The 288,358-nt window shown below is 40.1% G+C and overlaps 1 protein-coding gene across 8 annotated transcripts; it reads right to left on the bottom strand.

Moving 5' to 3' along the window:
- Window positions 1-105,156: 105,156 nt before the first annotated feature.
- Window positions 105,157-250,310, bottom strand: FBXW7 (F-box and WD repeat domain containing 7). 8 transcript variants are annotated; one of them, XM_037496688.2, is made up of 17 exons: window positions 250,247-250,310; window positions 214,059-214,106; window positions 204,752-205,038; window positions 202,913-202,967; window positions 198,079-198,185; window positions 187,973-188,022; window positions 186,816-187,385; window positions 133,013-133,095; window positions 129,952-130,093; window positions 121,838-121,972; window positions 117,178-117,301; window positions 115,274-115,410; window positions 113,884-113,997; window positions 112,340-112,521; window positions 109,855-110,080; window positions 108,098-108,308; window positions 105,157-107,066 (listed from the first exon to the last, which is right to left on the bottom strand). In XM_037496688.2, exons 7-17 carry the CDS (start codon window positions 187,314-187,316, stop codon window positions 106,798-106,800), a joined length of 2,124 nt encoding a protein of 707 aa, XP_037352585.1. In that variant the 5' UTR covers window positions 187,317-187,385; window positions 187,973-188,022; window positions 198,079-198,185; window positions 202,913-202,967; window positions 204,752-205,038; window positions 214,059-214,106; window positions 250,247-250,310; the 3' UTR covers window positions 105,157-106,797. The 8 variants fall into 8 exon arrangements, with proteins under 8 accessions (XP_037352585.1, XP_037352593.1, XP_037352589.1 ...); XM_037496696.2 differs by lacking the exons at window positions 202,913-202,967; window positions 204,752-205,038; XM_037496692.2 differs by lacking the exons at window positions 204,752-205,038; window positions 214,059-214,106; window positions 250,247-250,310 and adding an exon at window positions 203,613-203,745 and having other exon boundaries at window positions 202,913-203,166.
- Window positions 250,311-288,358: the final 38,048 nt, after the last annotated feature.

The following is a 288,358-nucleotide window of genomic DNA, read 5'->3' as shown; positions in this document are numbered from 1 at the left end:
GAACTGCAGCTGTGGGTTTGTGGGTGGTTGTTGCTGTTTTGACATTTTAAGGCCGCTTCTTAAATGCTGTCCTAATTTAACATTTCAGGAGAGCGAGCCTGGAAATCAAGATGGCTAGACTGACTTCACATTCAGTGTGCTACTAAGTCAAGGTTGATCTCTTTAGGGGAGATATATTACCGCCCCCCCCCGCCTCCAGTTCACCACAGACACACACACTCTCCCTACTAACAAACTCGGGGAGCACTTGACTATCTCTGTATATGGAAACCCTTACTTTCATAGCGGCAGTAAGAAGAATTCTAAGATTTTCCTTCCCCTAATTATTATCTATGCTCACAGTACCCCCCATATGGAGTCCACCCCCCAGCACTGAATGTAGGCAGGACCTGTGAAGATTGTGGCAGATCCTCTCTGATTTATGGCAAAGGGATTTGTAGACATATTTGAGGTCCCTCATCAGTCGACTGTTGAGATGGAGTGTTCTAGGTGAACCTTTATTAATCAGGTGAGCATCAAAATAAACAAGAAGCATCAGACCATGTTCTCCTGTGCTCGTGAAGAAGTAAACCGCTGTGCTGCCAACAGGCCTGTGACTAGCGCTGGTGGGCAGCCTCCCAGGGAGTGACCCTGGTGGGGAGCCAGCAAGAAAATGAGGATCACAGCCCTGTAGCCCCCGAGGACTCAATTCCACCGACAACCTTGAAGAGGGAGAAGAGCACCCGGAGCCTTGGATGAGCAGCTCTAACCAAGACTTGATGTCAACGAGTGAACCCCTAAGCAGAAAATCCAGCTGACCTGTCCCAGACTCCCGACCCACAAACACAGCAAGATAATGAACTTGTGTTGCACGAGCCACTAACTGTGGAGCAAATCCTCAGGCAGCAATAGAAAACTACTGAGGTAGCCGACCTGCTCGACCATTTGCTTTCAGCCCTGTAACCCCATCAGAATCCTCGGAGCTGCTGTCACCTAAGCCCAAAAGACACATCAGGGAGATGCCCTCGTAGAGCAAAGGGAAGGGAGGGAGGCGGCTGCAAACTCAAGAATCCTCCGAACACCTGGAGGACAAGAAGCTTGATCTAAGAAAGCTGTGGCACTCCAATGCTGGAAGTGGTGCTAGAGCTCCCCTCACCCTGCACCCCGCCACTTTTAGATGAAGATATGGAGCCCCGGAGAAGTTAGAAGTTTTGTTCTTGTCCCTGGATGCACTGCCCTCGCTCTTCCTAGAGAGGGCATAGCCTCAGGAGTGCCCGACTTAAGAAGACCTGCACTGGCAGACCTGGGGAGGCTGGAGAAGGTTGGTTCAAGGTCACCCTTGCCCTGAGGAAACACCACATAAACCAGGGCCTACTCTGGTGGCGCAGCGGTTGAGCACTGGGCTGCGAGGCTGCCCACAGCCTCTGCAGCGCCGGTTCAATCCCCGGCCAATGGTGAGAGTCTCACATGGTGCAACAGACCTCTCCTGCCGCCCGCTGCTCCCCTCAGCAGTGTACTTCAGTCCTTCTGCCTGCTCTGCTCCCTGCTCTGGCTCTGGTGAATTCTCTCACCCTCCCACGCTTCTGACTGCCCAGTGCTTGTATAAATAAATAAATAAATCTTTAAAAAAAAACTAAAAACACTACATAAACCTTTGACACCGCATTAAGTCTGAATGTTATTTGTTTAACAAATATTTATTGTTCCAGCCTAGGCAGGAACAACTGGGAAAGCCGGGCTGCGGGGTAGGAGTGTGGCCACTGCCTTTAAGGCATTTCTGGTGTTCTCCTTGAGATGTTCCCTGCTGTCAGCTTCACCAACGCGGAGCTGAATGGCCAAGGGGACAGCAACACATTTGATGTATTTAATGTTTTCCTCTGATGACTTTACTGAAGACTGGAACCCCTCAGTTATCCCCACCCCAAACTCCCTTAGCCCAATGCAGCACCTAAGAGTCCAACGTGTATTTCTGACCTGTTGCTCTGCCCTGCACTATGTTTTAGCATCCGGGACACAGCTCAGTCATGGACGCAAAGTAAGTTGTAGCCAGCAGTTTGAGAAGCTCAGCTGCAGAAAAGGGCAAGACTTGGGTTGTGCTGAAGAGACAGTGGCGATGCCCCTGCAGATGCCACCGGCCTAAGGAGACAGCTCGGGGGCCCTGCCTGGAGCCTTGGTGCAAGAGAGTACAGCCACTGTCTCCTGCTTTGCTCTACCTTCAAAACATTCCACCTTCTGTTTAAGAAAAAAACGACGTGATTTAGCTCCCTGCTTTCAGGCAGAGCCACACCCTAACCACAGTGACAGCTGCCTCCTCTATTATTAAACATCTCTAAGGAGGAGAGAGTAGTCGTCCTTGGCTGTCTTTCTGTCTGCCCCACCCCGACTCGCCAGCTGGTCGCCTGGTGTCCCTGTTTCCATGGTGGGTCCCCTGCTTCCAAACAACTGTAACCAACGACCAGTCATGGGGCTCTTTACCTCTGTCCTTAGGTGCACACTGTCGCTCTGGGGTCAGTTCTGTCCCCGAGTGACTCTGGGGTCTGTCTCTGCGCCTTGGCTGCCTTGGGTCGTGGCGACAGACAGATGGTGACGGTCCCCTGATTCCTTCAGCCTCATCCTCCCACCCTCTCTCTGTTGCAGAATAGATCCCAGCCTCTGCTGTTCCAGCTGGTGTCTGCATTTCTCCATCTTTTTATGTAGCTCTGTGACTCCGTCTGGGCCTCGTGGACAAGAAGAAGCCTTGTGTCTAATTCCAAGCTGACCTCCACTAAAGACTAGTCGTTTCCCCGGGTTTCCTCCTGCTCCTCCTGACTTTGGCAGCAGAGATCTGGTTATAGGCTGAGGACAGCAGGTCTGAATGGTCACGAAACAGAACTGCCACCCACCCATCCACCTTTGGATCATTATATAACAAGGAAATAGGCTTATGTAACAGCTCTAATGACACCCCCAAATGAACAGAACTTACAGGTTCCCTTCCCTGAGTTTTGACAGTGGTATATCCCTTTGTAGCCATCACGCCAACGTGACATAGGATACTGCATCTATGTGATTTAGGACACTGTATCCTAAGGTCCCTTTGTTATCATAGCCAGCCTATGTCCTAACTAACCCAGTTTATAAATGGGTTCTGCCTCCTACCCTGGGAGATTCTTCAAGCAGATCTTCCTAAGTAGCCAAGTTAGGCATTTTATTGCCTGACAATGCTCAAAAGTCCAGAGACTTGCTGCCCATTAAAATCACTCCCCCCTCCCCATCAACAGGATTGACCCTTTCTTCTCTGAGCTTTTTATGTTGGACAAATGGTGTCTGACATCAGCCCATCCACAGTCAGATTTCAGGAGCGTTCCAGGCGGTCTGTGGTCAGATTACTTTATCTGGCACTGAAGCTCCTTTGCTAACATGTTTTAACTCTCTTGTGGGGAAAGATGGAAAAGGGGTGGAAATAACCAATCAAAAAATTTAACTGTTGCTCTGAAGTCACACCAACATCGTATGTACCTATCCCAGAAGTCTGCATTTTATGTTACCGCAATAAATTTTATAATATATATAGCTTGCAAATTTGAGATGAGAAATCACAATTGGAAATGTCTTGCCGTTTAATGTTGTGACAAAAGAACAGGAAGAGACCTGTCCAGGAAACGCTTAATTGAAGCAAAGGGCTGTGCTCTCCAACGCCACACCCACCAATTATTTCTACCCTAAGGGTGACAAAAGGGGCCAGATACCTTGAAGCCAGTGTCCCATTGTCACCAGAACCCCTGTATCCACTTCCCCAAAAAATGGGGAGGGGTTAAAATTTGCTGAGCCTTATGGAAAAAAAAGAAACAAAAACCATTAACTCCTAAGTAGAGAGCTAAAACAAATATGATAAAAGCTAAGTAATTTAACATTGCATTTTGCAGAGAATAAAGGGGCAGAGACTTTTCCCTAAGAGTCTCCTGGAGTCCAGAAATTTCTTAATTATGGAGGATTACAAAAAAACAAGGACCAGGCCTGCTGGAGAAAATGGATCACCTCTGGTTTTAGCAAACATCTAATCAGCTAGTTCTCTAAGAGACTCCCAGGGTGAAGATGCTCCTTTCGCTGTTCCTGAAGGGGTTCTTACACTGCCTGGGAGAATTGATCACAATTTTAAGACCTCTATTTGCTGAGAGCAGCCTGCCTCTCTGCCCCAGAACCCTGCTCACCTCAATCCTGTGATCTCTTGGCTGTTACCAAGGCACCACCTAGGCTGAGTCCTGGGCCAGGCTCTAGGACAAATTGTGGCCTTGGTCAAGTGGGATTTGGGGGTGTTGAATCTAATGCTGTGGGCTTGGGCTGAAGAAGCAGGGCCACGAAGCTTGTCAGTTGTGACATCCAAGATGCTCCCCTGTTGCTGAAATCAGGTTACCCTGGGGACCCCTGGTCTTGAGCATGGAATCTGGCTTCATTTCTATCAGTGGGAGCAGAAGGGAAACCTTTGCAGGGATAGGAGAGAACAGGTACCTGTAACCTACATCTACACTACAGGCCAGGGACAGGCAGACAAAATGAGCCCATATGTCCGCTTTTATACACACACACACACACACACACACACACACACACACACTCCATCTGCCGTGGTCACCATAATCTAGAAGAGGCCCTTGAACCCACCAAAACCATACTTGTAGTAAATATGAAAGTGGGACAGTCAAGTCCAGCGGCCAGAAGGCCAAAGCTGAGAAGAGCCAAAGCAAGTTGTGTCCCTGTGGGCACAGGCTGGAGAAGTGGTGTCATCTCAGGATCAAGAGCAGGAAGCCAGCCAGGGGCAGCCTAGAAATAGTTCTGAGGTTGACAGTAACCACTGGCCTCTGGCTTCCAGCCAGGGCTCACAAGGGCCCAGAGGGGAGCACACATCCCCTGCCACTGAGGGCCCTGCAGGGACCAGGCCTTGCTCTTACCCCTCTGAGGTCCCTACTGTAATAACTTGTCTGATTCCAGGCCTCCCCACAACAAAACTATAGACAGGGCAGGGAAGGGGCTTCACCAGCCTATTCCTGAACACAGAGGATAAAGGCTCAATATTTTATATTCAATAATCAGCATGTAATCAAGCAAAAAAAAAAAAAAACCAAAAAAAACCAAACAAGATAAAAACAGAGGTATGACTACACCAGTTTTGGTGGTGGGATTACACGTGAGTTTTACCTTTTGTCTGCTTCTCTGAATATCTCAAATTCTCTGCAATGAATATGTATTATGGTTATAATCTGAAAAGGTTAGTTTTAAAATTCATATGGAATTACAGCTTTGTGGCAGTCATTTTGCAATCACATCTACTTTGCTTACATGTCAAATTCTTGTGTTTACCTTTCTTGCTCTATGCTTTTTCCCATCTCTATTTTTACTGGCCTGCCTTCAGTGCTCTAATAGGCCAGCCTCCCTCTGCCAGGCTCTTCGAGCATGTGGGCTGAGCACTGATGTGCACACAGAAAGCCACCCCAACAGCACAGAAAGCACGCACTGTGCGGAGCAGGTGCTCAGGCCGACCCCACGCACCCTCTGCTCCCTGGCAGAGCCAGCCTCCCCTTTTATGTCTGACAACACAGTCCTGCTTTTCCTCCCTTCTCTGTTAAAAATCTACTCCCAAAGGAGAGCTACGCAGGCAGCTTGCTCGTTCATTCCAAGAAATGTTTGAGCATCACTTATGCATCAGGCTCTGCACTCTGGGTGGGAGTCAGAGCTACAAACACACCCATCCCTTTAGCAAAGCTGGCTGTGGGCTCACAGGCAAATCTGGGTATCAATCGCCGCCTGCCCTTGGGATTGGCTGTAGCAACTGGATCCTTTGGAAAGCAAGGGTTTACAGCTTTGAGGGGGAAACTAAACAACTAATGCTGTTATGTCAACAACATCATTGTTATGTTTGAGTATATATAATTTTATAATGCTATATATAATGCATGTATGTGTATACTTATAAATTATTGTAACTATTTTAATCATATCTAACATATCATATAATGTGCTATATTATCTATTTTAATTATATAATATTATATAGAATATATGTCTGTATAACATAAATTATAATTATTTTAATAATAGCTAGCATTAAATTATGTAACATTATTATGCTGTTATATTTCATAATTATATAATGTTATTTATCTATATGTGCATGTGTGCAGATCATAAATTACTATGATTATTTTAACAACCAAACACTCTTCGAATAGGAACTAACATTTATTGAGGACTGAGCATGTGCTGGGCCTGGTCTAACAGCTTTTACTGACATCACCTCATTTGTTCCTCACAACAGCCTTGTACTGTAGTTTCCTTAACAGTCCCCTCTTTGCAAATGAGAAAACAGTGACCCAGGAAGGTAAGCAATTTACCTCAAGGTTGCAGAACCAGTAAGTGATGGGTCCTAGTTTCACACCCAGAAGGTCTGACTCCAGAGCTACACTATGTGGATTCCCAGTTGCTGAGACTGACAACTCTCTGTAGTAAGTGCAGACCAGGGAAATTTCCAGAGTAATGGGGAACGTGTAGGCAGAGTTAGTCCAGGCTCTGGGAGCTAGGGGAGGCCCCCTAGAAGGGAAGAAGCCTAAACTGGAGCTGATGAAGAGCTGGAGGTCAGTGGTGGGGCCAGGAGTGAGGAAAGGTCTAGTGGGGAGAAGAACAGCTGTGATTCCAGAGGGGCAGGCTGCTCTGGAAGAGCAGGAAGGCACCTGCCTCGTGTACCCAGCAGCTGAAGGGTTCAAGCTGCCTACACCACAGTCATATTTGCTGTTAGAGATCAGAGTGAGGGTAAATTGTTTCAATATGGAGAATGGGGTGGAAGGCCCAAGATGGCAGACAGGAACCAAGTGACCCCACATCCCTGGATGTTGGGGGAGAGGCCAGGAGCAGGTCCGGGCAGGGGCAGAGGGAGAGCAGTCACAACATCACTTCCCTTACCTGCGTTTCCTCTCCATCCCGGCCTGGGGTCTGCCACACTAGCTGGCACTCACTTAAATAGCACCTGAGAACCAGTCACTGTGGAGTTGCTCCTGCCTGTGTGCATCCTATCTCAGCCAGACAGGACCCCTTTCCACAGATAGGGACCCCTTTCCGCAGATGTGCCTGTCGGTGCTCAGCACAGCCCTGGACACAGAGCTGATTCTATGTTTGAATAAGTTATCCTTTTTGTTGTCACATTGACCCTATAATCAAGGAATTTCAAGGAATTTTATAATCTAAATGCATCTTGTTGAAATTGAAGACTTGGGTGTTCACTCTTTCCTTTGGGTTTATAGGCTGTTACACGCAGAGTGGAATGAGATAACTAATGCATAGTTCTCAAAAGGCCCAGTAAAGCGACACTAAGGATCCACAGGAGGAACCAATTATATGAAGATGGGTGTGTGTGTGTGTGTGTGTGTGTATGAAAGAGAGAGAGACAGATCATGGTTGTGTGCATGGACTGCATAGGGCACCACAGGTTATATTCGTCTTATCTACATTTGCATCAAAGCTGGATTTAGCTTCTTATAGTCCATTTTTCTCCTCTTTAGGCCTTCCGAAGGATTCATGCACCAAATAACTAAATTATGTCTTGGTAGCTAAACAAATTATGCAAAATTATACGCCATGAATATTTTATAATTCTAAACCCTGAAGCCAAACTCCAGACAGTTTTATGTCTGCAGCAACCTGTAACAGGCCCAGATGAATTCATCTAAAGACAAATGACTTCTTTCAGAAACTTTTTTTTCCTGTTGCATTTCTCTTTAAGGTAGTCTCAAAGCTTCCATTGTATATAGGTTATGGTAATAAACACACCCTTCCTCTTAGCTGCTTAAAGCGAGAAGTTGTGCCTAACATAACTTAGCTCTCTAAATACGCACAAAATTGACGAAAACGCCAAGGATCTACCTCCCCCGGGTGGAGCCGATATAAAATAAATAAACAGCTGCCGATTGTCGCAAGTTCAACTGGTTCCACATACCCTTTTGTCTTAGAAAGTCGTGATTGCCTAGAAAATGCATTTTTCCAAATAATGAGGTTTGTGTCGCTCAGGAATAGAGAGAGTTGCCCTGTGTGTGATCTCGGCATTAAGATCAGAACTGCTGGTTCGCTCCCTTCGGCTTTTTTCTCCTCCTTCTTTCTCAATTACCTCTGCTAGTTTTGATCCTCCCCTTCAGGTTTTAAAAGAAAGAGCTACCCTACGAAGACTCAGAGCTGTGTTCTCCAAGAGGCCAGCAGAAGAAAACGAAGCAAGTTTAAGTTAACAAGGCTCCGCCGGCCCCTCTCCTTGGCTCCTGGGAAGCAGAGTCTTGCAGGTTAATGCTTCAAATTGAGCCACTTCAAAATGGCCGTGAAGCAGAGGAGTTCAGAGGGGGACCTGCTTCTGGCCTCTTCCTGCCGCTGTTTTGTGGGGTCAGTGAGGGATTGAATAGTAGGAAAATAGGGTGCATGACTCCGATCAGGATGGAACACTGGATTTGATGGTGGTGGTGGCATGTGTGGGTGGGAGTGTTGGGGAGGGGGTTGGGATGAGGTCTGGGGGTGTTGGGAGGGTGGGAGGAGAGGGCAGCAGAATTTTGGAACACTTGCATCTTGTTTTATTTTTTAAATGTCTGTTAGTCTTACAATTTCACTTGTGCAATAAACAAATAAAACCTCTTTTTAAAAATCCTGCTGACTCATGGTGGCACAATGGAAGTCGTAAGCGCCTTTTCTGTCTAATCAGCAAGCTGCTTCCAGAGATAGCGTTCCCATCTCCTTTCCCAGAAAAGAGCAAAGGCACAACGCAAGGGAACAAAAGAGACTTGTGACTCAGAGGCTGCTGGGCAGATCCCTGATTACCTTCCCCTGGGCCCGATTCCGGGTTCTTGTCCCAGAATGCATTCAGGCTTCACGGGAGATTGGAATGCACTTCTGTGGGGTTTCATCACTCATCTCCCCTCAAGCCAAACCAAAGCTGAAAGTGGGGGGGCCCCCGCTGGGGAGCAGCAATGTCCCTGGAAAGAGCTAAAGGGCCCGGGATTTGGGAGGAATTGGAAGCTGCCACTTATTAGCCCAGGGACCTTTAACCAGTTACTTAAGCCTGGTCTGGTTCCAGAGCTTTTATCTTTAAAATAGCTGTGAATTCTACTCACTTCCCTGGGTTGTTAGAAGATTGAAATGGAATAATTGCTTGAAAGCCCTGAATACAGTGTCCATAGCACACAAAATGGTCAATAGCTGAGTGGGCTTTGGGAAGGCCCACTTAACCGATTCAGCCCCTCCCACAGTGCCTGCAGGGTCTCCTTCCTGGGAAACACCCCGCCCTCACTGCCAGAAACTCTTCTCCCCAACTTTCCTCCCTCTTCAGAAAATGGCTAAGGAAAGAATTTCATAAAAGTGTTACAGGACAGGGAGAGGGGCAGCCCAAACCCCGCAAACCTGCCTATTCTAAATGGGTTCTGCCATCCGCCGCATCAACACAAAACATAGGAGACTTTAATGGGAAGGAACTTTAATAAAACTAGGAAACAATACAGGAGAGGCAAAGAGTCTAGTTTCTAAATGAAGCACCCAAAGTTACCCGTCCCCTCGTGGGTAAAACTCCATCCAAATGGGATCGGCCCAGAACAAAGCCCCAAAGCCTGCCACAAGTCTAAAGCATCTTCCAGCGGGGACCCACAGAAAAGGGTCACAAACAACCGGACAAGCCCGGAAGGAAAAGAGCAAAATCAACATCAAGATAAAAGCTGCCATGGTCACCTCCCCACGGGTCTCACCCACATCTGTGTCACCCAGTCCACGACCAAAAGACAAGCGCAGTTTCTTCACGTGTCTCTAGGCTCCATGCGCCTCCTCCAGGTCTCCTGGCTCCATCCTGCTTCCTTCCTCAGTCTCTTCTGCAGCTTCTCCTCTTCCTGCTCAGCTCCACCCTTCCTTGGGTGGGGCAGGGAACCTCCCCCTTTCCTGGGGACCACCCTCTTACAAAAGCTTTTATACTCCATACTGCAAGATGAATGTCATACATTTTCCTTTTTCTAGAAGGGCTTGCATTTTTTCTGGGAGTCAAAATTATTTCTATTAGTTTTATTAGTTTTGTTTGTTTGTTTGCAGGATGGGTAATAAGGAATTCTTTAGTGAGCTCTTAAAATTATGCAAATAAGTGTCTCTTTAAATTTCAGTCTCCAAATTTAACCACCAGTTTATAGAAAATGCAGAGGACAGAGGAACAAGATGAATGACACTAAGGGAATGTAACCAGCAAAATCCAACCCGAGAGCCTCTATAAGACAAATAATATATATATTATGAAGTTTCTCTCTCTATATATGTGTGTGTGTTTTATATTTACATATATATATAAATTACATGCAAGGAACAGAGGAAAATGTTGGGAGAACCGATAGATAAAAAATGTAAGGTTCACAAGGTGTGGACTTGTGGACCTTAATTGGATCCTAACTAAAATAAATTGTAAGAATGAAGATTATGACATCTATGAGAAAACTGGAAAGCTAAATGCTAATTTAATAGGGTATCTGATGATTTGAAGATCACTGTTAATTTTATGAAGTATAATAAAAGTAATCATTATTTTTTAAAAAGCCCTTTATTTTCGATACACTGAAATAGTTATCCATGAAACATTCTTTGGTGGAATGCTCTCCTGAGCGGCCAGGGGGCATTATCACACATCTTTCTTTCCTTCAAAAAGAAAAAAATGGGGTTGTTTTTATTACCCTGGATTTTTTAACTGCTCGCACATGAGCAGTGTGGAATGCAGAGACCACCGGGGCTGACCCCTCACGCCGTCCCCCAGGTCAGCCTCCTGCAGCAGCCTACTCTTTGGCTCAGCGATTCGGTTTCGAGATTTACCCACATCGATGGTCATTATTCTAGTTCGCTCATTTCCACGTCGCCGAATTGTTTTCTATTATCTGAATGTACCACAATTTATTGATCCATTTCTCCTGTGATAGATATTTAGGTTCTTTCCTATTTTTCTCCTCTTCAAGCAGGAGTGAAATTGAAGTTTCCTGGTGCACAGATGAGAGTCTTTCTCCAGGGCTCATTTCATGTTCCACGCCCTCACCCTGCCCAGTTCATGGGTGGAGCCCTGTCGGAACCGGCCAGTGTCCTTCCATGGGGTTAGTGTTTGCTCTCTGCCTCCCTGGACACGCGGCAGGGCGGCGCTGAGCGGTTACCTGGTGAATTCCATCCCTCCCTCACTGAGCATTATTTCCTCGCCGTGTCTTCCTTTAAGAACAAGGTATGGGGAACTCAGATATGTGAGTAATTGCCCTGTCTAGACTCAGCTGCTACCTCCCCAAAGTTCTTGGCAGTATCCAAAAGGGGTCAGCGCTTGCAGAGCACAGTTAAATATAGACATCTAGGAATAAAAGGCCTAATTAAGAACCAGGAAGTTACTCTTGGGAAATTAAAAAAGTTTGCCAAGGCATCTTTAGCCTGCCAAAGCCTAATTTGGCAGGGAAGTGCTGATGAGAGCCCTGGGTTGAGGGGGGAAGCAGATTTACCCCCCCAAATCACTAGAGTTTGCAGGGGATGCCTCTTGTGTTCCCCCCAAGTCACGCTTCCTTGGGCAGGCAAGCAGGGGAAGCCCTACCAGGCAGCCCGTCAGGTGTCCTGGTCAGAGAGGGTCACTGATTTCTCTCAGCTCCTAAATTGCCAGAATGAAGAATGTCAGATCCTGGAAAACCTTTTGAATTCAAGACGCATTTCTGATCCTTCAGACTTGAGGACTGACTTTTGTCTTTATGCCGCCTGGGGGGAAACAACCCCCTCCCTCCCGGTGGGTGGGTGTGAGCATAGCAGATGCACCATTGTCATTCCCTTGGGAGGGGACAGGGCAAAGACCAGGACTGGAGCTCGTGGGCTCCTCATGACCTTGCTAGACTTTATTGATAGGATTTGACACACGCTACATGTTAATCTACATGCTAGGGGGCCATGTTTCAGTAGACTCTCAGGGGTTAGAAATGACGTCTATTCTTCCTACAAACATAAATGAGATCCTTTACAAGTTCATCCCACACCCTTGGCACAAAATACACACTTTTATCTACCCTGCAACGGGCCTACAGAGGCCATATCAGCAGCACCGACCTGGTTCTGACCGTCTCAGACGAGGCATGTTCTGACCTCACCTGTAACACGGGGTTGATGCCTCCGAGGGCTCCCGGGCAGATCAATGGAGATAATGTACTGGAAAGCACTTTCAAAAATACAAAGTGTGATTCAAATGGATTATTGACAGCCCGTTGTTAAGTGTTGGTTTGATTGCTGAATGTCCTTGAATGCAATGAAGCATCATTTCTTATAAACCGTTTTATAACTCAAACCTTTTCACTAATTCTGAATGACCTTCATTCCAATCAGTTTGGGCTCCTGTGGTTTTATGCCAAGGCCCAGGAAGCAGTTGCATGGAAGCTTGTCGAGCAGAGGACAGGGCTTTAGAGGATGCCCAATCCCACTCCCTGCCCCACCCCACCCCACTCCCCAGAAGGGAGCTCCTCTGCACCCTCCAGATAATCCCAGCCCCTCTGCTTGGAAATGCATAGAGGGTAGATTCCAAGCTACTCCTCCTACTCATGCACCCAGATATCCAGGGACCCAGGCACATTAGTGGACCCCCCTGTGGTGTAGATTCCACTCTGGTGACCAAGTGCCCGGAGCTAAGATTCATAAAGAAGAAGGGCCCTAGGAAGAGAGAGCAGAGTCAGACACCCGCCTGAGGGAGCCCCAGTTCTGCTTGCTCTGGAACCCTGAAATTACCACCAGAAATGCACAGTCCCTAACCCCCAACCCCAGTCATTGCCACAAACTCTGGCTGTGGCATTTAGCCCTCAGCACCTCAGTCTCATCTTTAAAATCAGGCAACAGGGCCTCCCTGGTGGCGCAAGTGGTTAAGACACAACCTGTGAAGCTATCAGCAGCCACTGCAGCGCAAGTTCGATCCCCAGCCAGGGAGTTACCCACATGACGCAGCAGACCTCTCCTGTCTCGCCCGCTACTCCCCTTAGCAGTGTATTTCAGTCAAGTTGCCTTTTCTGCCCCCCACTCTGTCTCTGGTGAATCCTCTCACCCCCCACACCTCTGGCCTACACCCCAGCTCTTGTATGCATAAATAAATAAATCTTTAAAAAAAAAATAATGAAATCAGACAACAGAACCAGATCTAACTCAAGAACCCTCTGATGGTGCTTACATCTTGGTTTTCAAATAGTAAACTATCTAGAATTCCTAGGGGGAAAAAAATCTAAATTGCTGCCCATTTTGGTTTTGCGTACAAGTTGCAATTATATTTATTTTTCTTATTTTCATAACGCTCTCAAAGTGTATGCTTTTTAACCAAAAATAAAAAGTATAGCTATAGATATATGCATATACACATGTGTGTGTGTATCTCTTATGGTCCCTAACTTCCAGGACTTAGGACGCACAGGAAAACCCTCAGGACACAGGTGAAGAGGTGGATCCTGGGGCCAGGCCATGGGGGTTTGGCCCCCGCCTGCTCTGATCTGACCTGCTTGTGCCCCAGCTTCCTGGGGAAGTGGGAGGGCGATGGTGTTGAGCGATCAGGGCTGTGTCGGGGGTTATAACTGAGCGGGAAGGGCCTGGAACCACGCTGGTGGGCATCATCATCATGACCACGGCAGACCAAGCGTGACAGCTGGTGTCGAGACAGAGATCCTCTCTGAGAGAAGAACCGGCACACAAGTGAGGAGGATCGAGGCTCGTGGGTGCTGCTGCGTGGAGGACAAGCTGGCGATTCCCCGGCAGACAAATGGGCTGGCGGTATTTTAAGAGGCTCTCGCTGCCTGAGAAAAGTTGTCCCGAACTGACCCCATCTTCGCCTCCATCGGTGCCTCCTTCTCCTGGGCACTGGCCTCCCCCTGCACCCCCTCCCCTGCTGCTAGAGATAGAGACAGTGCACCCCGGGCTTCTGCTCATTTAGCCTAAAAGGGGTGGGAACTTTTAGCACCCACTTCCACTAATCCAACCTCAGCGGCCCAGAAACGGAAAGGACCTTGTGGGTGGTGAAATTCCATCCCTATCTGATGCCTGAGCCCTTCCCCTGCCGCTCTCACCGTGCCTGCACTCAGCCTAAGCTTGGAGACCGCACGAAGCAATAACTCACTGCTCCCTGGCAAAGCAATCCCACCTCTGTCACCTCCCCCTGATAGAAGTTTCTGTGAGCTCCTGAAGCAATAGCTGGCACCGGGGAGCTTTCCTCTGCTCGAGGCCCAAAGATCGTGATTTTTCAACTATGAATTTCAACCCATAAATAAGTCAGGAAATCAATTAAATCGGTTCTATTGCTTTTTTTTTTTTTTTTCTCAATGAAAAAGGACAGGTCAGGAGAGAACAGAATAGAAAATATCGAAGCACGTGGACCACAGTAAGGGGAGCCATGCTTTGTGGCATGCACGCCTCCGTTTTTTGTTTGTTTACGTGTGTTGCAGGTGAGATGTAAAATGTGATTCTTTCTACAGGTGGCCGTCAAGCAAGTTTGAAAAGCTTTGTCTTGAAGAATTAATGAGGACTTACCTGATGACCTCCACGGCCATGTCTTCCCAGCTGAATGGCCCCAGCTTCTTTTTCCCTCTGTCCCCCATAGGATGTGGCTGTTAGGTGCCTTCCCTTGGACTTCTGTCTCCACCCTGTGAAAGTGGCTCCAGAAATGCCAGTTAGTGACCACAGACTCCATGGCCACAGTCCTCTGGCAGTGGCTGGGCCATGAAAGTCCTAGTGTTTTCCTGAAAGTGAAGACAGACAAAAATAGAGGTGAGGAATTCTGCCTTCTCTTTTTAATCCCCCAGCAGTATACTAATAGCTCCAAACAGCAGGCATAACCCTTTTTTGGTTTTCTTGTTCTAAATCTCATTTTAGCTACCCTATTCTCCCAAGATGGGCGACAGTCTGATTAGTCAGGCTGTTGTTTTCTGAGCTGCCCCATTGTCTCGGGTCACACATACTCCCCTGAGGTCACATTGTTCCCACCTGGTGCTTATCTAGGGTTTTGTTGGGATGGGGGAGGGAGATAGAGGGAGAAGGCTACCTGATCTCAAATTTACTCAGTTAAATTGCTTCTTGTTGGATTCAGTCTACATCTATGACAGAATCATTCTGGATCCTGGTGATTTCATTCCTTGAGCTCATCCTGCTTCCCTTCCTCCCTCTTCAACTTTTTAAGAGTCAGTTGTTATAAGTGAACGCGCAATGGCTTTGAAAGAAGATATGCTAAGGTTCAAATTGCCAGTCTCTGGCTTAATTTCAGTGTGCCCTTGGGAAAGTTATTTAATCTCTCTGTAAAATAATATCTATCTCACAGAACTTTATAAAATTAAATGACATATGTAATATAGTACGTGACACATAGCAGGCAGGCAATGAATAGTAGTCACGAGCAAAAATAATGTTTTTGAACTGTCAAGGGGGAGACAGCACTTGACCTGCCCCCCAAGAACTTCCTGGGGCCGAGATTCCCATCATCAGTCACTCAAGTTTCTTCGTGATTTGTGAACTTAGCCCATTTCTCCTTTTCTTATCTCACAAAAGACTTAAATGCTTTGCAGAAAACCCAACATGCAGTTCAGTGGATTTCTCAAGAATACCAAGAAGGCCAAAGGGAAAAAAAGAAGGGGGAGGAGACAGGTAAGCCTGTTGTCATTCTTCCTTCCCAAGGAACAAGCAATCTTGGTCTAGAGATCATCTCATTCTCGTCTAGGCGCTCACGACTTAACCCTTCCATAGCTGACGCTTATACAAGACGGACAACATGCTTACCCACCTGTGGTTTATAAAAGTAACTTCCTCTCTATTTCTAAAAATAAACAAGTGTGCTCGCCCACATTTTTTCCCAACATGTCTTTCTTTCTCTAAGATTTTCTCTTTTCAACCAGAAACAACTATAGAATCTCATTTGCAAGTTGCTTTGAGACCTTGCAACATCCATCATTTATTCCAGAGATCTGAACTCATTTAGAGCAGATCCCTGTTTCTCAAAAGCTCATCAGCTTCCACTGACACTTGCCGGTGCTCATTCTTTCTCTGCCTTCTGTTCTGACTTCCTCCTTCTCAGTGGAAACAGACAAAAGTAGATGTCAGAGCTTTGCTTTCTCTCGGCGTCTAGTTTCATTGCCAGCTCTGGGTCTATTGCTCCCTCCTGGATCTTCTGGCCTGGAATATCTACAGTCTTTAGAAATTTTCTGCATACCTCAGCTCACTTAGACTTTCACCTTCCCAACACTCGTCTTGTCATCATTCTTGGTCATGTGCTTTTTCTCAATTTTCTGCAAAAGTCTTTTTAAAGCTTGAGCTCATTAAGTCCATCACAGCTTCCTGGAATTCTTTAAATACCAATTCCTGTCCTCCCTCCTCTGAACCCATTGTGATTGCAGAGACTGGGTTCATTTTTAAGAGCATCTCACTGTCAGGAGAGGTTGTCCTGTTATGGGCACAAATCACAAAGTATACGGACAGCCTGGCTTCTCTCCAGTCATCTTGACATTGACCTTGCTCATGGCTTGAGTACATTTCTCTTCTCGTGATCAAGAGCCTTAGGATGCACACCACTTTCTTCTTTGGGAGAGAATATCAAGTGCAAAGCAATGATTTCCCTTACTGATTACTATCCCTTTGGGAGACCAATGTGTCATCCAATGAGCTGATGGTTGTTGGGCAAGCTACGAAATCAAAGTTTGGGATTTATTTATTTATTTAGCTTTTCTAAAGGAACTCTTTGTGATTAATAGTTGTTAAATCTTGCCACATGCTGATGCTTGCCAGGCAAATTTCTAAGCACTTTGAATACATTATTTCCTTTAATCCTCTCCAAGAACCCTTTGGGGGCAGGATCAATGATTATTTCCATTTTGCAGATGAGGACCTTGAAGCACAAAGAGGTGAAGAAATTTTCCCTTGATCACAGAAGATGTGAGCGGCAGACTCGTAACGGGAAGCCAGGCCAATGTGGGACCCCACAGCCTATTCTCCTCCCACCATGTCCTATGGATGATCCTGATCTTGTCATTTTCCGTTGGTCTTTTTAACCTGTGTCTTTTTAAACCTAGGCTGGTATATTGGGAATAGAGGCCACGCATTCCACAAGCAAAAGACTTGAAATAGTAACAGAGGGGACCCAGAAATGCCCTGACTCTCAAAATATTTCAATAAGTTATGGGTTTAAAGTTTTTAAAAAGGGAAGAAACTTAAAGTGAATCAGCTTCTTTTAAAATGAAAGTCTTTATAAAGCTCTTCTTTGAGAAACTGGTCTCAAAGATCTTGGTACAAACCTGAGGAGTTACACCAAATGAGGTCAGTTGAATAAGCTGTGTGTAATGTGTGTGTCCATGAAGATGTGACAGCGAGAACGGTGGTCTCAGCAAAGCACTGGGACGGCAGAACACACCCAAAGCTTCTGCTTTCCAGAACCTGCGGCTTTGGCTTGGCCCCGCCTCCCCAGCACAGCACTGACCCTGGCTCCCCACACTGGCCTATGCAGAAAGAAGGGCTGCTATTACCTTAAGTGAGTTTTGAGCCCTTGCGTCTGCATTTCTTTTATTTATTTTTTTATAATATTAATTTTTTTTTTATTTTTTACATCATCGTTCATTTTTAAACAATATTTGTTCCCCCACCCCCTCAGGTGTAGTCCCCATAGAGTTTCCTTCCCCAGTGCACCCGTGCACCATCACCTCAGTCCCCTGTGCTCCTCCCTCCCTCCCTCTGATCCCTCTCCCGCCTCCTCCCCTGCAGGATGTCTCTGATTTGTAATTGTCTGGTTTTGCTTTGTTGTGTTTTATACTGTTATTATTTTTTTACACTGATGTCTTATTTGGTTCCCCTATATTCCTGCTATAAGTGAAACCATCTGATATTTTTCTTTTTCCTTGGCTTATTTCACTGAGCATAATTCCTTCTAGCTCCATCCATGTTGCTATGAATGGCATGAGTTTATCTTTTTTGATTGCTGAATAAGGTTGGTCTGCTCGCTGGTGGCAGCGTTCTGCTCCCCAGCCTTTCTTCTGCCACTGACTCCCTCTGGGGACCTTGGGTCAGCAGTTACAACTCCCTCTTCCTCAGTTTCTGCATCTGGGCTTAGGGATAGGGAGCAGGTGGAAGGGAAGTGAGTATTTCATTAGCAAAGTGCTTTATACCATTGTTCCATTAGCATCTTTCTTCTTCACTGGGAGCTTTTGAAAATTAATGAAGTAATGGTCTGGGAGTGGCTGGACATCCCTCCTAGGGAGTTAGATGGTGCCCAGGACACGGACCTACTTCCTCCTAAAGGAATTCTGGTTATCAACCATACACACACATCTAGATCCGGGCAGGAATGTCATGGCATCCACAGGCCACATCCATGGCTTTTACCAGCTCAAGCCATGGATAAAGTAAATCTGTAATAATTCTGCATGAGACCAAGAATTTCATATTCTAATATAACAGATGGGAAATAATTAAGAAACAGGACTTCACTCAATTCTGACCTCGAAGCAAGAGGTTGCAAAGTGTATTTGCACTAAGTGTGCTATTAAAAAAAATCTAGTTGTGCTTGGGATCAAATATTAGCAAAGAATGCCTGTCTTCCTGGATGTACACCTCAGATAAGCATCCGCAGTAAAAGGAGCTCACTGGAAACCACACAGCATGAAAGAAAAAGACCTGGCTCTTTAACAAGCTCATAGAGATCAACTTAATTAACTGATCAATTTGGAGTGGGGACAGATTAGAAAAATCCAGTCAAGTATCTCTTTGATGAAATTTACAGGTGAGTTTGGTGCAGCTAGGTGGGGAGAGGAGAGAGAGCAAAGAGAGAGAAATGGACCTCAAGCAAGACTTCCTCCAGGTGTCTGGCTGGTAGATTTTGAGACAGCCTCCTCTTCAGTTTCACAGCTTTGCAAAATTTAACTGTTTCTCTGTGTTCTGCCCAAATACTTCATTTCCAAATCCCACAAAATGATTTTTGTCTTCTGTTCATTTATATTAGGAAGTTAGAGACTGACATCCAAGCAGTCCAAGCTTGGGAATTAGGGAAATAGCAGTAGGGCTATTTAGATTTCTGCTTTCCATTCTACAAACATAAGGGGAAGATTTTAAATATTAGATGGAGGAAATAAAAAATGGATAAAGAGGTATTCAGAGTAGGTCTTTACGGAATAATAATTGCAATCCTTTCCAAGTCTTTCCCTTTTTCTTAAATATTGAATTGGCCTCACTTCAGCTTTTAGGACCATGCTCATCCACAGGATTGTCAGGCAAAAAACTGAACATAAGCAGCTCTTGCTTTGACTCCCAGACGTGGGGTTCTGATAGCTGGGAGGTGTGTGACAAGTAATCTATACAATTAGGAATTGAAGTTGGTGGATGATTTATCACATAGCAAATAAACAGAATATTTCAGGATTATTACCATGAGGCTACCTCTCACTCACCCAAACTCCAGTCTCACTTTACTTCCTTTTCTTCCCTTTGGGACCACCACCTTGAACTCATTCTACTGTTCAGTTCATGGCGACCTCATCAATCCATAAGGGGCCCCTCTTTTTATTGTCATGGTTTTCTCTCTGATACCCCAATCTCTACATCCCCCAGGCCCCCGCACTCCTTTCTTTCTTTAGATATACGTGCATACTTGAATAATATATGGTGCTGCTTTGTGTGTGATGTTTGATTTACAAAGGTCAGTGTGCTGTAAGTCTCGTGCTCTGTTCTACCTTTTCCGCCCAGCGCTCTGATTTTGTGATCTGTCCTTGCTGTGAGTACATCTGTTGGATCCTGTCCACGGCTTCCCCCGCAGCCAGTGGCCCCAGCGGTGGATGGACTCCTGCAGGACAGCGGTTCTTGGCTGCAGGAACAGGGCTGCAGGGAGTCCACTGAGCTGTCCTCTCAGCTTTGCCCTGGCCAGTCTCCACAGTCCCACCAGGAGAGGGATTGCTGAAGTGCAGGCTATTACCCTCCCAGCACTGGAGCCAGAGGACCCCCACATCCCTTCAGCACTTGATATTTTCCCACATCCCTTCAGCACTTGATATTAATAAGATTTCCAATATTGACAATCTGATGATTTTAAAGTGGATCAGTTGAAATGTAATTTAAATTTGCATTTCTCTGATTACTTGTGAAGTGACTGCCCCTTCCTATGCTTATTAGCATTTGGATTTCTCCTTCTATCAACTGCTTCTTCCCTTTTCCCATATTTTTCTATGTCAATTTCTGATATTTTTGCTGTCAATCTGCAAGTGTTCCTTGCGGCATTAATTCCTTATTGATCCTAGATGCTGCAAACATCTTTTCCCATAGCTATCTGTCAGATAGGTTAACTGTTTTGAACTGAAATCCTTACTTTTGATGTGGTCATAGCCATCAGTTTCCCTGTATGGTTTATGTTGTTTGGATCTTGGTTAAGAAATTTGCTCCAAACTCCAGAATAACAAAGACAGTATTCTGCATACTCTTCTATAAGATCTGTATTTTTTCCTTCATACTTAGGTCTTTCATACATTAAGAATTTATTTTTGTATATGTCATAAGGTAGGAACCCAAATTTTCTTTTCTTTTTTTTTTTTATTTTTATGTAGAAGAACAAGGGTGCAGGCCAGAAGTGTGGAGAGAGTGAGAGGATTCACCAGAGACAGAGTGGGAAGCAGAACAGGCAGATTTACTGAAATACACTGCTGAGGGGAGCAGCAGGCGAGACAGGGGAATGGAACTAGAACCCAGATCTCCTGAGACTTCCTTGTTAGCTTGAAAAGTAGGTGTCTGAAGTCTCCTGAGTGCCAGGCATCATTGCATGGGATAGAAAAATGAGTAAACAATCACAGTCTCTGCTCACATTTAGTCAATCAGGGATTGGCCTGCACTCATTCATGGACAAATGGGCCTATTATGGAGTTGGACAGTCTTTAGTCCATCCTATCAGCCAGAGGCCGATTCAAATACATTTTACACAGACCAGCTGACAATCAGCCCAAAATTCTAAATAGATTCTGCCATGGTGGATTTACTGGCCAAATAAAGACCTAGTCTATAACTCAGATAAGACAGAATGACATGCCAAAAGTGTCCTTCCAGAATAGGAATTAAATTGAAGCTACATTAGAGTTTTTGGATACTCCCAGTTGAAGAATTTCCAGAGGAAGGAAAAGACAGAATATTTAGGCTCAGAAAAAAAAAGAAGGAAGGAGGAGGAAGGAAAAGAGGTGTGGCACAGGGAAAGAAAAGGGAGGGAATTAGGGAGAGAGGAAGCAAAGAAGGAAGGAAGGAAATAGAAAAAGAAAAATATAGCATTCACTTGGGAATAACTAGAGGAAAAGATAACACATAATAGGAAGAGACAGCCAAAAAGAGCCTTATCCCTTCAACCTCTGATTTCTCCAGCGTCTCATTTTGAGGTGAATTACCTGTGAATAAATATTAGCACTTAAACAGCACAAATACGGTGTGCCTGACACATAGAAAGAGTTCGATAATTATTAACATTTTTAAAGTAGACAATTATCTCCGAAATGGGAGCAGAGGAGTGTGGCAAATGTTCATTTATAAGCATGAAATAAAGTGAACATTGTTCACATTGTTTACTTATTTTTTGCTTTCCCTAAGGTCATAATCTTGAAGGAATTAAGTCATTTAAAAATAACCCATGTGTTGTCTAGCACAGAAAAAAATAAACTTAAACACCGAAACAGGAAAGCTACTCTGATGTTTGGTTGAAGAAAAATCAGCATATTCATGTTTTGGAATTTTATTCAGTCTTCAAAATTATTCAAAATCATGTGGTAGATTAAGAGTAATAAAGAAAGATATTCTGAGTTTGTTAAATTTAAAAAGCAGGTTAGAGAGCAATATAAAGTATTATTTGAGAGTTCAGTACTTAAAAACACTTGTCAGGCTCAGATCTCAACCTTTTCACTTAAATAGCTATGAGACTTGGGAGAATAGTTTTAACCTCTCCTTGCTTCAGCTTGGAGAAAATAAGAATATAGTAGTGGCCCCTCATTGGTGGGGGACAGGGTCTCAGACCCCCCATGGATCCACGAATTACAGATAATGCTGAACCCTAAATGCACCGTCTTTTCTATGATAAAGTTTAATTTACAAACCAGGCATAGTAAGAGATGAACAACAACTGCAACTAATAATAAAATGGAACAATTACAACAATATACTGTAATAAAAGTTATGTGAATGTCACCACTCTTTCTCTCAAGATATTTTATCATATATACTATTTTCAGAAGGTGGTTGATCCCAGATAACCATGACCATGGAAAGCAGAAGCGTGGATAAGGGAGGAATTATAGGAATTAAACCCGCTTCATAGGATTCTTGAGACGATATTTATAAGTGAATAGAAAAAGAGCAATGTGGACAGCGTTACTGATACTCTTAGGCAATGTTAAGATTCAATAAATGGGGCCTCCCCGGTGGCGCAGCGGTTGAGCGCTGGGTTGCGAAGCTGCCCGCGGCTTCTGTGGCGCCGGTTCGATCCCTGGCTGCTCCCCGGCCACCGGAGGAGGGTCCCACATGGCGTGCAGACCTCTCCCGCCGCCCACTGCTCCCCTCAGCAGTGTACTTCGGTCCCTCTACCTGCTCTGCTCCCCGCTCTGGCTCTGGTGAATTCTCTCACCCTCCCGCGCCTCTGACTGTACCCAGTGCATGTATAAACAAAACAAACAAACAAACCAGCAAACAAATAAATAAAGCATGCCTCTATATAAAAAAAAAAAAAAAGATTCAATAAATGTTAACTACTATAAATATTATTAATATGACAGTTTCATCTCATCTCTTCTATCTACACAGAAGAGTCTGTAAAGAAGAACCATAAAATGTTAATAGTGTTTGTCTCAGGAAGGGGGATTATAGATTTTTCTTCTTCTTGCTTATCTGCATTTTTCTAATTTTCCCAACCATGAAAATATATTGATTTTCTAATAAGGAGCAACAAGTTATTTCCATTCTGAAAAAGGAGACATGAGCGGGATAGGGACATGGGGAGCAGGATGCAGCCACATAACCAAGAGCTGCTTGCAAATAAACAGTCCAGCGATGCGGCAAAGGTTAGAGTCATACCCCAAATAAATAGGGGGTTGGGGGTCTCATGAGGGGGGGAAAGGAAAATAGTGGAGGGTGACATTCTCCTCCTGCTTTTCTGTTTTGTGCTCAAGGTTAAGATTCAATACAGCAGCAAAATGAACAAAGAAATGAAGTGCCGCGAGAGGTCACGGAGACAAACATTGACTGGTTCTGGAGTTTTGAAAGGCATTGGATAATTTCAGGACCATTAATAACTTCTGCAGTCCTGCTGGGCAGGCTAATGGCAGGGGTAATTAGAGCTTGTGCTCTAAGACAGATGACTACTTGTCAGAGCAGGAGAGCAAAGCCACCCCAGGGGCCTTGCTGCCCAGGGCGAAGGGGCCAGCAGCGGGCAGGGGTCTTGTCAGGAAGGACCCTACCTTTTTAGAGTGGCAGTGACCTGCACCGACCTCTGGGGCAGTCTTAGCTCCCAAAGGAAGTGGTGGGAGAGGGTTCATCCTGGGGCTAGGGGCTGGATATGAAACTGGCCCGCACCCACACTTATATCCTGCAGTGAAATATTTTCATAGTTCGCATACTCAGGATTTAGTTTAAAAAAAAAAAAAAAAGAGGTTGTTAAATCAGTAAGTTGTTCGGTTACCCAGGAGTCATTATTGGCTTCTAGTCACTCAATCAAGAAGTGGTGGTTTCAAGAAATAATCTTTCTTTGTGGAAAGGCAACAAGGGGCTTGATGATGAATATTTTGGTCTTTCCTTCTCTCTAATGCATTTAAGTCATTCACTTCTTAACCCAGAGAAGTAATTTATCTTTTCTAAAAGTTCTGCTATGGAATGCACATACGTATTTTCAGAGTGAAAGCTTTCATCACAAAGTCTCGTAGGAATCCTTGGTCATGACCAAGAGTGCCAAAGGGGAGCTCTTGTAATGCCACTGAGGAATTTGTCCCAGTAACTTCACCTTAGCAAAATCTGTACCAAAGGAGGCGTTCTTCAATAGACCTCTGCTCACATTTCCTTTCTTGGAGTTAGTGCAGTGGCTAGTACAGCGCCACATAATTCTGAAAGAAGGAACAAATTCTACCCAATTTTCATTTAAATATTTCAGTTCAACAAACTGTGTATCTAATGTGTTTCTTAGAACCCCTTCACAATGACACAAGAGAAATGGAAAATATTTAAAGTCACAAAAGCAAAAGAAAAAAAAAGGAAAGGAGAAGACAGCAGTGGTGATCAGCGATGTCGATGAAGCATTAGGTAGAAAAGATAGAACGGATATGGAGGGAGCTTCCTTTTCCAGCGATATGACAGAGTAGATATTTTGACAATCTCGATTGCCAAAATACACCGGGATCCTAGGTAAACCAGGTGCAACAAATATAAAGAGAGAGGAAGACAAAAAAATAGAGGGAGATGTCAAGAAAATGGGAAGACAAAGTGAGAAGGTGTGCTCGCGTCTCATCAAGAGAGAATAAAGAGGCTGGAAAGGCAAGGAGCTGAGCTAATGAACTCACCCGCTGCCCCAGGAAACACTCCCTCGCCAAGAAAACTCGCTGGTCTTGGTCATCTGACTTTTCAGCTGTGTGTTATCTTCATGGGTGTTTACTGCATAGCGGTGTGTAGTGGCAGGATGGGCCACTGAGCAGGTTATCTAGGATCCCAGCAGACCAGCCTGGGTAAAGGAGAGTCCTGGAGCCCTCGGAGGCTTTCTCAGGCTTTTATTGAGCTTTACATGCACTGCAGCAACCTGGCACACAGCCGACAGGGGTGCCAGGGGGCCAGGAGGCCAGGAGGCCTCCTAGCCCCTGGCAAGTCTTCACTCTGGGCTTCTCTCTCCCCTTCTCACTCCTGTTTCTTCCTTCTCTTGGTGACTCTCTCTCAATACTCCTTCCATGGCCCACAGAAGGAAACAAGACAGTTTGCAACAATATAACAACTGTGGGTGCTCCATGAGGCAGGGCAATCCTAATGGTGGAAGGGCAGAAAAGCCTGAAAAACCGTTTACCCTACACGGTGCTTTTAATGTACAGATATGTTAAAAATGTTCTTTAAAATGTGTTCAAAAAGACATCACTTAGTAAGTTAAAATATGTGTATGAGCAAGAAATATTCAGGGTGACTGGGGAAGGATCTTCTTTACCATTCATTTTACTGCCATGGGGTCCATCCAGTTACATCCTGGCTGTGCCCACCACATTATAATTATACCACGATCGACTCCAGCTCGTGGCATGGCATTATAACCGCCTATCGTAAAGGCTTGATAAGACTTTTTGATCTGAGAGTCCCACTCAATAGCATCGATCACCTGCTCTCCCTCTCTCTCACATTGTTCTTTTTCATGTTCTTCAGACTTTCCAAATCCCTGCTCCTCCCCAGCCCTGCGACAGGCCTCCTCAAGATGGCGGCTTCACTGTCACCATTGAAGAATCAGATTAAATGCAATGCCACAAGACTCCCAAACTGAAGTATGCCCCCCACCCTTTTTCACAACCTGTTCTCATCGTGACCATTTTCATTTCCTGATGTTTTCTCTTTTCTTTCTTAGTTTATTTATGTCTACAGCCTGCCTCAATGGATTATAAGCTCCATGAAAGCAGGAACTGTATCTCTCCTTTTTCTTGCCCCATGTCTAGCACAGAGAAAAGAGCATGACACAAAGAAAGCACGCAGTACCTATTTTGGGAGATTGAATGACGAATAAGTGATTGATCCAAGAATAGACAAAAAGCTAACTGCTCCTTGCCACAAGAGATCAAACAGAAATAACAGTTTTTTAAAGATTTATTTTGGTTTAGAAGAACTGGGGTATAGACCAGAGATGGGGTGGGGGATGAGAGGATTCACCAGAGAGAGAGTGGGGAGCAAAACAGGCAGATGTACTGAAATATATATATATATAAAATATATATATAATATATAAATAGTTTTATTTATATATAAATACTATTTATGTTTAATATTATAAATATTTATATTTATATATGTAAAATAATGTATGTAAATACTATTTATCTATGTAATAAATACATAAATAAAACTATTTTTATATATGTCTCTATATATAACTAACCAGGAGTTATTTCATCCTAGCATAGAAAGGGAAGTCAGCAGAGATAAATTTGGGGTCTGATGTTGATTGTACCTTCATTTTCTCTGTCATTTCCCTCATTTTCATTTTTAGTCACTGGGAAGACTCCTGAAGCAGGGACTTGGATCAATGATAATGAGTAAAATATAAAAATTCAGGAGAAATAAGAGCAACTCTAAGGAAAGTCCTGTACAATTTGACCAGAGTATATTATGTACCTATACATAGAAGAATTAAACTCTTAAGTTCACAATTAAGGGAAGGTAGAGCTTGATATCACAGCTATTGACAACCCTGGCATGAGTAGCTGAAACCTGTCCTTGTGGACTATTTATATTTCCCAATTCAGAATTAACATCAATGATCATGTTTCATTCAACTGCCTTAAAAGGACTTCAGACACAATTCATCACTTTCTCCTGTAAGCTTAATCTTCTTCTGCATTCCCTATCTCCATATAAATAAGCCACAAAACCTAGAAGCTATTCTTCACCTGTCTTCTTCATCATACCCAAGACATCAGCAAATTCTGTCAGTCTGGCTATATGAATATTTCTCAAATTTATTTTTTTCTTACACCAAAATACATGCATTTAGTGTTCAAAAATGTAAATAAAACATAAAATCTATAAAAATGGGTAAGACATTATTAAACAAAACCAGGAAATGTAAGACTAGGTAGATAGTGGGCCAAAGAACCTTAGAAATCTCAGAAATTAAAAAATGTCATTAAAATATTTTTAAAAGTCAGCAAATATAATAAACTTACTTTGGATATGGTCAAGAAGATAATGCTGAAGAATTCACCCAGAAAACAACAAAAGCGAACAAAGAAATACTGAATATGAAAGAGGAGTTATGGGTCGGGCAACCCCTTCCTTAGCAGCTCTGATAAAAAAGAGCAGAGACCACATGCCTCCCTCCAAAATGGGGTAAAGTCTCCCCCAAAATGGCCACTCAGCTCCACCCCCTTCCCAACAGCCCTTCCTCAGGACTTTGGGGCACAGAGTTCAGACCAAGGCACACTTTCCTGTGCAGTATGGGTGGTGTGAGAGGGCAGAGGGCAGAGGGCAGAGGTGAACCTCCAACATACCTGTCCAGTCAAGTCAGATAATTCTCAGGAATGATATCCAAGATGAGCTACTTTGTTCACTTCTGGTCTGTAAGTTTTAGCCAGTGCCTGGCAGAGCAGCTCAGTCAACCTTCAGGAATGAATGACCTAATGGTGGTCAGACATAACCCATTTAGACTACAACCTAAGACAGTAGGCTTCTGCTCTGTGACTCAATTTCTTGGAAAAGAGGAAAACCAATTGTGGGTAATGGAAATGTGAACATAGTCGCATCACACTGCCCTGGGTAACAGCAAAAATTCACTGTGGCCTCCACCTGCTGCTCCTTCTCAACCCCCAGGGCCTGCGACCTTCTGAACTGAGGTGGCATCTGGAAGTAGGGGTAGTAGCAGGCCTGACAACTGAGGACCATGGTTTTGGTTTTAAGGATAGGCTGTAACTGAGGGTGCTGAGGAGAAGCAGAGCCTGCACTCCACAACCATTCCCCAAGGGGCAGATGTGAGCCAGAACTGGATGAAAGGTAAATCCCTCCCTGACACAGAGCCAGGCTGTAACCTGCAGTAGTGATGTGGGGAGGCGCCACGCCGGGCTCCCCACACTACTCCCTGCAGCCCTGGAAACAGTGAGCTCACCGTATGGCCAAATCCCAAACTTTCAGTACGTCTCTAGGTCCTTCCACTAGGCTGAGGGGGCAAACAAAGATTTTGGGGAGGATGACAGCAGCGACAGTTATCCTGGCAGCACACCTGGCTCAGGCATCTTCCAAGGTGCCCAGCTGGAGGGCCAGGAAGGGGTTGGGGGTAGGGGCAGCGGGACTGAGCTTTGAAGCAATAGGGCAAAAGCAAATTCCCTTTTATGCTCAATGAGGGCGGCTGGGGGGAGATTCCAAACAATGTCCTGTGCAGACACCCAAGGCCTGGCTGCGGCCTCAATTCTCAAAGGGTTTGAGTCATAACAAGAACTTGGTGGCTTTTGGCGGTGACCTGAGGGTCCCCTCACCAGAAGGCCAAGCAAGGTGGACTGTTGGCCTTATCTGGGCTCACTCAACAGGCTGGAGTTATCAGCAGGATCTGCTGAAACATTTCCCTCCCCTGGCCATTTCCTCCTCTACACGCTGCCAGAGGCGATTACAATGGTGGAAACTAATAACCTCTGTGTGTAAGCTTTTCATTCTGCTACAACAAATATAGGTTATGAGTTTCTCTCTCTATTTTAATCCTTGCTTAAAGTCTTTTCCCTTCCTGCCTGTGGAATTCAACGTTTGTCCAGCTGAAGACCTTCTGCCTTTTGTTCAGGTGGAAACACAAACTTGAATGACACACCCCCTAGTTCGGAAGGTCTTTGCCATTCTTTCTGCTTCCCTGTCCCTCTGCCCCTCCCTCTTCTTCCCTTCTCTGCACCCTATCCCTTTCCCCAAACCCATTTATTCATTTGAAGTGACTCATTCAGCATTTCCCACACTGGCACTGGCTGCCTGAGTTACGGATTCGGAGTTTCCAGTCTACTGCCCAAGTGGCTTACGGTATTTATTTTATGTGCCTCTTCCAGGCAGAACAGGTAGCAGGAGATCTGAAGTAAAATGCAAGTTGGCCACAGTGAGCTCAGACTTCTGTGTGGCCTGATTAGACTGACCTAATTAAGTGCATGTGCACCTTCCCCAGTTGGGCAGTTGGCGCCTGGGTGGGGGTTGGAGATGGCATGAAGGCAGCACAGAAGGAGGGGGGCTTGCTGGGTGTCCCTGCCCTCATTCTCCTAGGTCTCTTTGCTCCCTGCCTCCCAGGCGCCATCAGCCGTAGGCCCCTGTGAGTCCTGCCTGGAGCCAAGGAAGGTGGGCATTGCACCGTTCACATCCCTAAACGGAACCCTCACTTCCAAACTTTAAAGGAAACCTCCTATATGTAAGCTGCACATTGCACTCACTGACAAATTCTCTCCCTCCTCCTTCGCAAACATATATTCAGGCGTAACTCACATGATCTTTTGCTTTAAAAAGAAAGAACCTGTAGATGTAGATTCAGTTAATATTGCCATAGACTGCTAGGGGCTGGCAGGTGACTCCACAGACTAATAATTCGTCATTTTAGACTGACACCCGCAGAGAATTATGCGAGTAAATATAGTGTTTGTCCCCCACAACCTCGCTCTTTCTGTTCCATTACTGCGTTTGGCTGGGTGGGCTCCAGGCCCAAGCCAGGCTGTCTCTGCACTTTGCCATGTGGGCAGCACAAGCCTCTTCCCGCTGCGTTGCCTCCTCAGCTCTGCATCAAGAACTGGAGTGAATTATTTCTGTGGTCTCTTCCAAGCTTAAAATCCCATGAATCTGAGATTCAATCTGACTAGTAATAACCCAAATCCATTTGTGATAATTAAGCCGGAGACATTCCCCTAAGGATGTGATGGGTGACTTATTTAAAAAAAGAAAAAAAAATTATTGAGATTGAAATAGAATTAAAATGTAACATACATAAGTAACATGCACTAAGTGTCCAGTCTGATGAATTTTCCCAAACTGAACACACCAGCTCCGCGGTGAAGAGACAGGATGTTACCAGCCCCGCCAGACGAGCCTCTCACACCCCTTCCTGGCCTCGGCGTCTTGATTAATGCTTCACAAATAACAGAGTCTGACACTACAAATAATCTGCCTCCAAACCTGTTACTTAGGCAACTTCATAGCTAGTCCACACCTGTATTGTGGTGAAAACAAGAACAAAATAGGAGGTTTCCGAGAACGAAAAATGGTCCTTTGTTACCCAGAGAGCGAGCTTGCTGGATACGGAAAAGATAATATGCAAGAGTACGAATAAGTACGAGTCAGAGGAGAAACATCTTAAAACATGACCATTGTGGCCGCAGTCAACAGTATTGATTGATGGGGTGCGCCTGCCTATATGTGGAAATCAGTCCATTACGGAGAGGAAAATCACAGCAATCAGACACAGACACATATCCCTGCCTTTGCGTGCGGGGAACACACACACACACACACACACACACACACACACACACACCCCCAGCATGGTACATTCTGTCATTGAATCTAACTTCCTTTAGAGAAAAACAAATCTTTAGGCTTTTATGAGTCACATACAAACTCAACAAACATTATAAACACCATCTGAGTTCTCCAAATGTGGCTGCCCTATCCCCTTATTGAAGAGACCGACCTGCCTTATCTTCACCCACCTTGAAAGCAAATCGCAGGGCCTGATCCTATTCTTCTCTGCCCGGCTGGTAGGCGGGAGCGGAGGGATGGGGGGACCTTCCTTGGGATATGCTGGGATTCTTTCCTAGACTGGAAGGGATGCTAGGGGGGTTTTGATCCGGATGGGACTCTAGAGATTATGCAGTACAGACCTTCCATTTTATAGATGAGAAAACCAGGCCCACGGCAGGGGAAAGAGCTGGCTGGGCCGCACAGCCAGATGTGGTCAAGCCAGCCTTCCTGTGCTCTTCCTGCCCCATCACCTGGCACCCCTCATCCTGAGCCTATTCTGGCAGCTCTTCCTGTGAAGTTATCTGCACCCCCTTTCAAAGCAGCACCAGCAGGGGAAATAGAGGGAGCTAGGCCTGTGGCCACAGCGAGTCTCCCCTGGCCCGGCCCAGAGCAAGGCGGGCAGCTGGCCAAGTTTATCTTTTGCCATTTTTTCCTTTCTGGAGCAAGGTGCTGGGATTGGAGGTGCCTGTTCCAGCCTCATCTGTCTGTGCCTGTTTAGTGTCTTTTCCAGGGGAAGGTGTTTGTTGCTTTTCTCCACCAGTCCACTCCCCATTACTATTCCCTTCCTTCGTGAATAGGCCAAGCTAATGTATCCGAGGGACCTACATCCTTGAATGTCTGTCCTTGTAAAATGTGTGCTGTGGTTTTGAGTGTGTAAGGCTTCCATTTTACACCAATGGTGTTATGCTATGGACTTCTTTCTGCATCTTTCTTTTTTACTACCCCCTGGCTTTTTGAGCTCTGCTGTGCAACTGCATGTGCACACAGTTCTTCCCTCCTGGCTCCTGCACTCTGTTGGATATCTGCGTGGACCACTTCTTGCTTATGAGTTCTCTAGCAGAAGCAGAGGGTGCCTGCTTTGGGCAGTCCTCATAACCCTGCGCTGGCCTCCTCTTGCCCCCTGGCCAGTCAGAGGCCCTGGCCCAGACTTTCTCTATCCCTAAATGCTGACCTGGGGCTTTTCCTCACTTTCTCTGTCCATCCAAGGCCACCATCAGGGATTCCCTTGTCAGGGGCTCTTAGCAATCTGATGAACTGTCTCGAGGACTGATGCCACCTCGTTTTAGTTTTTTGGCGATACCAGGTCTGCTGGCACGTTTCCCCACTACCCCCGCCCCTGCACTTGGGCCTCCGTCTCCTTACCCTGGCATGTGCTTATCTCCCTCCCTTTGTTCTTTCCTCATGGAAGATTTGGTTAAGACACCACCGTGGATTGTTTCTAAATTTCTGCTTTCCACATGTTCTTCCTCTAGCGAGGAATCACTGCTGATGAGAGAGAGTGACTTCCCTGACAGACCCCTGTCTGTTTAGTAGTTGAGAGAATGAGTCAAACTAGACTCGCTGGATGCAAATCTTGGCTGTACCATTTGCTGGCTGTGACCTCTGGCAAATTGGCTGACCTTTCTGTGCCTCAATGAGAATTAAAATGCGTTAAAACTTGTCAAGCATTTAGATCAGAGTCAGGCACATATTAAGCACTAAGTAAATGTGAACTGGTTCATTATTACCACTCAGCCTTCTGCTTCCCAACATGAACTGTGCTTTACCCCTCCCCCTGCCACATGGGACAGTCTGCTAAGCCTGCTCTTAACATTTGCACTTTGTCACTTTAACTAAGCCAATCCTCTGCAGCCCTCAACATCAAGGCCCACACCTCCCCTAGGTTCTTCCCGCTTCCAGCAGCTTCTAACACAACAGGAACTTACTTTATCCATATTTTTTATCTTGATCAAATCTTGTTACTAAGTGTGATATAACCTAATTCAACCTAGTGCTTCCTATGGCCCATTCTCAGCTTAGTGCCCTGGTCAGAGAAACACAAGACAACAACTAAAATTAATTACTAAAATTTTGATTATTAACTCTAACTCTACCTCTCTAGCACATGCTGAAGGAAAAAGTGAGTGGCAGAGACAACAAACCTCACTGAAGACAAACCAAAATAACCTCTGCCTCTGTTGCACATCCTCCGCATGGAAGGCCAGAGCTCGCCCCCGGCTCCCACCATCATTTTCTTTTTTCCCAGAACAGAAATTGTTAGGGGGAAAAGGATGTCCTAAATGATCAACACCTTTTCCCTTCTGCTTACCACCACACTCGATCCCGTCGGGCTGGGAGGAAGGGGCAGTGTCCTTTCTTCCCCTGTGAATGGACAAGCTCACAGACCTGGGAAGTCTAATTCTATCAAATTTTTTTTCCAGTGGTTAATCCAAAGAGTGTCAGTCTCTGCTTTATTATAGATATTTAACTCTGCAGCCGACTTATGGTTTGGGGTAAAATTAAGGCAGTCCCAGATCTAGGAGAGGGTTTTAATTGGCAAAATCACTCAGTGTCATCTTGTCCCCGAGGCCTTGCATGAGCCACTCCTTGCACGGCCTTCCCTGTCCCTGGTCCTCAGCCTGACTCGAGTGCACTGCAGGGCCTGGCTCCTGGTTGGAGGGCAGGAGCTCTTTCTCCTCTGTTTGGTCCATGATGTAAACTTGAGGGGCTGGGCTGAGGCTGCAGCAGACGTCTTATTGCTGCGAGGGTGAAGCCAGCGCAAGGAAAGAAGAATCTGGAGAATCAAAGAGATCCAACGACAGAATACCTGATAGAATGATCCTGGAAATCAGCTGCAACGTGGGATTTACTAAGTCTCCTTAGCCAATAAGTTCCTTTAGTTGTTTGAAACAGCTTGAGCTTGCACTGCTATTCATTTGCAAGCAAAGGTCTTCTAAATTATATAGATCAACAAGTGAATTAACTTCTCCAACCTCAATTTCCTCCTTTGTAAAATGGAATTTTAAAAAATTACCTCGCCTCACAGAATTTTTATCTACACCTCACAGGATTCCATGCAACACCATCTGTAAAGTGCCCAGCTCTTTGTCTGACACTTAATAAATAAGCCCTTGGTAATGGTTTTCTTTTCCCTTCCCCTTCGCCCTTAAAGGATTGGCAATTAACAGGGATCGAGGGTGCCACACATGCATCCCGATTCACCGAGGAGAGAGGGGAGAAGGAGCGGGGAGGAGTTGTTATAGGGCAGCCCCGATATTGAACGCCCCCTAACAGAGTGTCTTTGTAAGTCAGACCCACAGCCAGGAATGTGGTGTAAGCCAGGCAATCGGATGGCATCCAGTGTGGTTTGTTCAGATTCAAGTCCCACTGCAGGGACCCTGGCCTTCCTACCTCCCGCCCCCCAATCCTGGTCTCTGCATCTGCTCCCACCCCCCTGAGCCCACCGCAGAGTCTATGTCCTTGTCCCCATCAGCCAGAGGCTGCTGCAGAAAACACAGAGGGGCCACCGATCCCTAATGGGAGCCGCAGGCCCTCACCCCCACTCTCCTCCGTGGGGAAGGCCAGAGGATTCTTAAGAATGTAAAGGCAGATTTTTTCCTTTAAAGGAAACTTTTTACTCTGGAAAATTTCAAACAGATGCAAAATAGACACCAATCTGCTGGCCTCCAGGCACCCAGGACCAGCCCTGGGTGGTCTTATCTCACCACCCACCCAGGCTCTACATTCTTTGTAAAGCAAATCCAAAGCATCAGAAAAGATTTTTATCAGAAAAGGTTTCAACATATCTTTAAAAGACAATACCTCTTATTTTGTACATAACCGTAACTACCATTGTCACGCCTAAAAACTGACAATAAGAGACAAATTTTCTAAACTTCAGTGTCAAGACCTGGTTATTCCATCCTATCAAAATGCCTTATGGTCAACCAATAAGTAAACAATAACTAAAAGACTGACAAGGAATTTCATTACATGAGAGTAAAGGATTCATAAACCAAAAAAACAAACAAAACACATCTATTGCAGTGAATTGATTATTCCTGGAATAAAACCCTTAAGAAGAAAATCTAATTACCAAGTTTTAAAACATAGAAAAGCAATGTGTTTACAATCTGATTTAAGGTTAAAAAATGGGTGTTTGATAAACTGTCAATGAAAGATAATATTCTCCCTGTCTGGAGCAAAGCAAAATTCCTCATCCTTGGATCCTTCTGAGGCTGGACAAACTGACACCAGATAGATTAGTAAGGAAAAGCCAACCCTAATAACATCCATAGAGAGAATTACCTGGCTGTAAATTCTCAGGTAAATGGGGCACGCTGGGGGTTTATATCCCGTGATAAGCCACCAGGGCCACCAGGAGAGAGGTGGGGTCATAGGAGGAGAAAATGACTTGCAATGACAAAGCCCTGGCATGTTCCTGCTTTGGGATAGTTTTCTTTGATTTTTAAAAAAGGTATTTTGGGAACTATCCCTAAATCTAGGTAACCTGCATCCTTTAAGTAAAGGTAATGGTCCCTCCAGGGTCTCAAAGCGCTGCTCTTGACCTTAGCTCCACATGTCAAGGTGACACCAACTGGGAAAGGCTTGCTCTGGACGTCTTGGACAAACTCTACCCCACCCTTTTTGGGGAGACTGAGTCTCCCTCATATCCAACAATACACTAAAATTTTCCATGAACTTAAGGTGCCCAGCTACTATTATTTTTTCAGGATTTCCTCGGCAGTGAAGAAGCAGGGAGCATGCGCCATCGCTCCGCCTGGGGGGAGCAGCCTGTAGGACCCGGGCGGTTTCTGCGCGGGGTGCAGAGTGCAGGACGAATCGTGATGGAGGGTAAAGCACAGCCCTTGTGTTTCCCCAGCCCTGGGCATCTGTGTTTAAATAGCCTTCAGATCGTGCTTGCATTCCCCTCCTCCCAGATGGTACTTATTTTAGGGAGAAAAAAGAATCTTTGCTTTCTTGTACCTTTTTAAAATGTAAAGTTGAAGAGCCACTTATCTTTATTTCCTATTCCCAGGAAGCCTGCTTTATAAACTTGGGGGGCGGTTGGGGGGAGAAGGGTTCCACGTTCTATTCTATTAAAAAACGTATTAAAACTTTGCCCATGAAATAATTTTCTGAAAAATCATTTGGGATTTTTACATAGCAATGATGTACTTCTCATTTCTTAATTTCCTTCTCGAACATGTACCTGTTTTGATCTTTGATTTCCTTTAAACTTACAGTGAGGCAAATGTATTCTCTAACCACCACATCTGCTGCATCCCAAATTATACCCCTTGGAATTGCTTCAGTATTATTCATTTCAAAATGGTTTCTCAACATTTCTTGAATTTCATTTATACAGGTAAAGTCTTTAAGCAAAAGGTTATTTTGGGGCCAGCGTTCACTGAATCCTGAGCTTAGTCAGCCTCCCGAGATGATTTCCTTTGGAACCAGCCCAGAAAAGAATTCAGGTTGAAAGTTACAAAGCACAGCAAAATGGGCAGAGAATTAAATATATATATGGATGCATTTGCACTTGCAAACTGGAGTAGAATGCCTGATTTTTTTTTCAAGATCTATTAGACTGATATGTTTGTTTATTTGGTAATTTAATCTTTCAATTGCAGATTTAATATCCAATTAAATATCCCTTTTAAGACAGTGCTCCCTTCAGAGAATAATTAGCATGTTAAGAAAAGAAGCTTGTTCATTATTTGGGATCTGTATAGAGCTCAAGCAACTGCAGTCGACCTCACTAAAAAGATGATTTCCAGTAACCGAGTAGATGATTGGAGAAGTAATTATGTTATTTAAGGCCCTTCTCTGGTGCTAAGAGATGAATCACATTTGCATAGGTGAAAACAAAGCCTCAAATGGGAGAAAATAAACCAAAGTTGTTTTCAGAAACAAAGACGAATAATGCTTCAGTGGTTTCTCTTTCTGAAATGTTTCCCCCTTACTGCCAATCTATGCAGGATGGAAACCAAATCCTCAGTGGAACTTCGAGTGTGACCCTGGGGAGGTCCCTGAGGCTCCAGGTCCCCCAGAGCAGACGTGGCATTGTTGTCAGGGTCTTTCCAGGGACATAGGACCTGAGTTTCAAAAGACAATAAATTGTACAGCCATGGTCACAGCAGCTTTTTCACAACATCCAAAATGCCGAAGCAACTCAAATGTCCATCGGTGGATGAATGATAAGAGAAATGCAGAGTGGAATTTTACTGAGCCTTAAAAAGAAAAGAAATTCTAACACATGTCACCACATGGGTGAATCTTAAGACATTATGCTAAGTGAAATAAGCCAGCCACAAAAAGACAAATGTGGTACGATTACACTCCTATTGTTAGCACATGACCAAGGGGTACCCAGGGACCTCCAAACTTGCACACTTTTAAGGATCTGGACCCCCATGTGCATAAAGGCAAAGCAGGCTCTTAGTGTAATAGATTGCTAATAGCATCGTGTGCACAGAATGAGGACAAAAGAGGATATTTTTCCCAAGAAAACACCCAAAGTTACCCATTGCTTCATGGTAAATGCCCAGCCAAGCAGGGTGAGCCCCCAGTGGGGTGCATGGAAGCCCAAAACCTTGTCACAAGTCTGAGGCACCTTCTGGCAGAGAAACATAAGAAAGGGGCAAAAGGAGCCGGGCTGGTCTGGGACAAAAGGAGCAAAATAAAAGTACAAATCAAGTAATGACTGTCATTGCCTCTGCCAAGCACTGCCTCCCCACGAGATCTCACTCACATGTCACTTCCAAGTGTCTCTACTCACATGTCCCTCCTCCAGGTCAACTTCCCTAAGTCCCAGGAGGCAAGAGCACCACAGAGCAAGAGGGAAAGAGACCCGTCTGCCTTCCACATGTCTAGCTTCCCCTGAGCACTCAGCTCTGCCCTTACGTGCCAGTAGCTGGTCCAAGGCGAGGCATGTAAGTGGGGGCAGGGAACATGGCACCTTCCCTGGCAAAATGAGGTACCTAGAGTAGTCAGAGTCACAGGGACAGCAAGGAGAATGGTGGTTGCCGGGGCTCTGGGAGGGGAAATGGGAGTTATTGTCTGATGGGGACAGAATTTCAGTCTCACAAGGTGAAAACGTCTAGGGATGGACGGTGGTGGTGGCTGCAGTCTTGAGTGTGCGGAAGGTCACCAAACACACACATTAACCTTAAATTTTATATTCTGCATATTTTACCACAATTAAATAAAGACAACATTGTTATAGGATATAAGCTAATAGACAGCCCCTCCAAGTTGGCACCACATATCTGCAGGGCCTCCTGAAATATCCATCCACCCACCCAGCCCTTCAACTGTTTGGTGTTGACAGACATCCCCGGCCTAGTGACCATCACCGGGTTCAGGGCTAGCATCACAGCTGCACAAGCAGAGCAGTTGCTGGGGCTCTGAACTTGGGGTTGAGGACTCTGTGGTCCTCAATGGCTGGATCTTTTGTATTCTCAAGGGATCTTTGGATCTTTGTATTCTCAATGGCTGGATCTTTTGTAAGTGAAATTTCATGGGACAATGGAGCATGTGTTGGGGGCTTAGAGCCTCGGGCCAAGCAGTGTGGTCTCCTCACCTGCACATGCACCCCTGGGACAGGTTGGAGGTTCTACGCATTTGCTCTAGAGAGTGATTGGCAGGGCTGAATTCCCGCCCCTCAACCCCCATTGGTTCAGCGGCTCTAGGAGTTGGGGCAGCAATCAAGCCTCAAAGGCCCTGAACGGTGCCCGGGTCTTCCATGGGGTCTGTGTTGCCGCCATGGGCCCACTCTATGTCTGGGGGACCCTCTCACCCCGCCTTCCATCTTTTCTGAGGCTAGCTTGTGTTTGTCTCCTCTGACCAACGATGGGTACCCTCCAGGGACAAACCATGAAATATGCATTGTGGAATTTCAGTGAGTCTGCACACAAGTTTAATGCTCTTCTATTTGCATTAAAAAGAGGTTTTGCACAATGTAAGATGGAAGGCAAAAATTCATGCTAATAATTTTAATTTTTTAAGTTTTTTTTTTTACTTAGAATGGCACTCAATTTTAAAAAAAAATTGACAAATCTAGAGAAACCACAACAGGAAAATGTTTTATACTTTAGTGCCTTTAATAGCACATTTCTCTATTGTTTGAATGAAGGATTTAAATTTTCATTTTGCACTGGGCCGGACCAGTGATGTCCTCGTTGGGGTTGATGAGCATTACTTCCACAAGATCCATTAAGATGCATGTGTCATTTAAGACAAGGGCCAGGGAATTTTTTCTGTAAAGAGCTTGAAATTGTATTTTAATAACTAGGGCTGCAGTGGTCATATAGTCTTTTTTCATACCTACTCCTCTTATAGCATAAAGACAGCCAGTGACAATATTGGTATTTTTCAACAAAAATCTATTTACAAATAAATATGGCCTGTGGGCTATAATATGCCAATTCCTGTCTTAAGGATCCCATGCAAGTCTTCACTAATCCCATTTATGATGTCATCGGGGGCTATCTTAGAAAACTGCCAGAGGACCAGATGGGAGAGCTAAAGATACATCCTCACTCGATCATCTTGTTTTAGCAAGAATAGCTTGGAAAACCCAGAATAGGACAGATATAGTGTAAGACTCCCATAATGCAAACAATGTGGTATTGGCATGTGAATAGATAGATCAGTGGTTCAGAAATAGGTCCCATCCCATGTGGAGATTTAATATGTGATAAAGGCAGCATCTCCTATTAAGGGGAAAGATGGGCTTTTTAAATAAGTAATGTTGGCTTAAATGAAAAGTCATATGGAAAAAGACAAAATTGGATTCTTTCTTTGTTCAGACACAGTAAGACAGATTTCAAATGGAACCAAAATTTAAGCATAAATAAAAATGAAGCCATCTCCATATTAGAACAAAATACAGATAATTTCTTATAACATGGGAGAAAAGCTGTCTAACTATCACTCAGAATTCAGATAACATAAGGAAAAAAAAATAAAATTCAACTACTTATTTAAAATAAAACTTTTTTTGCACTTATGGTACAAAAATCACCATAAACAAAATTTAAAAAAAAAAAGAAAGAAGAAAGGAAATAGATGCCAAATTGAATGGTGCTGGCAGTGAATTATAGATAATACAAAATTGACAAAAATAAAAAACACTTAGTTGTGAATTTGAATTGGATATATCAGTATGTGCTCAAAATACATTATCTAAAAATAATATATATTTATACTGAATAGGTACATACATGAAAACAAACCAATGAATGTCCCCAGTGCTCAGACTGTGGTCTTTCAATGCCAATTCCATTAATAGGAACCAGGAAGAAAAGCTGATTTCTCCTGGGGAAAAAATTGACTCCAGGTCTAAGGTAGAAACTATACAAGATGTGCCTGGAACATCTTGTTTTATAGACAAGGAAAGAGAAGCCAACTTGAAGATATGTCCAAGAGTCAAAGGTAGAACATTATGATCATTAAGAAGAATAATAACTGCAGTGGATTGAAACACCTCAGATACTTTTAAATCTATGCATTCAGAATAATATTTGACAAAGAAATTCATTGATCACAGTTAATGGTTGCTAGAGAAGCAACAAACAATTTTGAATCAAACATTTATCTTGCCTTTCCTATATGAACTATACCTCAGGGTAACCAAATAGTTGATGAGAAGTGAGACGTAGTCTTGTTAATAAATAAAGAGGGAATGATAGAATTAGGACATCACTACTGCGTAGCCCTTAATGATCTGAAGAATCTGGGGAATGACCATTAATGACAAAAAGACATTATGTGCCTCTTGATGGAGGTACCAACTATTGTCTTTAAAATGTTGCCAAAAAGTTGAACCTGAATCTCAGCGAGAATCTAGTCTTGATCTAAAAACCAATTTAAGGGAAATTGAATGGGTAAAGGAACATTTTAAATAGCCACATAAGAATGTGGTCAGCAAAATCCAGACTGTGGAAAACTACAGGACAATGACCCTTTCTTCAATAAATAAATTACAGGAAAAGAGAGAGGGAGGGAATGAAAGGGAGAGGGGTAGAAATGGAGGAGGAATTTATAAATTAAAAAAGACTTATGAGACAAATCAAGCATTAAAAGGTGTTAAGCTTATTTGAAATATGCCTCAAATAAAAGAAACTATAAAAGGACTTTGATAAGACCATAGGGAAATTTGAACACTGGATATCTGATAACATCAAGCAATTATTACGTTAATGTTGTGATGATGGTATTTTGGTTACATTAATTTTTTTATCTTTTAGAAATGTATACAGCAATATTTAGGGAGAAAATAATATGATATCTTGGATTTGCTTCAAAATAACTATGAGAGGAGAGGAATTAAGGGATATATGAATATAGATAGATATGACATAAGGGTTGACCCTCCTGTGTTATGCATATAAGGGAGTTTCTTGTAAGATTCTCACAACTTTCTTATGTCTAGAATTTTCCATAATAAAATACTTTTTAAAAGTTTCATTTGCTGAATGAGAAAGACAAATAGTGGGTGACTTCTCTTAAATGTAGACTATTGAGAAACAGAGCAAAGAAACAAACCAAAATAAAATAAAATAAAAAAACCTTGAGGTCACTAAAAGGGGTGGGTGGGGAGTGGGGACTAAAGGGAGACCCAATGGACTGTGGTGAAGAATTAGTGGAACTTGGGAGGTGGGTGTGGTGTGAAAACATGCATTTGTAGGGGAGTGAACCTATCAATATATCCCTAAAGTATGTACAGTGTTATAAACCAATGTTACCTCAATGACATAACACAACAATTCTTTTTGTTTCATTGTGAAGAGCTCTGGTTGGTTCAGGTGCAGCAAAAGCATCCCACGAAGCACTTATTGAGCACTTATTATATACATAGCATTGTAAGAGGATTCTGCAATAGATCAGTTAAAAGAACTGTGGTGGTGGCAGTGAAAATATGGAGAAGAAAAGGATGAAGTGTTGTTTCTTTATTAGGAGAAATGTTGGCCACTGTGAAATCTATGTAGATTCTAACAAAGGAGCATTCACATGTGTTTTATTTAATGTCCTTGGAAGGACCGATGAACAAGCCAATTGTCTAAGAAGATAATAGATTTCTCTATTTGAATGGAAGTTTAAGTTCTTTGAATTTCATTAGAATTAAATACCTTGAGAATTTACATCCTTTTATTCATTTATGTTCAGAAACCAAACATTCTACTACAATTTACAAGGCCTGCACTGTTATATATAAAACAAATGGATAACAAGACTCCCTGCAGAATAATTAACAATGCCCCATATTGTTGCTGTCACTTATCAATCCTGACCTTTATCTTACCTATTTATTCCAGCCCCGGCCTTCTTGTACAGCCCCCTCTGGGCTCGAGGTGGTCTCTTATACATGACTCTGCAGGGTCTGTCCTCAAGTGGCGTCAAGGACATGAGAGCTACTCAAGTATGTAATGACTGTCTGAAATTACAGACCCATCTGGAGCAGCATCCAGACTTCACTGGACACCCAGCCCTCTCATGGGGATGATGCTTTCTCTGTGCAGGGCTTTCTCCTCCACCCCCAACAGCCTCTTCTTTCCCCAAGTTCCTCTGCAGTCTTAATGTTAGCTTGTGCAAGGCCCACACTGGGACCTCTTCAGCTCATGCTGTTGCAGTTCCCCGTTGTTTACGGAGTGAAAAAATAAGACTGGTGAGCCTGGCTTCCCTGTCATTGAGCAGCACGAACTGCCCCTGGGTCAGGCCTACACTTGTCCTGTCTGCGCAAAGTATAAAACATAAAACAATTGCCCCGTGCGCAGGTCTGTGGATAGCTGGAGAAAAGGTTCATAGAAGAGGCCTTGGAAAGACTAGTATTGTGCAGATTTCTAGTACATTCTGACCATCCTAGGTCTGCTGTTGCCCATTCTGAGGAGCCTCAAAACCAATTTGGGCCTCCAGTTACTAAATCCCAAATTCTAACATATCTCAAGTGAAGGAGCATTCATTGAGGTTTCAACAACCTACTCAGTAAAACCCAACAGGAAATGACCATGGGCCCCAGGAGCAAAACCATTAATTCCTGCCTTGCTCAGCTCTTCAGAAGATATAAATAGGGCCAAGTCCCATCATGGCCACTTAGAGAAAATGCTTGTGGTGAGGGTGGGGTGAGTTTTGTCCCTTCTTGTATTTATCAGTGTTAAAAGCTACCAATAATTATGTAGCCAGCTGCAGATAGCTGGGCCTTGATTATACATCAGGCAGTGTACCCAGGATGTTTGCACATGCCACCTCAATTAATTCTCCCAACAACAGGCACTATATTTGATAGCTGAGGAAACTGAGACTTAGTGAGGCTAAGTAGTTTGTCTAAGGTCACACGGCTACCAGATGGTACACCCAGAAACTGAATCCAGAACTGATTCCATAGCGAGTTATTTTCCCAAACTGTTCGGACATTGCTAGGTGCCTACCCTGAGGAATCAGAGAGTGACTTAGATCATTCCAGGGCCAAGTGCCCCTGATTTAGCAAATTCATTCGATGGCTATAACATTTGCGGATTGGGGGGCCTTGGCCTGCACAGTATGCAAAAGTATTTCAAAATGAAGTCATTTATGGGGCCTCCCCGGTGGCGCAGCGGTTGAGCGCTGGGTTGCGAGGCTGCCCGCTGCCTCTGTGGCGCCGGTTCGATTCCCGGCTGCTCCCCGGCCACCAGAGGAGGGTCCCACATGGCGCGTAGACCTCTCCTGCCGCCCGCTGCTCCCCTCAGCAGTGTACTTCGGTCCTTCTGCCTGCTCTGCTCCCCGCTCTGGCTCTGGTGAATTCTCTCACCCTCCCGCGCTTCTGACTGTACCCAGTGCATGTACAAACAAAACAAACGAACAAATAAATAAATAAATAAATAAATAAAACATGCCTCTATAAAAAAAGAAAAAAAAAAAAATGAAGTCATTTATGATCACATTAAGAAAAACTCCAACATAATGAGCTTCTGTGGCCTTGTTTATGAAAAGGGAACTTTTAGACTCTGCAATTACCCAAAGCAGTAAAGCAGCAAAGAAAACCAGCATGTTAAATAATAATTGCAAATGTTATATAAATGAGAGTGGTTTGATTGAATTTATTAGATATGTGTTGCTGGCATTTTAAGATATAAAGCATTTATCACAAAACGATGATTTCTTCACTTAAGCTCATTAGGAAATCACACATCAATTCATGCATAATTACAGAGGAATTTCTGCTGCTCCCCACAAATCATTACCACACTAGCTAAAGTTGAGTTGGTTTTTACATGATTTGAGAAGGTGGGCTCTCAACAGGAACCAATGGAAAGAGAAGCGACACTTTACTGGGTACCCCATCTCTTGGAATCAGTCAGAGAGTGCCCTAAGTATTTTGAGGCAGGAGACTAGAATTACTCCAAAAACAAGTTGGGGCTTTCTCTCTCCCCATCCTGATCTCGCTACGTGGTCTGTTCTGCTCCAGGTCCTTAATGAAGAGCTAAGAGCCTAGACATACCATTTGCACAAGACAAATGATAATGACTATTTGAGAGTAAATTGGAAGAGGGAATTAAGAGAGGAACAAAAATAAGGGGGTGTAAATATAAGTTTAAGATGTTTGTTGTAATTTGGGCATTAATTTATAGTCAGTGAAGAAGATATGAGGTTACCAAGTATCCATCCATCAACCAAGAGGAGTAACAGTCTTTGGAAACTGATGCAGCTGCTAAGCAAAGAACCTTTCTGGCTTCATATTTTCTTCACATACATCTATCTTGTTAAATATATTCTCACTGAAGAGTCAAAGATTTGCTTCCTCTCAAGGCTGACTCTCGCCCTTCTTTCCTTTTTACATAAACAAGGTAAAGTAAATATACAAGGAAGGAAAGAGAGACATGGTGACAGAGAGTGAGGGAGGTGATATATAAGAACAAATGATTGGCATAAGTCAAAAAAGAGGGAGTTAGGGAACATGACTCTTTGGTCCATCCATTTTCTCATATATAAAAGGCACTTAGGAATCAATAAGAAAACAACCAACAGTTCAATAGTAAAATTGTCACTTTTAAAATTAAATAACTATGTATGTTTTTCTAATGAATTACAACTTTTAACCTATAAGATTGATGGGAATCAATGTTGGCAAGAACGTCAAACACTTGTATAAATAGTGAAGCTTAATGGGATACAACTTTCCGTGGGAAGTAAAATTTATAGATGTCTATCAAATTTTGAAATGCACATACTCTTTGACCCAAAAATTCCACTTGTACAAATTTGTTCCCTCACTATATGTATACATCTGCCAAGTGGGGCCAGGATATTTCCTATAGCATTATAATAGCAAAATCTTGGAAAATCTAAAGTCTCCAGCAATTAAGAATTAGTTAAATAGCATGTAATTGTAAAATGAGAATGAAATGGGTTTAGTATTATGCACTGATACATAAATGTTTATGTATTGATACAAATCTAAGACCTATACGATGTATTTAAAAAGGGTAACATACTATGTATACTAACACTTACATAAAAGCAAAAAGACAATGAAAGATGAACACGACATTCATATAGAGATTATATGAAAGCAGAAATAACCCTTTTCCCACTGAGAGTAATAGAGTGTGTTACAATTGCCCGTGACAAGCCAGCATTAAAAATTATAAAATTTATTCAATATAACTCTGAAGGCTTTCTCCTTTTCTCTACAGGAAGAGCAGTCTTTGAAATTTGAACTGGGTGTATGTGTGTGTGTACAATACTCTTATGATTGTGACTAGAACATATCTGGACAGACACTAAAGACATTAGGGGAAAGTCTGGGAGACTTAGGGTGAATTTTTTTTTTTTTTTTTTTTTTATTTATTTATTTGTTTGTTCATTTGTTTTTTTTTTTTTGTTTATACATGCACTGGGTACAGTCAGAAGCGCGGGAGGGTGAGAGAATTCACCAGAGCCAGAGCGGGGAGCAGAACAGGCAGAAGGACCGAAGTACACTGCTGAGGGGAGCAGCGGGTGGCAGGAGAGGTCTGCGCACCATGTGGGACCCTCCTCCGGTGGCCGGGGAGCAGCCGGGAATCGAACCGGCGCCGCAGAGGCTGCGGGCAGCTTCGCAACCCAGCGCTCTACCGCTGCGCCACCGGGGAGGCCCTTAGGGTGAATTTTTTTTACAATAAATTCATGCATTCATTGTATTATACGTTTTCAATCCAAGTTCCTATGTTACATTTTTGCTTAAAAAACAGACTTACAGGGGAACTCCTTGTGATATAAATAGAAATGGCACATGTGAGAATGACTTAAACCAAGAAAAATTACAAGGTAGGCTTTTGGGAGCAGAAGTCCTCATCTTGAGGAGACAGACAAGGTCAGGGAGAAGAAGGTAAACTTGAGACTGGACATGGCCAGTCACCACTGGACACATGTGAGTTTCATTTCTCTGCTAGATCAAACAAGTAGTGGAGGACGAAGATACTCTTGCACCCTCTTCCCCACCCCACTCAGGGGCTGTTTCAGGGTTAAGGAAATATTTATTGTATGAAGTGCTTGCTCACAGCTCTTCTACAATATGTCTCCTCAGAAAAGATGCGGGAGATGAATGACAGACAATATTATGAAAATTCCCCTTCAGAGAGCAAACCTCCCTTTGGAGGGAAACCACTTTGGAAAGCAAATGAACTTCTTTAGAGTATTCTTGCAAGTCAAAAATCTTCAAAGAAAGTATCCTAATTGAAACCTCAAGACCTTCTCTATTGAGTGACAGGGGGAGTATCTGGAATTTCTCTTCAATGTCCCTTGGGCCTCTGTCCTCTGAGCTCCTGGATCCCATCCCCACCTTAAAGTGGAGCAATGGTTGAAAGACGTGTCCATTTGTCCTGTGTCCACTGGAAGTCACAGATAAAACATTCTGGTGCCCCAAATCCCTCAGAGAGTTAGCTTGGAATGGGAGACCCCACTTCCAGGACCTTACCAAATTCTCAGAAAGGAAGCAGAACTGGAGTCTCTCTCAGCCCTCCTGAAAACACTCAAGGTTTTGAATGATTTCATCCCAATTCCAATGGGCCCAGATGCTGAGGAGAACATGGAGAGCATGCCATTTCAGAGCTGCAGGGGGCCAGTTAAGTAAACAGAACCAAAGCTCTTTAAAAACTCTCTCTGTGCTGAGACCCAGGCCGTTCAAAGCATTTTCTCTGGCGAATGAGCTTTACATAATGAGCTCAGCACACGCTAGTCTGGGATTGAGCTGCTCAAATCCAGAATGTGCTAGCCTCATAGCCAACAAAAGCAAACAAAAAGAGGGGAAAGACCCAAAGTCTTTGGAAGGATGAGCTAAAGAATTATTCTCTGCTGTTCTGAAGGCTCAAATCACCAGCGAAGCAAGAGCAGGAAAGAGATTCTCTTAAGAACAAAAGGGGGGCGAGGGTGGGAGACTCACCTCTCTTTTTTAGCGTTAAAGGAGAAAGGCAGTGACTAGGAAAGTGGAATGGCTTTCTCCTTTTTGGGCAAGAATAGTTTTAACCTTCAAGTAACTGCAGAGGTTGCTGGAGCTCACAGAAGGAAGCTCTTCAGAAAGCAAAGACGAGAATCCCGAGTCGTTTTATCTCCACTTTAAAGCACTTGAACACTCAAATTCCCTAAAGGAAAGAAAGCTGGTGATGCAAACCATCCAATCTAACGGATTTATTCAAATCCCCACCCCATTCCAGGAGCTCCCTGTGTTTCTGTCCGTGACACCGGCTGTGTTTTTTCCTGAGTTAGAGTCACCGTTTCCCTGGTCATGGGATTGAGGTCACTGGAGGGGGTGGGGGCGGACATTCTGGGGGTGCTTTTTATTTTATTGTGCTGGTGAAAAGCCGACAGGACCCAGCTACAGGAAGTCATGGCTGGACCAGGGCTGCTCGATGCTCAGCTTTTGACAAATTCTAAGGAATGTTCTGTTAACAATATGAAGGTTCCAGATGGCTTCCTGGGGAGGAGCAATCCCACCAAGTGCATTTCAAAGGGCTGGGTGCAAGGTTGCCAGTGTGGTCGCAGGCTCCTCCGTGTTGGGGGAGGAGTAGGAGTGAATGGCAAGGAGGCGGCTCACTTCTCCCAGTGATATATGAAGAACAACGGGGCAGAAGTCTTATGATAAGGATTTATTTTCTCTGAGAAAGAACTGATGCCTTGGCTTTTCCAGCAACATACATCAGGGCCTGACGTTTATTGGACGTTCTCTCATCAGATATTCATGAACAGATACCCTGAGCTGGGCCCTGGACGTGGACTAGCATGGCCAGCATGATGGATGAGGCCCCTCCCTCCGGACAGCTTGCCGGCTCCTGGGTGGTGCCCAAGGGAAAGAAGCAATGACACAGGGTAGGGTGACGGCCATCGTGAGGGTAAACACAGATGCCTGGCATACCTAGGAGGGACACTTAGGGGGTCAGGAAGGGTATCTTGGAAGAAGAGGCAATTGGCTCAGGTAAAATGTGAAATAGCAGGGAAGACATGTATTGGTCTCTGCCTCCAGTTCTTGGCACAGAGAGAGGGCCTAAAACTCTTGTTGATTTCCTCATGGTCAGAACAACAGGAGCATCTTTTGTTTTAACAGTTGCTCTTTGACCCTGGTTCCTGGTGCCCTTGGAATTCCCTGGGTGACTGGAGTGTCTTGTGTCTTAATGACATGATTCTGAGCAGGCTCCTGGATGACTCAGGATGGGGACTGGTCATCAAGAAGATCAAGTCTTGATTAGAAGCTGGGAACTTTCAGTCCCATTGCCATCCTCCAGGAAAAGGTACAGGGGCTGGAAATTGAGTTAAGGGTCAATAATGAAGCTTCCATACCAAAAGCTCAGTGTTCAGAGAACTTCTGGGCTGGTGAACTCCACAGGGGGGAAGCCTCTACCACCAGGACCCTTCCAAATCTTGCCCTGTTCTTCCTCTGCTGACCATCTGTAGCCTCTATCACATCTTTTATTATATAATAAAGTGGTAAACAGGTGCTTACCTGAGTCCTGGGAGCTGTTCTAGCAAATAACTGAAGCCAAGGGGGAGTCCTGGGCTCACCAATTTGCAGCCAGGTCAGACAGAAATTGGTGGGTAAGCCCCTAAATTCAACTGACATCTGAAAGGGGGGGCATGCTGTGGGGCTGAGCCCTTCAACTGTGGGGTTTAATTCCAGTCAGCGTGAGACTTGAATTATAGGACACGGAGCCGGCGCTGCAGAGAATTGCTTGGTGTGAGAGGAAACCCACTCACTGATGTCAGAAGTGCCGTGAAGCTGCCCCAAGTGCGAGAGTAACGGAGAGGGCGGGATGAGTACAGCTTTTTCTTTACTCAAAACAAAGGGCAGAGGCCCAGGTGGAGAAAGCTGGGTGGGCAAGTCCAGCAGCAAAAGAGAACCGAGGCCCTTTCCTGGCCTTCCCAAGAGCACGGTTTTCCTTTCTCGAATGCCATTCTGCTGAGTTTTGGCCTTTCTGCCCTTCAGAAGCAATCCAGCCATGGCATACCTCAGCCGCCTACAGCATATGCCCCACACAGGCAGCCCAGAGCCCCCCAGATGCTGCACCCCCATGCCCAGCACCATCCCTGGCTCAGGCCTGGTCTCCAGCTGGGCTACTACTACTACTACTACTACGCAAAGAACCTTTCTGGCTTCATATTTTCTTCACATACATCTATCTTGTTAAATATATTCTCACTGAAGAGTCAAAGATTTGCTTCCTCTCAAGGCTGACTCTCGCCCTTCTTTCCTTTTTACATAAACAAGGTAAAGCTAGCTCTGCTAGCTCCTCTCGCTCCAGCTCCCCCTTCACTCTCTCAATGAAGAAGAATGTGAGGGACAAGTAAATTGAAAGAGAGTAGATGAAATGGAATCCGTGAATGGCTGAACCTAGCAACAAAAACAAACAAAGCTTAAAAAAAATCCTTAAATTAAAATGAGTCCCTCACAGAGAAGCTGGAATGCAATTCCCTCTGGCCTTACACCACCTCAGGCCCTTAGGGTGAGACCAAGGAGCTGATAGAAAAGGAGAAAATTCAATCTGACAACTAATTTTTCTACATGCTGTCAAATGTCCCCTTTGAATGCATTTCATTAGATTGTCCAAACATTTTTGTTTTCCATTATAGATCCGTGGACACCTGATATTTTCCACAGAACCCTAATAGGCTTCCATAATGGGTTTATACCACGCTATCTCTTTATCCCCACAGTGGCCAGTGTACTCAATAGATTACTTTCCAGTGAATGAATGACTTAAATTGTCCTAGGGTGAATTTGCAAGGCAAAACCAGAAAAAGAGAACCCTCGCATCTAGGCAAGGTTAATGTACTTTGTAGAACTCACAAACGGCTCCGGTTGCTCAGGAGATGGAAGAAGGGTGAGCTGCAACTTCTCTAACTCACGGCTAATCAGATCAATACCCCGCTGCTCCTGATGAACAGAATGCAGCCAAATAATATCAGCAAAGCAAACTCTGCCCAAAGGTATTTCATCTGTTTAAACTTTGCAAGGTCTTGTTTATATGTCAGAAAACAGAACTGTGGGAGAGGACAAGAAAAATGTTTTCAGGAGCAAATGTCTCAGCTAACAATGTTGAATCATCTCAAGGCTCACTCTTGGGACATGCCCCCTCCCTTTCTCTGCCTCCTAAGAGGCCCATCACTTTCTGTAGCCCAATCTGCTAGATCCCCCTACAGCCTGATTCCCCATAATATGCATTTAATGGAATTTAGATCTGGGACCTCATTCGAAATCATTACCAGAAGGCCCGGCACCATCCCTCAGAGCTGTCACACCTGTAGTCAAAGCCCATGATTTCTAGTGTTTCTCATCTGAGAAGTCAGGGTCCTTCTGTTTGGAGCTGGGGGTGGAAGGATATACTTGTTTGGTTTCTTGTTTTTTCCTTTCCATGCTTTTTACAGAGAAACAATGCCAAAAACTTGTGTGTTGTGAGATTCTTGGGAATCACCCCCATTCACAATCTCCCCTCAGAAGCCCAGCAAGGAGACCACAATGAAGCAGGCCCATGACATGGAGGTGGGGTGACCGGGGGTCTCATACCCACCAGGGCCTTGGGGACCTTTGTTTTCACACTCAGCAAAATGGCAAGCTCTACAGGCAATGGGTTTGGGGGGAAATAAGCCAATCAACCCCGCAATATGTTAATTCTGTGGCTGCCGACGCTGCCATAAAGTAACCTCAGAGATCTAGGTACTTCACAGCTGAAAACAACTTCACATCCTTTTCCCTGATGATAGTGGATGGAGACTGAGAAAAACATCTTGACAAGTCTGAAAGGAGCAAAGGTCTTTCACTGCATGAACAGTCACAGAAAAAGACCAAACCATCAGGGAGAGACATACCAGGCACATTCTGTCTTTTCCTGAATTTTCTGAGGAAAACTAAAGATACCCAGGAAGGGACAGGGCACCACACACCACTACAGATGCAGCACCCACCAGAAGTGCCTGTCACCTTGGCTGGAAACAGCTATTGGAGGTGCTTTCTGACCGGAGGCGACAGCTGAGTATAGCATGAAAAGAAAGTAATAAACCAATGTTACGTCAGTAAAAATAAATAAATGGATGGGGTGGAGAGATGAATGGATGGATAGACAGACAGACAGATATAGACAGACAAGCAAAAGAACAAATAAATGAGTTCAATGTGAAGAGATCGGCACTGGAGAGCAACTGCCATTTCATCACCATATGTCCTTTTATTCCCAGAAATTCTCAATATTGACGATGCCAAGTATCACCTGATGCTGTAAATGAGGTAAGAACTGAGGGGTGTGGGGCCTCTCTGGTGGTGCACGGGTTAAAGACAGAGCTATCAAGCTATCACCAACCACTGCAGCATGAGTTTGATCCCCAGCCAGGGAGCTACCCTCATGGTGCAGCAGACCTCTCCTGTCCCACCTGCTGCTCCCCTCAGCAATGTATTTCAGTAGATCTGCCTGTTCTGCTCCCCAACTCTGTCTCTGGTGAATCCTCTCACCCCCTGCACCTCTGGCCTGTACCCCAGATCTTATATGCATAAATAAATAAATCTTTAAAAAAAAAAGAATTGAGGGGTGTGGAAAGAAGGAAGAAATGTGGCTCCTTTTGAGCTTGTCATCAAGGTCCCACCACACAGGCCCCTAAGAGCCTGTCTCCTCCAGGGCCTGAGATGTTCCCACCAACATGGCCTGTTGGCATCTCACCAGAACACTGTCTCCTTAAAGGACCCTTTGTGTCCCTCACAGAACAGGGCTCAGGTGAACTGGCATCTGGATCAATTCACCCTGGGCCTGGGCAGGCCGGGAACCCTTGGGGCCCTGTGCTAGGTGAAGGTCAGGCCAGCTTCCAAGAAGCCAGCATCCTGGCTACGAGGAGACAGCGCAGATGTGTCTTCTGCACAGCTCCCTCCTCAGCTCACGAGCAGCACTTCTCACAGACACCAACTTCAGCAGAGGCGGCGTCTCCCCAGCTCTGAACCCAGAGGGAGTCACTCATCCGCTAGTAGCCCCTGGACTCTGCCCCCGAACTTGTAAATAAGAATCACTCTAGGGGCAGCGCCTGTCCTTGCCACCCTGTGCCTGGAGCTGGATCTGTCTTCAGAAGTGGCCAGTGCTCTCCAGGGGCTGCTGCTAAGCAATCTAGAATCCGGCCCCCGGCCTCCACCTCAGCTGCTGTCCAATCTCCTGAGACCATCTCTCCCGTCCCTTTTTTATTTGTGTATTAAATATTTAGGGATCTAGGGCCACACATTCCTACTTTTCTTCCTGAGTGGGGGAGAACAATGCAATGACCCCCTGTTCCCCTGACCACGTGTAAGTTGAGGTCCCAGGGGCCATCAGCTTCAAATGTGTCCAGGGTGCCCCGTGTCGTGCTGGGGCAAGGTGCCTGCAGAGCTTTTCTAAGAGGGGGTTTTCTTCTCACCCCCTGTGCCAGCTCACATCCCAGGGAGCTGTGACCAGCGTGAGGGCCAGCACCATCGCGGGAAGGAGAGCAAAGAAATGGGGCAGTAAAAGAAAACTAAGGAAGAAAGACACTTACGATGGAACTGTGCACAAGTGTGTGTGGAGTTTTCATGTACGCAGATGCAAGACCAAAAGGCAAGCAGTCTGTTTGGCAGATTCATTCCTTTCTTCAATGATATTTATTGAGACTCATTATGCGTCAGACCCAGCGCTGATTGTCCCTGATGCCAAAGGTGGAGGCCAGGGCTCTGTGGACATCTGCAGGACACTCGTGGGGATTGTGGGTCCCGGAGCAACCACCCACCCCTGCCCTAAGACCTTCAGAGGAGAGAGCACCCTGGGACCCCACGCAGAGACTTAGTGTCGCCAGCCAAGGACATGCTGGTCACGACCGGACAGTAGCGGGACTAGGGCCCGACCAGAGGACAAGTCACGAAAGTGTCCTCGGTCCATCCCAGCTCTGGGTCACCTGCTCACACCTCATTATGGCTCAGCAGACCCCTCAGCTCCCGTAAGGTCAGAGACCAAGAATTTGCTCCAAGATACAGCCTTTATAAGAGGGAAACGTACCATGGTGTTGGGAAGACAGTTGAGGTATGTGAGATGCTCTGTAAATGAAAATGAAAGAATTTCATCATTTAATAACATTTTCGGCTATGTGAAGGTATTTTTATGCAGCAGTCAGTACTGTAAGCTGTAAAATACATTAGCTGATTTTATAGATATTTGAAAAGTATGTGTAAAACAACCATTAACTACCATTTTCTTTTATTAACAAAAATAAGCTTGTGTGTGCAGTGCATTCTGCTTTCAAGGCTGCACCGGCCTCTGTGGTTGCGGACCAGCCCACGTAGCTACACAGACCTCACAGCTCGACCTCACAGGTGTTCCCTAGGGTGATCTCAGGCAGAAGACACCTTTAGCAAAGAGGGTGAGGGTGAGGATGGTGGCAGAAGTGGTGATGGTGGGCACAGTAGTGGTGGGAGGTGATGATGGAGGTGGTGGAAGCAGTGGTGGTTGGGATGGTGTAATGGAAGGCAGGAGGGTAGGTCACATTCAACAACTGGCTGTTTTAATACTTTAAATATCCTAGAGATCGTTTTAAGCATTCAGTGAAAGATTCAATTTCACTAGCTGGCCTCTGCCCTTCCAAGTTTTTCTCTCTGCTGTACCTAAAGGAAATCCAGTCTCTCAAAGGTCACATCATAAATGTGAATTATTTTATATCTCCAGGTGCCAGAGTCATTTCAGACTTTAAACTAAAACTCACTCTGCTCCAGGCAGTGGAGATGGTCCCTTGTTCTGGGAGGTTTCTCCAAGGAAATCAACTTCTAGCTTAATCATAAGCCTCCTTTATACTTGTTAAAGACGTTGTCTTAATGATCCTTACATTTGTCCTCTCTCTTCTGGCCTCCAAGATACTAAGTCACCAAGACCCAAAGCAAGCCAACTCAATGCAAAAGGGGAAGTCAAAGAATTATATCTTTGTTCCTTTGTGCTTTTGATAAGAGAGCTCCACAACATTCTTTTATTCATTCACTCATTCATCCACGAAGTTTTTACTCTCAGCACCGTAGGTGGGTCATGGGGAAAAAAAGGAAAACCAAAGATTCCCATCTCCCCCACAGGAACTTAGTGCCCAGCAGACATACCAAGAGAACATTGCAATCTGAAATAACATTGAGGTGTGGAAAGATTTCAACGCAGTCTGGAATATGACTTTCTGAATGCCCTGTGGCAATCTTTTAAAGATCCTTCTTGAGGACTCCAGGAGTTTATAGCAACTAAGAGGCTAGAAAGAGGTTTCTCAGTGTCAGCCCATGGACTCATGGCATTACAACCACTGAGCCCTTGCTAACCTCCCCATGCTTGCTAACCTCCCCCTGCAGACCTACTAAATGATAACTTCCAGGGGCGGGGTCAGGGAGCCCGCTCTAAGAACACACCCCATCGTGATTCTGAAACAAGCAACATAGAAGGAAAAGGACTGAAAATTGAAGACTAGGATTGATTTTTTTATGGATACAGTATGAGAATGACAATGCCATGGAACATTTGAATGGAGATTGCTTTTGAATAGCAGAGCATTCGACTCTTTGGACTGGTAGCCAAGAGACCATGTTTCCAGCTAAATAGTTTCACCATTTCATTTCTTTCCCTCTAGGACTCAGCTCCTTCATCTGAAAGCTGAAGGGCATGGTTTAGATCTGCACTTTCCAGTAAAGCAGCCACTGGCCACTTGAGAGCCAGGAGCCTTGAAAAGTGACCCTTCTGAACTAGAAGCCAGCAAGCATGAAAGGCACAAGTTTGAAAAACACGCCGTGAGATAAAGAATGAAATGCCCCAATATTTTTCATATTGACTGCGTGCTGAAATGATCATTTGGATCTATTGGATTAAGTCCAATTAAGTCAAATTAAAATTGTACTTTTCAAACTTTTTTTAAATGGGGCTTCTAGAAAAGTTAGATTGCATAGGTGACTTCTGTATGTGGATATTCAGAAATGATCGATGCTGAGATGCTGGATGGTGCTGGTGAGAGGATCTCTAATCTGGCATTGATACTGAGCAGTTTTTAGGTAAAATATGAAGAAGTGGCAGGAGGAGCCACCTGAATTGGCCCTGGTGACGTCAGGGCATTGGTCCTTTGCAAGCCAGACAACTTCTGGGACTCAGAAGAAGAGCAAGCTCAGACAAACAAAGTAAGTGCTGAATAACTGGGCCATTGCATGGCCTCAGACACTTTCTAGAACAAATTCTCGCAATGATCAGTTATATTTCAGCCTTTGCTGGAGCTTCTGCCATATCTCCTCTCCTCTCTGGCCAGCACATGTGAACAGAAGGCTTTCTGGGCGATTCTACATTTCTGGAATGATCCTTTTAAAGTGAGTTTTCACTTCTCTGGGCAGGCTTTATCTTGGAGGCCATATTGAATATTAGGACTTGTCTTCTTATTTGCCAATAATGAAAATAAATTTTACTTTCCTCCTCTTTTGCCTGTCTGGCTAAGTCCTCCTGTTCTTTAAGACTAGGGTCTGCTTTGTCATTCCTCTTGCTTCCTGTCCCAGGCCCCTAAACAGAAGGTGTATCTCTGCCCTGCCCTCTTTATTTAAAAAATGAAACGTTTTAAATCTCAACTCTATCTTTTCTAATTGTATCGTGCTAACTGTGCCGAAACGAGTGGGTCAACTTCCTGGAAAGTTCTCAAACACTCCTAAGTCTCTGTGTTTTGCCTTTTATTTACTATACCGACACTTATGAAGGCCCTTCTTCTACATCTTGGCTTCTCTCCCCTCCTGCTAGTCCCTGGTCAGTACCTGGCTCAGTTCTGCCACCTCGGTTGCTGCTCCTTCTCAGTCTCCTTTGTTGGGTCCTCACTCCCTCTACACCCCACCACTGGAGGAATGCCCTGAGGCTCAGGACAGGCCAAGAAGAGCTCCTGGTCGTCCCCACTATCTGCTCTCCCAGAGTCCTCCTTTTCCCAGTCCATAGCTCCACCCTCCCCTCGCTCAAGCCCAAATCCCTGAAGTCATCTTCGACTCCTTTCTCTCACACACACTATCTTCTGCTCACAAGCAAAGCCTACACGCTGTCCCTCCAAAATAGACCACGAGTCCCCGCTGCCCTGCCTCCACAGCTCCATCCTGGCATAAGAGGCCTCCTCTCACACCTGGAGGCAGTAGACTCCTGATTGGCCTCTAGATTCCAGCCTTGCCCCTTACCAGCTGTGCCAGCATGAGCCTTTCCACCTGTGACAACTGCCACTCTCCCACTCACTGGCAAATGCCTTCCAGTGACCCAAGACGCCACAAGGAATCTGATCTCTGGCCTGGCTATATTATCCTTCAAAAAAAAAAATCAAAATTAGATCAAGTATTTATTGTCTGTGTCTTCCCACTAGAATATGTTTCTTTTCTTCTTATTATTATTATTTATGCATACTATTTATTTATTATGTATTGTATGTTATTACATACAGTACATATATATTATATGTGTTATATATAATATATATTGCTTTTTGTCTTCTATTTCTTTTTTTTATTTTATATATTTCTTATATCATTTTCCGTTTTTGCACAATGTGTGCATTTTCATCTTGGTTATATTCCCCATACAATTGCACTACATTGAGATACCATCTTATACCAGTGAGAATGGCACATATTAAAAAAACTAGCAACAACAAATGTTGGTGAGGTTGTGGAGAAAAAGGAACTCTCCTGCACTGCTGGTGGGAGTGCAAACTGGTCCAACCACTCTGGAGAGCTGTGTGGAGATTTCTTGACCTACTAAAGATAGAGCTTCCATAGGATCCAGCAATTCCACTCCTAGGTATTTACCCAAAGGACACAGAATATAAGGTTCTTGAAGGCAGGGGCTTTGTTCTGTTCAGGCTGAATTGTCAGCAAATGACATACTGAAGATAGTTTTAAATCAGTGAATGAGAAGAAGGTGTATAAAGTGAATAAAAAGATGAATCAAAAAGTGAATCAAAGGATGAGCAAATGATGAAATTAGCACGTGAGTGCTTAGGAACCCAGAACGTAACCTCTTTGCTTGGGATAATGCAGAGAGGAAGGCACATTTATGGAAATACAGTGTAATAACTCTCCTCCTTTTCTCCCATAGACAAAAAAATTCCACGTTTTACTCTGTTGGGAACGTCCACCAGTGCCCCTCCAGGGTCCCTCAAGAGGCTGGAGCCAGCGGAACATGCCCCTTCACCTTGAAGACCCCTGTGGGGCAAAACAAGGGTGAGCCCCAGGAAAAGTTCATAGACTAAGCCCTGGTTGGGGTTTTTACTTGCAAAGAGAAGGAGCATGAGGTAACAGCCTCCATGTCTGTGCTCCACATCTATGGGGTACTTTTAGGATAAGAAATCCAAATAACCATGGGTCCTGACAGCTTCCCAAACACAGATAACTCTGGCTAAATTAGTTCTGTAAGATCAAAGGATCACTTTGAAGTTATATACATTTTGTCTCCTTTATCAATTAATTAAGTTTGTTAGAAACCAATTGCCTTTAGTTAACTGAAATTGTTAGAAATTAACTAAATGTCTTTGTTCTTTTGTTGAGAAAAAATAATTCTGTATTGTTCCCTCTGCGTGTATAACGCAGCCTACGTGAGCCAAGGCCAAAACCCTAAGGGCAATCTGATACCTACTGGATTTCTGAGCCCAGTCCTCACTGTGATTCTGAATAACCTCCTTTATAAATTCCTCTTTAACTAAACTTTAAATTTGCTTCCAGGGGTGATTATTTCCACCGAGGCTCTCATGTCATCAGGCATTCACTCAACTGGCAACTGGCACATCGATGTGGCTGATGTCTCGCTACACCTGAGTTCATACTTATGGTCTTCTAAGGCTGCTGCTTACCCAGGAGACAAGCAAGCACATGACTTTGGAAATGAGGTAGGGGGTGAAGTACGGTGTTTCTGAGGAGTATCGACCACCGACCCCCTACACACACACACACACGGGAGACCAGAGCAGGCCAGGGATGTCTTCTCCACAGGAGGCAACTGAGCCAAGTTTTGAAGGAGAAAGAGGAATTCTTCACATGGACACAGAGCAAAGACAGAAGCATCCCGGGCAATGACTCACAGTAACAAAAGACAGGAGACAGAAGAGCACTTTCAAGGGACTACAAGCCATCAAGGGCACCCAGAGAGCAGACCAGTTCTGAGATGGAAAGCAAGAGAGGTCGCAAGAGCATATCATAAAGGGCTGGTTTGCACGCTCAGACTTCATTCATGAGACCTTGGACAGCTTGGCAAGTGGAAGATTCACACAAGGCAAGAAAACAGTAAAACAACATAGCCCAAGAGTGCAAAATTTCAGCTATGGCTATGGGTGTTCGGGGCAGGCAGGAGCAGAGTCACATCTGCTATTTAGGGGACCAGGGCACAGCCCGAAGGGACCGTGGGACAGCTCCCCAAGAACAGGGCGGCATGAGCATGGAGGCAGGAAGGATGAGGGCTTTCCTGGGAGAGGAACAGGAGGGATGAGGCCAGGCCATGAGAGCACAGGGCATGGCCTAACGCCCACACCATTACCCACTCCGCCTGAAACCTAAAAGGGTTGCCTGAATCCTTTTATAGTTCACGTATTGCTTAATCCTCCTCCTTGATCTCCATCGTAAAACCAGAGCAACATAATCCTAAAGAGCTGGAAGGCATCTTAGAACACATCTAACCCAGGGCTGCTCAGCCTTCCCCCACCCCCGCCCCAGTACCCTAAATAAAGAACATGAACCAATTTTTTTGACATCGCCTATTACATCTTTTTTTAAGTGTAAATTTCACATTCTGAACCAAAATACCTGCATTTGTTTAAAGATAAAAATAACATTTTTCCCTCAAAAATCGAATACAGTTGACTCTCCTTCATAGCAAGTAGCATCATCTTTATTCTCAGGCCCCCTCCCCACCACACGCCCCCACTTGGACGAAGCCTCATTCACTGATGAGGAGACAGGGGCCACTATGGAGGGTCTGCCCTCTGTCTAAGGTCGCACAGCTGGTCGGGTGCAGAGTGGAGCCTGGAGCCAGCTCCTGAGCTCCCCAAGACCTGCGTTTCTCACAACCCTACACTTGACAGTAAGACTCCCCTGACCCTTCCTCTTCCCCTGTTACACTGACTACACCTTCTTTGTCCCGCCCTGGGCCTTCTTCTAACCTACTTAGGGTTCCAGAGGGCTCAGAGAGGAGGGGAGAAGAGCCCCCACCTTCCTCAGGGGAAGCAGTCACAGAAAAAGGCCGTAAGCTGTCCTGGCTGCCCCACGAAAGCCATAGCGCCCATCCTCCAGGAGCGAGGCTGATGTGGGCTCTTTGTGCTGTTCTTGATTAATTATACCTTTGCTTCCTGGAGGCACTTGGGACATACTTCTGAGGATGAGGCCACAGGAGGGAAGCTGGCATTGCCATTGCCCATCCCAGAAAACCTCGGGCCAATATTCTCGCTTGTATTGAAGGTTTAAGATCATCTCCAGCAGAGCCTCTCCAGGGGACTGTGCCCAGACTTCCCTCCCACAAAGATGAAGAGTTGCATTTTGAAAAGAGCCAGTCACACCGCAATCCCCTGAGCCACCAGCACCGGAGGAAAAGCCAGGAAGCTTTGCTTTCTTTCCACAATACACATCAGAGCTGGTTGCTCCCTCTGCCTAAATGTCAGCAGCTCCTCTTGTTCCCAAGACCTAGGACACCTCCCTAGATCCGGCCTGTCAGGGCCTGAGTTTGTCCCCTCCTGTTGTTGCAGAGCTCTGCTGCCATGCCACTCCTTCCTCACTCTGCTCCAGCCACACTGCTGTTCTTTACCTCTACGCCACGTCCCTCTCCCTGCCACAAAGCCTGGCTACTTCCTCTGCTCTTTCACCCAGTCTGTGCCTCGTTTGCTGCTCATCACCCTTCAGCTCTCAGTTAAAATTTCCTTCCTCAGCCTACTCTGATCTCCCACCATCAAGCCTTTCATTGCACGTTCTCAGTGCGTCAGGGGCCTTTCTTCACAGCACTTAACACAATCACAAACTCACATTTATGTGTGTGATTCGTTTCTTGGTTGCTATTTGTTTTCCTACCAGGCCATATGATCCTCCAAGGTAGAGTCCATGGAAGTATTTGTTCATATTGATATCCTGATCATCTAACGTTATGTCTAACACATAGTAGGTGCTTCAAAAAGCTATTTAAATAACAAATTAAATAATGAATAAGTAAATGAGTAGTAGATTTAGGTAAGTTCAAAAATTGAATTGGTGAATGAATACCAAAAATAGTTTATGAAGGTTTGGGGGGCCCAGGATTTAATTGTTGGACATGCATGTCTATGGGGGGCATTTATTGTGGTTACAACGCTGTCCCCCATTGCCTCCCACTGTGACATCTCTAAGGGTCTTTTATGGGCCTATTTTGGGGGAGTGCTCGGAAATCCTGCCAAATCCATTCCAAGGTATTTCAATTTCCACCAGACACAGAAGAACTGAGAGTTTATCACCAACAAACAATTATGAAAGGAACTTTAAAAGATATATGTTTGGAAGAAAGAAAATTGTCACTGAGGGAAGATCTAAAATGTTAGAGGAAATGTAAGCCAAGTATAGGCAAACATGCAAATAAATCCAAATGATAATTACCGTGTGGAGCTACAATAACAATGCACAATTTAGAACTTTCCAAAAAGCGGTCAATAATGCACAAGATGTGAGAGAGTGGTCAGATTCAAATGCACTAAAAGTTTTTAGAAAATGTAAGAGATTTTAAGAAACAGGCTTTGTTAAGTACAGTTAAACTTTTAAGAGTAACCCTTAAAAAATAAAGTTCATGTTTTCCAAAAGGTAATGGGAAAAATGCTTTCTGAAAAAAATTCAATCAAAAAAGCACAAAATAAAGGGGAAAAATATTCTAAAAATCAAATAAATAATATAAGATGGCATAAATAAGTTTAAATATATCAACAATTAAATGTAAATGAGCTAAAGTTGCCAATTAAAGATAAAGATTGCCAAATAATATTTTTAATATTGAGCTATATGCTATTTATAAAGGATATATCTAAAATACAAGGGATGGAAAGGTTGAAAATAACTTATTCAAAAAAGATTATTATATAAATATTACCCAAAAGAAATCATAGTTATATTAATAAGATAAAGTGGATTTAAAGGCTTTAAATATTAGTCACTTCATAATGATAAAATGTTAACAGAGATCAACTCTTCTAATCACGTTTGATAGAATTGCAAGGCAAGTTTGCCAAATCCACAAGCATAGTGGGAGATTCTAGCATACATCCTTCTGAAATCGAGATAGCAAACAGATAAAAAATTAATAAAGATATAAAGATTTTCCAACACAATTAACAGCTTGGCTTAATGGACATATAGAAAACTCTGGATTGAAAATTGGAAAACATGTATGAAATTTATGTTAGAAGATGTGTGGAATGGTACGTGTATAAAACTGACTTCATAACAGAGGTCAACCTATTCCAAAGAAGCTGTATATATTTGCAGACCATATTTATATCTAAATGCAATTAAAAATAAATCAAAAGATTATCATTTTAGGCATTCATTTTAAAATTAAAAATTTATCTCTAGGTTATTTGTGTATAAAAAAATGAAATAATAAAGAAACCATGATAAAATCATTAGGAGTTATAATGATTCTACTACATGTTAAAACTTATTGATCGTGGACGGTGCTACTTAGAGGGACTTTTGTAGCCTTGGGGCTCATTGAAGCTTTCCTTCATTTCTCCAATTACACACTTCATTGATTTACATATTCACTCAATAAATGCCTAATCTGGCACCATGGAAGTCATAGGGATGGAGACTGTGGAGCCCTCTGTGCCTGTGAATAGCAGTCGTTAATATGAATGGCTTCAAAATGGAAATCTCGAGCTAGCCTGGTCCCTTCCCCACCATTGATCAGCAAGCACTGCCTGGAACTTAGATTTTCTTGTGATGGGAATGTCACAGGCTATAAATTTCTCATACTGTTCTGCTAATAGCAAGAAGCATTAGTCTTATGCTCAGAGGGACAACAGCTACTGGAATTCTTCAACTTTCCAAAAGGCAACATGGGGCACCCTGGGATAATTTCCTGTCTTCTTCCTCCTTTCTACTCATGTCTCTGTCTCCTGCTCTCTTTTGATGGGCAAGGTTGCACCATATTACCTCCACTCCCAAGTGAAAAGTCTGACAGGGTGAAAGGATGTGTATTTTTTCCTTGTCTGGGACCTATTTCAAAGATTGTGTAGCCCAAAGAGGAGACCAAAAACATCTATAGATTTCCAGAAAAAATTTTCAAGTAAAAATGTAAAGACAACGGCCCCCAAAGTTTCCTCAGAATTCCAGTCACAGATCAATGTGATACATTTAGCAAGGCCTCGAAGTAAGCTCTAAGGAACCAAGCAGTCCAGTTTTTACTGTTGCTACATCATTATCTTCTTAGAAACCATTATCAGATTCACAGTAGAACCAGGCTAGGCTCAATCTCCACTCCATTTCTTTGCACTACTTGGGGTTGTCAGTTACCAGTTCTTGTCAAGTCAATTGTGTTCTGTATTTCTCACCATCCATTGTCTAAATCCCACGTTGCTGCGAAGGTTCTCCCTAATCTTGTTTTCTCTCATAGCAAAGACTGTGACTCATTTCTGAACTGTAGGAACAAGTTTGGAGGAGATGCGGTAGTAGCTGGAGGTTAAGGCTACCTGCATCTCAGCATTTGTTTGTTCTGAAATATAATGCTTGCTGGACTTTATTTATTAGGTTTCCTCATTACATAAGACATTTTAATTACAGCGCCATCATAGGGTACACTAGTTAGAGCTCCTCTTCTTATGGTTAAAAATAGTGTGTACAGCACAGCTGACTTTCTAGCTGCTGTATCTATCTGGGTGGAGAACTCTGAGTGTGTCACTGTAAATGCAAACTAGGCAAGATAAATACCCTGCTAATCATTGGAGCCCGCTGTGCGGCTATTATAGCTTGACTGTTCAAGTTAAAACAGTGCCTATGACTCAGACTATTTCTCCCTTAGGCTTTTGAAAACTCGTGTCTTTAACCAACACGGATTTACACAAGTGGTTGTGCATGCCAAGCTTTCTCCAAATTCTTATCTGAGACCAAGTTCCAAGATAGGGTGTGGAAAACAGGAGGGTCTAGCAGAAAGCAGGGACTTCAAGTTCTGCTCCTTGAGAACCAACTCTCCACCAAGGTTTTCTGCTGTTTATTTAAAGCTGAGAATTCGCAGGTTGAGTCCATCCCTAGGCAAACTTGATAGATGATTGGCCTCGGGCAAGGCACAATTTATGAATATGGAAAACACAAGTGCTGCCTGCACATGTAGGTCCTTTATAGATGGGCTTTCGGGCAAGTTCAAGATGCCTGGATAATGTATAAACCAGTCTTTAATAAATCTCTGCAGAGCAGACACCACCTACCTCTTCCTTTTGAGATTAAATTAAAAGCAACCTATTAAATGCCTACTTGAAAGACCACGATTGCACACTTTATACTTTCCCTTTGGTTGTCTTTAATAGCTGATGCCCTGAGCTAGTCTTTAATATAAGCTTCAGACACAAAGTTCCAACTGGAAGAAACCAAAGGTACCATTCTTGGAAATAGCATTTTGCCAGAAAGGTAAGAAATGTGTATTGCAGAAATTTTGCTAAAAGCAGAAAAGCAGGAAGGGGGAAATTCACCCAGGATATTGATAAATTCCTACATCCTTTCAGTCTTTTTCTCCTAGGAGTACAAAATTTTATAAGATTATTATATATATCACATCAGACAATAGACTCTGTTTTCATTCACTATATCATAACAATTTTTATATAAAGTATTGTCCTAAAATAAACTTCTTGATGGCTATATGGTAGTATAGCATATGAATATTCCATAAGAGATTGTTTGCAATTATGCCACATTGCAAAAAATCCTTGTGCTTAAGAACCATCTTTGCATTCTTGGCTATGTGAATTAATTATTTAATATAGCAGTAAATTAAATTTTTCCCCACTATTTTATTTATAGGTTTTACATCTATTTATGGGCTGTTGCTAGAACCTGTGAGAAATGCACACACAAAAAAATCACCGTGTCTCATGTTTCTGAGAGAATTGTTTGGAAGGGGGTCAGCACCAGCGGCAGCTGAGGCTGTATTGAAGAGCTCAGGGCTCTAGCACTGTATTTGCTGCAGGTCCTCTGAAGAATGCAAAGCCAACGTTATTCAATTGGCATTAGAATTAGAGCAACTGTTCTATTATTGTGTGCAAACTCCTGCTATAAATAACCTGACAGTATCCATCTGCAGGGGACACAGAAAAACAAGAAACATGCAAAGTAAAAACCAAAATAGACCTGGGGTCCATCTGGTTTGCCCTCTCCATGGGGGCCCCAACAGATGGTGCAGATTCCCAAGATATACCTGCCCCAATGGCATTGTCCTGGCTCATGGGCTGGGGGATTCCTTCCAGCAAATGGCCCAGCCAAAGAGGAAAGGGCAGTGAGTGTCTGAGATTCAGTCTCTTCAACAAATAATTCTCTCAGCACCTCACACATTCTAAGATTGTTGTGGACCCTCGGAAATGACAATGAGCAAGAGAGACAGTCCCTGAGCTCATGGTCTGGCCATCAGCACTGTTTCCCAGCTCCATTTTGCCAGCTTTCCCCTCTCCTACCTGGCCTTCCTCTGTTCTCCCAGTAGGTTTATCTGGGCCGAGGGTCTCACTGAAGGTTTTCTATAGACCAGTTTGCAAGAGCTGCTACAAGTCCAGTAATAGCTATGTCTGCAGCTTGATTTCTCATCTACCAGATTTCTTGGGGGGTCTTGGAGGTCAGAGGCTATCACTGCTCATCGTTGAACCTCTGACCTAGCACAGTGCTTGGTACCTAAATAATGCTCAATAAGTAATGAGCTTTGGAAGATTTTAACCTTTCAAAAGAGACCCACCATCTCTAAAGAAGCCCTCCAGAAAATGGCATTGTCTCCTCTTCCTGACCTCTTCTCAGAGGAATAGGAAAGATAGTCATTCTCTCCTGGGGACAGGTGGTGGACAATAGAATATATGCCATTTCAGGTATACACTGAAGATATTTGCTGTACTTTACATTTGGAGGGGCTCTATCTTTATGGGTCTCACCAGCATTTGTCAACTTGGAGCATAAAGGTGAAGCTATATATGGACAGACTGGTAGATATATATAGACAGACCAGTAGACAGAGCTAGATGGATGATATAGGAAGTGGAAACTGGCAGGAAACACCATGTGTCACAGGCAGGAAAGAGATGAAAGATGAAAAGGAAGACTGATTATAGTCCAACGCACCAAAGCCCCGGGAGATCTACAAAGAAGTGGGAATCATCAGGAGACTCAGGAATTAGCCCTTCCAGTCGACAGCGGCATGGCTTGAAAGGTTTCTAAAAATCTAGGGCTCCTCTCTTTTACTGCTCCTCTATTTTACCGCTTGCAGCTAAAGAAGAAAGGAGGACCTGTGTGCACATCTTCAGCAAAGGGAAATGAAGATGTGAACCCTAGTACATGGGGCTTGGGGTCACGTGTACTAAAAAGTGACAGTTTGATTTCAGGAAATGCTCCTTACAGCAAAGATGCCTCAGTTCCTGCAAAAGAAGGAGAAAATGTGGGGTCCTTCTGGAGGCTGGGACCTGAGGATCCCTCTGTCAGTAAGGACTGGAGCATGATGACTTTGAAAGCAGGGGGCTCTGCCCTTACTTATCCACTGTCTGAGCCCTGCATAGTTTTCCACTAAGAGCCCCGCAATGGAGGGCGGGGAGGAAAATGTGCTCCCCATGGGGGCAATGTTCCTGCTATGGCTTCCTCTTAGGTAAGCTGATGGGATCAGAAGGCAGACCCCAAGTCCTTGCACTCTGCCTGGCATCTCAGTGCCTCCTGGCAAGGCGATGACTCAGGAGAAATCAGACCAAGAGACTGAAGGTGGGCTCAAGTCTGAGTGTGTTCAGCATCCAGCCTGACCATCAAGCCAAGGGGAATGAAATCAAGCAGCACAACTTCCCACCTGCCCCTACCCTCCCACCCCCAGAAATATTAAACCACCGGCCGTAGGACAGGTCTAGCTAGCTTGCCCTTAACAAAAGGCTGGGCCTGAGCGTGGCCTAGACCATCCTCCATTTTCAAAGTCTACCTCAGACTTTGCTGGGGGATTGGGGCCAGGGAAATATGGCATTCAATCCATTTCAAAAGCCTTTCTGTTCCTAGCAAACTCTCTGACCTACCCCTGGGTGCCCAAAAACTCGAGCCAAGGGGAAAACACCCTTGGAGACTGAGTTCCCCCTAACTCCCTCCTCACTCTTCCTGAAATTAATAGGAGCATGTCCTGATATCAAGAGGTGAAGAACCCCTAAGAACCCCCAGAGGCACAGGCACAGGACGGTTATGAAATGGGACCCCCCCCCTTCTCCTGCCAGGACGCCAGAACCATTCCCCATCACCCTTCACGCGCTCTCAACAGCCTTATTGGGGGGAATCACCGCAAGTGTCAATCCTGCTAGTTCACCCTGCCGTTAACAAGGTTTCCTGGAGGCTGCCTCCCCTCACCTGTCAAAACCGTAACTCCCCTGAACACGAGCCAAGAGGGGGGCCGTGGAGGATGTGCTTTCGCTGGGGTGGGGGTGCTGGGGGGAGATTCTCCTAAGCCAGACCAGGCCCTTCTCTCCCAGCAGGCCGGATCTGCTGTCAGGTCTAAATATATCGTTTTAAGAAAACAGCTTAGTCCTTTCCCTGCAAGTGGGTGCTGGCCTATATTTTTACTCCATGCGGGGGTGTGTAGAGGATATTCGAGCCATCGTTTTCTCGCTCAAGGAGGAAGTTGCTCGCGGTGTGAAGAGCCCGCCCGCCCCTTGGTGCGGCCCGCAGGGGCTTGCTGAGCTGGTGGGCTCTGGGCGCAGGCGGCCCCTCTCTGGACTCCCTGGCTCCAACTAACGACCCTGCAGTAGCTCAGCTGCTTGTGGGGGGTGGGGGGCATCGTGTCATTGCTGTGGGGTTAAAGCAGCATGGCTTCCCTGATGGGGAGTCCTGTCCTGCAGCACTCCTGACTGTGGCTAAAGACTTGGGGACGGTGTCTGAGCCGGATGCACGCACAGCAGCTCAGATAAGGCCTGAACAGTTGCCCGTGAGGTGGGGCTTCGCCATCTCTGTCTTCATAGTGGGAAAATCCAAGCTGGGAGAGCCTCGGAGTCCCCAGAGGCTGGGTGGCACCGCTGGGACGTAAACCGAGGATTCTGGGACCCCGGCCCTGTCCTCACCACCACTGCCAGGCTCGGGCAGCAGGGGCTGGAGGACAAGAGCTGGGCAGTGGGGAGTGAAACGCGGCCCCCCAGAGGACAGACTGGGTCCCCACAATTCCAAAATAGTTGACACAAAGCCCAGGGTGGGAGGTGGCTCTCCGTGAATAGGGGAGTCTGGGTCACCTGCCATGGGGTACAGGGGGGTTCTGTCCTTTGAACACAAGGGATAGCAGAAGCCGGGGCAGCCGTGGGGAACGCAGGCTCGGGAACGAGGCCAGGGCTGCGTCTCCGTCCTTGGCTGGGCCACCCTGGCTCAGCTCCCCAGGGAAGGTGGAGGGAAGACAAGACGCCATGAATTAAGCCCCAGGGGCCTGCGCATCCTTTCCCAGCCTTACCCAGCGCGGCAGTTGCACCCAAAGTTGCAGCCGACAACAGTGTCAGCTCCAGAGCCTGCTCTCCCTACACCCCCGGAGCATCTCCCGGGCTGCTCCCCGCATCGTCCTCCTGGAGCGACACCCCAGCAGCTTCCTCAGGCGCCTTTGACTCAGAACCCACTGAACTCCCCTCTTCTGCTTTTGGACCTTAGATTCCAGGCCGACTTCTTGTTCTGCTACAACCGCTGACCGACCTCAGTCTCCTGCTGCGACATCCACTTTGAGCCAGAGTCGTCGGGAGCCACAGAGAGAGCCATTTTATGGTCAATGTGTGGCTCCCACAATGTAAGACAACATCCGACGCAAGAAGAAGCCAAGTGCTTCCTAATGCACTAACAGCGGGGCTGAAGCTACAGAAAGTGTGAGGACAAAGCGGTCCCGGGAGAGCAATGGTCCTGCTTTCAGACAGGGAAGCTTGTGTATCTTCAAGACCCCTTAAACTGTGCTAGGTGAGGTGCCTTGACCTCGCGGAGGTGAGGACCAAGTCACTGCGGCCCAAGTGAATCAGCAGCGACACACTCGCGTTCACCTGTGCTGCGGAGGGCAGGTGTGGTGAGCCAGTGAGGCTGGGGAAGGGGTGGGGCCGGGTCTCTTGCTCCTGTGAGGAAGCATGGGGTCTGCCAGGAGAGAGGGCAGAGGAGGGAGACCAAGGAACTTAAAAGAGGGGATTTCATGGAAAAGGAGGTATCGGTGAGAGGCGGCTGGGCTGGGAAGGAATAGCACTGCTAGGACGCTGGTCTGGCCCTTCCCTTCTGTGGATCAAGATAGTGAAGCTTCCACCCCAGGGCCCCACACAGGGAGTCAGAACTCCCTGACAGCTCAGGAAGGACTGCTTCTCCCTCCCTGGTGCTCCTGCCTGTCTGGCCTGGGCATGGGGCAGCAGGGGACCCAAGGTGGCATGGGCTTCCCCTGCAGCCCTGACTCTGAGGAGCAAAAGGCAGACTCAACGCTGGGATTAGACACGCACTCAGACTGCGCCGTGCGTTACTTGGCGCCCTCCTTTGAGACAGAGAATGAGGGGCCGGGCCATATTTGTCACATGAGTCATAAACATGTTAGAAAAGTAAAAGGCAGACCACAGGAGCAAGCCTCCAAATCACCTGGAGAAGTGGCCAAGGCCAGCCATAGCTCTGGGGAACAATCCAGCACACATTCCTTTGTGTGTAGGGACCCAACTCTCTGGCCTCTTGGGACTAAATGGGAAACAGGCCTACCAACCTGCCTCCTCTGCAGAAGGTGGCCAGCCCAAACCAGTTCTCTCTCCTGCTAATACTCTATGACAGAAAGGTTTAGAACTACCACATATTATTCATCTCTTTGAATCCTTACAATAGGGTTAATAATATAAATATTGATGGCCCCTGTTTTACCAATGAAGAAATGGTTCAAAGAGATAATAGCAGATAGTATTCACTTGCCAACCCAAGACACATTCATCCCTTGTCCCCTTTCTACCAGGACCCTGGCTTTACTTAGGTTTCTAGATTTCTCTGCATGGCCATACACTTCAGGGGTTCCATCACCAGCCCGGGAGAGAAGAGGAAGAGACTGGTTTATCTGAGCCAGTCATGATGATTCCATTCCTTGGGCCATGATTGTTTTAGAAATGGGCACATGACACACTTCTGGCCAATAGGGTAGCTCCTGGAGAGCTTCCAGAAGGTGCTTTCATGCTGATAAGAGGCAGTGGCTCTCCAGCTGCACCTTGTTGGGAGTGCTGGAGCTAGGCAGCCGTCTTGTAATCAGAGGGCAAGGTTAGCAGACCAGGCCAATCCACGGAGGATGACAGAGGAAAATGGCCTCTTCATTTACTCTGCTCAGTGACCGCATTCAGCATCCCTGGAGTTACCTTCAATCAGAACTCCCTATTATAGGATGGAAAACACTTTCTTAATTACTCAGCCACTGGACTGTGGGGTAGGATTTTTCTTAAATGCAGCTGGAAGCAGCCTGACAGGTATGAAAGGTGAGTGACTTGCTTGAGGTCGCACAGCTACTAAACCACAGATCTTAGATAAAAGCCGGGGTCCGTGGAGTTACAAATAGCATATTCTTTGCACTCTGCTGGGATGAACAACAAAGTGAAGAGTAATTTCACAGGATTCATTAGAATCCTTCCTCACAGAAGGATCTCTGGGTTAGTCAAGCATCTGTCAACTATCTTGGACTAAAAAAAGACTCTATGAAAATGAATTTTTCTTAAATACAAAACAAATCTCTCTCCTCACAGTGTTTTTTCTCTCCGAAGCATCACAAATGCTTCTTATTCTGCTCCTAATGTCAAGATAACAGGATTTAATTACCGAATTTATACCCCACCAGCATAGCATAAATGCATTGGCCTGAACAAAAATAAATGCAGTTATTAAAAAAAGAAAAGAAATGCTGCATCACTGGGGTGACAGCAGACGCAGAGACGACAGTTTTATTTACTTTATCTCCTTGCAGGAAGCAGTTAAGCCATTTCAAAGAGATTATTGGGTTTTAATGATCCAGGACGTTAAAAGACATTTCTCCCAGCGACACTGACAATGTACCGCAGGTGAAGGAGGCTATAAATTCAAGACGTAATGGCCTCTTGTTGGCAGCCCCTCCCTGCTTGTTCATGATGGACCCTCCATGACCATCGCCCAGTTAGTGCCCGTCACCGGTTGAAAATGTCATTGAAGAATGTGGTTTAGTCTCCCCTGAAGGCCTTCTGCTTAGACCTCAGTCTCTCCAGATTAAGATTTAGCAACAGCTTGTAGGCCCCACAATGAAAACCACAAGGAGTACCCAGCTGGGCCTACCCAATGCCAGTGGGAGAAAGAAAAGAAGAATGGGTAACGAGAGGCAAGAAGAAAGCAAAGAGAGACGCCAAAGTTGGTGCCACAGATGTCTACCAGCCACACCCTCCTGCTGCCTCACCTCTCCCGCCACGGTGGCCTCACCCTGCACCACACCCACAGGCCAAGCACCGGAGCCTCTGCCTCCCGATCCAGATGTCAGAGAGGGAGTGGCTCCCCATGCCCCTGCCAGAGATGCTGGGCTTTGGGGGACCATCCCCAGAGTTTGGCCAAAGCAACTTCTCTTTATTGATCTACTTTGAACTGCCACAAAAGATTTTTTTTTTAAGAGATGAGAATATGATTTAAAATGCTCAGGAACCAAGGATCTGACCATTCTCTATTTTGCAGAGATAGAGGGCCAGAGAGGGAAGTTCAAATCGGGAGGCAGCTGAGGAGCAACTGGAGCCAGGACCTGGGCCTCACCATCCCCTGGTGCTCCAGGGCTCCTCCCCTGGCCCAGCACATGCTGCAAGGGGTGAATTTCGAAACTCTAACCTCCCCAACAATAGCACCCACGTAGCTATGTCCTGTGCAGATACATAAGAAAATGGATAAGTGACCTCCTCTTCCCAGGGGCTCCTGCTTAGATTTACGAAGGATTCCATCGTATCCCCAGAGTATTCCCCCAGTCCCAACTTCTGCAGCACGAGTTTGCAGCCTCTGCAGCATGAGTTCAATCCCTGGCTGGCCAAGGAGCAACCCACATGGCGCAGCAGACCTCTCCTGTCTCACCCGCTGCTCCCCTCAGCAGTGTATTTCAGTCAGTCTGCCTGTTCTGTTCCCCGCTCTGTCTCTGGTGAATCCCTTCACCTCCCCCCACGCTTCTGGCCTGTACCACAGCTCTTGTATGCATAAATAAAGAAATCTTTAAAAAAAAAATAAATAAAGCCATTGCTCACTAGGTACCTAAATGTGCTTCTAACACAGCGTGGAGGCGAGCAGGTCCTGGGGCTCATAAGTCGCGCCATCCTGCCTATTACAGAAGAAACAGTGATGAGAAAAATACATTCAGAGAAGTTTCCAGCAGCAGATGGTAGTCAGTGGCTTCAGCCAGTCTGTCTGGGCCCCAGCCAGTCTCCCAGCATAAAAAGCAAGTCATTGGGGCAAATTCCTTAGCATCCCTCAGCCTCAGCGCCCACCACTGTGAAATGGGGATGATAACATCACTTCCCTCGAGCACTGAGGAGTGAGAGGGAGCCTGTATTTAAAGCACTTAGCACAGTGTGGCTCTTGCGGGAGTGGGCATGCCAGGAGGCCTCTGTAGACCAGATCCACAGAGAACCCCAAAGGAGGGGGCCTCCCTGGTGGTGCAAGGGGTTAAGCACCGCACTATGAAGCAATCCACAGCCTCTGTGGCATGAGTTCGATCCCTGGCCGGCCAGGGAGCTACCCACATGGCAAGAAGACCTCTCCTGTCTCGCCCGCTGCTCCCCTCAGCAGTGTATTTCAGTAGATCTGCCTGTTCTGTTCTCTGCTCTGTCTCTGGTGAATCCTCTCACCCCCTGCACCTCTGGCTTGCACCCCAGTTCTTAAAAAAATACAAAAACAACCCCAAAAGGGAGCTTTCCACCTCGGTGGCTAAGGAGACCCCTCTGGAGGCCCCACCCTGCTGTGGGGCAGGAGTGAGGTGCCTGGTACAGGCATCTTGGGAAGAGCAGGCACAGGAGGGGAGACATCAGAAGGCCCTGTGGGTCCTCAGAGTGAAGAAGCTGCGGGACCCCAGAGGCCTTGTGGCGGGAGCTGGGGGCAGCCCACAAAGCCCGCTCTGCTGCCACAGCCCTTGGGAACTCAGGTGGGCCTGGGCAAGCTCTGGCTCCTCCCAGACCCTCTCAAGTGTTATCACGCTGTGCCCTTGCCTCGGGACCTGGTGAGTATGGGCAGGGAACCCCAATGGATATGCCTCACCCTGCCCCACCCAAGCCTGGGACCCGGTAGCCCAGAGCCAGAGTGTGAATATCTCCTCCTCACCACACCAGCAGGAGGCGGGCAGGGCGGGTAAGTGGGTTTTACAGACGAGGACACTGAGGCATGCAGGAGGTAAGTCACCTGCCCCAGGTGGTAGTGGGTAGCGTACAGAGCGGGGACCAAATCCAGGCAGAGTCGGCCTCAGAGCTGTGAGCTCCCCTGCTCGGTGTGTGCCTGGCCAGGCAGGGGCCCTTTCCTGTCCTCGCATTGCTAGTCCGGCAGCCTCTGGTGACAGGAGGGTGGGAGCACACACATCTGGGGAGCAGATGGGCCAGGCAGACTGTTGCTGGCATCACCCCTCTGTCCTGGGATGGGGTGGTGGCCACAGCTCCCCACTTCACTCTACGAGAGAGGATCCTGATTGGGTTCCAGAGGATTCTAGAAAATTTCTCTAGCCGTGCTGGCTGGTTCCTTACTTTATATGCCAATCGCTTTCCTTATGCAATAAATATACTGATCCCCCACACCTGCCAGCTCCCCCTCTGTGTTTTCCTCCCTGCACACCCAGCCCTGCAGCCACCCCTCACCTGGTGGAGGTGTGCGCCTGTGATTGGGGGCTGCTCTTTGCCCTCCCCTGGCAGCTCCCTTCCCTCCCATCCACTCAGAGTCATTGACAGCGAGTAGGTGAGAGTAACAGAGAAAGCAGAATCAAGAAATAAAAACCCTAAGGGCAGCAACAATTAATATTTAACTTGAAAATTGCCTGGGAACAGAAAGCGCAGGCCATTCATGTGCAAATCAGATGCAAATCAGATGCAAACAGTCTCCACATCAGCCCAGGTAATTATTCCATACACCTGCCTGGCCAACTCTAAGGGGCAGCTGGAGGACCTCATCCAAATCAGGTCAAGATTGGTGCCCGGGTGCCTCCCCACTGGGCACACCAGCCTGCCTGGAACTCCTCAGGTCAAAGCCACCCCTCCAGGGAGAGTTCAGCCCTGTCCTCTGGTCTCCTCACCAACCCCCAAAGGTGGAGCCCCAGGCTCCCTGATAGGAAATTGCCACCCCAAGACTGCATCCTCCTGGTCACAGCTGGCTCCTCTGCCACACTCTGCCTCCTCTCTGACTGCCCTTTTCTGACCCTGTGGGTGCAGGTACGGCCAAGCAGGCCCATAGCTACCCGACCAAGGTATGGGCTAGAAGGAGGGTGGGTCCCTTCTAAAAAGGTGAGAAGACCCAGCTTGGGCTTCTGAGTGCTCTGCACATAGTAGGACAACCATTCAGCCCCCTCCCTCTCCTCAGGACCAGCGAGCTAGAGTAGCTGCAGGGCTGGGTGACCTGAGCCTTCCAGGTCTGAGACCCCAGCCGAAGCGCGGTGGAGTGAGAAAACAGGAAAGGAGAGGCTCCGACAAAGGCCCAGGGCCCACGGCAGGGTCGGCAGGTGGGGGGGGCTCCACTTTCACTCGCTGCCCCTCCCTCCCTGTGCCTGGTCTGGAAGGACCTGAGGCTGGAGTGGAGATGCCGCCACCTGGCCCGTGCCAGCGCCTCACCAGGGGGGCCCGCCCACCGCAGTGAGTGTCCTCGTGCCCACTGGATTCCCAGAGGCTGCTCTGGGCCACCATCACCCCATCATACACGCCCAGACATGATGGGAAAGGCTGGTGGTGAGGCAAGGAGCCTCCAGCCCGTGTGCCCTGGGGGCCCCGGAGAAAAGGCGTGCTACTGCTCCAAGGGAACCCGTGGTCCGGTGGGCGAGGTGCCCACGACTGACCGCCGCTGAGGGCGACAGGCCAGGGGCGAGGTGGTGGTGAGGTGGATGCTTTGAAGCGTCGATTCTCTAAGGCAAGCTTCAGGGCAGGGAGAGCAGGAGCAAAGACTCAAAGTTGGCGCGGTTGGGACGTGAGGTTCTCGGGCTGGAAGGTCCCAGCTCCAGCAAACCCAGGCTCTTAGCCGTCACGGTGTGAGAGACTGTCGGTCTGCAGAGCTGGACTGTGGGAGCTGACGCCTGGGCCCAGTTCTCACCTGCAGATCAGTGACACCCAAGGCAGACAGGTTGCTCCTTCCACCGGCCTCTGAGCACCCAGCACCGTCCAACCCTAAAACAGACCCCGCTTCTCCCCGCGTGGGGAGTGTCCTCTCTAATGAAAGATGGTGGTGAGAAGACCAAGTCCTGATGGGCCGACAGCTCACACTTAAATAATGAGGTAAAGATGAGCTAAAAAGTGCATCCCGTTTTCAGAAATACGAATGAGCGCCTGAGGTCTGGAGAGCTGCTACAACCACACAGTAATAGCAGCGACGGATAGTCGTGTGTGGTGCAGGATAATAGCAAAAGGCATTTTATTTTCATTACAACCCACCCGGTGGCAGGAAGGGCACCTCGGTCACAGCGGCTCGGAGAGGCGAACACGGACGTTTGGCCTCACTCAGCAGCTATTGCGCCTCTGTGGCCCCGGGGCCGCTGGGGACGGGCCTGCGGGAGTCTGGGGCGTCCGCGCTGCAGAAGAGCCTTCTCTGCTTCTTCCCACCACACGCCTCTCTCTAAGGACGCGTCCGCCCCACTTCCTCGGGGTCTCTGCATGGGTGGGCCGGGCTCGACGGCCACCACGACTGTTGGGCCCTTATAGCCAGTTCCCAGGTGTAAATCCCAAATTCCTGGTGTGAACATGAATATATAGAAACCCACTTTAGATGAGACGGAGGGGCTAGAAAGAAGAGGTCCCAGCTCCAGCAAACCCCAGGACACGACAGGTGCCAGGTACCCACAGGAGGTGCCCCATGTGGGAACGGAGAGAGACGTTCTCCAAGGCTCAGCGCGTTTGTCAGTCCAGGGAAGCACCCGGGCTCACCATGCACGCACTTTCCAATCACCCCCTTTCTGTTCCTTTCCAGTTAAATTCTTCCTGTGGTTGGGATAACTGATGGCTTCTGTTTGGGGTCAGCACTGGGAAAGAACTCTGATGGTCTGGGTGCCCATCACCAGGTTTCACCCAGGCAGTAAGGAGACCCCAAACCCCAGTTGGCTGAAATCAGGGCACTTGATTCTGTCCTGAAAGCCTGTCCTCTGCAAAGCCAGGGGGACTGGGCTCCTGCCCTTCATGGCTCTGTCACCCGAGGGCACCAATCTGGCCCGGTGTCCAAGGAGGCTCACCATCACAGCCCCACTTCAGGACAGGGTGAAGAGAAGGCAGGCCCCGAAACTGCATCACCTCCACCCCTAGGGCCAGATTTTTTTGACATGACTAAGTGTGGCTTCTCGGGAACCCTTCACTAGGCCTTACCCAGGGGCAAGCGACAGGTCACTTAGAGCCGGGAGGGGCCCAGGAAGGAAATCTGGGTCTCCCCGGGGGCAGATACCAGTGAGGAGGGCTGGGGGTCTGCACCCACCCAGCACAGCTGCACAAGCTGAATCGTGCTCCACCCTTCATCCCCCACGGAACCCCAACCCCTGCGAACAGCTGTGCAGCCAGACCTCTTGCTGGGAAAAGCATCGAGGGCGAACATTTCTTGAAGGGGCGTAGGAGAGAGGGCACCCACGGGTGAGCTGTGTGGCAGAGTCTTGGGAGCCTGACCTCAGAGCAAACTGCTCTCCCTGTCGGCCAAGGGAAGTGTATCAGGAGAGAAGAGAGCAGCAGAGAGAGCAGAGTGGGACAGGGAACCTTTGCAGTGGTCGTGTTCCTTTGAGTTGCAGTTCACGTGAGTATGGAACGCCAAGGAAGTTCCAGTAAATTCTCTTGCTTGGTAAGTACCCTTACTCCTAGGAGGGTGATAGAGGATTATTTGAGATGACAGACATGACCTGCCCAGGACAGTCTCTCCTGCAGGCCGCTGTGCTCGCTGGAGTTCAGGGAGCCGAGCGCCCGGTTCAAGTGCTGCGCCCCTTGAGACACTACTCCACCCAGCCTCTCTCTCTTCCCCTTCCCAGCTTTTGGGAAGTGGTTCTCCAGTTCTAGGGTGCACAGAATGACCTCTCACACCCAGAGATTCTGATTTTGACAGACCCAGGAATTTCATTTTCATGCCAGGAACTTGGGGTGCCATCTCTCAGGCTGGCTTTGTCTATGGACACACTCAAATTCTTACACAATGATCCACGCTGTGCTCCAGGGTGTTCCTTGGGCTGGGGGATGGGGTGGGGGTTGTGAGAGAGACATCTAGGTGGGGGCTCACTTGGCTGTAAAAGCTTATGTGGAATAGCCACAAGCCTAATAAAGGCCCCTCAAACACACACCTCCACCTCCCATCAGGAATGGAGCACCCACATGGAGACCACGGTGGGCATGTCCAGGGCCAGAATGAGCAGACCCATTGGAGACACCGGGCACTATGAATAGCAGGGCTGGGTGAGGCCAAGCGCAGCAGAGAGCGTGAAATGCTTCTTCAGGGAGCTGACAAATCCTTTGAAAGCCCAGGTTATCTCAGACTTGAACTTAGTCATCTTGGCAGACACCTCAAAAGTGGCCTCTGGTGCCCCAAGAGAGGTGGGGACTTGGCCACAGATGACCCCAGGATGTTCCTTCCTGTAAAGTCCCTAGACATGGAGGAGGTGTCTGGTTCTGGGCATGTAACATCTATTAACTTTTCTTTTTTTAATTTATTTTTAAATTTTTTAATTTATTTTTTACATCCTTGTTCATTTTTAAACAATATTTGCTTCCCCCCTCTCCCAGGTGTAGTTCTTCTGATTATGTTATGGAAAAAATATATAAGCATCATAAAAATATATAATCATATTTTTGAAGATATAGAAATGCATAAAAGAAAATTAATAGCCACCTGTAATGCTACCATCCAGAAATAACAATTAACATTTTTGAGTAACACTACTAGTTTTTCCTATGCATATGTTTGCATAAAAATTTCATGTATCAAATTTGGATTTTACCAAATCCCCTGCTCTGTCACCTGCTTGCTTCACTTAACAATATGTAACAATTTCTCACATCCTCAAATGCTCTCCGACCATCTGGGTTTTAATAACTCATCATAGTGTAGCATTTGGATGTAGTACAATTTAGACATTTAGGTTATTTCTGTTTGGGGTGGGGGTTGCTATATAAATCATAGGACATGTCATTTAAGGTTTTTCTTAGGACTGATTATGAGAAATTGAATTCCTATATCAAAGTTTTTTTTTTTTTAACATTTTAGCTATCATGACCACTTTGTAGATATTCTATAGCTTAAAGCAGACTTGATGAAGATCAGGTACCTACTCGAGCTTCAGGCCGTGGAGAAGGCAGTGTAGACTGAGCACTGACTAACCACAAAGTTTGGACTTGCAATGTCTGGAGGACCCTCCCCAGCTGGACCCTCCCCAGCTGGACTTGCAATGTCTGGAGGACCCTCCCCAGCTGAACCCTGCTCCCCTCCCCCCAGGCCTACAGAAGAGTCCTCTTCTGTGACGATATTCAACCCATTTCAGGGATTGTGTGCAAATCTCTATCTGGCCTAGAGCAATTATTTCTCAAAACCAGACTTTTGACAGAAGTACATTTTAACTTTTTTAAAAATAGCATTTTTAGTGCATGCTATTATCATTGTTACTTACTCAAATGTGTTGATGGAGGAGTAGGTGGAAGGGTGGTGTTTGCATTGGCATGGCAACCAGTGACTAATTGAATTTCCTTCACAGCCCATGATGGCTTCTTTGACTTACAGGACCAGAAATGGATTATTTTCCCTCCGTGTGTCATGGGCTCATGGTAGAAAAAAGGTTACCTACTCATGATCTAACCCTTTTCTTTTCTATTTATATTTTCTGTTTTGTGCCTTCTTTGGGGCTGGTAAGTGTAGGGAGCTTATTCCCACCCTGTGAAGTTAGCTTTCTTCTGATCTGCAGTTGCGCCTTCTCGCAGCACAGCCTGCTCCCTAATTACTTAAATAGCGAATATTTATTGACTCCTGACTAAGGCACCAGGAGCTCTACAGGGTGCTTTATATCTGTAATTTCTTTTAATCCTTAAGGAGACCCTGTGATGTGGGTACTCTCATTACCATCTTTTCTTAAACAGATGAGGAAACTAAGGAGGAGTTGAAATGGCTGGCCGAGGGCACAGCGTTCCCAAGGTGAGGATTTGAATCTGACAGTTGGATCTAGAGACAGTGGGTCTGGCCACTCCCCCTCTCCCATACCCTCAAGGGTGCCACTGTTGTGGGCATCTGGGGTTCAGTGAGCCAGGCCAGAGTCAAGCCCAGGCTTCCATTCCATGTGATGCTCCTTGAACACATCCTTTCTCAGAACTTCCAGACTGGAAAGTGTGAGGACTTCAGTCTGTCCTGTTTAAAAGTTCATTCCTGGTTTAACAAGTCCTGGAAAGTAAACAAGATTCTCCCCTCCTACCTCTCAGTCATACGAGTAGTACCTGAACTTCATCGGCTCCCATCAGTCCCCAGCTCCACCAGCTGGAAGATGTAAAATCTAAAAGCTGGCTCACATGAGGACTATGATGATGACACAGAAAGACCCCAGGAAAAGCCCAGAGCACAGGGCCTAGCACACAGTAGGTGCTCAACAAAGCTTACTGCCCTCCCTGTTGGGCTTCCAATGGCGTCCTGTACCTGTTGGTGAGCCTCTGGACTGCGGTCCTTTGCGGCACCTCTGCGCCCCTCCTCATGGTGGATCTGACACTGCTGCTTTGAGGACTCCCACCAGGTCCCAGGGCGGAGGGAAGGTCTGGTTCTCGGTGAGTCACGGTGGGTGCCAGAAGGTGCAGGGGAGGGAAGGGAGCTCAGGCCCAGGGGCAGTGGAAGAGAGACACGCCCTGCATGGTTCGCCCTGGGGTGCTTTGAAAGAGCTACTCCCTCCCTCACTCACAGGTAAGGGTCTTTAGTTACTTGCTGCTTTTTTTCAGGGCGAAAACAAAGAAGCTTTGTGAGAGCGCCTGGTCGGAATCCAAGATAGGAAATAGCCAGGGAGAACAGTCATGACGAAAGGGAAGCAAGAGGCCTGAAGGAAGCACAGCTGAGCGTGGGCTGCTACTGTGGGGTTCGGACAAACCCGGGGCCCCGGAGAACAGGAAGGTTGTCCCACATTTCACAGGATCCTCCTTTGGGTGGCTCACTAATGCACGGGGGTTTGTTTTTGTGTTTGAAAACAAAATTTTCTACAATAAACATTTACTTATCTTGTCATCAGAACAATACCAAGTATAGTTTTTAGAGGTGCTGGGATTACATGGCTAGAAAGACCATCATTCCACTTGAGCTGGCTGATTAGGTTTCGTCGAGGATGCGGGTCATATTCAACAGAATCTCCGAGTGTGCCAGTCTCTGCTGGAGGCTGTGGTAGGAGGGAGAGGAACAAGTTGGGGAGGGTCAAGGGCAGCTCCCAGGTCAACGCACGGTCCTCAGTCAAGCAACCGACAACATCAGCATGACCTGTTAAAAATGCAAACTCTCCCATTCACCTTCCAGGTGTTGTTCATGATGCTTGATGCTCCAGGCGCCAAGGGATTTGACCATGGAACGAGATATCTCCTTTCTGCTATCCTATCCAGTATGGCGCACACATCTCTGTCCATTGTTCTGCTGAGGTAAAAAATATGCTATATTTTTTAACATTCTTGATAAACACCGCAGTGAACTTGTCTGAAATGTTAATGGAATAAATTTGGAACAACCTGTGTTTGTTAGTGGACTTGACTATTGTTTTCAATTGTATCATTTTCTCACAAGCCTCATCCATAAGTTTCCTGGTTGTTATCTCTAAGACGTTTATCTTTTAACCTTTTGAAAATGGGGGACAAAGGGCCTCCCTGGTGGCGCAGTAGGTTGAGTGCAGCCCTGTGAAGCTGCCCTTAGCCTATGCTGCATGGGTTTGATTCCCGGCCAGCCAGGAAGATTCCCACATGGTGGGGCAGACCTCTCCTGCCTCGCCCGCTGCTCCCCTCAGCAGTGTCTTCGGTCTGTCTGCCTGTTCTGCTCCCCGCTCTGTCTCTGGTGAATCCTCTCACCCTCCCACACATCTGGCCTGTACCCCAGTTCTTGTATAAATAAATAAATCTTAAAATAATAACAATAAGAAAAAGAAAAAGAAAAAGAAAATGGGGGACATCTGTCAATCTCTAGACTTCCAGATATATTTTTCCATTTCTGACTTCTCAACTATAAAAAAAAAAAAAAAAAAAAAAAACATAAATTCTCCCATCCCAGAAGTAGTGAAGCAGCATCACTGGGACAGGGCTCAGAAATCTGTGTTTTAAGGAGCTCCCCAGATGATTCGGGAGCAAGCTTCAGAGTCTAGGAAGCACTAACTAGGTTCTGCTGCAGTAACAAATAACCCGCAACTCTCCATGGTTTGCAATGACAACGATTGCTTTCTTGCTCACATGACATGTCTGCCACGGGCTGGCTGTGTTCTCTCCAAGACCCAGGCTGACGCAACCAGCCCCTTCCATCAGTAACATTGACAGTCACCAAGGCAAGGAAATGAGAACATGACCTTCAAGTTTCCACTCATATGAGCCACGTCATTGCTCATATTTCATTGGCCAAACCAAGTCATGGAACCAAGTCAGCCACCAGTGGAGTTGGGAAATGACTTTTTTTCCAGGAAAGAACAACCTATTTCTTTAAAAAGATTTTTATTTTGAGTTAGTTGTAACATCACATGCATTGTGAGAAATCTATACACTTTTCACTCAATTTCCCCTAACGGTCACACTGCACAACCATAGAAGAACAGCTCAGCCAGGAAACCGACACAGAATAACCCTCCATCCTTATTCAGATGTCAGTGGTTTCATATGAGCTCCTCCGTGTATATGTGTGTGCTTATTTCTATGCAATTTTACTGCACAGCAAATATTTTTGAATAATAATCAGCCAACTCCACAGGTAACAGGTGAGGACAGTTTCACTGGGGAGGAAAAACAGACAGTGTCTCCTCTTAATTGAATCACTATCTTTGAAAAATTCATTTTTAGAGAAAAATGGGACTAAACCAGAGAAAACATGAATAGTCTTTAAGTTTGTCTTGCGGTGTCTATGAATGTAGCAGGTATTTTGCTTTGGGAAACCTCCTCCCCCAACTCTTAAGCCCGGCGTGCAGATGGGATCAGTCCCCTCCTGGTCTTGCCTCGTATTCTAACCCCCTAGTGAAACACAGACTAAACTGGCCCCAGATGTTACACTAAGTTTTTTTACACTAAAAAACTCTCTCTTCTCACTGGGTTGGACAAGCAGGTAAGTTACAAGCTTGGATCTGGTGGAGGCCACAGGATCCAGTGAGTCTTACTGAGAATGAAATCAACACTAAAGAAGACCAGGCCTTCCTGACACTGTAGGAACCCTGGATCTAGCATGCCTGAAAAGTCGCCACTCTTAGATTCTCCAGCTAAATGAATTGAAGAATCCTAACTTCACCTTTTTATTATTGCCTAAGCTGGTTTGATTTGGGCTTCCTGGCTCTTATTCCTAAGTGTCTGGAGTCCGAACTTACCCAATCAGGGAATTTCCAATGCCAGACAGGCTAAGCCTAGGAGAGCAGAGCTAGTTCTTCTCTTCCAACAGTTTAAATGAATATAACTACGTAGAGAGGCCTACGTGTGTGTGTGTGTGTGTGTGTGTGTGTGTGTACATGGATATTTTTCTTCACCCATCTAAACCCTATTAAGAAACTGTCTACCTAAAAAAGTCAGGAGCCAAAACAAAGAACATGGACTTAATTCTCTCCTTGACTTTGTCATTAGTTGGGTTTTCCCACAGTGCGAGAGAACTTTCAGACCTGAAAAAACGGTTTGAGTAGCGAGACCCTTCATTGCTGAATGCTTGTGGCTGTCTGAATTTTTTGGGTAAATTTGAAGCAAAGTAGCTACAAAGCCCATAGCGAAATCCATAAAGTGAGCACTATTCTCGGGCTTAGGAGCGTTATTTTGCCTCCCAGGGGTTTCCAAAGTGGTGTAAGTGTTCACATCGTTGTGCAGGTAAGTGCTGACAGATTGATGCATTTGCCTCCTTGAAATAATACTGTGTGGGAGGGAGGCAAGGGAGGAAATCAATAAAATATGCAAATGAAGCCTCAAACTTCGGAGGATGTAAATGTGGGTATTTTAATTTCCCCTGATACGGACAAATGCAGCCATAAGAAGTTTCTTTGGGAGTTTTGTCATCTGCCATTTGCAAAGAATAGGAAGCTATACCGCAATTAGCCAAGGAGGGGGAGCAGGATCCACCAGCCAGGAAGACCTCTCTGCAGTTCAGGGAGGCCATAAAGTACTCGAACATGTTAGCACCAGCCACCCCCAAAATGCATAGATTCTCCCTGGAAGCTACTTGGAAAGTGTAAAAAGTGAGGGCTAGATTGTGAAATTGCACTTTGTTCTTCTGCTTGCTCTAAAGAGCTGCCATTTGGCCACTATTGTGTTTTTGAAACTCGCTGTAAGGGAGGTTTATGCCACTGGAAACTTAATTGTGGTCCATTCTGGAAACTTATCCTCTCGTGGGGAATTACTGTTGAGCTCTCTGAGGCCTCAGCAGGCCCAGTCCCCTGAGCCGAGCCGAGGGGACGAAGGAGGCCACACCATCTTCCTAGCAGCAGGTGTCCAGGAGCCCCAATGTCCTCTGCACCTGCCCCGACAGCCGTGTAGTCACAGACGCTCATCTTATTTGAGCCTTGACTTCCTTATGTGTGAAATGCGCTACTGGTAGTTATTTAGTAGGTAAAATATAATATTCACACCTAATCAAGATTAACATAGACAATAGATCATGATCCCTTTATAAATAAAAAGACATCATTGACCACAAGATACTGTTATTACATGTCCCAGATCCCTAAAGGTCATATTTCAGAAACCACACAGCAGGTATTCACACACACCATAAGCCCAGCCATATGTGGGAGAATGTGACTTTCTATTATGAAACAAGTTTAGTTAAAATATAATGGTAGACTTTTGATTTTGGAGGTTAGCCATGGATAACTCCCATTGGGAAGTAGGATCTGAATGCAAAAGATTTTGTGTCCCTTAAAATGCTGGAAAGGACAAGAGGAACTTTCTGGAAGTTACTCTTGTATCTCTTGATTTGGGGCAACTGGAGTAATAGTGACTGCAAAATGTTCGGAGCCAAAACAACAAGCATTACACCCTCGCCTACATGGCAGCCACACCCCGCTCTCTGCTTCTGAGCAGATTTCTCATCCGTGACATTGGGATTAGAAACATATACCAGAGACATTCGTGTGAGAGTTAAACAAGACAATGCAGGGAAAGCTTTTAGCCCAGTACCTGGCAAGCTGTAAATGCCTAGAATGGCCATTATTTCAGGAAATCTGGATTCTGGGAAAGTTCAAGAAAATTATGATTTTTCAAGGCAGTGGAGAAAATAGAGACACATACAGACCATTCAAGCTTTGTCAGCAGATTAGACTGTGCCTTTCCTGCTCTCAAGCTACTATTTTCTCTTTCCTTCATTGTCACTCCAATGGCATGCTGCTCTGGTTTCCTATCAACCCTGAATCCCAACAGGGAAACCCTGTGGAAACGAAGCACATTGTGATATTTCTGACTTTCACAAAGATCTCAGTAAGGGCAGCTCACTCTGGGTGAGGCTTTGCATTAAACTGACGGATGGCGAGTCTATTCCCAGCATTGAGTCCATTAGAGGAAAAATTTGAACAGAGGGGCAGGCTCGGGAAACTGGATGGAGTCCCAGATCCACCCAAGGCAAGGCTTTCCAGTTCTGCTTCATCATGTTATTTGAAATCAATTCCCAGAACATAAGATTCTGCCACATTTGGGGGGAAAATGTTCCAGAGCCCCAGCTAACTGTTATTTGACTGACCAGTTCCTTTAAGACTGTCAGTGCTGTTTTCCTCACTATCAATATGAGTAATCAAGTGTTGACACTGGTTTCTAAAAGGAATATTCTAGAAATACCATAAAATACCATAAATTCTATTGCTAGCATTTGAGCAGATCTGATCTTAGAATAGCCAAAGGCCATATCACTTGCTTGCTTTCTCACCCCACAGAAGGCCTACAAATCATACCAATAGAATAAAATGATGGGAACAGCAGGTCCCTGGCTAGAAGATGAGGGACAGGAGAAGCAGAAGCTGCCCTTAAGTTCATATTACAGTCCTCAATAACCAAGACGTGTACTCAACCTAAGTGCTCATCAATAGACAACTGGATTAAGAAGTTGTGGTATGTGTGTTCGATGGAATACTACTTGGCTATTAAAAATGATGAAATCTTGCCTTTTGTGACAACATGAATGGAACAGAGGTGATCATACTAAGTGAAATAAGTCAGAAAGTGAATGACAATTACTGGATAGTTTCATATGAGAACTAAAAATAACCAAAGAAAACAAACTGGCAAAGTACCACAAAAATAACTCTTCGACTCTATGCAAACGAAGGTGATCACCAGAGGCGGGGCTGGGAGGAAAGAACAGGCATCAATTTGACAGTGTGATGGCTCTAGAACTCCGTGAGTGGCTATGCACTGAGGCGTAAAGCTGTGCTCCCGAGATTATGTAGTCTTGTAAACAAATGGTGACTCAGCAAAAGTAGGCTTAACAAAAGATGATGTGGGAACAGGGCCTGTTTTGGTAACGGCAGAGGACGGTAAATACCTGCTAAGGGCAGCAGTGAGAGAACCCTTCCCCCTCAGGAGCTGTGCTGGACTCTTCCATCCCCTGAAGTCTGGTGCAGTCTCTGTGAGGCCACCCACGTAGCTGCGCCTTGCCAGCACCAGGAGGAGCGCGCCATTTCGGTTCCAAGCTGGAACCTTCCCCAGCCATCCAGGGGGCGGTTTCCCGGCGTCTGTTCCCTGCATCAGCTAGTCCTGAAGGGTCTGAGACTGGACCTGACCAACATGAAGGGGTGAAGACATTTTTCTGAAAATGCAAAGGAGACCAGAGTGAAGCACCAATTGATAAGTTACACTTGGTTTAACGCCGCTGAGTTGATGGCTATGTACTTCCTTCTTACCCCAGTTCCCCATCAGGTTTATTGTCCTGCTTTGCTAACACGGAGCAGAATAACATGTGCTGCTATCACGGCCCTCCTCCCACCTCCTGGACCCCCCTGGCTGCCTTCCCGGAGCTGAAGTTTGAGTCCATGAGAGAGCTGGGGTCATCAGCAGGGCGGGAATCAGGAGTCTTTTATAATTGTAAAGGAACCTACTTGATATTCAGAACAATGTAGTGCTTCTTTCTGCCCTCAGCATGTTCTAAAATGCTAGACACATAGCTGGCGTTCGTAACCACACATTGATTGATAATGTTTAAACTCAAAAGACAGTTCAAATAAAAGTTGTTGCATCTGTGTGGATGCATCCAGTTGCATCTGGAGTGAGGCTGGAAGAAGACACCCTGGGTGACTGACCTAAGACTGCGGCCTCATCCTCTTCCAGGACCGCGCTCCTGAGCAGAGCCAGGTAACCGGCCCGGCCCGCTGTCATCACCAGGCCTCCGTCCCTCAGTGGGTGGGTCCTGGCTAATGTGGGTTGGGCTGCACGAGGAAGAGCCCCAGAGGCAGGAGAGAGCCAGGCCAAGAGGTGACCCCACAGGAGTTAGAGGATGTGGAGAAGCCGCCGCAGCTGGGATGGGTCGTTTTTCCTTTCACTTCTGCATTTATTTGTTCGTTCACTCATTCATCAATTCGTTTGCCCAACAAAGACTGATTGAGAGTGAAGGGGACACACGAAGATTTCGCCTCTGCTGTCAGGTTGTCACAAAGTAGGGAGTCAGGGCATGGGGCCATCTAAGAAGGTGATAGCAGGTGACCCAGAGGATGCAGGGTGGAGGGGGGAGAGCATGAAGGATGAGCCTCCACCCCACCCCTTACTGCCCCACTGGCCAGTGCTTGTGTGGGTCTCAGCTCTGGCCCACAGGAGCAGGTTGGAGGGAGGTGACTGCAAACAGCAACAGCAGGAGCAGCAGCAACAACTAGAAGTTTCCAGTAATCCCAGGAAAAATGTAGGCGGTCTGCTATTGTCATGACAATTATCAGCTGACAGCTGTCTTTTTTTTTTTTTTTTTTTTGATTTATTTATTTATTTATACAAGCACTGGGTACAGTCAGAAGCGCGGGAGGGTGAGAGAATTCACCAGAGCCAGAGCAGGGAGCAGAGCAGGCAGAAGGACCGAAGTACACTGCTGAGGGGAGCAGCGGGCGGCAGGAGAGGTCTGCGCGCCTTGTGGGACCCTCACCCACGGCCGGGGATCAATCTAGCACTGCAGAGGCTGCGGGCAGCTTCGCAACCCAGCGCTCAACCGCTGCGCCACCAGGGAGGCCGTGACAGCTGCCTTTTATTGAACACTTACTATGTGCTAGGCTCTGGGCCAAGGACTCTTTTTGCTTTTCTCATTTAATCCTCACAACCACCCAGTGAGGGCTTTTCCAGCAGGGACACTGAGCTGCCTGAGCTGAGGGTGTTATAGGACAGGGAGAGGGGTAGCCCAAGCCCCGCAAACCTGCCTACTCTAAATGGGTTCTGCCATCCGCCCCATCAACACAAAACATATGAGACTTTAATGGGAAGGAACTTTAATAAAACTAGGAAACAATACAGGTAAGGCAAAGAGTCTAGTTTCTAAATCAAGCACCCAAAGTGACCCGTCCCCTCGTGGGTAAAAGTCCATCCATATGGGATTGGCCCAGAACAAGGCCCCAAAGCCTGCCACAAGTCTAAAGCATCTTCCTGTGGGGACCCACAGAAAAGGGTCACAAACAACCGGACAAGCCCGGAAGGAAAAGAGCAAAATCAACATCAAGATAAAAGCTGCCATTGTCACCTCCCCATGGGTCTCACCACGTCTGTGTCACCCAGTCCACAACCCAAAGACAAGCGCAGTTTCTTCACGTGTCTCTAGGCTCCATGCGCCTCCTCCAGGTCTCCTGGCTCCATCCTGCTTCCTTCCTTCCTCAGTCTCTTCTGCAGCTTCTCCTCTTCCTGCTCAGCTCCACCCTTCCTTGGGTGGGGCAGGGAACCTCCCCCTTTCCTGGGGACCACCCTGTTACAAGGGTAGTTAAGTCACAGGCAGTGTCACCCCCACAGGATCCCCTGCTCCCCCCACCCCACCCCTACTCCTAGGCCTCGGGGCTCCCAGGGTCCTGTTTACATCTATATACTGAGGCATGGAAAAACACAGCTGTTTCTGATCCCCATTTGCTTGTGTGGGAATAACAACTCCATTGAACGTTTGTTTTCACAGAATATGGAATCAAGCGCAGCCACCGCACAAGATGTACTGGATGTTCTGGGGTTGAACTAAATTCAGTGGCTTGACACAAAACAGGGGTGAGACAGAGGCTAGGCCAGAGAAGGCCGTTCTAGAGTCCAGTGATTCAGAGGTTGCATTTCCACAGTTAATTCCTGAAATAAAAGATACAATTGTCAGAGAAGGCTGGGGAAATAGGGATGAACTTTGCTGAATGGTCAAGGGGTAGAAAATTAAACAACTCATTTAAGAAGCAACCTGTACTGGTGGCAAAAGGAAGGAAGGGAGGGCCTCCCTGGTGGCACAGGGGGTTAAGCCCCGCACCATTAAGCGGTCCGAGGCCTCTGCACACGAGCTCGAGCCCCGGCCCACCAGGGAGCAACCCACATGGCGCAGCAGACCTCTCCTGACTCGCCCGCTGCTCCCCTCAGCAGTGTATTTCGTCAGTCTGCCTGTTCTGTTCCCTGCTCTGTCTCTGGTGAATCTTCTCACCCCCCGGTACCTCTGGCCTGTACCTCTTGTATGCATAAGTGAATAAATCTTAAAAAAAAAGCAAGGAAGGGATAATAGGTTTTGAGAACCAGCGAACTAATTTTGTAGATGCAATTGATTTCACCTTTAGCAGTTCCCATCTTCATTGAGTCTCGGTTCTTTCCTCCTAATATTCTGTTCCATGGAGATATTTTATTGAATGACCAGTGTGAAGGGATAGGCTCATTTAAATAAAATTGAACATTAATGTGATCATCAATCTTTAAACTGGAAACCAAGGGGCCAATTTATCTTGGTTGATCATGTCACCATTTAGATCCTGATTTATTTCTGTGGCTTCCATTCCCCTTCCCCCCCAATCCCCCCTACTCCAGCCCATCCTGCTTCACTCCAGCCCATCATTGCTTCTGTGTTTGAGGCCTGCTGGTGGGTTCCTTCCTCCAGAATAGGGCAGTTGTGGGAGTGGCCAAGGTGATCCCACCCAGATCTTGCTTTCCTAATGCCCCCAGGGCTTCCAGGTCTTGGATAAGTGCAGCCAAGGCAGGAAGCCTTCCCACTGGGGAGAATCAGGGCAGGCTTCCTGGAGGGAGTAGCTGGCCGTGAAAAGGAGGCATTTTAAGTCATGAAGGAATTATCCAGGGGCAAAAAAAAAAAGAAAATGCAAGGGTGGGAAGAGAGGGATGGGGACAAGGGTGGAGAAATAGGAGAGAGGGAAACAGGAGTAAGACTGGGGAGGAAGAGTCAATTTTACAAAGTGGATCCTAGCAAAACTGCCCCGTGCTCTGACCATTTTGTACACGTGGGTCCCTGGGAATGGAGCTGTAAGCAAAGACTTTCCCTCCAGCCTTCCCAAATGCAGCCCCACCAAATCCCAGGAAAAGACTATAATGACCTAAAACTCAAAATCCAACAAGCAACTATAAACCAGAAACACACTACTGGGGGCGGGGGGAGTAGGATCAAAACAAGGGGGGTGGGAATTGTATGGGGACTATAACCAAGATGAAAGTGCACACATCGTGCAAAAATGAAAAATTAAAATGATGTAAAAAATATATAAAATATAAAAATGCTCAAAAAAAATGCTTTTTGCCTCCAGACTCACTCCCAGCTCCTGGTGGGTGTTCTTGGCTCCTGGTGAGTGTTCAAGGTTCCTTGGGTCTAGGGGAAAGCCATGATTCACATTTTTTTTATCAGTTTTATTGATTTGTCCATTGTTTACATAACTATATAATTTGGGGAGTCCATCTTCACCCCTTCATATGTGCATTCCTCACTCACCCTGCAGCGGAGGGCCTGTGCCAATGCCGATCCTACCCCCTTCCTCAGCCTCTCCTCCCTCTTCCTGCATCCCCTGTGGGGATGAGGTAAGAAATATTTTTGTTGTATTTTGCCAGTTTGTTTTCTTTGTTTATTTCTATTCTGCCCATGAGAGAAACCATCCAGTAATTGTCTTCGCTTTCTTACTTCACTTAGTATTATCACTTCAAGGTCCAACTACTTTATCCCAAAAGGTATTCTCTCATCTTTTTACCTGCTGAGTAGTACTCCACTGAATATATGTCCCCCCCCCCCCCCCCGTTTCTTTAGCCACTCATCTGTCGATAGACAAGTCTGTTGGTTCCATGACTCGGCAGTTGTGAGCTGCTGCAAGCACAGCCCACTCGTCTTCCATCGTAGTGTTTCCATAGTCCTTGGGCAAATACCCACCAGTGGCATTGCTTGATCCTACGGGATCTCCATTTTCCCATGACCATTTTCCATGAGCAGTTGATGCTGCTCATCTGAGGCCACATTTTGATAACCACTGCTCTAAAGTAGTCTTCCAGCAAACTAGAGTGCCACAAAGCATCTGAGTAAGAAGCATCTCCTTTTTTGTTAAGATAAGCTTATTCATCTTTTTAAAGAAATCTCATCAAATTAGATGAGCCAACTCCAGGTCCAGGCCCCCAAATTCTTAATTCCAAACAAGTGAGCCCCGAAGTTCATCCTACTGCCAGGAAGTGCCTGCTGCAGGGACTCTTGAGCCGCGTGGGAGTGGGGTATCCTGGTCCGCAGCACAGTGTCAGCTGCCACTCTGCCCGGGACACCCCATCCTGAGGACACTGTCAGGAAATCTCATGCTGAAATACCTCCTGCACCAGCTGGCAGGGGCACCGTAGATATTAGGAGAACCACGCACACTGGGCTCTGTAGAGAGGCCTGCTCTGGGGTCCGGATGGAGGGCGGCCTCTGGAGCCAGACGGGAAACCTAGAGACACCCCTGGCCTCGGGCCCAGCTGTCTGCTCCTGTTTGCATCTCGCCCTCCAGCAATCACCCCGCCTCTGGGACAGCCCAGCCAGGGCTTACTTTCCATTTGTGACTGCAGAAGAAAAGAAAGAAAGAATCCCTTTCATAATAACCTCCTGAAAGCTGAGGAAGCGGGGGCCACCTGGCAGGTCATATTTGTACAAAAGAAAATCTTTGAGCTGCGTGCGAAGGTGGTAATTTCCTTCGTGTTTATCAGAGAGAATTTCTGAGGCAGTAATACTGCGCTGTCCTCCAGTGAGCTCATGGGCTGGTGGGACGCGTCTCACTTGGAGCAAATGGGGAGAGGAGGGGCTGGGAGAAGGCGCCTTTAGAAATCGCATTTTGAAAAGATTACATATTTATCTCTGCCAAGGAAAGCTACTAGATAGATAGACTATCATGGTATTAGTCGTCATCCCTGCTAGTCAAATTAGGTGCGGTTGTTATTTGTTCTTAGCTCCCGTGTGTATTTTGTGTTGAGGAGAAAAGGAAGCAGGTGTTCTGAAAATCAGCCTTCGGCACCACAGCCTCTGGGCCTGGGGCTCACACAGGAGCCCAGTGCTGTCTGCGCGGAGGGTGAGAGGGGGCAGAGAGGGCCTGAGGGCCTGAGGGCCTGGGGCAGCGATGTCCTGGAGGGGCGGGCTCGGCTGAGGGGTTAGTTCAACTCAGATGGGAAATGTGTGTAATTTTGCTTCTGAAATGAAAACTGGCCTTGAATCTCAGAGGGGAAAAAAGAGGCAGGCCTGGAGTTATGTTTGGGGGAGGCAAGGTGCCACCAATTGGAGGCGCCCCCTGTTTCCGAGGACTCCCCAAGCGTCCTCCACGCTGGACAGACAGGGTGGCCCCTCATTCCAGGACACCCCTCGAGTGGACAGAAGAGCCTCACCCGCTGGCTCTGCGTAGACTGAGACACAGCCTGGCAGGCCCTGCTCTGGAGGAAGCCTGAATTCTTTTCCTTTCTCTCTCTCTCTCCCTTTTCTTCTTTCCTCCCAGCCTCTACCTAGAAGGAGGGTGATGTGACACCTGACGCTGATGGAGGCCGTGAAGTCTCCCCATGCCCTGTGGCCTCTCTTTGCTCCGGTCCCTGCCTGGCTTCAGACCTGGGGAAACAGCGCACCCTCACTGGCCTCTACTTTCTGCACTGCCGGGTCCTCCCCGCCACCCCCAACCCCTCCACATTCATTCTCAGCCCTTTTTGTGCCCTTTTCCTAGATTCTGGGACCAGAAGGCACCTAGACCTCCCACCTGGCAGAGATTTTTAAATTGTGAAGTGATTCCTCGGACGCCCAGGCTAACGTTGCGTCCTGTGGCAGGTCTCGAGTCCCGGTTGAGGTGGGGCCCAGCGGCTCCCCTCCTGGTCTTTAATCCCAAGGAAACAACCTGGGATGGTCATGAAGGGTGATGCACAAGTGTTCAGCAAAGTATTATTTATATGATTTTTAAAAGGAACAAAAAAGGGGGTGCCTCAGTCAGAGGATACAAATGTCTACGAGGGAGCACAATGCAGCAATGATAATCATGCTGCAGAAGCACACTGGGTGACCAAGGGAGTTGTGCTAAACGGTCACATAAAATACCAAAGAGCCAGTCCCGCCTGCCCGGCCTCGCGCTCTCCTGGGCTCTGCTCAGCCGCAGCCACACACCTGATGACAGATCACACCTCCTCCTGTCCCCACAGCCTGGCCCAGAGATATGTGTGCTAAGAGAATAAGACAAAAATCAGCTTTCCCAAAGCTAGTTTTTTTAAAAAATGTTAAGTGAAAGGGAACCCAAACCAAACAGTCATAGGAAAAGGGGGTGTCTCGTTGGCTAATAACCCAAAAGCAGAGCTGGATTCATCTAGGGGTTCAACAAAGTCACCAAGGGCTGGGTCTCTTCTGGGGATGTCATTCACGTCTCCCTACGTTTCTCCTTATGAATGGCCTCTGGATAGGTAATCGCCCAAGATAATTGTCCTCACTAGAGGCGCTGGAATGGGCCTGGTGTCATTAGCCCCTCGGATGGAGCTGGCTACTGAGCGTTTCTTCTCTGCTCTCCAGGGAGCTCATGGCATATTTGGGCTCATTTTCATTTTTTCGCTGCAATAATTCCATCTTTAGCTCCCATCTTCCAAAGAGGGAGAGAGAAAATGTTTGGTAGTTTTTGCACAAGTTCTGGGACCAATTCTCTCCCTAATTCTAGCACCTGACCATGGCAGACCCAATCCCTAAATTCAAGGGGAGCGGAGGGGGTACGCTTGTTGGCTACAGCTGGGTGGGGAGAGGTAAGCGAAGGAATTCACGCTGGAAGGAACCCCCAAGTGCAGGTTACATAAAGAAAAGAGGGTTGGATAAATATGGAAAATGTTAAATTAAATAAAGTTACTCAGATTTCCTCTCAACCTTTAATATGCTAATGTGCTCTCACCCATCAAGAAGGAGGCGGGAAGGCTAGAATATGTGGTGTTTCGCACATTTTACACCGAGCGCATTTGTGAAAAGCTCAGGTGAATCTGAGGAAGATCAGCAGAGGGTGATCTGCTGCGGTCTGGAGGGTGCCCTGACAGCACCGTCTGCCCAGGGCATCTGGGCTATACCTGCTACCCCGGCTTGATTTTCATTAGCCCTCACTTCACTCTCAAAAGGGTCCCAATTCAAATGACAAATTACAGAGTCACCTCCAGTGACCTGAACTGAGGCCTCCACGTTGGTTGTGAATCACCGATTGAATCTTCTCTTGGAGGCACCATCCAGCTCATCCCGTGGGTGGGTGTCGGGGTGAGACACTGATGAACTAGAGTGTGCAAAGGACAAGTGCTGATATCCTTGTGACAAGAAAGGGAGACTGTGAAACCAGCGTTTCCAAAGAAACTTCCTCTTAGAGGGGCCAGTGAGGTGAAGTTGCACAGTGCCCCTGAGGGTGGGAGGCATTTCCAGGAGGACCTTTGTTCTGGCTTCTTCTGGCCTTATTTTGGCCTGGGAGGTCTGCAGCGAGCTTACCACAGGGAAAACGGAGGTCTGGCATCTACGGAGTCTCCTCTCACATCTCTTCTTTATGGGCCAGAAGCTAATGGGCAAGCTACTCCTCTCCCACACTTCTGAGGGGACAAGGCTCAGCCACCCCCAGGGGCCGTTCCCTGCCCATTATTTGGAATTCTGCACCGCCTTGCCTCTTCTTCCCCATTTATTTAATTATTCAATCATTTTCTATGTCAACACGGATGAATGAATATTTATTTTGTACTTTCAGTTATAACCTAGAATCACTTTGCTCAAAATGCTCCAACTTGGGCCATTGGGGGCTCTTTGAGTTGGCTTGCGTCCATAATTGTGAAGTTTTGTTCTGTTTTGCTGAATCCTTCCTTTCTTTCTGGAAATACAAGATGCGCTCTTGTGTTTTTTTATTATAAAAAAAATTCAATCCTACAGGAAAGTAAATAGAATAGTATCATGAAGTCTCACGCCACCCTTTAGATTTAACAACTGTTAACATTTTTGACACCTCTGTCTCATCTGTTTTTTGTTTTTTCATGTCTAACAAAGATTTTTAAAAACGTATCACAATGTCGTTATCACACCCACCAAAATGAACACTAATGCCTGACTGGCACCTAATATAAGTCAGCGCTCAATTTCCCCTGTTTAAAAACAGCATTTTACAGTTGATTTCTTCAAATCAGATTTACAATGGATTTGGCAAATTACATCTCCACGGTGTTATTTAAGATGTTCATCTAGCTTCAATATTCTTATAGAGTAGCTCTAGAAGCTTGATTATAGTGCCCCCCAAATTAAAAACATTAATAAGGACGCCTACCCCAGAATCAGACTTTTAATTTTGGAGGGACTTTTTTTAGCGGGTCTGGCTGGAACCACATTTAGAAGGTGGAAGCGAGAGCTGGGGTGGGCCTTAAGGTGGCAAAGAATTCACAGCGGGCGATGCTCAGTGCAAATACCAGGAGACACACAACCAGGCTCATATTTTATTAGCGTTGTGATTGCTTTTGCTACTGCTCTGGTTACTGAGTCCCACAGATTTTTATGGACTGCACCAACTCTATGTTTCCCATAAGCCCAATTATTTTTTAGCATGTCAGTTTGTAGAACTCAGGGTTTTTAGCAATGTGTGTGGAAGTTAATGCAAAAATGCTGGTGCATCTTTATGAAAAAGAATAATCGGGAATCTGGACGGGCCTGGAAATCTCAGAACATTTGGTGTCTCCCTGTCCAAGGCGCCTCCTGTATCTGTTTCTATCTCCCTGGTTCCCAATGGTCCTCTTGAGGGGACTCCTGGGCCACTGGCTTCCCAGGTGTCCCCGGTGAGGGGGCCCATTGGACACCTACCTGGTCCTCTTGGGTGGCCCTGCCTCTGCTCAGCGTCTCCCTTGACCCTCCCGGTGCAGGTTCCTTCACTCCCACGGCCCCAGCTCAGCGCCAAGCCAGCAGGCCCTGTTTCCTTCACCAAACAGGATGATGCCCAGGCCAAGGACAGCAAACTGAGCGCCCAGCCCTGCTGCGCCCCTGCAAACATGGCCTGATGATGCTGAGGCCAGGTGGTGACAGACACGGGCCAGGAAACAGCTCCAGCGCTGGGGCCGCTGCTCCCAGGCCAAGGGGCGAGGCCTGCTGCCTGGGGCGCTATCTCCCCAAGTCTCTTGTGCAGGGACTTCTCTTTTCGGTCCTGTTTCTCCATTTTCTCCCCACCCCCGCCACTCCCTCCCATCCCCCATCACTGTTTCAACAAGTGATCCCAAAGTTTTGGTGCAAGGATCTAAGAGTCACTGAGAAAACAGAATTTTAAAAGTGCACTTTATAAACAAACACATAAAAAAAACTTTTGGTGCTTTGAGGAAGGAGAGCATTAGGCAGACAGGTGTGAAAGCAAAGCGCTTTGAACTGATGGAAGGAACTGCTTTGTATGACGTGGCCCTAACATTCCACATCTCCAAGTGGGGGCCCCACCTCCCCCCTGGTCCAAAGGCCAGTGTGGCAACCTCCGTGGCCAAGTGGACAGACTGGGCCTTAGGACTGTGCCCTCCCACTTTGAGGGGGGCATCTCTAGCCATTCTCGGGCCAGAGAAACCTCCCAGCCTCCGGGTGGGTGTCTATGGCCTGGCTGGAGGGCCCCCTCAGCCCAAACCTGGAAGGAATTCCCGCGTGGTCTGTGCCTGGCTGTGGTCCCACACTCAAGCCTCCAGGAAGTTTCTGAGATTCCTGACCCAGCAAGGTGGGGGGAAGCGAGAGCCTCACTCCTCGCTGCCCAGAACTGGGGACCACGAACTGCTCCCATTCCTAAGACCCTTCTCTCTCCTTTTCATTCCTTCCTGTTTTCCCAAATCTCCACGTCCTCCATTGTCCGGAGCCGTCCGGAGTATGTGCCGTGTTGCATATGCGTGCCCGGAGTTCGCTTTACCGTTTCGCCTTCGGAGAACCACAGGTTTTTCCTGTAAAGCACATGAGACTGGGAGGTACGGGGGGAGGAGCTACGAGGGTATAAGAGGAGAACGCAGGAGAGAGAGAAAAAAGAAGAAGAAAAGAGATTTAAAAGGAGAACCACGAGAGAGGAGAGTTTCTGCAAGAGGAGCAGAGAGAAGGCCAGGGAAGTAAGAAAGTCAGGGAAAAGAAAGATATGTAAAAGTAGGAAAAGGATAGGCCTCCCCTGTGGCGCAGCAGTTGAGCACTGGGTTGCGAAGCTGCCTGCAGCCTCTGCAGTGCCGGTTCGATCCCCGGCTGCTCCCCGGCCACCGGAGGAGGGTCCCACATGGCGCGCAGACCTCTCCTGCCGCCCGCTGCTCCCCTCAGCAGTGTACTTCGGTCCTTCTGCCTGCTCTGCTCCCCGCTCTGGCTCTGGTGAGTTCTCTCACCCTCCCGCGCTTCTGACTGTACCCAGTGCTTGTATGTATGTATGTGTATCAATCAATCAATAAATCTTTAAAAAAAAAAAAAAAAGTAGGAAAAGGATAAAGGAAAAATAAAGAAGCAAACGCTAGCGTCAAGTTGTCAAGCCCCTCATTTCAATCCTCAGCCCTTCTCTTTCCGTGCCTCCGAATCCCGCGGGTCGGGACACTCCATTTTTTCTGGACTTGCTACTCACCCCCTCAGAAATCATGTCCCAAGTTACTTCTTGTGTCTTATACATCTCCCTATTTCCAGAACTTTCTGGAACTCGGTAGAGAGGAGGGCAGGCTTTAGTTTTCAAGGTGGAGGTGAATCTCTAGACTCCACCACCATTTGTTTGGGTGACTTTGGGCAAACAGTAGACATGAACTTGGCTCTGCTCAGCCATTGGAAAAACAGATAAAACTCACCCACCCATTTCTCAAACTCACTGGGAGGGGGCTATTACCACTGCCATGATTTTACTTTACCAGGGCCCTGGCCCATCCTGTAGACAAGAGAACTGTGGTCTCAGCCACAGCCCGCCTGCCTGGGCTTGCTGGTCTACCAATACCTTCCAGCTCCAAGGAGGGTGTTTCCTGAGCTCTTTCCAAGCTCATCCCAACTTTCAACGCCACGCTGTCTGGGGGGGGATCCCTCATGGGGCAGGTGTGGAGCCGGGCATGAGACAATTCTATAAACTCAAACATGGCTCCCTGAGGGTTTCTAGTTCAGCTGCCTGAAAATAAATTTTTACAGGGTAGGGTAAGGGAGTACTGGGCCTTTCATTTCTGATAAGCTCCTCCTGGAGCTGCAGGGTTGGTGCTATAAAGTCTGATGAGATTTATCTTCCTCTGGGAGTTAATTTCTTTGTTTCCCAAAAGTTGGGCCTAGATCATAAGCTGGGAAAGCAGCCCCGGGGGTGTCAGAAGTCCCTGAGAACCACATGGCTTCAGGCGGGCCAGACCTGGGGAACAGGGAGCCACATCTTCTCTCCAGATCAATTTTGCTGAAGGATGGTGCGCCCTCCCACCCGCTGAATTCCCAGGAAGCTTCTGGTGCGTCCAACAGCAATTCAGTGTCCACTTGGTAAAAATAGCCTTTTTATTTATTGGCTGGCAAAATACTCTGTTTATCAAACCATTCTGGGTTCTTCTAAAGATAAAATGGAGGTAAAACCCAAAAGGAAAATTAAAGCTTTAATGCAGTCTTGCAGACTTCGCTTCATTTCATTGTAAATTGAGTGCGATAAAACACAGCTTCGGCAGCCTGCATGAAGGAGCTGTATAATTTCCTTTTGTGCAAGGAACTAATTCAGAAGTGTAAGACTTCTCAGCTAAGAGAAGTCTAACCATGGTGGATGGCTCCTATCCACCAATTATGTCTTCCTTTATATCTTTGGCTTGAACTCTAATTTGCTTACAGTTTAATGAACATCAGCTCTCGCTGTGAAATATCTAAGTACCTGGGAGGTTGAACACTTCGGCAGTCAAATGTGCTCCTTCCCAAGACTCATCGCAAACCCTCTGCATTCTAAACACACTTCCAAAGGAGACTGGCCCTTTCGGGGCTGGTGACTCGCTTTTGAGCAGTGCTTAAATGAAAGGTTGTGATCTGCCAGGCAGCGTGGGTTATGCTTTTTTAACACAAATCTTTTTTGAAAGGCTTTCCTAATTTCAGAACTAGGCGTGACTTGCCAGCTTCCCTCGCTGCCTGGCACAAAAGCAGACGCTGGTTGGCTGTTTGTTGCCCTCGCTGGTTTTCCCAGGAATTCTCCGCTGCTTTCTTCAGGTGTTTTCTCTCCATCTTTGGGAACCTGGAAAATGCAGAACAGTGGAGCGGGGGCGGTTCCCAACATGGGCCTGGCAGCTCAACTCCTCCGCCCCCTTTACGCCGGGAAACTTGTGCTGCTGAGGTTTCTTTGCTGGCCGATGATCTCGGTTCATAAAATTACAACTAATTGTGACCTTGGCTTTGACTTTTCAAACTTCCATATTCGAGATGATGGAATGACCTGGAGGCTAAATACAGATTTTGAATTGGAGGGTCTGGGATGGGGCCTGAGGATCCGTATGTCTGAGGACTTGCCTGGGAGGCTGCTCACCTGAGGATCCCATGTGGAGTCTCTTTCCCTGGATTACCTGGTTTCACGTTCATTACAACCTGGAGAGTGTGCTCGTGGCCAGACCTCCTGCACTTCCCCGAGCCAAGGTGGCAACCCCCTCAGGTACACAGAGGGAGGAGTAGCAAGGGGGGTGGGGGCGAAGGCATTTATGGCCTGTAGCTTGCTGATTCATGCATGTGTGCACATGCAATCTCACCCTGGCTCATTCAGTGTTCACAGACACACACCTGGGGTAACCCGGGATATGCGGCAGAGCGCGAATTCGTACTTCACTTGCACGCTGCAGCCAGACACACCCATGCTCTTGTGAAACACGTTATCAATTGGACGCTTTGATCTGAATTTGAAAAATCCTATTGCGAGTCCCTGTTGGAGCCCATAAGCCATCTCTCGTCATCACTCCACTTCGTCAGTCTGTGTTTGCTTCCCTCCAGCTTGGCTGCATTGCCATGAAGACAACCCATCCCAACCAGCACCCCTGGGTGTCTAGCCTTGGCCAGCCCAGAGCTCCTGGGCATCTCTGTAACACTTCCAGCATCAAGGAAAACATTCTCTTTGATTGCTTTGATCAGATTTATCAGAAGGGATTGTAGGCAGAAGGGGTACCTTGTGCCCCTGACTTGAAGATGTCAAGTTGCTTCTCTGTGTTGTTGAAATAACTCACTGCTCTCTAGCATGACATGCATATTCGGGACCCAAAATTGGGGGTTCAAGGAAGAAGCTGCAGCATCTGATAGTTAAATATGTAGGCTCTGCAGCCAGACCAGTGGGTTCAAATGTGGCTTAACTGTTAGGTGCTTTGGCAATTAGCATAATTGGTCCATGCCTTTCCTCACGTGCAAGGGGGAGAGGATGATAATGATAGTATCTACCTCACATGAGGAGCCTGCCTCGGGATAATTCCTCCAAAAATGTAAGCTGCCATTGTTACAGGGAGCTGCACAGGCTTGCATAGAGGACCCCTGGCAATGTGGGTGATGCTGCCTTCTTTTCCTGTGCATACCCTTAAGTCCAAGTAGCTGGATGTTGCTCATTCTTTGCAGTGGGGAGTAATGGGGAAAGACCTGCCACTCAGCACTCTCCAGTCTACAGCATCTGGAAAGAACTGACTCCAGGGGGTGTGGGGGAAAAAAAAAAAGAACTGACTCTATAAATAGTCCAAGGTGGAGAGAGAAAAGTATGCACAGGTGGGTGTTAGCACTTATAGGAGCCACGCTTCTGTTTACATGTTGAGTCTGGAGGCCATTTAAATGAAGACCCTCTCCTTTGATTATAAGGGAGTAGATGGAGTAGATAGATGATATTTGCTGAGCCTAGTTCCTGGGCTACCCAAGCAGGACTGAAATGCAAACATACTTGCCGGGTAGAAACACACTTTTATTTCCTAAGGGCCCGTAATCAAGGCAAGAAGCTATTACTTGATCGCATAATTAACCTTAGGAATAGAAGAGTAAACAGCACAATTCATGAATTTGTTAATTGGTCTTCCCTGCTACTGATATTAGCCCAAGTTGATCTGTTGTTCTCCTCTGCTGATTATCTTAAGTAGGAAGTTTCCTCATTTGGATTTCTCCAGTGTAAGGGAAAAGAGGGAAGTGCAAGATTTTAACAATTTGAGAATATTCTGTAAGTTTTTTTTTTTTTTTTTTTTTTTTTATTAGAGGTGCACACAACTAAAGGAAGATACTCTGTCTTTGCAAAACTTGCCCTCTCCCCAGATTTTTCCTTCTGGGCACCAATTAGCCAGATTGCCAGGCACTGATGTGGGAGGCCAACCCCCCCAAGCAGTGGAGACATAAAACACCCCGTAATGCTCCTCGGCAGTCATGCTCCCAGGACTTGGAGTCGCAGCCTAATTTAGTTCTAATTTATTCTCCCCATTGCGATGACGCCTCACCGACTGAAGGAGACAGAACACTAGTTGTGTGTGGGCTCAGTCCTGAGGCTGGAGGAGAAGGGAGAGGCCAGGGGTGGGCTCTGGCTAGTCAGAAGCCTCTCCAGGAGTTTGAAAGAATGGCATTCACCAAAGCAGGAGAATTGGATTCCAAGAGGAGTCCATGTCACATTCGCAGGAGGCGCACTGCATGGGGATTCTGTCCTGAAGCAGCAAGTCAACACTTAAGAGATTTTTTCACTGGGGCTCTGGTTCCAAAGTTTGATTAAACTCAGCCCTAGGCCTCTGGCAACTAATTTAATCTTCAAAAATTCACTGAGGATGATGGTACTAGGCACATCTCTTCACACATACTTAAAATTTGAGGATATACAGTAGGAATAGTCACTGATGACTTAAAAAATTAACAAGTTAATTTCAATTGAACTTCAAGGAACAGGTGATTTGGGCTGACAGGTTCAATAGCTCTCAAAATAGAAAAACTTGCTAGGAGTCTCTTCGTTGCTTTGAAACCGTCAGGAATCTGGCTAAGAGTCTAGGTTGCCAGCCAAAAAGCCACAGTGGGACATGCATGAATGAATAGCCTGTAGCTATGGGCCCCAAAGACCACAAACCGCCAAGCACAGAAACGAAATGTCTGTGGTTGGGGGCTTTTTGGCAATCTAGGATGTGTTCAAAGTATCAGGGGGCCACATTCTCTCATTTAACACTGGTTTTTTTTTGTTTTGTTTTGTTTTTAAATACAAGGCTTTATTTATTTATTTATTTATTTATTTATTTATTTATTTATTTATTTATACAAGCACTGGGTACAGTCAGAAGCGCGGGAGGGTGAGAGAATTCACCAGAGCCAGAGCGGGGGTCAGAACAGGCAGACGGACGAAGTACACTGCTGAGGGGAGCAGCGGGCGGCAGGAGAGGTCTGCGCCCCATGTGGGACCCTCGCCCAGCCGCCGGGTATCGAACCAGCGCTGCAGAGGCTGCAGGCAGCTTTGCAACCCAGTGCTCAACCGCTGTGCCACCGGGGAGGCCCGCATTCTGTCATTTAGACTGAGGACTCAGCTATGCAACCTGGCTCTACAGAAATTTAGAGCATCCTCAATGTGAAAGGCTAGGGGAAGCAGGGACTCTAATGTCTTGTTGATTGCATTTAGCAGTCTTAATGGGTTTCATCAATATGAATCTTGAAAAGTCTTGCAAGTAACCTTCCCTTTTTGGGGTGTGCTGATTTGATGTCTCTTTTATAATCTATGAAACTCCTCAAAAAAGTAAATTGGGGATTTTTTTTTGTGGTTTATGATCAGTATATTTGAACCTCTGATTTGCTTAATATAACAATTGTTCTTTTGCAGAGTATGACTGCTGAAAACAAAACTGAAAGGTAAGTAGCCTTTATAGGTTTTGCCATAGATATTTCAAAGCAAAGAATGAAACATCAGAATGTCCACTCAGTGGTTCCTTGTCCTTAAGAATCCTGGGGCAAATCAGATCATCTGAAATAGAAACTCGGCTATTTTTACACTCGATGGCAAATTGGGAAGTCGCCAGGCTTTTCGTCGGAGCAATCAGTCTTCCTGAGAAGCGGATCCAGTATTTATACTTTATACTTTGGGGAAAGGTGCATTTTGGGCTTTTGATTCTTCCCCTTTCCCTGAAGAACCTTTGAAATCACCTTTACTTGGTCTCTTCCACCTAGAGAGAGAGGGCGAGAGAACAGCGACGTTGGCAAGAACCTCACTCATTTGGGCCTCACTAGTATTAATCGAGTGGGTAACGAGACAAGCTGGCCAGTGAACAATGCTGTGCTGTTTGTTTGCAATTCAAATCAGTGCCTATGCACTCCAGTAAGAGCTTGTGCAGCCTCTTTGGATCTAACTTAAGATCCATCTCCTGGGCAGCCGAAAATGCCAAAATCAAATATTTCACAACAACTTTTCAAGTCTCCATATGGTTGCTTCCTTTTAGGATTTCAGAAACATTGTATGTACACACACAAACCCAGCACCCTCTTCAGAGAGGTGAGTCTTCCGTTGTGGAAGACTTAGAAGTCTCCTCGTGGTCACTACCACCTTCCCTTCCTATGGCTCAATTTATCTTTCATGGAAAAAGAGGGCAGAGGCTTAAGGGACATGATGTTCTAACTAACCAAACAAAAGCAGCTTAACCTCAGTTTCCAATGGATTCCTGTGTAAGTGCGTGCGTACACACACACACACGTTAAAATGCAGTAAGCTAGGGAACACTAAAGCAACCTGCGTCAGAGGCATTTATTCCAATTCATTCATCAGCAACATTCAACCACTTTTAGTATCAGTAGAATTGCAAATGGCTCTACAAAACAGGAGGTTCTCCTGGAATTGCTGAGGGACAGCATGGCTGAATCCTCTGTTGGCTGATGAATCTGCTGGAGTCAGGCTTACCAAGCTGATTTTTATGGGGGGGTGGGAGATGACTAAGAAGGAAAGCTGTAGCTGGGGGAAGGAATCAGCAAGAATGGAATGCGAACCCACTCCTGCTAGGCCAGGAAGCTTGTTTCCTGTTTGAGGGAGTTGGGGGTGGAATGGAAGGAGACACAGGAGCTGGGAGGGGGTGGGCAGGCTCCTTGGAGGCATCCTTCCTCCCCCAACTCAGCACCATTTCCTACAAGCAGGGGCACATCACAGAAGGGGGCGCAGGATGCACACCCCCTGCCCTGTTCACTTCAGGGAAGACAAGTACAGGGTCTTCTTTTATTCTTTGACTGTGGCCTCTAACCAATTCAGAGACTTTGGAACAGACTAGCTCAAGAGTTGTTGACAAAACGGCTTACAAATAGTTAATACAAATAATTAAATATCAATTACTTTTTGAAATCAAACAAATAGGTGCGTTGGAACACATAACCATTTGGTATGTGCTGGCTGTCACAAATTACGAAACAGCTGTGGTTATTGAAATCTCAGTGAGGGAGTTGCAAAGTGTCAAAATTATAAGCAATTCCAATTTTTAAAAATGGGAGAGTAAATCCCCTTTGCTCAATTCAGCAAGTATTTACTCCACACCTGCTATGGGATTTGATGGGGTACTCTTGTCTTACTGCTTAGTTTCAGGCAATGTTTGATCTTTGGGGAATCTGTAACATGGGGACTGCCTGTATACCTGTGTGAAGATTTGAAATTTTAGGGGCCTCCCTGGTGGCGCAAGGGGTTGAGTCACAGCACGAGTTTGATCCTCTATCCGATCCTCATTCCCTGGCCAGGGAGGTGACCCACATGGCGCAGCAGACCTCTCCTGTCTTGCCCTGCTCCCCTCAGCAATGTATTTCAGTCCTGTCTTTTCTGTTCCCCACTCTGTTGAATCCTCTCACCCCACCTCTGGCCTGCACCCCAGGTCTTGTATGCATAAGTAAATAAATCTTAAAAAAAAAAGCTTTAAAAATTTAGGTGGGGAGTTTCTTCGTTAAAGGGGCCACAACACAGTGCCCCTTTTGTGACCCTTCTTTAGAGACATTTTAATTCCTTTAAAGAGACATTAACATTTGCTCTCTCAGGAACAGATCCACTGTAATAAGATTATTTACTTATTTATAAAAGAATATTTAATAAGCACCTAAGTATATAAGAAACCGTTGATAGACTCTACGCCAATCTCACAAAGTTTCTGTAAGACTCAAGCGGGAATCTATGATTCCACTGTAAAAATGTAAATTGCTATATATAGAGAAATGCTATTATTATTACGTACCTGAATGAGTCACAAACATAGTCAATTGTTTCCAAATATAGAAAGTTACAATTATCTGGGTCTATTTTCTTTAAGTTCTAATAATAAGTTACCATTTTACCTTTTATTGAGCTCTAAGTGCTTTGTGCTTTATAATTTTGTTGAATTCCCACACCTTAGGATGTGAGCAGTCTCTACAAACTAGGGGATGAGGAAACATGAGGTGAAGAATCTGATGAAGGTCTCCTAACTACAGGACTTTGTCTGCACAGGCATGAACTCATGCTATTCCATTATGTAAACTGATTTCTAAAAATACTGTTTTTCTTCAATCATAGTGGAGCCACATTTACATTATTAAAAACCAAACCGTTTCAAGACTACCATGTAGAATTACAACTTTTTCTTGGTGGTTCACAGCCCTCAGTGAGAACCACAGCAGTGGTGGCAGCCAGGTCTGGGTCAGCGTAAGGCCAGCAGTGGTGCGGGCCTCCACTTCATGGCCTGGTACAACTTCTGCCTGGGGGTTAACCATGTCGCTTTTCTGACCTTTCCATTAACCTTTCCATTTCGCTTTTCTGACCTTTCCGTAATGCTCTGGTGCCTGTAAGGGGCTGTGGACTCAGAATGAAACAACCAAATGTACTAGAACAGTATCTGAGGCAGCAACTCTCAACTTACCTGGTGATTTAGGTAAGATTCTTGGGACCTACTCCCAGATGTTCTGATTTAGCAGCTTTGGGAGAGTGAGGCCTGATGAATAAAGAACACACTCTTTATGACTAAGAAATTTATTACCTAAGTAGTGTCCATTTTCACAAACTTTCAAATTTTCATCCATGGCCTCGAATCTTGAGCTTTCTCTGCCCTGCCCCCATCTATATGTATATGTATATGTGGTCTGCAAATAGTGAGCCTATTTAAGAGGCCACATGAATTTGAATAACTAAACTTCATTTTTTTTCACTTACACTAGATTTACTGACAAAATAGTGGCAGAAGAGTCTGACAGCACCTCAAAATTGACTTTTTCCCCAAAACCTTGCTTTAGTCTTTTAAAATTCAAAGATTCTTTCTTCTTAACGGGGATGAGTTTGAATTCTGAAACTCTGTTGACTTCTGACAAATCAGCTTAATCAGTCTGAGCTACGGTTCTGTTCTCCTCTTCAAAACAGATATCCAACCAGCATTACCTCAATAATTAAACAATAGTATCATAAACTGGAGAGAATACCACCTACTTCTCGTGAACTGCTGGCACTTCAGAGAAAGTGCAGAGAAAATGCCTGGCGAATGAGTACTCAATATGTGGTCATATTTTAAAAAAGAACTTTCTAAAGGAGCTCTAGTTGTAACTATCCCCAATGTTTTGTAACTCTTCGAGGGATCCACATCTGAGATTTGTACACCCCAATATTACGGAGGCAAGAACAATGTCCATGTCCTTGGTTGTCTAAGGATACAGATGTGCACTTGCGGCACGGAAGAGGAGTCGGGAAGTGCTGACTCCCACGTCACGTGAAGGGAATGCAAAGAAACCGAGTTTGATGTTTTAAATATTGGAGACAACCCCTAAATATTTATAATGACGTATCATTACCTCTGTGGAAGAAACAGGCATACTAACATGAAAAAACACATTTTATTGCACTTAAGTTATAAGAAAATAAAATTTCTAAGTGAATCAAACCATAGACACAATCCCTTTAAAGGTTGTTTTCCTCCATCATGTCAGGTTGTTACATAACTAAAATTAACCAACTTGAATCTGATTGCTTAAATCAGACTATAAATAAAACAAACAAAAAAATAAACAGGAGGAGGAAAAAAAGATCGCCTAGGATACAGTGTTAAACCACTTTCACAGTTCAGCTTGAGTTGTGGCTCTTGGAGAATGAGGCAAACCATTTGACTTTTTCATTCATTTCGTGTGTTTGCATGTGACGCCTTTACTACAAAAACTGTCGTTTCTGCTTTGTCAGTTACTCAGAGCAATAAAACTGTAACAGTTGTTTTCCCAAATACTGTAAAACACTAAGACTGACCAGCAACTTCATTTAAATTTTGTGTTTTATATATTTTTTAAAATATTTTGTCAGTTTCATTATGTACTTTCATCCATTCACCACAGCCCTCAAAAAGAAAAGTTTCTCCACAGAACAGGCAACAAGAGCTCTGTTCCAAGGAATGTGTTTTAATTTTGCCCAGATAAAAGAAAATAAGCTTTGCACACACTCTCGATTCTTTACTTGCAGGCAAACTTCACTCTTTATTATCTGAAACTCTCCATTCTCAGCCTCTTAGAGGCACAGATGGTTCAAGTTTCAGTGGCAAAAAGTCTTTTTTCCGTAACCAAACTAGAGCAAATTTGGAATTCAGTCTGGGACTAAAACGTCACAGCAGAAAAAAAATAAAAAAAAATAATTTGCTTTTTTTCTTTCTTTCATTTAGCAGCATAAATAAGTTTGGCCACTGGGAGTACAGTACAGGGGCGGGACACGATCCCGTATTTGAAGACCTACTTCTAGCACCAGCATCAAGAATTAAATCCATCTCAGGACTCACAGAACCCAGGACAACTTGCCACCTTTGAGCAACATATGCATTGAAGAGTGTATGTGGAAGCGACAGGAAATAGATTAACAGAGGCTAATACTGTGATTGATTGACATTGGCAATGGTTGGCAAAAATAAAAAAAAAAAGCTTCTCATGATAACTGTACAAAAACAATTCACAGTAATAATTTTTTTTTTTTTTTAGCTTTTCCACTCCAGAAAAATGACTTTTTGTTGCAGAGCTCTCTAATTAGAAAGTCAACCAGTACTTGTTTGGATGTTATTGCAGCTCCTTTTTAGGTCTCAGTGGTTAAAGAACAGGCTAGCGGAATCTGTAACGACGTTTCAGCATGAACACTGTCCAATGACCACTGGAGAAGAAAATAAAGAAATAATTGCACCTGGTTTGATTTAGAAAGTCTCATTTTGCAAAGCTGCCCTCAGTCAAAAGTGAAGCCTTTTATGTGATGAGACAGCAGACGCCTCTCTTGTCAGTTACGGTTTGTCATCTCTTCCTCTTTCTGTCTTAGTCTGTAGGTCTTTTCACTCTGTTGCCCCAAGCCAACATCCTGCACCACTGAGAACAAGGGATTTTTTTTCTTTTTCTTCTCTTTTTTCTTTTTTTTTTCTTTTTTTCTTTTTTTTTGCAGGGGGAAGGGCAGGGAGTATATCGTCTACACATTTGGACAAATTCATCTTTTCTGCTCTTCACTTCATGTCCACATCAAAGTCCAACACCAGCAGCTTGGTTTCTTCTGTCCCATTCCGACTCCCAACTGCACACACCAGCTTTGTGTTTGAGGCTCGGATCCGCCACACTACTCCCCCACTCCCCCCACTCTCCAATGTGACTAGATTGCGAATAAATTCACCCGTTTTCAAGTCCCATAGTTTTACGGTTCCATCATCTGAGCTGGTAATTACAAAGTTCTTGTTGAACTGTAAACAGGTCACAGCACTCTGATGCTTGTTAGGACCTAGGCAAGACCAAAGGAATTCCATCACTGGTTAGAAATCATGGCCATGGGTTAGTTACATTGTAATTTGCAGGCTTCTACATTCTACAATAAATGAAATATTTAAAATGCTGCATATTTAGAAACTGTGCTGAGTATCCTGGGATCCGCGGGGGATTTAAGAAAATCTGGGAGCTCTATGTAACTGAAACATTAACTTCCAAGAGTCCTGTCTTCCAGGAAGCTTGGTTAGGCTCCCAGCACACAGTCTGTCTCCTGGCTGTGTGAATGAGAGCGTGTCCTGGTGGTGATGCACACAGCCCAGCTTCCTGTTTTCTGCTCATGGACAAACGAACATGAAAGGTCTATTAGCCGAGCACTTTAAAGTGACCAAAGCTAGAAGGTGAATGGACACGATTCCAAACATCCCAAGAAAGAGACCAAACAATGAGTCAAAAGGGAGGAAAAAAACACTTCCTAAGGGTCCGACCAAGAAAAAGAGGTTAATCGTGACATGACATGCAACGTGCCACGCCTCATTTAATGTCAGTGGTTTCCACGTTCCTTCCTCGATTTTAGGAGCTGCTATTATTCCTCCCCATCCAAGTCAAGCAGATGATTAAGCGTCCTAGTCAAGGCAAAAGCAATTTTCTGTCAGATTAGAGATGCTTTTGTTTTTTTCAGTAACGTAGCTCTTCAATCCAATTTAAAATTGGATCACAAATTTAAAATACATGATCACTCCAAAAACAAAATGAATCTGCTACTTCTGTGCTATCATCTAGATCTTTCTTCACATTGCTCTTTATGGTCAGACAGAGCTAACATTGCATACAGAAGTGATTAAACAAATTTGTATCAAGACACAATTTAAAATACTTTATCAAGGGTAGCCTAGTTCTGTCAAGCAGAAATGAAAATGCTCATAAACTTACCTAAAATAAGCATTTTCAGTTTGTATGAAGCTTTCTAGTCTTTTTGTGAGGCAAAATTCTCTTTTGACTAAAGATCTCATTTTTAATGAAACAACTAAAACAGCAGACAATACTTACCTTGCAATGTTTGTAAACACTGTCCTGTTTTGATATCCCAGATTTTAACTGTCGAATCTGCATTCCCAGAGACAAGAATATTGTCTTTGAGTTCCATTCCACTTGTTAACGACTGGTGTCCGGTTAACGTGTGAATGCAGTTCCCTGTCTCCACATCCCAAACTCGGATTGATGTATCAAGAGATCCACTCACCACATGGATGCCGTCAAACTACGAAAAACATAGCTTGTTAGACAACAAGGACAGACACACTCGAATTAGCTGCTGACCTTACCCTAATGGGTGAGGGGAGGGCACGAGGAACTCATTTAATGCCAGGAGCACAATGAAGCCCCAGGGTGAAGTGCAGGTGATCAAGCATGTCTACAGTGTGTGTTCTCAGAAACGCTGACTGCTATGGTCAGTGGCTTCAGACAAGATGCAGAAACAATTAAAAAGAAAACAGAAAAAGCTAAAACAAACATTTTCAAATTGGCTGGTCACATTTAGTAACTACACAGCATGGGTGACTCAGTAAGCCTTGCCACTGGAGTTTTATTTCCCAATAGGAAGCTGAAACTATGACAAAGCTTGAGAGAAAGGGTGTGTTTATGAAAAGGCATGAAAGGTGCTAGAGATCACGTTCAATGTTTAAAAGTAAATTCCATTAAAAATTGTTACGTAAAATAAAACTTCCATTTACAAGAACGTAAAGCTAATTAGGAAATGTGCCAGCAGATAATTATATCTGGAATTAGAAGACGTAGCACCATCTTCTAACAAAAACAAGAGAGGCCCTCTTCTCCAGCTTCCCGGCTCTGCCACAAGTCAATAAATAATCTATCAGTCCCCAGGAGATCTGTAAAAATGTTGCTACCTCTTTTCTCAACCTAATGATTTATTTAAATGAGAATATTATAACCATTAAGGTTCTGAGCATATCATAAAACATAAAAAGAACTGCAGCCAATTCTCTTCCAAATTCAAAACATTTTCTAATTTAACAAACACCCTTATTATGTGTCAGTATTTCATGACAATGACAGTATTCCATGAATTAAGAAACAACACTGTCAGCGTTGGGATTATGTACCAGCCTGCTGATCACTAATGGGCGGTAACTGTTAAAGAGAGTAGTAGGAAATATCTTTGAGTTAAAAATGCTGCCTTTCAGAATATAAGATAAGATCCCTTTTCGAAACCTGCTATTAATCTAGTTATTTATCTCAAAATATGGCCATTGAGTCAAGGATGTCAGTTTCAAAAATAAACCCCCCAGAATCAGTTTTGTCAGATTCACTTCTGTCAGTGAGTCCCACCTGGTGTCTGAGTAGCTTGAAGCAGAAAGGCTGCTCCCACTTTGGGAGGGGGTGGAATCACAATTACACAGTCCCTCAACTTGCAGCTATCAAAGCAAAGGGGCAGCTTTTGGCCAAATGAATCCTCTGCTAAAGAGTTTGTTAAAATCCAAGTAATTCTTGTATGAGACTATCTACCCATTAATTAATACAGCAAAACTTAGTACTCCAAAGTCTCGAGGTTTCAAGACAAATATTTGTATTTTAATGGGAAAATGGATTGAAATACATCATTTAAGTAATTTTAAAATTTATGCTCTCTTTACGCCAATTTTAAAGTATACGTAAACAGTAGGATAATTTGATTCATCTTTTTTGGACTGTACTGGATCAGCAATTTGACACTGATAATCTGAGTAAAACAATCTTATGATTCACCAGCAGTGCATCTTCAGGATGGAAGAGCTGGGCTCTCTTACCTGTAATGAATAGACTCTGTTCGTGTGCCCCTGCAACGTGTGCAGGCAGGTTTCAGACTCCGGATCCCACACCTTCACCATAAAATCATAAGCTCCACTGACAACCCTCCTGCCGTCATACTGAACACAGCGGACCGCTGCGACGTGACCCATCAACACATGTAAACACTGGCCTGTCTCAATATCCCAAACCCTAAGAGTGGCATCTCGAGAACCGCTAACAACTCTGTGGGGGGAGGGGGGCAGAAAAAACATGTATTAGAATGTTTCACGACACGAGAAAACACGATCCATAAAATCAACAGCTATTAAACTTTTCTTGAAGAGATAAAATTGTTCACCAAAAAAAAAAAAAAAAAAAAAAAAAAAAAATCCGGGCCTCCCTGGTGGCGCAGGGGTTAAGATGCAACCTATGAAGCAATCTACAGCCACTGCAGCACCAGTTTGATTCCCGGCGGCCAGGGAGAACCCACATGGCAGGGACAGACCTCTCCTGTCTCGCCCGCTGCTCCCCTCAGCAGTGTATTTCATCAGTCTGCCTGTTCTGTTTCCTGCTTTCTCTGGTGAATCCTCATCCCCCGCATCTCTGACCTGTACCCCAATTCTTGTATAAAAATAAATAAATCTTTAAAAAAAAAATCCTATGGAAAACCTTGACATATACACATGTAAAAGCTGAGCTGTACTCAACATTTGGGATGGGAAGTTGGAAGTCAAATTCCACCTGTTTTGTTTCCCTACCTGTGACAGCTTGAGTAGCAAGCACCATGGGGTTAGGTAGAACAGCTTGAGAACTGCTGTAGTATATTTAAGAAAGAAGTAGCAGCAGCCAGTTCTAAATATATACATTAAGATCTTGATTTTAGAAATAAAATGCTAATGTGGGCAACATGTATAAAATGTTAAAGGGGAATTCTGGGTGGTAGCATTAAAATTCAATTTTCTTCTTTAATTCTTTCTGCCATTTCTCAAATTTTTAATTATAAACACACAGTCCTTTTGGAATTAGGGAAAAAAAATTCAACAGAGATTATTCAACAAATCAGAATTTGGAATTTAAACAGATCAAGAGATGTGTTTAACACCTTATAGTCTGGTAAAATTGACCAGCTTAGCTGTGTTCTCAGACAAAGCTTGCTCATGTTATATTTATAAATATCCTATAGGTTATGGGGAAACTAATATCTAAAGATTTTAGAAGATACACATATAGAAGCAACAGAAATCCCTTTAAAAATTTGGCCCACATTATTAAAGTTATATTCTTCTGAGGACTGAAGTGATACAACTACTACAACCATCTTTGGATTACAAAGGAGAGATGAAAACTCGGGTATCTTTATGTCACTGCTGAGAGATAAAGGGAGGCTATAGTTTCCACATTTGGAAGAGCATAATATGGAAGCACAGAGAGATTTAAGACAGAACATAATGGAGACTGAAATTGCAAGGTCTCCTGATACCAATCCTCCAAATTTTAATAGTAGAGCACACTGTTCAAAATAGATTCAAATTACAAATGAAAAGGTACTTTTCTTCACATATTACAAATCTAGTGTGAAATCAGCTTAATGTAGTGTCTCCTCATAAAGAACATGGTATGGACAGAATTAAAGGTAAGGACAGCGTATTCACTGTAAGAACCTTTTAGAGAGACCTTTTTTTGACAAGTGAAGTAGAAATCACCTTTGTTTAAAAGGGGTATCATGAAGACAAACCAACAAAAGACAGAAAGGACTTTAATAGGGAGGCTTTTTGTAGAACGAGATAAAAGCAATGGCAAAGGCACTGAGGAAAAAAGGCAAGCAGTCTGGTTTGGCTCAAGCCATTTTGAAAACTGGATTGAGGATTTCTTCCTTAATTCAGCAGGCGACAAAGGTCCCCGGAGGGCAGTGCCACCATTACTGCTAGGACAGGGTTTTCTGTCAGCTGTGTAAAAGGTGAGAAGACCAAGTTTGAAAGGTAGTTCAAGTGACAGGTAATGAGAGAATAAATTAAAACCCACAGGCTTCACCTTGTACTTAAAAATAAAGAATATGATGGAGTGAGGGGGAGGGGGAGATAAGGTGGATGAGTAATTAAAGATCATCATTTTGAAGCCTGAATGACCGAATTTGTCCCTCTAACACAAGTGTAAAAACAATAACAATAAAAAAGAGAGAACCATATTTTTGAGGAGGATGATGAGTCATCGAAGATGTAGAACAATAAAGGTGTCATTCAAGATTACATAGTGTAAAGTTTCAAGAAGGAAGCAACATTATTACATGAGAAAGGAAATTCAAAGGCAAACCTCCAATTTTAAGGCAATACGTAATTGCCTTCTTAGTGTAGAAACATCTGAAGTGTAATAATTAAAGAATAATTGAAGAGCACATTATTGCTATTAGACACTTAAGTATTATATAAGCTTAATTCTACACAGAAGGTCCCAAATTCGCAAGTAACAGAGGGAGAATTCCCCTGCACTAAGACGTCCCCTCACCTTTTTTCATGGAGATGCATACAGCGCACAGTGGAGGTGTGTCCGTACAAGGTGTGTATACATTCTCCCGTCTCTGCGTTCCACACTTTGAGAGTCCGATCTGTAGATCCACTAATGATGATGTTGTCTCTCATCTGCGATGACCATACACCACCTGTGTGTCCCACTAATGTCCTCAGACACTGGAAAAACAAGATGATTACTTTTGGGTGGAAAGAAAAATGATTTAAATAACATTTCAGTTGCTCATTAAAATGGAATGAAAGTATTTACTCAATCAGATTGTTTGGCAGATCAGAAAATGATTTTTCACATCAATTTAACATGATCCCATCACTATTTACTGCTTTCTTTGTTCAGTTGTATTATACATTATAAAGGCACACACGATTGAGGAACAAGTATGCAGAAAGCAAATACTTCACAGTAAATTAGAACAGCTTTAGCCTGGCTCTATGATGAAATAATACTAGAGTTACCACTTGGTTTCCTCCATGGGAATGGATTCAGTGAAAGAAAACCAGTGTTGGGTGTGGCTACATACCACGATTCATCTGAATCTGCCCCAAGGCAGTAATTAGAAGCCAGGCAAGGTACTTCTCGACAAGTAAAGACAGACATTAAAACCCTGAAATAAATCCAAAACTAATATTATAGTATGGAAATATAAAGTTGCTTTAAAATTTTTTTAACATCTGACTTGGAATATTTAGAAGATCGTTGCCCCAAGAGTTAACAAGCTATAAGACATTTTAAAAGACATAGATCTTTTTCCCACACACTTTCTTCTGATGTTTTTTTAGGTGATCAATCACTTAATTCATGAAAATATTCTTCACTGGATAGATGGAAAAAAAAAAAAGCAATCATTAGAGAACCATTACAGTATACTGTCGTATACAGTCAAGCTGATTGCCTGGACTGCTCTTTTTCTTCAAACTCCTATATAAATACCTGGTCTGCTTAACTCCCAGGGTTTAAGATGTCTAAATCAAAATGGATTTATTTAACCACTAAGCTATAAGTAGGCTATCAATCAAGGAGTTTAAGAAGAAAAAAACAAATATTTCTGAAAAAGATTCAAAGGGGAGGAGTTATAACATAGGTGGCTAATAAAGGTAGAAAAATTAAGCCAGGAAAAAGAGAAAGCACATCTATCTGCACAATCTCAATACACCTAAGTCAAAAATACAGACAAGCTATTTAAATGAAAAAACTAATGACATTCCTGTCATAAGAAACACATTATCATATCAAGGAAAACACTAAATTAGAGGCTCTGATATTTCTGCTATCAAAATAAGTTAGGGTCAAAAAGCAATCACTAGATGATCCTTCCAATGATGTATAGGTTTCCCCACATATTCAATTCTAAACATTCCTATGTGTATGATATGGTAGGTAATTTTTTGGGTCTGGTAATAGCCTTCCAGACCCAAAAAATAACCCAATGATTCATATCAAGAAAGTACACTCTATTTTCAGATGGGGGGGAAACCTGCACACAAAACGGTGACTTGGTGAAGTGAAGAAGAAGTACTTACTTTGCCTGTGACTGCTGACCAAACTTTTAAAGTGTTATCATCAGAACCACTAACTATTCGGTTGCCACAAAACTGTAAGCATGTGATCACATGATCATCATGTCCTTTCAGCACCTATAAGACAGATGTGCAGATATCTTCTTAAATTATGTTTTTAGAAATACTGATGGAAAGAAAAATGAAGTCATAACTAGGAACAGCAATTTGCAGCCTATTTTTAGAATCAAAATTTACATAAATATGAAGTATCATTTTTCTTAGCTGGTGAATCAAGCATTAAACATTTTATTGTCTCTATATTTTTATTTACACTAGAGACACCAACTATTAAAATTTTATTACCTCAGGACCTCAAAGATAGTTCAAACACAAATGAATTTTAAATAATCTATTTTTATCTGTTCAAACCAAAAGAATTTTTGCAACTTTGATACATAAAAACAAAAACACTTACTAGGAAGAATAACAACAATTATTAACTTTTTCAGCTTAAAACAAAAACCATGTCATAATATTACATACATATTGTTATATACATATACACATATTACATATATGTCAAATTAATACAACAGTATCTCCCCAATTTACTTCTCTCCAGTTGTAAAAGCATCGATAATTTCCATCTATTTTGTTACTCTTTATACACTTGAAAAGTTGTAAGGCAAAAAAATCAGAATTATGCTTAAATTTATAAAAATAAAAACACAACAAAAATCACCAGAAAATCTAAACATGCCCTCTCCTCAAAAAAATCATGTTCAGGGCCTCCTGGTGGTGCAAGGGGTTAAGCACCGCACTGTGGAACAATCTATAGCCTCTGCAGCACGAGTTCAATCCCCGGCCAGCCAGAGAGAAACCCACATGGCGAAGCAGACCTTTCCTGTCTCGCCTGCTGCTCCCCTCAGCAGTGTATTTCAGTCAGTCTGCCTGTTCTGTTCCCCACTCTGTCTCTGGTGAATCTTCTCACACCAGCATCTCTGGCCTATACCCCAGCTCTTGTATGCATAAACAAATAAATCTTAAAAAAAAAAAAACCAAAAAAAAACAAAAAAACCATGTTCAGTCTATGATGACAGAGAGGGAGCAAATCCTTAGGTAGAATGTATAAGACACAAAATTCAACATGATATTCAGAAATTTTTATTTATATAAGATAGAACAACATGTAAAGCAACTCATCTTTTTACGCAAGTATAATTAGCTGCCAGACTAGAGAAATTAGCAATAGAGGAATACTGTCAGTTGCACTTTCAATTATTTTAAAATATATTGTCTGCTTCCTACAGGAGATAGGTACCAAGTTATACTGCTTGCCAAGAAGTAAGAGAATACACCAGATCCTAACACTAAGTAACGGCTTCTGGAACATCAGCAAGAGTTCAGTTACCTTAGGAGATTTGAGTTCTCCTCGCCTCCAGTTAGTATCAATTCTGTGCTGTCTGATGTATGCACTTTTCCATGGACTGTGTATGAAACCTGGTTTAATTACTTTTCTTCTCTTGATGTGCAATGGTTCATCAATACCTAAGTTTTAAGGATTAAAGAGCATAATTGCCTTCCCCAGTAATACAAATTACATACTTTATATTTCATTTCCCCCTTGCTCAAAACCATCAAAAGGCATGGCACTGTCCAATTTCTAACACTGCTATTATGAAACAACATAAAATTTGCATTCTGTGTGGCATGTTTTTATATTTATATATTTTTTATATATGTATATGTTTTTTAAAAATGGTTCTTTGAAATGTTGGTGAAGATGTGCAGAAATTGGAATGTTTGTGGGAATACTAAATAGCATAACTGCTATGGAAAATAGTATGGTGCCCCCTCAAAAAAATAAAACATAGAAGCAGCATATGGTCCAGCTATTCCACTGATGGAATATACAGTCCAAAGAATTGAAAGAAGGGATTCAAGCAGTTATTTATGCACAGAGATACCACTGACAGCATTATGTGCAATAGCCAAAAGGTGGAAGCAACCCAAGTGTCCACTAATGGATGAGCGGATAAACAAAACGTGGTGTATACATATAGTGGGCTATTATTCATCCTTAAAAAAAAAAAAAAAAAAAAAAAAAAAGGAGATTCTGACATGCTACCACAGAGATGAACCCTGAAAACAGTAAGCTAACAGAACCCTGAAATAAGCCAGTCAAAAAAATCCATGATTCCACTTATATGAGACCCCTAGAAAATCAAATTGCGAGGACAGACAACAGAATGGGGGCTACCAAGGGTGTAGGGAGGAGAACAAGAATTGTTATTCAGTGGATTAGAGTCTCATCTGGTTAAGATGAAAACTTTCTGGAGATGGGTGGTGGTGATGTTTGTGCAGCAATGTGAGTACATATAAAGTCACTTAGCTATCTACTTAAAAATGGTTAAAATAATAAATTGTATGTTACATCTGTTAACATAATGCTTTAAGAAATCATTAAAATAATGTTTCTATAAGAGAAGGTATTGCCGGGGGGATTAATCCCCTTTTGTGTATATGGACCTGGGAGAAGGGATGATTTCACTGATTCATCCAAGACAGGGCATGAGAATTAAAAACCAGAATCCTGGACCTTCGCCAACAAGCTCTGTGATCTCCCGGTTCAACTATTAACTCCATGAAGGGAAGATAACCGATACAGAGAGAATCTGTTTCATGAACCCTGATTCTCAAAATGCTGCTTATTAGAGGCAAATCATACTTTTACATATTTTTCAAAAAAAAACATTTTTCTAGATGGCCACTGGAAAAGAGTCTTTTCTTTCATTAATATGGATCTATTCATTTACTAAGAAAATAAGATTTAAGATCCATGATGGGAAGAAAAGGAGTTTACTGCTAAATTCCCAGCATTATTCCCAGCATATAGAATGCCTGGTGTTTAATACACATGGTGGAAGAAATTTGAGTATGTAATTGCTAACAAAATTTTTTGGTTTCCTTTAAATCATCTTCTCATCTTGACTTTTTCACTATTTACTAAATCTACTAAAGACTGGGAAGCAAGTCTGATGCACTCACTAGCAGTTACAGCGCTCACTAAAGGGGTTGGATATAAGATTTGGTTCATTTGAAAATGAGGAATAACATGGATTTTACCTAAGCAGGTGAATGTAAGTGAAGATACAGTCTTGATTTTTTAATAAGCTGCCAAATTTCTCCTCTCTCATTTATTCACTACTTTATTCCACTTGCACGTGAAATTAGTTAATTTTTATCTACTTGTTTTCAAAATCACTTTGCTTCTTCCAAGTACAAACATTTTCTCTATGTGATTTTGAACCTTACCTTCTTCTTTGCATTTCTCTCTCCAGAGAAGGTTGTCCTCTGCCAAAATCCTCCAGTAGCGACATGTCTGAGCTGCCTGTAGCAGATCTTTGGGTTCCAGGAATGAAAGCACATAAAGTGCCAGCTATGAAAAAGAAGCAGCATAGTATTTTTTAATTATAAAAATAAAAGGTTAATTATTCTTTACAGGATGAAGTATTTATAGATAACGGTAATATAATGCTACATACTAATCTCTAAAATGAAAAACAGTACCTTCTAATGCTTGACAAATATACATCAGATGTTAAAGACCCAAACACACTATTGGTTTTCATAATTTTCACTCCACTATCTCTTACCTCTTTTTAAAAAATATTTATTTATTTATGCATACAAGAACTGGGGTACAGGCCAGAGGTGTGGGGGGTGAGAGAATTCACCAGAGACAGAGTGGGAAACAGAACAGGCAGATCTACTGAAATACACTGCTGAGGGGAGCAGTGGGGAGATAGGAGAGGTCTGCTAGGCCATGTGGGCAGCTCTCTGGCCGGGGATCAAACTGGTGTTGCAGAGGCTGCAGACAGCTTCATAGGTTGTATCTTAAACCCTTGTGCAACCAGGGAGGCCCTCTCTCTTACCTCTTTAAGGAATACTTGTTACCTTTGCTCTGTGAGCCTCAACTCAAGAATCTACTATCCATTTATTTTAATATAATTGTTTTCTCTCCCTACTGCAATATAAATTCACTGAAGAAAAGACTTAGATAGATTTCTATACTCTATATTGCTGATTTCAGATCACTTTTGATAGATATAATAGTTTTTTAATCACATCTGTGTTTATTATAATACTGATAAACTTTTCAAACATTAATACATTTCATTATAAATGACAAAAAGGGGTAATCATTAAATCGCTCCATACACATATAAAAGTAATTGGATCCTAATTACTTTACATTGCTTATTGGGATTTTCTTGATAGGTCAGAGAGAGTTGTATATTTTAGTTAGCAATGATATGAAAATTCTGTTCCCTTTGTAGTAAAGCCAACTCAAATAAATAAAGGAAGAAGAAAGAGAAGAGAAAGGGAGAGTGACAATTTCTGGGTATGCTTATTCAATTACCAAGTACTTCAACAAGCCCACATTTAATGTTACTACTATTGGAAAATGACAGTGAAAAAAATTTTGTCGAATAATTATTTTTGGTCTGTCAGAGACGACCATTCAACACCATATACAGACTGTGAGTCATCTGAAATAAAAGCATAACTTTGTTAACACTTATTATCAATGATCATTTGATATGTATATCCACATACAGACACATCGACACTGTACGTTTAAATGGATACTCCATAAACCACTTACTTTGAAACTATCAAAGACAGCAAGTTTGCTTAGTATCAGCATAACATGATGTTTTATACCACATCAGTAATCTTCTATGTGAAACTAATACTTAAAACAGAATTCATCAGGCACAAAGCTAAAGTTGTATTTGTGGAAAAGAGATGCTACTGCATGCTTAATATATTTAAATGATCATAAGGAAAAGTCTATTCTTTGCTTTAGTTATCTAGCTGAAGTAGTTAACAGAAACATTCAACAGCTCTTAAATGTCGTGAAACAAATTCAGAGCACCTTAGATCTCAAAGATATATTCTAAAATCAACAGCTAAAATTTCCTTCATCACTGGTGATAAAGAGATCATCTAGTCCAGTGTCTGCAAGCATTAAAGAGAAATGTAAAGAAATATTCAGTGCCAAAGAAAGCTGACATGCCAATTCCATAGATAACTGGCACACTTTAACATGACAAAGTTCCTAACTCAGCCATGAACGTCAACTTAGTAAACAATTGTCTATTTACATCTAGCCAGCTCCAACAAAACATCTAGGTATTATAGAAAATACACAAAGCAGAACAGAAATATATGCATAAGAAAGTCAGAAGCAGTAAAAATGCATTCAGAAAAGGAGTAGATTAAATCAGGGAAAAAGCAGATTATAAATACGCTGGCAACACCTTGCATGGTTTTTGACTTTAAAATGCCAAACAAAAAGGGTACAGCAATTCATTACATAATTCTTAGCGTACATTAAAGAGAAGTTATACCAGTTCCTTAAAGAAAGCCTGGGTTTGCCACATCGGGCTCCTTGTAGGGGACAGAGAGTGGGCGCGGTCCTAAGTTGCATCTCTACAGCACCATAGTAGGGTATATAGTTTTCTTATAATCATGTCAAATGGCATAGCTAATGCAGTTTTCTCTTCACTTGTCTTAAAAGTAAAATGTAGATTAGGGGCCTCCCCTGGTGGTGCAGCGGTTGAGGGCTGGGCTTCGAGGCTGCCCGCAGCCTCTGCAGCGCCAGTTCATTCCCCAGCCACCAGCAAGGGTCCCACCAAAAAAAAAAAAAATTGTAGATTGGTAAATTCTTCCTAGGGACCACTTCTACCAGATAGGAGCTCTTAAACTTGAAAATTACCTTTTCTCTGCTCAAACTTATAACACTGAGAGTTGTTATTTTTTGTTTCTCTATAAGATACACAAAAAACTATACTCAATAGGCAGCCAATACTTCCTCAGAATTACTATATATCAGTGGACAGAACTAGTGAAAGAAAGGAAAGGAAGGCCTCCCCGGTGGCGCAGCGGTTGAGCGCTGGGTTGCGAAGCTGCCCGCAGCCTCTGCAGCGCCGGTTCGATCCCCGGCTGCTCCCCAGTCACCAGAGGAGGGTCCCACATGGCGCGCAGACCTCTCCTGCCGCCCGCTGCTCCCCTCAGCAGTGTACTTCGGTCCTTCTGCCTGCTCTGTTCCCCGCTCTGGCTCTGGTGAATTCTCTCACCCTCCCACGATTCTGACTGTACCCAGTGCTTGTATAAATAAATAAAAATAAATCTTAAAAAAAAAAAAAGAAAGGAAAGGAAAAAGAATACAGACAATGTTGGCTGATCCTACATCAAGAATTTAGGTTTTGTTCTAGATCATCTACTGTATCACTATGGTTGTCTTGGTATTTACTTACAAAATAAGGACAATGCTGTTTATCACAAGTCTCCTATGAGAGACTAGTGAGATTTTTGTCAAGGTTTTTGATATAAATAGGTAAATGTTCATAAAGAGCATTGAAATCTGTTGAAAGGAATTATAAGAAAATTAAGATAAATTCATTTCCTGACATGAAGGAAATAGTGCTTTAAATAGTACATAATCTCTGATGTTATTTTCCATAAGGAACTTAGATCTATACCAATATTTCTCCACATACAAAATATTTTTCAAAATAGAACTTTTTTTTCCAGCAGTGGAAAAAGGGGGAAACTTATTAGATGATACGCTAATCCAGGGCTGGCTCTCATTCTCCTATCTAGCATCACTTTTTTCCTCAGGCAATCTTTAAAGAATCCTTAATCCTATAAAATCTTACTGCATTTACCCTGGTTATCAATAATTTGTGCTTAGTTCTTAGACTATTAGAGATATTTTCATAGTATCCTTCTGATTTTAAATAAATCTTTAAAAAAAAAAAAGAGGACTTCCATTAGGATGCTCTCTTTTAAAAATAAAAAATATATAAAAAAAAAATCACTCCAAAGAAGAAACATTTCAGAAAAAAAGATTTTTTTCCACTTTTCTTTTTCTTGGTGTAATGCTTGATTTCATACATAAAATACGATAAAACTATTATTCATATCCAATGTGAAATTAAGGGACTAATTATCCCTTAGGCTATTTAGGATAGTTATCTGAAAAAAACCAACTCCCTTCTCTTCAAATTTGAAGCTACAGGATCATTTTCAATGGTATATCATTTAGCATCTTATATTGTCTTCTTAGCTGATACATAATTAATGGCATATACTAATTTGTAAACATATAAATCTTGGTGACATTGATAATTTAATGTTCTATTATTTCTGTTTGCTGACAGAAATGAAACTCTGAAGCCTATAACATCAATAAAACTCTGCCTCATTTTTACCCTCGACAATGCTCAAATGATCATAATCAATCTAAGATCAAAGTGTCAGATTATGTAAAAGTATAAAAGCAAATGGGCATAAATAATTCCAAAGGAAATACTCTAAGAATGCAATTGGTATGGAAAATCTGTGATTATGAGGGTGTGTGTAAAGGGGTCTAAACGGGGACAGACGATCATTGAAAAAGACATAGATATTCAATTGCACATATTTCAAAATAATTACACAGTGTAAGTAATAGAGAACTACAATAGAATCATAAAACTATTAATTTCAAAGGATTAAGGATAAACAAAATTAGAAAACATATTACTATTTGAATAAAATTAGAAGATTTAAAATATTTACAACTACAATGAACATACCAAGACAATGTAAGGATTGGTTTCAAATAATTTTGGGGAAAAGTATCTTAGTAAAGAAACAATCAGCTTAATGAAAATCAATAGCTTGCCCTTACATGTAACTTATTCCAATGGTGGAAGGAAGTCATTTAATCCATAGGCAAACTTTAAGAATTATATTATTAAGGCAGGGCAGTTTATCATTTACAGCCCTCTTTAACACTAATTAAGAGTGTTAAACTGACAATACTGAATACCATAAATAGCATGACAATGTTTAAAGGGAGCAGCTGTGCAGTTTTATTTTCAAATAGCACCCAGTGAAAAATATAATTGATAATTCTTACCTCTTTAGGGAGCAATGAAATGAAGTCTCTTTGAAACTGGGGTTCTATCACTTGCATCATATGTTTTACTTGGGTTGGTTCACAACTATCAATAAGTTCATCTAAAGCAAGCAATTTCTCTGGTCCACTCCAGCTCTATCAAGAGGAATTAGAAATTTTTATTATTTTAACAGAGGTCACAAATTATAAACTCATAAAGGAAATCCATGTCTACCAAAAAGATAAGAAGTGACTGTTTCTAGTGACATTTTCTCCAGAAGGCACTGAAGTAGTAATCACTTAGTCTTACCAAGTTTACCAGCTACCTCAATAAGCTTAAAAAAAGTATGATTTTGACAAAAAAATATTTTTTGTATTACACTAGTATACCTGCTGTATGTTCTTCTACCATCAAGATACTGGTTAAAAAACCAGACTTTTACTTAGAAACATCAATTTAGATTTGCGTTAATAGGAATTTTGACAGATAATTTTCCTTTCTTTTCTTCTTTCCAGAGGGCACCATAAAGCTCGATGGTTTCAATAAGGCACTCATCTGAGAGTTAAGAGATTGGCAACAATATTTAGAAAAAAAATTAATATCTGGTTATGCTGCACATCTGGCAAGTGTCTTCCACAAATTAAAAGGGCTCTAATTCGTTATGTGAAAATTATTTCAGATAAAAAACAGAAAGGCAATAGAAAATAGTAGCTGACTTATTAGCAAAATTAGAGTATGACAAAAAATAAAAGATGATAAGAAATAAAAGTACTACATTACAGAAAGCCAAAATACATAATTACACTTCAAAAATATGGTCATGTGGGGCCTCCCTGGTGGCGCAGGGGTTAAGATGCAACCTATGAAGCAACCTACAGCCTCTGCAGCGAGTTCGATTCCCGGCGGGCCAGGGAGAAACCCACATGGCAGGACAGACCTCTCCTGTCTCGCCCACTGCTCCCCACAGCAGTGTACTTCAGTCCGTCTGCCTGTTCTGTTCCCCACTCTGTCTCTTGTGAATCCTCTCACCCCCTGCATCTCTGGCCTGTACCCCAATTCTTCTATAAAAATAAATAAATCTTTAAAAAAAAAAAAAAAAATATGGTCATGTATTTCCTTCTAGTGAGGAACACCTGACTCACAAGGAAAAACTAAATTGCTGTGTGAATGACTATCCCGAGTACTCACCTCCTACCTCTTACCCCTTTTGGTCAGGGTGAGAATTGATAGCTAGAAATTTACAATACTCATATACATGTTTGTGCACACACAACGCCAATTAAAGGCAGTTAAGCTGAAGTTTGATTATTTCCTCCCTCACACAGCCTTAAATCCTGGTTCAGAATTTACCTTGACAAAACTTAACACTGATTAATCTCCTCTCATCTCTGATCATCTAGTATCAGTACTATAAACTCTGATTTATTGATTTACATTCCTCAAAAAGATCTAAACATGCTGCTCTTCTCCACTCTACATTATAAGGATTCATGGGCAGTAGTTTAAGGAAATTCCTATTGTGGATGATGGATAATTATGCTGACCTGGTAATTAAATCACTTGATGGCAGAATAATTTTAATGTAAATCTCTTAATTTCATTTGCTATTTGAATGTCTGCTTTGAAAATTTTTTGGAAGTGTTATGTTTTGATATAAAAATAAAAATACCCTATGTAATCCATAGTAAAAAGGCAGTTAAAAAAAAAGTTCAATATATTATTATTCTATATACTGTACATATATTAATTATATTTATAATTGCTATGAATATGGACTTAAATACTATACATGTTTAATGTTTTGTCTTTTTAATGTATTTTTTTAAAAGAGAATAAAAACCACTATCACCACTGCCAAAAGAGGGAAAAAATATGTTTTATCAAGGATTTTAGGGGATGAGATGTGGAATGAAAGAAGCCAGAATAGAAGATAAATAACTAATCTAGATCTCAGGTAAATGTCGGAAACTGCTAGAAATTTCTATATATTTAAGATAAAGTCTATGACAAAAATTATGCCTATACAGCAAAATGCATCTGACTTTAAACAATATTTTCACTGTTTTAAACATTTAACAAGTCAAATAAAATTTAAATTATATTTTGATTTGATTATATATACATTTAGCAGATGTTACTTTGTGATATTTTACCGAAAAGTACACCACTGACAAAGATTAGTAAAGTAAGCTATAATCCTCATAGTAAATGAGACTGTTCCCACTGGTCGTATACAGCCAGCCCAGTTAGCCTAATCATTTAAATCACATCCCTTAGAAGGTTCCACCAATGGAACCTTTTTTTTAGCCTAAATTTCCTCCCTGAACTCCAGACCTTCATATAAAATTGCTTACTCAACATGTATTCTTGGATATGTAATAGAAATATAACATATTCATGACTTTTCTCCAAATATGTACATCCATAGTTCTCCTTACTTCAGTAAAATGTAACTCAACTCTATTAGCTGCTCAGGCAAAAACATTGGAGTCCCCAACTCCCTGCCACCCTCATGTCAGTTGGTTCAGGTTCATCAGTGAATTCTAGGGACTCTCACCATTACTACATATAAATATAGTCAGACTCTCACCATTACTACATGGTCTAAGTTATTACCTCTTCCTTGGCTGCCCAGCTTCCTGCTTTGCCCTCCTCATGCTGTGCTCCACAAAGTAGAGTTAATACTGCTGAAACCCTCCAGTGGCTTCCCATTTTACTCAAAGTAAATACCAAAGTCTTTAGTTGGCCTGCCTGCAAGGTTTTTCCCCCTCATTCTTCTGTGCCAGCCTATGCCTCAAACATAGCACGCCTGCTCTGCTTCAGGGCCTTTTCCCTTGCTATTTTCTGAAACCTCTCCGAGATACCCATCGGGCTACTTCCTTCTCTGTGACCATCCTGGACAACCTTTCTAAATTACAAACCAGTTCCCATCCCACCAACCCCATTACCTTCTAGACTGGAATGTAAGTTCTACAAAAACAATTTATCTGTTTTATTCATGATTGTACCCCAGATCCAAAGTAGGGTCTACCACTTTATAACACCAATTATATGCCCATAAATGAATGAATTGATAAAGCACCAGAAACTAATGTGCCAATGCCATCTCAAAACTCTCTAGAATGTTTGTATTTTGCATTTTCACAGTATCGCTAGGACTTCCATGCTTTGCCTAATTTAATATACATGCAGAATCTAGCAATAAGGGAAATGTGCATTAACTTGAAAACCTGTAGTTAATGACTATATTAAAACAAAAACAATCCACACTAACATTTAATGAGGAAAAGTAGAAAGAGCACTGAATGGGGGACAGAAAATCCAACTTTTGGAGGAGATACTGCCACTAATTAGCTTACAATTTAACCTTTGTAGGCTTTAGTTTACAAAATGTTGGATAATTCTGATTAATAATGATTTCTGTTCTTTGTTGTTGTTTTTTTTGTTTTTTGTTTTGTAATGTTCTATGGGAATATATTGAAGGAGACAGGAAAACGTTACAAGTTCAGAAGGATGAAGACAAACAAAATCTAATTTGTGGACAAAACAGAAAGTTGAAAATTCCCCATGGATCTTGTATTTTATTTCAGGTAATTAGAAAATACAGGTAGTAATGAAGAGTAGGAGCACCGAACTGTGTAATAAGGGACGTAGGTTTTACCAGTAAAATCACTTGGAACTGCATGGAAGTCCCCTAATTAGTCTGAGTCTGAGACCCCACCTATATAATGAGGGGTTTGGTGGTTCCCAAAGGCAGGCTGAGGAATGCATGAGTCTCAGAGGCCTGCAACTTAACATAGAGTCTGATTCAGTGATGAAGGTGAGGTTGAAAACATTTTATGTTTAGATAAATAGCCAGTATTGAGGGGGACAAATAATGAACTGGCAGTGGTTACTAGATGATACTGACCATCCCATTTAGATGTCTATTTTATGACTGCGCAATACTGTACCTGCATTTCATGTGGTAAATAACTCACTTCTCTAGTGCCTCCAGACTGTTCAAACCCAGTTTGTTTGAACAGGCCTGGGACTGGAGTATTTGACCATCCTTCACTCCACGGTGGATGAATTCTAACTGTTATGGTCAATTTACATCAAAATATGACTCAAACAAATGAAACTGGTTTTGCTTTCTGAAGAAATCAAGAATCAGCTTGATTCTACTTTTTTCAACTCTTCCATACACAAGGTTTCTTGATCATTCTTTTTCAAATACAATAGCAATGTAATGCCGAGTTCACTTTTTTTTTGGCACTATCCTGCTTTAATATTTTGTTGACTAGCAAATAAGATCTCAATATAATAAGCTAGACAACATGTACAATTAAAGTGTTACCAAGAGACTAGTTCGAATTCTTTAATAGGGCAGGTTTTACTCCACTTTTAACTTAAAATTTCAAAACAAATATATTCTATTTCATCATTTAAAATATTTTGAGTATAAGATATTTTCAAAGTATATTCAGTTAATGAAATACAAATATGCTTTGATTAAAATAATACTGTTAAGCTAAAAACATTTGTATGAAGCTAGTGTTTATAGCACTGTTTTAGGCCTGAACAAACTGAGGTTCACAAAGGCTATTTCTTGATCAAGAAAGGAAACTAACATTTATTTGCATTAGATTATATGTCCAAGAACAACTTTAAGCAATTTGCATGTCTTCACCCTTCTGACAACTTTTTAGTAATATCTATTTTAGATATAACTTGTATCTACTTTACTGAGCATGATACTGAAGGCAAGAATGGTTACATAATATCAACAGAATTACCCAATTATTAAGAGGCAGGGCCAGAATTTGTACTAAGAGATTTTCCTTTAAGTCACAAGTGCTTCTCATTAAATCAAGATACCTCTGAACATAAATTCAAGGTAAGAGAATATTAGGTTATTGCTGTATTTACCTAGTCTAAAATTTTTAAGTGGAAAAAACCATATATTAGTACCCAAATACAAAATATAAACAAAAAACCAATGGATCCTCTCTCACAAAATTAACAATTTGAAGTATCAACCTGACTGCCCAAAAAACTCAGAAACAGCAACTAATGAAAATCCGAGTAGTATCAGTTGCTGGGTTTTTTGTTTTTTGGTTTTTTTTTTTGGCTTTGCTTTTAATTTGCACTTCTATTTTGCAGTGGCATTCTGTTTCAATTTCCCTTTATCCAAAATGCTGTATCATTTGTTTTCATTCAATTTATAAATTGAGTACAGAGCACATCGTCAGAATAGATGGAGCTGGACCAAAACAATGCTATATCACTGCCTTAGGAGCAATAGCACAACAGTAAGGAGACCAGCTCTCCCACTTTGCTTGTTATGTAACCGAAAAGTCATCATTAAAGGCCCCCACAGTAGAGCTGCAGAAATCATGCCAGTTTAATTATTCCGCAACTATACCACGTAGGTTAACTCATGACTCCCCCACTTTACTATGAAATTATATCTCTCTACAAGTTAGGCATTAAAGCATTGCAAGCCTTTAGGCAAGTGATTCATTTCTAGTTATTTTAGCACCAGCCATGAAAATAATGGGCAGTATACAGCAAAGAGGGTGTGTCAGAGACAAACATGGCATTCAAAGGATTAAGGTCCTGATCTACCTGCCTAGTTGACCTTTTGCTGCTAGTAGATTTCTTTGCTACAGCGTATTTATCTGAAAAAATATATATAATACTACCCCCTGCATGGATAATTCTGTAACTCCTATTAAGTAAAAACAAGTTTTCTTCACTGTATCTACTTCTCATATGAAAAGCAATCAAGTGGATCTTTCCCAAACAAAAGCTAACGTAGCATTCTTTAGTTTATTCGATCTCATTAATTTTAAGAAACAGTTGCTTTTACAATTAGCATTTCTAAAGTTGGGATGCAGCTCAGATTCAATGAAATACAATCTGTGGTAACATGCACATTTCATCAAGAAAGGTCTGAGCTAGCTAAACAAGCAATGTTGTACAAAGGGCTCCCTTAAACACCCCTGTGAGAAAAAAAGTACAAATGCCCCCACCTACAGACCAAAGTTTGAGAGTTCTCTTAAAATTGGGGCAATAGCTCAACCGTGAGCAAAGAATACTTTGTTAAGCACAAAGCATTGTAAAAAAATGGGCCCATAAAACATACAAAATAAGCTTACTTTGGTCTGCCTTCTGATAAGAAATAGAGCTTTTCCTACACAATGAACATTTTGGAGGCAGTCTACAATGATGACAAAATTATTCTAACAGTGTGAATTTTTTTTAATCATGCTGCTATTTTCTTATAAAAATAACAGGGAGTCGGCATCTCCTGTTCTTGAGTCTGTGCAACTCATGTCACCTGCGTGCAAGCATGCAGCAGACCGAGTCCCACTCCTTGGCTTCACTAGAGATGATAAAAATCTTTAAATTAGTTCTTTGCAACTGTATCAATGTCTGAATTTTATTTTCATGTTAATGATGGATACATTTCTTTTTAAAAGGTAAGAAAAAAAAATTCAATTCTGATGGCATGCATAGGAAAAAATAAGTTAACTCGTAAGTCTCAGGTAGAAGACCTGAGAAGGTGGAACAATCCTTAGGGAAAGCTAAGTTTAATTAACAAATGACTATGAAAATGGAAAAAACATTCTTTGCAATTGTGGTGGTTCATAACACTATAAGAAGAAAATATGACTTTCATTCCTCTAATCCAGAGATTCTCAATCCCAGCATTTACTGTTGTTGGGGGCTTTTATATTGCCTCTACCCACTAGATGCCAGGAGTGTCCTGCCCTCCTACCCCCTAAGCTAAAACCACCAAAAAAGTTGCAACCAAGGGAAAATCCACCCCCTGTGGAGAACCACGGCTCTAGCCTTTCTGTTTCCAACTGGAAAAAGGCTATCCTAATTTCTTAGAAATTACCAGAAGAGCAGGAAACAATTTTTAAAACCTATTTAAAACTATTATTGCTGCAAGTGAGTTTTCTAGCTACAGAAGGAAAAATCTGGGGCATTTATTTGGTTTTTGTCCAGGTATTTATTAGGACTTAACATAAATGGATATCTTAGAAACCTGAAATATTCACGAAGTCAGTAAAATATCTTCTTTTTCCCACCATTATTCCCATATGCATTCATATAATACCACCATGTAAGCATCCAGAGGTAAGGAAATGCAGTTCATATTAGTATGGTGGCTATTATCAGCGATACCGTCACTTTACATAATTTATATTATTTGTTATTTGCAAAGAATAAGTGAATATTTAATTCATGCCAACTATTTTGCTAAATACTTGATTTATATGCATTATTTCACTGGAAGAAGAGATTAATCAATTTAATACCACTATCATGACTTATAAAATTCATAACATTCAAAGTTTGGTTGTAGCCAGTCTCCTCAGGATACGTTCAAAGACTTTAAATGCTAATAAAACATAGTAATAGGTATTTGAGCAGAATAGGTCATACACACACAAAGCACTGATGAAAAGATGATGCAGTGACTGTTAAAAGGCTACTAGGGTAATGGTAATGGTTAAGTTACCACCAGTGACTAATAGGCAGAGTTCTTCTATTACCCTGAAATGCTTAGCTTCCAAAAGAAATGTAGTTTAGAACCAAGTATTCAGTATCCCCAGAAATCCAAACACAAAGGAGAAAAGGAAGGTCTTATTACCTAAAAAGCAATAAAAAATGTGAATGCTCATTTATATAAGCATTAGACTGACTCTCTTGATTAATACACCTAAAAATTAAAATGAGTTCCCTTTCTTTTAATAGTATTTTTTATTGAGATATACTTCATATAACATAAAAGGCACCATTTTAAGTGTTTACTTCAATGGTTCCCAAGCCACCCTATCCAATTCCAGGGCATTGCCATCATTCCAAAAAGAAACCCTATACCTATTAGCAATCAGTCCCAATCTCCCCTCCCCTCATCGCCTAGCAATCAGCAATCTACTTTCTGCCTGTGGATTTCCCTGTTCTGGGCAGTTCATTTCATGGTATACACCTGGCTTCTTTCCCTTAGCATGACGTTGTGAAGGTTCATCCACAGAGTAGCATGTAACAGTACTTTATTAATTCTCATGCTGAATAACCCCTTATTTTTTGCAACAATTAAGTGAAGCATCTCAAGTACTATGTTTAGACATGTCACCTGAAACATTTTCAGCCATTCCTGGAGGCCTGTAGGTGGTTGGACAGATGTAATTCTGCGCCGCTGCTGCCCTTGGCCATTGGCTGCCCTCAGGTCTCCGAAAGTTGTTGGTGTTGCTGAACATGGTACAAGCCCAGTAGTACTACAAAAAGACAAGAATGAAAGCAAAGAGAGATATTTATTAAGGATTAGTGAACTCTAATAAGAATGATAATTTGGTATATTTCAAAATCTAATTTTTTTTTAATTTGCTTATTCTCAGAGAACAAGGATACACAAAACCTATTCTGCTATTCTTAGAGTAAGTTTCCTCCCGCCTACATAACCACCTGTTACTGTCCCAGCAATGCTCACTGCTTGCGAATGACAGAATCTCTATGGCAAAACTCTAAGTTGCTGATACACATAAATAATGTTAAAATATTTCTGTTGAAGACACAGGTCCCAATTCTCTTATTACTTATTACTGGTCTTCAATGGCATAATTAAATACAAGATTAAATTTCCTTTATAAAAAGGCACATGAGACTTATTAATGTTTTTAAATATTCACATGTAGCAGTAATATGTTCAAATGTTTTAGACATTTCACTAGTCACAGTGTTCCTTAAGTTCACCCCAGATGCCTTCTAAATTATTTACAATAGTCATCTACTTCTCTCCAATTTTCTATTATTATTTATAAAGCTTAGTCTAAATAATATAACAAAAAAGTAAGCCTTGATTAGAAATGTATTTACTCAAAATAGGTAAGTATTAAGAACTCATTATATACATAATTAAATCATCTGAACACTTGTATCCAATAATTGAAACTAAGACAGTTTAAAAAAAAAAAAACCTGAAAATTCGATTCTGTCACTGGTGAGGAAGCAAGTTAGATGATCTAGCTCTAATACCATCTGACGCTTCTAAAAATATCTGGTTAATAGCTGATATGTGTAGTTATAACTATATCATCAATATAGTAAGCTTTACTTTCTAATTTTAATACCTAATTAAATTATTTAAGTTTAGAGATATTTGCAAAAAAAAAAAAAAGAACAGGAAGATTCAGTTAAAAATAGCTGTGATAGTGTTTTAAATCCAAAGAACAGACAAATTGTACCCTAGTAGTTTAATATCAAACTTTGATCAAATAACTAATAAAACAACTCCTACAATTCTTTTCTATCTATTTTCTATCTGATTATATTGCTAAAAAGTATTGAAATTACCTTATTTTGCAGAAAAAAATCTCATCTACCACTGCTTAAATCTTCTATACATAAGACAATCTCTAACATTCAATACTCAAATCTATTTTTCCTTCTCTGAAATTATCAAAGGTAAGTGCTATTTTCTCCTTCCCCAAAATGAAACAATTGATGGAAATAAAATTCCAAGATAAAATGAAGGGGGAATTATCATAGTTTCAGCTCATTAGAAAATGTAAAAAAAAAATTTCAAAATATCAAATATGAAGTCTCCCAAGAAGACATGAAAATCAATATGCTGTTTGGTTTGCTTTAGTAATATTATGTATTAAAATGCTAAATGTAAACTTTTGCCTTTTTCAAGTGCTTACTCAATATAAAAAGTGATTGCATAAGGACAAATTTTTATAAAAATACGTTCTGTAGTAAAAATTCAGTGTTCATCTATAAGCTGCCTTAAAAAGTATTGAACAACTTAATATTTTTATCCTAGTATCAGTCATATTAATTAATAGAAGGCCAAAATTTTAAAAGTCACATTTTTAACAGTGAAGCTCAACTTTCTCATCCAAGAAATACTTTATCAAGACTAGCAGAAAAAAGCAAAAACAAAATGAACATTTTGACTGTCTCTCTATCACTCCACACCCTCTGGTGGAAGTGCCGAAACACTGTGAAATTGTCAAAAGGCAATGGGTTAAAAAGGAAGGTGGACAGTTAACATGGGTAAATCATACAAAAAGCATTTTTTGAATAACTGAAAGATAACTTCATCTTTCACTGCATCATCTTCAAGTTTTGTATATAAAGTCATTCTGATTATTAAGATTTCTAAATTTCACAGGAGAGCATTTACAAGAAATATTTTCAACAACTAAATGAAACAAAAACATAAACTGTTTTCCTGAAAGGGGGGAAAAAAAGATATTATCTGTAATAATGTTCAATCAAAAAAACTTATGTCTGAACAATGTCAATTTTAATGCAGCTTATAGAATAAAATTAACTAAATCAAAATATTTGTGGGGAAGAACAAATATCATGAAGTTCTTATGGTTTCTATAGCTAATGTTCAATCAGGTTATTTGAAGAAATGACAATCATGCAAAAAAGATCAGAAAGCTTTTAAGATACTTTTGTCATTTAAATTTTAAAATAACCACATTCCAAATGACATCCAAAGCCATTTTTAATTGGCTGGGTAATAGATAGTGTGCTTACATTAGCCTAATTAGCATGATAGTGAGAAAAGTTTTAGACTGATGCAAAATCCAAAAATGATGGAATGAATCAGGAAACAAGACTACAATTGTATTTAGTTGTTATGGAAACTATTCTACGAGTGTAGAAATGTATGTGCTCAAAACATAAGACCTACCAAGGGGGGAAAAAAAAAAAAAGAGGATTTCTAACATAGTAATTTCATGAAATAAGATTTAGTTAGTAACTGAGAGGCTTATTTCACTGATAATAAATGTTATCTTCACTTTTGCATATATTAATAGCCATCCTAGAACAGCTGTTGCTATAGTAACAAGATACATTTGCTCATATTCATATTTTAGGATTTACTTTTGAGAGTTCCTTAAAAATTGTGATTTACAAATTTTGTTCGTAAGAAAACTTCTGTTTGTGTCTTACTTCAATGTTAACAACAGAAATTAAAGCTATTGGGGTAGTCCTCCTTCTCTTATTTAAAATGCTGGATTTCCCAATTTTCAGTGCTCTCAAAATGGGTTAAACAGTAAACAGTGCCAGTGACATTATAATTCTGAGAATAAACTGAAGGGAATGCTTTCAGAATCATCGCTTCTATAAAGAAACATGAGAATCACGAGAGAATCAATTATTATACATAAAATTACCTTGTATATTCTGAGACTTTGCATGGTTTCTTTCCCAAAGAAAAAGAGCGGACCTCAGAACCATGGTCCAACTTTCTTTTCATCTATAAGGTAAAACAAATAAGATATGTTTGTTTTCTTAAATCACCTGTCCAATTATCAAATCTTAACATTAGCATTTTAATATTTGAAAACTCAAGTTTTCACATGCCTATAATGTTAATTGGGCATAGTCCATTAATACAGCAAACAAATGTTCTATAGTTTCTTCTATTAGTTCCACTTTGTTTTACCCCGAACAGGATTGGAAAGGTGAATTTCCCCACCTAATATTTTATCCAGAAGAACAGTGTGCAGTGATTCAAATATTGATATCTATTGAATATATTCCTTGAGGGTAAGACACTTTACCCATTTTCCAGTTTAAGAACCATCACAAGGGGAAGAGTAATGTTAATCCACACAGAAAAAAAAACCCATAATTAACAGGCTTTTCTTACTGATTTTCACTTTCCTTAAAAACATATTTTAAGATAAACAACAAATTTCAAAATCAGAACGGAAGTAACAGAGGTAACATGAACTGATTTTTAAAAACACACTATTACAAAAGGGTAAAGAAGAGAATATAAATAAAATTATCTTGAAAAGTAATCCTAGTAAGGCATAAACCAATGAATATGGGCCAAGAGGATATTAAAAAAGTAAATCCATTAATAAGAGAGAAATCTGGAGATAAAGTAATAAAGGTTGGGGGGGTGGTTTGAGAAGCCATCAATTGATATTACACAGTATCTAACTTTACTGACAGATGCTCTGGAAAAAATACTCTTACTTACAAAGCAACAACCACCATCAAATGATTTTAAAACAATGAGTTATGAATATTTGTAAGGAATACCCAACTTCTATAGTTTTAAAGAATTTCATTGTTATATGTTACACTGTAAATATATTCAGAGTTGCATTTTGTCAACGTCAATATGGAATTTTTTTTTTTTTTTTAGTATTTTACTATCAGTTAATTGAGGACATTGAATTATAAAACCAGATAATAAGATATGGTAATATTAAACTTTTTCTATTTCAACAATCCTTCTCAGATTTGTGTCTCCTAATTAACGGCTGTCTTGCCGAAAATTCCTGGGGGAATCACATAGTGAGACATAGCTATGCTCATGTTTATCAGGTGAAAACCCTTACTTTGCAAGCAGCTTTTTTTAATCTTACCAGGTGCCTCACATGGGAATATCATAGCATACAGTGTTATTCTATTACTACTAAAGACAACACAAAATATTCTAAAAACCTATTTAACCCTCACTGTGGATAATAAAGACGGTTTTTATTATTATGAAGAAAGTCTTCCATTATAGGGATGATCCTCTAAGACAGTAGGGGCTAAGGGTCAGGGAACAAGCTCATCCACAATTTCTACCTTAGTTCATGAAACACCTACTGGAAAGAAGCAGAACTGGTCTTATTTCAAACCTTCAGAAGTTTCTGTACTCATCACATTGTTTTAAAGTCATTCCTCTCAAAAACCATTGTTTTCCCTCTCCAAATAATAAAAAAAAAACAAAAATAAATATAAAAACTGTAATACACAGGTAGCCACGTGCTTGCATGTGGCTGTAATATAAATTACAGACACACACGTAACACATAATACACAAATGTACCCATCAGTAAGGTCAGTCAGTACAGAATACCTAACAAATCTAGTTTTTTAGTAACTTCCACAGATTCTTATCTTTGAAATTATTATGAGAAACTTCAATATCCATTCTAATTAAGTTTATAATACTGGCTTTCAGAACTTCCCTGGATACCTTGTAAATACACTGGTGCAAATGCCATTTGCCACTAAAAGCAAACTTTATTTCTATCTTAGAAACCTTTCAATGAATAAAAATGCCCAAAATACATAAAGGACACTACTGAGAAAAGATTTTTTCGTTAGACCATTTTATAAAATAAAGCACTTTCTGTATGACTATACAAGTCTTTCAAAAATTATATTTTTTACGGAAAATACTGACTTTAGAAGCAAAATTTAATCCTGCATTTTTTTTTAGGGGCGCAGAAAGTAAATATGACCTCTTTAAATATACATGCTAAACGTCTCAGCAATTCTACACTTCATGAGCATCAACTACAGGAAAAAGAAAATATAGATATATATAAAAAATATATGGAAAAATTAAAGCAAAATGTTCCCTAAAAGCCAACTAAGGGTAGAGTATTTCCAGGTCAGCGTTTAACGGAGCCACATTTCTAAAGTCTGAATATATTTTTAGTGAAAAATTCTCAGATTAAAATAGCCACTTTGTTTCAAATTTATAGCTTTTTACAGCTCACCCTGTCTTTCCATTATTTGCTTACATTCGCGATATAAAACAGAATACCAGACATCCAGCCACCCACCAAAATTAGAGGATACTGCAGCCATCTCTGATGATACAGATTTTCCTCCTCAGGCAGGCACACACACACACACACAATCATACAACACGGGAAGAAAACAGATTACTTACTTTGTAAAAAATCATTTTTAGTGTGCCGTAGAAACCCATATTTTCTGTATTTTTCCCCTTCAGTGATTCTGTGCCCCCGTGTGTCCGGCTGCTTGGCAGTCGCTGACAATATAAACCTTTTTCAGGTAGGTATGTCACAGATTCTAATGTGGACATGCTCAGGCACGTCAGAAAAGGAAGATTAGGGAGCAGAACCGGCAACAAAACTCCACAGTAAAGGCAAATGCAGCTCAGTATCAAACCGCTCCTCGGGACGCACATACATACATGCAGCTTGGCTGAGGAGAACTCGAGGGAATAATGAGAGAGAAGGGAGAAGATTATTGGAGGAGACTCTGCCCTGTCAAAGCCTTGACTGAACAGATTCCTCCCTCAGCAGCAGAGGGATCAGATTACATCTTCCCTTGAACACAGAATGGTGCAGTCCAGGATTCAGCAATGCAGACTGCACATCAATTATATGGTGATCCGCTCCGGGGAGCCCGTAAGCACACCACGCACCGAGCAGAGGGAGGGTGTGGGCGCAGAGAGACCGCCCCCACACGACAGCCCCCTCGCCCCTTTCAAACTTTCAGGGGATGATTTTTGCATTTTGTAAAACCTGCATTTTGAAGAGTTTTACATGGCAAGCATCACTTCCACAAATAAGTCCTTGCAGAAACATTTTGAAAATGGGACTATATTTCCATTCTGTCTTCCCAAGCAAAGCAGGCTATTTTCACCGTAACCCTATTGCAGTCCTGGCACAGACTGATCAGGTTTGTCAAGTAGCTTGGATGGCACAAAATGGGCAATCCCAAAGGGAGAAATTTAATATTCTTTGGGGCGGATTTACACTAAAGTAAACTAGTCTGGGGCATACAGCATTTGTAGAAATTATATAATAAATTATATTTCAATGTGGATATTTCTTACATTAAGATTAAATAAAAACATTCCCTAAGCATTCCCTTTCAGTCTGAAACATAGTTTTCAAGAAAATTTCCAAATACTTCATTAATCCTTGGCAATTATGAGGCTATCTTTGATAAATTAGCAAACTAGTACCACCTAAGCATGTAAAGTTTGGCCAGAAGATCCTTTCTCCACAGGGAGCAAAACTGCTCACTGGAGTCCTTAGCCTTATCTATTAATTTCATCTGCAGTGAACAGGAGGCACTGGAATTCTATCACCAAAATTATTTTGACAATGTGATTGCTTATCATTAAAAAGGCATTTGACATAATAGTAAAGCACCAAAGTTTGCCTGAAGGCAACCTTTTTCTTAGAATAACTACTATACAAATCTGGTTATTTCATCTTGTAACTTGCTACAACAACTAGCTTTGGAGGCAATTATAAGATTCCTTGGACTAGAAAGGCCCATTATTAAGGATCTAGTTAATTAACTCCTACCCTCCCCATTAACATTCTTATTACAAGTAAACTGTGTGCCTATAGTTAAAGTACTTAGAAAGTTTCTTCAGAAAAAAAGAAACACTATTTGGACTTAAATACATTTTAATACTCTGCTATGGTAATAAATGACTTTCATTAGGAAAAAATAATTTGAAATATTACACAAAGTAGTATCATAGTTTAAAAAAAGTATATCTTTGTAACTGACATTGTCAGTATACAGAATTTCAAAACAAATGAAATAATACAAACTAAAATTTTATGAACATGTACAAGTTGGGTTTTCGCCTGGAAATTATATTCTAGTCTATTATCTTTTTTTAAAAAAAAAAAAAAAACCTGCCTCTTAAATTAATTTGTACTCTCAGAAACCATATGTACATGTTTCCTAAATAAGTAACTGACTTATTTCAAAGGAAAGTTCCTTTTCAATATCTCTACTCTTACCCCCAAAAAATTTAAAAAATCAAACTGTTAGGAATGGACCATAAATCATTTTATTAGAGGTTTGGAGAAAGAAGAATTATTAAATAAAAAAGGTGCTCCTATCCCTATTTCTGGGATGTTTAAATAAACTAATTAATTAATTTTAAAATACTTGAAATTTTCTCTTTGGTTTGTCAGTGTCAACTGGCTTGACAAGGGACACAAGGCCCACCTGTGCTCCCACTGCCAGCACATCCTGGCCCTCACTCTCATTGGATTAACATTTTCAAATTAACTCTACTTAGTTGAGGACCAATTTTATTTAATAAACCAGGGGCACTATCTCAAAACCTAGGATATCTAAAGAAAAAAAATCAGTTTTGCATATTCAAAGGAACATTCTTGTGGTAAGTTCCTACATATGGCCATGAAATTACTTACATACAGAAAAATGTGACCCCCCCACAAAGGCATGTTTCTATGTAGGTAGAAGTATTGTTTTACTTTTAAATAGGCAAAAAAATGGTTGAAAAATCAAAATGATATACAGAAAATACACATTGAGAAGACTTTCTTCCACCCCCTGCCGCCTACCTACCAGGTTTCCCACTTGGTAATGATTTTCATTAGTGTCCCTTAAGTGAGAATGTGTAAGTACTCATGACTACTTTATTTTTCCAAATATTTAAACATTTCTCCCTAATCTTATTTGTAATATTAATTGAACTATGAAGAATTTGCCAAGCAAACCTAGTCAACCAAGTCTCTAACTAGATTTCAAATTAATCAAATAAAAGTGAACAATTTGCAAAAGTCCCAGAAGTACTATTTATGAAAACTAGGATCTACTAATTACTTTTACTATAATCTATATACAAACAAGGCAAACAAAACCATCCTCACATTCCTATTTCTGGGACTCTTTGCTAAAATATGGAATGTTTAAAATTCAGGGACTTGAGTTTTCCAGTAGCATGATATGAAGTCTTTTTGAGTATCTCTACATCTACCTACCTGTCTTATCTCTGTGGTGGATCGATTTTACACCTGTGATCTGTCCACAATGTATGTTATTTTACAAAACAAAACAAAAAAACCCAACCATCTTAAGCTTTATGCTAGAATGTCAACTAGCAAGTTAGCTGAAAAGAAGGCTAGCAACACTTTATAGCAAAAAAATAAGTGTATCACCCAAATTTTTAGAATATGTCAACGTGTTAAAGATATGTTTACCATAGGAAACGAAATCTGCATGTAATTTCAACTCTGCAATAAACTTTCCCAATCTACAGAAAAATTATCTCTTGTGCAGACTGACAACCTATAAGTCTTAAAGAAAATCTGTGAGGAAGTGGAGGCCTAGCAACGAGATCCTGGAATATGACCTGTTAACTCAGAGCCCATGCTCATTTCATCACGAGGCCACTGAGTAGGTGCGTGAGAAGAATGGATGAGGAGAAAAATAGCTCTTTTTGAGTAACTGGTAAGGATAACTAGTTTTTAGAAGGGCAAGTTGTGGGTTATGAGCAGAAACAACTCATCTACATATAAACAGTGAGCAAATAAAAAACAGTGAAACAGACTTCAATGACTCATGTATCTTCAGGTGGGTATGCACCAGAGGATGGCAAAATTAATAAGAGTATTTTCCTCACCATGAAACGCACTTCATTATTTTTAAATATAGTTCTTCCATTATTACACTTATCACACCTCATTGCATTATTTTTACACAACTCCCCCTCCCCACTATCGATTCCTAAAGGTAGAAAAATACATAATAATAATTTTTAACTGGTCATACAAGCAAATAGTAGCAATCAAGGTGTCATTTTTCTAAAGCATAAGTACATATTATATATAGTGCTAAAAAGTCACTCATTATAATTAGTTGATACAATGAATACTATTGGCTTTTTTCACTATCTTGCTAAGATTTCAAAATTATTTCCATTGTTTAATAGTAGAGAATGTATTTACATTCTTATGTCATTGCTTTTCTTTATTATTATCATGACAGCTTTCCTTACTCCTGGTATAACACTAGGAAGACCACCTACCAGTTAGCTATCTTGCCCTGAGCACAGAATTTAGATTAGAGACATTTCAAAATTTCAACATCAAAGAGAGGAATGCCAAGCATGCTGAGGCAGAAACAAACTTTTTGAAATCTCAATAACCCACTGTCACAGCTTTCTGGAAGTAAGTTGGAAGCTGCTGCCCAATCAGGTATTACCAACTAAAGTAGCATGTATGCTCAACATCTATGTTTTCCCTAATCCAAACAGGTAATAGTATTGCTCAATAAACCTTTTCCCACTATAAAAAATAAGGTTGATTTCAAGAAAAATATAATAGCAAATATGACCCATGGGAGAAAAAACTTACTATGAAGAAAGAATGAAATCAATTTTCCCTCAACATAGTTCCTGAAACTCTGTTCACTCTTCTACTTTGTTCACCCAATGTCATAATTACTGTTGTTGTTTGTGATGTTCAAATATATTTCCTTGACTTGAGAAAATTCTTTATAGATGTGGCTTATCAATCTTGTAGCATTAAAATAACCTATCACTTTAAGGAATATTTAAAATTCTGTAATTAATTTCTCAAATTATGACCAATAATTTTTGAGAAAAGAGCTAAAGACCAAGAAGTAAAAAAAAAATCCTAAAAAATTAATAGCAGGAAGCCTGAAGTTTAGCACTAAAAGTCTTGGAAGACATTTAATCTAATTGCACTTGGCTTGTGTGATGAACATGAGGTTTAGAATTGGAGAAACCTGAGTTTAAACAACAGCTTTGTCATTATTAGAGCGTCACTTCAGTAGGGTTACTTGACCTTTGTAAGTTTCAGTTTCCTCTGATTTTGTATGAATGTAATGTTAATAATGTCCACCTTACCAACTTAATCCCTGCAGTCTCATTGTGAGGACACAGTAGATGGTCAGCACTTAAAAGAGATCTTGTAAATACCCTCTAAATGTAACTATTATTAACAAACGAGAGGCTAGATGGTGAAATTAAGTGTCCCATCCAGGGTGATACAATTATATTAGAACTGTAGACTCTGGTCCACAAGTTACTACTTTTAACTCACTTCTATTTGATATATTATGGTTCACACTGAGCTAACAAAAACAAGACATTGCTGAAGAAGAAAATAAGTGTTATATTCTGCAAGTAGCAATTAAGTATGCAAACCACAGGACAATCTTGACTGTTCAGTTTATGGAATGATTACCTGGGTGTATATAACTATGTTTCTGCTACATGTGAGAAATCTGAGGGGTGGATATAGTGACTTGATAAAATAGTTTCAAAAACCAGTGAACAAAAATAAATACAGTAAGGTCTCTGAGGTTAAGAAAAGGGGATGGACAAGAAAATAATAAAAAAGAAAAAGTCAAGACAGTGGACAGTGGGGGTTGGGGGGAACCAACAAGGTGATTGGGAGAAAAATGACAGAAATCGTAAGATTTAGGTTAAAAAGAAATAAGTCAATCAAGAAATAATCACACACTATATCCCAATATCTGCAAAATGCTACTGAGGACAAATAACAGCTTTATAATAACCCTCCTCTCTTAAAGCACTTAAAATCCTACTGGCAAGACAATGAAGTAATAAAGAACCCTATCTGACTAGCTATCAAGTGCCAAACTGGGTAGCACAGGTGGCCAGAAAATGGAGAAATAATTTAAAAAGCCTGAGAAGATTCCATGAAAGACATGATCTTATTTCTAAGTTTAAACTAGACAGAAGCTTGGTAAATGTTGAGAAAAAGGGAAATGATCATCTGTGAAGCTCAAATATATGTGGAAATACCACTATGCTTAATACGCAAGACTGACACCTACAAGACTTCTCCTAGCCACGGGTCTTAACAAGGTTTATTAGGGGATATCCAGCTGAGAGCTATACCTCCTAACTCAAACATTTAATACCATAGTTTAGTATTCTTTAACTTACTAGCAATGGTTTCTTCAAAAGTACTTCCTGCCATGACTCATTCTTCCATTTGAGGGCTAAGATGTGCCTTTCTGTACAAGAACAACTTTACGAAGTGGGTGTGAAGACTGTTGACTTTTTATTTTAGTTATAAACACTGACTAATAAGGGGTCCTTCTGTTTCAATAGGCACTCACACCAGAAAGCATACATACAAGCAGGTGCACTCTTGAATACGGGGAGTAGGGGTGTTGTAAAGAAAGGAGATCTTAAACAAACATTTGTTCAGATCTTACACTCCCTAAAAGTTTTGAAGACAATAAAAAATGTAACTCAAAGGTACAGGTGGTTACAAGATTAATTCTCACCACCCATGACCAGAATGACCTCGTACTCAAAAGTGCAGGACCTGCTTAGGATCTGCTTTGTCTCCTTCCACTTCCAGCCCCTAGACTTAAAGCCTCCTTGTAAGGAACAGACTTCACTAAAGCACATTTTGAAGTCACAGAAACTGTGCATCATGATCAGAGCTAGGGGAAGAACTGCCTGTAAAGTAGAAGGCATGTGAGGTTAAAAAACCTGACATAAGGTATAGTCCTTTTGAAAGTATATACGTATACATTTAGGGGTGTGTGTGCACATAGACACAGACCTACATAAATGCATAAAAATGTTCACAGGGATCATCTAAGTGACTTGATAAGCGATATTCCCACTTTTGTCTTATCTGTCAATAAACAAGTATTCTAGCATAATCCTTTGTGCCCCTACTACTAACAGCTGGGCTAACAACTGTTCTAGGCTATAGGTATAAGACAGTAAACAATGCAGATGAGCTCGCTACTCTCCTGTAGTTTATATTCTGGGGGAGGGAGAAGATATAATAAGTAAACTAATAAATCAACAAGATAATTTCATATAATGCTAAATTCTAAGAGGACTAAAACAGGTGTATGAAAGAAGTAAGTCATCAGGGTGGTAGAGAAGTGCCGCTAATTTCAAATGGCATCATCCAGGAACAACTTTTAAGTCAAATGATAGGGTAGAGTCAGGAATCAGCAAGAACAAGGCCAGCCTGGTGAGGGTGAAGTAACTATGATGTCAAAGGTAATCAAGGGTCAGATCATGTAGAATCTTTTAGGACAAGGTCAAGAGTTTGGATTAAGTTCTAAGTTCAGTGTGAAGTCATGAGAAGATTTCTAGAATGGGGTAATTTAACATGACTTCTGTACTACATCTCTGTACTATTTTTTTTTTTGGATTTTCAAAACCATGTAAAATTGAAGACTGTTCACAAAGTAATTCTCACTTGCTGAAACTAGAGTTACTGAAGAAAGATACATAACTGTATTTGAACTCCTTTCAACTCTTTCATGTAGCAATTACTCTTTCATTTTCCTCATCACTTGTCACCTCATACTAACTCTCAAACTCAGTACCGATCCCAAAAGATTCCTAAACTTGAAAAGGAAGATTAATACTCTGTCCCATGTGTCAAACACTGTTCTAAACACTCTGCATGTAGTAACTCAATTCTGTAAGAAGGAAGGGGTACAGATCATATCTCTACTTCCTTGCTCTTCAATTTTGTTTTCTAATTTTACCTTCCATTTGATGATTTTCTCTTTTCAAGAGAAATTGGGCTCATTTCTTTGTAGACTGTCAACAAATCTGCCTGCCGTATTTTAGCAGAATTTCTACAATGGTAAAAACATGATTACTTTAGTTATTAGAGGTGAAAGGATTTTTACCTAAGGTATACTTATAAAAATGCTTCTCTGTGATCATAAAGGAATTCAGAACATACTTGTAGAATCTCACGGTTGGAAAAATCCTTCAACAAAGTTAAGTACAGCCTTAGGTGCAACCCTTAGTTCTCCCCTCCTAGCAGGCACTCATCCAGGACCTATGCAGTCTAAAATACTTATTATTATTCTCAGTTCTGAGATTTCTAGTAGTTGGCTTATCAATTTTGATAACTATGTCCAAGATAAATTTTGACTAACAAACACATGAAATACAGATGCAAACTTACTATACTTTAAAAAATATTACATCTCTTCTCATCTCAAGCATCCAACAATTTTCCAGAAGAATTCAAAATGAGAAGGGAAAACATTAACCAATCTTTTAAAACTTTATACATTGGAGTGTGTGGATTTGTACTTATTCCATTTATTGACAATTTTTTTATTAACTACCTATTCTATACCAGTGGTGGGTCCATAAGAAATATAAATCACACCAAGTCTCTCCTGTATAAGGGATGCCTCATAGAGATCTTGAATCAATTCTTTACTTATTTTAGAGTAGCTTTCCTGCTCTTTAAGTATTCAAGTGTTTGATGTAGCTGTCAAGTGCGTAAGGAAGAACCTAGTAATCATACCCCCACTACATTTAAAAAGGAGGATTCTAAATATTCATTTTAGAAACATCAATTTACATTTTAAAGCAATTACTGTATATATAATTTAACAAACTGCATTCTTTGCTCGAATCAAGACTTAGATGACTAGCAGAATGCCTACATGATCCCCTCGTTTTTCAGGAGATTCCAGAAGACTGTGAAGATTAAGTAATGATATCTGAGTACAAAGAAATATTGCTAGAAATAGATGGGTCATGAGGGGTTTTTTGATATAATTTTGCCTGTCATGGAAACATTTTCAAAATAACTACTAATTTGAAAAGGAGCCTGATCTAGCAGTCTTTTATTTGCAGTGAACTGTAAGTCATGGTTCAGAGCACTCTGCAATCTTAGTTCATGGTTGCAGTGCTCTGGCATCTTGGCAAAACCACTGTGATAGAAATATTTCACCTATAAGTTCATTTTCTTTATTAAAAAGTTCTTTAAAAAATACCAGATGGTCTCACTCATAGCAGGAATTTAGAAAACCTAAATAAGGACCAGGAAAAAGACTAATTAATACAAAGTAAAAATCAAAATCAACAAGCAACTATAAACCAGAGACACACTACGGGGCTGGGGGTGAGGGGGGAGAGGGAAGGGGAGAGGAAGGACTAGGGTCAAAATAAGGGGGGGGGGGAATTGTATGGGGAATATAGCCAAATGATAATGCATACATTGTGCAAAAAATGAAAAATGATGTAAGAATTATATAAAATAAAATATTAATTAAAAAAATTTCTTTAGTATTTTAGCACATAATTTTAAAATATTTATCTATAAATACTTAAGGTCTCCAAATATTTAAAAATTAACTGAAAGTCTGTCACACTTGATACTTAATTCTAAACAGTTCCTTCTGTATAAGTGATAGCATGAGATTCTCACCAAATGCACCTTCCTGTTACATGTTATATAATGATGGCATGGTGACTACTCACCAAATGTCCATTACAATTTAATTAAGAACTTTATGAATACAGTTGGTCTGTTGAGAACTGCTGCACAGTGATTTGGGAACACTTTAAAAAATTAAGTCTTAAGTATTTTTTATTATATAAATGGATGTTCAAACTTCCACAACATGGGGGAGAAATCACAAGAAGGAAGCTTAAATCTACCAAAAACTATGAAGTCAGCAATAGCAAAAAGATGTTGAACTAAATAATTCTTAAAACTGTAATAATTTGTTAGTCCTTGGGATAAAGACAGACACACACACCCTCCCTGTTTTAAGCCTTTTCTTAATGTTCTATCAAAAGATAAAATAGCAGATTAGGAATTAAAATATTTTTCAAGAGATATTACATGAAGACATGTTAAGCATCATGATCACAATGTAAATAGCAAAGTTGAAAAATTAAATAGCATTTTCTAAACTAGCTTTTATTAAACAATTGCAAAACCAGACATTGTCAGGCCAAGATGCAATTCACCCTCCCCATTTCATATATTCCAAAGAGTTTAAGTTGGCAAAATTCACTATATTTGTTCATGCACAGGTAGCACACAAGGAGGATATTACTATGAGAATAATTTATGGTGTGCTTCTAACTTCAAAGTCCATTAAATATTATCAATCTCATCTAAATGAATTTTCTAAGTCATATAATGGTTCTCTATTTTCTAAATAATGAAACATGATGGGAAGAAAACTAAACATTTTATTTAATAGATCAAATCTACTACCTTCAAGAAACATTTAGCCAGAGTTACTGAAAGCCAGACACTAAGCAAAAAGAACATAAAAGTGAGCAAGAACTATCCTGGGAAGGACAGACAAGTCAATAAAAAATGCCAAACAACTGATAAATGAAATAGCTCAATTTACATGGCAATACACAGGGCTAGAAAGAAGAGATAAATATTTTCAAGAAACACATATGGTATGATTTTAAATAGGAAAAAAATAGCAGAAAACTGAACTAGATTTTTTTTTCTGACTGGAGTGCTCCTTCAGTGCCTATTATCAGATATTGTAAGCCATTCAAATTTGAATAAACAATTCTTTTTTTAAAAAAAGATGTTCTCTTAAGAAAATGAAATATACAGGGAAGAGAACTTACTTTATGCCAGGCACTCTTCTAAGTGCTGTAAGTCACTCAAACTGTACAACCACCCTATCAAGTAGATAGTCACTGGCAGATCTTGGTCTCCAGTCTACAGAAAATGAAACAGGGCTCTCTACATGCACAGTAAGAAGTACGGGTACTTAAGAAATTTTGGGATGTTTCCGAGCTATCTCATAATACAATTATGTGACCTGTGGATGAAATTTATAATACTAGTTTATAATACAACTAGGTATTCCAACACCCTTTACTTCTGAGTAGTTAGCAAAAGCGGCTTGACAAAGCCTTAATATACTTCTGCCAATGCTTCCTTGAAGAACTGCTCCTTTATCTCTGACATCATATTGCAGCCAGTCACCAGTAGGCACAGAGGGAGAAAGTGTGATGAAAGGTACTCATTAACACAAAATCCTTAAGACCACCTATATCCTACCCTTATTCCTTCATGTCCTAGGCTTTATTTCCCCTAAAATATGAAATAATGAAAAGGAGCAGAGAACAGAATACATCAAAGAATTTCCACTGGAATGTCCTTTGGAATGTACTAGGTCTGACACCCTTGCCAAAATGGTCTGAATGCTATGGAAAACTGACAAGAGTTATAGAACATATACTGAAGAAACTGTTCCAAATGTTCCCTATTGGTTACCCTAACCCACACAGACTTAAGGGAATGATGATTTCTATTTCATTTTCAATTTTGTGGTTTGAAAGACATCCTAAACATCCATCCATCCATCCAACCATTGAGGGGCCCAGGGGGCACTTTTCCATCTGAGTACATACAGAACATGTTCCTTAAGATGTGGCTATCACTTTGGCACCTTTTTCTTAATTTCACATTTCACATACAACCTTTTTTCTAAGAGTCAATCCATCTTTAATGTCAACTTGATCCATTTGTGGTTATCACTTTCTAGCAGTAAACATCTGTGTGGATATATTCATATAACTGTCATTCTATCCTATTACACTATTGTTTCAGCTATTTCCATTTATTCTACTTTGAATAATTACAACAAATATTAATACAAAGATTATTTTAATCCACATTCATTCATTCAGTGACACTCATTTGAGTACATATTATACACAAGCTAAACTAAATATGGTCTCAGCTTCATGGCTGAAGTTTATAGTATGATAGAGAAAGAAGTCAAAACAACTAAAATCAAACAAAACTAAATTGCGGTAAATGCCACAGAGTGCTAGAAAAGTGCATAATGTTAAGGTTGTAACCTAGTCAGCACTTTACCGTAGAGCAATGAAAAAGATAACTGGAGGTTCAAGGGAAGGACATGATCAGATACACCACTTGAAAAATCATCCTGAATATAATGTTGCAAACATAATGAAAGTGAGACTATATGTAGAGAAACCATGTGAGGACTGGGCAAGAGATAATGCTGGCTTGGACTAGCTAGAAGAAATAAGAGATGGCTAAGACATTTAGAACATAAAATTTACAGGAGTTGGTGACATGGGTCATGGGGACTAGAGGAGTTATCAAAGATGACAAGGTGTTTTACTTATGCAACTGAACAGAAGATGACAGGGGATACTGAGTAAGAGTCAACGTTTGTCCTTTTTTTCTGGAGAAGGGAGGATCACCAGTTCCATTCAGTCATATTTGGTTTGGAGCATCACATATACTCCACCTGGAGTGGGGATAGCACGCTTCAACTCACTCTGCACAGATCATCTCCAGTCTCCTTCAGTCATCTACACCCCATTCTAAAGCTGTCAGTCTCAGAGCTCACACGCGACACCTTGCCACCTGTGGGTATGTTGGCTCTTTGTCTGTCTTCCCCATTAGGCTGTGAGTTCCATGAGAGCAGTGACCTCTTCTAATTTGATCCTTGTTGTACCTCAGCTCCTCACATAGTTCCCGCACATGTCAGAGTGTCACTGAATTATATTTATACGAGGTAATTAGCAACATAAGACACACTATAATCAACAATGACATAACTACAGAAATAACTAAAATATCCATTTCCAGCATAATTTGAAAAAATTCCCAGTTTCCAAAAAAGGAAAAGTAATATAGGTGAGCAATACATTTATCAATCACTTATGGAGCACTAAATTTTATGTAGTATTATTTACAATATTATATATATGCATTGATATTTCCTCTCCTCAGAATAAAGTATATACTTTTCTAAATACTTATGCATTATACAATTCAAGTAATTTGAAGGAAATACATAGTTTGATATGCAATGAAAATGCAATGATCTCTGTTATTTAAAGTCAACCTGGCTTAGGATTCCCTGTACCTTTAAAAATGCCCAACATGATGTAAAGTGTTCTTATTAAGATATACAGTTCTAACGATGTTTGTTCATATACATCATTTCCCTAGATTTCACTTAAATTATTTTATTTATTCATAGATATTATTCTATCAGGTAACATTTTTGTTCCTCCAATTTACTAAGAAGAAATTTGAAGCTTAAAAGGATTTTGAGAGTTACCAAGAGAATGATAACTAAAATAAGCTTTTATAAAAACCCTTTAGATATATTAATGTCTACGAACAAAATAACAGGCTGAATTCCATTAAATCGGATATTGCACACTGTACATATAATTGCCTAGTTTTATTTTGCTTTAGCTGTTTTTTTAATCACCACCTTCACTGAGACAGGATGTACCAAGAAACACTACACATAATGAAAAGGGTCAAAAGGACTACACTCCCGCAGGAATATCTTTTTTACTTAAATGATTAGTAGTTATTTCAATAACTACTTTCATTTTGGTTTTGTGAATACAAAAAATATGCAAGTAATAATTTAACAATAGATTGGGGTACAACATTCACTTCTAAGTTGGAATGCAGACAGAACATACCTCATGTGAAGCTTCAATGTAGTCAATATTATACATATGGATTTCTAAATCTTTGGTTTTCATCTTCTAATAAATATTCTTACATATCAAAACTGAATAAGATCGTTACATTATTGAAAATATATATACCTTTGTATATAAATATAATCTGGGAATTTTAACAAATACATTGAAGACTACAAAATGCAGTGCAAATGGTAAGATACTAGCTAGAGGTATTTCTCTTAAGTTATATTAAGGAGAAACAAAATAGACTAAAATAAAAAGGGGAAACTGATTTTTGGAAGAGGTTGTGTGGCCATTTTTGACATTTTTGTAGTAATTAATATTCTAAAAAAGATGTACAAAAAAGCTGAACAACCACTCAAGCTCTGAATACATGGCACTGACCTTAGATTTTCTCAGAATGATTTTTAATGCACTCTGTTATTAGTAAAACCTGTTCAAACACATGCCCCATCTGCCAGCACCCCATCTGCAAGAGGGCTTCTTATTCTTGCCGACAGTACAACTTCTGCTTGCTTCCTTCTCTTCTCTACATACCAGCTGTATGGTAATGAGCATGAGCAGCTGAAAATACTGCATGGTAACAAAGCTCATATGAAAACGGGAGAACAACACTTCCCCTCAATGAAATAGCTGCAGCATGAACACAGCAGATAAGCTATTAAACAGTGGTGAGGGTGTGGGGGCTGGGGATGCACTTGTATGTGTGTGTGCACCCGCTAAACATGGGGTTTCCACATAATGGAAGAGTAGAATGAACACAGAGCAGCACAGAATAGTAAAGATCAATCTAAATTTCTAAGTACTTTGTTAAGACTTGTGAATCAATTCATTAAATGTTTCAAGTCTCAATTCTTACATGGTAATGACATATCATATACCATTTTGATAACTTAGTTTTCAAAGATATTAGCAAATATGTACATATTTCTTAATTACCACATTTTGAGGCCTGTAGGTAAAGAAAATGGAGTTAGAACTTAGTCATAATGGAAATGATGTGCTAGATATTTTAGCCCCAAACATAATATTTGAATAAATCATGTTTTTCATTCTTATATAGCAATTTAAATTTTAATTCAACAGCATCTGAAGGCAACAAATTCTGGACATTTAAGAAACTTCTAACAATATATTAGGATGGCACATGTTACTTTCTTAATTGAGGAAGACATAATGGGATTAATTTTTACATAGATGGTAATCACACTGAATGTATCTACATAATATAAATAGAAACAAATTACATTAATATTTTCTGTATGCTTTCCATTTAGAGAAAATTAATATGAAACTGCCTAAGAATAAAATGACTATTCAAAATTAGTGCTGGTGCATTTTCCTTTACAATTTAAAGAAACTACAAATAAAAAAAAAATGTTTAAACTATTAACCATAAGTAAAAGAAACAAGTATACTTATAAGGAGAATTAATTATAATTTTCACCAATACATCTAAAAATGTTTAATGTGGGCTTCTCAATAGTTATTAAGTTTTTATTACACACTATATTTTCCATAGATTCTTTCACTTTACCATTACAATGACCCTATCAAGGAAGTTTTAATAATGTCTTCTTTTTTTTTTTTTATTATTATTATTTATTTATTTTATTTGTGTGTTTTGTTTATACATGCACTGGGTACAGTCAGAAGCACGGGAGGGTGAGAGGATTCACCAGAGCCGGAGTGGGGAGCAGAGCAGGCAGAAGGACCGAAGTACACTGCTGAGGGAAGCAGCGGGCGGCAGGAGAGGTCTGCGCGCCATGTGGGACCCTCCTCTGGTGGCCGGGGAGCAGCCGGGGATCGAACCGGCGCCGCAGAGGCCGCAGGCAGCTTCACAACCCAGCGCTCAACTGCTGCGCCACCGGGGAGGCCCAATAATGTCTTCTTATTAAGTGGTAGAGTTGAGAACTTAGCCCCATATCTGGACTCTGTCACCATGCTCAGAAGCACACTGCTATTCTGGTATAAACTCCACAAGGGTAAGTGTTTGGGTCTGTTTCATGCACTGTTGTATTCTAAATGCCTAAAGTGGTCTTTGACTCATGACAGAATATTAAAGAGATTGAATGACTAGATGGAATATGCAGGAAAAATAGCTACTTACATGTTTTCTTTTAAGTATAAATCACTTTTCATAAAGTGAAAAGATAGTATAAATTTTGTAATAACCCCAACTGATCTGACACTAAAAAAATGTTTATAACTTAAAAAGTCTTAAATCTGTTTAGCGGGCCTCCCTGGTGGCGCAGCAGGTTGAGCGCAGCACTGGTTGAAGCTGTCCGCAGCCTCTGCAGCACTGGTTTGATTCCCGGCCGGCCAGGGAGATTCCCACATGGAGCAGCAGATCTCTCCTGTCCCACTCCTGTCCCACTGCTCTACTCAGCAGTGTATTTCGGTCATTCTGCCTCGTCTGCTCCCTGTTCTGTCTCTGGTGAATTTTCTCACCCTTCCGTGCCTCTGGCCTGTACCCTAGTGCTTGTGCAAATAAATAAATCTTAAAAAAAAAAAAAAAAAAGAACTGTTTAGCAATCTATGTTTTGTTTACTTGTCAGGTTGAAAATTAAGACTTCATTTTTAAAAACTTAACATTAAACATTTGTTATTAAAGTTTGATTACAGAATGAACAAAATTGTACCGACTTTAATAACCTGCATATTTTTCCTGAATCACTTATCATATTTATTGTCTAACTATAAAAATGCATTTTCTTGCTTAACATATTCCTTTACTTTAAATACAAATCAAGGCCATAAGCTTCCATAAGATAAAAGCTTTTGTATCATATCTATTGAAGAACAGTGGCAACTTTATGAAAATAGAGTTCCATTCTCTCAGAAAATTTTTAACAACACAGTTTTTTAGAAATCCACAAATTCAGACAAGATTTACAAAAACAGTACTATACTGCCCCTACATGTTCAAACTAGTAGTAGCAATGACATTTTAAAATCTAAAGTGATAATGCAGAGATTTCTGGGGATTATTGAAAAGCTGCTTATGCTTAAATTATTCCCCAGTGAAATATATGAAATCACTCACATATAAAAACGTAATTAAATATAGGAATAGCCCACAGGTTTCCATTTTCTTTTTCAATACTAGCAAGGAGAAGAAATTCAAGAAAATTTCATCCCACATATACTTTTTTTCCTCACAAAAGGTATTTCCCCATCATTAAGTAAGATATCCTAATTTAACCTTAAACAAATGGCTCTAGCCATGTGCTTTTGGAGTCAATATTAATGCATTGATGTTTGAGGAAAAACTGCTGATGGCTTCCATCTTAAAACCTAAATGTCAATTAAGTTTATAAATATATATAAGCACTTATATAAAGACACAAGAGAAAGTCACAAAAGCAAACATTATTAATCTAATACCAGGCTTACTTAATAAGTAGATTCTAATTATTCTACCTTTTACATTTAGGAACAAAACACTACCTATCCAAGTAAAATAAGGGTTGTACCAATAGGTAATGTCTCTCAGAGACATAAAGGCATCCATGGCCTCCTTAAGGAAAGATACTCTGCTTTAACACTAGCAATGCGTACAGGAATTATGCAAAAAACCTATCAGAAGAATTAAAATTAATCTAGCAGTGTTTCTTTTCAGTGAAAGTAACTGGGATAAGTAAAAAAGTGGTTAGTGTTCTCATTCCTTATTTAAAATGTCTGCTAGCAAGCGTTGCATGTAATCACTGAAGAAAAACAACACATAAGCTCCAAACTCATATTCTATGGAGGTTACTCTTTTTTATTGTCATCAAAATATTAGCATTAACACAGTTACTTTTCTGTCCCCATAAAGTAAAATCTAAGCTCCATGGCGACATGGCCTTCGTCTATCTAGTTCACTGTTAAATCCACAGGTTCGAGAAAAGTTTCCAACTCTGTTCTAAGTGTTTAATACACGTTTTTGACTGACACTAATATTAATAAATTTCATGTCATAATATAAGGGAGTAATTACAGCCATATAATTAATGTGAAGAAAAATAAGATGTGAGCCCAGGCAATAAAACAAATTCCCCTGATCATCGCTTCTCAATCATTTATGTAGCAAACATCCTTTGTTTTTAATTCAAAGTCACTGAGATGCCTTCCTGAGCCTTTGTGTTGAGTCCAGGTGGCCAGCTCTTGCTCACACAGTACACTGTACATGGGGCCACTGAAGCAACGATCCTTTTTTATTGAAAGGGTTTGTCTGAGGTTTCACCACTCTGCTATAAGATGCTAAGAGGACTGTGATATTTCATTTTTGCATATCCACAGGCAAATGGGATGAAGAATCATCATTATTAAATTTATAGCCAGTTCTTTGCACAGTATAGAAAATACTATCACAAGAAAACTTAAAATTTATATTCTTTGTAGTCATGTTTATGCATGATGAATGAAACTCTCTTAAGAAAAAAGACTGACAGAACCTAAAATAATATGGTGGTATGACATGTGGTAAGTTATTTCTTTATTGATAAAATAAGTGGTGACAAAAAAGGATATCAGATGATCTGAAAAACACCAATTTTTTTCCCAACTTGCCATGGAGAGTATATATGGAAAAAGAAACCTCAAGAAGGAATACTTTAGGTTACTCACTCAAGAAAAAAAAAAAAATCTGACAACCTATTAAAATCACTCTCCAAACTTGCTCATACCACCGCCCCCCTTTCTTCCTTTCTCCAAATGTAATTTTTCTTTATTTCAGCATTTTCTGACATTTTAGACTATTGTGGAATCTCAAAAATACCATCTAATTGATTATACCCTAAGTTTGCTTCTGTTTTCAAAATTGGTAAGTAGTAATTACTTTTAAAATTAAGTGTCAAACTGTATGTGAGTTTAGTTAAATTTAGAAAATGAAATATTCAAAATCACAGCTGCACAGTCATTCTGAAACATTTAGTAAACAAAAACATGCCAAATTCTTACAGTACAAAAACGCCTTAAAGATTGTTCCAAGTTTAACATATATTTTCACCAATAAGTCATACAAATGTTTACACTAACTTTCTCCTGCCTATCACTGGGAGAATAAAAAGATATTAAATACAATCTCTGAATTCTAAGAGCTTTTAGCTAAAAGCTAAAAGCTATGTTGAAGAGACAACTATATAAAACTGTTAAATGACACCACTGCACAATATACACGTGCCTAAGAACCACAGGTAATGGCAATAATTACAACACATTCCACCAATGGGGGAGGAAAACAGTGGATGCAATGACCGCCGTGGAAAGGATGTGGCCAGACAGAGGTACAAAGGTAACTGGTGGACACTAAATGACTAGTACGGGGAGGGAAGCAGGATGCTGAGTTTTTAAAGGTTTTCTATTTATCTTAAGGACATATCCATCTCCTTCTACTTGGCCAGGTTTCATGAAACAGATGCTGAATTTCATGAAATGCCTTTTAGCCATCAAGACATTTTAGAAGAGCAGACTTGCTACAACTACTTAGATTGAGTTAATCATGGATATACTAGAACTTTTTTTTAATGGTAAACTTGGATTAAGGCTAAAGGCAAAGCTATGATTGCAATGTAAGACTAAGTAGCAATGTTATAGGAAATGGGTAGTATTTCTAGCAGCTGGTCTTGCTAGCATGAGCACTCCTGTAGTAAGATTATTAATAGCAATACACTTTGGGAGAGGCTGTCACTTAACCTATACTAATACCACAGTAAAATTTAGAAATATGAAAGCTTAAACAAAGGTCACAAAAGAAAACTGAGATAGCCATAAGAAGATGTACAGTAAAAAATAGTAAATCAATAAAAAAAAATTATAAAACTAAACATGTTAATCATCTATTTGTATAAAAACACAGATGAGTCTTAAAAAATGAGGGATGGAGAAGAAAACTCTAGTTGAAAATAGTATAGGTAACAGCTCTATGGCAAATATTAACTTCCAGAAAGAATAAAAATAAAATCACCATGAGCAACAAATACTTTCTTGATCTATTTATATATTTTCCTCATGAAACTAAGTGTAAACATGTTATTTTCTCAAAATGAAAAATAATTCCTTTGGTAGAAACCTACAATAAATATGGAAACAGTGATACAGTATAACTCAGTAAAATCTACAGAAGTTTGCCATCACAGTAATACATTTACTTAGAATAGGATTTCTTTCTCTTTAAACAACATTAGAAGTCCCTCAAGGTGGTTTTTAATTTGATAATCTTTCTGGAAAATAATTCAGAAGTTACTTATCAAGATTCTAAAAAATCCCATACTCCTTGACACACTATTTCTACTTCTGGAAATCTGTGTATAGAGATGTTGAAGATTCATGTATATAAATGTTTGAAGCAGGTTACTGTCCAATCAACCACAGTACATTCATAAGACAGATTATACAATTTTGAATAATTTCAGTCAAGAGGAAACACTAGCAATATATATATTAAAAACAGATTAACAATTGTGTATAAAAGTTATTTACTTATTAGCCATTTTTGAGCAGAAATACAGATTATTAAGAAAACTGTAAAAAGTATTTTTTCTTTGAAGTTTACATAATGACCATGTCTTATTTTATAAAGCAACATAATAATATTAACTATTGGAAGAAAATCAAAATTCCATATATCAGTACTCAACTCAGAATTTGGGGGGTTCTTAAATTACTTAGTTCAGGAGGGTAATAACTCACAAATTTTCTTTGCCAACATAGATGAGAAGATGGTATACTTTCTGGGTACATATAAAATCTTCAAGCAGTCAAAAATTTTATTCTAAATAACTAGGGATTTTGTTTTTTGAAACCAGAGTAATAAATAAAACTGGCAGACTTGAGCTGAAAGGTACTGAGGGACTAACTGGTCAATAGTATATTAAGGGAGCACAGTCCATTAAAATACACAATTTGAGCTAACTGAAGATTATACATATAAAAACAAATTCAATTATGTCTAAATGAAATTAAATTTTTGAATACAGATCTGGCTATTACCATCATCATCAATAACTGAACAATGAAAAAAAAATTTGAATTCCAAAACAGCACTAAAACTAAGAGTCTGAAGAGGCTGTTTTAAACTGTCAAAAAGTATTAATTGAGCAAACAGATGAGAATGATGACATACTCAGTTCAAAGATGATTTAATCTTTTAGACATCCTGTTCTCACTTGTTGACTGCCAAACACAGACTCTGAAGTATAAAAAATGTTTCTTCCTTGATCACATTCTAGTCAGGCTCCTCTGAGTCTCTTTGCTAAGTAGGTCTAGCCCTTGGGCACGTACTCGAGTCAACTTTTAGCAAGAACCCTAAGTCAGTTTAGCACGAATCCCCCACACTTAATCTGTGATACCCCTCCATATCCACTAGGTCCCTCAGCCTCCACCAGCCCCTAGGTGAGGTCCACCACCTACATTAGGTGGGTTTAGGCAGAATCCCTCCAGAGGTGAGCCTTTCTTCCCTAACACAAAACCCTACATCTATCTCAGCTGTCTCTGAAAAAAAAATCTATCTTACTGTTTCAATTAGGTATCAATCCCCAGCTTACGGAAAGTCAACAAATTAACACGCTTACTTTGCAGAGTATTTTCATTATTTTATGACTGATTATCGGGTAATCTGTGGAAAAACTCAGAAAAATATTTTATTTTAATTTTAGTTCTATTTTTACTTTAAAGAAAAAGTGACTTTAAACATGGTATTTTCATTAGAACCTGAGATAGAATATACTGACTAAAAAATTGTTTTTGAATATTAGAAATCCCAGTCACGGATTTCATAACCACCTAAGTTCCTGGGTTTCTGGTGAACAAGTCCTTGTCCTGCCCCTACCGCTCCTCCCCAACACACTCAACCAGCAGCTCTACCCTATTTCTTTAATCAGTTGCATTGCCAATGCTTATACTACACCATCAGTGTGGGGTTCAAATCCAAGAATATACAAGACACTCTAAAAGCATTATTTGTCAACCAGTGTGCTGATTTTTTTCCTTTTAGAAGGAAAAAATGGCCTATAAAATACAGACGTCTATCTGCTTTGTGTACTTTGTCAGTGTATAACAACCTGCTTGGAAGTTAAACATACCTAATGCAAAAGATATACTAAATGTTAGCTCCAAAATGTGATTTTTACATATGACACCAAAAGCCTGTTTCTAATCTTTGATAGGGAAAACATTTCAAAAATGTTTATTATTAACTTTGCCCAAAAAAAGTAAAATAAATCACAAAGAGTATGTGAATCAATTCAAATCTACCTAAATTGACTAGTTGCAAATTATGCTATCCCCCTAATATTTCTAGTAGTCAGAGTTAATGAGTTATGCAATAGTGAAATACTGGGAAGAAGGCACTCTAAACCTGAATGTTTTAATTTTGTTTTTAAAACTATCTTTCAAAAATTTTCTAGTATGAATTTCATTTTTCAAATTAACCTCCTTTGTTACTACAAATATAAGGGCTATAATTTAACATAACACAGTGACCTAGAAAAGTCAAACTGGATAGTAGTCCTAAGAAGCCCTCAGGGAAAGGTCTTAAAGTTCTCCATTAATCTTTTCTATAAAGTCTTCTCCAGAGCATTTTAAATTTAATGTCCATGTTAGAAGGTAAAGGTAGGAAACAAACATAATAAAGTAATCTACCATATACTGTACTTACATTTATTAAAAATATTCAACAAAGAAAATGATCTTGTTAGTACCTTAACACTTTAATTAAAAAACAACCCGTACTTCCTTTCCTCAATTTAAAATTCTACTGGTACTGGTATTTTCTTTTACAGAAGTATTAAAATAATAAATCAGTTTATTAATTACTTTAGAGCTAGCAGAGGCCTCTGTGTGTAAATGCTTAAATCAGAGCAGTGACCTCATTCTGAAGTCATAAAAGTGACAAACTGTAAGTAGACAAAATAAAAGATGTTCTAAAAATATAGTAAAGAAGAAAATCAAATATTTATTTTCAGGTTACAATGTTTAAAAACTGCATTATCTTTAAACCTCACTCATAATGCTTTTTCAGCATGGCTACCACTTGTCTGGAGTAGTGGAAATTATTCAAAAGGAACAAAGATAATTAGAAAACATAGTTTTACAAGGGTTAAATTCCAGCAAATAGAAAAGTCTATTAAGGAGCAAAATATTTTTCAGGTGCTTTAGGTTAACTTATTTAATAAAACGTTTCCCTTTTAGTTAAAAAAAGTAAGTAACGGCAAACTCAAACACAAATAGCATGGATACACATGCAAACACTCAATTAACTTGAGTTTTTTGTTGTGGTTTAATGTGTTAAGGATCATGAACATTTTAGATCTAAAAATATATCACTCTAATAATTCAAAATGGCAATACCAGTTAACTCAGAAAACACAAAAGTTCTAAAAGGTCTAAAACAAAACTTCTAAAAGGTCTAAAACAAAACTTCAAAAACTTGGCAGGGAAGGCAAAGGCCAATCGCCAACTACACAGGAGATCATAACTTGATTACACCTGAGCACAAGTTCTACAAAATGTCCGTTAGTTCAGGATTATCTATGTATAAACTGTCTCGTAACTGCCACACAACAGCATGCTATTTTTATTTTATATAACAGTAAAAAAGTAACATCTCTATTACAACTGAGCTTGAATTTAAGAAACAGCAACTTTAAAATAATATAGCTTAAAGGTTCAGATAACCTGTGATCCTGGAATACTCTTTTTAAAAAAAGATATGGAAATGCTGCAATTTCTATATATAAAGAAAACAGTTTGTTGCTTTTCTCACAAAACAAAAACTACACATTTTGGGTTTAGTATTTGCTAACATATTTCAAAATATACCTTTTTACATATACCAATTTTTAGTAAGTTTAAAGGACTCTAATAACATGAAATATAAATGAGGCAAAAGATGGACTGGGTAACCTTGCCTTCCAGGCTCTCTAGCATATTAAAAAACTGTATGTAAGTTTTTACTACATAATGCACTGATAAGCTATGAATATCCATTGAAATTTAAAGCATTTCTTCACTAAAGGAGGCAAAGGTACCTCATTTCAATAAATATACCTATTTTTCAAATTTCTAGACTTACCCGTCTTCGACAAAAAGGCAGGCCTTGGGCAATGATGCTAATGCTAAATATCTTCATCACAGTTTGATGAGGTAGAGGCTCTTTTGCACTTTTAAGATCAACAGGAACCAAGCCATGGTTTAGAGTAGCTTTTCCCGGTTTTGACATTTTAAACTCCTCTTGGTTGATGAATACTCTCTACATGTAATACAGGCACATTACTAAAAACTCTAACCACCAAATTAAAATATTAATTTCTAATTAAAACAAAAACTAGGCTGAGAACCCAAGGCCTGCTGCTTTTGTCTTTCAACCTTCTCCTACCAAACGTCCTGACCTGTCTGAGGCTTGGTGAAGTGCAAACTATCCTAGAATAGCCAGGAATTATAAACTACTGAAGTGAAAGCTCCTGCTCCTGCCAGTCAAACAGCTGGTGAGCCTCCCATACAAAGTCAGTACTGCAAATGCAACCAAAGCAGGGATAGCAGTGGGGTCCCTTTTAAAACTTCTCCAACTCCTAACTTAGGTCTTCCCTAGAAAGGAAGAGTTTTCTTCACAAAAAATCCAGAAAAATAAACATTGTATTTTCTCTTGAATGTCTCATTAAATCTCTCTAGCCCAAATATCAGCATTAATATTTTTAGGAATGGATTCAATTGCAGTTAAAATTCAAGGAGCGTCTTTATTATGCGTGTTTAAAAAATATGCACACATTCACGTGTTTGATCTGATTTCAGAATGAGCATATTTTCACGTGTTTGGGTTAAGGGTGTTCTTTTCCCTTTCCACACATACCATTCCTTAGCTCGTACTCACTAAGACATGCTGACTCCAGCTCTCTCTAGCTGATCATCTACACTTCAGATTAATCTTATCAGTGGAATTTTTGTAAATTTCAGTTCAATCTCTGTACTTCTAAAAAACTCAATAATTCCACTTGAAAATATAGTAGTAATGAGACTGAAATTTTTGAAAAAAGTATTTGTAACTTTTTTGTAAATGTGATGGAAAGGAACCATTGTAAATAACCAACAAGTTACTGCAAATCTTTAGTGCTTAATTTCTCCAACATATCATGGTCAGATAAATCTTAAAACAGGTGGAAATGTTGTGTACAAACCACTCTGAAAGAGCTTTCAATGATGCACCAATTCCTAAAATAAAGCTTGAAGATGAAGACTCTCTTCAAAGTAATCCTAATTTTTCCAGCATTATTTTAAATTTTTCCCTAAATTAACCACTTATGCCAGTGTCACTCTTCATGCTACATTTCATATTCAAGTCTATAAACTGGACTGTTATAAAGGGGGGAAAGCTCAGTGTAAGAATTAACAATTTTAATAGATGGTAGATAATAGATGGGAAGTATCCATTCACAGAGCTCAGTTAAGTAGACTGTTCTCGCCTTTCATTTCTTCCAACAGGTATTCATCTCCCTTCTTATCCCTTCTTCCAAAGGCTTTAATGAATCTTTACAGTGGAAATTTAGAATATGATCCAGAAAGAATTAGAAGGAGAATGTCAGAAACAGTGATTTCTTTTTTCAGTTTGTGAGTGACGGGTGAGATACCTTGCTAAATATAAAGTGGACTACCGGAAGTCAATCCATACACAAGAAATATTCCTAGTCCTACTTTCTTAAAGTATACCATTCTCTTATACCACAATTTAAAATGCAGTTAAAAATGCAAAATCATTAGTAGAAATGACATTTTTAGTTACACAAAGGAAGACAACTGAATTCTCCCAAAAAAGATATATACAAATGACATGTAAATTTGCTCAATAATCTTAAAAATTAGGGAAATGCAAATCAAAAGCAGCATGAAGCACCACTACACATCCTTTAGAATAGCTATTATTTAAAACACAGAAACACACACACACAAACACACACACAGAAAATAACAGGAACTAGCAAGGATCTGGAGAAAATGAAACCTTTGTGCATGGTAGGAACTTAATTGGTCGTAGATACTATTGAAAATAGTATAGCAGTTCCTCAAAAAATTGCTGCATGATCCAGCAGTTCCACTTTTGGATACATACCCAAAAGAATTGAAAGAAAGGATTCAAACAGATGTTTACAAGTTCATAGCAGCATAATTCACAATATCCAAGAGTTAGAAGCAACCCAAATGATAACTAATGGACAGATGGATAAGCAAAATGTGGTTCATACATACAATGGAATATTATTATGCCCTAAAAAGTAAATTCTGACATGGATGAAGCTCAGACATGATAAGTAAAATGTCAGTCAAGAAAGAATAAATACTGTATGACTTCCCTTACATGAGATACCTGAGGTAGGTAAATTCACAGACAGTAAAATGGTGATTGTCTGGGGTAAGGAGGAGAGAGGAATGGGAGATAATATTCCATGAGTACAGAATTTCAATTGGAAAAAATTTTAAAAGTTCTGGAGATGGATGAAGGTGATGGCTGCACATCATCGTGAGTGTACTTAATGGCCCTGAATTGTACATTTAAACAGACTTAAAATGGTAGATTTTACATTATGGACATATAACCACAAATAAAATGTTTTAAAAGTAAATGACTAAAAATAGAATTATTATCACCCCAAAGCCCAGCAGAGATCAGGGTATTAGAAATCTGTAAACAGATATGGTAGAAAAAAAGATGAGGCTGAATCTTAAACCATATCTGCAGACCCACTAGAATGGTGGTCTCCAGCCTCACTCTCTGGCCTCAGCACCTCCTCTCACGTTTACTTTATTTTATTTCTTAAAACAGACTATAAACTTTTCTCTTTTTGTATAAAGCAATCTTCTGTCATATCTTTCTTTCCTTATTAGAAAATCCCTTTACTGAAGTAGCTTCCATGGCATGCTTCCTCTCTCTCCAAGTTATTATCAGTTCCTACTTTGTAAATATGACATACAGTTTCACGCAGAATGATTCTTTATTCTCAAAAAAGATGCTATGCTATCTTTGAAATCAACGGTTAATGAGGTTCTCAAAATCTCTTTCTCTGAACCACACGGAAGATATAACTTAAATTGTGTTACTTCAATGAAGAAAAAGTATAAAAGTGCACCACATTCCATAAGTTTAACACATTCGTTCTGCCCTTAGAAAAATGAATCAAACAGATTAACTCACAATCTAACCTTTACTTAATGCACTGGTCAAAAAGATAACATACTGAAAATTATAATTTTCACTACTATATTTAAAAACATTCAAAGAACTTTATAATAATATATTTACATGCAAATAGTTTAAAGATAAGATCTCTAACCCCCTTGGAGTCTGTGCTAACAGAAAAAGGGATTTGAAATGAAAAAGAATTTAAACTGGGAAAATTAAAAGAAAAAACAACAGTGTCCATTCTCTTACTAACATGACAGTAAAAATCATAAAGTAATAAAAACTAGTCTATTATTTTTAAGAAACTAGTTATGATGGCATTAGAAGTTAAAACTAAGGCTATTTTCATAGCAAATGCTGTGTTTTACTCTAGATAGCAAGTTTTGGTAAACAGTGATCAAATTCTATTTCAACTCATTTTTTAAAATCAGTAAATAAGCGCCCTCATCTGGTTAGTACTGAGTATTGCATGTATAACAAATAATACTGAACCTACTAATTTGTGTCCACAACATATTTTTGTTAAAAAGACTATTGGTGGGCCTCCCCGGTGGCGCAGCGGTTGAGCGCTGGGTTGCGAGGCTGCCCGCGGCCTCTGCGGCGCCGGTTCGATCCCCGGCTGCTCCCCGGCCACCGGAGGAGGGTCCCACATGGCGTGCAGACTTCTCCTGCCGCCCGCTGCTCCCCTCAGCAGTGTACTTCGGTCCTTCTGCCTGCTCTGCTCCCCGCTCTGGCTCTGGTGAATTCTCTCACCCTCCCGCGCTTCTGACTGTACCCAGTGCATGTATAAACAAAACAAACAAACCAGCAAACAAATAAATAAAGCATGCCTCTATTAAAAAAAAAAAAAAAAAAAAAAAGACTATTGGTAATTGAGCAAAGTGAATACTAATTTCCAAATATATGTATTATAAGTTTCATCCTCCGTGAAGGACTTAAGTTAACAGTTTTAAAGTAATGTTCTCATCAGCATGGAAGTACTCAAAATACTAAATCTTCCAATGCACAGGAAAAACCTAGTCAATTAAGGAAATCATAGACAATGCAAAGGAGATTCCTTAATTGTTAATACTTCAAATGCAGCTAGTCCCATGTTTTCAAGCAAAAATAAACCCTCTGTCTAAACTGAGTCACTTCAAAATAGAGAAGCTCTTTTTAAGCTAATACTAACACAAATATAAAGGAAGTATATAATAGTGTTGGTACGAACATTGATACTGGAGCCAAACTGCCCTAGTCCAAAGCCTGGTTCTATCACTGATTAAGTAGTTAACCTTAAATTAATGTCTCTGTGCTTCAATTTCATTTATATAGAACCTACCTCACAGGATTGTTAGGAGGATCAAAATTCAATTAATGTAAGTGAATAATGGTTTCATGTCTAAGGTGCTCAATATCCTTAGCTGCCAGTGCTGCTGCTATTGGTGCTACTACTATGGGAATCAAACAACTACAATAATGACAATGTCAACGATCAAAAATTGTGGAGATTTGGAGCTTTCATTTCAATTTTTTAAATCATTCAAAAACCAAGCAGAGATTCTGTAATAAGTTTAGAGTTGAATATTTTAAAAAAATAATCACCTGTAAGTTTTAGACTTTTACAATTCCTTTTTACCTAAAAAAGAAGTTGCTTAGCTATAGTGTCTTGGCATTTTAAGTTTCTAGATAGCACTAATGGTAACTTACCCTGCACTTAATCACTGTCTAAATTTCTTCTAAAATTGGTCAAACATGATTATATGTAAATGCTACACGTAACACATGACACCACTATAGTATTTCTGAAATGTATTACAGTCTTATACACTCCAATTCCCTTATAACAATAGTTTACCCTGAATTTCAACATTTTCTTTTATTCACTATTATACAAAAGGCTAGGATTTGACTGCTCTTGACTAAAGGTCACAGCATATGAGCAGCACAAAGATGATTTTTTTTTTCCATAAACACCTTGAGTTATTTAAAACAAATCATTTGGAAGATAAAAATATACCTGTAAGTACGAATGATTTCATACAAGGAATTTTAAAAGTTTCACATGAAAACTCTTTGATAAGGAGATTATCAGCATAAGCGATTTAACTCAGTATTATTCATCACTACTGTGTATTTAAGCAATGTATCCCTTTATGGAAACAGATGCTAAAAATTATACCACAACTAAAGTGAGACAAATTAGGATTAAAATCCTTTTGAGATGAGAATGTAGTACTAAAAACATGTATATCTAATATTTGTTGTTTTCCTTAACACATTAAATATTAGTTAAGTACCTCCTAGCCCAAACAAGTAACGGTACAAAAATAGAGCAATTGAAACATGGAGGAAACGATAAATCAAGAAATTTAGTTCTTTGCTTAATGGTAAATGAACTGTCATGGTTGTATTCATAAAACTGTAAAAAAAAAAAATTCATGACTTCAATTGCAGAAACAAAAATATAATTAGATTTAACATGAAAAATTAAATATATCCCATTCCTTTTACAGTTTTATTATTCATAATAGGCATAAGTCAAGTAAGTAGAAATGCTTTATAAAAATCAAAATAATACCTTAAAGTCATAAAAAAACATTCAAACATTCATAGTGTCCACTAAGATTATAACTTCCAATTATAATATATTTGATATACTCATGTAAACACCTGGTAGGTTAAAATATATTATTGCACTTCCCCATACATTTTCTTTGGCACCAAAGACTAGTAGTCCCTAACAAGAGAAATTAGTTTGGATACTGAAACAACACATACAGTTTATATGAGTATTATGAAAATACGACATGGTCACGGAACAAAGCAGTACAGAACGAAGCGTTACATATATACATGTATATGCAACATTTTCAAATAAAAATGCTACAATACTGGGTTACATAAAGTATTTTAACTGTTTTGATTTATATCAATATTATCAAAAGGTCTGATTGCTGGGCATTTAGGTTGTTTCTGAATTCGGCTGGAAATTTTCAGTTATTTCTAAATAATTGACTAAAGTTACTTACATGTTAAAAACTAAAATATAGAAAAAGCACCCAAATAAGTTGTTTTAAATGATGACAAAACTACCCATATATACTAGAAATGCTATGATTCAAAAAACCCAACTATTTATTTATAACTAAATTATTCGTTTTTTTAAAGATTTTTTTTTTTATTTTTGCATAGAAGAACTGGGGTATAGGCAGTGAGAAGATTCACCAGAGACAGAGTGGGGAGCAGAACAGGTGGATACACTGAAATACACTGCTGAGAGGAGCAGCGGGCAAGACAGGAGAGGTCTGCTGTGTGATGTGTGGGTCAGCTCCCTGGCCAGGGATCAAACTCAGGCAGTTACAGTGAAGATACTGAGACTTAACCCCTAGGCCACCAGGGAGGCCCCAACAACTAAATTATTCTTAAAGAGTTAATAATCCAGGTAAATTTATCCCCCCCCCCAAAAAAAAAAAAAAAAAAGATGAATTTGAAGTTCTAGTTTCACCTCTATTACTAACCTGTGACCTTAGGTAAATCTCTTAATTTGCCACTGATTTCATTTTTTTAGAATGAGGAGACTGGATGTAATGACTGACAATGAACTCCCTTACAGCATTAACAGCAGATTATATATAGTTCTGGTAGCACGAAGTATAGGGCCATCCTATAACGTGTTGGGCTTTCAATTTGGTGTTTATTATTGTTTAGTGAATAGTACAGTTACAGTTTTACAAAATATAGCTAAATAAAATTCCCTGCTTAGACTCATTTGTCAGTACTGTCTAACAACAGGTATCTATCCCTGTGTTCTAAGTATAGTGTTATATAATAAGAAAACATTTTCATTTGGAAAAAAGAAAAATAATCTCAGAATTTTTCTAATTCCATATTATACCACTTTAGTTGCTAACATTAATAAGGCTTTTCCTCATTCTTTAAGCATTTAAAGAAATATTTGAGATAAAACAAAATCCAATTACCAGATTGAATTTGTAAGTATTTCAGCAATGTCCACTATGAAGTCCTTAATGACTATAACATAACATAACCTGCCTCATAATTAAGTTTAATTCTTAAAGTCTGTGCTGGGTTACCCCAGCTGTTAAATTTTACACAGCTGCTCACCAAGAATTTAGTAGATGGTTATTATAGTTATACCTTTAATTCAACTATGACAAAAATGACATAGTAATTATAGGTATTTCAGTCATGCAAAAGCCTCATGTGATGACAGAGTGATTTAAAGTAACTTAAAATTTTCTGCAATTCTCAAAATAAAATGTAAGTGTAAGAAAGACAAAAGCCCCTTTAATATCAGTTATTAAGGGTCCATGATTTAAGTTACTTTTAAGAACAAGTTTAGGTATTAAATGTTCATTAATTTTTTTTATTAAACTAGACATTACTTATCAAACATTTATTTTATCCATTAAAATTCTAAAGAGTGTTGCAGGACACTAAAATAAGGATATAATAATTCTTGTAAAGCACAATAAGAAATACAGGTGATTTCTCTATATAGCTCTAAGCTATAATGCAGAAAGTTCACCAAAATGATAGTTTAAACAATACAGAGATCTGTCCAATGAAAAGTCCAAAGCTGAAACTATGGAAATATAAGATAGTTAACTGAGTGTTGACAATTTAAGAAAGTAAAATAGTAACAACTATACTGTTAAGTACAATTATAAATAAAAACCATTTATTTTGAGTGAGAAGAATAAAGTTCCACAATTTCATCTATATAATTCTCAGTAACATGCAATGAACGCATGTGAGACTTACTGAATATATTCACTGAATATTAATAATTCTTTAATATTGATTTATCAATATTAACTTCAGCATCAAATTTAAGTGTAGAAACGTAAGTATAGAACTGAGTAATCAAAATATATATTTAGGGCCTCATTCTTGGATGAGCTGACAAATTGATTCCTCTGGCTTTTTATGTTGTCAAAACCATATGTTAACAAAATACATGTCTGAAAAACATCAATATTAACTATAGCTAAATTTAAATTAAACCGACAGTCTAAATTTTCAATCTTTTCATTAAGTAAAACATTAATGGGTTAGCAAGAAAAATTAAAAACAAAGAAGCAAACTCATTCCATGTAATTATTATGACTATGCTTGAAACAGGCCTTGAGAGGAGAGTCCAAGGAAGTGGGAGACTCAGAGATCAATAGGAAAAATAAAGAAAATTTGCAGCTACAGACTTAGAAAATGTAAATTTATTATTTCAGATTGGTACAGTGATGTTGGGAAAGGATTCAACATTGTCAGAGTTCTTAGCAGATCATGCTTTCCTTCACTTAAATGTGACAAGAATGGGAAGTATCATTATCCTACAATGTGTAGGGTAAGAAAATTGAAGCTCAGAAAGGTTTAAAAAGTTGCCCAAAGTGACATATCTGCCTAATAGTGGAGATGAGATTTTTACCCGACTATGCCTACTTCCTAAACTCATGCTTTATAACAGAATATATACTCTATTCTACAGAATGCTAAGCTTAACCTACGTGTATTATTGTCTAATCTGTTTGGAGATTTACTTTATTAGATATGTTAATATGTCAGATAATTGAGTTCTAGAAAACTGAACTAAAATATTATAAAAGACATTATATATAGAATCTGTTTTAATGAGTCTTATTTTTGTGAACTCTAAATATAAAAATAAGAGCAAAGATATTATGTAAGAACAAAGATATTACTTGTAAGAGCAAAGATATTATGACCTCCTATTCTCAAAGATGTTCATAACAATACCCCCCATCTCACATGTTTCTCTAACAATGTTCTTCTGACATTCTTTCCATTGAGGTGCAGAATCTGTTTCAACCAATAGAGAACGTGAAAATTACATTATGTGACTTTCTAAGTTAAGTCAAAGGAGACTCAGACTCCTTTTTGCTTGCTGGAAACTTAAGTGTTAGACCTAATTTGCTGTTCAAGTAGTTTGACTGCCCTGAGGACACCATGCTGAGGAGAAGCTTAAACAAGCTCAGATAAAAAAGATGGTAAGTGGAGAAGTCCTGAGACTGTATGGAAAGAAAAGATCCTTGGCCAACAACCCAGATGGTCTAGACTCCTGCTATTTCACCTCCAGCCACCATTTGACTGCAATCCTGAATCAGCAATGCCCAAGTAAGCCCTTGTCCAATTCATAATCTACAAGATGAATGAGAACTAAGAAAACTGTAACTGTGAGTGATATACAACACAGATGTATCTCAGTATATTTTAAATTTTCACTTATTAGACCCTAAAACAGATGGCAGCATATTGGTAAGTATAAACAATTTGTTCTAGAATGAATTAAATTTATAATGTAAACAAATAAAACCAGCATCTTTAGTTAAGCAAGTGAATAGCTCTTAGTTCTTAATTCTTAAATCCAATACTTTCCTTTTCTAGCTTGCATCTGATTTCAATAACCAGAAATTACCAATCAGAAAGACAGAAAATTAAAACACTTTCACTTTGAAAATAAAGCATCTTTTAAAAGCAATTGTTATTTTTAAAGCAGAGCAGCTACCTTTAATAAATGCACCAGCAAAAACCAACTGAACACAAGGACGTGGTACATCTGACCAAAGTAAATCTATTTCTAGAAAAAATATGAAAAAACTTGTAAGTTATTTTTAGCCCTGGTGATTGATGAAAACAATCATCTTTTTTGATTTACATTTCATATAATTAGAGGTTAAAGTTTACATGCAAAATGCTACCTGACAATAATTACAACTAAGAGGAATCTCTATCCCACACAGCTAATAGCTATGCCTATAGTTACAAAATGGTTCACTAAAAGGCATCCTAAATAGAGATAATTTCCATCTGAGTGAAACTACTCCTCCAAGTATGATTGCTTTTAATTGTTTATAATTCTCCCTCCACTGTGAAAAATTTACTATTTCCTCAAGCAGTAATTCTAGAATTCCCACAGATGTGGGAATTCTACTTCCCTTGCATTTATTCTAGTTCCAACTATTAAGTGCATGAACACCTACCAACCATTATTGAATAGAAAGATTATTTCTGTGTCTTTGCAATATTTTCACAGGAATATTCAAAGCCCTAACACTACTTGAATTTCTTTCAGGTTTTCTTTCAAATTCTTTCTAGATCCAGAATTAACAACAATTCGGGATGTGGGGGAATACCTGCCTGAGATCAAGAGGGCTTCATAGTTAATTAACACTAACAATATTTACAACGTCCAACAGCGCAATTCTATGTAAAAAGTCACAATAATTTTAGGTAAAAATCAGTGGAACAGATTCATCTCACCAAAGAGAGTAGGTATTTTTGGAACTAAAACTATTTTACATAGCATGTTCTCTACACTGACTAATTAAAACATGGACTAATCATAAAACATTACAATAATAAATCTTATAAACAGATGACTATAAGAGAGGTTAAGCTTGCTCAAGGTCAAACAGCCAAAAGTGACAGAGCTGGTATTTGAAAACTCCAGTCTGGTTTCAGAGATCACACTTTCTACTTCCCGCTATTTATAGCATTGATGCATTTATTATGGATCTGCTATTAAAGGCACAGTCTACTGAATCACTCATGAAGCCCCATGTGAGAAATTGCCTTTATATAATATTAGGGAAAAGGGGTTTTGTGTGTGAGTGGCATATTCTTTCTTCCTAAGAAAATTTAGAACATCTTCCTAATTTTATCACAAGGAAGCAGAGAGAACTAATAGGCCAATGTTTTACAAATTTTAATCTACATCAGAATCATGCGGGAACTTGTTAAAAATGCATATACCAACCCAGGAGATTTGGTTAAATAGATCTGGAGTGTAAACCAGCAAACTGCATTTTTAATAAGCATTCCAGGTGTTTCTGATGTACCTGGAGTAGGGTCAATCTTTGAAGAATACTATTGTAGGCCGATGAGTAGCCAGACTGTACCTTATTAACAGCTTACTCCAACTCATACTTGATTCTTTCTCTCTTCCCATGGCCTTGTTTTCATAGTTTACTCCAGCATTTCCCCTGCTTCTGAGTTTCATGTGCACATAATCATTTTATTATATGAGTTTCTCCTATGTACAGGCCACCTCATATTTCTTGTGGAAGTGAGGATACAGGTCTCTTTTAAATGCAGACAGTTCAGTTTAACACCTAAAACCAGTATTTGAAATTCATTAAGAAAAAGCTCTTAGGTCACTGACTAAAGCACTTAATGTGCTATGTATATGCTGCACTTCCACTCCAAAGAATCAATGCCTTTCATAGTTTTCCACTGGCTACAAACTATTTTAATTTTGCAATAGTTTCCATGCAACTATTTTAATTTTGCATGGAAAAAAGCGTATTTTTTCCATCATGATGTCTAGCAAAAATGAGTGATCCATAGGTCAAACCAACCCATAGAAATGCTTTTGAAATGTGTATGCCAACATATAAAATAATGAGAAACTACATTCTAAAAATTTGGATCCTAGTACTTTTGGAAAATTAGTAATACGGCAATATAAGAACCACAATCTTGACAGTCACCAGTTTCAGAGAAGCTATGGTTGTCTGGTATCTGGTCCGTTCACTCATTTAAATTACTTTTATGGCCCTATCATCTTTTGAATTTGTGCCTGCTATAAATAGTGATATAGGGAATGGAGATTAAGGTTTTCTGATTAAAAATCACTTCAATATAGACAAGAAATCACTGATGGAAATTAGTTATAATACAGGTGTACGGTATTTTAGAAATACCTCAAGTACTCAAACTAAGCTACTTTCCCCAAACTTTTGAGGGAATCAAAGTGATCTGCAAAATACCACAAACCCTCAACTCTGTACTCATTGTCCTTTCCCCATTAACTTTTTTGTAATGTTCTTACAGTGGAGGTAAGCATTTAGCACATAGTATGCCCAACACCAGCCTTCCTCCACTTCCATAAAAAAAAAAATACCAGATGGTCTCACTCATAGCAGAAATTTAGAAAACCTAAACAAGGGACCAGGAAAGAGACTAATTAATACAAAGTAAAAATCAAAATCAACAAGCAACTATAAACCAGAGACACACTATGGGGGGGGGGGGGGGGCCACGGGAGAAGGATCAAAACAAGGGTGGTGGGAATTGTATGGGGACTATAACCAAGATGAAAATGCATACATTGTGCAAAAATGATGTAAAAAATATATACAATAAAAAAATTATAAAAAAATAAGCTGGTACCACATTGTGGCACAACCTAGAAGAAAAAACTGCAATTCTTTTGGTGTGCAATAATATTGCTAAAGTAAACCAAAAGCAAGCTAACATCTTCTCCAGATACAGGTTACAAAGACAAAATTTTTATGTTTTTAATTCATCATTAGCATCCAATCTCTCTAGATCTCAAAAAGGAATAGCAGCTCAGGTGTTTCTCGCCATATCCAGACAATTATCTCTTTTTCTTTTTTTTACTTAACACTCTTGATCACATAGCATTCACCAGATTATGCCATATCAACTAATTTCATTACCTGAGAAAAAAATGTCAGAATTCACTTTCACTGTTTTATCACTTAAATTCACTTAAAGTCTGCCAAAATATAACAAAAAAATGTATTTTTCCTAAAATGGTAACACAAAAAACCCAGCACAGTAACTCTAAATTGAAAAGAAATCCAAGAGGACTATCTTGGTAAAGTTCGGAACTAAAGATCAAAATTTTGTCACTTCAATACAGTAACTGAAGGGAAATTTTGAGATATTAAAATTAACAAATATAAGGAAAAGAAACTCAGAAGTTTAGGGTCTTTTAGGTCCTTTAATGTATTACTGGCCCTTGTTTCTGTGCATTCATATGCTCCTGGAAGCAGAAACAATGTGTTTGCCTGAGTTCATCCTGCTCTCCCTTCACAAAAAGGGAAGTGCAAATAAGTTAAAGAGACTGTCCTTATCCATTCCCCAAACATAATAAACATAATTTAGAAATTAGTAAGAAGTGCTCCCTAAAGTACATCTAAGGGAGAAATAAAAATTTAACTCTGACTCTACGTAAAAGAGTCAACTTTTTCTTTATACATTATCAAAGATGAGCAGCAGTCCATAGGTCAGATGTAGCTCACAGTCAGTTTTTCTTAGTATGCACAATGTTTTCCATTTTCTTTTAAACTGTTAACATCTTTCACAGAAGGCAAATGCCCTGTTGTTCATTAGTCTAAACAATCTCAATCCTAACTAACTGATTCACACTATCAATTTGGGCCCTGCAGATTATACTTCTCATTTTTTCACCCCAAGGAACTAAACCAATTTGAGGAATATGAATTAACTGTTCAAATATTCTTTAGTTCAAGATGACCAGATGGTAACATCCTACAATATTACTTTGTATGCTAACAAGGAAATGTGAACTGGAAACATAGTTTCTACTGAGGACTCATTCTTGTCTCATGTATAAAATGAAGACAGCCGAGACAAGACTTGTTTTTTTATGCATTTATGTGCAAATACCTGGGAAATTTTTTAAGGAGCATACTTAAATTCCCAAAGCACAGTAAGTCTGTGTGTATGTGTACTCTTATCCCAATACTCTCTTCTCAATTTTTGTTGTCATTGTTACTTTTAAACAGCAAAATGAAGATACAGTTAAGAAAAAAAGGGAACCCTAGGTAGCCCACATATTATAGTAATGCATATACCTACTCCAAATATTAACTTCAAATTCTAAGCAAGAAATAGGGGACAAGCACTATATATTTAAAATATTAAAAGCAGTTCTATCAAGAGAAATAAGGTACTACATGGCCCTCTAGTGTTCATGAAGAAATAAATTTTTAAGTGATTAGTATACATGACATTCCATAGTGGAAAACAATATTCTGATTTACTAAGCAAGCTACAAATGCTAGTGTATAATTTTTATATAATCTAAGTATATTGCATCTTCTGTAACTTTACTTCTCTGTGTCTTCTTTTGAACTACTTACCCATATTTCAAATATCCACTGAAAGAAAAGTTTCCCCTAAAAAAAACATTCCAATCTTGAACCAAAAACCCCAGCATTTTTCAATTAAAACTAAAAAGTATTAAACTTAAGGCATATTTTCTTTTTTTCTGTGTTCTACTTCTAGAATTCAACCAACTAGGTTTTTCTCTTCATCACAATTATAGACACAGGGATTCATTATGTCAATCAAAGCATCACATACATGAAATTATGTTCCCCAAAAAGGGGTCAGTCAAAGATGGATTTGAGATTTTAGGACAACTGTCAAAGTAAAAAATACTCCTTTTTTCCACAAGCAAAAATACCTTGTTTAAAAGATTCTTAAGATCATAGCCAAAAGAAAAAAAATAAAAATTGATATTGCTATCTAAATTAAAACTTGAGACATATTTTAAAATGGATGTAAGATTTTTTTACAGATTTAAAAAATATGCATAATTATATTTATTGTTTATATATTGAGATTGGGAGTGGGGGCTGACATATGAGCAAGATCTAAATTATTCACTTCCTTTGTCTTCAGCAAATAATTCTTCCAAGTCAAAACCTTGGAAACTACAGGAAGATTTTGGGAAAGTCCTGTAGGTGGCATCAAGATCAATCCTTCAAATATAAATGGAAGGTAAGAAGTTGCCTATGGTGTGGAAACTTATCAAATGACCCTCTTCTATGTGCCACCTAGCCATTAAGAAACATGATATAAACAAAGAAAATTAAACAAATTTGCCCCAACATAAATTATACAGGTAGTTTTAATATATTCAAATATACACTTTGGGACGTTCTGTACTCATTTCTAAAAATCCTTCCACTAACGTTTTGACTCCATACTTTGATATCTTTATAGTTTTTACTATCTCCTTCCTACCTGTACAATAGATCTCAACCTAGTGTTCATTGTCTCATGGAAGACATCACTGATTTAACTATTTGGATGTGAATACAAGTGTGCATTGAGAACTCCATAACTAGAAGAGTGAAAACAATAGAAGACAGAATCTTAGTATTAAATAATCTTTGTAAAGAGGAGTTTGGGGTAAAGAAGCAGCAACAGGAAATGGGTAAGGATGGTGACACATTAAGAGAATCTAATAGGGAGAAATTTAAGAGTCTCGTATTCAGATTCAAAAACCTGTGAAAGTTCATATTAAACAAAAAAAAAGAATTAAATTAGACCTTGTTTATAAAAATTCATAAAGATTTTATTTTCTGAAAGTTCAATTCCATTTTAAGCATATTCTGTATGCAAAGAATAAAATCTTCTAAGACACAGTAAAATTTTAGAGAATCAGGTCTGCTAATGATTTAAAGAAGACACTAAAAGAAGAGGAAAGCTTAAGAAAAGGTATCCTTCAAACTAGTCTGAATTCCTCTATGTTCAGAAAAATACCAAATAAACCCCCATTGCCTCAGGAATAAAGAGTAGAAAGGAAACAAGCTGAGAGAAATTAGAGGATTTTTTAGTTTTGTATATGTTATACATACAATTATTTTAAAAGAACAAAAGATAGAAAAGCTCTCAGCAAACAAGGAAATGAGAATCTCCTCAACTTGATAAAGAACATCTAAAAAACTCAATCATCTAACTGTAAGAAACTTTGCCACCAAGGTCAGGAACAAAGCCAGGATGCCCTCTCTCTCACTAATGCTTTTCAATATTGTACGAGATGTCCCAGCCAATGGAGGTAAGACCAAAAAAAGAAATAAAAGGTAGGCAGACTAGGAAGAAATAAAGTTGTTTTTATTAATATTTGACAGTTATCTGTGTAGGAAAATAAAGTTAACAACGAAAAAAACCTCCTGGAACTAGTAAGGCAACTTGTAGGATACCAAGTTAATAAACAAAAGTCAATCACATTCCTATATGCCAGCAATGATCAAGTAAATTTGAAATTAGAAATACATTATTTACATAAGCATTACAAAATGAAATACTTAAGTATACATCTGATAAAATATGTATAAGATCTATATAAAGAAAATTATAAAATTCCAATGGAAGTTATCGAAGAACTAAATGGAAAACTCGATGGTCCACATTCTTGGGTAGTAAGACTCAATATTGTCAAGATGTCATTTCTCCCAAACTTAATCTATAGATTCAATGTAATCCCAGCCAAAATCCCAGTAAATGGTGAATATTAACAAGCTGATTCTAAAGTTTATGCGGAGAAACAAAAGACCCAGAAGGGCCAATTCAAAATTGAAAGAGAAAGAAATCAGAGGGCTAATACCACCTGATTTCAAGACTTACTATAAAGGTATAGTAATCAAGAATAGTGTGACACTGACAAAAGAACAGACAAATAGATCAAAGGAACAAAACAGAGTCCAGAAATAGGCTTAATGAAAATATAGTTAACAGATCTTTGACAAAGAAGCAAAGACAATAAAATGGGGCAAAGATAATCTAATGAACAAATGGCACATGCAATAATTAATCAAAACAGATCATAAACTTAAATATAAAAGGCAAAACTATAGAATTCCTAGAAGAAAACCTAGAATAACACTGGTTCTGGGAATGACTTTTTTAGACACAACACAAAAGGTAAAATCTATGAAAAAAAATTATAATCTGGAATTTCACTAAAATTAAGAACTAGTTCTGTGAAAGATTGTGTTAAAAGAAAAGACAAGCTACTGACTGGGAGAAAATATGCACAAGATAGAATATAATAGAGGCCTATTATCCAAAATATATAAAGAACTCTTAAAATTTAACAATAAGAAAACAAACAATTCAGTATAAATGCAGATGAACGATCTGAACAGACATCTCACTAAGTAAGAAACAGATGGGCAAGCAAGCATATGAAATAATGATTAATATCATTTGTCATTAGGAAAATTCAAATTAAAACAATGAGATACCACTACACACCCATTAGAAAGTCAAATGAAAAACAGTGACAATACCAAATGTGGGAACTGTCATACGTTGCTGATGGGAACGCAACATGGTACAGCCACTCTGAAAAGACAGTTTAGCTGTTTCTTACAAAATTAAGCATAGTCTTACCATATGCTCTAGCAATTGCACACACTGGTTGTTACCCCAAGGATGTGAAAACTTATGCCTATACAAAAACCTGCACATGGATGTTGCAAGCAGCAGGATGCAAAATAATATATATATACTGATCATAGAAATAGCTATGCAAAAATGTTTTCAGTGGTCATGGACTGGCAAGTAAAATGTAAAAATGTATTCACTAATTATATGTTGGCAGATTATTAGATATCAGTTGCTTTATACATGGTAAGTATAATTAGGTAAGATAAATAAATCAAAAGGTTTGCATAGGAAGGGGAAAGAAAAATAATTTCAATACAATGCAACAGATGTCATAATAAACATTACGGCTGCAGAAATTAAAATTGGGGCCTTTGGGGGCAGATGTTTTCGTGGTGACTTTATGGGTTATTCCCACCACCACTTTGCTCCCAAAATTACTAATATTGCTTCATTTAATTTTCAAACTTTAAGAAAAGTTTAACTTGGTCCAAAGTAACTTCATTACTTACTAGCTGACTGACCACTGATGAATTACTTAACTTCTCTTGTGTTCCTCATCACTGATATGGAGATAAAAACTGGAACCTTCATACAGGACTGAGAAGATTAAATGAGGTTATATACACAAAGTATTTAGCACAGTGTCCCAGCACATAGTAAACAGTGCTCAATACATGGTTTGTCGACATCATACTGTTTTCCAATGTACTGATGAGGTTCAGGACTAAGAACAGGTGACTAAGAACAGGTCTACTGCACCTCAGCAGCACCACGTTGATTATAGGACACAATGGTTCAGTCTGCCTAAAGAAGAGCAACCAGGATGGTGACCCTGGAAAACACGTTAAAGGTGTTTAGTTTGGGGAAGAGATCACGAGGGAATATGTCAGCAGTCTTCCTCCATGAGGGCCCCCTCACTGTTCTAGATAGAACAAGAAGAACCAAAGAAAAGTAATAGATGCTGACACAAATAATTGTAAAAATATACTACTACTTCCCACTGTAGTATTCTTTAGTGATGACTTCATTTTCAAGCGCAATTCTATTGATTAAAGGCTCTGCCCCTAGGCACAGGTCTGGACTTGATTTCAAAGGTCCCTTCCAAATCAGGTTCTAGCTCCAGAGATTTAAAATCTGGATTGAGGCCTCAGCAGTTCAAATACATGAAGGAGTCTGATGATAAGGGGGAGGGGAATAGAGGAAGGTAAAGAAAGCACTGGTGACTACCTGGTAAAGTACTGGGTGCTTCAGAATCACGATTTAAAAGACAGACTCTGAAATTGCTTAGAGAAAGATTTTTAAATCAAAGATATTCATGTTTCCTGGAGAGTCAAAACTGCTGTCAAGACTACTCTCTCTAAAGAAACCACATATTAATTCAAAATGGATTAAGGACTTAGATGTAAGACCTGAAATGATTAAAATACACAGACGAAAACATAGGCAAAACATTCCGACACTGGCTTCAGTGATACCTTTGAGGATTCAACTGGAACAGCAAAGGAAACAAAAGCAGAAATAAACAAATGAACCATATCAAAGTAAAAAAAAAACTTGTGCACAGTAAAAGAAACTATCATTAAAATGAAAAGACAACCTACCGAATGGAAGAAAATATTTGCACATCATGTACATGACAAGGGGCTGATATCCAAGATCTACAAAGAACTCATACAACTCAACAAGAAAACATAACCCCAATCAAAAAAATGGAAAGAAGAGTTAAACAGACACTTCTCCAAAGAAGACAAACAGATGGCCAACAGGCACATGAAAGAATGCTCATCATCACTTATCATTAGAGAAATGCAAATCAAAACCACAATGAGATAACATCTCATACCTGTGAGAATGGCCCATGTCAAAAAGACCAGAAACAACAAGTGTTGGCGAGGGTGTGGAGAAAAAGGAACCCTGGTACAGTTGGTGGGAATGTAGACTGGTCCAGCCCCTATGGAAAACAGTATAGAGGTTTCTCAAAATATTAAAAATAGCTCTACCATAAGACCCAGCAATTTCACTCACAGACAGCTATCTGCAGAACACAAAAACACTAATTTGAAGGGATATATGCATTTCTATGTTCACTGCAGAACTATTTACAACAGTTAAGTTATGGAAACAACCTAAGTGCCCAAGGACAGATGGATAGATTAAGAAAATATGTGGGGTGTGTACATATGTGTGGGTGCGTGTAAAAACTACTATAAGAAACATGAAATCTTGCCATTTGTGACAATATGGATGAAAGTGGAGGAGTATGCTAAGCGAAATAAGTCAGAAGGAGAAAGGCAAACACTGGGTAACTTCGTAACATATAAAGAAACAAAGGAACAAGCAAAACTAAACTAAAACCCAAGAAATCTGACTGTATAATTCTGGCTATGGCTGGGGTGGTGGCGTGAAAAGCAAAGAGGGGAGGAGGCCCCACAGACTGTGGGGTAGGATTATGGGTGCTTTAGTGGTGAGTGTGGTGTGGTAACATGTCTGAAGACAGGTAAATCTATACTCCTAAATCATATACACTGTTGTAAACTATTGTTATCTAAGTAGAAAATGAAATAATTTTAAAAAGTGATTTACAATGACATTTTAAATAACTATCTTAAAAACAAGAAAAGATACTGCCATGCCATAACTCTTGTAATAATGTGATGATTTGATGTTAGAGAATTGCTATGGTGGCACCTGAGTCCTACAGATAAAATACCGATACTACAAAGAACACTTAAAGAGCCCAGTGCTTTTCCCACTGTATTCATGGACATGAAAAGATGGCTACATAACACCCTTTGTTGTAAGCAATACGTTGTTATGTAATCCTCCATGACAGTTTTATACATTACGGAAGTTTTCAAAGAAGACTAAGTGAAATAATAATTGGTTTCCAGCTACTGGGTTTTTTCCCTAATAAATAAGAGCAATATATGCTTGTTAAAGCAAATCTTGGAAACTGTGAAGAGTATATAAGGAAAAAAGAAAAATAAATTCAACCACAGCCAGAGATAATTCCTAACATGTAGTTTAACTCTATCATACAATCTTTTCCCATACAGTTTAATGTATCTCTGCTTCATAATTAGATTTACTTATATACATAGTTTTGAATTCTAACATTTTAGTTAACACTATTATTTGTAAGTATTTTTCTATTATTAAATTCTCTTTAAAAATATTATTTTTAATGGCTGTATGAGTTGCATTGAATTGATTTCTACATCTGAGCAAGATGGTCCCTAAATTAGGATTTTAACTTTTCTTCTAGGGAGTCTTTATTATTTTTTTTAAAGATTTATTTATTTATGCATACAAGAACTGGGGTACAGGCCAGAGGTGTGGGGGGGTGAGAGGATTCACCAGAGACAGAGTGGGGAACAGAACAGGCAGAATGACTGAAATACACTGCTGAGTGGAGCAGCAGGCAAATCAGGAGAGGTCTGCTGAGCCATGTGGGTAGCTCCCTGGCCAGGGATCGAACTTGCGCTGCAGTGGCTATGGATAGCTTCATAGATTGCATCTTAACCCCTTGCGCCACCAGGGAGGCCCGGGAATCTTACTTTAGTACTACTAATCATATTATATATAATATTCCTCAGTGAAACTAACAGTGAATATTTCAGTTTTAAACAAAACTTAAATGGTATGCCTATTTGTAATTTATAGTTAAGACGGGTACATCATAAGAGATGAAATGAGATTTCTTCACATTACAATTTGTGAACGTTCAACTCTCAGCTTGAATCAACACTAAAGACAAACATATCATCATAACTCTACCATTCAATGAAAGAACAAAAGGAATTAAATGCCAACCCAAGACAAATCTTACCCCTAAGTCACAAGGTAATACCAAATTAACTGCACAATAAAAAGAACCAAAAATGGGCTCAAAGAATGGAATTTTCTAATTCTAGGAAGAGGTGAGGGATAATTTAGCCTGGGTTTAGTTGTGGGGGAGCAGGGATCATTCAAAGCAAAGGAAAAGCATGGAGGTGATATTAGAGACTATGCTAAGATATGAAATTTACATATCCACTTAGGGATTTAAGCCTTATGAGTGGGAAAAAGGACAGCGGGTATTTTGATTAGTTGCTTATCTATACAGAGCTAAATCTTTATTTTTTAAACAGTCATCAATTAATGGTCAAGGGCATGGCATAACAGTCTAGTACAAACAGTAACCTAAGCAAAGACACTCTTAGCATTTTTAAATACCAGCTCTCCAATTTTTATCTGACAAACAACTGGTGGTAACAAAGAGGAAAACCAAGCAAGAGGTCTGTGAGACTCTACAGCAGACCCAAAGCCTTAGAAGACAAGAAAAAGTCAAAGTCAAACCATTTTTCCACAGAATAAACAGAAGACTGGGATATTAACAGGGATAGGAAAACATGGAGAGGAAAATTAAAGTTGGTATGAATAAAAGTTAGTGGTTTTAGTTTCCTGTGAACCATTCAGGTGACAATACAACCAGAAATTCAAAACTGGGGGTTGAGTGAATAAATGGGCACTTGAGACACAATTGTGGAGTTACTTATCAAACTAAAAACAACCTATCTGATATACTCTTTTATCATCTTCATAGTATCTTCCTTCCATGACCAACAAAAACATTCATAAAGTCAGGTTCACTGTAATTACATACATACAAAATAATCTGCCTCAGGAACTGAGGTTCAGTTATTCTGAGTAGAACTGTATGTGGTATTTGTGGATATTTGCGAGAAGTTTATCATCTGTTTGCATAGAACACAAACCAATAGAATTCTATTAAAATTTCATTTAATTCTCCATTCTGTGGGAAGACCATTTCTTTGGTCCAAAATGGAAACCCATAATTAAAATAATATTTAACTACTTGCACTAAATTAGAGATTTAAACATGACCAAGAGTAAGAGTTATTATGGTTTAAATTAACATGAACAAACATTTTTGAAACTATACTAACTACAATTAGAATGGACTATAAACTAAAATTCATTTTGACACCCAATCATTAGAATCACAAACTATTTAAATATATAGTTTTAGATGAGGAAAGTTTAGAGAAACTGACATATTCTAATGAAAGAAAATGGATCATGTCTATCACCTGGGAAGAACTATAAATGCTACCCCCTTGGAAATTTATGCCATACTATAATTTTTACTAGAGACAGGCATGGCTTATTATATTATGTTCCCAATCCTCCTATGTACCCTTTTTTTTTTTAAAGATTTATTTATTTATACAAGCACTGGGTACAGTCAGAAGCACAGGAGGGTGAGAGAATTCACCAGAGCCAGAGCGGGGAGCAGAGCAGGCAGAGGGACCGAAGTACACTGCTGAGGGGAGCAGTGGGCAGCAGGAGAGATCTATGCGCCATCTGGGACCCTCCTCCCATGGCTGGTGAGCAGCCGGGGATCGAAACGGTGCTGTAGAGGCTGTGGGCAGCTTCGCAACCCAGCGCTCAACTGCTGCGCCATCGGGGAGGCCCCGATATGTACCCTTTTTAACTGATCTATTTATATTTTCCCCATTAGAGGATGAGATAATAACTGAACTCTAAGGTTATTAAAAATACATACTGTTATCTGCTGTAAGGACTGAAGTGCATGCTGTGAAATGTGGGGTGAGGAAAGAAGACAAAACAGATGAGGTTGCAGGGCTCCATCTGTAAATGAGTATCCACATTACTTGCTTTACATGTTATTTTATATAATAATAAAAATGCTGAGAAGTATAATAGCCTTTATTTTACATATAATGAAACAGGTTCAATGAGTTCACATGTGTATCAAATGAGTGGCACAGTTAGAATTCAAGCGTAGATCTGACAGGCTCTTACCACTATTAGGGGAAAAGCCACTCCACGAGTGTACCCCCTTCCCTCCACTTCAATTCTCCTTCCCACATGTTCAAAAATGGGTTAAACTAGCTCAGGGGAAGTTTCCAGTTTGTCCTCCTTCACAAAAGTAGGAGGGATGGGTGGCTCTTCATTGGGCTCTATTACTTGTGGATGCTGATACAAATGACTGACCTTTACAGCACATTTGGTCTGTGGACCTGTCTACACCTGACAATTTGAATTCAAGTTCTTTGTCTTACAAGTAGACAAGGCCAGGGACTTTCTGGAAGGCCATCCCATACTAGAATAACATAGAATTTAGAGCCTTGTTACGATTTCAGATGGTAGTCACAAAGTTTTCCCAGCATCTCTGGTTTGAAAGAGTGGCTAACGGGTGGTAGACTTTAAATAAAACTATCAGTATGACCCGTGACTGATGAGAGACTGGTGTGCTTAATTATTGTATTATTCAGAACCTAGAGACAAGAGTTGTAGACTGCCTGGACACTAGACATATTGCTTCTTTGAATATTTGCTTTATATGTTTGTTTATAAATACGTAAATATTTACTGCTTATTTGAGGCAAAAACATTAGGAAAAGGTGCAGTTACCAGAAGAATTCTAACAATGATGGGGGAAAATGAACTTAATTGAAATAACGGATGAAGTGAAGTGAAAACAGACAGAAATCATATAGACAGACATGGAGGAAGCAGAAATTAGTGCTCAAACATGCTTCTCTTCGTGAAAAGACCATCAGATTAGGAGAGCTGGTTTGAAGGTAATCTCATTTCCTAGTCACCTAGTAGAACATAAACTTATACTCTTCATAAAACCTGTGAAAGGTGTCTTTAGTATGGATTAGACATCTCTTCGGAAAACACATATTCTTTTCATATGATAAGGCTGTTGACACAGTTAAAACTGAAGAGATGTGTATTCCTATATGGGGAAACATTTTAGAATTTACAGGTATACTAACTAGTCAGATTAACAGAAACAGCCAGCACACAACCCCTAGTTAAGAAGCACTTAACTGGACTTTATAAAGTCACTCTAGAGAAAATATCTATTATTCAGTCTCAAATTTCACTGTCTTTTGTCCTGTTAAAACTTCAAACTTGACTCTTATCTTCAATAATGTATGGTAAACACCACAAAGAAAAGCACATCACTGAAATCTCTGTACTTCTACTGAGTAGCTCTGATGGTTTTTAAAGTGCAAAATGGTATTAGAAAGACTTCATCTTCCTGAGCTTAGAACCTAAACAGACTTGCATTTCTGCTGAAAATCTTGTTTGTAATGTTTGTCAAATTCTACCATAGGGGGCAGCATAGTACATAGAAAGAAAATGGGTTTTTTGAAATTAGGCAGATCACTTAGAGTGTGATATTTGGGTGAATCACTTGGCCTCCCTGTAATCTCTGCTTACTTCTCTGTTAAAGGAACTTGTAAAGAGTATGAACTTATTATTAACACCAATTCTTGACTGCCACGGTCTTTGACTTTTAACATTAGGACAATCTTGGAATTCCTAATGTCTGTTATAACCCATCAGCTCCCATAAGAACCAATCTTTGGTGACGAGAATTAAGGGGGGGTGGAGGATTTTCCTACGAGTTTTGATAATTTCCAGTACGCTTCCAAGAAAACAGTGATGCCGCAAGGAAAGATGATTTTTCCTCATTAATATCCTATTTGTATATACAGTGTGTTCAGGAATGAATTAGTAAGTCTAGCTGCCCAAAGAGTATGTTGAGGAAACTGCCAAAAAATAACATTTGAGAGGTATTCCTGGTAGAACTGTAGATTAATCTCACAGAAACACCAGAAAATGAGTTTTATTTGAAATAGTAAGAGCTCTTCCCTATTTACCACATTAAAACATTTATACACAGGGGTGACCGGCATTTTCTTTTCAAGCCACACAGTAATAGACGGCATTTTTTAAATGTTGAAAAAAGAAAGTATTCCGGGAATGGTCCTAAAAGAACGATTCAGGGATAATCAAAAAGGAAAACAGGCCAATTTCAGATTAAAATTCTACTTTGAGAAGGGCAGCACAGTCTTGGCCATCAAATAGTTACATATCCATCACAGCAAATGACCTCAAAACAAACCGTGTGTCAAAACCATGTATACAGCATCCACATCTATACATAAGTGCATTCAAACATCTAGCCCTGCTGTTAATAGTTCTCACTTCACCCCTGTGGCCTTGTATGGACAGCACAATAATTTATATTCATGACTCAAGAGTCACTAGGGGAAAACTGACTTAAATTCCATACACGCGGTGGTTAAGGATGTAACAATAAAAGGCATATCAAAAAGTTCTGTCTACAGTTTCATCTTGAAGGGAAAGAAAAGATAAAGCACCTGTCAAACCTGTGTACTGAAAATTTTCCTACAGAACATTATGACTTCTCCTCTCAAAAATATTATGCTTTGTCTAACTGGCTTTCTTAATTTTAAACTTAAAACGCAGTGGAAATCACTGACAGCTTTGCATTGCTCATCAAAACTTAGTTTTGCTTAAACATCTTTCTTAAATAAGGCAATGCAATTAAAGACCGCCATTCCTCCAAATGAGCCCCCAGAAAAAAAAAAATAGCAAAGATTTAAATGCCTTCTTTTGATATAGTAATCTTAAGGGAGAAAGATGAGGAAATGGGGGACAGAAGGTGGGTAAAATGCACCCTAAAACATATGGGCCTTTCTTATAACAAGGCTGGGCTGAACCCTTCAGTGGTAAAGTCATTTGACTGAGATTCAAAGTCTTCACATCTCGAGACAGAGTTGCGTAAGGGATGGAAACTACTCTCTGAAGGCCCTTTTTCTTACATCAAACTAACTAAATAAAATATAAATATGCAGACTAGGGATATTAAAAATAAACATGTTTTATAAAGAGTTTAAGTTTCACAAGCTAAAATAAAAGGATACAGCAATTCAGGTACAAAACCAAGTGTTTAAGACATTTCATTCCCGTAAAGTTAAAGGAGATAATGTCAAATTTGTTTATATGTTATTTATGGGCTAAATCAATAACCCACTGTAAAATTAAAAAATAAGCAAACAGAAGTAATAAGACTTCTACAAAATATTATTTATTTTAATGTCTAATAAGCAAGCTACTATTCAAGTTAAAATGTTTCTTTTCAGCACACAGTTTGACTCCTAAGTCTACTTCACACTAATACTCACGAGTTCTATCTAATTTTCAATGATAAAGAACCAGAAACCATAAAAAAAAGATCTATGAGCTTAGACGTCTGCGGGGGGACAGAGAGACAGATGTGCTACAGACCTCGTTCATTTTGAGTGTAATTCGTTTTACTTTCTCTCCTCTTTGAATGGATCATTAGATAGCAATACTGTCAAAAATATTTATTAAAATGAATTCTAACTCCAGCAAAAAGTACATATTGCATTGAATCTACAGTAATTTGAACAGCACCAAATACAGAGAGAATAAAATTCAATGTTAAAAAGAAGTCTGCACTTACTTAGGAGCTAGTCAACAAGATCAAGGTAGGTAAAGAAAATGCCTTATTTCCTATTTCTAACTTTGATAATGATCTTGAAGTGTATTTGTATATCTGTGAGTGTGATCATATTATTTTAACTTAAGTACCTACAGAAACTAATATCCATAAATCCCCCTGTCACTTCAACAATTAGCAAGTCATGGTCAATCTATACCCTCCCTAACTTTTCTCCCCATCAATATTATTTTGAAGAAAGCTCAGACACTGTATCATTACATTTAGAAAATAATCTGACAGGAGGTGGGGGGGGAAAATGAAAGAGATTAGATAGTGACAGAAATAAATAATGCTGCTTCTTTCTCTCCACAATCCCCATCTCTTGTGACCACAACTTTAAGTGAGATAATATTCAGGAACAATTTGAGGAAAGATGCCCACTCTGAAGAAGAGGATGTGGGAACTCCACATTTATTGCAGGTGTCCAGTCACTTACTTCCTCCTTCGGCAGACAGACTTTAACGTTTTAGCAGCTCCCAGTCTACCCAGTAGCAAAGAGAATCCTGAAAAGTGGTGTTAGAATGGCTAGTGTATTCTGGCCCCTATTCTCTGGTGCAGCCCCACAGGAACTGTATACAATGCAAATGCTTCTCACAGTGTTAAATTAATCACCAGTCCCTGAGTTGATAAGATTCCCCCAGTTTAGAAAGGAAACTAACTATCCACCTTTAAAAACACGACTATGTCTAACTCCATGGGCCATCTACCACTAGCTAAATGAGATAAGGAGGCAAAAACAGGAGAGATATTTCCCAGGAATTGGAAGGGAAATAGAATTGTTGGGAAGGGAAATATTGGGAAAACCTGACAGACAGTTGGGACTATACGTGAATTTCCAGGGCAAGTATCACTCTGAATGGTTTAGTTACCCTATAGTAAATGTTCAAATCCCTTTGAGAAATAAACGGAGTATTCCACTGCAATGGAGTCAAAAAAGAAAAACCAATTATTCTGGTGCTTCTGAGTATTTTAATTTTAATAAATAACCTAGAGGAAAGCAAGCAGTGAAGACAGCACCGTGCTATGCTGTTGTTTTATAATGGAGGACAACAGTTTAATCATTTTAAATGTCAGTGTCCAGTACTTTTAAAAATACCAACCAACTTTTAAAAATACCAACTCAGATTTCCCCAACAACCAAGTGTTAATATTCAAGCTGTTTTGTCATCTTATTTTAGTACATAATAAAGAAAGGACTGTTTACAAAAGGTAAATTTTAATCATCATAATAAGAAAAATTCATTTGCGACAACTCCCAGTAATTTGTGCCTTGGAGTAATACACAGTCCACCCACAAGTTGTATTTTGTAAATAAGATTCTTCACTCCTGATTTATACAAATCACCTTCCACCCCCCCCACCTTTCCCACAATAAACAATCTATTAATTCTGTGTCCCAGAGACAATATTTATAATAAAATCTTATATTAGCAATATTTCATAGTAATAGGATTAATTCCATCCCTCCACCTTTAGTCAAAATGTCCCATTATCTGCATATCTATTTCTAATACTTTGCAGTAACTTTGGTAAAATAGGCATTATTTCATTTTCATATATCAGAAACTAATTTCACAGTAATACAAAGGCTGTGAGGCGAACATCATTACAATGAATACAGCTATGTAAAATTTCTCAGGTGAACAGTAGAATAAATATACTCACTTTTGTTGTCTTTGTATAGAAGGGGGAGGAGAGCTGGTGAATAGGCAGGTCCACAATACTACTGGGGTTTGTGACACTGTTACTATGTGTATGTTCATCTTCCCTGCTACTGTCATCAGACTGGTCAAAATCATCACTCTCCTGGTCCATTTCCTCTTCCTCCTCATCCTCCTCATCTTGCTCACCAGCATGTTCTTCATCTTCCTCTTGTTCTTCTTGGTTTCCTGAGGAGTCCTCATCTACAGAAATAAATCGGTTATTGTTTTCTTCCAGTTGTCCTGGCTGGGAATCATTTTGGTCTCCAAGTCTAGGTTCTGCTCCAATGACTTCACCATTCCTTGCGGTGTGCTCCTCCTCTTGTTGTCGTAACTGCTGCTGCTGTTCCTCCTCTACCACACGATTCATCTGCTCCTCATCTGCCTGGCTTGAGGAAGGGTTACCTCTCAGAGAGCCTCCAGTTCGTCGTCTTTTGCTGCCCACAGAGAGCAGATCCTGATTCATTTCCAAAAGCCAGCTTGCTACTTCTTGCACCTTGGCTAGACTATCAGAAGACGCAAAAGTTTTCACATTCTGTAGAGAAAGATGGGGAAAAAGAAGGTTACATGTCTAGATTTCAAATTTCATCAAAGATTATAAAAAGTATTTGATAACACTGTGAGATTAGATACTCCAGTAATCAATACAGTAAAACTGCAGAAAGGATGAGACTTTATAAAGACATACACAAAAATCATAGTAAATAACTATTTTACTTAAAAAAATAATTTTATAAAGAAGTGTTATAGTTGGTTTGGACCTATAATACATAATCTAACCAATAAAATAATTTTAAATTCTAGATCTAGAGTCATGAGCTATATACCTTTGTAAAACTTCCACAAAAGGTTAAGAAGTCTATCACAAAAAGAAAAAAAAAAAAAAAAAACCACTATTCATTGCTTAGTTCAGAAAATGGTTAAGGTAAACCACGTTAAAAAGACTTTTTACACTGGGACTTTCCCAAACTTCTCTGATCACAGAATCTTACCTGTAGACAACTGCCTGACAGGTACAAAATATAATCATCATGATTTTCAATTTTCACAATGAATACAAATCAACTGGACAGCACATTAAACAATGAAAAATTTAAAGGAATAAAGTTTGTAAGTTCATACCCTCTGACCCAGTAACTCCACTTCTGGCAATCTATCCTAAGGAAGTAATCCTAAAATAGAAAAAAAAATTATGCAAAGGATGCTCACTGTAGCTTTATTCACAAAAGCGAAAAAAAAAAAAAAAAGTAAAAATAATCAAAACCCAAATGTTCAAGATAGGAATTCATGAAATGGAATATAGACACTGTCATCCCTAAACATAATGTTAGGAAATCTGTAAAAACATCAATTATTGTATTATATTACATTATACTTTGCTAAGAAAAAAATACAGAAAATTATTGAGTACAGCAAGGTTTTCAACTGCATAAAGACCAGCAGATATTTCAAAGTATAAATTACATTCAGTCAATTATATAAGTGCTTTAAATTTATTTTTACTAGATTTTTCAAATTTTACAAATCAAGCATGGTTTCTTTTGTTTTTAACATAGGTTACAAAGTTGATCTGATATAATCTTATCATGATTTTTAAAAATTTCGTCTTTTGCATATAACTGTATATTTCATAATCTAATGCCAACTCACTATACAAGTTCATATAAAATTCCTTTTAAAAATATCTTAAAAGCTTATTAGATACAAAAAACACAATATCCATTTTCTCTCAAACACAAGAATAACAACATTGTATCATAATGATCTTTAGATAAAAAAGTCTTAATTTGCTTTTCCAACCCTATGGAAAATGTCCCGCAAATGTCCACAGTTGCTACTGCAAACTTTGAAATCAGGTCAAGAAAGTCCAAGATACTTTGAAAATTGCAAAATTTCAATGTCTTTTCTATGAAGAAAAGTATGTGTTTGAGCAGGGAAGACAGGGGGATTCTTTAATTCTAAGTGTACGTGTAGAAAGATTAAGCCCTGAGGCACTCCCACAGTCTGAAAAAAAAAAAAAAAAAAAAAAAAAAAGGAGTAACCAGCAAAAATGACTAAGAAGGAAAATCAAGAATGTCTGATATCCCTGAAGTCAAGTAAAGAAAGTATATTCAGGATGAAAGTCAATTATGGCAACTGTTTGTGAGGGACAAGCAGGAAGAACAGAGAGAACAAACCCCTGGAATCAGTAATATGGAAGTCACCAGTAACAGGGGGCAGCTCTGCTTAAATTGGGAGGTGTGGGATGGCAATAGCCGTACAAGTTAGGACTTTGCAGGAAAAGGAAACAAAACAAAGGGAGTGGTAGCTGGTATAGAAAATGAGGTCTAGAGAAAATCTTTTTCATTAAGACTGAAGAACTGGCAGAAGTTATATTGTCAACTTCTGTACTGGACAAGAATGATCCAGTACAAATGACTGAGTGCACCACACACAGTGTGGTTTCCAAAAACTGTGTATTTGGAAGAATATGGGTGCTGTGGTGATATGCATCTGGGAAGGAGTGATTCTATATCCCTGGGAGAAAATTTCTTAGAACAGTCAAAATCTGATACAACTCAAATGTTCATCAACAGAGGAAAGGATAAACAGACAAATATTAGTACAATGGACTAATACACAGAGATCACAAAAGGAAAAGAATATACTGCTGACACATTTAGCACTATGACTGAATTCTGATAAGGCCTTTGTAAGGAAATGCATGAATGAGAAAATTTTCTGGACATTACATGATAGAAACCAAGTAAAATAAATTTTATTCTAGCCTGGCTCATATACTGCCCACGAAAGTCCTTCACAGTTGATACTGAATGACTGAAAAAAAGAAAAAGCAAAAACCACCACAGCGAAAATCAAGAAAACCCAAAACATCTCAAACATTAACTTGAACGCCAAGAAATAATTACCATACACTTAAACCTATTCTTCTTTCTTTTTTTAGTAAAGACTGAGAGCTATTATTTTTTAATGGTAGAAAGTATCATGATTTCCTTACAAAGATCTTCTCTATTTTTGTAGAAATAAAGCAACGCTGTCATAATGATTAAATCAGTAAACTAAATCCCTTATGTAATGATTTGTCATTTTTCAGAGAAGAAATTTTTAAAATTTTTCAGGTTATAGAACAGTATTTCTGGACAAACCTAACAAGGCAGTAGTTGTAAAACACTCTAAAACTTTCAAACACCCTCAATTTCAGCATAAACAATGGTGTGTTGTACACTGGATCTAAAACTAAGAGGAAGCATTGTGGGTCGGTCACAACTCGAATTCCTTATCACAATGAGGACAGCCTAAGGAGTTTACCACTAAAACTGCCATTCGAGTAAGTGGGAAGACAACAGCAGTGGTCATCGCTCCCCAAAACTATTGATTTTCAGATTTGCTAGATGAATTTCTTAGATCGCTCAATTGTCTGGATTTGATTCCTTCATTCTGAAGTTATTTCGCTCACCTAAACAAGATTAAGATACCTAACTCAATAATAATTAAAAGCCATTAGAATGTCCTCTTTATTTTTTTAATTTTATTTATTTATGCATACAAGAAATAGGGTAGAAGCCAGAGGTGTGGGGGTTGAGAGGAGTCACCAGTGACAGAGTGGGGAACAGAACAGGCAAACTGACTGAAATACACTGCGGAGGGGAGCAGTGTCAAGGCAGGAGAGGTCAGCAGCGCCATGTGGGTTAGCTCCCTGGCTAGGGATCAAGCTCAAGCTGCAGAGGCTGGGGACAGCTTCATAGTGCTGCAACTTAACCCCTGTGCCACCAGGGAGGTCCTGTCCTCTTTTTTCAATTGCAGCAATTCAAAGAAACCAAAATATTAGCTGGAAATCTTACATCTTACAGGTTAAAAAGCCTGTTTTGTCTTCATATAAGTAAAGGTGTTTCCACCGCATTCATGTAACCAGGATACATTTACAGACTGCCCACTAGAAACCAACACCATGTTAGGTACGGCAAATTCACTTAATCTAGAACCCTGAAATCATTACACTCATTTTACAAAATGGTGGACAAACTCAGATTAAGGTCACTTAATAGCTGCCCAAAAATGTACTGTCAATAAGAGTTAGAACATATCTGAAATTCAGGATGTCTGAGCCTCAGTTTACTATGTTTAATGCACTAGGCCCATCTGTCTTCCAATAAAGCATAAGGATTTTGCAGCAGCAACAAAAACAAGGGTCCTGTGATAGCCACAAGACACCACTACAAGTCTACAGGTATCTCTTTCATATATAAGCCCTCTTCTTAAGATTGAGATCTCTTTCCTTTCTCAGACCCATAAATATCAACTTTCCGCCAATCAGGGCATGGATGGAGGACACAGGCCCTGCCCCTACTCCAAATATTTTCGTCTCCTCACCACCCATCCCCCAGAAAAGCAAAATATACAATGTGAGATTTGTTCTAGGCCCTCTTCGGGACCATGGGATCTCAGCGATTTGTACCCATACCCCATATCTCTACCACATCCCCAAACCCCTGATTATTAGTTCAAAGTGCTCTTAAAGCTATATTGGATTCTGTAAATGTAGTTTCTATACTTACACAATTGCAACTGCTTTAATAACTTGATAACATTTTAAGGAAAACAAATTCTATAAACTCTAACCCGAAAAAGTTAACCAACTTTGTTTTCTTGCTTCCTTATCAATTCTCAACATAACTGCAAAATAAGTATAATTATTACTCATTATTGAATCTAACTTTCTGCCAGTAAATGTTTTATATATGTAACCTGATTTCACTATCAAAACAAACTTTTGGTGTAGAGTCTACTGTACAAATGAAGAAATGAGGAAGCTGTGCTTCACTGTTTCTCACCCATTAATTAACTGCTACAAAGTTTTGCCTCTGAACCACTTTATTTCTGAGTGACACTTCCAGGGCAATGAAAATCACACAGTATTATGTTCAAAGATAAACCATTCCTGGCTCCAGCAGAGCTATAATGGTTTTATATGTGAGGTAACAATAAGGGAGAATTATATCAATGAAGAACACTGAAAATTTTAGCACAATGTCAAAGTTGAATTTTTATTGACATTAAGGAGGAAAAATTGATGGCATAGTTTAAATAGCGACCTTTTTTTCTTGCATAGTTGTTGAAATAACTGTACCTCAAGATTTTTAGATTTGATCAAATATACCAATTGTGCCTACAGAAAAATATGTGATAGTGTATAACATAATTTCAAAATTATTAATTACTTTCTACATGCAAATATGAATATGTAATTTTAATTTTTATAATTAACAGTTCAAAACCTTGATGGAAGCCAGATAACCTGCAACATTGAATCCAATTGAGTTCTGACTCTTAAAATTTCAAAAACCTAATAGGACTTTATTACAACTTCTACAAACTCATACAACATATCTTCCATGAAATCTACAGCACACATATTCTCTAACACTACTGCAAGTAGTACTGTGAGGTAAAGACATGTAAAGAAATTTCAGATATTGAAACAGTGAAGATATTCTTTCTTTCGTATGCTAAAATGTAGCAAGTGAAGGGGAAAAATAATCTTTTTACTGCATTTTTACATACAAATAGAAGGAAGAAATAATAACCATCTTAAGGAGATGACCTTTTACTGAAGAACAAATGGGGAAAAAATAAAACAAATTCATATTAACGAAATTACATATTCCTTCACAAATTATCCCAAAGAAAAACATATAGGACCACAATACAATAGTATACAACAAACAACCTGGTATGTTGTATTTTGACCAAGGAAGAAACCATGTTTTTGTAAAACATAAACAATGAATTTGCAATGACTGAGTATTAGCATTCAGCTAGGGAAACACTTTATAGTCTATTGGAAAAGTGCAAACAGGCATGAATTAAACTGCTGATACAACCTTAAATACAGCATCCTTCACTTGAAAGCAGCACTAGTCTAATTAAGCGCAAGAACTTACATCAAGTAAAGAGCATCCCTACCAATCTTTTATCATCATCACCATCAATATCTGAAGAAAAGAATATAAACTAAAACATTATTAATCAATTAAAGGGAGAATGAACCATAAATCAGAGAATTTGTTTGTATGCATGTCCCCTCCTCCAAGAGTGTGTATATATCTTTATAGCTCCATTTCTGAACCTATGGTTAGTTTTTGTTTTGCTTTTGTTTCTCAGCATATAAAACTAAAGATAAGAATACAGTAATCGGTGAAATCTGGTTTCTGCTCCATGCAGAGGAAACCTTAGGTAAGTCACTTAATCTTTGCAGTCTCAAGTTTCATCATAAGCAAAGGAAGTAGTATTAGTTGAATAATTGCTTGTGTTAATCACTGCACTAGATGTTTTATATATATAGTCACTCCTCAAAAGAATTCCATCTGATAAGTGGTATCCTCACACCACCAAAACTCACCCAATTTGATTCAATCACAAGTCTGCCTAACGCAAAAGCTTCTTTCCTCATACCGATGAGTTTAATACCTACTACCCAAAATATGGAATAATTCTTTCAAAAAGATGACATAACCCACACACCATGCTTTACAAGGTAGTTATACCAGCATAAGGATATAAGCTGGTTTATACCAGCTATGCCAACTAATATTTATTGGTAAATCTACTCCATTTAAACACTTCCCTCCATACATGGGAAGATGCTTGAAATTAACTACCAGCACAGGACAAACTACATAAACATGAATATGCACAAGTACAGTTTAATATGTAAGGATTAAAGGCAAAAGAAAAGGACAAGAAGAAACTCCATAAAGAAGAAACTTCTATAAAAGAAGAAACTTCTATAAAACACATTCACTAGGGAATGATATTAGTATAGTGTGAAAATTACAACAGTCCACAAAGAATTTCCTCCATCACAGCAATGTTTGAAAGTTATCAGGGACAAACTCTCTCCCCAAGAGAGCATCTGCCATATATCGTGACCTTAAGAAAAAAACCTAGGGCCTCCCCGTTGGCACAGCGGTTGAGCTCTGGGTTGCAAAGGTGCCCGCAGCCTCTGCAGCGCCGGTTCGATCCCCGGCCACCAGGCGAGGATCCCATATGGCGCATAGGCCTCTCCTGCCGCCCACTGCTCCCTTCAACAGTGTATTTCGTCAGTCTGCCTGCTCTGCTCTCCCCTCTCATCTGGTGAATTCTCTCACCCTCCCGTGCTTCTAACTGTACCCAGTGCTTGTATAAATAAATAATTAATTAAAAAAGAAAATGGTTTAAAAAAAAGAAAAAAACCTGAAAATCCTATAGAAAAGGGTAATCAGAGGCTGGTTAATGGTTTTCTAGAACTGCTATGCTTTTTAGTGTTCAACTATCTGGTCAAGCTGTGACTAAAGATAAAAAAGGCATGAAAATATTTACCCATGTTAATTTGGAGAAAAAAAAAAAGACAAAGGTTGGGGTAGGGAGAATGATAAGGAAGGTTACATCCTGGATCAGAATTTTTAATTTTGACAATTTACCTTGGGTAGAATTGGATGCCCTCATGGAAATATATTTCAAAGGAAAGGGCATAAATTCTAGTTCTTTATTAGCAAACTGATGTTGAGTGCAAATGTTTAGCTATACTATTATTTTTATTAGAATAACTACTAGTTTTGTTGGTACACAGATGACAGCTATACAGATTCCTGTCATTAGGGTGATTCTAAAGAACTTTAGGTTTTGCCAAGAGACACGTATATTGCTTTATAACAGAACTGCCTATATTAGGCTTTTAAGGAAATCCAGTGTCATCACCAGCTCTATTTAGAGCCAGCCAAACTTCTTTTAATATGTGCTGTTGTGGAATAAAAGTAATCTGCATTAAAACTTCTTTAGTATTTGCTATAATGGGGGAAAACTAAACTTTATTACTGCTAAACACTTAAGAATATTTTCTCAAAAAAATATTACTCATTGTTTTTATTTTAAGGAGATTGTAATGAGTTGGATTGAAATATGTGGAAAATTTGAATAAAAATTAAGGAATACATTTAAAAATACAGATCGTAACAGAAATAAAACAAATGACTTCAAAATTCTCTCAGAATTGTGCTAAATCAAATTTAAATTCTCATATATACTATGTTTTTAAAACATATTTTGAGGGCCTCCCCAGTGGCACAGCGGTTGAGCGCTGGGTTACGAAGCTGCCCGCAGCCTCTGCAGCACTGGTTCGATCCCTGGCCGCCAGGTGAGGGTCCCACATGGCGCGCAGATCTCTCTGGCCGCCTGTTGCTCCCCTTCATCAGTCTGCCTGCTCTGCTCTCCCCTCTGGCTCTGGTGAATTCTCTCACCTTCCCACGCTTCTGACTGTGCCCAGTGCTTGTATAAATAAATAAATCTTTTTTTAAAAAAAGTGAAAAAAAAAAACATATTTTGAGTCAGTTTCTTTAATTTTACGATAATGCCACAAAGAAGATGACATTCATTACAAAATGATACAAGTTTTTCCATTAGGAGCAATCTTTTCAGTTTGTAACACAGCACACTTGAAATTATTTTATAAAAATTTAAATTGTTAAGTAGAAAGCAGTGTTTACCACACCTTGGTCACAGAGAATGCACTTATTTACTAAGTTTAACAAAAATTGACTTCAGCATTTAAATTTCTGTCTGAAAACATGTCCTAAGACATTTCTAACATTTTAATGTTAAATCCTAATCAATACTTTTGGTAATGCGTTTTTGGCAATGTATGCTATAATTGAGTCATTAAATTTTTACCTAAAATTGTTTTATAATAAGCTTTAAAGCACTTTTTATGATGCTGATACAGATATATCCTGAAATATCAAATCACTACAGTTAGAAATAACAGAACATCCTCACCACTTTAAAAATGGGAGGAAAGAGTAGAGAAGTTGGCAAAAGAGGGAAAATTATACCCTGAATAGAACAAGTCTACCAATCTGGTAAAGAAATGTAATCTAAAGATCCTCCTGCCACCACACCAAATCACATCCTATTTGCTTTATACTGAATGTTATTTGAACCTTATCCACCCTCTAGTCTTACTGCCAATTCATGCTTATTATTAAAACATTCTGATCAAACTGTAGCTCAGGGATTATCAAAAGGTCAGTAACAGTTCTGAATGTCCGTTTTTCTTTCTTCTTTGCCAAAGTTTAGATTTTTCCCAAAAACTTTCATAATGAAACATGTCCTCTATAGAAAACTTTTTAAGACGGAAGTGGCAAATTTACCTTTTTTATGTTTTATAAAAATAAAATACTGAACAAGAACAATTTCCACTGTAATGAAACAGAAAATAGGTATCAAATCTACATTGTCATACATTAAATATTTATTAAACAACTAGAATTTACACTGCTGAGTATTTCACTCAAAAAATGAAGCTTTCCGAGCTCAGTTCTTGTCAATTTTCAACATCTCAGTCTCAAAGGCTTTGCTTCTTTATGCCTCCTTCTCTCCTGTGTCTAAAGAAAAAAAGTGGTGATTTCCAAGGTTAATATCATGAATTCTTTAGATTTTTGTCTAACCCTACTCCTCCAGAAACTTGCTTCACTAATCAGTCCTCGCTGTGCAATAGGTGCTATATCTCTGTGAACGTTCATTCACAAGTATACGACATTGATTCTTTAATGCAAAATAGTATGAGTGAAGCTTTAAGGGAGTCACCTCAATTTCAATTATGCAGGTCTTAAAAATAATAAAATTCAGTTTTCTTCTTCAGTTCACTGTTCAATAAAGTTCTGGTCACTGAATAAAAAATAGAGGAAGCAAAATATGTAATGTGCAATGGCAATGGCTATATATGACAATGATTTCTAGTCTTTATTTTCAGTGATTAAAGACTTCTTAGTTTTACTAAATAGTATCTAAAAATTACACTGTATATTCGAAGAAATTAATTTTTAAAGACATTCCTTGGAAGAGGGTCTGCTATGACTTTCAACAACCAGTCAACTCCAAAATTTAGTTATTATCCCATATAGAGTCAGAGTATGTTACAACCTTTGCTCTCATACTTACTTAAAAATTTAACCAATACTAGCTTTACAAGGTTAATATTGTGGGGTTTTATTTATTATTAATCACAGGCTGGAAGTAAAGAACATTTTTCCTAAATACTATAATCTGAATCAGAATTCTGTAACTTTCTTTAAAGATTTATTTAAAGATTTTTTTTAAAGATTATTTTTTCAAAGATTTATTTATTTATACAAGAACTAGGGTACAGTCAGAGGTGCGGGAAGGTGAGAGAATTCACCAGAGACAGAACAGGGAGCAGAACAGGCAGACGGACGGAGGACACTGCTGAGGGGAGCCAATTGGCAGGCAAGGCAGGAGAGAGGTCTGCCGCACCATGTGGGTTTCTCCCTGGCCGGCCAGGAATCAAACCGGCGCTGCAGAGGCTGCAGACAGCTTCACAGCATGGCGCTCAACCTGCTGAGCCCCACTCAACCTGCTATGCCACCCGGGAGGCCAGAATTCTGTAACTTTTGTTTCCAAGTTCAAAGAATGTCTTCCTCAGTTACTTTCTTGATTATTCTCAATTTATACAAAATGGCACTAGAAGATATCGCTTATATATTAATTAAACTGTCAGTTTAATCCACAACAATGACAAAACTACAGTACAGAAGACTACTTTCCATAAACCCAGGAGCGTCCAGACCATAATTACTCATGTCAATTTGTACATTATATGCACATACTTCTGCTTAAAGGAACAGGACACAATTTAAAGGCCAAAGTAATGATTTTTACTTGGCAAAGAACACAGGGATAATTCAAGTAAATAAAAAAATAAAACCTATGGCTCTTTTAACCCAATTCACTATCACCTGTTACTCCTGAGATGCATTCTCTTTCCCCACCTACTTTTTCTTTTTTATGATCTCCATTATATAACTCATGTGTGTAATTTAGTAATTATGAAACTCTTCTGTCAGGTCTTTCCTCTCTTTAGTAAAATACTGTTGCTTTTAGATTTCTGGCTTCTCACTTCTCACTTAATTCACTCTCCTTTCCTCAGATATCAGATCTACTCTCAGAGCTTCAGCTATAACCTACAATGTTGGTTTTCAAACTTGCATGGAGTTAAGGTCACTTGGGGTTTAGGGATACTTCTGAAAATGCAGGTTCCTAGGGCCTCAGACTAGAATAAAATCTGTATCTCCTTCTAAATTGACCTCTTCTAAAATGGCTCCCTAAATAAACCACTCATCACTATTTCCCAAAAGAATTAACATCTCTATGCTCCAAAAACTTCTATTCCATACCTGTGTTCTGAAACACCTTTTTGACTTTTTTGTTGTCTGCTTTCCCATTAGGACTGTGAACTTCCAGAAGGCAGTTTCTGGCTTCTCCATTTTAGGATTTCCATTGGCTAGCACAAGAAGGTAGCTATTAGCAAGCTATCAATAAATGCCAGAAGTCTCATATGTACTGTCCAGATTAAAGGATAACAAGGTATTGAATAAAAACAAGAGTAATTACTCCACTCTTTGACAGTTTAAATTAAGAAGACATATACTATAGTTTCTCTTGTCTCCCAAATTGTGCACATGTATGTAAACTTCTGGTGGACTAGGATATCGTCAAGGATAAGAATACCAGTTTAAGACATTAATGAAATGAAACCTAGACCTGGCAATTACATAAATTTGTAATTGTCTCTATTTTAAATGAGGCATACTTAACAAATAGTTTCTAGGTGAGGATTGAAAGAAAAAAAAAAACTCCCAGTAGCAGGCATTTGGTGATTTATTAGAACATGGTAGAGCTGCTATTTTTAATGTCATAATTTTAAAAGTAAACCACTAAAACACGTGAGTGGAACAAGGAATATCTTCAGAAAAACAGTGACTTTTAAAAGACAACGTGTAGGTTACTTTTATAAACACTACTCAGCTCTATAAATCAATCAAAACACAATGGTTTATAAATTATAAAAATGTAAGTTTCTGATTTAAGTAAAATTTTAAACTACAGACTAAAACAGACCTTTCTGCTTAAAGTGGGTCTCCAACTGACCATAGTTGGTAGTATTAAGGAGTTCGGTGAAAAAGATCTTATAAAATTAATGTGTTTCTTTTTCAAAATACAGACATGTAAAGAATAAATATATATATTTTTTAAATTTATTTATTTATTTATTTTTTGGTGGGACCCTTGCCAGCGGTCGGGGATCGAACCAGCGCTGCAGAGGCTGTGGGCAGCCTCGCAACCCAGCGCTTAACTGCTGCACCACCAGGGGAGGCCCAAAGAATAAATATTTTAAATGATAACGTCATCACCAGAGTTAATCACCACCTCACTACCTAGTTTTCCTCTCTACAATGTACAACAAATACATATATATTTTTCAAAACTTATGACATACATGAAAATGCTGATTCTGAATCAACCTTTGACCTATTAAAATGGCAATTATCATAGTGTTCAACCTAATACCATATGCACTACATATGTATAAACAAGTACACTTTTATGCTCTTCTTTTGAAACTTTATATTAAATCATGAACACTTTCCCACATCTTCAAAATTCCTCCAAAAATGGAATCTTAAGGCTGGATGGTGGCCCAAATGAATATAATAAACTCATTTAACCATTTTCCTGACTTTTGAAAATGAATTATTTCCAGATTTTTACCATTACAAATAATGCAAGTATAAACATCTTTGTGCCTAAATCATGCTATAAATCTGATTTCTATAAGATAAATTCCTCGAAACAGGCTTACCAAGTCAAAGTGTGAACATATTTAAACATGACTTAAACATGTTGCTAAAAAGCCTACCACAAAAGAACTGAAGTTATCAATTTACATTTCACCTTAATATAGGAGATTGCCCATTCCACCTCAAAAATATTCTTAACAGTCTGAGAATAACTTTACAAATCATCTACAGTTTTTAAACTCATTTTTAGAGAAAGGAAATCTCACAGGTAACATACACATAAAAGGTAAAATAGAAGCACATACACAACGCCAGTATTTCTCAAAATTTGGCATGCGTAAGAATCATGTGAGAGACTCCTTTAAAAATGAAAGCCCTAAGAGTTTATTACAGAGATTTCTATGAATGGGTTCTGATGGTAATTTAAGCTTTCAACTACTACTCTGAATGACGCACATGCAAGTGGTCTCTGAACGACACTCTGAAACATTACTATAAAGACTAAAAATGCTTTATATGAATAATTACGTCAAAAATAAAAGGTATATTCCAAATATCTAAGAGGTGAATGCATCAGTGACTTATTCAAGATAGAAATTAGGTAATCACATAATGCTTCAGCCCAAAACTTGGCTTCACCTCTAAACTTGACTTCAACTTCTTAACCGAAAGTACTTGATTTTCAAAAGTACAATTAGGTACAGTATTTTACCATACTTTGAGTACAAATATATATATATACACTTATATATGTGTGTGTACAAGTTTTAACATTGGTTCTGCTATTTTTTAGTTATATGATTTAAGGTTAAATTATATATCCTAAGTCTCAGTTTACACGTTTTTAATGATGACAGAAAGAATATCTACCTTATAAATGACAATTAACACAGATATACAGCTTATTATAGCACCTGTTCCATATTAAGGGTTCAATAAAAGTTTGTTATTATTATGACATGAACAGTACTTTAATAGCATCCAATTCAATCAATCCACAAACACTTTTCCTAGGCAACAGGAGGCTTGTATACAGCTTATCTGATAGGCCACACATGGGGAAAGTCCTAGTAACACCTAGACGACCTTTAAAACAAAATGATAACTAAAAAGAATATGCTAGGTACACAGTGTATTTATTAAAGAACAAAGGAAAAATAAAGTGCCAGAATTTAATCCTAAATTATTTGTTCTAAAAACTAGAATATTAGAATAATTATCCTATTTTGAGATTATTAGATATCAAAAACAGCAATGCTGTTATTAGCCCCCCCCCAAAAAAAAAGCACCACCACCTCCAAAAAGCCAAGAAAAGAGAAAAAGGTTTAATAATCACTAAGAACCTGATTCTTTAAGAAATGCCATGCTTCCTCCCAATTTCAACTTCTATAACTTGCAGGCTAAATATTATAACACCTCAAACTAGTATGAGCAAAATTAATTTCTTTTTAACGGATGTTCAAAGTATATATTTGAGGAATTTTTAAAAAACGTTCACACATAAATTAATCATGGTTATCAGGCAGAGTTGATTAAATCTAGGTCTTTTTAATATTTGATCCAGGGTTCTTAAGAAAAACTAGTTACATTGAGGCTACAACTTCACAAAATAGAATAATTTTTTTAAAAAATGGTTTTCTAATTAGTCTTTTCCAGAAGTAAACACTATGTGTATTCACTTCCTTTCCTCCTGCTAAACCCACTGCAAAAAAAGTTTTAAAAAATTAAGTGAAAAATATGAATGATTAATTTGTTAGCATTCCAGAATTTAACGTTTCAATAGATACATATGAAATCTAGATACATCCTTGACCAAATCGCAAATGACTTCTCCCTATGTTTGGTTATCAGCATTCAGAGTTGGCTTTTTTGGGGGGGGGGGTATTTTGTGGGGGGGGGAGTTATAAACATGGTACCTATTGAATAATAATCACTAATGTTTACATTATATTACAGTCTATCATAGTTGACATTTTAAGTATCTGCTTCAGATTAAAATATAGAATGATAATGGTAATATTTGGATATTTCAAGAAACACTAAAGTCTGAAACATTAAGTATTTAAATACACCACAAAGAAAAGCTCTCTTCACGTGGTGGTTTGACTATCATATATAATAGAAATTTTATGTTCAATTTCTTCCATAGCAAATTATTAATGCTATTTAATCAATATAAGTGTTTTCAGATGTGGTTTGGAGAAACAGTGTCTCCATCACAGCAAAAACCGCAAACATGATTAAGGAACCTAAATTAAGAAGAACAGAAAAATCAGTACTTTTTACATGCCAGAATCTACACAAAAACACTCCACATACTAGGTAGTTAGAGAGGCAGAGGAGGTGATAAGAAAGGGAAAAGGGAGAGACAGTTTGCCTAATACAAAGTCCTAAGCAAAACTTTAAAGTAGGCAAAATCTCACTGTTCTTTCTGTAACACTAGTTTCATTCTACTTTGTTAGTCCTATACGTCTATATGATGAAATCGATTATTTGGTTAATAGGCACAGAAGATAAAAACTAGTATTATTAATATATAATCTGTGAAAATACATAATCTTAGATAGGTTTAAACCATATCCTTAGTCACTATGTAAAATGGCTCCTATATGTTTTCATCAATATTTCTTAGAATTGGATTTTCTTTATGTTGTTTTATCTACGAAATAACTAAGAAAGCAAAAAACCAAAAAAGGATTCAAGACAACTCTAACAGAACTCACTAGTAAAAGAACTTACCATAATTTCATCATTATAATTAAAGCTAGCATTTGAAATTGATGAAATTTACAGATATTAAGAATATCCTGTTTCATTTCTATACTGTAGGACAGTTAACATAAATTCATATATTTTAGAGATAGGCCTTGTGATCAATACCAGAGTATATTGATACATATGTTGATACTGAGCTAGGAGTAGGGAGCAGAGAAATTATACCTCATTATGTTCAAAGCTAGTAATGCAGAAGAACTTTTTATGAATTCATGGATAAAATAATATAAAATCTCTTAAATTTCATAGGGGTACTCAAATTTTAACTATAAAATTACTTAAAACAAAGAAAACAAAAGTCACTGTTCTAATTTTAAAAATAAGTGCTGCTGCTTTAAGTGGCCAGCAGTCTCACATCAACTTCAGGTTGCAATCATAACATCCATTAGAGTGCTCCACAGCTTAGAGCAAGCAAGCAAGTGGTTGTCAGTGCAGCTAGTAAATCACCTGATCCTATTACAAAATCAATTACTGCAGTGCATTTCCATTGCTACACAATCTGATGATGACAAAATGATATTGGATAGCTACTGCAAGGTCAAGAAAACTGCTAAGAACATCTTTAATTGGTCTTTTATTTTTAATTATTTGGTCCTAGTTAAAATGCATCCATTTTAACTATATATTTTTATTTGAAATAATTCTATGTAGTTACCTTTGGTTGCCTGGGACATTCGACGGATAATCTCTGCAACTGGTCTGATGTATGGCTACAAGAGAACAGATCGGAGCAGCAGGTCGAACGGCTCAACCTCTTCATTAAAGAAGAAATAATGCTGCAGCCACAGCCACACATTGACTTGCTCATTGGAGGAGAATTTAACTTAAAAAATCCAAACTGGTAATGTCCCATATATACTTGAAATTGGCTAACTGCCTCATTCTGCAGTTCTCTGGCTGAAAGAAACACTGTTAAAAAAAGAATAAAACAGCTTCCCTACAGAAGATACCAGCCTCAAACTCACTGTCAAGAAAAACTCAACATTAAAAACAGAAGTCTCCCGGCTACTCTTTAGAAAGAAGGTGAGGTGCTTTAATATTTCAAACTGTTTTAAATAAAAGCCCAAGTACTTAAAAAAGGATCAAACTCCAGATAATATACCCCAAAATTATACTAACCACTCTTTTCTGTCCTCCATCAGTTTAGATCTGTTTGTCTACTCCTTCAGCTCAGCCTATCCAACCTGTTCCCTCTGCAAATGCACACTATTCAACAACCAACAGGAATGAGCCCCACCCCTCTGTCCCTACACACACTGTTCAAGAACCGCTCAATATCTGGAAAAGAACTGCTGCTGCTGCAATGCTTTGAGAAACAACAGGGAACAAATTACTGGATGGATTTTTTAACTTACCAATCAGAACTGCTGACCTTTTATGACTCTACGATTCAAGAAGCCTGCCACACACTCACAGTAAGAATAATCAACTGATTTTCCTTCTGTTATAGATTAATTTACAGAACTGTTTTCGATCTTATTATTCAATCTAAAATAAACATAGGCATAAGTATTTTTTTAATGTTAACAAAATATAAACAGTAGCTAATAAAAATCTTTGTATTGCTGGGAAAGGGCAGGGTGGTGACTGATAAGAAAAATTAAAAAAAAAAAAAAACCCCTCTGGAAGAGCAGTAGCATTCTATAGCAGTAAAAGTGGTGCAGATAATAATGATATGAATAAGCAATTTAATCCAAGGGGACTCATGCTATCATAAGAGTTAGAAGAGTTTTTAAAGAGCCGATGATGTGATTATAGATAGGTATTGACAATTATATGATAGGTATAACGTTATATAGGTATATGACAACTGGAAATTTTAATTGCCATTAAAAAATAAAGCCAAGTTGTTCTGATATTAAATCTTTTCCCACTTAGTTATTTGCATCTTACTAAAATGATTAAAAAAAAACACAAACCACTCTGAAATTATAAGCAATAGTATTAAGTAGGTTAGATATATAACTCCAGCATCTTAAGCAACCTCTTTTGCCAAAAATGCCTGAAGATACTCATCTACACCATGTAAATATAATTCATATAATTTCCAGGACAAGAGAGGGTCACATTACTACAAATAACTTCATAGTCTTCCCAAATAACCACCCTTCAAATAATTTTAACTTAATGAATACAGACCAACAGTTACCAGTCTCTGTTACAGCACCCTTTTTGAGGAAGATAGTCTAAAAACTAAATTTAATAAGCACTTTGAATTAAAATGTGTATTTTTAGAACTTCCTGTTTTCTATGCTACAGAAATGTTTTAATTTGTGTACGCCTCATGCTCAATGTCTTCCTTGGTTTAAAGATTAAAAAAAGGAACCAGTATTGCCTCTTCTTTCACCTTGCACTACGCTTTTGATATTCATGTTATACTTAAATCAATTTCCAGATTATCTAAAAATAAGCATGCATTCTGCACTGAAATTTTTTTAAAAACCTTTCTGTAGATAAAGGCTATGAAAACAAACAAGCAAAATAATGCAGTAACCTTTTACTCGCCTGCTGGAGGTACTGTCTGCTGCACAGAATTTTAAATCCTCATCTGCAGATGCAATTGAGCTGGTATTGCCAAGAACTCTGCTTTTCCTGTGCTGCTGGTACAGTTTTTCATCGAAAGAGCACATTAAGTAGAAAATGTGAAGTATTATCAGTTTAAGTTTCTTATATGATTTAACAAAAGAACTAAAATCAAGCTATAGCTCTGTTCTGCTGCGTTTTCAGATGCATGTCAGACACATTGGGGAAAAAGGTCTTATTACTGCTGATGCACTCCTCCTAGAAAATGTGAGAGATGGGTAAGCTTAAGAGAGGTAATGAAAAAATTAATACATCATCCTAACGTAAAAATAATGCACTGAGCATTAAAACCTCATACAATTTCCATTGTTAACAAATGTGTAACATGCCCATGAAGCTTTGAGATTTTTATTACTTTATAATTAACAAATCCCGTAAATAAATCATGCCCAATATTACAAACATCAATAAAAATGCCCACCAAATGCATACTGCTATTAATGCAAGTACGTTATTTTCTAGTACTCATCAGCAATATTGTTTCTAAACCAAACCATCAAATGAGAGATACAAAACTAAAGAATACTTATGAAATAACTTGATTTGCAATACTTCATCCCCCCAACTCCCTCCCCACTACATTCTGGATCTTTTATTAGTTATAACTAAATTAAAATATAAGCAATAAGGGCTATTTTTCATTATTTATAATTTTTCCTCCCATGTCAGCTAATTTAATGTATTATTGATTTTTAGGTTGCATACAGATGGAGGTGGAAGGCAAACCAATACAGATAAAGGTTTAAAAACTATCAGAAAAAGAAACTATTGTTTAGGAAAAAAGCAGGAAATATTATCTAGCTAAAGGTATGTTTAAAAAGAGAAGGAAACCACTTTAATGTTTGCTCACTAATGACAATTAATCATTATTTTTTAATAAATGAATGCATTTCAAAGCTATGCTTTCCTTCTTAATTGCCACTAGCTCTAAATATCACAAACTTGGTTTAAAAATTTTAACAATGTATTTCAATTGAATTTCTACTTAAAAATAAGGTGACTGTTCTTATACATGGTAGTCTAAAAGATATGAAATCTACAAACACAACCATGCAACAAAACCCAAACTTACATACATGAGAACAAGCTAACTTCAAATATCTCCCTGAAGTAAAATGTAACAAATAAAAATTTATCCAACTGGCATTATAATGTTTAAAACTATTTTTTCCATTCAAACCATATTCTCATATCTCAGTGAAAACTAATTCTAACTTTCAAAATAGGAACTCTGGGGTCCTTGTCAGCCTTACATTGTCTATGAGATAAAAATCATTCCCATAATATTTGTATTTTCACTCTTAATCTCTTATCAGTATACAGTGAAATTTCTCTCAAACTTATGATAGGCATTTAATATAACAGACTTAGTACAGAAGCAGATGTAATAATCTATCTGTCTTCATTAAACCAGACTTTAAATTATCAGCACAAATGTAAGACAGTGTCATCTTTCCTGTTTCTGTTCCAGGAATATATAGATTATCTTCCCCTCAAAATGTTAGTTGTTGGACAACATGTAATAAGCAATCATTTATAAATATATTCAATAAGTGTGTATTTTTTAACTTTTCAGTTTTACTTTCTAGCAGGGTAGATATTGAGAGATGTGACCCACATAAAATCAAAACTCTTTGGACTCATCTTCAATAATTTTTAAGCATGTGAAAGAGTCCTGAGACCAAAGGATAAAAAAGAGAGAGAGAGACTCACTAGGAAATTTGCTCACATTTTTCCTAAAATCAGGGTTTATGGTTTGGGTTATAAAAATGATGTCAGTAATTTTAAAAGCAATGATTCTAAAAATATTCACTTTAGAATATAAATTACAAAAAGTGTAAATATTCAGAAGTCATTTTAATATTCAACTTCCAGTCATCTTAATTATTGAATCTAATTATTGACTATCTCAGAGCACTGTTAACCACAAACATCTTGTGGGGTTTTTTGATCTACTATGGATTTTATTTTTTAGTTAATTTATTTTCTTACATCTTGTTTTGTTAGCAGTAAATAACTCATCATTACATCCATGTAGCAGGATATTCAAATCTAGATTGTAAACATACAGCAAAAAAAAACCAAAAAACAAAAAACCATTGTCAGAAAAAGAAAAAAAAAAATTTCTAGAATTCATCTATACAAATCACTAGTTTTAAATACTACTTTTTCTGAGAATATATAATTCAGGAACATTTAGAGAATTCTAATTCAGGACAATTAGAAAAATTACAGTAAAATAATTATAACAATTCCTACTGCTGAGACTATGTTGAATGTTTGCTCCATTAAGTCTTCAAACAGGCTCCTTATCTAAGTTTTTATGCACTATCTCATATTTTTCACTATCCGCACCAAAGAGTTAATTTTCAAAGAAGTTCTCCTTGGTTCTGCCACTGGTCAAGCCTCATGTTCTAGGTCTTCAAGAGCTCTGGCTCACATTCAGTAAGTGAGGCAACAATGTGCTAGGCAGAGGTCGGTAAGGAAGATGCAGTAATGCACAGATGAAGAGTCCACCTGCCTTCACTGAACTGACATTGTGGGGGGAGAAGACCCACAACAAACAAATCAAGTATTTACTTAATAGATGGTGCTACCTGCTAAGGAGAAAAAGTAGATGAAATGGTCAGGAAAAGTCTTATGTTCTTATTAGAAGTGTAAACTATATTTTTAAAGATTTAACAGTATATTTTAAACACTGGGAGAGAAGAGCAGTAAAGGAGAAAATGTGGTTAGTGGACAAAAGTTTGGATTCTTTGCATGAAAATTTTTAATTATATATAAAAGTAGAGAGAAGATTTATAATGAATTTCTATATACCTTCTCATCACCTATATTCAATAATTTCTGAAGAGATTACCAAAATTGCTCTATTTGCTTTTATTGTTTGAGATAGTTTATAGAAAATCCTAGTCATTGTGTCATTCCCTCCCCTACCATATACGTCATGTATCTTTAAACATTTTATCATTACCTTACATAATCACAAAATAACTATATCAACTCATCAGATTAAGTTTTCCAAGTTTTAACTAATATCTGTCAATATTCACATTTTCAAATTGTCTCAAAAGTCTAATCCAGGTAACTTGATCTAAACAGAACCCCACAAGAACCACTCTTTGCATATGGTTATTATCTTTTCACCTCTCTTTCACTTGGGAGCAAATCCCCAGAATCATTCTTTCTCATTTCTTTGACTTGAAGAAACCATGTCAGCTGTGCTATATTTCAAATTGCTTATAACCTCTTATATTTCCTATAATTAATTTTTGATACGACCAGTCTAAATTCCAAACTCAACAAAAGTATTAGAGCTATAATAGTAGACATAGGAGTCCTACTAATGCCAGAAAACAAAATAGGAATTTAAGTCTACTGATTATTTTTGTATACTTGTTGAAATTAATTTGAAAAATTTAACTTGGTGCAATAGCTCTGAAAAGACAGAAGAGGGAACTATAGTATTTAGAAATTCTACACTGACACAGCTCTAAATTTTGTTTAAGTTTAAACACTGATTTTCAACTTGGCAATGGTTGAAAATATATTACTGGTAACTGTTTCGTATATCCTATTTCCAAAAACAAACAAACAAACAAACAAACAAATCCCTAGAATACAGAAGAATAGTATCAACGACTAGGGTAATATCTAAAAGCACAAATATTTATATATTGTGTCAAACACAGATATTTCTAAGTTATATCAAAATAATAATAAATACTATCCTAACAATGTACTACCATTTTCAAAATAATTAAAGTTTTTATTTAAGTATTGTTAAAAACAACCATTTTGGTTCAAAATAATGCATTCAAATACGTCTTTCAAAAGTGTTTTTAAGCCATCAGGAAAATCCAGAAATTAACAGTTTTGTAACAAATTGTTCTTACATACTAGGCTTCTTGGTCTCCTCTGAGTCCTCATTTTTAGTTTCTTTAATATTCATATATCTACCAACAGTTTATTCATGATACTTAAAGTATTCTATAAAATGATGTTTTCTCTACCTTGCTGCTAACTTCATCCTGAGGCCTCTATGGCACACTTTAACATGTATATTTCTACCAACAGTACATTTGAGGTAATCCAGGCTGCTTCTACCATGTTCTTCAAAATTCTACACATTACCCAATTTCAAAGTTATTTGCACATTTTTAGGTATTTGCTATAGCAGCACCACACTTCTAAACAACAAATAATTCAAAATCTGGTAGCATGAAATAGAAATGTATTATCTAACAATTACTTTGTTGGGGCCAGAAGTCCAAAATTAGTTTCACTGAGCTAAAACTCAAATCAAGGGCAGGCCAATGTTCTTTCTAGAGGCTCTAGAAGACCCTGTTTAAGAAAGTTACCTGAATTCCATTATTCATCTTCAAAGTGTATCACTAATCTCTTCTGATCTAACCTTATCTCTTCCTTCTAAGGAAGGAATCTATGACAGCACTGGGTCCACCTGGATAACTCAGGATCTTTACCCCACACCTCAAGTAACTTAACCACAGATGCAAAATTCCTTTAGTCACATTAAATAACATTTTCACAGGCTTTAGCAATTAGGACACAGAATCTTTCAAGGGCTGGAAACACTGCTCAAACTACCACAGTACAAACAAAAAGCATAAAATATAAAACAAATGGATTCAGAGACGTCAGAAATGGTCAAAAAAAAAAAAAGGTCTGGGGATGTACTATAAATATATATTAATATATAAAGATGCACTATACTTACACTGAGTTAAAGAAGTAACCAGTCGGGGCCTCCCTGGTGGCACATGGGGTTAAGAACCTATGAAGCTGTCCACAGCCACTGCAGCACGTTTTGATCCCCAGCCAGGGAGCAACCCACATGGCGCAGCAGACCTCTCCTGACTTGCCCACCGCTCCCCTCAGCAGTGTATTTCAGTCAATCTGCCTGTTCTGTTCCCCATTCTGTCTCTGGTGAATCCCCTCACCCCCCACACCTCTGGCCTGTATCCTGGTTCTTGTATGCATGAATAAAAAAATCTTTAAAAAAAAAAAAAAAAGGAATGAAATTCTGTGCATGCTACAACACAGATGAACTTTGAAACATTATGCTAAGTGAAATAAGCCAGACAAAAGGACAAATACCAAATGATTCCACTTATATAAAATATCTGTAATTGGCAAATTCATACAAACATAAAATAGGTTAGATATTACCAGGGACTAGCGGAGGAGAAAATGACTTTAGTAACAAGTTAGGATTAATGGGTAATCCTTCTTACCCTTGTCTGAAAAAGGGTCTTACTAATACTAAAACCGCTTTTCAAATACAAATACTCTCAAAATTAAACATACTCAATGATGCTAATAAGCATACACGATAAAAAAAGAGGAGGGAAGAAATAGCACACAAAAGCCACTTTGCCTTCATTTTGCCCTATTTAGGTTATCAAAATTCTCTTAACTACAATTTTTGACATACACCACAGGTAACTTTCTCAACTAAATCTTTTCCTGATTTTTATCACAACTGAAAATTTAACATCATGAATGGCATTTATCAGTTATTTCCTTTTCTGTTACAAAATATCCCTGGATGTTGTAACCAAACATTAAAGACTTCAATTTGAAGAATATTAATCATCCAAAGGGCACTTTAATGATTTTTAATCAACAGACTATGATTTAAAATCAACTAACAAGAAGAATATCAATAATCTGAGCTCCATAAAATTTCATTAAAATTGACTTCTGTTTATTTGAAGTTAATGCAGATACTGCTAGATAATATGAAAGACAATCAAAAATAAATTCCCCTAATAAAAGCATATTATTACACCATATTATGACCCCTGGCTCTTACACAGAAAGTCAATGCTGAGAATGGTGACATTCCATTATCATATGCCATTTCTCTAAAAAACTAAAGCAAACATTATAGGCCAATCCATCCAGAACTAAGCTTTCAAATAATACAAGAAACCACGTAATGATCAAAAATACAAAACTAAAGAGGCCCCATAAATATTAAAAACACATATAATAAAGGAGGGGGAAATACCTGTTCCATGTGCAGGCATACAAAACATCAAAATACTACTGTCTACAAATAAACTGCATGATTAAAATCAACATGATTCTCAAAATTAGTCTCCACAAGAAAGATAAAAAGAACTCTGATAATTCTCGTAGCCTAAAAAGCAATGGTTTAGATAGGTATAAAATCCTAAGTATGAAAAGAAACTGAAGTATTAAGTATGGCCCCTCCCTTTACCTTTAAAAAAGAAAAACCTCCAACATGAATTCACAAGACTAATATCAATAAACATATCACATACAGCTAACATTTTCATGGTAACACATGGGATCAAAACATAACGTTTTGCCTAAAACAATTAGTTGAGGAACTGAAGCACAAATACAAGGATAATTGCTTCCTTTGGGCTTTGGCTGTCAAACACAGGAAATGTCAATGCTATATAGTCCCTGTGATAATTAAAACCTTGTCACAGACCTAAACTACCAATGAATGTTTATTTTAAAATGAACTTGCAGTAACACCAAAAGTGTAAGCAACAAAAGAAAAACACTGATAAAGTGACTTCATCAAAATTTAAAACTTTGTGCTTCAAAAGGACACCAGAAAAAAAGAGTGAAACAACAATCTACAAAATGGGGGGAAAGTATTTGCAAATCATGTACCTTATAAAAGACTGGTCTTAAGAATATATCAAGGATGCTTACCATTAAAGAACACAAAAAAACAACTCAATTTAAAAATGAGCAAAGGACATGAACAGACATTTTTCTCTAAGGAAGATACTTTATAAAATGGCCATTAAGTGCATGAAATAATGCTCATCATCAGTTATTATGGAAATGAACACCAAAATCACTATAAAATACTACATAATACCTACTAGGAACACTAATTACAAATAAGTATAGGTGAGGATATAGAGAAAATGGAACCCTCATACATTATTGGTGCATCGTAAAATAGTTGGCCATTTTGACAGGTCCCCAGAGTTAAACATAGAATTACCCTATTACCCAGCATTTCCACCCCTATAATTATGTACCCAAATAAATGAAACTTATGTGCACACAAAACCTTAACGTGACAATATTCACTAAAGAAGCATTCCTAATGACCAAAAAATAGATACAATCCATCAACTGATGAATGGAAAATTCTAATATGGTATACAATGAAAATTTTTCAGTCATAAAAGTTAAGTATGTACTACAACATGGGTGAACCTTGACATATGCTATGTGAAAGCAGCCGGACACAAAAGAACAAATATAATATGGTTCCACTTATATGCAATGTCCAGAATAGGCAAATCCATAGATACTGAAAGTATATTGTTAGTTCCCTAGCGTTGGGGCAGGGGTGTGGTGTGTGTGTGTGTTTTGAGGGGGGGTGGTCTTTCAAGGGAATTAGGGAGATTGCTAATGGTTAACAGATAGCTGTTTTTTGTTTTTTTGTGGGAGGTGGGGTAAAGGAAGTGAAAGCATTCTAAAATTAAATAGTAGTAATTGCACAACCCTAAACATACTAAAAAACCACTTGTACACTTAGGGGTGTGTTTTCTGGCAAATAAAATACTTCTCAACAAAGGAGTCATTAAAAAATAATTTGCAAAAATGAAATGTCATAAACATACATAATGCAAAGATGACTGCTTCCCTCAAACTAACTGAAATAAGTACATCAATGGGGAAAAAGTGACAGTACTTTATTCTTTTCTACTTAATACATCTCCAGAAATCAGGTACCACATTTTAAAGTACCAAAATTTGTTTAAGAGTTCTACGTAACATCAGTTGCTCCTATGAAAATTATATTTATTATAAATATCCAGTAAACCAAATACTATAATTGTTGAATACTTAAGCATCAACTAGGATTATGACAGATTTTTAGAAACATCCTTTGACTAAACAGTTACTGTTTCAAACACATTAACAAGAATAATGAGAGAAATCAGTTTACTATTAAATAATTCTCTAAGCAAGAAATTTCCTTTAGCTAATCAAATAAACACATTCACCCTTAAAGATATTTTATTCACAAATCAAAAATAAATTAAAATAATGAGTCTCGATTAATATCTCAGTCCTTCCCATACCCCATTTAATAATCATCATAAAATCTATCTGGACTTCACAGTGTCATATTGTGGTGAACTGGACCTAATGTAAGCAGTCCAGTAACAGGTGGCTGGAGAAGAAAGTTGAATTAGTGTAACAGGGATGCATCTCCAGTGAACATGCACTATTTTCCCTGCCTGCACTTACATGCAGCCACCTTGAACTACAATGCCCAGCAAGCCATGCCTGAGTGGGGGGCAGCTGGGAAGGACCAAGGCAGATAAATAAATTGAGGTGAAACAAAGGAGGGAGAGGGAACACATGTGGAGGAGAGACAAGGAAGAAACGTGAATGAGAGACGTGGGAAGGCTGTTTCTGGTCTGGCAGACAATGGCAACCTTAGCTTTGACCTCCTGGTGCATGATATGGTACATTTTGAATTCTGGAACTTTCCTTCTATCCCAGTTCTCTGGGACCCACCTAATCCTTTCCTTGTGGTTTCCCAAAGAGAGTTGCCTTAGACTTGTGGCAAGCTTTCCAGTCTCAGCCACGCACGCATTTTGGGCTGGGCCTATCTGATTGGGCATTTTGCCTATTAGGGGAAGGGTGATTTTTGGAGTTTGATTGGGAATCTGTTATTTGAAATTCCTTTTTTTCTCTCTCTCCCCTCCTCTTACATACCCCCCCCCCCAACACACCAATTAAAGTTCTTCCACATTAAGAGTCTGCTTTCTTTACCTCTGCACATGTGGAGGGCCAAATGGGTTTGTCCTCTTAATAGTTTGGGGTCTCTGGCCACCCCTAAGCTATGCAGTTACACTAGTATCAACACTAACAGAAAACTGTTACAAAAGGCTCACATGAAATCTGTTTCATTCACAAGTATTGTACCATTTCTGCCCACAAAAACCACGTCTTTCTTTGAATTCTTTTAACACTTAGGCTTCCCACCGCAAGATTTTCTGGATATAATGAGTAGAATCAGAAGGTAACTTAGGATAAGCATAAAGAAATTCCAGCAACAGGTAAAATTAAAAGAAATGTAAATTGTAATTTACACTTGCTATTATATATCATTAATGTAACCGTACATGTAAACTTATAAATAACATGCAAGATATTTAACATGAAGATTATGTACTTACCAAATATTTAGACAGCTGTTTAAAAATCCTGCTGGTGGCTGAGACTCCCTAAACAAAAAAAGAAATGATTTTGAAACATCAGAAATTACCCTTTCTCTATAAAATCTATCCAAGAATCCATTGAATATGAGAATAAATCTGATTTTTTCATAACACTTAAAAACCACAATCAATGCTCAAACTTTAGCAGATGATAAACATAAAAGCAAAATTTTCATAATCTTATAATTGTAACTTCACATGTAATATATAGAAAAGCTAATAAATTATTAAGACATTGGTAAGCTTACTAGACTACAGAAGAGTAAGCGCTATAACAAATTGCATTTTTTTAAATTACAGACCAAGACAACAGCCTGCTAACAATATTTTAGGTATTCAGATGCTAAATTTTTCTAGACAATCAACATACACTGTGACATTCTGCATTCTGATATCAAGTTACCACATTTAAGTAGCACCCAGACAACCTAAAATCATTTATAAAGTACAGTCAGTGAAGTAGAACGATTTCTTATAAAGTATCCATCCTATTTTTATTAAAAAATTAACATAAGGAAGCATTTCAAAAATCCATCATATGAAGAAATAAACTACCCACAATAAAAAGAAATATATAAACTAACAAATTCACTTTACTAGTTACAAAAGTTAGCTATAAATAATTTTATAATAAACAGTATATTAACAAGTTCTGTCAAACCTCAGGTCAAAATAACCTTCAAACGGAAGTTCAAAAATTCAAGAAAAAAAGCACTCAATATAACAGAGTTCTTGTCGTTTGCTAGGCACATTGCTCAGGACTTGAAATAACTGATATACACTTTATGAAAAATCATCTCATGTATTTCACATTTTGCAAATTAAACAACCAATCCTTGTAAAAACAATCCCTGCTTAAACACAGTAGCTTCCTTTGACTACACAACCCAAGGCTTTTAAGGAACCATACTATGACTGCTCAAAAACAATACAAAGCAAAACAAGTAATATAAAACATGACATACTATGAAATAGTATCTAAAGATAGCATCTTTAGAGTAAGAGAAAAGAAAATCTTTTTAAATTCCTTTTAGAGAATGACCAGAATAAAAATTCATCTTAACTAGCAGAAAATGTTACCATAGAAATTACAATACCACATATAAAAATAAAAATGTTTTCTTATGAGCCATCCCCATAGACTTTATATCATCACTGCTGCTAAGGGCAAAGCCAATCAAATGAATTACAACCATCCACTGGCAATGAAAAGAGACATGAAAGAGATATATTAGAAATCTAAACAATAAAACTTCTGTAAGATAATAGGAAATATCACCATGACTTTGAAGTAGGCGAAGCTTTCTTAAAGAGTCACAAAAAAAAAAATACAACAAATTGGACTTTGTTAAATTGCAAAGTTGTGTTCTTTAAAAAATGAAGATGCAAGCTAGTGAATAAGAGAAAATACTCAAAAGTCACATGTCCAACAACCAACTCATCTCTAAAAATATCTATTAAAAAATTTAAATCACCAAGAAAAAGACAACCCAGGGCCTCCCCGGTGGCGCAGCGGTTGAGCGCTGGGTTGCGAAGCTGCCCACAGCCTCTGCGGCGCCGGTTCGATCCCCGGCTGTTCCCCAGCCACCGGAGGAGGGTCCCACATGGCGCGCAGACCTCTCCTGCCGCCCGCTGCTCCCCTCAGCAGTGTACTTCGGTCCTTCTGCCTGCTCTGCTCCCCGCTCTTGCTCTGGTGAATTCTCTCACCCTCCCGCGCTTCTGACTGTACCCAGTGCATGTATAAACAAAACAAACAAACAAATAAATAAATAAATAAAAACATGCCGCTATAAAAAAAAAAAAAAAGACAACCCAATTTTTAAAATAAGTTAAAGACCAAACAAAACATGACAAAAGACAATTTCAGAAACTAATAAACATATTGAAAAGGTGCTCAACATTACTACTCATAAAGCAATCACAGATATACAATAAAGTAAGATAATATTATTACCCACCAAAACGACTATCTACTTGTCTTGAGCTGCTGTTTTTTTTTTTTTGCTTTTGTTTTTGGGGGGTTTGTTGTTGTTGTATAAGTCTCTAAGGCAGTAATCAAAGGAGCAGAAGGGCATAAGCCTGAATAAGTAGGGCAGGTCCCTGAACAATCCCTAGAGGCAAAGCATCCTCTGGACAAACTTTATTGACTCATCAAAACTCTACAATAAATTTCTAAATATTGGGCTGCTTTATCTGTAAGAGTCTAGCCTGGCAGTGATCAATTCAGTCAACCAGGATACCTCTGTCAGATCTCTTCTTCAAGGCAGCCAACCATTCAGTGGGATTCTGAGATATGTAACTGATATTTAAAATCAACCTAGGCCCTTCCTTCCCCTTCCCACATCAGACAAGTGCTTCTTCTAATTCAGGTACATACTTTTCTAAATAGCTTATTTTCAACAAAAATAACTTAGCACTTACAATAACTGCTTTGGCAACTTTTGATAATGAAGAAAAGTGTTGATCTGAGAGACACCTTAGAACAAAAAGGGTAAAAGGGGAGAGAACTCTCCCTCAAGAGAAGTTTGTCTTTTCCTACAAGAGAACAATTAACTTACTGATTGATATCAAGGGGACCCCCCACCCCCCGCCCAGAGATCACACATCTCAGCAAAATACAAACACCAGGAAAAGAACCAGTATCATAGTTCAGAGTCTACTTTGCAGCTGACAGTAAATAAACCCTACCATTCTTTGTAGTAATAAAGATCCCAGGGAGGACTATAAGGATGTAAGCAAAACAGTCTTCCCCCAAATCAAAAAATACACAATAAATTCAGGGATTGCTCACTGTTCATTCAGCAATAAAACTACGAAAGATTACTCATGAGTCATAACCATGGAAATGTAGGTATGTGAAAACCTAGCACCTTGAAACAGTGCTAATGAAAATTTCCTGGGATGGGACACTTATTTTTTATTGTTTTCTAATTTAATTATGGAGGTAGAAAAGGCAGAGCTTAAAAGACAGGAACTCAGCTAGTCAAGAATTGTAAGCAGTCATATCGCATGAGATCTTGAATTGTCTGGGACAAAGCATAAGATATCACTTTTCAAATTACTCTCACCCATACAACTTACTTAACTAGAGTATTTCACAAATCAACCAGGTGTAAACCAACATTACCCACACTTTCTACAGAAATGAATTCTATTCCAGTCTTGAAATGTTTTCAGAAAATGTCACGTAATTTTTTGTTTTAAAAAAAAAAAGTAAGTACTTTTTTTACTTTAACAGTCTCTTACAAAATATACGGTTTCACTATAAGTAATCTGCATTTTATAATCCTTTCACTACACAATTACATCTATATGGAATTATAACCTCAGTATTTCTTCAACATTTCCACAAACTTTAGAAGTATTTCTAAATTCACAATTTTTGTCAACTAATTTTTTTTTACAGGATACATCTTACAAAACCTATGCCTAGATCTTTCACTACCACCAACTTTATAGTCCTTAAGTCACAAGTCCCAGTTAATCACTTTATTGCAGTAACACAAAATCATTGTAAGTATTCTCATCTCCTTCCTAGAAACCACTGCTACCCACCTTGATATCTGCAACTGACAGATTCAACAAGAAATTGAAGCTTTATGGAATTGTAACATCTCCCTAAAATCACACTATTCAAACTTTCAGTACGTATCACTATTTGGAGAACTAAAAGTTTATCCATCATAATAATTCACTAATTTTTAGTCATTCTGACCTTTCTTCAAAAAATTATTTTATGTATCAATTAAGCTATAAGAAATCTACTATTGTAAGATTGATGCAGGAAAATTTTTAAAACAAATTTTTAAGTGATTTGATAATAATTTAATTCTTCATCACATTCCTTATGCTTTAATCTATTTGTAAAAACTTTCTATTTTCTGCTTAAGAGAAGGTCAGCGGCTTTCACTTCACTACTCTAACATAATCATGAATTGAAATAAGAACTCTTAGCTCTTTGGACCGACAAAGCTACTAGTATGCCTAAGCCAATAAAGCAATTCGTTCATTAATGCTGCTAATAAAGCAACCTTTTGTTAGTCTATGAAACATCAGAAACCTCAGAGACTCTTAATTTTGCAATTTTTCCCTGTTTTTGCCATATGAACTTAAAAGTTCTCTTACATGCCATTTAGTTTAACAACTAAAACATAATTATTCTAGAAATTCAACCTTCTACTCTAGGTAACTTGATAATTTAACATATAGTTCCAACTTCTGCAAATTGTTCCTAGATGAAACCACTTCCATTCCAATCATTCTTGCTTTCCCAAAGAGTTGGTATTTATACAAATTTGTGCCATCTTCTAACAAACTAAATGCACAACTTGTAAATATTCTCAAAATGAAAAACAAAAATGTTTATCTTACCGGCTTTAAAAAATGATCTTCAATAAGCAAGAAACGGAAGATACTGCAAAGATCCTCAAGTGATTCAACTTAAGGTACAAGAGCATCCAGAAAATTTCCTGTAGTTTACAATATTAACTACTAAATACAATATTTAGCATGGATTCAAGAAGCTTAGACAAGTTTGAAAGTTTTCAGTGAAGACACTGAAACAGGCATTTAAATTGCAATAACAGGCATTTAAATCCCTTCAAATAATTAGAAAAACCTGGGTCTCAAAAATTCTGTTTTAATGATGAGAAAACTGATATACAAAGCACTTAAGTAACTGGTCAAATCACACAACTAGGAGACAGTGCAAACAGGACTTAAGTCCTATAAGTCTGACTTTTCCAAAGCCCACTCTCTTACCCTTTATAATATACTGTTTCCTAAGAAGTAGCAAAAGTTAAAAAAAAAAAAAAAAAAGCTAGCATCTAAATACTTTATTAAACTGCCCATGGAAATGCAAAATGGCAAAAATCATTTCCATGGAAATGCAAAATGGCAAAAATCAAAGCACATCCCCACCTTCAATACTTTTAATTGTATAAGCTTTAAATTTAATGATACAGGGAGGGCCTCCCCTGGTGGCGCAGGTAGTTGAGCACAGCGCTGTGAAGGTGTCTGCAGCCTCTGCAGCACCGGTTTGATCCCAGCCGACCAGCAAGGGTCCCACATGGCTCAGCACACCTCTTCTGTCTTGCCTGCTGCTCCCCTCAGCAGTGTATTTCATCAGTCTGCCTGTTCTGTTCCCAGCTCTGTCTCTGGTGAATCCTCTCACCCTTCCACGCATCTGGCCTGTACCTGGGTTCTTGTATAAATAAATCTATAAATAAAATAAATTTAATGATACAATTATAAGCAAAGCATGTCTCCAATCTTTATGATGTTAGTTCATGACTGCATTTGGCAGTGAAGCATATCAAAGTTTAAAATATACAGTTATCAGTACAAAAAATAAGAAAACCTTTTAAAATAAGAAAGCCCTAAAGATCATCACCCTTGATAAACACCTAGGCAATTAACTAATAGGCAAGGAAGTATAAGCATATCAGAGAAGGAAAAGAGCTATTTAGAATAAACTTTGGAAATAGGAAACGGATCCTTCTACTCACGTTTTCCAAGAAAATAGAAAACACAAACACACACTAAAGCTAAAGAGCTTTTGGGAAGCAAATAGCAGGCCACTTGGATATGTTTCTAGATCTAAGTACACAGTATTACTGTTCTTTTTTTCCCCATCAGATACTAATAAAATCAGAAAAAATTACCACCTATTATTCATTCTCTCACATTCACATCTTTTTCCTAACATATTGATCCCAAAAATCAAAGTATACAATAAAGCTTTTCAATTTTGCTATCTTTAAAAAAAAAAGAAGCAAAAAATATACCAACAAAATCATTCAATAAATTTACTATGCTAGGCACTAAGACAGCAAGTGTTGATAGACCCTGCTCTCTGAAAACAGTCTGCCAGAGAGATAGACATAAAGTAATCAAGCAAATCACAGTTACAACACTTAACCTAGTAAGTGTTTTAAGTCAGAAAAGGCCTTCTCTCAAGGAAGATACCTTTAGACTATATTTGTAGAATGTTTAAAAAGTGCAGAATGTTTAAAAGTGAAGAGGGATTCAGGATAGTAGCTGGTGGGGAAGAAGGCATTTCATAATCAGAATGTAGTTCACAAGGGAAGAAAGTTGTATTGGTAACATTATTTTTATTAAAAGCAGCAGTAAGAACATAGGTGGTATTCATCTGTCTTCATACCCTTCAGGATTAAAAACAAACAAACAACAACAAAAAAAAAAACCAATCTTTCTATGTGGAAAATTTTAAAGATATACAAAATAAACAAAGTAGTATAATATAAAAGCCTATGGACTCAACATCAAAACCATCAGTATCCTTATCATTCTTGTTTCAACTATACCCTCTACTCCCTGCCCAACGTACTATTTTTATATAGATTTTAAGTTACATACCGAAAAGTGCACTTAACTTACATAGATGTATGTATGTATGTATCTCCACTTTGACAAATAACCTCACGTAACCCTCATCTCTATTAAATACTGAATATTTTCATCATTTCAGGAAACTCCCTTATGCCCTTCCCACTTGGGTACCAACACCCTACAACCACAAGAATTCAACCACTGTTCAGTGTTTGCCCTTTTTTCCAGCACAAATTAGCTTTGCCTATTTCTAGACTTTAATATAAACATACTCTATCCAGTACCTTAAGTTGAATGTGCTTTTGAGTCATCCATGTCATTTTACTTGCATGTTCCTTTTTATGTCTAGTAACATTTTACTGAATGAACCTAACAAAACTTCACTATTATCTTATTAACTGACATTGGGGTTGGTTCAGTTGTTAGCTACTACAAATAAATAAAATATGCTTGAAATGTTTGCAAAATGTTGCTTTCCATTGACATACATTTTTTATTTCTCTTCAGAAAGCACAAAGGAACAGAAATGCTACATTCGAAGGTAGATGCACACTTACATTTGTAAGAAACTGCCATAGTTTCCAAAAGTGGCTCTACCATACTCACACCACTAATTTATGGGAATACTAAGGAATTTGTTGTTGCAGTATTTTTTAATTATAGCAACCTGTTATAATAGAATGGCATTTCAACTAAAGAAACGTATCTAATACAGGCTATACTACCAATCTCAACAATACAGCCAATTAAATCACCTTAAGTCTTCCCACAGAAATGTCACCAAGAAAGGATAAATCAAAATCATTCTTTAAAATGATTTGAAATTTCCATGACAGGAAATTTTTTAAGCACCAGTAATGGATAAAACTAACAAAATTCCAAGTTGACACTGTTTCTGCCCAAGAACATGTTACTAACCTTAAAGTATATCATTTGGCTTTAAGTTATATATAGGGACTGGAAATGCGGCTTTTAGCCTTTGGCGAGAATTTAGAATTCATATTCCCCCTTCCTCCTCCGTACACTAACCCACATATAAAGCCAAGACCCAAGATGGCTACAGTTTTAGTAGAGTGTCCTAGACAGCTTAATAAGGCAATAAAAATAAAGAGCTGGAGGTTTGGAAAGAAACAAAATCTAATCATCCCCTGATTATGTGATAAACAGAACATCCAAAAGACTGCATCATCGCAATTAGAGTTCAGCAATGTTACTAGCTACATCTGACAAAGAGCAACTGGTTTCCCACACTAACTGGTTATAGGTAGTTATGAGTTTGTCATCACCAAAATGTATTTTTATAAAATTAGTTATAAAATGTATTTTTATAAAAATATTTCACGATAGTAACAAAAAACATAAAACACCAAAAATAAATCTAACAGAAAGCTTTTGTGAAAACAATAGAACTGTACTGAATGACATTAAAGAATGCCTAAATAGAAATATATATCACAGTCATCCAATATAAAGATGACAATTATCCCCCCTGAAATCTGCAAACTCAGTGAAATTCCAATCACAATCCCAACAGGGTTTGGGTTTTTGTTAAGTCTTCTTGGCAGTGAAGAAGAAACTTGATGTGACCTAAATTCATTGAAAGAAAATTCACTGTATCAAAAATCTAGATATATCAAAACTATTGTAATTAACACAATATAATAATGTCATGAAAATAGACACACCAGACTAGTATAGAATATGCTAAAAAGAAATTCATGTAGTAAATTCAAGCTTTTAAACAAAATTAAAAACAATTCATTAACTAGAAAAGATTTACAATCCATATTACCAAAAACATAAATATCCAGATTATAAAAAGAGCTGCCATAAATCAGTGCAACATTCAGTTAGCAGCAGCAGAAAGAGAAAACCAGCAAAGGACACACAGAAAACGTTCACAGAAGACCAGAAGGAACAAACCCAGGCAAAGATGTTCAACTTCATTAGAATCAGAGTAAAACACAATAAAAACTATGCAAGCCCATTTCTCCTCTTTCAGAGAGGCAAATAGTAGCTAGAGAAAAAATGAAATATAATGGACAAAAATGTGGGGAAACATGCTGATGGGTACAAAGTAGTACCTCTACTTTGGACTGGACTTTGCAGTACTTGCTAAAGATTAAACGGCACCTGCACTGCAATCCAACAATTCTCTCAGGTGTCTATCCTGAAGTTACACATTACCTAGATCCTTATACACAAGACTTCGTTAAATACTATTTGCCAAAAGATAGAACCATACTTACCTCTCAGTATGAAACTGAGGGTTCTTCAACATAGAATAATAGCGAACAGCAGTTAAGAAGCTAAACCTACATCTGTCAATGAGTACATCAAGAAAACAAGGTCATATGAAAATTTTCAGGTCATCTTTTAGGGAAATGTTTTGTATGTACAAAATTCAGAGGAATGATGCACAAGGCCTTATGGATAGTGGGAACCTCTGAAGGAGAGAGGAAAGCATAGGGAAAGGAAAACCTTAAAAGAAGAGAAAAAAACGCAAACCCGGCAGAAAGCTAACATCTGCTTCACCTTGAAGCTGGGTCCGTATGTGTTAGTTATATTACTTTTTATAAGACCATGCATGTACGAATTATTTCACAATTTACATGAAATTTTTGGAAATTGAAAATAGTGAGCTTGCTAATTATGAGCATCAATTCCAGGGGTATAGTGTAAGTAACTAGAGAGCAGAAGGGAAATAAAAGGCTTTTGTCAAGGAAAAAAATTTTTTTGAAACACAAAGATGTCAATTTAGAATATGTGCCACCTTCTGATGAGAAGCAACACTTACACTCCTTGAGGGACAAGGAAATGGGGCCTCCTGGCCAGACTATTTTGTCCCAAAAGGATCAAGATGCAGCAAATCTAACGAGTTTACTATCTTAGCTCACTTGGCCTGGCACCATTGTTATTTTCAGCAACTCTAATCACTATACATCACGAAAGTGTGCTGAACCTAAATCCAATAGGTACAAGACATTACGCTAGGTACTATAGGGGATAGAAAGCACTCTACTCCCACTTCTCAGGAAGCTTATTATTTATTGTAAGAGCGAAGATGTATACAAAAGAGAAAAAAAACTAGCATGTAACACCTAAACAATTGTTCCTAGGAAGATAAGAATCCATCAAGTTTCTGGGATGTACAGCAGTGGAACTCAAGCTAAGGAGCTGAGACAAGAAGAAATTCAAAAGGTACAAAAATTGGCATTCTGGGTAGGGAAAAAAAAAAAAAAAAAGGTGGCAAAGAAATATAGACCTCTGAAGAGGGAAATACAGAGTTTAAGTGCTAAGCAATTTTTGGATCTTAATTAGAAAAACAAAATACTGTGACAATAAACAAATTATTTAATATTAGTAGCCCAGTCAGGGCTTCTAGTAGCAAACAACAGAACCCATTTCATATGTTTCCAGCAGAAAAGAGATGGATAAAAAACTTATTACGTTTTGCAAGCAATTTCCCCCAGAGAGCCAAAAAAACAGCTGGGGGTATGAAATCAAGAAAAACACCCAAATCTCCCACCAAATTGTCCCCACGCTTTGAGCCCTGGTAGAATGAAAGTTGAATCTGAGACAGTAAGACTCAAAAAGAATCTCTACGTAGCACTGCTACCTCTAAAAGCTCAGTCTTACCTCCCAACAGCCATATCAGGAAACAATTCCAAGCAAGAGTTACTACCTTCCAATTCTCTTCTGACTCATGGCTTTCACAGATGTACTAGATCAATGGAATCTAAGTCACATGCCCATGTCCTAGCCGCAAGGGATGCCAGGAAACTGGATTCTGCTTTCTGCAGGACTCCAAACAAACCAATTTCTCCAAATAACTTCTTAGAAGTTATTTGAAATGAGACCAAATACAAACTAAGTCTTGGTTATCAAACAACATATACATGTATTCCACACTTCAAGCTCCAAACAAGATTCTTAAGCCTATGAGATTATATAACCAAACTTTGTATGAACAAAACTGTTCCTCAAAAGGAAATAAATACTAGAATTTCATCAGTTATTGTTCACAGCTCCAATCAGAATTGCTAGGTGATGCCCCCTTTCCTTCTGCTGCCTTCTACAACCTATGGACTAAATTACAAAGGAGCCTGAGAATAGGAAAATGATGAAAATATATGTTTAAAATGCATGAACATGTACAGAAAGAAAAATTAACAAGTTCTACACACCTAACTCAAGTCTAAGAACTGTACAAAAAACTACAACTTAATATTAACAACAGTTTGTGCCTTCACTTGTGAATCCTAAAACTTTTGGTCATACAGATCAAGCAGAAACTTAATAAATAGTCTGCCTATCTATTTTAGTCCTTGAGACCCCGTGATCATTTAGCCACAGCCATAAAGAAGCATTTAAGCTGGTATATCTCTGACACAATGTCTGTCATTTTAGAGTGATCCTAAAATCCTACCATCCTCCTTGAAATTAGAAAGCTATCTTTCATAGAAATATCTCTTCTCACCTAAAGACAACAGTGATTATGCTGTTTTTTCATAGGTTAGCACTGTACTAAAGATATTTCTCGTTACCTTGCTGATTAAAGTGTCTTCTGGACCTCCCACTGGATAATGGTGGAGAGGGAATAGGGGAGGTTGGTGAAGAGTTATAACGATAAATACACTCCATTGGTACCATTTCCCATTATCTTTGACTTCTTCCTCTACATTATACCATAAAATTTTAGGCATTCATATTAATTTAATATAAGCAAACACTGAGATCAATAAAAAAACAAATAGCCGCAAGTACGTCTACTGCTGGAACTAAAATACTGTATCCAGAATATCTGGTAATTTGCACCACACCAAACAGAGTCAAAAGCATGTTTTCCTCCCATAAGAACCCATTTCTATACATACTCTTGTCATTTTTGCATGTATTAGCAACAGAAAATTTTAAATGTTGATATCTAACTCTTGTCTTCCCAGTTTAACTATGCAAAAAGGTACAGCATGCTACCATTAAACTCCAGTTACAGATCTGGAAACAAGGACTGCAGAAGAAGTATGAAGATACTGGTTATCCTTTGAATTGTTATCATAAGCAAGGTTGTTATAAGTCTTCAGAGAAGATAAGGAAAGATGGATTTTGGAGATAAAGTACTATGTCCATAATTTCCTAAATAAAGTTTAATTGGAAGATTACTAGCAGTCTTAAATATCTATGTCCATAACGGGAGGCATTTATACATTGCTTTTCTATCTCCCCCAATTTTCTTCAATGTAATATTTTTCTTACTGGTTATTTTCTTGCATACCTAATTAAATTAACCTTTACAACTTCTACACAGTAACATCAGGCAGCATTATGGTATTCCAAAACAGCAACTGAATTTATGCCTCTAGAGGGCAGCATTTGTCATAGGAGAGACAAGTTTGACTTTAATAAAAAGGTCAACAAACAAGTTTCTTTCTTAAATCTTAGTCTTTAATATATTAATGTGCACTGTGAATATTCAATAAGTCATATTATGCTACACAATACTTCTTCAAATTTAATTACAGAACCCTTTCTTAAAGGACCATCTCTAGTGACTACTACTATAGAATGCACTTTAACACTAGTAACAACAGTTTGCCTCAAGAAAAGTTTCACTTCTCAGTCAAGAAATGGGCAGAAGAACTTAAAAGACATGTCTCCAAAAAGAAAATGCAAATGGCTAATAGGCATATGAAAAAATGTTCAACATTCCTTATAATCAGGGAAATGCAAATTAAAACCACACTGAGGGGCCTCCCTGGTGGCGCAGCAGTTGAGCGCTGGGTTACAAAGCTGCACGCGATCTCTGTGGTGCCGGTTCGATCCCCGGCTGCTCCCCAGCCACCGGAGGAGGGTCCCACATGGCGCGCAGACCTCTCCTGCCGCCCGCTGCTCCCCTCAGCAGTGTACTTCGGTCCTTCTGCCTGCTCTGCTCCCCGCTCTGGCTCTGGTGAATTCTCTCACCCTCCCGCGCTTCTGACTGTACCCAGTGCATGTATAAACAAACAAACAAATAAATAAATAAATAAATAACATGCCTCTATAAAAAAAAAAAATTAAAAAAAAAAAAACCACACTGAGATACCACCTTACACCAGTAAGAATGACACATATCCAAAAAACAGGCAGCAACAAATGCTGGCAAGGATGTGGTGAAAAAAGAACTCTCCTACATTGCTGGTGGGAGTGCAAACTGGTCCAACCACTATGGAAAGCTATCTGGAGGTTACTCAGTCTACTAAACATGGAGATACCATACGACCCAGCAATTCCACTATTAGGGATCTACCCAAAGGACATAAAAACACTGATTCAAAAGAACACCTGTATGTTTACTGCAGCACTATTTACAATAAGTAAAACCTGGAAACAACCCAAATGCCCAAAAATAGATGACTGGATCAAGAGAATGTGGCACATATACATAATGGAATATTATTCAGCAATCAAAAAAGATTAACTCATGCCATTCACAGCAACATGGATGGAGCTAGAAGGAATTATGCTCAGTGAAGTAAGCCAGAAGGAAAAAGAAAAGTATCGGATGGAGGGCCTCCCCTGGTGGCGCAGGCAGTTGAGTGCAGCACTGTGAAGCTGTCCACAGCCTCTGCAGTGCTGGTCCGATACCGGCTGACAGGCGAGGGTCCCACATGATGCGGCAGACCTCTCCTGTCTCGCCCACCGCTCCCCTGAGCAGTGTATTTCGTCAGTCTGCTTGTCCTGTTCCCCGCTCTGTCTCTGGTGAATCCTCTCACCCTCCTGCGCATCTGGCCTGTACCCCGGTTCTTGTATAAATAAATAAATCTTTTAAAAAAAAGTATCGGATGGCTTCACTTATAGCAGGAATACAGGGGAACCAAGTAAGACAACAGTGTAAAAAAATAACAACAGCACAAATACAAGAAAGCAAAAACAGATAATTATAAATCAGAGACATACTGCAGGGGAGGAAGAGGGATCAGAGGGAGGAAGGGAGGAGCAAGGGGACTGAGGTGATGGTGCACAGGTGCACTGGTGAAGGAAACTATGGGGACTACACCTGAGGGGGAGGGGAGAAGCAAATATTGTTTAAAAAGAAAAGTTTCACTTGTCTTTATTCATGAACTGACTTCTGATTTTTAAAAGAGGTCTTATACATCTTCATGAATTCATAAATCATGGCAGAGAATGAATAAACCTGGCAATAGTATTATTTTCTGGAAAGCAGAAACATAGAAAAGTTACTGCTTGGCTTGTTCAAAGAACAACAGTAAAGATATTTTTTTAAAAAAAGGCTGGTGCTACAACTAGCTGAGACATGGTGCCTCCTTGTTTTAAAAACCAGAGGGGTTTGTAACAAAACTCCTTTTAAGAACCAGAGAGTGGGCCTCCCCGGTGGTGCAGCGGGTTGAGCGCAGCGCTGTGAAGCTGTCTGCATCCTCTGCAGTGCCGGTTCGATTCCCAGCTGGCCAGGGGCTGGCTAGCCAGGGAGATTTCCACAAGGCGTGGCAGACTTCTCCTGCCTCGCCCACTGCTCCCCTCAGCAGTGTCTTCGGTTCATCGGCCTCTTCTGCCCCCCTCTGTCTCTGGTGAATTCTCTCACTGTCCTGCACCTCTGACCTGTATCCCAGTTCTTGTATAAATAAAATCTTAAAAAAAAAAAAAACACAGGGAGGTATATTTAACAAAAACTTTTCATATTTATCTAAAATCAGAATATTCAATATTTGAGTTCCACTAACAATCTTTTTTAAATATTAATTTTATTTTTACGTCATTGTTCATTATTAAACAATATATGCTTCCCCCCCACACCCCCTCAGGTATAGTACCCATAGAGTTTCCTTCACCAATGCACCCGTGCACCATCACCTCAGTCCCCTGCAGGATGTCTCTGATTTGTAATTGTTCAGTTTTGCTTTGTTGTGTTTTGTACTGTTAGTATTTTTTTCACACTGTTGCCTTACTTGGTTCCCCTATATTCCTGCTATAAGTGAAACCATCCAATATTTTTCTTTTTCCTTCTAGCTTATTTCACCGAGCATAAAAATATAAATAGATCAGTTAAAAAGGGTACCTATTGGGGCCTCCCCGGTGGCACAGCAGTTGAGTGCTGGGTTGCGAAGCTGCCCGCAGCCTCTGCAGCACCAGTTCAATCCCCGGCTGCTCCCCGGCCACCGGAGGAGAGTCCCACATGGTGCGTAGGACTCTCCTGCCACCTGCTGCTCCCTTCAGCAGTGTACTTCAGTCTGCCTGCTCTGCTCCCCACTCTGGCTCTGGTGAATTCTCTCACCTGCCCGCGCTTCTGACTGTACCCAGTGCTTGTATAAATAAAAATGAATCTTTAAAAATAAATAAATTTTAAAAAAATAATTGTTAGCTTTTAGGCTGAGAATCTATTTTATCTAAGTATAGCAGTTCCTGCCTTTTTAAGTTGCCAGTTGGCTTGGAGTACCATTTTCCATCCCATATTTGTCTTTAGAACTTAAGTGAGTTTCTTATAGCAACATATATAGTTGGGCTTTGGTTTTTCAATCCATCCAGCCATTCTGTGCCTTCATTGATGAGTTCAGTCCATTTACATTTAGGGTAACTATTGATATATGAGGGCCTGCTACAGCCATTTTGTCATTAGGAAGTTCTACCTTCCTAGTCCTATCGATTTAGTTCTTGAAGTTTTTGTACTTTCATTTTTCAGTTTAAATACCTTTCAATATTTCTTATAAGGTAGGTCCAGTAGGGGCAAACTCCTTCAGTTTCTGACTGGGAAAGTCTTTTTCCCACATATCTGAAACTGAGAATTTTGGGAGAGTATTGTGCTATCAGTTTTAATCTTTGAAATTTTTACTATTACTCTACAATATACTAGCCTGTAGAGTTTCTGTTGAGAAGTCTGATGGGAGCCTGATGCAAGTGCCTTTTAGTTACCTGCCTTTTTTTAATTACCTAGCCACCTTTAATAGTCTTTGACTTGAACTCTTGATAGTTTCACTACTACATGTCTTGGTGTAGGTATTTTTCATTTGATAAACAGGTGATATGCTAATTTCATGGACTTGTATATTCATTCCCTTTGGAAGTTTTCAGCTATTATTTCTTTGAATAGATATCTGTTCATCACCCTACCCTCCATCATCTGGGAGCACCCATAATCTTTATGATGCCTTTCCAGAATCAGACAATTCTTGCAAGCATTTCTTGTTTTGTTTTTGTTATCTCTCTCCAGCAATCTGGATCATTCATAGGTTTCCGTGTTTGAGTTCACTGATTCATTTCTCCCTTTGCTTTGTCTATTCTGTTTCCACAGCTTTCTATATAGGACTCTTGATCTCACTTATTGAGTTCTTTATATCCCAAATCAATAGTTTCTTATTTAAAGCTTCAATTTCTACCTCATGATCACTGTTTATTCCTGAGCTCACTGAGTTGCTCTTCTGGGTGTTATTGGTTCTCTTTAGGTTTTCTTATGATCACTATTTTGAATTTTTCATCTGTTAGAAAGATATTATCTTCCATATCTTTGAGCTTGATTTTGCTTCCTATGATATCGTATTACCTTAAATCTCAAGTGGCCTCATTTTTTTCCCATATGCCCATTTAGAATCTGGATCAGTAACTGCTTGCCTTTTACTTTTCCAGCAGATGGTGCTATGTATTTATTTTACTTATTTAAATGTAATTCCTACTGAATGCCATAGGTGTGCAGGCAAGTAAGTGGCTGTAATTATGTTTCCAGGGTGAGGGAGGGATGTGAAGAAGACCAGCTGTTGCAGCAAGAGTGCTAAGTAGGATGTGCTTCTTGTGCATAGCACCACTGTTAATACTTTCTGAAGTCCCATATTTGAAATTTAGCAGTCTGCCCATTGTTGCTACACTTCACATTGCCAGTAAAAATCCTGAAAGGTGGGGAGGGGGTGTGTGCAGCCGAGAATATTTTGTTGTCCTCCTTGCTGGGGTCATAGCCCCTGTGGAGCACCCAGCTCCTCCACCTTGGACTTCACCTGGGCCAAGGATGTGTGCCTCTATGCCATCTCTGCTCCCATCTCCCAGGACCCCAGGCTGGTCTAGCAGCCCTTACATCTCCATCCCCCTCAGACTACCTCCCCACACATCCCTCTCCTCTCCACCCAACTTCCATACAGTGATGTGTGGATCTCTTCAGCATACCTTCTAAAGCAGTCTGTGTTGGTCTCTGAGGTGCAGGGGATACTTCAGCTTCACCAAATGCTGTGGGATGCTCTCAATGGTGTCCTGCTCCTGGCTAACTGTTAAATTTCTCCTCTTGGGCATGAAGCAAGGAAAACCCTCTGCTACCATCTTTTAAAAGAAAAAACTATCTTATTGCACTGTTCTACCTTATGACACACATTAAAAAATTTTTGTGCTCAGGTTTCTAAAACAAACTATGAACAATATCATTAAATCATTAAAAATTAAACATGCACATGCAAATGATATGAAGTCAGTTTACGAAACCATTTTAAAAAGTAGAAGAAAATACATCTGTGTTCATTGTTCAATGGTTGAGTAGTGGGAGAATTCAAAGACTAAGTGTACTATTAACTCTGATTCAATTACTTTTCAATATTCAATAATCAAAGACTAAAACGGCAGTATTCTTTGTTTTCTCACTGGCATTTCACTACATGTAAGTATGCTTAATTTGAAGCACCAAAGAGAAGAAAATTTTACTTATAACTTAGGCACAAAAGTATGGAAATTTATGTTAAATGTGAATGTTTTCATAATACAGATCAGTAATAAGAGCTCTAGCACTTTTGCCTAAAATGAATCAATATGTACAATTTTTACTATAATGGACAGTGTTGGGCAAATTAACTACTAAAGTAACAAGAAATAGTTGCATAACTTCACTGATACTAAATTTAAACTTGGCTTTTCAATTAATGTAATATCCTCTTGAATCTAATATTAATACTGAGCTGATACAAAACTAGTATATTTGCTTAATTTGAGTAGTGTAATTTAAAACTGGTAAGTTGTTGCTTCAAAATCTAATGAATTTATAGAGCTTCCATATGATCTAGCAATTCCACTCCTAGGTATTTACCCAAAGGACACAGAAACAGTAATTCCAAAGGGCACCTGCACGCCTATGTTTATAGCATCACTATTTACAATAGCTAAGCTATGAAAACAACCCAAATGCCCAAAAATAGATGACTGAATCAAGAAGATGTGGTACATATACATAATGGAATATTACTCAGCAATCAAAAAAGATAAACACATGCAGTTTGCAGCAACATGGATGGAGCTGGAAGGGATCATGCTCAGCGAAATAAGTCAGAAAGAAAAAGAAAAATACCGGATGGTCTCACTCAGAGCAGGAATTTAGAAAACCTAAATAAGAGACCAGGAAAAAGACTAATCAATACAAAGTAATAATCAAAATCAACAAGCAACTATAAACCAGAGACACACTATGGGGGGGGGGGCGGAAGGAGGAGAAAGGAGGGGCAGGGAGAGGAAGAACTAGAGTCAAAATAAGGGGGGTGGGGTGCAATTGTATGGGGAATATAACCATAATGAAAATGCATACATTGTGCAAAGATGAAAAATGATGTAAGAATTATATAAAATAAATTTTTTAAAAAAACAAAACCTAATGAATTCTACTTCAAAAACCATGAAATCACTTTTATCAATTTGATATAAATATTAATGGAAGTTATTTTTTGGTATTTAATACCAGTATTAAAAAACATTTTTGGAACAACTTATGTATGTGAATCTACTTTTCTCAGTCATAATTTTATGAAATCTATATAACAATCAAATATTTCTGGTGAATATTCAGTGACTAAACTAAGATATAAAATATCTATCATGTTTCAAAGAACTGGATGAAAAAAAAAAGATGTGCAAAATCTCGGTATTTTAATATTGAGTATGTTAGAATAATATTTCAGATATATCAGGTAAAGTAAAGATTGTTAAAATAGCCTTTACTTTTTTAATGAGGCTACTAGAATTTTTAAATAACACATGTGGCTCAAATTATATTTGTCACATACAATGCTGTTCTAGATAAGATTAACTAAAAAATGAACATAATTAAGTACTTGCGAGCACATCTTTTAGAACATCACCATCAACCATTAAAACACTGCCCTGGAAGTTCACTATCACACTTTAGATGGTCCCTTAATTGCAATGGTTTGAAAAACATATTCTGTAGAACCAAACTTCAAATTCTGAATTTTGATCTTTTCCCAGGCTGCAGTGTGCAGGACAGTGCTCTCTAGTGATGATGCACAGAGGCAGCCCAGCTGGCCACCCAATCAGAAGGTGAAACAATCATACTCTAGGATGGACTGTGTTGCGCATTTTTTGGATACAGTATTAAATACATTTTTGACTCACAATACATTTAGCTTACTAATGGGTTTATCCCAAAGTGATCCCACAGTAAGTAAAGATCTGTATATACATACCACACAGTAAATAAGTCTCAGCATCAGAATATGAATAAGTATCTCAATTAACCAAGGAAATTTTGATGAATTACTATGCTTCAAAGCATTCAGAGCTGGATGGGTAAAAATCCAAAGGAGGGGGCAAAATTCAATATAATAGTTTAAGTAGTCTTTTAAAAAAACTAAATGAGAGAGCATTTAGTTTCCTAAATGCTTTAGGAAACTAGTTGCGGAACAGAACAGCAGCAAATGGTATAAAGATAAGAAGAATAGTTAAAGTGGGTACTTATTAAGAATAAAGACACAAATCACACAAAAGCGAAACAAATGATACTGTAATGGCTAACTACTCCAACTTTGCTGCAGAGACAGAATATCAACGCAAAAGAATAGTACATTCTAAGTTAGTGAGGTGAACTGTAAGTTGTTACAGGACAAAAATCTTCTGTATTCACATGATAGTATATTTATTCAGAATTTACTACAGATTAGTATTTTAAATGTTGAAAACTAATTCAACATTTAGTTAACATAATTTTAGTTTTACTAAATAAAAGTAAAAATAGTACTTTAAAAAGTGGCTAAAAGGTTTTTAAGTTAAAAAAAATCAAATTCATAGTCAAACATCATGATAAATAAGGGTAGATACAGAGACCAAAGGAACAGAACTGAGAGTCCAGACTTAAATCTCATTTTCTCACTGCTTAAAGTACTAGAAATGTCAACTAATTTATATTAACAACAACAACAAAAAATCACTAATTGCTGGGGGTTAAGAAACTAACTACAGAGTTACAAGGAATCTTTGAAAAGTGTGGGAAACATCTTATTGCAGTATGGTTTCTTAGGTATATACACTAGCAGGAATCATCAAATCATACACTTTAAATAGTTTACTGTATATATTATACAGCTTAATAAAGCTGATTGACAATAAACAGAAACACAACAAAGCAATCACTGTTTGCCCTGTGGCAGTCACAGCACAGCTGCCATCCCCTGGGCATGTGGGAATTTGGTCATGGCAGTTTATATCACCGTTCCTTTCACTGTTATGTATTCTGGGTACTTTGGGTACACACATGTCAAGTACACTTCCCAGTTGTAAATGCCCTCTCTAAGATTATACTGTCATTCAGAACTGACACACAAAATACTACGCTTGCAAAAAAGCACAGAGACACGGAAGTAGGGAATAAATTTGATATTCAGGCAAATATTTGTGGCTGGAAGAAAAATCAAATTTGATTTTTTTTAAACAAGGCAATATCCAAGTATTAATGATGTACTGTTACATACTTTCACCCAGCTTTTTTCTTCCTTAGTGAAACATGATGTCTTATAATCAGTCATGTGGTAGGCAGAATTCTAAACAGCACACATGATTCTAACAACTTGCTGTATATACCTTCTTAAAGTTATGCAACCAAGTATTAACCTGAGTGCTGCTGTGAAAGGATTTTATAGATATAATTAAAATCCCTAAACAGTTTTAATTATGGAGATTATTGTGAGTGGGCCTGCCCGAAAAAGATCAGTTCTTCAAAGAAGGCAGATTCTCCTAATGTCCCTTAAGTAGCTTACAACAATGTGGTGTGAACTGCCCACGGAGGGTAATATTGGCAATAACCTAAGAGTGGTCTCTAGAGGCCTCTAAGAAAGTGATCTCTGACTGAGAGACAGCAAAAAAAAAAAAAAAAAAAAAAAACAAAAACAAAACAGGGACTCCATTTCAACAAACACGAGAAACATAATTCTGCTAACCACCAATACTCTGGAAAAGAACCCCAAGTCATCAAAATACAGAAATCCCCCTTGATTTCAGCCTCAGGAGAGAACTCAGCTAAACCAAGTCCTAACTCCTGACCAATGGAAACTGTGAGATAAGTTGCTAAAATTACATTAATCTGCAATGCAGCAATGGAAATCTAATACAGATGACTTCTCCGATTTGAGGAGATATGGTTTATATTATTTCTCTTACAGGCTGCTAATGTTTACTTTTTCTAATGCTTCGCATTATTATGAGTGATGTGATTCAATTTCACAACTCAACAGGACAAGATAAAACAATTCTCAAAATTTTATAGGTAACAAAGTTTATAAAGCCCAACAACTGGGCACACAATATTATAAAGTTAGTTATTTCTGCCTTTCTAAAGCAATGACAACAAAAAATAAAATAAAGACAAACCTGTCCTCACTGACTTCTAAAGGAATGAAAGTAAGGAATGAAAGTTGAATGCATGATGAGAAAAGCTAATTTTGAAATTTAGCATGGTCATACAGTTTCTAAGAAACTCAATGAACTTAGCTACTTTTGAAAAAGGAAAATTAGAAATATGAACAAAGTTTGGAATCTAATAGAAAAAATATGTACATACATAATGGAATTATAACAATCTTAAAGGGTATATAATTAAGTGCCAATTTACGCAATTCAATTGAAAACAGCCAGCATTTCTATATACCTTATTGCCTGCCTGACACTGTTCTATCAGTAACATGTAAGAAATAAATTTCCAGATGATAAATATAGTATAGAATAGTGATTAAGGTCCTAAGCTCCAGAGCCAGACTGTCTGGATATAATCCCAATTCCACCACTAACTAAAGGTGAGATTTTGAGCATATTTGATTTCTCTACATCAAGTTTTCAACTATGAAATAGGGACATTAACAACACTTACTGACCTCAGAGGGATGTAATTGGGATTAAATGAGTTAATAGATACAAAGCATTCATATTCTGATATCAATTATTTTTATAATAGTGCCATATTAAAATTTGTGTCTAAGAAAAGTAATCTGTGTTAGACAATGTCAAAGAGCCTAAGACTTAGAATTCTAAAATCTTCATGTCATTATCTGATTTCCCGTACCCTAACTCCCAACACCCAAACTCTTATTTACCAGAATTTGATTCCAGTCAGATATTTGTAATGCGAGAGAATATATCATCTACTTTGCTCTTAGTGTTCACAGGTAATTTTTCATAGAACTTCATAAAATCCTAGAACTATGTCTATACAGAACTAGGAGTCAATATATATAACTATGGTTATACATACTATATGTGTGTGTATATACATATATACACATGCATATATACATATATACATGTATGTATACATATATAATTATATATGTATATAACTATGTATACACTTATACATACATATACACACATATACATATATGTAACTACCACTACAAGTACAGTATTTAAAATGCAACAAAATGGTAAGAGAAAATATTTTAGGGAAGATTATTTTAAAGATCAATATTCAGGTTTAGCTCTTTATGAAGTAACAAAAGAAAATTCTGAAAACAATCTAAACCCATCTAACGAGGGCCTCCTTGGTGATGCTAGGGGTTAAGTCTCAGCACTATGAAGCTATTGGCAGCCACTGCAACACCAGTTCGATCCCCAGTCAGGGAGCTAACCCACAGGGCGCAGCAGACCTCTCCTGTCTTGCACGCTGCTCCCCTCGACAGTGTATCTAGTCAGTCTGCCTGTTCTGTTCCCCACTCTGTCTCTGGTGAGTTCTCTCAGCCTCCCCTTTCCCCACACCTCTGCCTACACCCCAGCCCTTGTATGCATAAATAAATAAAATAAATCTTAAAAAAAAAAATCTAATGAACAAATAAAAACAATAATGCACATGTCAAAACTATGTTTTCACTTTACTAAATGTAAAACACCTATAAACTACTTAGGTAAGGGATGATAGTCCCATATATAAACTAAGGGAAAGAAAAAAGAATTTAGTAACAAACACACATCTCAGTCATAAGTTTCAGAAATCACATAAAGAAATAAACACTTCACAGATTTCCACTAACTAAAATAATATCTGAAACTGACAAATGTTGATCCTCAGATTTTATTCTACTTTCCAAGCATGCCAAATCATAGATTTTTCAAAATCAAAATACATATTTCTTTTCCCCTAAAAGAAAAATCTCTTTTAAAAGATTAACTGTGCTCCACAATCTTTTTTTAGATAAATTTTGCCCATAATTCTTCTACTCCTATAGATGTATCCCGGGCCTCTGTTCTGAAGATTATACCAAAAGCAAGTCTAAATATAATAAAATGCAGATTCAGTTCAAATTACAGTCTTAAATTTCACAATTCTGTATAAGAACATGTAAACCTGAGAACTGCGTCTCCCTGAGTCTATTAATCTTCCTTCTGTATCTGCTTAAGATGAAATTCTATCATTTCCCTTCCTATCTCAGTACAACTGATGATTTTCCACTTTCAATACGAAACTCAACTGACACTTAAAAAGCAGCATATATGGTGATAAAAAGCATATCATAAAGTCAGCTGAATCTGGATTTGAATCCTAGTTCTGTAAGTTCAAACTCCTAGATATTTGTTCTTAGAAAGCTGTTTGAATCTGTTTCTTCTGCCACAAAACAGATTATTAGTACCTATTTCATAGAGATCGCTGTCAGAATAATTTAAATAGTATATGTAAAAATTCTTAGAACAATACCTGACATATACTAAAAAATCAATTATATTCAAAAGAAATAGAGACCTAACAGGCAACTTCCGCATCTCCAATTGCCCTTTCTCTCCCATGCTTCAAAGCCTGAGGTATTACCTATTCTTTAGGGTAAATAGGTACTCCCTCTTTTGGATCTCAAATATACAGAGACAAGAGACCTTATTTGACACTTTTTACTGAATAACAATTCATCCATGATATAAGATTGATACCATACATTCATCTTTCAAAAAAAACCACATACCAAAATAGACACAGTGAAAAAAGAAATCAAAAAAAATTTCAGGCAGTATTTGCTAGATCAACGTCTCAGTATGGAGCGAAGAAAAGGAAGGTCAACTTTTTGCATCACTGATGTAACAAATACCTAGGCTATTTTACTTGTGTGCATATGCTTTGCAGAAATGCAGGGGGGAGGGCTTCCCCGGTGGCGCAGTGGTTGAGCGCGGGGTTGCGAAGCTGCCCGCAGCCTCTGCAGTGCCGGTTCGATCCCCGGCTGCTCCCCGGCCACCAGAGGAGGGTCCCACATGGCGCGCAGACCTCTCCTGCCGCCCGCTGCTCCCCTCAGCAGTGTACTTCGGTCCGTCTGCCTGTTCTGCATCCTGCTCTGACTCTGGTGAATTCTCTCACCCTCCCGCGCTTCTGACTGTACCCAGTGCTTGTATGAATAAATAAATAAATAAATAAATCTTAAAAAAAATTTAAAAAAAAAAAAAAAAAAAAAGAAATGCAGGGGGGAAAAGTTCACAAGTAATCTGTACCCATTACTGGAATTGCTGCCTGCCCCCCACCCCCGCCATTCATGAATAGTTTTGCCATGAATAATTTGCCCTTTTTTAAAATTAAATTAGTAATATCCACCTGGAAACATTTCCTAGTTTCTGAATAAGCATTAACAACTTTAGATAACTTTTGGAGTAATTGTGCTATCTTTTTGAAAAATCATGAAATCCATTAAATTCTTTTATGTCTCTTTTTAAAAAGGAATGTTAAATATCTTAACAATACACAGAAGATGGGAAATACAAAATAGGTGAGGTCTGCCCATATCTGCGACTTACCTTTATCAATAACCAGTATTTATACAGAATCTAAATGGCAATGTATCTTACATAAGGAAAATATCCAAAAGAAAAACAGAAAGCTGAATTACAAAACAAGGTTACCCAACCTTGGGACTACATTCTGGACCAGAAAATCCTTGGTTTTAGGGTGCTGTCCTCTGTTAATTCCTAGTCTCTAACCACTAAATATTAGTAGCAACCCCAAGCTCATATCTCCCCCCTCAACTGTGACTATCAACAACATCTCAAGACTTGGATTACCAAATGTCCCTGGTGTGCCAGGCACTGTTGTTTCTCATTATCTCACTTAACAGCGTAGTGTCCATAAAGTAGTCATTATTTTCCCCATTTTACAAACAGAGAAACTGAGGCTAGACGAGGTTAAATGACTTACCAAAAGTCACCCAACCAATCAAGCAGTGTAGTCTATGTTTGAATCCACACATTGATGGCTTGAGACTCTGCTTCTAATCACTGCAAGCCAGCTCATTATCACTGGCAGCATTTATCATCTGGTTCTTAAAAAGTAATATTTTGAATCTGAACTGGAAGTAGAAACAAAAATTATCCACAGAAGTGAAGTTAAATTGAAAGACTCCCAATCCCAATTCAGGATAAATTAGCAAGTATTTTTTAAGCATGAACTGTATGCCCAGCACAAACTTCAGGAACTAGAGTGGCTGAACGAAAAGGGAACTACCACTTACATTTTACTAAGGGTTTGGCTCAGGACATTTTTCCTTCTCTCTAAAATTATCTTCCTAAAATCTCACAATATCCCTGCAAGGGAGTATTTTCTTTTTCAAGTGAAAACTAAGGCTCCAAATAGAAAAGTGGTCACTGCCCTAAAAAACTTACAATTGGGGGGTGGGGGTTAACATTTAAAATACAGAATAGGGCCTCCCTGGTGGCGCAGCGGTTGAGTGCTGGGCTGCGAAGCTGCCCGCAGCCTCTGCAGCAATGGTTCGATCCCTGGCCGCTGGCGAGGGTCCCACATGACGTCCAGACCTCTCCTGCCGCGCCCCCTGCTCCCCTCAGCAGTGTACTTTGTCAGTCTGCCTGTTCTGCTCCCCGCTCTGTCGCTGGTGAATTCTCTCACCCTCCCACGCTTCTGACTATACCCAGTGCTTGTATAAATAAATAAATAAATAAATAAATATTTTAAAAAATAATAAAATACAGAACAAGCAACTTACACATCTCAATACACTGAAGATGGGAAATACAAAACAGGTAAAGTATATAGTTAGGCAGAGAACACTTCTTAAAAGAGGTAGACTAGTGTCTGCTCTTAAAAGTGATAGGGGTAAGTAAAAGGTGCAAAGCTGCAGAGGAGCAATACTTGTGTAATCAATGTGCAACAAAAAGTTTGGGGACTACAAGGAAAAGTTATCACAGTAGCCAGTTTAAATAAGGTCCAGGAAATGATGTTAAATATAAGGCTGCCTTTAAAATTAAGATCCAGATGTATCTGGAGACAGTAAGGCTAGTTCTATGCTTTTACAGTGTTCTGCCACCAAATGCTCTCAAGCACAGCAACAGGAATAAAAAAAGATCTAAAGGTGAAGACTGACAGGGTTCCCCCAACCAGAATGGGAGTTTGAAAAGGATCAGATCTAGTTTTCTTCACTTTAGATCATCAATGCCTGGCATCATTCAGTAAGTATCTGATTCAGAAAAAAAGGCAGTATTCACAACAAAGATATATATTCAAAAGCAAGGATCACAAAGACTTTCAGCATTAAAAAAAAACAACCTCACTGAAATAATAGTAACTTAATATTGCAATATTTATTATTATTGCAACATCCAACACTGAGTGCTAAACTCTGAACCATATATTATGATACAATATTTCACAAAATCCTTTTAACTACCCTGTGAGAGATAAGTACTATTATTATCATCCCAGTTTTACAGGAAACACTTCTAGAACAAAAAACTTGCCCAAGGTCACAAAGTAGCACAGCTGGAACCCAGGTCTATCAACTCCAAAGCCTGCCTCTCATCCACTAGGTCACCTGTATAGAATTACAGGCATCCCTCTTAGGCAAAGCTAGGGAAATGTGACCAGCAAGGAAAAAAGACAACAAAACCAAAAAAGAAATTCCACTATAGCCAAAAACCCTTCATCCTTCCCCACTCTTAGCAGGTACTGTGTACACTTTCTCATCCTGGAATACACTGATTATTCCAGAGACTAAAACTTCAATGGTTTAAAGAATCCAGATGTTGAAAATCTAATGGTCAATCAAGTAATCAACGTTTCAAAGAGTGGTAGATAACAAGCAGTAACACCCCAAGTCCACAACCAAAGAAATAACAGGGTGTGACCTCTGACTAAGACTGACCTCAAAACTTCCGGAATATTCTCCATGGTCCATGCCCCTCCTCTCCCTCCCTGGCTGTGTCTCTCCCGACTCTGTACATCCCATCTTTACTATCCTTTGAACTAACCAAGCTTTTGAAAAATCTGAAATTTTGTATTTCCTACTCTAAATTTCTAATCTAGTAAAATTAAATTTTAGTATTTCCTCTAATTAAAAATATTCTGTGTTATACTCAATAGAAAAAGGTTCCCCCTCATTACACATCCACATTCCACAGTTTACATCCTCAAAGTAACACAGGAGTCAAAAACCACCAACCATGCAAAGGAAAACTGATGACCCAAAATGTTTATTATATGACCTTCTGGGATTCCATATACAACAAATAAGCAGTGAGAAATTAAGTCCACTAAGAGATCATGCGCTTCTCCCACTAGCCAGCAACCTACTCATAATTATGAAATGAACTAATTTCACAACTATAAAATTTTTTAATCTTTGAGATGAGAAAAGAATAACACCAGGGCCTCCCCGGTGGCGCAGCGGTTGAGCACTGGGTTGCGAAGCTGCCCGCAGCCTCTGTGGCGCCGGTTCGATCCCCGGCTGCTCCCCGGCCACTGGAGGAGGGTCCCACATGGCGCGCAGACCTCTCCTGCCGCCCGCTGCTCCCCTCAGCAGTGTACTTCGGTCCTTCTGCCTGCTCTGCTCCCCGCTCTGGCTCTGGTGAATTCTCTCACCCTCCCGCGCTTCTGACTGTACCCAGTGCATGTATAAACAAAACAAAAACAAACAAATAAATAAATAAATAAAGCATGCCTCTATAAAAAAAAAAAAAAAAAAGAATAACACCAGAAATGGAACTTGAATCACTACAAAGAAAAAAAAAAATCTAAAATGTTGATTTTCTTTAAACATAGAAATATTCATTATATTGACCACTTAACCAGAGATGTAATAATCTAATTTCTGCATTTACAGCAAAATCTTAAGCAAATTTAATGAAGAAATTATTTAAAAATGAGGAGAGAGCAGGCAAGATAATCAGAGCTAAGAAATAAATCTCTATCTTTTCTTCCTGCCTTTGGGTTTTTTTTTTTTTCCTCCATATACTTATCTTAAATATACAGTTTTAGTAAACGACTATGAAGGCATAACCAAATTGTTCCTAAAATAGATATTTTCCAAATATCAATACAAAACAATCAAGAGGCATTTATATCTTGTTATTTGCCAAGAGGACACTAATCATGCCAAGCTTCAAGAAAAGTTACTTCTGAAAACTGATCTTGTATTTAATAAACAGTAAGCATTAAAAGGGAATGATCTCTCCCCCGGGCCACCTCTTCTCACAGCACAAATCATTTTAGGAAAAGGAGAAAACTCTAATTTAGTTAGAATCGCCTATACAAAATTCCTTCAATCTTAATTTGAGATAATACAAATAAAACTTTTAAACTTTTTCACAATTTTTAAAAGATTTTTATTCCCAAAGGTTGAAGAGATAAGAATTGAAAGAGCTGATAGCTGAATTACATCCTGGTATTTCTACATAGACAATTTAAAACACAGTCATTTTCAAAGATAATTAAGGAATTATTCAAAAAAGACTTCTTTCTTATCTAAGCACTACTGAGGCCTTTGGAGATGAATTCAAATTCCAGTTATGTTCAAATCATAACTTTCTTTTCCATAAATAAACACAAGAGTTCTTCCAATTCTCTTAATTTTTAAGTAACAAATTATAAACTAGTTCAGATGTTTTTGAAAACACTTCAGAATTACTTAAATATTGTCTGTCAAACCCAGGGGCTAAATTTAAATACTGGGCAATATAAAGTCTGACTTTAGCCCTCTGTCTAGAGCACATTTTGAAAGATCTTTAACTTAGTAAGTTAACAGTAATGATACACATGCCTACATGAAAGGCACTGGACTAAGACTTTGCATATGCTTTACATTATCTCATCTAATCCTAATAATGATCCTAACAAGAACATGGTTTTCCCATGAGTAGGTGATGGAGCTGGTACTATTGATAGAAAGGTAAATAGCGCATCCAAGGCCAGGAAGCGAAGAAAGGTACTGCCTAATGAGTCTTCTGCCTTCACAGCATGAAAGTATTTTATTAGGTAAATGAGAAGTGAATTAGCAGCCTGTTGGCTGGCTCCAAGCATGCATAATATTTTCAAACATTAGGTAGTTACAAATTACTCACAATTTTTGGTAAAGCAACTCCTCAGAACTAGAGGGTGACAAGCAAAGGTCTACTGCCTGCCCTATATTTCCCCCAAAAAATACGCAGTCCTAAAAGTCTCATAAGACGTAGACATTCTTCCCAAAACACACAAGCAATTTGCCTTGAAATGTCACATCTGGCACTGATACATATTGATGGGTATATTCAAGATGCTGTAGGGATGAAAAAGCCAGAAGAAAACAGTATCTTATGCAACTGAGATCCTCTCAGAGGAAAAGACTAAGTGACATTAAAAATATGCTATAGAATCTTGTAAATTCCAGTGCAGTCATGCAGAAAGGACCGCCTAGCACAATACACTAACTAGGTACATGTACACAACAGACTCACAAAGCAGATGCTGCTTCTTTCCTAAAGACACCCAGACTTCCAGGAGCTGTCTTTCAGTTGGAAAGGAAACACAGCACAGCAACAGAAACTGCACAATATCTGCCTGCTCCACTAGCTATCCCTTAGAGGTGACGGGGAAAGAAAGATAAGACACTTAAACAATAAGGTCTCTTGTACATCTTTGCTTATTATTTCAACTACCTACATTGCAGGATAACACAATACAAATAGAGACTCTCATATTTTCTTCTGTTAGCTTATTGTTTAGAGAAATCAAGGATTACTCAAAAAAAAATTTTTTTTTAATTTTATAGAGGCATGTTTATTTATATTTATTTGTTTGTTTTGTTTATACATGCACTGGGTACAGTCAGAAGCACGGGAGGGTGAGAGAATTCACCAGAGCCAGAGCAGGGAGCAGAGCAGGCAGAAGGACCGAAGTACACTGCTGAGGGGAGCAGCGGGCCGCAGGAGAGGTCTGCGCACCATGTGGGACCCTCCTCCGGTGGCTGGGGAACAGCCGGGGATCGAACCGGCGCCGCAGAGGCTGCGGGCAGGTTCGCAACGCAGCGCTCAACCGCTGCGCCACTGGGGAGGCCCGGATTACTCAAAATTTTTAAAGGAGGGTTTTAGGAAAATCTTGTTAGACATTACTCTAGTTTCTCATTCAATATCCAGATCAAGTAAAGATGTTTCCTCATTTATTTCACAATGCTGAAAATGGAATAGGAGGAAATTTTAAATATATCTGAGTAACTACTAGAAAAGATATATCCCATAGAGTTCAAAAAATGCCACATGCATTTGGAAAATGTACTCTACTTAGACACTTGTGGGAGTGACCATGAGAAATTTTCATTGAGGTATCATTGGAAAGCAGCAAAACCTAAAGTACATTAAGGCATAAGACAAGCTAGTTTCAAGTAGAAAGGTAGACTTCATTATTATGCAACTTTACTCATCAGTTTATAACAATTCAGTTGTGCTCTTTTTCCCTGGCCCACTCGAAGTGTCAATACAGAATATTTCTATTTGGTGGGCATCCCTGGTGGAGCAAGGGGGTAAGCACTGCACTACGAAGCAATCCGCACCCTCTGCAACACAAGTTTGATCCCCTGCTGGCCAGGGAGAAACCACATGGCGAAGCAGACCTCTCCTGTCTCGCCCGCTGCTCCCTCAGTGTATTTCAGTCAGTTTGCCTGTTCTGCTCCCCACTCTGTCTCTGGTGAATCCTCTCACCCCCGACATCTTTGGCCTGTACCCCAGCTCTTGTATGCATAAATAAATAAATCTTAAAAAAATATATTTCTATTTGGAATATCTGTAGACATAAGATGAACACTCTCTTTCAAATCATCACCCAACCTTAGACGTAAGAGAATAAAATCACTTGGAAGGAAACATTCAATCATTTTTAAAGAATAAGAGTATCCTAATGTAGGAAAGCTACCTTATAGAAATCTTCTAGAAAGCATACTAAAACTGCCAGATTATACAGACTTTTTTTTTTTTTTTAGCAAGAGGAACTGCAATGCCAATTGTATATGTAGAAATACTATGTAAAGTAAAAGCAGGTGGGAAACTAAACAAGAAGTGATCAATATTGTACGACAAACCTCCCACCCCACCAAAAACAAGAAAATTCTGAGATAAGATTCAGGAAAGTAGGATAAAAATATGCCCTCATACAGTGCAGATATTTGTTGAAATATGAAACAAATGTCATATTAGCAATAATATAAATATGCACAAATTATCTTTTCTAAATAACACATGTGAGAAAGATTCACCTAAGAAATAAATTAGCCCACTCCACAATTTCCTTTAAGAGTATAGCAAAGCTGTTTTACAGTACACATTTAAAATAATAATTTGTTAAAATACTTGAAAACAAAACAAAAATTGTAGAGCCAATAATTCTATAAGAGAATTAGTCACTGATTAAGACTTTAAGAACTAGACATATCAAAGCTTAATATTCTTAAATTTGACTACTAATTTCATTTGATTCAAGCCAACCATAAACAATTCTAATTTTACATCTGAAGTAAATGCTTTAGAACTTATTTTCAGAACCCTTCAACATTATTATACCAATAAGTTTTTTCACAGATACTCTGATCATGTTACATAACCAATTTATCACTATATGCCAATTAATATATATTTTAAAGATTTATTTATGTATATACGAACTGGGGTACAGGCCAGAGGTGGGGGGGGGTTTGAGAGGATTCACCAGAGACAGAGTGGGGGGGCAGAACAGGCAGACTGACTGAAATACACTGCTGAGGGGAGCAGTGGGTGAGACAGGAGAGGTCTGCTGCTCCATGTGGGTAGCTCCCTGGCCGGATGGGGATTGAACTCCTGCTGCAGAGGCTGTGGATAGCTTCACAGTGCTGTGCTTAACCCCTTGTGCCACCAGGGAGGCCCCAATTATAGTATTTTTGAATAAGAAATGCACAATCACTACTTTTAAGCTGCATCCCTTAATAGCACCACTCTTGCTCTTCAACCCATACTTTTCACCATTACGGAGGTAAAGTATCTTAAACAGTAGACTATATTTTACAGAGCAATTTGAAGACAGAGCCCCCCAAGGAACACAACCTAAAATAGCCTGTCCGAACTTTGTAAAAGAAAGCTGCTCATAGTACATATTGGTGGACTTGGTCCAAAACTGTGGGCCAAACCCAACCTGGCTCCTGTTCATGTGTAAGATTGGTCTGAAGCAGTCTTATATTTTCACCTATGTATTGGCTACGCCTCCTTCTCACACTACAAGAGCAGAACTGAATAGCTGCAACAGAAAGCATGTGGTCCACAAAACCTAAAATATTTACTGACAGGTCCTTTACAAAAAGAGCTGCCAAACCCTCCTCCACACAATAAGGTGTCAGAGGCACCCTCCAAGAACCACCCCCAAATTACAAGAATTGGGTGATGCTAGCTTATTTTGGACTTGACGGTTCTCAGCTATTAAAAGAAAGGCACCCCTCCCCCAGGCTCTCTGATCATCCCATATCAATCCCAAAGTTGCCAAGCCAAGAACGTGAAGTCACTACTGCCTTCTAGCAGAGATCTGCCTTCCCCAGTGTCTTTACTAAAGCATGTCAACCGTGAAAGGCTGCCCTTTAAGTTCAACTACACATGGTTTCACCTGCATAAAATATGTTGCCAAAAATACATGGGGAAGAGAAAAGGTATTCCATGTGGTATATATTCCAGTTCCTGTAGCCTCGTCCAAGACTCACCTAGGATCTATCTCCCTATATGAATATAAGTATCTTTTCCCCAGAGAGTTGTCATTTGAATAAAAACTCTTTAGAAGAGGCCAAAGAAGCTACCAGGAAAGGAAATGAATTCCAACTAAGAAATACAAAAATGTGTGGAGATGTATATTCCCTAGTTCACCAGCCAAGTATTAAACTTGTTAAAAAACACTAAATGCTAGCCACATTAGCTACAGGTTTCACCACACAAAAAAGACAAATTTCCAGTATCTCATCTTCTAAGATGTCAGAATTTTTTAAGTGCAGAGTTGTTTTTTAATTAAAAAGTTCAAAAACAAAGCATTTCAGCACTGCTGTGCCAACACAGGGATATCCCCTCTATTGTATGGGACACAAAAGCACACACACCAACCGTGAGCAGGGGAAGCAGCCTTCTCTGTCTGCTATTTTTAGCCCTACTTCATCATGTTAACACCAAATTTAGGATAACAACTCCAGACAAACTTTAAAACCTGAATTTGAGGAGACAAATCTGTCCTTTTATTTATAAGTTCTTTCACAATGAAATACTATATATTCCGGGCCTCGCCGGTGGCGCAGCGGTTGAACACTGGGCTGCGAAGCTGCTCGCAGCCTCTGTAGCGCCGGTTCGATCCCCGGCTGCTCCCCGGCCACCGGAGAAGGGTCCCACATAGCGCGCAGACCTCTCCTGCCACCCGCTGCTCCCCTCAGCAGTGTACTTCGGTCCTTCTGCCTGCTCTGCTCCCCGCTCTGGTGAATTCTCTCACCCTCCGGCGCTTCTGACTGTACCCAGTGCTTGTATAAATAAATAAATAAAAATCTTCCTAAATAAATAAAAGAAATACTATATATTCTGTGGAACTTAATCCCAAGGGACCTATATACTGTACAAAAAGATTGCAGCTATTTCAAAAATACAGTGCATATGCCATACAACCAAATCCGTGACCATGTTTAGAGGTTGTTCCTCCCTTTTCAACTTCAACTCTTATCCACTTTTAGAACATCTATTTTAGGAGAGTCTCATTCATTCTCTGTTCTTACTATATTTTTACTTACTTTACCAAATTCCCCTTCCCCCATGTGAAAATACCCATTTTTCAGTTCTTTACTCTCCATCAGCACTCTCAGAGAAACTTTAATACTTAATGTACTCTGAAAATGACTTCGACATCTACATTTTCGGCACATTACTCACTAGCTTAACTATTTTACCGTCTGAGACCAATATCCAACTTTTGCCCTAAAATTTATGTCAAAAGTGAATGCACTGCCCACTTATACATTTCCAAACTTTTTTTAATAAGGAAACCAGTAACACCATACTGTAATATACACATCTTCTTTTGCATGCCTCCATCTTTATTGCTCCTTGAACCACGGTGTCAAAATGTTGGTTCCTTGGAAAAAACAAAATTCTAACCCAGACATAAACTTTCTTAGCCTAGAATGCTATTTCATCTCAATCACCTAAAATTACACCCTCTCAGGAACACTGTTCTCGATGGTTTCTTGGGCTGCAAACATATCTACACAAACACAGAGAGACCCAAAGTCGACTTAACAACCTCCTTCTCTATTCCCATCAGACTAACTTTCTAATTACGTCTATCCCTCCCACCCTCCAATTCCACCTGCTCTTTTCTCTCTAAAAGACATCTTCCCAAATGAGGCTCACACACTCCAATTAGTTCTCTGCAGTCCAACACCAACATTTCCCTAATGAAAAACATACACATAAATTTCTACCTATGAGCTGCCAAACACTATCTGACATACAGTGGTCTTAGATAAAGTTTGATCCAGTTCCCTTCCTACAATTTTGTGCAATCTGTTTCATTGCCTCTGCCACTTGTAAGAAACGGCATTTCAAAACCAAGGGCCCCAAACACGACGTTACCCAAATATAAGCAATCTATAGTCAATGGAATAAAAAGTAAATCTCAAAGTTAGTAATAAGCAACTGTGATGGAATACAATCTACTTTAAACTATTTTTTGTTGGCTTGCCCTCCTTTTTCCTCCAATGCAAGAAAAATCCAGGCCACGGGAGACTAGATTTCCCCGATCTCTGTGAAACATAGGCTACCTGACTTCCTCAAACTCGTGAAATAAGATGAAGAGACATTTATTTTTGATCTACATCTAATATTACATCCACTACTCAGTATTTTCAGGTCAGTACCCATTTAAAGTAGATAGAATTTAAGATTCCTTACAAAAGTATAAGAAAAATAAGGCAAGTAAAAAAAAAAAACAGGAAAGCTCCAGAGGAGGGCAAAGGGATCGAGAAATTATACTAAAACAGACAAAAAGATTTTTAAAAGATGATGATAAAGAAGAACAATCAAAACCTAAAAAACCAGGAAAAGATGAATGCCAGCTTTTCTAGTATTTCTCAAAACAGAACTCTGGACATGGCTTGGAACTTTAAAGTGACAGGGTTTGGAGAGTTACATAATTCAGGGGCTAATAAAGTTACAGAGCTCATATTTCAAAACAGAAAGTACAGGATGAAAACACTTAAGTTTGAGAAAGTTTGAAATAAATGCAATCAAGATCCTCAATGGAGAAGTCAGGATAGATAACTCCAGGCTGACATTCATTCTATTCCCACAAAGCTCCTGGGTAGCAGCTTCCTAGAGAGCCCATGTGGACCATCATTTTTAGTGGAGTACTCTCACGCTGCGTGACATAAAACTCCACTCTCTGCCTGACCCTTAAATACTACAATGAAATGTTACTTTCCTGAACCCCCGACTTGGCCCTCTCAGGGGCTGGATGCAACACGAATCAAAAATTTTATGCGTTTCACCTTTAAAATAATGGAAAGGGGGGAAAAAAATCATTCTTCAAAGAAATACCAAGTTTCTCTTCACTGGAAAGAAAAGACAACTCAAACAAGCAAAGCCTTCTGAAGTCAATCTGTGAAATAAAAAAGTACTAGCAATTAGGACATATGTTATGCAAATAGAAAGCATCTGAGCGAGGGGGAAAGTAACAACTTCAATAAACTGAGGAATGGCCTTAACATCCTCCCCCAAAGAAGCTGTGATCCAGAAGAACCCAGAATTTCCTGAGTTACCAAACTCTGCTCGTGTCCTCCGGACACTCAGGTACTGGACCCAGGAAACGAGGCGGTAAAAACAGACACCGAAATGGAAACATCTCAAGGAAGACTGCAATAAAAGACAGGAACTTTGCTTTCAGGGATTCACAGGGTGAGAGGCTCCCACTGGGGAACGAGCTGCCCAGACACAGAAACTGCAGCGCTGCTTCCCACCCAGCGCACCAGGAAAAGGTGCATGACAGAGATGGCCTTTGTGTGCACGCAGGCACCGGCTTCCTCGATTTCCTCTGGCCAACGACGGGCCCGAAAGGTCCCAGTCTCCAGAAAGACACGGCTCCTCCGGGAGAAACTCACAAGTTTGCACATTACACGTAAGGAAACTAACAGATCACAACACCCAGGGCGACCGGCTGGATCCCCGCTCCCCGCTGAGCAGAATCCAGGCCCCCTCCCCTCCCCGCGCGCTCCCACCGAACCCCCGCACAGGTCCAGAACGCGGCGCATCCCCCCGCCCCCCGCCCCGCCCCCCGATTCCCCGGCCCCGCCACTCACACTCCAGGAGCCGGGCGCTGAGAGGTGGGCCGGGTCCCTCCTCCTCGGCCGGGGCGCGCGGCGGGAGGCTGCGGGGCGCGCCGGGCGCAGCGGGGCCGCGGGAGCCCCGGGTCTTCCGCGCCGGGCAGGGGCGCGGCCCCTCTCCGCCGGCCTCTTCCTGGGTGTCCTCACCGCTCGGCTGCGCGCGTCCGGGGCCACCTCTCCCGGGACGGTCGCGCCTGGAAGGCTCCGGATTTTGTCTCTATAAAGTTTCCTCTGGGCGGAGGCAGCGGCCGGCCCCCCGGGTCCCCCCCGGCCCCGCCGCCCTCGGGGCTGGGGCGGGGGAGGGGGCGCTAGAAACTCCCGGAGTCCGGCCTCGGAGCCGGGGGGCCGGCGGCGGGCCCGGGGAGAAGACCCCCGAGGGGGAGGCGGGGCGGGGGGAGGTCAGGCGAGGACGGGGGCGCCGGTCGTGCTCTCCCCGCCGTCCCGGCCGCCGCTTCACATCGGGGTCCCCGCCCCCCGGTCGGGGGGTGGTCGCTGGGCCGGGGGCCCCGGCGCATACACTCCGGGGCGCCGCTACGGCCCCGGGCGGGCGGCCGACGGGGCGGCGAGGCGGGGGACCCGGCCGGCTCCGCTCGGCGCCGCCCCCGCTCCCGGCTCCCGCATGTGTCGCGGCGGATGGGACCCCCTCCCGACACGTCGGGGGGCCCCGCGCCCCGGGACGAGGCCGCCGCTCCGGCCCCTCCTCGGCGTCCTCTCACCGCGGGGCAGCAGACGGGTCCGGCCGCGCCGCCGCCTCCCTGCCCCCGCCGCCGGCTCGGGCTCGGGCTCGGGCTCCGGCGTGTGCAGCCGCCGCCGCCGGCCGGGGAGGCGCGGGGGGGAGAAGTGCGCTGGCCGCGGCTCCGGCCGGCCCAGGCTGGGGCGGGGGTCCCGGCGGCGGCCGGCGCCCGGGGGCTGGGTCTCGCGGGCGGTCCCCGGCGCTCACGCTGCCGGCGGCGGTGGCCGAAGCGCCCGGAGCTCAGCGCGCTGTCTCGCTCCTCGCTCTGTGCGGGGCTCTCGCCTCACTCCAGAGAGAGAGGGGCGGGAGGAGCGCGGCGCGGCCCGATGACGCAAGTCGCCTAGCAACCGCTCTCCTCCCCCTCCCCGCGCCTTCCGCTCCCAGGCTGCCTCCGCTGGCCTTTTTTCCGCTTTCCAGCCACCCCGCCCTGAGCGACGCCGGCGCGCGCTGATGACGCGCAAAGGGAAGAGGAAGTCGGGGCTGGAGAGCGGGTGGGTGCGCCGCGGGCCGCGGGACTCGCCGCCGCCGCCGCCTCGACGGCCGCGTCAGAACTGAAGAGAGGAAGGGGAGGAGCCGCGGGGAGCCTTCGCGGCCGCCTGATCTTGCCCCTGACCCGAGGGCGGCGGGGAGCGCTTGCTCCCTAGCGGTTTCCTTCCACGCAGGTGGTGACTGCGCCTCCGGGGGCCAGAGGGAAGGAAGCCCGGGCCGCGCGGCCCTCCTCGGGCGCGCACCCCCCGAAGGTGAGGCATCGGGCCCCCGAAAAGCCAGACTGAGCGAGAAGTTGGCCTGCTGCCTTAACCGCTGCACCTGCTCCGGGGAGCGAGCGCCCCACCCTTCCCGTGGTATGGGGTGAGGCCCAGGACCCAATAATGTGTGGTCGGGCCGAGCAAAGGCTTGTTGAATGAATGAATGAATGTCTCACGTGGAGTAGTGCAAGCACCTTAGAAACTGCAGAGCTTTGTGAAGATGAGAGTTGTAGTGCGTGACCCGCAGCCCGCATTGAAAGGAGATAGGGGCACGGCTCGAGGACGGAGCCACAACCTGCATCTTAGTTAAAAACTAAATAAATAAAGGAAATTGCCCGTGCAAGGAAAGCGGGGAATGTGGAGGGATTTTGGACTTTTTTTCAGAGGAAGAATTTAGTAGTGCCTCCCTTTGAGGCACTACTTCAAACCTTGCTTCTGGTTTGGAACTTTGGAAAGGGGGTTGGATGGTTAATCACTGTCCATTACTGTCTCAGAAAATGTTGAGCTGTGTTTCAGATCCGACCCAGCCAGTTTCCTTTCTAAAATAAATATTTTTATTGTCTAGCTTTTCCTACAGATGTTACCCTGGAAGGTAAAATTCAAGTGAAAACTCATGAAGTGTAGTTCTCCAGAGAGAAATAAAATTTAAGATAAAAGGACCAGAATCCTCAGAAATCTGGCATGACCCTCCCCTGATGAACAGTGTGAGAATGAGATAAATGCAACATCGATGATGAAAGGAAGCAGACTCCATAGTTCAGTTGCTGGCTCCCCCCACCCCTGTGGAAGTCGTGGCACAGGATATTACAAATATTTCCACCTCGAGGGATAGAAGCAAGTGTATTACAGGCGGATTTGGGAAGCCCCGGTTTCTTGTAATTGGATAAAGACAAGGACTCATTTTTATTGAAATGCTGAGAAGAGGGGGAGGGGAGGAGTGTTGCAGAAGGAAGTAGGGGACTCTCAAACTAGGGATAGCTCTTGACCCACTGCCCTTGATTAGTAAACCTGTTTAAATGACCCTGAATTTGACTGCCTCTTCCTCACCCACCCCCGGCATGCCCTTCCAAATAGGAAAGGAAATCAGACCACCAGTGGATGACACCACCTGGTTTCAAAATTTTTTTTGGTTTTGCTCTTTTTCATTTCTTGGTGGATATTGATGCAGTAATGTGCACAGATTTAGCATATTCTGTGAAGCTGAGCCCCTCCAACTTTAAGTTTGTTGGGCTTCGGTAAAAAATGCACACATCAAAGCTCTACCACCCATCTCAGAGGACTTCTCCATTGTGTTCCACGCAGGGGTTTTCTGCAGCGTGGTCTGTTTTCTGTGTCAGTAGCTACACCTTAGTACCTTAGTGCTGGGGGCAGAATGGCACTCAGGAGAACCCTCAGCCACCTACTTATGAATTAGCAGCTGCATTAAGCTTACTGGGTAAGATCCACCCACTTCACCCTGCATAACAGAGGAAACAGCTGGAACCAGGGACTAGCGAAGAGGAAGTTCATTCATTTCCAACCTGATGTGCATCTCTTTAGCTCTTTGTATTCCTTATTAATCCAGGGGAGAGAACATCTAGTTAATTCAAAACTCAAAAAAAAAAATCTGAAGTTTTAGGTAACAGAGTTCTTTCCATTTCATCAATTTGTGATAAAGATCTGCATACTATGTTAAAATACAACAAAGGAACATTTGTATAGGCTTCTTTTCTCCTACACTTGAAAGTGAGCTCATATGAGAAACTATTTAATCAGTGTTTTATTATCCCACATCAGTGGTTTTTACTGTCAAAGATTTCATAAGCTCAATTATCTGGCAAAATTTCCAGAAATGCCATATATAGTATTCAATTACTTTTAGCATTTTTATTGTGAAATATGCTTTATAATACACAAAGCAGTTATTCAGTATAATGAGCAATTATAAAATAAACCTCATATGGCCAACCAGGTCAAGAAATGGAACACTGCCAGCATCCCAGGAGTTCCCCTGGTAACCTTTCTGAACACAGCTCTTTCCCTCCTTGTTAGAGGTAACTGTTATTCCAATTTTTGTATTAAGCATTTCCTTTCTTTACTATTTTATCACAAACATCATCCCTAAACAATATTTTATTTTGCCCTTTCTTGTGAACTTTAATAAACGGACAACATAAAATGTAATCTGTTGTGCTTTCTGCTTTTGTTCAGCGTTGTTTTTTACCCATAAGTTCAAGTTATTCATGTAGCTATAATTTATTTTAACTGCTGCATATTGCAGTGTTCCATTGTAGCGATATGCTGCCATTCATTTAGCCATTCTGTTGTGGATAGACATCAAGGTTTCCAATTTGGGACCGTAATAAACACTACAGTGACCGTTCATCCTATAGTGTGTATTCCATCACCTCTGCATCGCTTTCTATATGGTATATATGTGGGAGTGGTTATATGTATCATGAAATTAACACCACGCCGTTTTCCAAAACCATTATGAATCCCAGTGCCCCTCATACTCAACCACACTGGCTACTGTCAGTCTTTTTCAGTTTTACCAGTCTGGTGTGTGTAGCAGCATGCCATCATGGTTTTACCTTGTATTTCTGTGATTACTTATGCTGTGGAGGACCTTTTCATAAGCCAACTAGCCATCTGAATTTCCTTTTGTGAAGTGTAATGTGTGAAGTGTGATTAATCTTCAAAGTTTCACCAGACTTCTTTTTTGTGTCTAATCTTTGAGATTTTCCCCATTTTCCCAAGACCCTTTGTAGTCTACGTTTGAATAATTTAAAGTAATGCCACCAAATGAGTTATATTTGGGACAAGTTCCCTCCAAAATAATAATTAGAGCTTACCTACTATGCTTTTATGAATTAGTTAAAACTTTTTTAAGGGTGGGCTATAGGACTATTTTACATTTCACTTTTTACCTTCCAAAATAATACCATTCTTTCAACTATTAATACTGCAGTCCTTCATGGTAGTTTTTGGTTTTGTTGTAATGTATTTAAGGGGATTTTTACCCCCTTAGATCTATGTAACTATGTTCTTTGTGGCTTTCTATTTTATAGGCCACTGTGCAACAAACTGTTTTCCCCAGCACAGATTTTTTTTGTCATTCCCAAGGTTCATTCATTTTATAAAACAATGGTTTTTTCTTTCCTACCAAAGTTTCTCCCAAAACACATGGCTGGTTATTTAGATTTTACTTGTTAATATCAAATACATACCATCCATGTCAGTACATGGCAGTTTTCCCAACATACTCTATTTGATTGTTTTTATCATTTTCTTATCTGAGAATTATTTGCTCAGAGTCAATGATATTTCGAAACTCGAGGAAGATGAGACCCAGAGAAATGACTTACCCGGAGTCGAAAGAGCAAGTAAATAGGAAGCCTAGACTCCACCCCAAGTCTTCAAATAGAACATGCTTGCCATTCTGTCACACCACACTCTCAGCCTTATGAAGCAGAAGGGCAGAATAATTCCCACGGCCTATGGATTATTGTTCGCATCCACATGGCAAACCTCTTACTCTTAAATCACACAAGGCTATTTAAAACCTAACATCTTTAGGATCAGATTAAGATTGATATAAATAAAATTAAATTTAAAAACTGTCAAGATTAACATAACTAATAATACTAAAGAGGGATTACATGGAAAATTGCTTTAAAAAAAATAGGGTTTCTCCACTCTTGGTTTCATCCTACAGAGCCAATCTGTCACTAGACCACATTGCCTCTTCAAATATTTACCATACCGTACCTTGAACATCTGAGAAAAGAGTTTCACAAAGGAAAGCAGTGGTTAGTAGTGTGAAAAATGCAGGAAAGGCTCTTGGATTTGGTGATAAGCTTCCTAATAATTTCACAATGTGTTAAGTGTTAGAGGATATCAGAACATAATGACATTTTTAAATACAAGAGCAAATCAACCTAGAAAACTTACCAGCTGATGAGAATGCCAGAGGTTGCCTTTATCATTACCAGGGTTTGCAAATAGATTCTAAAAATGATTGATAGATGACCAGTGCTTTAAATAGCCTATAAATAGGTAAAATAACCCCATCTTCTGTGATCTTTGATAATTTAACCTTGAAGGTTCAGAAGAATCCTTCAGGATATAAACCATTTGGTTTTGTCATTAATAGTCACAATGTATTATAAAGTCTAGCTCTTATTTTTTCTAATCTTGAGTAAAAATAGCCTTAATGAAAATAACTAGAAATGACTTCACTGTACCTTAACTCTGAAGAGCAAAGTTTTTAAAATGGTCGGTTTGAAAGTCAGTTGAGTTACTGAGTTACCAATAGGGAGTTGCCAAAGGCACCAGATTTATAAATATTATTTGTGATATGTGGAAACCAGAACGGTTGAGATATCTATCATAAACACAGAATGTTCACGTTTCACCATTCAAGGAACAGAAGTTTATTCATCACGTACCATTTCCTACCACTCAGCTAAGTGCTAGAAATAAAATGGTAAAAAGAAAGCTGGACTTGTCCCTAGCTTCGCGAGCTTCTAGTCTCAAGCTATAGTATCTTCCAGACCCCATATCTGACTCCAGACACTATCATCTGAAACTATTTGATCTGTATTATCTGATGCTGTATTCTGGGACTAAATAACTGCTTTTGTAATTTTAATAAGAAAGTAAATGACTATGTGCTAGAAACCTTCAGTTATTTCATTATGAAACAAACAGAAGCAGTTGACTAAGTAGGGTGATGTATATTCATACACCTTCCACCCAGGTTCATTGTTAACAATTGACTGTATTTACTTGTAAGTACTCTTTCTGAATCACTTGAAACTAAGTTGCAGGTGCTATGCTGCTTCCCTCAAGTGCTTCAGCTGGTTTCTCTTAAGAAAAAGGATGAGACCTAGAAAAATCAACAAAACTCTATCTCTAAATCCAGTTCCTATTTTAGTTTCCCTTAGTGTCCCACCCATATGTTCCCAGCTTTGTTGAAATATAACTTGACAACATCGTGTAAGTATAAAGTGTATAATATGACCATTTTATGTACATGTATGTTATAAAATGATTCCTACAATAGTCATAACACGTCCGTCGTCTCACATAATTGTCATTTGTGTGTGTATGACACTTAAGAATTACTCTCAGTGAATGTCAAGCATATATCACTAGCCTTTTTTACTATTTGAAATATATATTAATGAAAACACTTTCTCACCATCTTTAAATAAAAATAATTTGTGCTATTTAATCTGAAACTGCTCTGGCATTAGGACTTGGTTGCTTTGTGGCCCAGAGGGTTTAGGTGTCACCCCCTGCTGATTCCCTGGGGCTCTGGGGCGTGTGTTACCACCTCCTCTGCTGAAAGTTCTTGTGGCCACTTCAGGGGTTTGGTTCTTATAAAATGTTTAACAGAGTTACTTTCAGTTTTGCATTCACTGAAGGAATATTCTTACAAACCCAAGGAATATGTGCTTTTTCTAATCCAAGCCTCTTCATGGTGTCTTTTCCCTGATTATGGACCCCACCATATTTTTCTGTCTTCTTGAGTTGGTAAATTTGTGACAAATCCAACTACACAAATGAGACTCCACCCCTTCTGTCTCTGGCCTACCTGAGGGTCTCTGTACTACTGAGCCCCAAATCCCTACCTTGTGTAGTGAGTTTTCTCATAGAGGCCACAGAGGGAAGCTGAGCAGAGGAAGGCTACCAACAATATTTTTGATGTCTTCAGCCACCCAGCAACCTGGATCCACGCAAGGCTCTCCTGGCATTCTTCAACTGTACTTCAATGTACAACTCTGAGAGAGACTAAAAACTGGACTCTCCAATTATATTTGGAAGTAAATGTTTTATAGTATTTCTCTCTTTTTCCAAATGTTATCATTTAAGTCTACTAAAAGCATTATGTGTTTTTAGTAAAGGAAGATTCTTTCTTCACTCACTTTACTCACTTTTGACATCACTTAACGCACCTTTAGTAGCTGGAGTCCTCATGGAGGTGCTGACCTGGCCCTACTTCCAAAAATCACCTGTACATCTTCTTAAACACTCCTTCCATCTCTGCCCCACCAAGCCTCCCTCGGAAAGGCCCTGATCATTCTCAGCCAAAATTCTTATTACCTCTTTCCCCCTTCTTTGATTTTGTCCTAACTTCCCAGGAACGTCTAACTTCAACACCACATACAACACAAAAGCACCGTAATCCTCCACCATATCCCACTGAGTGGCATTCCATTCCCGCTTGCTTCCCTCTCCCCACCCACCCCCTCTGGTAGCTTCCTTTCTGTAATCAGGTTTCTAAGGTTTGTTTGGTTTAAGACCATTTTTTACCTTTGCAGTGCCAGGAAGGCACAGAGCAGGTTCTCTGTGCTCCAGGCAGACGTGTAAAACAGAGTCCTGGAACCCTTGGTGGCTTTTCAGGCTTTTATGGAGCTTTTTACACCTTTTGTAGTGCAGCACCCAGGTACGCTGCAGGCAGAAGGCTGGTGAGGGTGGGCGGTGGGAGGGAGGGTGGGAGGCTGGCAGTCCTCCCAACCCACTGTGAGTCTTCACTCTTTCTGGGCTCTCTGGCCTTCTCTCATGGGCTCCTCTCTCTGCTTCTCTGCTACTGCTGCTGCTTCTACCTGCTCTCATTCTCCTACTCTGCTGCCATCCCCGTGACGCCACCCTTAGAAGCCCGGTCTCTCAGCCCAGGTGTGCCCACCTATGCATGCCCACACCCTACTCCAGGTGTCTGCCATCAGGCACACAAGAACACAGGTGTCTATCATTAATAATAATGGTGGGAAAGTGGAAAATCCTGACAGTCTTCACTACCCTACACCTTGAACCCTTTCGAAATAAATTCCCAACCTGACACCCTATCACCCCACTCCTCAAGTACTTAAGGATGCGTATGTAGAACATTCTCCTCCATAATCACAATACCACAATCAACAATATAAAATTAATATCAGTAATTCATACTATCTAATCCTGAGAGCCTCATCAAATTTCATCAATGGTCCCAGCATGTCCTTTAGAGCAAAATAAAGGGTACACTTCAGAATACATTGCATTTAATTGTCACATCTCTTTAGTCTGAAATGTTTCCTCGCTCTCTACCTGACTTTTGTGACCTTGATACTTGTGAAGATTACAACTAGTTATTTTGTAGGATATTTCTCAATTTATCTGTGTTTTTGTGTTTAGCAAGAATAGCATCAAAGTGATGTGTTCTTTCTGTGTCTCATTAGGGGATGCTCAATTTCAATGTGTTCTCTTACTGATAATGTTCACTTTCATCACTTGATTAAGTAGTATCTACCAGGCATCAGTACTATGAAGCAACTTAAATATGAAGTTACTAATTTTTTGTTTGAAAATACTAATTATCAATTATGTGAGGATATACTTTAGATCTAAATAATTATTATCCAACTTTCACTTTGCTCATTTATTTCAGTACCAGCCTATGGTTTCCTATTTTGTTCAATGGGTTGTAATCTGTTACTAATATTATTTTGAAGCTCAAATTGTTCTCTGTCTGGCCAGTGGGAGCTCCTTCAATTTGGCTTCTGTTATTTTGCTCCATCATTCTTTGAGTATTTTTTTTCTAGCACAACAAAATGTTCCAGGCTCATCTTGTATGTTCCCTGTTCCAGTGCTGAAATTGGCCATTTCTCCAAGGACTAGGATTGCCAAATAAAATACTGGTTAATTGTTTAAATTTGAATATCAGATAAATAATAATTATTTAGCATTTGTATGTTCCATGCAATAATATCTTATTTGCTAAAATAGTTACTGCATTTGTATATGCCAAATCCAGCACCCTGCCAGGGATTCATGCTTTCTTTAAGTGGTAAATGGTGTTTAGAAGCCACCATCTGGGTGGATCTGCTCATTGCCATTTGGATTCACAGTTCTCAGCCTCTATTGGTGGACAAAACTAGGGAACATATAGAAACACAAGCACTGTTACATCACTGTTTGTACATCAATATGATATCCTATAGACATAGATTGTGAGTTCCCACATAACTTATAATTCCAAACTAACACCTGGAGTTTATTCTAGTTTTCTCTCTCTAACCTCATAAGTCCATTCTTCTAGGGTGAGAAACCTGACTCCCATGATCATGAATACGGTTACTTATTTGGTCAATCCCTTGGCATTTAACCAAACTCCCCTTGTCCCTTTCCTGTGAGGACGCCCTCGGCCTACTTCCCTTGGACCTCAGCACCAAGTCTTCCCTTCATAAAGACACTCTGTCACTCCACTGCAATTGGGATTCCAATCTCTCTGACACCTCACCCATGACATCCCAGCGTGGACGCCCTCTTCACCTTGCTTGGCATCTGGCCCCTCCTGACATGCCACTCCTCCTCTGCCTGCTCGGGCTTTGCCTCCACACATAGGCCACCCTCCTTTTGGATACTTCCTCATCCTGCTCAGAATCCAAGTCTACACTGGCCTTCCACATTGTGGGCTCCCTTCTCAACTCGCTTGAAATACAAGTCTTCAGACACGAGCAAGACTTAAGTATGAAACATTACATCACTCTTTTTAATAATAGTACTAGCTGAGTGCTATTCAGTTTTCAGTTAAAGAGGCATCGCCAGAGGCAACTGGAAAAATAGCTGGGACCAGCATCTTTAAGATCCCTTCCCAGGCAAATTCTCTCACTTCCTGCTGGTACATATTTGTCAGGTTTAGCAGTGCTTCTGGTGAATAATTCCTTTCTTTAGATACAAGTGTTTCTCTGCTTGACTCACAGTAAGACTTCTGATTGCTGATCTAGAAGCAATATGGAGAGGGAGGGACCAGCACCATCTTGCTAGGCATCGGCCCTAGGTAAGGCCTCTGAGCAACCTCCAGGCAATGGAAGGTTGGTTTCTCCTTGCAAGAGAAAGGATTCCAGAATATTCTGACATAGGTCAGTGGAATCTGGAGAGTTAGAGCTCACCCACCCAAATATCCCCATCAGAGGTCTCAGGGATCCTCTCCTTCCCTTTAGGTCCCTGACTCCAACATAAGAACCCTGCTGGACTGTGACTTCAACCTCCTTCTTAGCTCTTCTGTACTCAAAGTGAAATCTGAAGTCTTATTTTTTTACCTTAGACTACAGGAGATGAGATTCCCTTTAAAAGATGTCCTGGAGGCCTCCCTAGTGGTGCAAGGGGTTAAGACGCCACCTATGAAGCTGTCCGCAGCCACTGTAGCATGAGTTCAATCCCTGGCCAGGGAGCAGCCCACATGGCGCAGCAGACCTCTCCTGACTCGCTCGCTGCTCCCCTCAGCAGTGTATTTCAGTCAGTTGCCTGATCTGTTGCCCACTCTGTCTCTGGTGAATCCTCTCACCCCCTGCATCTCTGGCCTGTACCCCAGCTCTTGTATACATAAATAAATAAATAAATCTTAAAAAAAAAAACAAAAACAAAAACCTTACAGATCTTTTTTTTTTTAAAAAAAAAAAAAGAAGAAAAATGTCCATATCAGTACATACTGAGCAGCTCCACTTGGTGACATGTGTTATATACTGTTATAAATGTTTTTAAAACTCAGAATGACTATAAAATATTGGCAATGCAATTTGAAAGGTCAATATTGCAAATAAAGACAAGATGAGTGTGATGTATACTATTTCCTGGGATTCACCTCCGCATAGGCCTCGGGACAGGTCCCCACACTATCCGAATGAAGAACCCAATGATCCTGCCTCCTGCAGCGCATCCTTGGGCTGGGCTGGCCTGCGCACCTTTCGGCTGACCACAGTTCTCTGCTGCTTCCAGATTTTACTTCCCTTATTACAAGGAGAGGAAACAGCAATCATGATTAGGACATATAAGGCTGGAAGACTAATGAAGAAAAAATATGTAACAGGTTCGTAATCAAAGAGAATACAGATTTTTCTAAGACAAAGAGCTTCAGCTGCAACCTGCATGAGACGGTAGGCCACAAGGGGAAAAACAAGCTATTGTCTGAAATATTTCTCATTTGAACATTTGAACGAATAATAATCATCGTGAATAATTGAAATCACGAGATCCCCTTATTCCTGGTGTACATCTTTTTTTGGTCATAAACAGATACACATTCTGAATACAAAATTGATAAGAGTACATAAAGCCCCTTTCCAGAGTTTCTTATCTTCAGTTATAGATTTCCTTCTTGCAGTAGGAATGAAAAGAATTGTCTGTTTGTAGAAGCGTTCATCTTCTTTGTGATTTAATAATCATTTTGACAGTCCTCTTTTGTGGGTCTCAGGCGTTAAAATACAATCTCTGAAAGTATTCAGGGTCAAGGAGGGTATCTCTGTGTTGCCATTGTGTTCATGGATTAATCAGAGATTTAATTATTCAATTCATTTCTTCAAGCATCATGATATCATCACATGCAGTCTGTTTTCTAATCTGGTTAAAACCAGTGTGATTCTCAAGACTGTAAGCCCCTGCTGTCACACAGGGAATCTCAAGGTAGAGGAGGAAAGAGCAGAAACCTAACCTGTCTTGCTGAGCTACTCTGTGTCTCCCTTTTTTTAAAAAAGATTTATCTATGCATACAAGAACTGGGGTACAGGCGAGAGGTGTGGGGGGTGAGAGGATTCACCAGAGACAGAGTGGGGAGCAGAACAGGTGGATTGATTGAAATACACTGCTGAAGGGAGCAGTGGGTGAGACAGGAGAGGTCTGCTGCACCATGTGGGTAGCTCCTTGGCCAGGGATTAAACTAGTGCTGCAGCGGCTGCAGACAGCTTCATAGGTTGCATCTTAACCCCTTGCGCCTCCAGGGAGGCCCTCTGTCTCCCATTCTTAGCCCTTCTGTTTCTAATTGTATATGTAAAATTACTTGTTTGGGGGCCTCCCTGGTGGCGCAGGTATTAAAGAAGGAGTTATCAAGCAAGTGCCAGCCACTGCAGCACAAATTCAATCCCCACCAGCCAGGGAGCAACATGATCTGTCCTGTCAGGAGATAGATACAAGCAGAGTTCAAATGGTTTAAGATAAATATTCCCTGTGTAGAAGAATAAACTCTTGGTCCCTAAATTAGAGTAAAGGATGTCCTACACTTGCTGAGAACTTAAAACTACTATTGATTGTAATGGAGCTTCAACTCTTTAGTTGTGTCTTAACAGTGAACCATAATGAACAACAACACAAAATTCCTTAAAATGTGAAGTATTTGTAAATGAAATAAAACTGATTGAGTCTGGGACTACATTCCTCATTTCATTAACCCAATGAATATGAGCACATAAAAAATGCATCTTGCCTGTCTCAGGGAAAGAAACCAACTGCTGTGTTAGAAGATCCTTGAATTTTCATTTACGTCAATACTATTGGTGATTCATAAATTCCCTTTTGAAAGTTTTACTAGAATGTTAGATTTTTATTTCTGACTGTAGGCAGGAATAATTTTTGTATGTTCATCATTTGGTAAGAAGGGAGATTCAAAGATGCCCCTAGCAAACAACACAAGCGGAGACCATCTTTGGGAACAGTTGCATCAAATTTTGTAGTGAGGGATTAGAATTTAACCAGAAGGCCTCATTCCCGGCACACAAAGGAGAAGGACCTGATGAGTGAAGAACATGGAAAATCAGTTATAGGGGCCAGTGGTTTCCTCATAGTTGATGATGTAAGCAGGAAGACCTTTAACACGACAGGTACTTGATGCCTTGGGGAAACTTTTGGCAACAGGGACCGAATATCTGACAGTTCTGAAGCTTAGCACAACACCAGCCATCTTGCTTGCCTTAACTGCTGCAGTATCCTCAGCACCTACTGCTATGTCTGCTCCATACAGTATTTCATACTACATACTATTGATGAATCTTTATTTTTTTATTTTTTAAAGATTTATTTATTTATGCATAGAAGAACTGGGGTGTAAGCCAGAGGTGTGAGGTGGGGGTGAAAGGATTCACCAGAGAGAGTGGGGAGCAGAACAGGCAGATGTACTGAAATACACTGCTGAGGGGAAGCAGCGGGCGAGGCAGGAGAGGTCTGCTGCGCCCTGTGCGCCAGCTTCCCTGGAAAGCTGGGGATCCAACTCCTGCTACAGTGGCTGCTGCAGATAACTTGTCTTTAACCCCTGCACCACTAAGGAGGCCCCTGATGAACTTTTAAGCTTCATAGCTGTAAACTCACATGGAGGAAACATGCCTATTTCTAAGTGAAAGAAATCAGTCTGGAAAGGGTACATGCTATATAATTTCAACTCTCTGGAATTCTGGAAAAGGGAAAAATCTAGAGACAGTAAAAGATCAATGGTTGGGAGGGGTTCAGGGGAAGGGATGGAGTGATGAATAGGTGGAGCACAGTGAATGATAGGGCAATGAACCTATTGTATATAATGCTATAATAGTGGCTATTTGTCACTAAGTATTTGTCACACACAAAGATTGAGCCTTAATGTAAGCTGTGCACATTAGTTAATAATAATATACCAATATTGGCTTATCAATTATAACAAACTTATCACATGAATGCAAGATGTTAATGATAGGAAGGACTGGGGAGAGGGAAGTTAGTATCTGGGAACTTTCAGCTTTGAAATCTAAAACTACTCTAAAAATTACTATCTATCCATCATCAACAGAAAAGGTCTATGAAACTTTCCTGTTCCCTTGAATTCCATTCCAGGGCTACCAGAAACTAGGTGGCTGCATGAATGTGATATTTGAGGTAACAGTCTTTAGAACCTATTTGTGGTAAATAAATACCTTTTGAATGTGGACTAAAGGACCGCTAGACAGTGTGCAGTACAGGAAGACAAAAGAGTGGTCCCACCTTGGAGCATTACAAAGAAGGGCCTTTTTATTCTCTTGACCAGAAGTTTCTTCAGGACAGAAGATACTCACTTGCCAAAGAAGAATAAAGAAAAACCTTAGGGAATGTGCCAGTTATGAGGAAATTCAAATCCAATCGATCGTGACAAAGACAAAGTTCAAAGACTAGGGAAATGTGTGAAGACAAGAAAATTGTCTCAATAAAGTGCAGGTGAAACAATTCATGTTGCATATAAATAGATACAAGAATTACCATCTCTTGACGCTGTCAGGAAGCTTGTGTATGATTTGTAAGTCTTCTGAGACACATTAAAATCACCTGGGTGCACACACACACACACACACACACACACACAAGCACATTAGCTAGCTGTACTCTTTCTAAGGATCTCCAAGTTGTAGAAGTTGAATGCAGCCGTGGGAGGTAGGGGAGAAGGACGAGCCTCTTTCAGTGCTTAAAACAAAACAAAGCAAAACACAGGCTTACACAATTGGGACAGCTTTCTCATCACCAAAAAGACAAAGAGGTTGCACTGACTGTTCTTGCTTCCACACCCACTCCTCTGGCTGACCTTTTGTGACTTCCTTTGTTTCAAATCTGGTCTGAGTGTATAGTCTAAGCTGGTGTTATCTGAACACCAATTGCATCGCGTCCAGTGGTATAGAACCATGACGAAAGGGAAGCAGTGCGATTTTCCCTGAGTCTTACCCCACACAAGGAGAACCCAAACTTGAATATAGCTCCTGGGAGCTGTAATCTAAAGCAAAACAAAGTGAAACAAAACCCACACACAATCACCCAAGATTCCAGACATTGGAAAGTCTTCTTATAGGGTTCGACTACAATGACTGGGGACATTCCTTGACTATTGTAAAGGAGGAGGAATGTGGAGATAGACTATATAATCAGAAGGCTGTTTTACTGCTTAGTAGCCTGGAAAGTCTGCTGAACCTCAGTTCCCACATCTCTAATATAAGGGAGATGAAACATGAGGCACATGGCCTTCATATTTTCAAATAAATTTGAAAAGTGCCATAAATTTAGTGAATGAACAGGACTCCCATCCTTTCATTCATTAATAACACTTGTCCTTCATGACAGCACTATAATAAAGATAAAAAGAGATAATGAAAGCAAAAGTAATTTGTAAACTATCATCGTCATTATTCCTTCCCTCCCTTGAAAAATGCAGGTGGTCTAAGGGGCAACACAAAAGTGCTGAAATGTTCTAAGGGTATAATTCAACTCTTGGCGTGACCTTATAAGACTAGAAATTGGTACAATTGCTTTCAGGTTAAGCAGACTATTATCACCAGAGCTGTAGCATATGGCTAGGCCTGCAGGGTACTGCACATCATATAACCATCATACAACTTGGAATCTGAAGCTGAAAATAAGGGATTAGCTGGTAAAGATTTCAAGTCCCACTTTCTTTAACAAACTCATAAGTGATTACATAGACAAATCAGCTAGCTATCCAAACAAGGGGTGTGTGGTTTTTGTATTTTCAAACAAATTTAATGAATGAAAGGGACTCCCATCCTGAAGTTCTAAGTCTTTTTTTTTAAGTGATGAAAGATATAGACAAATACTAAAACTAAAAAGGGACAAGTATAGGAATTATAGCCCAAAATCTCATTTATTATTTAAGTCCTACCTTCGATTCTGAGAACACCCACAACAGAAGTGTCTCCTAAAATATACATTTGAAAATTAGCTCTAAACAAAACTCTATATAAGAACAGGAAGTTCCTTCCTCATGCAAATGAATTTTGTTCTCAAAAAAAGAGAGAAAGCAAACTGGACAGAGTAAGCATGGTATCAGAACCCCCATCTGCTTGATGACAAGGAATCTGACCCTAGTGTTTGAATATTTTCTGAAAGCATTTTCTCTTAAAGTTCATACAGTTTCAATTAATAGAGCAATAGAATTTTTTTTAAACTTTGGAAGTTATCCTAACCTTTAGGAAGAAGGAATAAACCTAAACAGCACAGATATTCTAAAGAGACAAGAGGTCAAGAGCTAGCCCTACTGAATATTAAAATATACTATAAAATAATAAGAATGAAAGCTTTGTGTTACTGGTATGAAAATTAAATTGACAAATCTCTCAGTGGAATAAAATAAATTCTAGTATGTATAAAGTACATGTTAAAAATTGTATCACAAATTAATTAGGAAGGACAATATATTCCATAAATTGCAAAAGGCCAACAGTTAGTAACTGGGAGCAAAGTCAGCTCATATCTACATGTCACATTGCAAATAAAAAAATAAATTTTAGAATATGTAAAGAAAAGGGAAAGAAAAATCAAGTGAAAGAAAATATCACTAAAAATATCACTAAATGTGTCTCGAGCCTCTGGAAAAGTTTGAATTTCTAAGGTTGAAAACAAAAGAAAAAAAAAATTGACAACATCAAAACCCACTTTATCTTGAGAGTTAAACTAAAAAAAAAAAAAAAAAAAACAAACAGCAGACTAGGAAACAGTCACTTGGAGGACAGGGCGAAGAACATTAAACCAGCTAAGACACATGCAAAAATTACTAAGACTAACAGATAAATCAGCAAGGCACGTGCAGAATGTGTACACAGAGCTACTGTGAGGAGTTTTAAACAAAAAAATTTCCCCCTGCAGGTGTGATTTCAAAAAGCAACGGATCAAAACAGGGAAGAGCACAAGGGACTTTGGTGCTGGGACACAGGTGAATTGGTGGTGGGACTCTCACGGGGACCACACCCGAGAGGAGGAAGCATACACTGTACAAAAATGAAGAATGATGTAAAATATAGATAAAATAAAATTTTAAAAAATTTTAAAAAGCAACATAGAACAGTCACTTCACCTGTTAAAGTGGCAAAATTAGAGTGCTGATGTCAATGTAGCGGGAATGAAAAATAGATACCTTTCTGTAGTCCTAATGGCAACTTGCATAGACACAGCCTCTTAATAATGAATTTGACAAAATATATCAAGAAGAAAAGAAATCGTGTGCCTTTTTATCCACAGTTTTTTCTGAAAATAAAGAAAATTTTAAAACATGGAAAAGACTTTTGTACTGGGATAGTCATTGAGTGTTACTGATGATTATAAAGGAATGGAAACAACCAAATTATGTAACAAAGTACGTAACAATTGACTTCAGTAAATTATAGAAACTTGACAAATGGTAGTTTGAATCATAAAATTGAGTGAATGAAATTTACATATGGTGAATATTATTTGATCACCATTATCATCATGCTCACTATGTAAATTGAGTGATCATGCAGAGCATCTGTTGCTTTGAGTTTTAGGGGATTTTCCCTCTTCTGACCAGTATGTTTGCCACTTGGGTTCTGATAATGTTTCCTTTCTTTTGGAGAATCCTTCTTAGCCTTGTCTGATCCTGGAGGGAGTGAAGGCATGATGGCCTAACTCTGTCTCTGCCCACAGTTGAACATATGACTCAGGCTGGACTAATAACACCGCAACCTCCCTCTGTACATGGTACTTGATCAAAGGAAACAAACATTTTTCTTGCCTGGCCAATTTGAGTCATTTTGAAGATTTTTCTAAACTGAAAGTAGATAAAGGGTCTTTCCCATTTGGATGACCAGAGGCTGGCTACTGGCAGCTATACCCTCTGCTGAGTACAAAGGAGAGGTTGGACAGGGCATACAAAGAGAAGCATATTAATAAGAGAAAAGAAAGATCAGAAGATGTCCTCTGTACCCCAGACTTAGCCCTACCTAAATGCCTATCCTGCCCACTTGCATATTTATGGCACATGGTTTATAATGGTTAAGTCAATATGAGTTGGGATTCAGTCCTTAACATGTGTGTCCTCACTCATGCACAAATAATTTCTGTATAATTTTGGTGAACAAAGTATTCTTAAAAATCTATATCTAGAGCCTCCCCGGTGGCGCAGCGGTTGACCGCTGGGTTGCGAAGCTGCCCGCGGCCTCTGCGGTGCCAGTTCGATCCCCAGCTGCTCCCCAGCCACCGGAGGAGGGTCCCACATGGCGCGCAGACCTCTTCTGCCACCCGCTGCTCCCCTCAGCAGTGTCCTTCGGTCCTTCTGCCTGCTCTGCTCCCCGCTCTGGCTCTGGTGAATTCTCTCACCCTCCCGCGCTTCTGACTGTACCCAGTGCATGCATAAACAAAACAAAAAACAAACAAACAAATAAATAAAACATGCCTCTATTAAAAAATATATAAAAAAATAAATAAAATAAATTAAAAAAAATCTATATCTAACAGGCCTGGCTCCTGTTTAAAATCTTACAATTAACATCACAATGCTCTTGGACCAAGAAAAATATCCTTCTATGTCCTATTCCTATGACGTCCCACAGGATCCATTCTCTCTGTCTGTCAGTCAGTCTGTCTGTCTGTACCTCTCCCTCTCTTTCTGTCCCTCTCTCTTCTCTTTTACACACATACACACCACACACTTCCCTCAACTATCTCTCTCATTACTCCTCTTATTGGTCATGTCTTGTTCCTCAAAATTCATTCCTGTCCTCATTCCCTGCACTTGCTGTTTCTCATGTGTGAGGAATGCTCTGGCCCAGACCAGCCCAAGCTGATTCTTTCCTAACAGTCAGGTCCCATCTGAAATGATATTTTGTGCATCCTTCCCTGACTACTCACATTACAATAGTCTCCTTTATAAATTTCTCCTGTATTAACATTATCTCTGTCTACTTTTTGTTTAAGAATAAGAAAAAGTTTAAGACAGCAACTCATATGTACACTAAATTACAACCAGGACACAGTTTACATATTAGAAATTAGTTCAGATTTAGGTGATAGGGATTTTTTAACATCTGATTTCCTTTTTTTTTTTTTGAGTTTTCAAATTTTCAGTAATGTATTTTTTTTTTTAGTTTGACTAGTTTTTACGGTTTGATTAGTTTTAAGGCTCAGATAGAAAAAAAGTTGTATGCTCTTTAAAACTCCTAGAAGAATTTCAGTTACCCCAGTCTTTGGGATTTTCCACCTAGACAATCATTTCATTGAAAAACACCTTCAAAATGCATTATTATAAATGCATAAATTGAAACACTTTGATATGTTTCAATCTCTTGCAATTATTAATTTTATCAATGCATAATGAACCCATTTGGGTGAATGGGAGTCTCTTCAAATTGCTTCTTGAGTTCTTTGACTTGACCTCTGTAGTCCTGGATTGCTTCACTGCGCTCAGGTGTGACAAGATGTTTCAGGTTAGTGCTTCACATTTATTGGCCCAGGCCTGTCATCAGCTTATACTCCAAGGAGACCTGGCTCCTTATATTGGTTGTCCAGATGGACCGTACTACCTCCTAACTAGTTTCTCCAATTCCACTCAATTCCCCTTTATTCCATTCTCCACATAAAAGCAAGGGAGATTTTAAAATCATACCCAGAGTTGTGACTTCTAATCACCATTTCATAACAAATAACTCCTTGGAGAAAAGATTCAAGATCAATTTCCAATTTTTAGGTACAAACTGATGAAGAAATCAGTATCAAAACAATTAATTACTCTGGGAAAGATTTGAAGAGGGTTAGTAAATCATTGTTTCAAAATGCCTTTATTTTAAGGCTATTGTATGAGCAGTGTGTCCAAAAATCCCATATACTTAGTGTATGTTTATACCACTTTGTGTACTCCTTGAGTCCTTATATAGTAAATCTACAATTTAAAAGTTGCCAGCAATATGTTTATTCTGTTTCATAGCTTGAAATTTCCATTTAGACAGTTTGAAACCTCATCACTTTAAGAGCTGTTCAGTCATGCTAACATATGATTTATTGAATCATTTTCTTATTTGGGGTTCTTTGTGTTGCTTCAGATTTTTTGTTATTGTGTCTTTTCTAAAATTCTGATTATAAGCAACAAAAAAGTGATTCAAGTTGCTTTAGGTTGAAAATGGTAATCTAGTATAAAGATTGAGAGATATGTCATAGAGTCAGAAACTGCAGTTGGGGGGGTGAAGGAGTCAGTCCATTCTTTATCTCTGTGTGTCCTGGTGAGTGCACTTCAGTATTCTTTCCCTTACCCTGATTGTCTTTATTTGCAGAGAGAAAGACTAGCCTGAGTTTATCTCACCACCGTAGCCACATGTAGACACTAATTTATAATTTCCTGTGCCAGTCCCACATTCTAGCTTGCGCTAGAACCATTCCTGGCTGAGTTGTAGATCAGGCAGTGGAATGACCTAATGTCAACACATCTTTCAGGGACACACACTTACAGGTAGAGGATTTAGGGGGAGAGGAGAGGCTTTAGAGAAGGGTTAGCTCATGGGCTGAACTGATTCCTAAAACATGTCACTACAATTTGAGTAAGGCTGCTATGACCAAGTTTGTGGAAGTTACTTTTTTCTTCTTCTTGGAGAGTGTTATTCAAAGTGGACATACCAGGTCTCAGAGTAGGAACAGTTCATGACTTAGTCCTTGGACAATGTGAGCTGCTGTGCAAATGACAGGAGAGGAAATAAGAGTGTTGGGAAATACTGGTCTGGCGACTCTCAGAAACTCTTCCTTATCTCCCCAGATGCCTGTTAAATCATCGCCTGTTGCACCCTCAGTAAGCCCGAGAATGAACACACACTTCACATTCTTTCTGTCCCTTCTGTAGTGTTTATTGAACAGAGGAAATGAGAGGATAATCCCATCCAATGCTTAAGTAGTAACATCACATACTTCCAGGGAGCTACGAAGTTGCAAATTAAATTCTTCTTACAAATAAATACCTCTTCCTCGCATCTTTCTTATTGGCCCCAGTATGAAACGCCTGTAACATTGGTGGTCTTTGCCATCCTCTTTCTCTACATCTCCCCTTAGTCTGAGGATCTGAGCACACTCCCTCCAGAATACAATAGGAAGAAATCCTCACTGGTTTAACCTCTTACTTCCACCGAACACAAGATAACTTTCTAAAATATTGCCTGCCGGCGGACATTTTTCACAAGATTACTTTGTTCTTTTTTAATTGGTGTCAGAATTTTTATCTGCCTTTAGATTCCTTGATACATGAATTTGGAAATTCACAGGAGTTAGCACAGGTAGCAGGGGGTGGGGGAGTGTGGGCTGGAGAGAACTAGGACGCGACTGTCTCAGACCCCCTCGGTCTGGCTGCACCGGTTTAGTGGACCATGGAGGAGGCCGCAGGCAGGACGAGGACCCTGAGGAATCAACCCGGATAAAGTGCGCTGCATCTAAGAGACCTAGAGGAGGCAGGATGCCGCCCCTGCGAGGCAAACTCCAACCGAAACAGGGTCCTCACTGGACCCAAGATCCAGGCAGGCTTGGAGTCTGATGTCTGGGGAGGGGCCAGCTCAAGGCCTCAGAAGAATAACCTGAGAGGTCTGATCCCAAGCGTCATCACAGAGGGAAGTCTGGCCATGTGTTTTCAGTACATTGTTATTTGCCCCAAATTGCCTTTGGACTTCTCCACTCCATTGTGATGTGCACCCCCCCCCCAAAACCTTCTGCCCTTGTTGCTTATTTTAAGTTGTGTGATTCCCAAATGAATCAAGAGTCAGAGCATGAGTCCCATCCTTAGCCCTGAGGGCTCTGCAGGGGCCCACAGCTGCGGCCTCCGCAGGCAGGGGCAGTGTCCCTGAAGCTCCCTCCGTTCCTAAAGGAGCTCTTCCACAGGCACGAGGGCGAGGAGGCTGCCCTTTGCCTATTCGTTCCTTGTTTCACCCAGTCCCACTTTATTTTAAGGCTATCAAGGGAATGGCAGCTGATTTCTGAATATGCAAGGCAGGGCACTGAAAGGAAAATAAGAAGTCAGGACATGGTTGCAGTAAATCGAATGAACAAGACAAGACATCAGTGTATAATGGAGGGGCTTAGAATTGTTCCCGGAACACTCCACCAGCGGATTGAGGATGGTTGGCTATTTGCTTCAAAGAGTTGGAAGAACAGCAGAAGCCAATCTTAGCTGTTTTAGGGGAATGCTGTGGGTGAAAATTATAGAGGAGGAGAAGAAGGGGCGTATACCAGGGCCATTAAGCAGCTGTCTATTAGGGAACATTTAATTTAAAATAAGATAAACATCCATTGTCCTGTAATACACATATTTTTGCAACATTTCCATCCCTGCCTCCTGACATTGCTGTTTTCAGAACTTGCTAGAATGTAGGATAGAAAAACAATGTGAAGCTCAGATAAATGTGACTTGATCCCATTCATTAGTATTGAGGGAAGTATCTGGCATGTGTTTTCAATATATTATAATTCTCCCAAATTGCCTCTTTTCTTCACTCCATTGTAATTCTCCCCCACCATGTTGCTTTATTTAAAATTGTACAATTCCTAAAAGATTAAGGCTTGCTCCAGTGAATGTACTCGAATTTTCATTTGACGTAGAATTGCATGTGCTCTTAGTGACAAACCCCCCTCTGAGTCCTTAATTCTTAATAAAAATTAAGTGATGTAATTTCTTTTATGTACTTGGGTAGATTACATGACCAGGTATACCCTCAAATTTTGCACCTTTTTGGATAATGTGCTTGTTGTAATAATGAATCAAATTGGATTTATATTCAAATGCTTCCTGGAATTCAAAACAGAGAAGAAGCAATTCTAGCATCTTCGGAACACAAGGGAAAGGTGACTCCGCAATGGAATTGCACCAGATGGACTGAGGTGTGTACCTTTTACCATACACTCTACAAGTGAAAGGAGAATTTTTTTTAAAAAGTGGAATATGTCCAATGAGAGGTTATTAGTAATTGTAACCATTATTACATTTGTTTCAGATTATGATAATTTGAATCTATCAACATGAATGTAATGAACTCTGATTTAACTACATGGGATGGCAATTTTTTGAAGCAGTGAACTTCAAATTTTATTTAGCAGGATTTTTTTTTTTAACTATACCACTGACCTAGTTTCAGACGTAGATTCACAAATCCCAGGCCCCTAGGAGAGTAGGAAGAAAAGTTCCTTGCTTATATTCTGCAATTTATTACACTGATTTATGGTCCTTCGAGTCTGGGCAGGGGATGGGCTGTTCTTGTTTTATAGAAGAACCTTTTTGTCCTTTGTTGGGGACGTTTCCAGCAATTTAACAATTGACTCTAATAGAATCTTATGAATAAAACTAATGAAAACATGAAGAAATGAACTCCAGCGACCAAACATACAGTAGCTTATTGTTCACTCTCTGGAGAATAGAAATACCTTCTCTAACAAGGTACAATGGTGCAAACAGGAACTCACACTCGGGTTTCAATGAACAAGGCATTCAGGGTCAGGAGAAGGCCAATATTACTGACCTTAATCCGGTCAGTAAGATTACATTCCACAAAATGCTGTAAGGAAAAAGGTAAATGTGTTTTGGCTTCTGGATGTGTTCAGATGGCTATTAAAATTGTTCTAAGAGAGCAGCAAATTATAGAATCGAATTCTTTATCCTTTGATCCATCTCCATGCTTCCTTGAAGGGACTATCAATCATAAGTAGTGAATTCACCTTAGCCAATGCATTTTTTCCTGTTTTCTTAGAGACTGGGGAGTGTATGGGAATCATGGAAAGGGGGGGTAGGCACAACTGAAGTATCTACATGGTTTTTAACTATCAGATTCTTCAATGTGTTTAGTCTGTTATTGGAGTTACAGTCACAGAGAGACTCAGACAAGGCAGATTTCATGTCCCTGGGTCTCTGCCTCCTCTACACAATAAGGATGTATGTCATCGGTATTGACCCAAGTGGGCAGTTCATGCCACTGGTAGTACCAACCTGATTTTAGTTGGTGGGTGGACAATTGCTTTAGCTTAGGCACTTCAATTGCCTATCAAACCTGTGATGTTTATAAATATTATGTCATAGAAGTAGATATCAAGATCTTTAAAAAACAGTCAGCATAAAGAAAATATTGACTAAATGTCATCAAGATATAACAAAAGAATGACATGTTCTTTTTGAAAGAGTAACATTTGGGATACACTATACTAGATATTCCCTCAGGTCTGTTTTAGTGCTAAGTCTAAAATGTCTATAGGGCCTCCCTAGGGGAGGTCTAGGGGCTAAGTGTCAGTGCTATGATGCTATCACCGCTACGGCCTGCCCAGGGTGCTAACCCACATGGTACAGCAGACCTCTCCTGACTCCCCCTCAGCAGTGTACTTCAGTAAATCTGCCTGTTCTGCTCCACAACAGAGTGTTGTGAATCCTCTGGTGAATCCTCTCACCCACTGCACCTCTGGCCTACACCCCAGTTCTTCTATGCAAAAATAAATAAATAAATGAATGAACAAATAAATAAATAAATAAATCTATAATTTTAAAAACTATTTCAAACCTTGGTCCCATTAATCTTCATAGGGAAGCTCAAATTAAATAAAACAGATGAAGGTTAAACAGCAGAAGTGAAAAGGAAAAAAGAGACGTGCTTGGGTCCTGCTTAGAGTTGATAATCACTGAAGAATTAAAATTGGATATATTTCCTTTGATTTTGGCATAGAATTTTCACAGAGTGACTACGCAACTTCATGCAACACTTTCCAAAAAGCTTTAAAAAGACCCCATCTTGAATTACAAACTGTAAATGTGCCCCAAATGTTTAGTCTGGTGGAGGCTGCTGTTGTAAAGAGTCGCAACTTCTGTTGGGGTTGTCATCCCAATGCTTAGTAGCACAGAAAGATAATAACATAAGCTAACTTCATGTATTGAGTGCCCAGCAATATCCTTATGTTACAGGGTGGTCTCCAGGAAAGGGGGAGGTTCCAGGTTTCCTGCCCCACCCAAGGGAGGGTGGAGCTGAGCAGGGAGAGAAGCTGCAGAGGAAACTGAGGAAAGAAGGAAGCAGGATGGAGCCAGAAGGAGACCTGGAGGAGGCACATGGAGCTGAGAGACATGTGAAGAAACTGCGCTTGCCTTTTGGTCGTGGACTGGGAGACACAGATGTGGGTGAGACCCGTGGGGAGGTGACAATGGCGGTTTTTGTCTTGATTTTGATTTTGCTCTTTTCCCTCCAGACTTGTCTGGTTGTTTCTGACCCTTTTCTGTGGGTCCCCACTGGAAGAAGCTTTAGACTTATGGCAGGCTTTGGGGCCTTGCTCTGGGCCAATCCCATTTGGATGGACTTTTACCCACGAGGGGACGGGTCACTTTGGGTGCTTGATTTAGAAACTAGATTCTTTGCCTTTCCTGTATTGTTTCCTAATTGTATGAAAGTTCCTTCCCATTAAAGTCTCATATGTTTTGTGTTGATGCGGCGGATGGTAGAACCTATTTAGAGCAGGCAGGTTTGCGGGGTCTGGGGTGCCGCCTCCCTGCCCTGTAACACTTATACTTTATAAACTTTATCTTTTGTAATCCTCACAACAACTGTACAAAAGAGCTATTATTTCCCCTATTTTCAGGTTAAGAAACTGCAACTCTGAATTTCCTAACTTGTGAAGTATCTTACCCAAGGGCTTGCAGCTTGCTTGTGGCAGCACTCAAAAAAACACTCTGCCCCTTCAATAAAAAAAAAAATAATAATAATTTAAAAAATGCTACCTAGGTCTGTATCATTTCTAAGCACACCCTTTTTCTACAACACAGAAATTTTATGTAAGAGTTTGAAGGAAACATATCTCATGTGTATAATAAAGAGACCTTTGGACTTGACCAAGAAAATCATGGAAGAATGAATTTCTTGAAGTAGGTCAGAAACTTAGGCTGGAATAGAAGCTTTAGTGTGGATCATTTTATTTATTTATTTATTTTTTAAAAGATTTATTTTTATTTATTTATACAAGCACTGGGTACAGTCAGAAGTGCGGGAGGGTGAGAGAATTCACCAGAGCCAGAGCGGGGAGCAGAGCAGGCAGACTGAAGTACACTGCTGAGGGGAGCAGCGGGCGGCAGGAGAGGTCTGCGTGCCATGCGGGATCCTCCTCCAGTGGCCGGGGATCGAACCGGCGCTGCAGAGGCTGCGGGCAACTTCACAACCCAGCGCTCAACTGCTGCACCACCGGGGAGGCCCAGCGTGGATCATTTTAAAGAAATAGGTAGTGATCCTAGAAATCAACCATCTCTGTTTTAACAGTTTATGCCACATTCTGGGGTCCTGGGATTGAGACTCATCCTCCACCTCTGCAGATAACCACCCTGCCCTTTGTCATTGACGCCCAGGGCGAAAGTTGGTGTCTTTCTTTACTTGAGTAGATTGCCACCCCCCCAGGGCTTGTCTGTCCACATCCCCAGCAGAGAGCCTCTTCTCTCTTCTCTCACTGCCCTCCTCACCAATGGTTAACTCAGCAAAAAGTGATCACACTGTTGCCAAAGTTGTTCAAAGTCAGCTTGCCCTTTCCTCCCCTTTCAGCAGGAGGGAAGCCTTTTTGGAATGTTCTGGGAACTCGAAGGAAACCCAAACTCCCTTCCTCTTTCCTTGAGAATTCCCTGAATCATCCAAAAACAATGTGAGAAGAGTTGGAATTAGAAATTGTCTGTCAATAAAATGATCAATCCCCTGATGCTTCCGAAGAGGTGAGTTCTTCTGTACAGTAAGGTTTTTTTTTTTAGAGTAAAAATGTCTTATCAAGTGGGGAAATAAAACTGAAAGCCTCCAGTATTTGGAAAGCAGTCTTAGTCATAAAGGTGGGAAGAAGAGAGGGAAACTACTTCTAAGTGGACCTTGTTTTTTAAAAAGCAACAGCACAATGACTTCAGTTACAGACAGCTGCCAGCTGCCAGAGCAGTTGCTCAAGGGCAGAGTCTTGTAAAGAAAACATGGATGCAAGCCTCGATTTGATTCCACTCCCAGTTGTCTGTGTTATCAGTTCCTTTCCCACTGAAGTCCTCAATGAGGCTGCATCCACCGGAAACCACTCCAAGGGTGAGTGAATCTCCATTGAGCTTCAATATGTGAGAATGCCATTTTGGGGGGTCAAAAATAGCCAGATCGCAGTAGTTCCAATCTGTTTCCTTCTCATAATATATGAAGTGGCACTTTGGCCTTGGTCTTTATCTCCACCCTTCACTCTCAAAGGCCATCTCTTCTGGATTGTTCCCCACCATCTTCAGCTCAGACTAACCCCTGAACTAGGTGGCCTGCATAGGAGCGCCACTTTGTGGTCCCTGTCCCTGCCCAACTTCCTGAGAGGGGGTTTTATCTTTAGAAAAGCCAAACCCTGAGAAAAATGACCAATTCCTACCACTGAACAGACTCTGGGCTTCAGAGGGCCACTTAGTATACACAGAGGGCCATGTGACCCCAAAACACAGATGGCCTCACCCCTACTTAGACCATGCACAATAACATTTTCTGTTCAAAAAATGCGGGTGGAATTCACTCAATTTATGTTGTGATCCAAGAGAAATACTTCTTTTGGGGGAAGATTCAAGAGGAGATCTTCTTGACTAATTCTTTGAATACAATTAACAACATAGCAACGGGCCCCATCAGAAGACACAGCCAACCTTGTCCCGCCTGTTGTCACAGCTCTGACTCAGGGTTTCCTGACTGAGGACTTGACAGCTGTTTAGGGCTCTTTGTGCTTGTGTTCTTAGGTCTCTGCTTCCCTGCTCCTCCCGGAAGCTCCTCCCCTTCCTGCCCAGAATTCCTTGTCTCTTGAGAATGTGTGCATGACCACCATATGAATTGTAGCTCCAGTTTCCCATTTATCAGCTTGCCATTTTAAGGAATCCATGTTTTAACCCAATTTTGAAAATGGAAGCGTTATGTGATACAGTTTCTCTTAACACCACACCCAAACAAGGGCGCCCAAGTACTAGCCCCATAACTATTCATGATGAAAGAGATTGAGATTGAGAAATAGCAAAATTACACTTCCCAAGTAAAATATTTTTTTAATGTCTGTTCTATTCCCCCAGATTTTAAAGACTGCATTTTTCTTTGTAATTTTTATTGCAGGGTATGTAATGTAATTGTGGTTATTTGATGAATTGCTATCTCCTCCATTAAGAACATGGTCACTGAGTCCAAAGATGTTTTAGGTCACCGTGTCTCTCATATTGGTAATCATAGTGAGCTCCTTTAGGACCTGGCCAGCAACAAACACAGTCCCTGAAGCCTGTCCCCGTACCTAGCACAATGCTCGGTATATAGCAGGCTTCAATAAATATTTGCTAAATGAATCAATGAATGTTTCCTTTAAGAAAACTTCCGCAAGATTTCTTTTTCCACCAAAGCTTTGAACTTTCTTTCATATCTTACAAGCTAGAATATTGAATGTGAATTTGTCACTGTATCAAAAAATACACATAGGGCACAACAAGTTTAAGGTATCTTTAGGATCCCAATGCAGTTTAATTCTCTCCAAATGTTGGGGGGAAAGGATGTCCTGAACAAACTCCACAAATAGGTTTTATATACCCCACCCCTACTCCAGACCAAAGTTATCCAAGACACCAAGAAATACCAATCCCATAATGTCATCACCACTGAAGGAAGGATTACTGGGATCTGAGGGTGGAGTTAAGCATCCAGGCTCCTTGCATAACCAGACATGTGGGCCTTGGGGGGGTCTCCTGGTTTTTCGCTGGCTCTTAGAGTGCTATTGGGATTCCAGCTCAGTGGAATTTATCTCCCTCTCTTTCTCCCTGAGTTATTCATTTCTTCATTTCCCCTTCTTTTGTCAATAAACCTTTTATTAACCTTCTTGTGTGTGCCTGCGGTTGAGTATTATAAGTCCCTTTTAAGCATGCAGGTGAGGACCCACAGTCAGGCAACTCATTTCATATTGGAGTTGTCCTATAACACAAACACATCAGCATCCAACCCCAGTGGTGCTTTTGGATAATTATATCTGCCACCAGTTGCACACCTTTCTATTACTGTAAAGGTAGGTTCTGTTATTATCCCCAATATACAGAAGAGAAAATCAAGGCCCGAAAACCTTAATCTGGGCTCCTAGAGTCTGTTCCATGTCTTTTTACTATTCTTATAAGAAAATCTTATCTTTTTTTAAAAAAAATGTGTTATTTCCTCTTGATCTACGTATCTTCTGTGCAAAGGGAGCACTAAAAAATGTCATGGAAGAGGAGTGAGCTGTAAAATCAGGTTATTTCTAAAGAGAATATGTTGTCATAATAGAATGACTCCTCCAAGATGTTTACACATGTTTTGAATGTGCCATTGAAAAATTTGTCTTTTCTCAATGCAAATAAATGACCATCCTTTCAAATAACGTAACTGCTGTCTAGTCGTAGATTATGTTCTTTCAAACTTGAATGGAAGTCACATAGTACCTGAGAGGAGAAGTAGTTGGGTCTAAAATAAAAGAAATTTTAAAATAAGGAATAATTAGAAACAATCATTTGACTACAGTTTTTAAAGAGTGATCTGAATAGATTTTAAAGTTGAAAGAGGGATGTTTTGCTCATCTATAATTTTATGAATAATCTCTACCTTGGAGCATGCAAAGGGTTCTCAAGATTAATTTTCACATGAATGCTCCATGCCTCTCATCCTGTCGAGATCCTCGAATTGAGAGGGTAGAGTGAGCAAAGGGTATTAAACAGGCCTCAGAGGAACACGGTCTGAGTTTTCTGAATTTTATGAAAGCAGTGGCAGTTTTTATTACCTTCCTCAGAGCTACTTGCATTTCAAAAAGACACATGTTCTGGTACCGTTTTGTCTCTCCTAATTGATAATCATAGTGACCTCCTCTAAGAATCTGGCAGCAGCAACACAGAGACCACCCAAACCACTCAGTAAGTTTCCTAAAAACACCCCAATATTAGGATGGAGAATATAAGCCAAGCACCAGCCTGTGGCTGCCCTTGCCAACACCAAGAGGTGGATGAAAAATGACAGCTGATCTCTTCCACATCCTCCTTCCTTCTGTCCTTTCTCTTGTCTTACTCAATCCCAACTTCGACCTCAGGAACTAAGCTGAGATTCTTTCTACTGGCTAATGGTGGCAAGGTACCACTAAGTAAGCAACAATTTATTCACTGATAACATGAAGGCAACTGTCCCCTTGACTTCTGGAAGCTGTACAGCCTGTGCTTGGACAGCTGCCAGGGAAGCCATGGTGGTCCAGTCACCACCATATTTGGGTGTAAAAATCAAAGTGAGCAATTACGTAGATAAATACTGCTGCAAGATAGCCAACTCTGATCCTGTTTCAAAGAAGTTAGGGACTAGGATGAGAGAAGGGTGTTGGAGTACAAGGATTGGTTATTTTGGAATCCTAAAGGAACAGTGGGAAAAATTACACACACTAACAGGAAAACCTGGAACCCCCTACACGCCCCCCCCATGTCTCCTTATGTGGCCTGGGGTCATTTCATACTTCTCTCGTTTGAGGACTTCTTATCTATCAAAAAGTATATACCTGTTGAGCAGAAGCTGTAGAAACCTGCATTCCTTTTTTTTCCATGTCACATGAAATAAACTTTTCATTCACTTTAGAAAAAGATGATGTAGTACCAATATAAACATCATTTTTTAAAACCATGTAAATATTGTAAGTCTCACAAACCTTCATTTTTGCATGTTACCTCCCACGTGCATAGTTCAAATATAGCAGCACTCATCGTGTACTTACATTTTCTGCAGAAATATTTAACAGTAAATAAATCCACCCACTTTAACAAAAACCTGTTCTTTGATCTGTTTACTGAAATCTACTACATGTGTTGCCAAATCTTTTACGTTACAAATTCTGCATAAATTCTTCAATTCTTCTCTTCTTTCAGGAATAAAGGATCCTGCAGAACATTAGATGATTGACTCAACTTTGAATTTGTGCTGTCAGTGGGATTTGACTTATAAACCAAACTTTATACACAGTTGGACTAAACTGATCCTTTAAAACCACCAGCACCTTTGGGTTCTCCCAAGAATCCATATGGCTTCGGCTTCTCCCACTCTATTAAAGTTTCTCAACTTGAAACAAGTAACCAAGTCCACCTTCTCCAAACATTCCCCTGTCTAGTTTCCTGACTCCATCTTCTCCCTGATGCCTTCCTGCTTTTTCAGCCCTTCTTTCTCAGACTTCTCCCCAATGTCTGTGTAGGCTGGTGTGTTCCAGGGTCAGTCTGGACCCTGAATTTGCTCTTCCACAATATCCTCTTCCCAGTGTCTGTTAATACATCCCTAAACTTCTCCTCTAGGCTTATATGTTCTAGAGATTCCTCTTCTACTTCCAACTGCCTCTTCGCTATTTCCTGTGTTTAACTCAAGATTGAAGAGGCTGGTGGAAAGGATGATGGAAGAATCTTTGAGCAAGACCGTCCTTAAGAATTGACAATTGTTCAGGAGCAAGGGTGAGGATGGAGGAGAGTAGAAAAGAATTGGGGAGGAGGCACAATGAATGATGGAAGAGAACTATGGTACTTAGTGGTGGGAAAACTATGGCGACCACACCTGAGGGGGGCAATCCTATATTGTAAACAACTCCCACAACAAAAAACAAGGATGTTTACAAAATAAAAAAGAAAGAAAATTAAAAAAAAAAAAACCCTCAGAATTTTCCTCACAGGCATCTGAATGTCAGTATCTCCAAGCTAAAGCTCGGATCCAACCGCCCTCTGCTCTCCTAACTTCCTCAGTTCATCGAGGCACCATACTCCGGCCAGCTGCTGAGCTGGTCTGAAAGCCCTGTCGTGCCTAATCCTTCCTCCCTGCTCCCCTCACTTCATGAATCCGTCCACTTCTCCTTCCTTGAGCAGTTCTCATCTTTGGCGGCTTCTCTCCAGCTGTAAGTCATTCTCCACTCACTTCAGTACTGGCCCGATTTCTCGATTCCCACTCTTGCTTCCCTCCAGAAGACAGCCAGAGCAAAATTTTTCCAAATATGAAACTGAATTATGACAATTACGCTGTCTGACAGCCTTAAGCAGCTCGTAGTTCCGGCAACATCTTAACTTCTTTTCTGGCCTCCATGATCTGGCCTCTTTCCTTTTCCTAACTAGTCCCACCTGTTTTCTTGCTCTTTCCTCTCAGCCACATCAAAATCCTTTCTCTGATGAATCTGCAGATCCCTGTTCTGCTTCAAGGCCTTGTACTTAACTGTTCTTCCTATTCAGGATCCTGAACCCCTATTCTTTCTTGTCTGCCTTTCTTTGGCCTTGATTTTAGTGTGTCCTCCCCTGAGAGGTCTCCCTCTACTTAACTACACATGTACACACACCACACACTCCACACACAACATACATCACACATACACCATGCTTCACATACAACACACGATTAACATTCCACTGCATTTTTTCATTTATAGCATTTTTCATAAGTTTAATTTTGTGTTTTTTCTTATTTGTTTATTAAATGTCAGCTGCTTCTGCCACTTATCTGTCTTTTCGCTAGCTAATGTATTAATATTTGTTGAATGAATAATTTACAAACTATAAATACAAGATAATTGGCTATAAAAGGGGGAGGACTATTTAAACTGTCAAGACTTAAAAACTATTTTCATTGCTTAGAAATCTTTAGGTTTATAATTATTCAAGAACACAAGGCAATAAAATAATTTTAATTAACAGTGCTCTCCACAAAGTCGCCTGCAAGGAAAGAGCAGCGTGAATGTGTATATTTATTGGGAACGTTTAACTGAAGATTGAATATGTTGGTGGAAGTAATCACAGGAGAGTCCTAGAGCATGACCAGCCTTAAGAATTCAGAACTTTCTTCTGCTGGTGTTTATGGGAAGAGATCATGTCAATAATGGTGCTAGCAAAGACTGTTCTTGTTCAATTATCAACGACAATAAAAAAGTCATTTGAGCTGACAAAATGAGTCACAAGGGGGTTTTATCATCCTGGAACTGGTTCAGATAAAACTTTCAAACATCTGGAATTCTCTGAGAGTTTGGGCTCCTTCCCTGGTTTATGAAGAATGCATGTTCTAGAAACATCTGGTTTGAATTCCTTCCATTTTGTTAATTTGGTAAGCAGTTTAAAATATCACATAGTGCAAATTAGCCAGTCTACTCAAATATTTTGAAGGAAAGGCATCTTCAGTGAGTGACATTGTGGAACAAGAAAACAAGGTAATTTTATAATAGCCTTTTTTTGATTTCCACCTCTTAAAAAAAAAAAGTATGCAAAGTTTTGATTATCCATGACTGGAGAGATGGACAGGAATTTTTATGATTTGAGGGAATTGTGTATCTTTGGCTATATCATTACATTAGCATGTATCAATTGATCGAGGAAGGAAATAATTCAGACAGAAAATCAAGATGAAGGAGAGCTGGGCCGTGAGGCCAAGCAGCCTTTTGCTCAGCATCCCAGTTTTTCCTGCTAATGGAATCATCCCCAGAGCAGAAATGGCCTGGACACAAATTTTTAGGGCTTGTTAAGATGCAAGGTAACCCCCAGAGGAGCAAAAATGCCCACACTGAGAATAGACATGAGCAGAGCCTGCAGCGAGAAGGCTAATCAATGAAACTCGGTGTTTATAGCAGCCAAAGATTTCTGGGCAGGATAGAAGTTGCATGTGTGTGTATGTGTTTTAGGTAGTACTAAAACTGGAAATTATAAACATCCTCTCTACTTCTCTGGAGCCAAGGACAGCTCAACACACAGCAAAGAATCCATGGAGAGTAAGGGGAAAGAGAGAGAATTTCCTGGAAAACAGGTGGCTGCTGCAGGCCTCTGCCCTCTGTGTATTGATGGAGGAAACACCAGCCCCTCTCCACATGTGTGTATATAGAGGTCACAGCAGAAACACAGCTAATGAAGATTCTGTTCCTAATGGGAGCACTTTGGGCAACTGCAGATGGAGAAGGAAAATTAATGAAAAGTCTTCATGCAAGGAAATAACCATTTTGAAGACAACAAGCATGGATGAGAAACAGCATGAAGCCTAAGGGGGGATTACTTAATGAAAATACCCAGGGAATGAAAAGAAGATTCCAGTAGGCCAACCCAGACACAGTGCCTTCAGTGAAAACTGGTTAAGAATCACATAAGCTCAGTGAGGAGGGAGTTAACAGTTAACACTGGAAGGGTTCTAAATTTTACATACGCTTAGTACTTATACATTTTGATTGGGTTAGCTATTTGATTAACTCTAGATGATTAATTGCCAGAGTTTGGATTCAGTCAATCTCAACCTAAGTTGGGGTTCTTGTAAAAATCTGAATTTTAAAAAATCTGGAGGTCTTGTTAAAGAGAGAAAGCTGTTCTTTATGAACCTAACTGCTAACTGCAAAAGTAACAGGGTGGTCCCCAGGAAAGAGGAAGGTTCCAGGTTTCCTGCCCCACCCAGGGGAGGGTGGAGCTGAGCAAGGAGAGAAGAAGCTGCAGAAGAGACTGAGGAAGGAAGGAAGGAAGCAGGATGGAGCCAGAAGGAGACCTGGAGGAGGCACATGGAGCCGAGAGATACGTGAAGAAACTGCACTTGCCTTTTGGTCGTGGACTGGGTGACACAGATGTGGGTGAGAGACCCGTGGGGAGGTGACAATGGCAGTTTTTGTCTTGATTTTGATTTTGCTCTTTTCCCTCCAGACTTGTCTGGTTGTTTCTGATCCTTTTCTGTGGGTCCCCACTGGAAGATGCTTTGGACTTGTGGCAGGCTTTGGGGCCTTGCTCTGGGCCAATCCCATTTGGATGGACTTTTACCCACGAAGGGACAGGGAACTTTGGGTGCTTGATTTAGAAACTAGATTCTTTGCCTTTCCTGTATTGTTTCCTAATTGTATTAAAGTTCCTTCCCATTAAAGTCTCATATGTTTTGTGTTGATGCGGCGGATGGCAGAACCCATTTAGAGTAGGCCTGTAACACAAATACAGTTCTGAACAAGGTCAGTCACACCCCGTGGGGCACAGGGGTGTTAGGGTTTGCTCCTGCTAAGGATGCCTTTCCTCTATACTTGCAGGAATGGATGTCTCCATGGGAAATGATAGCTTCTGGTCCTAAGGTAAAAGGTGGAAAAAATAAAGAAAAGGATGAGCCACAGGTTCTTATGTTACTATCTCACTGACATTTGCCTTTCATCCTCCCAGAGTCTGTGTTTGTCCACAAGGCTGCAATCGGCCAAGGCCTCCGGCCATCCTCGCTGGGCCTGCGCCCAGGGCATTAGCCCTTCATCCTGGAGGAGGAATGAGGCCAGTGAGAGTTAGGAAACTGGATTTGGCTTCAGGATCCATAGCAGCAAGTTGCTCATGTCTCTTGTCTCCCGGTCCTTTCACAGAGTTTCATGGTCTAGACCTGCTGAAACACACTCCCCTTCAGACCTCGGACCTTCCCTGACTGAACTCCACCTGCCCTTACTCTCTGTGGCTCATCAGTTCCTAAGCTCTGCCCATAAAAGTGCTCAGTCAACTGGAGTCCTAAACTCACTGGCCTGCAGCCTGCCTCTCTCCTTTTGCAAAGGTTCTGAAACATTTTTCTTCACTAATTCCCTTTCCCCCTCCCCCATACCTACCTACACAACATTCAGTACCCTCAAGGTCAAGTCAAATCCTGAGGGCTCTGAGAAACACCCTCAAAACCTCTCAGAACACTTCCTTGGTCTTCTCTCCTCAGCTCTTCCAAGACTGCCAAGGCCCCTGGCATTGTTTTGTTGACTTTTTTGAATCACTTTGAATACAGTACTCTCACTAAGTTTCTATCAAATAAACATCACTGAACTAAGTGTAAAAGAGCAACTGTTGGGGTTATTTAACACACACACAACACATCCTGTTAAGTGTAAATGCTTTTTAAGAAATGCCTCTGTGGGGATAGGGCTCACACACTATACAGTTCACCTATTTAAAGTGTGCAACTCACTGTGTTTTGAGTATCTGCAGGGTTCTGTGACCATCACCACACACAATCTCATATTGGAAGTTTTGTCTGTGCAAAGAGAAATCCTGTACCCATTACTGTCCCCCCAACTCCCTCCCCAACCCCTGCTGTCTTTCTCTACAAATATGCCTGTTCTGGATGTTTCATGAAAATATAATCATATAATATGTATTTTTTTGTGTGGGGTCAACTATTGAAACATTCAGAGATTTTTTTCTTTTTAAGGGTTGGTTCCTTTAAAAAAAATCTCCAGCAAAATCCACTCTGGAAGGGAGAAATCATTAATCAGGAGCGAGAAACTCTGAGCAAACTTTTTAAGGGTGCTTGTATTTTAACAGTGAATAACAATGCTGTCACACAAATAAAGCCTCTTCTTTAAGAGGAGGACACTTTGTGAAAATGTAAAACACATCCAGAAGCCCTAGTTCTCTCTGAGGCTGGCTCGATACTCTGGAATCTCCTGGTCCTCCAGCCTGATGAGAGGAACTGTTAAATTCTTGGAAAAGGCCAAAAATTCACCATCTACATTCTTACTAATAAGATGAGGAAGAGGAGGTGCAGTCTTTCAATAAGTCATAGAGGGTTGCCTGGGAATAAAACCTATCCTCTTAAAAAAAACAAGTATATTTATTACCAAGTTCATGGATTCAAAGATGTACATGTTTTCCCATTTAAATGGTCCTCCAATTGGGGTACATCTTACAGTCCCTGCTGGCCGGGGGTTCATAAAGAACTGCATTGTTGGTATAAGCACAAGCTGTCACAGGTGTTCACAGGGCCTCTCAGTTGAGACGTGGGCATGGTTGGCACCATTTATGCTGAGTCTCCAGGCCATTTACATCTTCAGAACCTTACACCATGACTTGCCATTGACATTCTGCAGACCCATGGCTGGTGACAGCACAAATGATGCTATCGCCACGGAACACAAATACTGTTGTCAGAAAGTGAGTCAGAAAACTCAGACTATGCAGTGCGGTCAAGTTTTAGGACTGCCTTAACTGTATACTCTCCTTTTGAAGTATGCACAAGAGTGATAAGTAATTTTTAAACAATTTGTGTTGAAGTACGTCAGAAGGAGCATTTCAAACTCAGTTTTTTACAGCTTGTGTTAGAGCTTAATTAGAGAGCATTTGTTACTTTCTTCATGGTACCTAAAATAATGAGGCATTTTAAATCCTTAAATTCTGCATCTTCAACTTGGTATAGGTCTAGTATTATCTCACACCATGCCGGATGGGGAATCGGAGAAAGGGCTGAGACATGGGACTGAATACTCAGATAGTCAAGCCCGGAGGGCCTAGAAAAATAAGTCTTACCTGGGGAACAATTGAAGTGACTGCTCAGGCCTCGGTGCTTGTGCAGAGAAGAGCAAAAATCACCAGAGAGACACGCGAGTCAGGATAGAGAAGAATCAAGTGGGATTCGGTTTCCAGCATGCTGGTGAGCCGCCTGGAGATGCTCCGGGAGCCCCTGGGATCCCCAGGGACGGCAGAACTCCATCAGCTATAGGCTGACATCATCCCTGTCTGGGCAGACAGCACCAGCAGCCACCCAGGAAAGACCTTTCAGGAGCCCTAATGAATTCATCACCATAACCCGGAGCGGGAGCTGGGGAACAAGTTCGTGCCTCGGTCTGCCTTAGCCCACCTCCCGCTCACCAATTAACTTTACAGTCGCATCTGCCTTTCCTGCCAAGCTCTCCCATAAAGGGATTTATCACCTTCTGTTCTGCTTTTCTTCCCAAATGTGAATCAGAAAGCAACAGTACCGATTTAAAAGGCACTTTTGCAAACCCAATTACGCGCCCAAGCACCTTGACACGGAAGGAGCGAGCTCGGCGGCGCTTCCTTCTGCGCCTTTATTAGCGATCCTGGCCCAGAAGCTCGCTGCTTGCGGGGGCCAATAATAATAATAAGGAGAAATACTTGTTGGTGTGCCAGGCACTGTTCTGAGGACCTCGTAAATTGGCTGTTTGTAAGTAAAGAATGTAAGGTTAGCTCGTGGTGGTTTGCACACTTTTAAAATCAGTCTTAGCTAGAATTCAATATGTCTAGATCTATATCTCTGTATCTATCTATCTATATACATATATAATGCATATATAATATATATACTGTGTGTAACATATATACATATACACACGCACACATGTATACTTGCTGAATGTGGC

The sequence above is a fragment of the Talpa occidentalis genome, unplaced genomic scaffold (genome assembly GCF_014898055.3).
Source record: "Talpa occidentalis isolate TD23 unplaced genomic scaffold, MPIMG_talOcc4v2.1 talOcc4.8, whole genome shotgun sequence".
In the NCBI taxonomy this organism is placed as follows: domain Eukaryota; kingdom Metazoa; phylum Chordata; class Mammalia; order Eulipotyphla; family Talpidae; genus Talpa; species Talpa occidentalis.
This window is presented reverse-complemented; position numbering and strand designations above follow the sequence as displayed.

Bases quoted from the DNA above. Each gene is read 5' to 3' on its own strand.
- FBXW7 (XM_037496688.2), bottom strand. From the start codon at position 187,316: ATGAATCAGGATCTGCTCTCTGTGGGCAGCAAAAGACGACGAACTGGA. The intron at 130,094-133,012 runs GTAATTTTATGT...GTCTTTTTGTAG, and splicing joins AAAGTCTCAGAATATACAAG to TACTACTGGGCTTGTACCAT. The intron at 121,973-129,951 runs GTGACATGTCTA...TCCTCTTGATAG, and splicing joins AATGGCTGAAAATGTTTCAG to AGCTGGAGTGGACCAGAGAA.